This window comes from Macaca mulatta, chromosome X, assembly GCF_049350105.2.
Source record: "Macaca mulatta isolate MMU2019108-1 chromosome X, T2T-MMU8v2.0, whole genome shotgun sequence".
NCBI classification, from domain to species: domain Eukaryota; kingdom Metazoa; phylum Chordata; class Mammalia; order Primates; family Cercopithecidae; genus Macaca; species Macaca mulatta.
In genome coordinates this window covers 135229530-135517887 of record NC_133426.1, presented here as the reverse complement: position 1 = coordinate 135517887, position 288358 = coordinate 135229530, and the positions used below count along the sequence as shown (strand labels likewise).

The 288358-nt window shown below is 38.6% G+C and overlaps 1 pseudogene across 1 annotated transcript; it reads right to left on the bottom strand.

Moving 5' to 3' along the window:
• Positions 1 to 126346: 126346 nt before the first annotated feature.
• Positions 126347 to 126961, bottom strand: LOC144338832 (putative thioesterase PNKD pseudogene; annotated as a pseudogene). The gene has a single exon (XR_013413215.1). The product of XR_013413215.1 is annotated as a putative thioesterase PNKD pseudogene (transcript).
• Positions 126962 to 288358: the final 161397 nt, after the last annotated feature.

Below are 288358 nucleotides of genomic sequence, written 5' to 3'. Positions count from 1 at the left end.
CAAAACTGACAACATCCTCAAGTGAAAATTAAAAAGAAAAACCAAACAAACAACACTACCACAAACTCACTTTACAGTCCAAATCAGTTGAAATTTTGACACCTAATTTTGACACCTAATAATGCATGGCATAGTGCTGATAATAGCAGCAAAAGATTTATTAATTAAACTTTAAAATCCTTTAGTGTGACTCTCAGGAAATTGTTTGGCTCAGAAATATGCAAAAGAAAAATGGAGAACATGAATGAAGACTAGCAGGAAACATGCTGTTAAAATAGCTTCACGGTGAAAGTAAATTATTAAATGACTCTGTTTTATTAATAAAAAATCAGTTTTCCCACCCCTGTTAATGTTAAACAGATATTTGAAAGGCATGTCCAAAGCAATCCCAAGTCTCAGGCCTTCCCTGCTCAGGTCTGCAGAAAGCAGCTAAAAATGTACTGTATTCATTGGCTCAGGGAATTAAATCTTTCAGGCTCCTCCTACATTCTAACTGCCTGCACTGTGCCTTGCTATGTGTGCATCTGTGTTTTCAGACACCCTTGGGTTTCTGTCTTGGCTCTCCTTTCTCACCTTGCTTTCTTTAGACTTGGTAGCCTGGTTCCCATAGAAGCCGCCAGTAGGAATTGCCCCATGCTTCCAACTTTAGAAATTCTGTTCATATGCACCTGTGGCAACAATAAATCTCAGTCCCAAACTCAGGTGTGCATAAAATGTAGCTTTCTTAGTTTTCTCAAAGTTGTTGTGGTAAAAAAGAGTGGGGACTCAGAATTTTTAATTCTTTACTGTTTATAAGAAGTGTTAATTCTTTACTGTTAATAAGAAGTGTATTATGCCAAAGATGTAGAGAACTATTCACTAGCTAGAGGCTGGGGCACACTACACTCTAGATCCTTGTGTCAAAATTGCAGGCTCTTTTATACATGAGTATAAGCTAAGATCCTGTTGCAAGAATTGTCTTGTGATAGTGGGGGATGGGTAGTTTTGTAATCTTCAGCTAGAAAAGGTGAAACCCAGTGATACTCAGCAAAGTGCAAGAAATAGACATTAGTTAACAAACTTCCAAAAGGTTATTTAAAAGTGGTACTGGTAACATTCATTTGAAAAGGAAAGGAGGTCACTGTGTTTGTCTGATGAAACATTAGGGATCTCTCATTTTGCTGACACTTTTTCTCTTCTAATCATTGACATGCAACGTCTTTTATTATAGGAGCTAATTTCCTCTTATAGTCCGTCCTCTGTGGATTTGTGAGTCCACACATTTTTACCTGTACATGAACTTGGCTATGAATATGCCTTGCCAAGGGTTACACTTGTTCATCATCACCATAAGAGACATTCCAGGGAGATGAACATGGTGGGATGCAGGAAAGAAACACCTTCCTGATAGATGATGGCAAACTACAAAAGTAAGCAAGGTGAGCACTGGTAAGAAGACTTGGCTGGTATTAGCTCAGTTGGTTCCCAGTTCATATAATTAGTCCTGGAGTTATCTGTCCATGCACTTCATTGAGACTTCATTGTGGTCTTTACCTCAGTGAATCATGGGTGCCAAAAATGACTCCCTTATTCCTTCTAGACTAAAGATGACACAGGGCTTTCGAACCTAAGGGTTCTCATCTAGCCTTTAATATCTTAATTTGTATCTGGATTTTGCTGAAGAGTTAGATTTGCCCTGTTTTTGGTGGGGGTTGTGGTTTGAATCCTTGGCTCTATGGTTCATAGGTGGGGAAAAGGTTGCAGTTAGGTTTATGTTTCTGTTGGGTGGTCTGGAGTCCACACAGCTGTGTATGTAGGTGGGTCCAGGGAACTTTGAAGGATCCAGCACTTCTGAGTTTGAGGTGGTTCGTTCTCTGGAATTTCCTGCATAGACCTAGTCCCCTGGCTGACATGGATATCTTGGTGTGGATTCCCATGTTGGTCTGTAGCCTGAACACATACTGAAAGGAACTGTAGACATTAGCTCTTGACTTTAAGACTGCAATGTATCCTTCAACATTTGAGGGCAATCGCTGGACTACTAGCTAGAGGACAATCTCATGAGGGTTTAGTGCACAGTCCAGTGACTTGCAGCCCACAGGAAGTTTACTTCTTTTAAACATTCAAAATTTGAAGGGCTTTAGGCCTCTTATTAAGGCCTGTTTCATGGCAGAATGTACTTAGTCCTTGCTTAATATTGGACATTTTGCCTTTGCTTCCACTTTGTAAGAGTTTTGAGGGTGGTAAAGAGTGTGTGTCTGAAATTTGTTTTTTACAGCTTTAGATAGGTGGTGAAAATTTTGTTCCATAAACTAGAAGCCTTGGTCTGATTTCATATTAAGAGGAACTTTCCAGTGAAAAAATGTATTCCTGAAGCATTAAAAAAAAAAAATCAGTAATAGCACTATCCTCCTATTGCAGAGGAAAGCCTTGGGCCATCCAGAAAAAAAAAAAAAAAAAAAAAAAGGCACATTACTACTCAGACATGGGAGTATCCCACTACCTGCAAACAGTCAATAAAATCAATTTGCAGGTAAAGGACCTTCAACTCCAGTTGTGTCCTATGTCACATTTGTTGCAATTTTCCTGCATTACAAGTAGCACAAAGAGTAGCTGACATATACTGAGAGAGGCTATATTGGAAAATCCCAGTATAAATTTGGTATTTTTTATTTATTCCATCATCTATCGCCCTTTACTTATGGGTACCCTATGGGGGGAGGCTTGGACTAAGATGGGAGGAAGGACTCAGAGGTCACAAGATTCCTGGCAGGATATGGTAAACAGGATAGGAAAGGCAGGCTGCTGAGGAACTGTCAGCAGTGAACACTGTCCAAGCAGTGTTCCTTTTGGTGAAGTCCCATTGTGGGGATGGGGCAGATAGGATCTGAGGACAGGATAGAGGGCTGACAGTCCATGTATCTCTGCAAAAAGCAGCATTAGCAGCTGCCCCACCTTGAGCGTGGTCCTTTTTAATATTTTAGTGGTCTGATAAGCAAATCTGCCTGGGAACTAAATACTTTTAAAAAATTAAATCTATAAAAATAAGATGCCTAAAGGTCTTAGATGTTTCAGTACTGAAAATTTAATAAGATTGTACTTTGAAATCATAACTGTTAATTAATTACACATTTCAAATTATATTTACATGGCTGTCACAAGGTGAAATCTCTCATGTATCATGAATATATAATCAGATATACAGAGCTTCCTTCTTAACACAAACATATAAATACATTAGTTTACTTCTTTTAAACATCTCTATACCTAATTCTGTGTTATCCCACCTAGGGAAAAATTATCATACCAAATCAATGAAGATATTTGCTGCCAAAGATTTAGGCATGGAGGCCAACTGGATTCTCATTCATGACCCTAATAGGACCTCCTGAACCCCATTTATGTTGTTTTAAGAGTGATTCCATAACCTCAAGAGGTAAGTGATCAGTGACTTAGCCCATTTCCCTGGGATAATGTTATTACATTACATAATAAGTCTGTAGTTTCCATCCGAGTTGATAAAATCTTATGATATTGTAATGTAATTCTCCTCAAAGAACGTAGAAGTTGATGGTTTCTTGAGATATGTTAATACCTTTCCTGTTGATTCATATTCTTAGGGCCATACATATCTTAAGGATACTTACGTTTATATACAATTGAATTCCAGATATTTCATTTCTCTTTGTCTGACTTGAGATTGCAGTTTATTGGCCATTCTGATATTCCCCTGGCATCAGAAAATGCCCTTCAACTGATGTATTTACTAGTTTCTATATTCTGTATTGATACAATAATCAATAATGCCTCATGAATGAGAAATAAAACTCCATAGAAATGCATTCTGTTCTTTTTTTTTTTTTTTTTTTTTTTTAATTGAGACAGAGTCTCACTCTGTCGCCGAGGCTGGAGTGCAGTAGCACTGTGTCGGCTCACTGCAACCTCCGTTTCCTGGGTTCAAGAAATTTTCCTGCCTCAGCCTCCCAAGTAGCTGGGATTACAGGCGTCCACCACCACGCCTGGCTAGTTTTTATATTTTTAGTAGAGACAGGGTTTCACCATGTCGGCCAGGCTGGTCTTGAACTCCTGACCTCAGGTGATCCACCTGCCTCGGTCTCCCAAACTGGTGGGATTACGGGCGTGAGCCACTGTGCCTGGCCATTCTGTTCTATTCACCTACTCTTGAAATCATCTGTTATGGTTTCTTTTTGTGTATCATTATGGAAGCATGGTTTTTCATAGACTTACTGTATTTCAGTCACCTATAGTAATTATTTTCTTTTTAATGCTGAAGACTTCAAAAACTTTTGCTCCATTCTTTATAACATGAGCCAATACTCATTGAAAGTTTTGTTGCTTTCTGGTACAATCCTATTTTCCTGGCTCCCCTTGTGCCTTTCTGCCCCAGACATGGAATCAGTCATGTTTGAAGGAGTCATGGTTCCTTTTAGTGAAAGAATAGTATCAGAGACCAGAATCTGAATGCTAAGGGGGCACTGTGTGGTTATCATTGCTCTTGGCTCATTTCAATGAACAGAGCTAGAAAAGGTTTGTGATTTTTCTCTTTTCATATTGTTATTTTACATTTATCTCTTATGGTACAGAATTCCTTCCTAATGTTTTGATTTTGAACACAGTAAATATAGTTACTTATTTTCTTAATCTGGTTAAAAAAAGAATAGTTTCAAAATAACAATATAATATTAAACAATAAACCTACAAAGTAAAGTTCAAGATTTTCTATACAGTTCTTTTTGTTCTTAGCTGCATCCCACTAAGAATGTACAGTCACCTTTCTTTATCCGAATCATCCATAACTCCTCATTCTGTATGGTTAAATAAGTATTTGATATTTTCATTCAGTTATTTGTTTGCTTTCAATTTGAAGGCCTTGTCTTTTAGTAGTTGATATTTCTTTTTTTTTCTTTTTTTGAGAGGGAGTCTTACTCTGTCACCCAGGCTGGAGTGCGGTGGCACAATCTCGGCTTACTGCAACCTCTACCTCCTGGGTTCAAGAAATTCTCCTGCCTCAGCCTCCCAAGTAGCTGGGATTACAGGTGTGTGCCACCACGCCTGGCTAATTTTTATATTTTTGGTAGAGACAGGGTTTCACCATGTTGACCAGACTGGTCTTGAACTCCTGACCTCAGGTGATCCACCCGCCTCGTCCTCCCAAAGTGCTGGGATTACAGGCATGAGCCACCATGCCCAGCCAGTAGTTGATATTTCTTAGTTTTCAGAAAGTGAAGGCTTTTCCTGGTAGAGGTAGGAATTAAAGAAAATGGGGGAGTCCCCTTACCTCTCTACATAGAGATGATAAAAAGATTCAGATGCTCAGTTTTCAAGGTTCTGTTTAATATAACCCAGGGGAATGAGCTAAATCACTGACTTCTTCACCTCTTGAGGTTATGGAATCACTCTTAAAACAACGTAAATAGGGTTCAGGATGTTCCATCAGGGTCGTGAATGAAAATCCAGTCAGCCTCCACACCTAAATCTCTGGCAGTAAAGATTCAGATGCTGTTTTCAAGATTCTGTTTCATATATAATGGTACAAGATTCGTGTATATGAGTTTTGACTGAATAATTCTGACTCTCATTATTTAATTTCTAGTAACATTAGAACCTCACATTTTCACATATTCAGTTGAACTCTACTGAATTCTGTATTTATCTTAAAACTTCCTAACTTCTTGATTTATTTTCTGAGCTACATGTTCTTCTCTTTTTCATAACATTGCAATGCTTCCTTAAAAACTATATATATCACACTATGTACTGATAACCAAAGTTTGCAATTTATGACATGATTTTTCTAATTAGTATTATTTTAATGCAGTGATATTCATAGTCTTTAATTTTCCTGCTGGAAATCAAGATGATACCTTGAATTCCATATAATTAAAAAAAACAGTACTTATAAATATAAGTTCTGAAGGTTTTACCCCCAAACCCTCTTTTGATTCCTGGCTCACCACTCTAATTTTACTTTGCATATATGTACCAGTATCTTTCTTTTAATTGTATACATTCCCGTTATAGAATTTCAGTTTCTTGGAGGCTTCTGGATAAATACTTTATTGCTGTATGAACTCAAACTGCTAGAAACCAATTAAAAATGTAAGAAAATAGAACCAGATTATATTAAAATATAGTAATTCCTGAAAAAATACATCTTTAAACTTTTTCCAGAAGCTTTAAGTTGATTTTTTCTGTGGATTTGAAACATTCCCAGATTATCTATTTCTTCTACAATTTATAAAAGAGTACATTTTTAGAATTATAGCAATTTCTACTGAGATTCCATGGTTTATGTTTCATTTACATAAAGCTTTGAGTAGTTTATTTCAGTGCAGAAATCTGATCCTTGCATCAGATTAATTATGCCCTCGTTCCCAATTTTGCTTTCTGTAGGTACTGCACGACATTGCTTTTTTTTTTTTCTTTTTTTTAGGCAGAGTCTCGCTCTGTCGCCTAGGCTGGAGTGCAGTGGCACGATCTTAGTTCACTGCAGCCTCCACCTCCTGGGTTCAAGAGATCCTCCGATTCTCCTGCCTCAGCCTCCTGAGTAGCTGGGACTACAGGCACGTGCCAACAAGCCTGGCTAATTTTTGTATTTTTAGTAGAGACGGGGTTTCACCATGTCGGCCAGGATAGTCTCGAACTCCTGACCTTGTGATCTGCCCGCCTCAGCCTCCCAAAGTGCTGGGATTACAGGCGTGAGCCACTGCGTCCAGCCGCATTCTTTAAGATTAAGGTAAACTGAAAACATTTCCTATTTTCTTAAACAATGTGCTTTTCACTAATCTTTTAGAATTTAAAAGCTACTCAATACTAGATTCCAACATAAATTATACATATTTTAAAAAACAAAATTCAAAAATGAATATTTTATACCAAATAGGAAATTTAAAATGAACTGACACATTAAGATTAGAAAGAGTCTTGCAATGTACAGATTTTGTCTATGTCTCGTGGTTTGTCTCTGCTTTTTTGGTACTTCCTGTCTGAAATGTGGAATATTTGTCTCTTCTTGTCCTTTGGACTGAAAAAAACACCCATAGGCAGTCCATCTAGTTAAGAGACAGAAGACTACACCTACATTTTTGAGGTCCTAGTAGGGAGTTTTCACTACAAACTTATACTGACAGTGTGGATTCTTACCAGAAATGACAAAGCCTTTCTGAACTGAAAAGGGTTCAGGTACAGAGGATTTCCAGGCAGCGGAGGGGAGGTGAGGACTGAGGATGAGGTCTTAGTAGGTATGCACTCAGCCAACATTCTCTCATCCATCATTTGGGGTCTGTGTTGCGTTTTCTTTTGTAAGGACTTGCTGTTTCCTCAACTGTAACCAGAAAGTTGGGAGTTCTGGATTCCTCTTTTCTGCAGACCCATGGATCTCACTCACTGGCATCTTGTTGCTGCCATGCAGGCAGGGTCAAGAAGTAGGGTAGAGAGCACTCCTCTCTCCTATCTTACTTCCCCCAAATTGGGGAAAATGGTCTCCATTCATAGTTCAGGCTAAGACATTTTGTTTTTACCAGAGAATCCCCTTCTCCTAAGTGTTTCAGCTTTTGGAACTTAAAAACCAGAATGATTTGCCAGCTAGTTACGTTTTTTACTCTGCCACACACCTCTCCTGAGAATAAGCAAAGAGCTACTTGTTTGAATAAATGGAAGGGGGGGGGGGAAATGCCAGGATGAATCTACTCCCACCCTGTAGATTAGCAATAATACATATATATATATAATTATATATATATATATTTTGAGATGGAGTCTCACTCTGTCACCCAGGCTAGAGTGCAGTGGCGTGATCTCGGCTCACTGCAGCCTCCATTTCCTGAGTTCAAGTAATTTTTCTGCCTCAGCCTCTCCGGCAGCTGGGACTACAGGTGCCCACCACCACGCCTGGCTAATTTTGTTTTTTATTTGTATTTTTAGTAGGGACAGGTTTTTCCATGTTGGCCAGGCTGGTCTTAAACTCCTAGGCTCAGGTGATCTGCCTGCCTTGGCCTCCCAAAGTGCTGGGATTACAGGCGTGAGCCACCATGCCTGGCCAATAATAATATTTAAAAAACTGTCACAGCCACATACCAAAGCCCAGGACCTTAGGAAATGAAGGCTATAGGAAGGGACCACATCTGATAACAGCCCAAAACTAATCAAGGTGCTTATTGGTCCCAAAGATCTTGTAGGAACAGTGTTAGAAGGAACCTTTTAGATATAAGAAAGGAAGGAGCACATTGGCTGGTCAGTTTAGGGAGAATTTAGGGAAGTCTATTGCTTCTAAATTTAGAAGTTGTGTTTAGCATTTTACTACTCCCAAAGCCCATTTTCCCCCTTCATTGTAATTTTTTCTTTTGGAAGAAGTGGTTGAGAGGATTCCCTAGTTATTGGTCATGTTTCGGGAGAAAATAAGCCAAGTTTTAAAATCTCACTTTACCCATCCAGTAACCTTTGGGCAGAGGGCAGGATGAGGTATTGAGTTATTTCCAATTTGTGAGGACCTCCATGTTACCTTACTGTCTCCTGCAAAGCCCATTGCCAGACCATGAGCCTAGAGAGAGGACAGAATAATACCAATGTAGGAGATGACAAAAGGTAGACAGGAAGAAAGAAGAGATGGTTTTCTTCCCACTCAGTTTTGTGATCAGGGATTAGGAGGCTGGTGAATTGGGACCCTGGTGAACGGGAGTAAGCACCTGTGACCAAATACTATGGCTCCAGAGAAAAGTGTGCAGTACAGAGTAATGCAAGAGAAGGGCAAGGCGTGGCTAACTGATGAGGATATGGACCCTTACTTCACAATGGAGCTGTGCAGTGCACATTTACATTGCATGTCTGTCAAGAATTCTTGGATGTATCCAGAAATGGCTACATCCTAGAACAATAATGACATACTGAAATTTAATGGCATGAAAACAAACAAAATCCATCCACTCTCAATGCAATAAACTTGTGACTGTAGCATCCCCCAACATTATTTGGGTGATGAAAGATTGAAGGACATTTAGGCAAGTGAAGTTACCAACTGGCTAAATTATCTTTTATGATAATTTTCTCAGAAAGATCCCAGAATACTGATCCTATCAATAAGTCCATTTTTTATATTTTATTCCAAAAGACAAGCTAGAATATCTCAGACTGGATCCAGGTGAAAAACAAACAAAACAAAAACAGGTTAAGAGAGCTTACTGGAGATCTAGTAGTGACCTGTGTGAACCTATTACCTGCTTCTTTTTTTTTTTTTCTTTTTTGAAGTAAAACCAATATCACTGTCCTGGTATACAGAACAAAACTGGGGAAAGCTCCTTTAGAAGCTCCTGAGCCATCATGTGGGGAGCAGCATTCAGACAGGCTTAATAGTCCAAAAGTCTATTAAAGTCACAAGCACACACCCTGTGCTTAGTAATTACCGAGTACACTTATGCTAATTAGTCCAGATTTACAGATTAGCAATGCATTTTAATGATTTAATTATAATCTCAATGTGATATATAAGGGATGAAATTGAACATTGCAATGCTGTTACTGATTGGAGCTTCTTTGTTTTCTTATTATTTTTAAAGGTGTGCACACATGGGTTGGGGGAGAGGGAAGAGATTTATAGGCGTTCTAGGAATGTTCATGTAATAGATCCCTGGCTTATGATAAAATAACTAGAGCAGAAAACTCTAGCATTGTACATTCAACAGAAGGAGTTTCCAAAAAGGGTTCAGTCTCTGAAAGGATAAACTGATTAAGGGGCTATCTACCTCCAAATGCCCTAGTAAGGGCCACTTAATAAAGAATTTTGTTAATATTGGTAAAATTTAGCCAGTGTTAAGGCATAGTAAGCTAATCGGAGACAAAGATAACGTATAAGTAATAGCTTTTAAGAAATTCACTTATTTGAATTGCTCATTTAGCACCCCCTGTCATTTAATTGAGAGTAGGATCTCCAGGAGAGACCAAAAGCTTGATACGAGTTTAGCAGAAAGAAAAGGAAAAAGAGTTGGCAGAACAAGGCCCTGGTTACACTTTCCCTGGCTTTGGGAGTTACAGCATGAGGGCATCAGGGCCGGGAGAGAGAATATCAAAGACAAATTTTATTCACTTCCAAATTTGGCTCTAGTTAGTTTTATTATTCACTTCACCAGGAAACCTGAAACTAGAGAGATAAGCCCTTACATTTTTATAACACGTTCTAACTTTGTAATGAGCTCTGTTCGTTATCACTTTTGATCTTCACAGAACCCTGTGAAGTTAGCAGAGTCAGGTTTTATTACATCCATTTGGCAAATAGCCACCTGCATTGTCATCTTCTTCACTTTTGTGGTAGATCATTCTTAAGCAGGGAAAAGGCTCAAGAAATTGCATAGATACTTAAAGAGATAAACTGCTAAATTAAAACAAAGATAACACTGTTCTATCTGGATTGTGTTTTCAAAGCAACTTTATTTAGGTAGAACTGACATATATAATATAACTGCACATATTGAAAGTATACTCTTTGATAAGTTTTGACATATGTACATACCTGTCAAACTATCACCACAATCAAGATGATGAGTATATCCAACACCTGCCAAAAGTGTCTTCCTGCCTCTTTGTATTTCTTCCCTCCCTGTCTTCCCTGCTCTGGTTTTTTACTTTCTTCTCCTTAATTTGAATTTCATATGCCCTTCTTCTAGTTTCTTAAGGTAGAAGGTGAGGTCATTGATTTGAGATCTTTCATCTTTTCTGACACAGGCAGTGAGTGCTATAAATTTCCCTCTAAGTACTACTTTGGCAGTAACCCCAAACTTTGATCAATTGTGTTTTCAATTGTATTTGGGTCAAAATATTTTCTAGTTTCTCTCTGGAATTCTTCCTTGACTCATGGGTTGTTTAGAAGTATGTTATTTAGTTTACAGATATTAGGGGATTTTCCAGATATTTTTCTACTACTTATTTAGAATGCAATTCCATTGTGGACACAAAATATCCTTTTTATGACATGAATCCTCTGAAATGTATTGAGACTTGTTTTATGGCCCAGAATATGGTTTGTCTTGATAAATGTTCTATGTGTACCTGAAAATAATTTGCATTCTGCTGTTGGATAGAGTGCTTGCTCTATAAATTAGGTTAAGTTGATTGGCAGTATATATTATTATTATTATTATACTTTAAGTTCTGGGGTACCTGTGCAGAATGTGCAGGTTTGTTACATTGGTATACACGTGCCATGGTGGTTTGCTGCACCCATCAACCCATCACCTACATTAGGTATTCCTCTGAATGCTATCCCTCGCCTAGCCCCCCAGCCCCTGACAGGTCCCAGTATGTGATGTTCCCCTCCCTGTGTCCATGTGTTCTCACTGTTCAAACTCCCTCTTATTCTCATGAGTGAGAACATGCAGTGTTTGGTTTTCCATTCTTGTGTTAGTTTGCTGAGAATTATGGTTTCCAGTGTCATCCACGTCCTTGCAAAGGACGTGAACTCATCCTTTTTTATGGCTGCATAGTATTCCATGGTATATATGTTCCACATTTTCTTTATCCAGTCTGTCATTAATGGGCATTTGAGTTGGTTACAAGTCTTTGCTATTGTGAACAGTACCACAATAAACATACGTGTACATGTGTCTTTATAGTAGAGTGATTTATAATCCTTTGGATATATACCCAGTAATGGGATTGCTGGGTCAAATGGTATTTCTGGTTCTAGATCCTTGAGGAATTGCCATACTGTCTTCCACAATGGTTGACCTAATTTACACTCCCACCAACAGTGTAAAAGCTTTCCTGTTTCTCCACATCCTCTCCAGCATCTGTTGTTTCCTGACTTTTTAATGATTGTCATAATAACTGATGTGAGATGGTATCTCATTGTGGTTTTGATTTGCATTTCTCTAATGACCAGTGATGATGAGCTTTTTTTCATATGTTTATTGGCCACATAAATGTCTTCTTTTGAGAAGTGTCTGTTCATATCCTTCACCCACTTTTTGATGGGGTTGTTTATTTTTTTCTTGTAAATTTGTTTAAGTTCTTTGTAGATTCTGGATATTAGCTCTTTGTCAGTTGGATAGATTGCAAAAATTTTCTCCCATTCTGCAGGTTGCCTGTTCACTGTGATGATAGTTTCTTGTGCTGTGCAGAAGCTCTTTAGTTTAATCAGATCCCATTTGTCTATTTTGGCTTTTGTTGCCATTACTTTTGGTGTTTTAGTCATGAAGTCCTTGCCCATGCCTATGTCCTGAATGGTATTGCCTAGGTTTTCTTCTAGGGTTTTGATGGTTTTAGGTCTTATGTTTAAGTCTTTAATCCATCTTGAGTTAATTTTTGTATAAGGTGTAAGGAAGAGATCCAGTTTCAGCTTTCTGCATATGACTAGTCAGTTTTCCCAGCACCATTTATGAAATAGGGAATCCTTTCCCCATTTCTTGTTTTTGTCAGATTTGTCAAAGATCAGATGGTTGTAGATGTGTGGCGTTATTTCTGAGGCCTCTGTTCTGTTCCATTGGTCTATATATCTGTTTTGGTAACAGTACCATGCTGTTTTGGTTACTGTAGGCTTTTAGTATAGTTTGAAGACAGGTAGCGTGATGCCTCCAGCTTTGTTCTTTTTGCTTAGGATTGTCTTGGCTGTATGGGCTCTTAAGTTTCATATGAAATTTAAAGTAAGTTTTTTTCAATTCTGTGAAGAAAGTCAATGATAGCTTGATAGGGATAACATTGAATCTATAAATTATTTTGGGCAGTATGGTCATTTTGATTATACTGATTCTTCTTATCCATGAGCATGGAATCTTTTTCCATTTGTTTGTGTCCTCTTTTATTTCCTTTAGTAGTGGTTTGTAGTTCTCCTTGAACAGGTCTTTCACATCCCTTGTAAGTTGTATTCCTAGGTATTTTACTCTCTTAGTAGCAATTGTGAATGGGTGTTCACTCATGATTTTGCCCTATGTTTGTCTGTTCTTGGTGTACAGGAATGCTTGTGATTTTTGCAGATTTATTTTGTATCCTGAGACTTTGCTGAAGTTGCTTATCATCTTAAGGAGATTTTGGGCTGAGACGATGGGGTTTTCTAAATATATAATCGTGTCATCTGCAAACAGAGACAATTTGACTTCCTCTTTTCCTAACTGAATACCTTCTATTTCTTTCTCTTGCGTGATTGCCCTGGCCAGAACTTCCAATACTGTGTTGAATAGGAGTGATGAGAGAGGGAAATGAGGTCTCTGCTAACTTCTCTCAGGCTGTTGCAATAATCTAGATTAGAGCTGATGAGGTTTTATTATGGTACTAACAATGAAAAATAAGGAAACTAACCTAAAGAACATAAAAACCAAAATAATTTAGAGACAAATGTGATATGAGGGGAGGAAAGAGAAGATCTTAGGATGTTTTCAAAACAGTCAAGAAATATATATGTACGATCTAAGAATGATACAATAGACTTTGAATACTTGGGGTAAAGGTGGGAGGGGGGTGAGGAATAAAAGACTATACATTGGGTACAGTGTATTCTGCTTGGGTGATGGGTGCACCAAAATCTCAGAAATCACCACTAAAGAACTTATTCATGTAACCAAACACCAGCTGTTCCCAAAAACCTATTGAAATAAAAAATAAATTAAATGGTATATATATGTATGCCCTGATTTCCAGGACCCTATTTAAATTTAACACAATGATTTAACATGAAAGTGCAAAAACACACTTTCGATTTACAATATTATCAACTTGGAATGCTTTATCAGGACTTAACGCCATCATAACTTGGGCACCTACATTCATTTTCTATTGCAGTATGTAGTAGACAGAACGACTCCCTCAAAGATATCTGCAAACCATTCCCCAGAACCTGTTAATGTTACCTTATGTGGAAGAATGAACTTTGCAGATATGACTAACTTAAGAATGGAGAGAGAATTCTGATTTATCTGGGTGGGTGCAGTATTATCATGAGAGTCTTGATAAGAGGGAGGTGAGAAAGTCAGAGTCAAAATAAAGGTATGATGAAGGAAGCAGAGGTCATAGAGATAGACAAAAACCCGAAGTTGATGTACTACTGGCTTTGAAGATGGAGAAAGGGGCCATGAGTTAAGGAGTGCAAGTGATCTCTACCCTAGAGGCTCCAGAAGGAGCCCAACCCAGCTAGCACATTGGTTTTTAGAATTTCTGACCTCTGGAATAAGACAATAGTGGATTGTTTTAAGTCATATGTTTGTGATGATATGTTACAGCAGCAATAGGAAACAATTACACTGTGTAACAAATTACCCCAAAGTTAGTGACTTAACACAGCATACATTTATTATCTCACAGTTTCCATAGTTCAGAAGTTTGGGTGTGCCTTAAGTAGGTTTACTGCATGGTGTCTCACAAGGCTGCAGTCAAGCTGTCAGCCAATGTTCTTATCTAGAATCTCCACTGGGGAATAATCCATTTCCAAGCTCATTCAGTTTGTTGATAGGCTTCATCCCCTTCACAGCTGTAGAACTCAAGTTCCCATTTTCTTGCCAACTGTGGACCAAAGTCTGCTTTTAGGAATTAGTCTGTCTGCAGTTTCTTGCCATGTGGCCCTCTCTGAAGGCCCTTTTACAGCATGTGTGTTTGTGCGTGTGAGCACATATGTAATCATAGGAGTGACATCCCATCATCTTTCTCATCTTCTACTAGTTAGAAACAAATTACAGATCATTGCCACACTCCAGGAAAGGACATTATACAGGGTGTGAAGGTGGGGGCCATCCTAAGTTATGTTGGCCATACTTGATGTTTAAGAATCACAATTAATCCTCTCGTCTTCTGTTAGTAAAATTTTGAATCAGGAGCTTCGAGCTTGGCAGAGATGGGGAAGCTAAAGTTCATGAGAGCATATATATGTTCTTCAAAATACATATGCTAGAATGTTTATAGCAACCATATTTTGAACAGCTAAAAAATAGAGAAACTACCCAATTTACCCTCAGTAGTAGATTGGATACAATTAGTATTACTTTGAAGGAATGTACAATAAACAGAAATGAACGTGAACATTCTAAAACTATGTTCAACCATATGAATGAACCTCTAAAACATAATATTGAGAAAAACTAGATATAAGAATGCATACTGAAGGGTTCAATATGTATAAAGCACAAAAACACATAAAATGAATCTATACTGTTGCAAATGATAACATTTCCTTTTTAAAATTTTGTATATATACCACCTTTTATTTGTTCATCTGTTGATGGACACTTAGGTTGCTTCCATGTCTTGGCTATTGTGAAAAATACTGAAATTAACATGGGAGTGTAGATATCTGACATACCAATTTCAATTCCTTTGGATATATACTCAGAAGTGGGATTGCTGGATCACATAGTAATTCTATTTTTAGTTTTTTGAAGAACCTGTATACTATATTCTAAAATAGCTGTACTAATTTACATTCCCACCAATAGTGTACAATGGTTCATTTGTTCCCCCATATCCTCACTAACACTTGTTATCATTTGTTTTTTTGATACAGCCTTTCTAGTAGGTGTGAGGTGATATCCCATTGTGATTTTAATTTGCAATTACCTGATGATTAGAGATGTTGAATATTTTTCATATATCGGTTGGTCACTTGTATCTCTTTTGCGAAATATCAGTTCAGATCCTTTGCCCATGTGTTAACTGGGTTATTTGTTTTCTTGCTATTGAGTTGAGTTCCTTATATATTTTGGATATTAGCCCCTTATGATAGAACTGAAGAACATTATGCTAAGTGAAATAAGCCAAGAAAAGACACATACTGTGTGGTTTCACTTATTTGCGGAATCGAAAAATGTCATAATCTGTTAAAATGACTATTATAAAAATGCAGAAAATAACAAATGCGTCAAGAATGCAGAGAAAGGGGGACACTCCTACACTGTTAGTGGGAATGTAAATTAGTGCAGCCACTATGGAAAACATGAAGCTTCCTCAAAAACCTAAAAATGGAACTACATGATCCAGCAATCCTACCACTAGGTATATATGCAAAGAAAGGAAGTCAGTGTATCAAAGGGATACCTGCACTTTTATTTATTTCAGCACTATTCACAGTAGCTATGATATGGAATCAATTTAGTTGTCCATCAACAGATAAATGGATAAAGTAAATGTGGCATATATACACAACAGAATATTATTCCACCATAAAAAGAATGAAACCCTGTCATTTGAAACAATATAGATGGAATTGGAGGTCATTATGTTAAATAAAATAAGCCAGGCACAGAAAGGCAAATGTCGCATACTTTCATTCATGTAGGAGCTAAAAATTGATTTCATGGAGTTACTGAATAGAATGATGTTTATCAGAGGTTGAGAATGGTAGTGAGGAGGGAGACATAAAAAGGAGTTGGTTAATGGATACAAAAACAGAAGGAATAAGATCTAGTATGTGGTGACACAATATGGCAAATATAGTTAACAATAATGTATTATATTTTAAAATAGCTAGAGGAGAGGATTTCAAATATTCTCAACATAAATATTTGAAATGGTGGATATCACAACTGTCCAGATTTGATCATTATATATTGTATACTTTTTCAAAATATCACATGTATGCCATAAATATATATAGCTATTATATATCCATAACAAGACAAATTAAAAAAATAAAAAGTTAATATCATAGAAACCAAATAAAAAGCTGGTTACGAGAGGCAGGGAGAGAGGATGGTAAGGGAATGGGGAATGGGGAAATGTTGATTAAAGCGTACAAAGTTTCAATTAGATTGTAGGAATAATCTTTAGTGATCTATTACATTGCATGATGACCACAGTTAATAAGAAGATATTGCTAGTAAACCAAACCCAACAAAACATCAAAAAAATAATTCACCATGATCAAATGGGTTTCATTCTAGGGATACGGGGATGGTTCAACTTACAATAAATGTGATTCATTATATAAACATAATTAAATGCAAAAGCCATATGATCATCTTAATAGACACAGTAAAAGCATTGATAAAATCCAGCATCTCTTTATGATAAGAACGCTCAACAAACTAGGCAAAGAAGAAACATACTTCAAAATAATAAAAGCCGTATCTGACAGACTCATAGCCAACATCATACTAAATAGGGAAAAGTTGAAAGCATTCCCGCTGAGAAGTAGAGCAAGACAAGGATGCCCATTTTCAACACTTCTAGTCAATGTAGAACTGGAAGTCCTAGCCAGAGCAATCAGGCAAAAGAAAGAAAGAAAGTACATACAAATTGGAAAAGAGGAAGTCAAACTGTTTGCTGATGATATGATCTTTTTTTTTTTTTTTTTTTTTTTTTGAGACGGAGTCTCGCTCTGTCACCCAGGCTGGAGTGCAGTGGCCGGATCTCAGCTCACTGCAAGCTCCGCCTCCTGGGTTCACGCCATTCTCCTGCCTCAGCCTCCTGAGTAGCTGGGACTACAGGCGCCTGCCACCTCGCCCGGCTAAGTTTTTTTTTTTTGTATTTTTAGTAGAGACGGGGTTTCACTGTGTTAGCCAGGATGGTCTCGATCTCCTGACCTCGTGATCCGCCCGTCTCAGCCTCCCAAAGTGCTGGGATTACAGGCTTGAGCCACCGCGCCCGGCCAATATGATCTTATATCTAGAAAACCCTCAAACTCCTCCAGAAAACTTCTAGATCTGATAAACTCAGTAAAGTCTCAGGTTACAAAATCAATGTACACAAAATGGTAGCAATGCTAAACACCAACAATGACCAAGCTGAGAATCAAATCAAGAACTCAGTCCCTTTTACAATAGCTACAAAAATACCTCAGAATATATTTAACCAAAGAAGTGAAAGATCTCTACAAGGAAGGCTACGAAACACTGCTGAAAGAAATCATAGATGACACAAACAAATGGAAACACATCCCATGCTCATGGATTGGAAGAATGTATACAGTGAAAATGACCATACTGCCCAAAGCAATCTATAGGTTCAATGCAATTCCCATAAATATACCATCATCATTTTTCATAAAATTAGAAAAAAATACTAAAATTTATATGGAGCCAAAAAAGAGCCCAGATAACCAAAGCAATCCTAAGCAAAAAGAGCAAATCTGTAGGCAGCATATTATCCAATTTATATTTATACTACAAGGCTACAAGGCTATATCAGCATTGTACTGGTATAAAAGTAGACATATAGACTAATGGATCAGAGTAGAGAACCCAGAAATTAAGCCAAATACTTACAACCAACCGATCTTTCATAAAGCATACAAAAACATAAATTGGGGAAAGGACACCCTATTCAATAAATGGTACTGAGAAAACTCTCAAGCCACATGTAGGAGAATGAAACTAGATCCCCATCTCGCACCTTATACAATAATCAACTCAAGATGGATCAAAGACTTAAATATAATACCTGAAACCATAAAAAATCTAGAAGAATACCTGGGAAAAACTCTTCTGAATATTGACCTTGGCAAAGCATTTATGACTAAGACAAAAACAAACAAATGCAGCAAAAATAAAGATAAATAGATGGGGCCTAATTAAACTAAAAGGCTTCTGCACAGCAAAAGAAATCATTATCAGAATTAACAGAACACACAGAATGGGAGAAAATACTTTTAAATTATGCACTTGAAAAAAGACTAATATGCAGAATCTACAAGGAACTCAAATCAGCAAGAAAAAAATCAACTAATCCCATTAAAGAGTGGGCAAAGGACATGCATAGACATTTTTCAAAAGAAGATATACAAATGGCCAACAGATATATGAAAAAATGTTCAACATCGCTAATCATCAGAGAAATGCACATTAAAAAACAATGAAATACCAGCTTAACCCAGTCAGAATGGTCATTATTAAAAAGTCGAACAACAATAGATGTTGGTGTGGATGCGGTGAAAAGAGAATGCTCTTACACTGCTGGTGGCAGTGTAAATTAGTACCACCTCTATGGAAAACAGTGTGGAGATTCCTTAAAGAACTAAAAGTTGATCTACCATTCAATGCAGGAATCCCATTACTGAGTATCTACCCAAAGGAAAATAAGTCATTATATCAAAAGACACCTGCACACCTATGTTTATTGCAGCAAAATTCACAATTGCAAGGATATGGAATCACCCTAAGTGCTCATCAACTGATGAGTGGATAAAGAAAATATTATATATATTGCATATACACCATGGAATACTACTCAGCCATAAAAAGAATGAAATAATGCCTTTTGCAGCAACTTGGATGGAACTGGAGGCCACTATTCTAAGTGAAGTAACTCAGAAATCAAAAACCAAATATTATATATCCTCACTTAAAAGTGAGAACTAAGCTGTGGGTACATGAAGGCACACAGAGTGGTATAATGGAAATTGGAGACTCAGAAGGGGGTAGGGGTGGAGGGGGATGAGGGGTGAAAAACTACCTATTGGGTACAATATATACTACTCTGGTGACAGGTGCACCAAAAGCCTAGACTTCACCACTATACAATTTACCCATGTAACCAGAAACTACTTGTACCCTTAAAGCTATTAAAAAGTTAAAATATGACACTAATAATGTATGTTTCAAAATATCTAAAATAGATTTATGACATTCTTACAACCAAATGATAAATTCGTTTTTTTGTTTGTTTGTTTGTTTTTGAGGTGGAGTCTCAGTCTATTACCCAAGTTGGAGTGCAGTGGCATGATCTTGGCTCACTACAACCTCCGCCTCCTGGGCTCAAGTGATTCTTATTCCCCAGCCTCCCAAGTAGCTGAGATTACAGGTGTGCCACCATGCCCAGCTAATTTTTTTTTTTTTTATAGTTTTGGTAGAGACAGGGTTTCGTCATGTTGCCCAGGCTGGTCCTGAACTCCTGGACTCAGGAGATCCACCCACCTTGGCCTCCCAAAGTGCTGGGATTACAGGCGTGAGCCACCGTTCTTAGCCACAAAATGATACATTGATGAGGTGATAGATCTGTTCATTAGGTTGATTGAATCTTTTTGTAATGTATACGTAGATCAAAACATCACATTGTATCCCATAAATATACATAATTGTTATGGCAATTACAAATTTTAAAAACCTAAAAATTTAAAAGTTAAAAAAGAATATAAAAATGAACTTATGCTAGAAGTCAGTGTAGTTGTTACCCTTGGGTGATGGTGACTGGAAAAAAGCTGGAGAGGTTTTGTGGTGCTAGCAGTGTTTTATTTTTTGGCCTGGGAATTGGTTACATGGACATATTCGTGAAAATTTACTGTGCTGGATGCTTGTGATATGTGCATTTTCTTGTATGTATATTTTACTGCAATTAAAAGCTTTTAAGTCCAAAAGCAAAAAAAGGAAAAGTAAAAAGCCAAGGTTTTGACTGGTGGAATCCAGTGAGATGTATGACAGTGGCCTAAGGGCAGCAAGGACTGTAGTAGAGTGGTTCAGCTGGATAATCTGTTCAAAGTAGGGACACAAAATTGCAGCCAGAGAGCTGCCTAGGGTTGGCACTTGGCACCTTTTCAGGAGTTATACAGTGTTCCCCAAGCCCTGCATTCAGTACCTAGTGGAGGTGACCTTGAGAGTGCTGGTGTTTATGGCTTCTCTCCTGTTACATAAGACAGTTTTTAAAGCAAACGGTCTGTGGATGTGCAAAATGGACCTCCCCCTCCTAGGCACCTGGTAAACTGGTAGTGTGGCCTCAAGGAGCCTTCTATACCTGTAAGAAACCCATGTTGGCTGGGTTCCTTAGGGGCCTTCTTGTGAGCTCACCATAATCTGTCATCTGATGCTAGTGGGAAGTAGCAGGGCCTAAGATGGGAACAACCACTCAAGCACTTGCTGAGGTCATTAGGTTCCCCGTTGGTGCATTCTGGTTTGTGGCTTTAAGTCACAGGATTCATTTTGGCCTTCATGGACCTTTTATTTACTTTTTAGGGCTCTATTTCCCACTGGAGTCTAGAGGAAGCAGCAAGAAGATGGCACAAAGACAGAGTCCTCCACTAGTGAGCCTCTTTATCTTCCTTCTACAGAAGCTCTGTGCAGAAACAGCAACTCAGGCTGTCCCTTAAGCAGCTTCATTGTCAAAGGCTCAATAGAATTCTCCTTCTGAACAAAGGGAGATACATTTCTTTATCTGTCTAATTAATGCTTAGACTTAATAAGAATGTATTCAGTCTACAGCCTAGAGAGGATGAGCTACCTGAAATAAAAAAGTATTTTCCTTTGGAAGAAAAATAAAATGTTGATGCTGTCTCTGCTGTATGGATTTTTACATCAGTTAGGGAGCTTGATAAATAGATACTAGAAAAAAATTCCAGGAGGTCTATTCTACCCCAGCCTAGACATTCAGGCTCCAATTCCCATTATCTAGCAGTCCAGTGGGTTGAAATTGAGCAAATGCAGATCACTGTGAGATACACTAAATGTGTGTTGCACCAACCACTGTTTAATATGTGCAATGCTTTCTTCCCTCACAGTTATGCATTTTCTAGTCTTGTGCCAAAAGACCAATCATCAAAATATAGTATGCTGGTGGGGAGCAAAAACAAATATAGAATGCATTCAAACATTGTCTTGCAGATCAGTTCTAAACTGACCCTGCTGGCTTAGGGAACTCGGTACATGGATCTGCTAAAGCTTATCACCCTAAATAAATCTCTTCTCTTTCCCTTTCAAACCTCCAACCACAATGTGTCCCTGCTATTTCTGCTTCTTTTTGTCTTGCTGTCTGTCTCTTTTCTACTACTTTCTGGGTAATTGGACCATGGTATCTTCCTTGTCACATCACATGTGATCATTTAAATATCCCACAAGAGCCAGAAAACAAGTAAAAATCATGCTACAGCACAATAAATGTTTAGTATTTTAACTTGATGAAACAATATTTCAAAATAGTTTAGCAAAAAGACATGGAATCATTGTAACATGCACTGACAGAGAATAATCTAACAATTGAAATAGCTGTGGGCTTGTATTCTATATGTACTATAAAGCTCAGCCTTCAACTATGAGAGATGCTATGAACATAAAGTGATAAGCACAAAAAAAAGAGAAGCCAGGTAGCAGAGCACATTCTTCTATTCTGCTCCCTTGGAAAACAGATAGGTGTTTCTATAACTGAAGTGAAGCCTGTATTCCCTAGATTCTCTCCTTCTGAGACCAAAGATCCTCTCCAGAGCTAGCAAATTCAGGTTTCATCCACAGGCATTATACCTTGTCAGAAATTTCAGTCCTGCTTCCCTCCTTTAGATTGGAATCCATTTTCCCCAAAGCACCTGGTCCAGCGCCACCCTTTTGCTGCATTCTTGGCTAGATGTTAGCAGAGCTACCCCTAGGCACAGCTTTGACTTAGGCTTTCCTGTCAGTGTCTATCACAAAAGGTCATCTGGTTGGGAGGTGTGAGGCATGAAGCTTTATGATCTAACACAGCAGTGCTGTCTAACCAAGACATATAACTCCAAGGAGGAAAAAGAAGGAAGTTAACAGAGGAGTGAGAGACTTGGTAGCAGAGAAGCTACAGCTCATCAGCCATGGAATTGCCCACAGAGCCTGCACACTCAGTCGCTACCCCAGAGGCATTGCTCTAATCTTCCTAACTGTTCCAGTTCTTCTCATTTTCTGTACTCACTCATGTGGAGCTTTGTTTGCTTTAAAAGATTATTGTTTCAATCCATTCTGGCTGCTATAACAAAATATAAAATTTTTGCTTATAAACAACAGAAACTTATGTCTCATAGCTCTGGAGGCTAGGAAGTCTAAGATCAAAGTGATGGCAGATTCAGTGCCTGCTGAGGGCCCACTTCCTGGTTCATAGATAGCCATCTTCTCACTGTGTCTTTGCATGGCAGAAGGGGTGAGGGATCTCTCTGGGGCCTAATCACCTCTCAAAGGTTCCACATCCTAATAACATTTCCTTGGGGGTTGGAAATTCAACATGTTAATTTTGGGGGAATATAAACATTCAGACCATAGCAACTCTCTTGCCTGAAGCTAGTTGCATCTTTTTGTTTTGAATTTTATGGTAACCACACCTAGAGTCTGCCACCCGAGTCATCTCATTTGGAAAGTCAAAGGTATGAAGTTTTGTGTAACTTCTATAGAAAGACATTAATACTATGACCCTGACTAACCAAGAAATAGTATTACAAAAAGAGAAGGGGGTAAGGAGAAATATAGAGTCCTACCCCCTCACCCTCCCCAGCCTTCCCAACTTTTCCATTCTGCTTTTTCCATCTGTCTGCAAGCTGTGAAATGATCATTAGAGCCTATAACAGCAGGCCTCACCCCCTGCAACCTCAGAGTCCCTTCCTCCCATACATGTGTACAAAATAATCTCCTTTTGATTTGTGTTCATTGTACAACTCCCATTCCTGAAAGTTTCATCCTCAGTCCTCATCTCTGACAAATACTCAGGGGAAAAGGGTACCTCACTGGTCTCTCTATCACCCATCTTTGACCACTCCTAGGAGGCCTCCTCCTGTCAGACATTCCAACTACTTCTTTTCAGGTTTCTCTGCCCCATGAGCCCAGCCTTCTGCTAAAATTCTCCTTTGGAAATGTTTTTTAAAAAATCTATTTCTGTATTCTGATAGACAAACTTGTATTTTCCCCCTTTACACTGCTCCCCACTATTGTGGAATCCTAACTATTACACAGTGGATAAGTATCATTTACTCATTAGTATATGTCTTCACTGTCTGGGTTAGCTGTAAACCAAATTGTGAACTGCTTATTGAGCACTCATGATCTCCAAGCATTATACCAACATCTCATTTAAGCACCGGGACATCCCTATGAAGTAGGCATCATTATCTTTGTTGCATAGGTGAGGAAATTAATATCCAAAAAGGTAAAGTAAATTATCTAAGATTAAGTGACAGAGTCAAGAGTCAAAGCTAAGGCTGCCTGACTCCAGAAGCTTTCTTTTAACCAGCTCCCTGCAGAGGCTATTTGGCAGAGTTTGGCCCAAGTGGTATTATCCATCCTTTATTATTCCCCCGTGTCTCCGTCTCAGCTCCACCTGGGTACCTGGCACCCTCAGGCTTCTCCAGGGCCTTTCTGGCATTGTACTTTATGTGACTTTCATCTGTTTGTCTCCTCTGGAGGAAAAGTGGGAGCTAGAAAAAAGCACCAGAAAGAGACATGTCTAGGTAGGCTATCTCAGTTTATAAAATTTCCTGGTCAGGGATGGACTTTGAGGTGAAGAGGTGTTCTTTGCTCCTCAAATGATGGGACAGAGATGAGTGCTGACTCCATATGTTAAGCTAGGCTAGAAACCACATTTGACATGTTTTAAAGTCTTACAGTTTGGAGAAGGAGCTCAAGCATCCTGCCACTGGCAATACTCTGAAATCCTAGAGGAGACTCCCTGGGTTCTCCCAAGAAATGTCTATGCTCTCATATCTTTTGTTTCCTTGTGCTTCTACTAGAGTACCCATTGCATTTCCTAGTCTTTCCCAGTTAGTTTTGTCCTTCTCATTTCCCCTGTATACTAAATCTTCTTAAAGCCTGGGGACCACATCTCCTACGTAGTCTAGCATGGTGCCTCACTTTAAGTAGATGTCCTATATATCTCTGTTGGATTGAAATAATGTCAAAAGTATAAGTGCTGTTTGAAATTTCAGATTTTGTTGCAGGCTAGAGAGAGCTCCCTATTTGACATAAGGCAGGCTTTCATTACAAAAACCATAGATTCTTCTTTCTTTTTTTCTTTCCCTATTATTCCCTTCTGTGGCTCCTTGCTTCCTCCCTCTCCCATAACACACCATCTGATGTAAGGCACAGAGAAAGCTAGAAAAGATAAAGAAATCCCAAAGTGAAATCTTGGCATGGAAGAACAGTGTTTTGAATCAGCTCTATACATTAATAACAGGAACCAGTGAAGGGGCATTCTTCAGGTTGAAACGAATGCCCTGAGATTAATAGCTCTTAGGTTCCTGATGGATCCCTCCGTCTCTTTTTGGGCCTTGGCAAGAAAACAGTTCCTGGATTCATCTGTGATCATAGGGCCACAGAGATCACATCACAGGGAAAGGCACTAAGGGGACCTGCCTTATTGTGCTTTCCATTCCTGGGGAGCTGGGCCTCTGAGTAATTGAGGGTCATGGTAATCGGGGGCACACACAGGGTTGCCATAGCTAGCGATTAAACCTCTTCCAACTGTGTGTTAGTTTCCAATTGTCAAGGGACAATAGGTGATACAGCTGCAGTTGGATCTTGCTTTTTGTTAATGTCTGCATGTTGAAAGCCTGGCAGAGAAAACCTTAATGGGAGAATTGTGGCAAATGGAATAACCCTCAGCCAGGTCACAGCATGATCTGAGCATCCACAGAGCTTATAAGAGTCAAAAATGTAGTGACAGAGGTGCAATGTGGACCTGTCTGCTGACATTGTGTGCTCTTAAATTGGACAGAAAAACATTGGCTCAGTCACTTTGAGAAAACATGACAGGATTTTCAGTTGGCATTTGCTTTTGAGGCTGGGTTGCATGGTAAGGCCCACAAGATGCCTGATGAGTTACATGGAATTGAGAGTGTCACTTTGTTTTGGTTAGGTACCACACTGGGGCCTATTTGATGGACAACAGAAAACTCACAGCAGTGTACTGTATTCCTTTTCCTAGAATATCCACCATTCCTGTTACTGATAAATTATAAAGCCAAAACCTAGATGAGATCTCTCCAAAGTCCACCACTACATTATTATCCCAATAATGAATATTAATAATGTTATTGTTATGATTACTAATCACAGTATTAATCATAGAAAAGTCAAACATTAATATAGAATTAACAGTGAACTAGGAAGGGGGTACAGAAACATTTTAAACTGCTCCCAGCCCCATTCTCAGTCAGGATCCTAATTGTCAGAAAGTCTTAAAGATTTTGAGTGACCACCTACCTATGACTTTCCTTTGTTTCTTTCTTCCTTCCCATCTAATTGAGCTGAAATACCTGTCACACACTCATGGCTTGGACCCCATTATAGACCCCCTGTAAACAAGAATAAAGGTGGGAAAAGAGGAAAATGTATGTTTCTCCAGCCTGGTACATAAAAATCAAGAATTCAAAATTTTTGAAGTTTGGCATGATTATCAAGGAGTGCTGTCATGGCCTGGTTTGAAAATCAACAAATGAGATAAGACAGTAAAAAATATAGTATCGACTGGGTGTGGTGGCTCACGCCTGTAATCCTGGCACTTTGGGAGGCAGAGGTGGGTGGATCACCTGAAGTCAGGAGTTGGAGACCAGCCTGGCCAACGTGGCGAAACCCTGTCTCTACTAAAAATACAAAAGTTAGCTGGGCGTGGTGGTGCGTGTCTGTAATCCTACTTACTCGGGAGGCTGAGGCAGGAGAATCCCTTGAACCAGGGAGTTGGAGTTTGCAGTGAGCCAAGATCGCGCCACTGCACTCCAGCCTGGCAACAGAGCAAGACTGTCTCAAAAAAAAAAGAAAGAAAAAAAAAAAAATATATATATATATAATCAAAGACTACCATGGGCATAAATGGAAGGATATAGCCTCAAGCTAATTTATATCGTTTCTTATTATCTTTCCATTACCACCCCCTGCTTGGTTATATGCCTGTTGTATCTAGGAGGGGGACAGATTTAGAAGAAGGGGACTGGAGAAGTGGGGCCTATAAAAGCTTCGTGAATGCCTCTCTCCCTGAAACAGTCTTGAAGTGTGGATGTTGATATTTATGATGAGGAATTTGTTATGTGTCCATATTACTTATATAGATTCTGGTTGGTCAGTCTCCATTCTCTGATTCCATTTGCATTTATTACCCCAGGATCCTAGATGCCATGGCTGTAGGGGCAATGAGTCCTGGCTATGGTAAAAATAAATGTGTCTGGATCATTCTCTTCTCTCATTAATGTTATTTAATGATCAGATTAATTTAACTTAAACCAAGATTAGAATGGGGGTGGCTGGATAAATGGAAGCTTCAGGGAATACTCACCAAGAGTTGTTAATACACTGCTTAGATATTTTTTCTGTGCTCTACCTTGTAACATCTTGAGTTTTAAACATTTTTATTGTATATATTTAAGGTGTATAACATGATATTTTGATATACATATACAGTCACCCACCACATAATGATGTTTTAGTCAACCAAACATCAGACCACATATACAGTGATGGTCCCAAAGATTATAATACTGTATTTTCACTGTTCCTTTTCTATGTATAGATATGTTTAGACACATAAATACTTACCATTGTGTTATAATTGTCTACAGTTTTCAGTACAGCAACAAGCTGTACAGGTTTGTAGCCTTGGAGCAATAGGCTATCCCATATAGCCTAAGTGTGTCTTAGGCTATACCTAGGTTTGTGTAAGTACACTCCATGATGTTTTCACAATGATGAAATCCCCATCGTTAAGTGATGCACTACTGTACATAGTAAAACAATTACTACAGTCAAGAAAATTAACATATCTCGTCTCATATAGTTAGCTTGTGTGTGTGGGAAGGGGTAGGGGTGCGTGTGTGTTGTGGGGCGTGGTAAAAGTACCTAAAATCCACCCTCAGGAAATTTTCACTATACAATACAATATTATTAACTATAGTCCTCATGGTGTACATTAGATTCCTAGACTTTGTACCTTTTGACCTGTATCTCCCCAACCTCCTGCCCCTGGTAACTAACATTCTACTCTCTGTTTCAATGTATTAAATTATTTTTTTCCTTTTGCTTGAAAAGGCCATTGATCTTAAGGGTATAATTTCTTCACTCTAGAAGATAGAGTCCTTTGGAGTCCCTATTGAATTTTTGTCCCTGTGTGGTTATAGTTTGCTTTTGTATTCATATTGCACATGTGATACCTTCTATTGCACTAGTCTTTTCCAGTTTATCTCATTGATAAATGAGGTTTAGGACATTTCCTGACTGCCCCAAGTAGAAGTTTAATTAGATACCTAATCAGCTGCTGTACATGTAGTCTGAAATGTGTATGTGTGTGTGTGTGTGTGTATATATATATATACTCTCTATCATTAGTATTGTCTATATATAGATATTGCTTTTGGACCTGTCAACTTTCTGATTTATTTATAAAAGAATTTTTTGTAAGGCACCAGTTATCCCCAACAGATGGTTTATTAACTAAAAATCAGCTTTAAAACAAACATGTCACAATTATTTTATTCTCTGCAGCAGAATTCCTACTGTTGATGAACTCCTAATTGGAATTTGGTTCTGGCAAGGAATGAAAAACAGAGACATACTGTGAGGACAGAGTGCCAAAAATAGCACACTGAGTAATACAAAGGACCACAGCAGTCCCACCTCGTTTTTTCTTTAGGCCCCCTTTGTTTCCTTTCATGTGGAGGAGACAATTTGGCCTCAGTACAGTCTCATTTTGGGGACCAGAAATGGAAACACTAAGAGGCATGGTCCAAGCCATCAGTGAGGAACGATTCAAGAAATCTGATGAGTTCTGCCCCAGTTGTGCTGGAATTAATAAGGCCCCAAGCTCAAGTCCCCTTCCTACTCCTTCATAAATACTCAGGATGACTGTTGCTAACGTGTCTCTAGAACTTCCCTATTGAAATCTGAACAGTTCTGGAGAGGAGTAGTATCAGTAGCAACATCAAAATGGCTAAAAACATTTGGACATTCGTTATAAGATAGGCTCTGTGCTGAATGCTAGACATACATGATCTCATCGAATACTGGCAAATCCCCTGACAAAACATCTGGTTTGCAGATGAAATCAAATGGAGGCACACAGTGATTTAATGACTATCTCAAGGTCAGGCAGCTAACAGCTGATAGAGCCAGCATTAGAAACCAGCTGTATTTGACTCCTAACCCCTACGCTACCAACCTGACACATTTTTATATGATCGTTAGGATATTAGTTTTCATTAATACAGTACGCTGGATGTGGTTATTGGATTAGCAGTCACTCATCCATGTGCCTGAATTAATGGCACAAAGGACAGGGGAGTTTTACAATGGGGGCTCAGTGTGTGTGGGGGAAGCATGTGTGCCCACATGAAAATGGAAGAGTAAGTCCAGAGCAGGTTCTACACCTCATCTATTGAAGTACAATAGTAAAAAATCCAAGATAGCGATGTGGGATATCAGCAGGGCCATCATGAAAATCCCTGAAATTAGGTGTTATTAATGATAATTTCTAATAAAGTAGTTTTACTGGCCCAACGACTGAAATCAGTACAAACTCTTCCTTTTAAGCACACTGACTGCCTCATTGTTGGCTGCACTGAAACATGTAGTTTGAAAAATCCTCCTATGCTTGACACATCTACCAGTTTTCGCTGGGGGAAACAATGCAGTCTCATGTCCCCGGGGATGTCACAGTGAAAGAACCCCAGGTGGTCTGCAAAATTATCAGCTTCCGAAAGGTAGACTTTTCTCTGAGCTGAGGGCGCCAGGCACACTTGGCTTCTAACTCACCATATGGCATGCGTTATTGGTCCGGGCTGCTCTGCTCAGTCTCTAGTGTGATGTGGCCCTTAGTGCTGTGGAATTATTTCCTTACTCAATTAAAAAAAAAATCCTGCTCTAAATTCTCATCTGTTTCTCCCCACAACCTTCCCCCCACCCCACCCCTGTGCCAATCCCTTAGGCACTGAATGTATTTTTCTGCTTTGCGTCTTGCTTGTCCTTTCCTTTTGCTTTTCTATTCTAACACTTTTTCTCCTCTGACTTAAAAGTGCAGCAGGAAAATGGAGCAAGGTTGCATTCACTGAGCCTAGATTTGCACAAAGCAGTTAATTCCTAAGATCCCTTCATTCCTTTTCTGAGGAAGGCTTTTGTTTTTTTGTCTTTTGTTTTTTCTCTTTTGCCATATTTTTCCAGGATTCCATTTTCTTTTTTTTTTTTTTATAATTTATTTATTATTATTATACTTTAAGTTGTAGGGTACATGTGCATAACGTGCAGGTTTGTTACGTATGTATACTTGTGCCATGTTGCTGTGCTGCACCCATCAAGTCGTCATTTACATCAGGTATAACTCCCAATGCAATCCCTCCCCCCTCCCCCCTCCCCATGATAGGCCCCGGTGTGTGATGTTCCCCTTCCTGAGTCCAAGTGATCTCATTGTTCAGTTCCCACCTATGAGTGAGAACATGCGGTGTTTGGTTTTCTGTTCTTGTGATAGTTTGCTAAGAATGATGGATTCCAGCTGCATCCAAGTCCCTACAAAGGACTCAAACTCATCCTTTTTTATGGCTGCATAGTATTCCATGGTGTATATGTGCCACATTTTCTTAATCCAATCTGTCACTGATGGACATTTGGGTTGATTCCAAGTCTTTGCTATTGTGAATAGTGCTGCAATAAACATACGTGTGCATGTGTCTTTATAGCAGCATAATTTATAATCCTTTGGGTATATACCCAGTAATGGGATGGCTGGGTCATATGGTACATCTAGTTCTAGATCCTTGAGGAATCGCCATACTGTTTTCCATAATGGTTGAACTAGTTTACAATCCCACCAACAGTGTAAAAGTGTTCCTATTTCTCCACATCCTCTCCAGCACCTGTTGTTTCCTGACTTTTTAATGATTGCCATTCTAACTGGTGTGAGATGGTATCTCATTGTGGTTTTGATTTGCATTTCTCTGATGGCCAGTGATGATGAGCATTTTTTCATGTGTCTGTTGGCTGTATGAATGTCTTCTTTTGAGAAATGTCTGTTCATATCCTTTGCCCACTTTTTGATGGGGTTGTTTGTTTTTTTCTTGTCAATTTGTTTGAGTTCTTTGTAGGTTCTGGATATTAGCCCTTTGTCAGATGAGTAGATTGCAAAAATTTTCTCCCATTCTGTAGGTTGCCTGTTCACTCTGATGGTAGTTTCTTTTGCTGTGCAGAAGCTCTTTAGTTTAATGAGATCCCATTTGTCAATTTTGGCTTTTGCTGCCGTTGCTTTTGGTGTTTTAGACATGAAGTCTTTGCCCATGCCTATGTCCTGAATGGTACTACCTAGGTTTTCCTCTAGGATTTTTATGGTATTAGGTCTAACATTTAAGTCTCTAATCCATCTTGAATTAATTTTCATATAAGGAGTAAGGAAAGGATCCAGTTTCAGCTTTCTACTTATGGCTAGCCAATTTTCCCAGCACCATTTATTAAATAGGGAATCCTTTCCCCATTTCTTGTTTCTCTCAGGTTTGTCAAAGATCAGATGGCTGTAGATGTGTGGTATTATTTCTGAGGACTCTGTTCTGTTCCATTGGTCTATATCTCTGTTTTGGTACCAGTACCATGCTGTTTTGGTTACTGTAGCCTTGTAGTATAGTTTGAAGTCAGGTAGCGTGATGCCTCCAGCTTTGTTCTTTTGACTTAGGATTGTCTTGGAGATGTGGGCTCTTTTTTGGTTCCATATGAACTTTAAAGCAGTTTTTTCCAATTCTGTGAAGAAACTCATTGGTAGCTTGATGGGGATGGCATTGAATCTATAAATTACCTTGGGCAGTATGGCCATTTTCACAATATTGATTCTTCCTATCCATGAGCATGGTATGTTCTTCCATTTGTTTGTGTCCTCTTTGATTTCACTGAGCAGTGGTTTGTAGTTCTCCTTGAAGAGGTCCTTTACATCCCTTGTAAGTTGGATTCCTAGGTATTTGATTCTCTTTGAAGCAATTGTGAATGGAAGTTCATTCCTGATTTGGCTCTCTGTTTGTCTGTTACTGGTGTATAAGAATGCTTGTGATTTTTGCACATTAATTTTGTATCCTGAGACTTTGCTGAAGTTGCTTATCAGCTTAAGCAGATTTTGGGCTGAGACAATGGGGTTTTCTAAATATACAATCATGTCATCTGCAAACAGGGACAATTTGACTTCTTCTTTTCCTAACTGAATACCCTTGATTTCTTTCTCTTGCCTGATTGCCCTAGCCAGAACTTCCAACACTATGTTGAATAGGAGTGGTGAGAGAGGGCATCCCTGTCTTGTGCCAGTTTTCAAAGGGAATTTTTCCAGTTTTTGCCCATTCAGTATGATATTGGCTGTGGGTTTGTCATAAATAGCTCTTATTATTTTGAGGTACGTTCCATCAATACCGAATTTATTGAGCGTTTTTAGCATGAAGGGCTGTTGAATTTTGTCAAAAGCCTTTTCTGCATCTATTGAGATAATCATGTGGTTCTTGTCTTTGGTTCTGTTTATATGCTGGATTATGTTTATTGATTTGCGAATGTTGAACCAGCCTTGCATTCCAGGGATGAAGCCCACTTGATCATGGTGGATAAGCTTTTTGATGTGTTGCTGAATCCGGTTTGCCAGTATTTTATTGAGGATTTTTGCATCGATGTTCATCAGGGATATTGGTCTAAAATTCTCTTTTTTTGTTGTGTCTCTGCCAGGCTTTGGTATCAGGATGATGTTGGCCTCATAAAATGAGTTAGGGAGGATTCCCTCTTTTTCTATTGATTGGAATAGTTTCAGAAGGAATGGTACCAACTCCTCCTTGTACCTCTGGTAGAATTCAGCTGTGAATCCATCTGGTCCTGGACTTTTTTTGGTTGGTAGGCTATTAATTGTTGCCTCAATTTCAGAGCCTGCTATTGGTCTATTCAGGGATTCAACTTCTTCCTGGTTTAGTCTTGGAAGAGTGTAAGTGTCCAGGAATTTATCCATTTCTTCTAGATTTTCCAGTTGATTTGCGTAGAGGTGTTTATAGTATTCTCTGATGGTAGTTTGTAGTTCTGTGGGGTTGGTGGTGATATCCCCTTTATCATTTTTAATTGCGTCGATTTGATTCTTCTCTCTTTTCTTCTTTATTAGTCTGGCTAGTGGTCTGTCAATTTTGTTGATCTTTTCAAAAAACCAACTCCTGGATTCATTGATTTTTTGGAGGGTTTTTTGTGTCTCTATCTCCTTCAGTTCTGCTCTGATCTCAGTTATTTCTTGCCTTCTGCTAGCTTTCGAATGTGTTTGCTCTTGCTTCTCTAGTTCTTTTAATTGCGATGTTAGAGTGTCAATTTTAGATCTTTCCTGCTTTCTCTTGTGGGCATTTAGTGCTATAAATTTCCCTCTACACACTGCTTTAAATGTGTCCCAGAGATTCTGGTATGTTGTATCTTTGTTCTCATTGGTTTCAAAGAACATCTTTATTTCTGCCTTCATTTCGTTATGTACCCAGTAGTCATTCAGGAGCAGGTTGTTCAGTTTCCATGTAGTTGAGCGGTTTTGATTGAGTTTCTTAGTCCTGAGTTCTAGTTTGATTGCACTGTGGTCTGAGAGACAGTTTGTTATAATTTCTGTTCTTGTACATTTGCTGAGGAGTGCTTTACTTCCAATTACGTGGTCAATTTTGGAGTAAGTACGATGTGGTGCTGAGAAGAATGTATATTCTGTTGATTTGGGGTGGAGAGTTCTATAGATGTCTATTAGGTCTGCTTGCTGCAGAGATGAGTTCAATTCCTGGATATCCTTGTTAACTTTCTGTCTCGTTGATCTGTCTAATGTTGACAGTGGAGTGTTGAAGTCTCCCATTATTATTGTATGGGAGTCTAAGCCTCTTTGTAAGTCTCTAAGGACTTGCTTTATGAATCTGGGTGCTCCTGTATTGGGTGCATATATATTTAGGATAGTTAGCTCTTCCTGTTGAATTGATCCCTTTACCATTATGTAATGGCCTTCTTTGTCTCTTTTGATCTTTGATGGTTTAAAGTCTGTTTTATCAGAGACTAGTATTGCAACCCCTGCTTTTTTTTGTTCTCCATTTGCTTGGTAAATCTTCCTCCATCCCTTTATTTTGAGCCTATGTATGTCTCTGCGTGTGAGATGGGTCTCCTGAATACAGCAGACTGATGGGTCTTGACTCTTGATCCAGTTTGCCAGTCTGTGTCTTTTAATTGGAGCATTTAGTCCATTTACATTTAAGGTTAAGATTGTTATGTGTGAACTTGATCCTGCCATTATGATATTAACTGGTTATTTTGCTCGTTAGTTGATGCAGTTTCTTCCTAGCCTCGATGGTCTTTACATTTTGGCATGTTTTTGCAATGGCTGGTACCGTTTGTTCCTTTCCATGTTTAGTGCTTCCTTCAGGGTCTCTTGTAAGGCAGGCCTAGTGGTGACAAAATCTCTAAGCATTTGCTTATCTGTAAAGGATTTTATTTCTCCTTCACTTATGAAACTTAGTTTGGCTGGATATGAAATTCTGGGTTGAAAATTCTTTTCTTTAAGAATGTTGAATATTGGCCCCCACTCTCTTCTGGCTTGGAGAGTTTCTGCTGAGAGATCTGCTGTTAGTCTGATGGGCTTCCCTTTGTGGGTAACCCGACGTTTCTCTCTGGCTGCCCTTAAGATTTTTTCCTTCATTTCAACTTTGGTGAATCTGGCAATTATGTGTCTTGGAGTTGCTCTTCTCGAGGAGTATCTTTGTGGCGTTCTCTGTATTTCCTGGATTTGAATGTTGGCCTGCCCTACTAGGTTGGGGAAGTTCTCCTGGATGATATCCTGAAGAGTGTTTTCCAACTTGGTTCCATTTTCCCCCTCACTTTCAGGCACCCCAATCAGACGTAGATTTGGTCTTTTTACATAATCCCATACTTCTTGCAGGCTTTGTTCATTTCTTTTTCTTCTTTTTCCTTTTGGTTTCTCTTCTCGCTTCATTTCATTCATTTGATCCTCAATCGCAGATACTCTTTCTTCCAGTTGATCGAGTCGGTTACTGAAGCTTGTACATTTGTCACGTATTTCTCGTGTCATGGTTTTCATCTCTTTCATTTCGTTTAGGACCTTCTCTGCATTAATTACTCTAGCCATCAATTCTTCCACTTTTTTTTCAAGATTTTTAGTTTCTTTGCGCTGGGTACGTAATTCCTCCTTTAGCTCTGAGAAATTTGATGGACTGAAGCCTTCTTCTCTCATCTCGTCAAAGTCATTCTCCGTCCAGCTTTGATCCGTTGCTGGCGATGAGCTGCGCTCCTTTGCCGGGGGAGATGCGCTCTTATTTTTTGAATTTCCAGCTTTTCTGCCCTGCTTTTTCCCCATCTTTGTGGCTTTATCTGCCTCTGGTCTTTGATGATGGTGATGTACTGATGGGGTTTTGGTGTAGGTGTCCTTCCTGTTTGATAGTTTTCCTTCTAACAGTCAGGACCCTCAGCTGTAGGTCTGTTGGAGATTGCTTGAGGTCCACTCCAGACCCTGTTTGCCTGGGTATCAGCAGCAGAGGCTGCAGAAGATAGAATATTTCTGAACAGCGAGTGTACCTGTCTGATTCTTGCTTTGGAAGCTTCCTCTCAGTGGTGTACTCCTCTCTGTGAGGTGTGGGGTGTCAGACTGCCCCTAGTGGGGGATGTCTCCCAGTTAGGCTACTCAGGGGTCAGGGACCCACTTGAGCAGGGAGTCTGTCCCTTCTCAGATCTCAACCTCCGTGTTGGGAGATCCACTGCTCTCTTCAAAGCTGTCAGACAGAGTTGTTTGCGTCTGCAGAGGTGTCTGCTGCGTTTGTTTAGTTTACTGTGCCCTGTCCCCAGAGGTGGAGTGTACAGAGACAGGCAGGTTTCCTTGAGCTGCTGTGAGCTCCACCCAGTTCGAGCTTCCCAGCAGCTTTGTTTACCTACTTAAGCCTCAGCAATGGCGGGCGCCCCTCCCCCAGCCTTGCTGCTGCCTTGCGGGTAGATCACAGACTGCTGAGCTAGCAATGAGGGAGGCTCCGTGGGTGTGGGACCCTCCCGGCCAGGTGTGGGATATGATCTCCTGGTGTGCCTGTTTGCTTATAGCTCAGTATTGGGGTGGGAGTTACCCGATTTTCCAGGTGTTGTGTGTCTCAGTTCCCCTGGCTAGGAAAAGGGACTCCCTTCCCCCTTGCGCTTCCCAGGTGAGGCAATGCCTCGCCCTGCTTCAGCTCTCGCTGGTCGGGCTGCAGCAGCTGACCAGCACCGACCGGCCGGCACTCCCCAGTGAGATGAACCCAGTACCTCAGTTGAAAATGCAGAAATCACCGGTCTTCTGTGTCGCTCGCGCTGGGAGTTGGACACTGGAGCTGCTCCTATTCGGCCATCTTGCTCCGCCCCCCTCCATTTTCACTAAAGTTTTTCAAGGCCAAAACCAAACAACCAAAAAAGAAATACACAAAAAACAAAATGAAGGTACTTTATTAGGAGACTCATTGAGTTTATTTGTGTAGCTCCTCAACCTTTGGCTTAGTTCTTCTCAGTCTCTAATCCGATCTCCTCTACGGTTGTGCTTGTATGTAGTTGTTCAAATAATCACTTTGCATTTTTATCATATTCCTCCTCTGGTCAGGAACCTCGAAGCCTGTGGGATTTCCCAAACTCAGGAAGATTCTCAGGTCCCAAACATTTCTCCCATGCATCCACTGCAGAGCTTGACAGTCCTAAGAGTTGATCGGTATCTCTTAAAAGCCCCAGTGAGCAGTGCAAATGGTTCCTGGGATAGATCCTACATGAATTTATGAGCATTGGTCTATCCAGAGTTTGCATCAGAATTACTTGGGGAGCTTGTTACAATGCATATTCCTGGGCCATACCCTTAATCTTCAGAATTAAAATATTAAAATGTGTGTGGGGGGGAGGGGACAGATGTCAGGCCCAAGAATCTGCACTTTAAAAATAAGCTCTTTAAATAGTATACACAGAAGTTAGAGAACAATTATCATAAAATTCTTAAGCAAGGAAGAAGTCTGATGAGACTTTTTTTTTTCTTTAATTTAAGAAACATCTGGTGATGATGTGGAGGTTTTCTGACCTGAAGCAAAACAAGGACTCAGATAGGAAAAGCAACTTAAAAACTGTTGTAGAGGGAGCAAAATAACAGGTCACTGGCGGGAAACTAATAGCATATTCTGCTTTTAGATGTTAGAGAAGAAGTTGGAAATCTGAAATGCATGGTTACAGTCCCTGAAACTCCAATGTCAGTCCTCTCCTGTAGCAAATTTCATCCTTTATTTGAAAATATTTTAGAGGACTGTTTATTCCCCCTTGTCCTTGTCCATTGCAAGGAAAGAGCTCACTTCTCCCATTTAGACTAGAACTCAGATATATAATGCCATATCTGTGTGAAGGATTGTGCTACTGAACCAGTGGATCCAAATAGTGGTTGTCAAAGTGTGATATTTTGATTGCCTCCACCTGAGTCAGCTAAAAATGGTGGTTAAAATGCAGATTCCTGGGCCTCAGACCTACTGAATTAGAATGGCTCCCCCAAATCTTCATTATAACTGGCTTTCCAGGTGACACTGAGGTGTAATAAAGTTTGAAAGATAATATTTTACAGTATGTCTTTGCTCTTACTGGGAATTACCTTCCCTCTATCTCTGACTATGGAAATCTTGCTTATCCCTCGAGTCCCAGCCTTCTCTGATCCATTTGCTCCAATTCCAACAGATGTGACCTCTCCTTTTGCTATAGGGATAGAAAATATGGGGAGATATCATGGCTGGAGTGCAAGAGAGAGTTGAGGAGTACTAGGATGGAGCAGCTTGACTGGAAGTTGTGGTAGGGACCCAGAGTTTGTACTTGGAATGTTTGCACTTGAATTGAGATTGAAAAAAGGTAGGAAACCCATTAGAAAACTACAACAAAATTACCTATGCTGGTCTCAGCTGTGACTTCAGCCACCATGGTAATCATGTTTAGAGGTGAAGATTGGAGGTTATGTTAGGACTGAAGTCTAGAGTGGAAAATGAGACAAAATGCCAGCCACCTGACAACTGCACTTGGGGGAAGGAAGATGAACCAGCCTAGACTCTCCTTCTCCATCTTTGCCTTCAACATCACAATTGCCTGCCCAGGCTGCTTGGGCCACCCCATTTTGACAATAACAACTGATCCCTCATGCTTTCCTGCCCCTTTTATTTGAGAATATGATGATACACTTTTCCTGGGCTTTGCCACTGAAATCTTTGAAATCTTCAGAGGTCCTGGCGTAGAAAATAGTAGTACTAGAAGTAATCCATATTTATTAGGAGGCCCAGGATATAGGGAGGTCTGTCCAGGAAAAAGTGAGGTTGGGGGACCACCTGCCTCACTGTGTTAGTCAGCTTGGGCTGCTAGAAAAAATACCATGGGCTGGGTAGCTTAAACAACAGAAATGTACTTGCTTACAGTTCTAGAGGCTGGGAAGTAAGATCAGGGTGCTGGTATAGTCTGTTTATGCTGAGGGACCTCTTCCTGGCTTGCAGATAGTCACTTTGTCCTGATACGGCCTTTCCTCTGAGTGCACGTAGAGCATGGATAATGGAGAGGGAGGGGGAAATGAAAAGAGGGAGTGAGAGAAGAGGAGTGGGAAGTAGAAGCGAGGGAGACGATAAGAGGAGAAAGAGGGAGGAGAGGGAAGGAAGAGAGGAAGAGTGGAAGAGATAGGGTGGGACTGGGAAAAAGATGGGGAGAGGGAAAGGAGAAGAGGAAGAATGGGGAAAAGTGAAGGCAAGGGGATGGGGAGATGAATGGAAAGAGACAGGGAGAGATGGAGGGAAGGAAGAGTAGAGAAAGAGAGCATATTCTCTTTTCCTCTTGCAAGGCCACCAATTCTATGGCATTAGGGCCCCACTTTTCTGACTTTGTTTAATATTAATTACCTCCTAAAGGCTTCACTCCAAATACAGTCACATTGGTGTTTAGGGTATCAACATATGAATTTTACGAGGACACAGTTCAATCTATAGCAATTAGCATCGCCTGTAAGTGCCTATTTGAAAGGCTCTGTCCCACATCTCCTCAATCAGAGTCTCAGTCAGGGTCCATCCAGAGAGTCTGCAAGTACTTCAAGTAATACTGATGGACACTGATGTTTAAAAATCACTGCTTTAAAGGATATGCTTTGTTTGTATTTAGTTTACCTTTTGCCTGATCTCAATTTTTTTAAAGTTTAATTTCACCCTATCACTTGGTGAGTAGCACAGTCCGTATTTGTAATTACTCTTGGCTGAAGTAGGGCTTTCTTTCATGTGTCCTAAACTAAACCAGTGGTTCTCAAACTTTAGCGTGCATAGAAGTCAACTGGAATCTTGTTAAAATTAACATTCTAATTCAGTAGGTTTGTGGTGATGTCTGAGAGGCTATATTTCTTTTTTAAAAATTATTATTATTATACTTTAAGTTCTAAGGTGCATGTGTACAACGTGCAGATTTGTTACATATGTATACATGTGCCATGTTGGTGTGCTGCACCCATTAACTCGGTCATTTACATTAGGTATTCCTCCTAATGCTCTCCCTCCCCCCACCCCAAGCCCCATGACAGGAACCAGTGTGTGATGTTCCCCACCCTGTGTCCAAGTGTTCTCATTGTTCAATTCCCACCTATGAGTGAGAACATGCGGTGTTTGGTTTTCTGTCCTTGCGATAGTTTGCTCAGAATGATGGTTTCCAGCTTCATCCATGTCCCTACAAAGGACATGAACTCATCCTTTTTTATGGCTGCATAGTATTCCATGGTGTATATGTACCACATTTTCCTAATCCAGTTTATCATTGATGGCAAGATTTGGGTTGATTCCAAGTCTTTGCTATTGTGAATAGTGCCACAATAAACATATGTGTGCATGTGTCTTTATAGTAGCATGATTTATAATCCTTTGGGTATATACTGAGTAATAGGATCACTGGGTCAAATGGTATTTCTAGTTCTAGATCCTTGAGGAATTGCCACACTGTCTTCCACAATGGTTGAACTAGTTTACAGTCCCACCAATAGTGTAAGAGTGTTCCTGTTTCTCTACATCCTCTCCAGCACCTGTTGTTTCCTGACTTTTTAATGATCGCCACTCTGACTGGTGTGAGATGGTATCTCATTGTGATTTTGATTTGCATTTCTCTGATGGCCAGTGATGATGAGCATTTTTTCATGTATCTGTTGGCTGCATAAATGTCTTCTTTTGAGAAGTGTCTGTTCACAGACTTTTCCCACTTTTTGATGAGTTGTTTGATTTTTTTTCTTGTAAATTTGTTTAAGTTCTTTGTAGATTCTGGGTATTAGCTGTTTGTCAGATGGGTAGATTGCAAAAATTTTCTCCCATTCTGTAGGTTGCCTGTTCACTCTGATGGTAGTTTCTTTTGCTGTGCAGAAGCTCTTTAGTTTAATTAGATCCCATTTGTCAATTTTGGCTTTTGTTGCCATTGCTTGTGGTGTTTTAGTCATGAAGTCCTTGCCTATGCCTATGTCCTGAATGGTATTGCCTAGGTTTTCTTCTAGGGTTTTGATGGTTTTAGGTCTAACATTTAAGTCTTTAATCCATCTTGAAGTAATTTTTGTATAAGGTGTAAGTAAAGGATCCAGTTTCAGCTTTCTACATATGACTAGCCAGTTTTCCCAGCACCATTTATGAAATAGGGAATCCTTTCCCCATTTCTTGTTTTTGTCAGGTTTGTCAAAGATCAGATGGTTGTAGATGTGTGCTATTATTTCTGAGGGCTCTGTTATGTTCTATTGCTCTATATCTCTGTTTTGGTACCAATACCATGCTGTTTTGGTTACTATAGCCTTGTAGTATAGTTTGAAGTCAGATAGCATGATGCCTCCAGCTTTGTTCTTTTGGCTTAGGATTGTCTTGGCAATGCGGGGTCTTTTTTGGTTCCATATGAACTTTAAAGAGAGGCTACATTTCTAACAAGCTCCCAGATGATGCTGATGCTGATGCTGATGCTGCTGATCCATGGATATTGCTTTAGTAGCAAGGTCCTAAATGATTTTTTCTCCCTGTAACTCGGGGAGAGCAAATTTAAATGGTTTCACTGGGCAGGCAAGCAACTGACTGTAAATGTGTAAAAGTATCAGGGTTGGTATGAATAGGGCGTGATAGAACTTACAGTCATTCAAATACGCATTTTTAAAACATACTGGGCTGGCCAGATAGTCTACAAAGTGCTTCCACCTGACACAACTGGTTTGTTACTCTTTCGCTAATACAACTATTTTAAGATTTGCCAGTAAGTATTTATTTTCCCCATTGCCCACTTTATGGGTTTTTAGACTTCAACCACAATCTCTTTCACTCTTCCTCTCCCCACTCTTAATTGGCACTGCTTGATGTTTCTTTGTAAGCATTTTTAAGGGCTATTATTATTTTTAAATGTGTGTTCTATATAAGCAACCAGGTCATAACTCTTCAAGGACAGAAATTGGGCCTTGTTTCTTTTGTTGCCCCTCAATAATATTTATTTCTGTGTTCAGCTCACAGTGGGTACTTGGTCACTGATGACTAATTGACTCACTGTCAGAACCAGGACAGTACTTCAGAAGAGAACTGACTTCACTAGCGTAGCTGAGATTTCCAGATAAGGACCACATCCTATATGATCAGCATACAGTTCTTCCTAGTTTGAAGAAGGCAAGCCAGTAGGTTTGTTTTGCTTTGTTTTGCTTTAAAGGAACATTGTATTTTTCCAATATTTAAACACAGGTCAGGCTTGCTCAACTGCTATTGTTTTGAATTTTGCAGGATGTGTTGTGTTTGCAGCTTCTGGATTTACTTGATCTGCTATTTTTGGTGTTCCTCATTAAATAGATTGTTGATATGTAAATATACAAGTTACTATGCAAAATTGCCCTGATTTTTCTTGCGAACTTTCTTCCTGCATCTTGTGAAAAGGCAGCATTTTATTTCTTCATATTCAAGAATATTTTAAGTACTTGTAGCTAAATTGTGCTAAACCAATTGTCAAAACCTGGGAGTGTTCCATAAAATACAATTGATACAGATAAAGCCAACCATTTGTATGGTCTTCCTTTTATTCATATGCATGCAAATATATCTGTATGTGGCATAGATACATGCACACATTGTGTTATGGCTAAAGATTCAACTAGAGTTAATAACTACACATAGGGAAAAACGATTAGCAAATTAATTAAGAATCTGTCTGTCATGCTATTATAAAACGAAGTCATTTGTTAGCTTAAAGAGGACTCTTTCCCTCACTGAAAATTGTGATTCTATAAAATATTTGCTGACCTTTGTTACAGAAGAGGCTTCTGTTCAAATAAACAAAAGGCTGTAGATGACTAGTTGACCAGAGAAGTGTAAATGTGAACTGAATTGCGTACCTTTTGATTATAATTCCCTACTTACTCATTTGTTCAACAAATATTGACTGATTAGAAAGCTTTCTATGTGCCAGACACAGTACTGGGCACAGGATGAACAAGGGGCTATCGTACTGAACCAGATACTCATGGTCCTTGCCTTCTTAAACTTAAGTCATCAGGTGTGCATGTATATTTTTATATTATAGTAATTAGAACACTTTTATATGTTTTCTTTATGTAATCAAAGAATTATAAAGTTGGAAGATGCCTTGAAATGCTATTGAACGTATTCCTTCATCCTTCAGGTAGCTGGAAGAAGTTGTGTGTTGCAGCAGACGCTGTTGTGGCCACACCCCATATCTCCTGGGCCCTCACCATTTCTGTGTACACCCATCTGACAGCTTTTAACTGCAAGCACCTGCAACTCATTACCTGTGTGCTTTCTCTGGTCTCTGGAGCCTGTAGGACCTATGCTGGAGTTAATATACCTCCTCCCCTCAATGAAGCGGCCTTCACCTAAGTACCAGGGGGAATTGACAGAGAAATACTCCCAGCTCCTGGTCTTCCTATTGGGATAGCTCTGAGGTGTTTTATACTCTCTCACAGAGTTCTCTAGTGGGATAGAGTACCAGTTACTCAGTGGTAACGTGTTCAGTATTGTACTCTGTATGGGCTTCCTTCTTTAACCTGCCACATTTCCCTATTTTTCTACCAGTGCTTTCTGGGATCATCTGCCAAATACACCACTTGCACTTACATTCTTGTGTCAGTGTCAGCTTCTGGGAGGAATCCAACCTAAGTCATACATCAATCTTGGCTGCCAAGAATACATGATGGAATTATATATTCAAGGGCAAGACAAGGGCAAATTTATTTTGAAAATTATATATAATGTAAAATACATGGTTTTCATTCCTGGACAAAATATTAGGTCATTTATTTTCCTCAAGCATTTTGATGCAAATGATTAGGCAATTAAGTGCATTTGATGAAGTCCTTATATTTGAGAAAAAGTAAAATATTATTTTCCAATTTTGATAATAGAACCCCACTTTTGGCCAGGTAATTTCACAGTTTTGTCTATTGGAGTTTTAATATTGTGAAAGTTTGTTTTAGGATCTGGCCACATCTTTTAATTGCTTCCCACCTCTTCTCCTCCCATAGCACAGTTCTTCCAAGGATAGTGATAGAGTGTTGGGCTAGGTGGTTACAACATACCCCGAAGCTAACTTTCCCTTCTGTTTGTTTCATTTTCTGTTTTCATTTTGTTGCTGTTTTCTTTCATCCACAGCATGTGTCTGCTTTCCTTTGTCTTGAATGGAATCTTACCCCTAGTTTTATAGAGACGATCTCCAACATTTCCCTTTGCAGCCTCATAAACCCAGTGCATATATTTCTCTCTTCCCTTTATTGGTGGTGAGGAAGTCATTTGATTTTTAGCCGACTTGGAGTATTTCAATCTATGAATAATGTAATATGAGAAACGAAAACAGACAAGTAACAAAACTGTTCAGCTTATGGAGGACTTACAACATGCACTTTTTATGTTTGTACATTTTATGTATGTGTGCCAGAATTTATTTATCTTTCTCATTTTAACTGTATTCTTCCATTCAGTCACCTGCAGCTTTTAAGATTCTTTCATTTGCGAGCTTGAGGGTGGCCATGTCCAGGGAGTGAAGCTTGCCTTGGATAGAAGTACAGATGCGACTCCCTGATTAGAAAGGGGGGACTTGCCTTCAGTTAGCAAGACTTTTTGTTGCCAGAACTCCATGTCTCCTGTCTCAGTTGCTGGTCCGGATAATTGAACTCATGCCTTTTCCTACAAAGGACTCGGTTCAGGATGTTTGCCTAGATGTTGGACTTTACTTCTCTGTCTTGTTTTCATTTTCTATATCCAATGTATGTACCTAACTCACTGCCTGTTATGAATTCTTGCACATAGTAGGTATTGAATAGATATATCTTAAATATTGGATACATTGCCTGATTCTCACTTCCATGATCCTTTTATGGCTTCTAAGACCCAAGTCCTTGATTTCTGACTTCTAACTTTGTACTGAACTCACACTCCTGGTTAATTTCACAGGGCTAGTAAGCTCTCCTGCCTGGATCTTTCCCTTTACCTGTAGCTTTGCCTCAGTTTCTTGAAGTTCTAGTTTCTTATTTTATATAACAACTTGCTGACTTTCTGCAATGCTGACAGTCCAGTGCAGATAGTGTAACTAGAATGTTCACAATAAGGGAGGAAGTTAACAAATCTGAGATCCACAATCCTGTTTACAGTTTTATTTTGAAGGGCAATTATGTCTTTGCTTAAGTAAGACCCTATGTATTGAGTGCAGATGTCAGAGCAAGAAAGTGTTGACTAAGACTGGGTCCCTGCTGTGAAGTGCAAGATGCGTAAAATTCTAGCATATGTGCAGAAATTTAAACCCATCATTTACTGTCAGGCTATAATTACTTGAATGAAGTCAGGAGACTATTTTAAACATGCGATTATGGTTAACAATAAAATTGTAAGCAGGACCCTAATTAATGAATTTTCAAACTATATTTCCCACCTCTGTGGATGCTATGAGCTATAAAAAAAGTGAGAAGAATAATTAATATTTATTAAGTACTTATATCATGCTGGGCACTGTGTCAGGCACTTTACATATACTGTCTCATTTAATCCTTATAACAGCACTTTGAGGTAAATACTATTATTCCCATTTTTGCAGAGGAAGAAACTGGGACTCACAGATGAAAAACATTGCCCAAAGCCACATAGGTTAGCAAATGGCAGATCTGTGATTCAAAGATAGGTTAGGCTGACCCTGGAACCCAAGCTCTTTACCATTTTACTACATTGACCTAGACTATATAGTATATATGTAAAACCCACTTTTCAAGTTTGTCAGTCAGAATGTGCTAATAGAAAAGATGTAATACATTTAGATTAGAATAATTTGAAGAGGATCTATTCATAAAGAAACTATTTACAGAGGTGTGGGCTTAAGGGATACTAGGTATAGCATAATAATAGCAAAAGTAGCTATTACTATTTCTAAGCTGAAGGGACAAGAAGAGGGAGCAGTTACTGGTACCAAGAAGGAGGGAGTCATGTAGGGGAGGCTGACTTGAGAGGAGAAGTGTCTTTTGGATTAGGGGCACAGCCAGGCCAGAACAACTTTAGGATTAAATACCCTGATCTTATTTTCTCCCTCCCTCTGATCCCTTCCTGGGCTCACAATTGGCCAAGTCTATTCAGAAGCCATAGAGAAAGAAGCCAACTTATAAGGTCCATATAGGTGAGCTTCTCAAGGCAGGAGCAAAGCAAAGGGTGGAGAGTGAAAATGGGCAAATGGAGGATATCCATCATACCATGCATTAATAAATATTCTCGGCTGGGCGCGGTGGCTCACACCTGAAATCCCAGCACTTTGGGAGGCTGAGGTGGATGGATCACGAGGTCAGGAGATTGAGACCATCCTGGCTAATGCGGTGAAACCCTGTCTCTACTAAAAATACAAAAAATTAGCTGGGTGTAGTGGCAGGCACCTGTAGTCCCAGCTACTTGGGAGGCTGAGGCAGGAGAATGGTGTGAACCCAGGAGGCGGAGCTTGCAGTGAGCCGAGATCACGCCACTGCACTCCAGCCTGGGCAACAGAGCAGCACTCCATCTCAAAATAAATAAATAAATAAATAAATAAATAAATAAATAATAAAAATAAATATTCTCATTTACCAATGTGCTCTGCATAAGTTCAAGTAGCTTTTCACAATTTTTAGCTGAGTGGAAAATATGAACCCTTCACCAAGTGTGACTTCTTTTCCTTTCTAAATGGTTATAGCAAAGTTAGCATTTAATGTCTCATGAGCCCCTGATAATGCAGTCAGTATTTTCTTTATTCTGTTGAATTTAAGTCAGAGTTAACTTGACATTTACATTACTGTAAGTCTTCTCAGGATGGTAGTTATTTATAAATGTTTCTAAAGTTGTTATATAACTTTTATTTTTATCTCCCACTCCTCAAGACTTACCCGTTTCTGTCAAAAATACCCCAAACTGGAAAACTGGGGTCATCTTTGTCATATGCATCTTGTTATCTGTATTAGTCCATTTTCATACTGCTGTAAAGAACTGCCTTAGACTGGGTAATTTATAAAGGTAAGAGGTTTGAATCAAATTAGTTGACTCACAGTTCAGCATGGCTGGGGATGCCTCAGGAAACTTACAATCATGGTAGAAGAGGAAGCAAGACATCTTCAGAAGGCGGCAGGAAGGAGAAGTGCTGAGTGAAGGGGAAAGAGCCTCTTATAAAACAATCAGATCTTGTGAGAACTCACTCTCATGCGAACAGCATGGAGGAAACTGCCCCCAAGATTCAATTATCTCCACCTGGTCTCTCCGCTGACATGTGGGGATTATGGGGATTGCAATTCAAGATGAGATTTGGGTGGGGACACAAAGCCTAACTGTGTCATCATCTAAAATCAAATCAGCCACTGATTATAGTTAATTCTTTCTGTAATTTCTGTTACAGCCCCAATTTCTCTCTCTCCTACTGTAACAACCCAAATACGAACCTTTATCACTTCACACCTAGCTTTTAGTGGTTTCTTAATAGCCACATTAATCTTCATAGATGGTAATTTTGATCATGAAACTCCACTCTCAAAAATTTCAGTGGATCCCCAATATATGAAAGAACAGGGCCATAGTCCTTAGCATGACATTTAAACTCCTCCACAAATCAGTTGTCACCATTCTTTCGAAACTTGTCTCTCAACAGTTTTACCAGGCAACTCTAGTCCAGTGAAATCACTCAACTTCTTATGCCCTGAATTTGCAGTATACATTTCCCCTTCAATGTGTTGGCTCAAGTTGTTCCTTTTTGAAATGGTCTCTTTCTTTCTTCTTTGATTATCTAAATTCCATCCTTCATTTGGGGCTTAGTTCAGCTCCTGTTTCCTTCAAGACTGCCTGTACTCAGTCCTCTATGAGATCTTCTGCATGCCAGTAGCACTTACTATCTATTATTAGATATAGTAGTACTAGTACCTGTTTCCTAGGGTTTTAATAATAGTACATTTCTCATGGGTTTGTTGTGAGACTTACATAAGTTAATATATGTAATTTTTTGGACTAATTCCTGGTATATAGTAAAATCTCAATAAATTTTAGCTATCAAAATTGTTGACCATTATGATTTCAACTCATTTGGCACTGAGCATTGTACTTTGTATTGTTATTTTGATTTGCATGTATATAGAATATTTCACTAATTAGATTACCATCTCCTTGAGGGAAGGGTGTGTGTTTTTTAATTAATTGCTGTATTCTCAACAACTAGCATATAGCATGGCAGATGGTGGGTCTGAATAAATACTTATTGTGTGATAAAGAATAGTGATGATGATGATGCCTGCTCCTTTATTTTCTGGTTTTGGAAAACAGCTGCAATATATGTCAATTTATAAAATCATTGATTGCATTATGAAGCTGATAAGTACCTTAGAGATAATTTAGTTCTACACCATCATTTTCTAGATGGTACAACAGAGGCTCAAGGGAGAGGAAAGAACTTGCCCAGAGCCACAGAGTTGCCAGTTAATGACAGAGTCATTGTAAGAACTCAGAGTTGTTTAGTGAATTGAACAAATATTTATTGAGCATCCACTGTGTTTCAAGTACTATGCTAGGTGTTGGGTATACATCTATGACCAGGACAAAATCCTTGCCTTCATGACACTATTTTTATTGATACATAATATACTTATTGATGGGGTACATGTAACACTTTGTTACATGCATAGAATGTGTAATGATTAAGTCGGGTATTTGGAGTATCTATCACCTCGAGTATTGACCATTTCTGTGTGTTGGGAATATTTCAAGTCCTCTCTTCCAGCTGTTTTGAAATACACATATGTTGTTGTTAACTAGAGTCACCCTACTCTGCTATTGAACATTAGAACTTATTTCTTCTATCTAGATGTATGTTTGTACCCATTATTAACCAAACTCTCCTCATCCCCCTTCCACACCCTTCCAAACCTCTGGTATCTATCATTGTACTCTACCTCCATGAGATCAACTTTTTTAGCTCCCCCAAACAAGTGAGAACATACAAAGTTTGTCTTTTGCTCCTAGCTTATTTCACTTAACGTAATGTAATGATTTCCAGTTCCATCCCTGTTGCTGCAAATGATGTGATTTCATTCTTTTTGTGGCTGCATAGTGTTCCATGGTATCTATACCATATTTTCTTTATCCATTCATCCATTGATGGACACTTAGATTGATATGGGTCTTTACTATTGTTAATAGTGCAATAAACATGGGAGTGCAGGTATCCCTTTGATGTATTGATTTCTTTTCTGTTGGATAAATTCCCAGTAGTGAGATCACTGGATTTTTTTTTTTTTTGAGACGGAGTCTTGCTCTGTCGCCCAGGCTGGAGTGCAGTGGTGCGATCTTGGCTCACTGCAAGCTCCGCCTCCCGGGTTCACGCCATTCTCCTGCCTCAGCCTCCCGAGTAGCTGGGACTACAGGCGCCCACAACCGCGCCCGGCTAATTTTTTGTATTTTTAGTAGAGACGGGGTTTCACCGTGGTCTCGATCTCCTGACCTTGTGATCCGCCCGCCTCGGCCTCCCAAAGTGCTGGGATTACAGGCGTGAGCCACCGCACCCGGCCGAGATCACTGGATTATATAGTAGTTATATTTTTAGTGTTTGAAGAAATCTCCACACTGTTTTCCATAGTGGCTATCCTTATTTACATTCCCACCGAGACCATGTAAGGGCTGCCTTATCAATGGGATTCATGATGGTTCCTTAGGCCAGGCATGGTGGCTCATTCCTGTAATTCCAGCACTTTGGGAGGCTGAGGTGGGAGGATTGCTTGAGTCCAGGAGTTTGAGGGCAGCCTGGGCAATATAGTGAGATCCCCATCTCACAATTTTTTTTAAAAAAATAGTTGATCATGGTAGTATGTGCCTGCGGTCCCAGCTACTCAGTAGGTTGAGGTGGGGAGATTGCTTGAGTCTGGGAAGTGGAGGCTGCAGTGAACCTTGATCATACCACTACACTCCATCCTGGATAACAGAGCAAGACCCTATCTCAAGAAAAAAGAAGATGGTTGACTAGAGGAATCTGGTATTCATCTCCTCCACAAAAAAGAACCAAAATAGTGAGTAGATAATCACACTCGAATAGGTCACTAAGAGAAAATGCTAAAATTCAATGCAGAAGTGACCTAAAGCAAGGAAGGAAAGGAAAGTGAGGCAACCTGCTTGGCTGGGATGGGCTAGAAACCTGGAGAGGCTACCCAATGTGGGAAAACTTTAAGTGAGTGACCTCTAGCAGTCTACATTCCCACTGTGGACTTCTGCAAACTTAGCCACAGGAGAGCCCCTCAACCCACATGGGTCCTGAGACTTATGTAGGGATCTGTCTGGAGACTATGTGATGGCATTGCTCCAGAGCGGGAGCTCACACCAAGTCCCACACACCCACTGAGTCCTAAGCAACTACAGCAGGGTGCCATTTTGAGAGCCCAGCCCCCACCAGACTGCACCCTGCCCTGCGACCCAACAGCCCTGTATCTTCACATCCCTGGAGCCCCAGTGAAATTTCCAACCTACAGCCAGGTGCTGCTGCTGGCTGCTGCTTCCAGAGTTCAAGCATAAGCCCTGGGCAGCAACCCAGCTACCTCAGTCTCAGGGCTGCCATGCATTTAAAAGCACACTAAGGAAAGGCCACCTGGTTTATAGCCATCCCTTGGGGCTGAATTGCATATTCCCCAGGCACTTGTTTATCGCTGCTGCTACTGAAAGCAACACAGACTTCCCCAGAAGCAGGACCACAGTTCAAACACTGATATCTCCACCAAAGCATTCCACCAGGAACCTGGGAATCATTCTACTCTTGCCTACCACACCTGGTTCCCACATACACCACTAAGGGGCACTACTGGCCTGGCTCCACCACTCCCCACCCAGTGCCCAAGCCTGCCATCCAGGTCCTAGGAATTTCCCTGCCCTATCCACCATTGGCACCAGCAGCATACTCTTACCAAAGGCCTGAGGACAGGTGCACCAAAACTGAAGCTACCACCACAGCTGGAACCCACCCACATGTGCCACTTGCAGGCATAGGTACTGGACTACCACACATTCCACTGCAGCTACTGCCAACACCAGTGCACACTGCTTGGAAGCCAGAGGGTTATCCTGCCACTGCCATTGCCATTGGCTATGCCATTCCCACTGCTCAGTGACCCAAGGACTTGCCTGCTAACCTAGCCCACTGCTGGTACTCAAGCAACCTGCCTGGAGGCTCAAGAATTCACTAGCCTGGACCTTCTAACACTGATTCCAGTGTATGCCACCCTGGGTCACAAGACAGGCACACTTGGTCTGATGCTTTCACTACTGGAGCCCAAGGAGTGATTCACCTGACATCCCCATCTCCCACAAAATTTAACCACAGCCTCCACTAACAACTGCACCCTAAACCACTGAAGAAATTACATATACTACTGATGCTGCTTACAGTTGAAGAAATAATATGTAGACTACACTATTGCACACACCCAGAATCAAAGGTAAATTGCCTTACTCAATCAACACCATAGATACATATTTATGAAAAATTTCTCTCCTATGAAAGAAAATCCAAAAAGTTGGAACAAATAACTTATATCACATGTGTAGATACCAATGGAAGAATACAAGAAACATGAAAATGAGAAGAAATAAGACACCTTCAAAGCAACACAAAAATTATCTAGCAATATATCCCAATCAAATATAAATTTATGAAATTCTAAATAAGAATTTAAAATAATTATATTAGGAAAGCTCAGTGAGGTACAAGAGAAACAAGAAAACACAAAGAAATGAGAAATACAATTCAGGATATGAATGAGAAATTTACTGAAGAGATAGATATCATAAAAAGAACCAAATAAAAACTCTAGAATTAAATGATTGAATGAAATACAAAACACACTTCAAAAGCTTCAACAATAGACTAGATCAAGCAGAATAAATAATTTCTAAACTTGAAGACAAATCTTTTGTAATAACCCAGTCAGACAAAAACAAAGAATATAAAAGAATATACAAATCCTATTTGGCATATAGCAAACCACAAAGCAACCAAATATTCAAATTTTCAGTGTCCCAGAAGGCAACAAGAAAATGAAAGTGATAGAAAACTGATTTAACAAAACAATAGCTGAAAACTTCCCAAGTCTAGCAGAAGATTTAGACATCCAGATACAACAAACTCAGCAATACCCCAAAATATACAATTCAGAAAAGTTTTCTTCATGGTGCATTATAGTCAAACTGTCAAAAGTCAAAGACAAAGAGAATTTTAAAAGCAGGAAGAGAAAATTGTATAGTCATTGATAAGGGAACCCCAATCAGACTAACAGTGGATTTCTCAGTAGAATCTTTACAGACCAGGAGAGAATGGCATAATATATTCAAAATGTTCAAAGAAAAACAACCCTGCTAGTCAAAAATACTATGCCCACCAAAGTTATCCTTTATAAATGAAGGAGACTTAAAATATTTCCCAGACAAGCAAAAGCTGAGGGAATCGATCACTGCTAGACCAGTCCTACAAGAGATGCTTAAGGAAGTCCTACATGTGAAAGTGAAAGAATGATATCTACCATCATTAAAAAAATGAAATTATCAAACACATTGGTAGGGCAAACACACAAAGAAGGAAAATAATCAAGTATTAACATTATAGAAAACCACCAAACCACAATGATAAACACTAAGATAGAAAGGAACAAGGAATATACAAACAACCAAGGATTTCGTAATAAAATGACAGAAATAAGCCCTCACATATCAATAATAACCTTGAAGGTAAATGGATTGACTTTTCCACCTAAAAGAGATAAACTGACTGAATAGATATTAATAAAAAAAATGAACCAACCGTATCATACGTGTAAGAACCTCATCTCACTTGTAAAGACACATATAGATGGAAAATAAAGGGATGGAAAAAGATAATCCATATAAGTGGATACCAAAATGAGCAGGAATAGCTACACTTATATGAGATAAAGCAGACTTTAAGACAAAATAGTAAAAAGAAATCAGGTCCTTATATAATGATAAAGGTATCAATTCAGCAAAAAGATATAGCAATTCTAAGCATATAGGCACCCAACACTGGAGCACCCAGATATAGGAAGCAAATATTATTAGATCTAAAAGGAGAGAAAGATTCCAATACAGTGATAGTGGGGGACTTCAACATCTGACTCTCAACATTAGACAGATCATCTAGACAGAAAATTAACAGAAACATTGGATTTAACTGCACTTTGGAGAAATGAACCTAACAGACATGAACAGAACACTTCATCCAGCCACAGAGAATGCACTTTCTTCTCATCAGAACATGGAACATTGTCCAGGATGGAGCATAGTTTAGGATACAAAACAAGCATTAACAAATTAAAACGTATCAAAATCATATCAAGTATCCTCTGAGACCACAATGGAATAAAACTATATTTAATAAGAACAACTTTGGGAATTCTACAAATGCCTGGAAATTAAACAACAACGTGCTCTTGAATGACCATTGGGTGAAGGAAGAAATTAAAGAAAAACTCAAAAAATTTAGCAAATAAAAATCAAAACACAGCATACCCAAACCTGTGGGATACAGCAAAATTATGCTAAGAGGGGGATTTATAGCAATGAACGCCTACATCCAAAAATTAAAAACATTTCGAGTAAACAATTTGACAGTGAACTTCAAGGAAATAGAACAGCAAAAACAAACCAAATGCCAAATTGGTAGAAGAAAAAAAATACTAAAGATTAGAGCAGAACAAAACAAAACAAAACAAAAACCAGAGAATAAAAACAAATACAAAGGATCTATAAAATGAAGGTTAGTTTTTTGAAAAGATTAACAAAATTCATAAAAAGATAGCTAATCAAGAAAAAAGAGAGAAGATCCAAATAAATCAGAAATGAAAAAAGAAACATTACAATTGGTACCACAGAAATACAAAAGATCATGAGAAAATTATGAACAATAATATTCTAACAAACTGGAAAATGCACAGAAAATGGATAAATTCCTGAACAATTACAACCTACCAAGATTAAATCAGGAATAAATATAAGACCTGAAAAGATCAATAACCAGTAATGAGATTAAATCTGTAATAAAAGTCTCCCAATGAAGAAAATCCAGGACCAGAGGGCTTCACTGCTGAATTCTATTGAACTTAACAAAAAGGAACTAACTCTAATTCTCCTCAAGATATTTCAAGAATTTGAAGAGGAGTGAATTATTTCTAACTCACTTTACAAGGCCAGCGTTATCCTGATATCAAAACAAGACAAGGGTGCAACAACAACAAAATAATAAAACTACAAATATCCCTGATGAACATAGATACCAAAATCCTCAAGAACGCACTAGTCAACCTAATCCAACAGTACATAAAAAAGATAACACACCATGATCAAGTGAGATTTATCCCAGGGTTGCAAGAAAGGTTTAACATATGCAATTCAATAAACATGATACATCACACAAAGAGAAGGAAGGACAAAAAAACATGAAAAACTCAGTAGATGCAGAAAAAACATTTGATGAAATTCAACATACTTTCATGATAAAAACTCTTAACAAACAAGGCACAGATGTCAAAATAATAAAGGTCACATATGATAAGCATGCAACTGACATCATACTGAATGGAGAAAAGCTGAAACCCTTTCCTCTAAGACAAGGATACCTGCTTTCACCACTCCTGTTCAACAGAATACTGGAAGCCGTGGCCCAAGGAATCAGTTAAGAGAAATAAATAAAAGGCACTCAAATTGGAAAAGAGGAGATCAAGTTTTCCCTTTTTGCAGATAACACAATCTTATATCTAGAAAAACCTAAAGACTCCACCAAAAATGTCTTAAATCTGATAAATTCAGTGAAGTATGAGGATACACAATCAACAAAAAAAAAAACCAGTAGTGTTTCCATATACCAATAATGAACTGGCTGAGAAAGAAATCAGGAAGACAATCCCATTTACAATATGTACAAAAAAAGAGAGAAATACCTAGGAATAAATTTACCAAAGAGGTGAATAACTTCTTTAAGGAAAACTGTAAACCACTGATGAAAGAAATTAATAAGACATAAACAACTAGAAATATATCCCATGCTCATGGATTGGAAGAATTAACATTAAGATGACCATGTTAACCCAAATCTGCAGATTCAATGCAATCTCTATCGAAATGCAAATATCATTTTTTTTCACAAAACTATAAAAGACAATCCTAAAATTCTTACTGAATGAAAACTGCTTAAATAGACAAAGCAATCTTGAGCAAGAAGACAAAGCTAGAGGCATCACAACACATAAGTTCAAAATATATTATAAGTCTATAGTAACCCAAAATGCATGATATTGTTATAAAAACAGACAGATAGATCAATGGAATATAATAGAGAACCTAGAAATAAATTTATGTATGTGCAGCTGAATTGATTTTCAAAAAAGGTACCAGGAACTTACATTGGAAAAAGAACACCCTCCAAAATAAATAGTGCTGGGAAAATTGGATACCTATACGTGGGGGAAATAAATTGGACCTCTCACCATATACAAAATCAACTGATGATAAATCAAATACTTAAATGTAAGACCCCAAACCATAAAAGTACTAGGAGAAACCATAGGGGAAACATTTTGGGACATTGGTCTAGGAAAGGATTTTATGGCTAGGACAGCAAAACACAGGGAACAAGACAAAAACAGACAAATGAGACTATATTAAACTAAAAAGCTTCTGCACAGCAAAGGAAACAACAAATTGAAAAGACAGCCTGTAGAATGGGAGAAAATATTTGCAAGCTATTCATCTGGCAAGGGACTTATATCCAGAATATACAAGGAACTCAAACAACTGAACAGTAAAGAAACACAGCCCCATTATAAAGTAGGCAAATAACATGAATAGGTATTTTTCAAAATAAGACATACAAATGGCTAACAAGTATATTAAAAATGCCCAACAATGCTAATCATCAGGGAAATACAAATAAAAAGCCCAATGCAATGAGATATCATCCTGCTGCAATTAGAATGGCTATAATTAAAAAGACAGAAAATAACAGATGCTGGCAAGGATGTGGAGAAAAGGGAACTCTTATAACACTGTTGGTGGGAATTTAAATTAGTATAGCCACTGTGGAAAACAGTATGGAGGTTTCTCAAAAAACAAAAAATAGAACACTATATACTCCAGCAATCTTACTGTTGGATATTTATCCAAAGTGAAATAAATCAGTATATCAAAAAGATATCTGCACCTCCATGCTTATTGCAGGACTATTCATAATAGCCAAGATCTGGAATCAACCTAAGTGTTCATCAATGGATGAATAGATAAAAGAAATGTGGTATATATACACAATGGATGTATTAGTCTGTTTCCACACTGCTGAAAAAGACATACCAGAGACTCGGAAATTTACCAAAAAGAAAAAGAGATTTAATATATTTATAGTTCCACATGGCTGGAGAAACCTCACAATCAAGGCAGAAGGTGAAAGGCCTGTCTCACATGGTGGCAGACAAGAGAAGAGAGCTTGTGCATGGAAACTCCCCTTTTTAAAAACTGTCAGTTTTTGTGAGCCCGACTCACCACCACAAGAGCAGCATGGGAAAGACCCGTCCCCATGATCCAACCACCTTCCACCATGTCCCTTCCATGTCACGTGGGAATTGTGGGAGTTACAATTCAAGATGAAATTTGGGTGGGGACACAGCCAGAACACATCATTCCACACCTGTCCCCTCCCAAATCTCACGTCCTCACATTTCAAAACCAATCATGCCTTCCCAACAGTCCCCCAAAGTCTTAACTCATTTCAGCATTAACTCAAAAGTCCACAGTACAAAGTCTCATCTGAGACAAAGCAAGTCCCTTCTGCCTATGCACCTGTAAAATCAAAAGGAAGTTAGTTACTTCCTAGACACAATGGGGGTACAGGCATTGGGTAAATGTAGCTGTTCCAAATGGGAGGAATTGGCCAAAACAAAGGAGCCATAGGCCCAATGCAAGTCCAAAATCCAGCAGGGCATCAAATCTTAAAGCTCCAAAATGATCCCCTTTGACTTCATGTCTCACATCCAGGTCATGCTGATGCAAGAGGTGGGCTCCCACAGCCTTGGGCAGCTCTGCCCCTGTGGCTTTGCAGGGTATAGCCCCTGTCCTGGCTGCTTTCATGGGCTGGCATTGAATATCTGTGGCTTTTCCAGGTGCATGGTGCAAGCTATTGGTGGATCTACCATTCTGGGGTCTGGAAGACAGCGGCCCTTTTCTCATAGCTCCACAAAATGATGCCACAGTAGGGACTCTGTGTGGGGGCTCTGACCCCACATTTCCCTTCTACACTGCCCTTGCAGAGGTTCTCCATGAGAGCCCCACACTTGCAGCAAACTTCTGCCTGGGCATCCAGGCATTTCCATACGTCTTCTGAAATCTGGGCAGAGGTTCCCAAGCCCCAATTCTTGACTTTTGTTCACTGGCAGTCTCAACACTACATGGAAGCTGTCAAAACTTGAGGCTTGCACCCTCTGAAGCCACGGCTTGAGCTCTACATTAGCCCCTTTCCACCATGGTTGGAGAGGCTGGGATGCAGGGCACCAAGCCTCTAGGCTTCACACAGCATAGGGACCCTGGGCCTGGCCCAAGAAACCACTTTTTCCTCCTAGGCCTCCAGGCCTGGGATGGGAGGGGCTGTTGTGAAGACCTCTGACATATCCTGGAGACATTTTCCCCATTGTCTTGGGGATTTATATTCAGTTCCTCATTACTTATGCAAATTTCTGCAGCCGGCTTGAGTTTCTCCTCAGAAAATGGAATTTTCTTTTCTATTACATTGTCAGGCTGCAAATTTTCTGAACTTTTATACTCTGCTTCCCTTATAAAACTGAATGCCTTTAACAGCACCCAAGTCACATCTTGAATGCTTTGCTGCTTAGAATTTTCTTCTGCCAGATACCCTAAATTATCTCCCTCAAGTTCAAAGTTCCACAAATCTCTAAGGCAGGGGCAAAATGCCACCAGTCTCTTTGCTAAAACATAACAAGAGTCACCTTTGCTCCAGTTCCCAACAAGTTCCTCATTTCTATCTGAGGCCATCTCAGCCTGGACTTTATTGTCCATATCACTGTCAGCATTTTGGTCAAAGCCATTCAACAAGTCTCTAGGAAGTGCCAAACTTTCCCCCACTTTCCTGTCTTCTTCTGAGTCCTTCAAATTGTTCCAACCCTTCCCTGTTACCCAGTTCCAAAGTTGCTTCCACATTTTTGAGTATCTTTACAGCAATGCCCCACTCTACTGGTACCAATTTACTGTATTGATCTGTTTCCATGCTGCTGATAAAGACATACCTGAGACTGGGAAATTTACAAAAGAAAGTGGTATAATGGGCTTACAGTTCCACATGGCTGGGGAAGCTTCACAGTCATGGTGGAAGGTGAAAGGCATGTCTCACATGGTGGCAGACAAGGGAATAGAGCATGTGCAGGGAAACTCCCTCTTTTTAAAACCATCAGATCTCATGAGATCCACTCACCACCACAAGAACAGCACGGGAAAGATGCACACCCATGATCCAACCACTTCCCACCAGGTCCCTTCCATGACATGTGGGAATTGTGGGAGTTACAATTCAAGATGAGATTTGGATGGGGACACAGCCAAACCACATCAATGGGATACTATTTAGCCATTAAAAAGAATGAAATAATGCCATTTCCAGCAACACAGATAAAACTGGAGGTCATTATGTTACATGAAGTAAGCCAGGCACAGGAAGACAAGTATTGCATGTTCTCACTCATATGTGGTAGCTAAAGTTGTTGCTCAAATGGAGGTAGAGAGTAGGAAGATAAAAACTAGAAGCTGGGAAGGATGTGCGTATATTTGGTGGGGAATGAGAAGAGGTTGATTAATGGGTACAAACATACAGTTAGATAGAAGGAATAAGTTCTAATAGCAGAGCAGGATGACTATAGTTAACAGTACACTGTATATTTCAAAATAGCTAGCAAAGAGGACTTGAAACATTTCCAACACATAGAAATGATCAATACTTGAGGTGATGGATACCCTAAATGCCCTGACTGGATCACTACATATTCTATGCATGTAACAAAATATCCAATGTACCCCATATGTACAAATATTATGTGTCAATAAAAGTAATTACTCTTTCTCTGCATTCTTACAGACATCTTTTTTTTTTGGTCTTTTTAATAGCCATTCTTACTGGTATAAGATGATATCTCATTTTAGTTTTGATTTGCACTTCCCTGATGATTAGCCATGTTCAGCATTTTTTTTTTTTTTTTTTTTTTTTCGAGACAGGATCTCGTTCTGTTGCTCAGGTTGGAGTGCAGTGGCATGATCATGACTCACTGCAGGCTTTATCTCTCTGGCTCAAGTGATCCTCCCACATCAGCCTCTTGAGTAGCTGGCACTACAGGCACATGCCACCACACTGGGCTAATTTTTTTAACTTTTATTGTAAGTTCATGTGTAAAAGCGCAGGCTTGTTATATATGTAAACTTGTGTTAGGGGTTTTTTTTTTGTACAGATTATTTAATCACTCAGGTATTAAGCCTGGTGCCCATTGGTTATGCTTCCTGATCCTCTCCTTCCTCTCACCCTTCACCCTCAGATAGGCCCCAGTGTCTGTTGTTTCCCTCAATGTGTCCGTGTGTTTTCATCATTTAGCTCCTGCTTATCAGTGAGAACATACGGTATTTAGTTTTCTGTTCCTGAATTAGTCTGCTAAGGATAATGGCTTCTATCTCTATCCATGTTCCTGAAAAAGAATAATCTCAGTCCTTTTTATGGCTGCATAGTATTCCATGGTGTAAATGTACCACATTTTCTTTATCCAGTCTATCATTGGTGGGCATTTAGGTTGATTCCATGTCTTTGCTATTGAGAATAGTGCTATAACAAACATGCACGCATGTGTCTTTATGATAGAATAATTTACATTTCTTTGGTTTATACCCAGGAATGGGATTGCTGGGTCAAATAGTAGTTCTGTTTTTAGGTCTTTGGGGAATTGCCACATTGTCTTCCACAATGGTGGAACCAATTTACACTCCCACCAACAGTGTACAAGCATTCCTTTTTCTCTGCAACCTTGACAGCATCTGTTATTTTTTGACTTCTTAGAAATATCCATTCTGACTGGTGTGAGATGGTATCTTGTTGTGGTTTTGATGTGCATTTCTCTGATGATCAGTGATATTGAACTTTTTTCATATGCTTGTTGGTTGCATGTATATCTTCTTTTGAAAACTGTCTATGTCCTTTGCCCATTTTTTAATGGGGTTGGTTTTTTTTTCTTGCAAATTTGTTTAAGTTCCTTATAGATGCTGGATATTAGACCTTTGTCAGAACCGTAGTTTGCAAAAATTGTTTCCCTTTCTGTAGGTTGTCTGTTCACTCTGTTGATAGTTTCTTTTGCTGTGCAGAAGCTCTAAAGTTTAATTAGATCCCATTTAACAACTTTGGCTTTTGTTCCAATTGCTTTTGGCAACTTTGCCATGACATCTTTGCCTATTCCTAAGCCCATAATGTCATTGCCTACGTTGTCTTCCAGAGTTTTTATAGTTTTGGGTTTTAAATTTAAGTCTGTAATTCATCTTGAGTTGATTTGTGTATATTGTGTAAGGAAGGGGTCTGGTTTCAATCTTCTGCATATGGCTAGCCAGTTATCCCAGCACCATTTGTGGAATTGGGAGTTCTTTCCCCATTGCTTGTTTTTATCAGCTTTGTCAAAGATCAGATGGTTGTAGGTGTGTGCCCTTATGTCTGGGCTCTTTATTCTGTTCCATGGGTCTATGTGTCTTTGTACCGGCACCATGCTGTTTTGGTTACTGTAGCCCTGTACTGCCATTTGAAGTTTGATAGTCTGATGCCTCCAGATTTATTCTTTTTGCTTAGAATTGCCATGGCTAGTCTGGCTCTTTTTTGGTTCCATATGAGTTTTAAAATGTTTTTTATAGTTCTGTGAAGAATGTTACTGGTAGTTTGATAGAGACAGCATTGTATCTATAAATTGCTTTAGGTGGTATGGCCATTATAATGATATTGATTCTTCCTATCCATGAGCATGGAATGTTTTTCCATTTGTTTGTGTCATGTCTGATTTCTTTGAGCAGTGTTTTGTTATTCTTATTGTAGAGATCTTTCACCCCCCTGCTTAGCTGTATTCCTATGCATTTTATTCTTTTTTGTGGCAGTTGTGAATGGAAGTTCATTCCTGATTTGGCTCTCAGCTTGACTATTGTTGTTGTATAAGAATTCCAGTTATTTTTGTACATTGATTTTTGTCTCCTGAGACTTTGCTAAAGTTATCAGCTGAAGTAGCTTTTGGGATGAGACTACAGGGTTTTCTAGATATAGAATCATGTTGTCTACAAACAGGGATGGTATGACTTCCTCTCTTCCTATATAGATGCCCTTTCTTTCTTTCTCTTGCTTGATTGCTTTGGCCAGGACTTGCAATACACTGTTGAATAGGGATGTCGAGAGAGGGCATCCTTGTCTTGTGCCGGTTTTCAAGGGGAATGCTTCTAGCTTTTGCCCATTTAGTATGGTGTTGGCTGTGGGTTTGTCATAGATGGCTCTTATTATTTTGAGGTATGTTCTTTCAATCCCTAGTTTAAGAATTTCCAGCCGGGCGCAGTGGCTCATGCCTGTAATCCCAGCACTTTGGGAGGCCAAGGTGGGTGAATTGCCTGAGGTCAAGAGTTCAAGATCAGCCTGGCCAACATAGTGAAACCCCATCTCTACTAAAAATACAAAAAATTAGCTGGGTGTGGTGACGGGCACCTGTAATCCCAGCTACTTGGGAGGCTGAGGCAGGAGAATCGCTTGAACTTGGGAGCGGAGGTTGTAGTGAGCCAAGATCGCACCACTGCACTCCAGCCTGGGTGACAGAGTGATACTCCATTTCAAAAAAAAAAAAAAAAAAAAGAATTTTCAACATGAAAATGTGCTAAATTTTACTGAAAGCCTTTTCTGCATCTATTGAGATAATAAAGTGAGTTTTGTCTTTAGTTCTGTTTATGTGATGAGTCATATTTATTGAATTGTGTATGTTGAACCAACCTTTTATCACAGGGATAAAACCTGCTTGATTATGCATGCTGGGCCAATGTTTTTATTTTTTGTAGAGATGAGGTCCCACTATGTTGTCCAGGATGGTCTCGAGCATTTTTAAACATACTTTTTGACCATTTGTATGTCTTTCTTAAATTAATTTTTATTTTTAATTTTTGTGGGTACATAGTTGGTATATATACTTGTGGGTTAGGTGAGATATTTTGATACAGGCATGCAATGTGTAATATAATAATCACATCAGTGTAAATGGGGTATCCATCACATCAACCATTTATCCTTTGTGTTAAAATCTAATTATACTCGTTTACTTTTTTTTCTTTGAGATGGAGTCTCCCTCTGTCACCCAGGCTTGAGTGCAGTGGTGTGGGGTCTCGGCTCACTGCAACCTCTGCCTCCTGGGTTCAAGTGATTCTCCTGCCTCAGCCTCCAGAGTAGCTGGGACTACAGGCACACACCAGCATGCCTGGTTAATTTTTTGTATTTTTAGTAGAGATGGGGTTTCACCATGTTGACCAGGCTGGTCTCAAACTCCTGACCTCAGGTGATGTGCCCACCTCGGCCTCCCAAAGTGTTGGGATTACAGGAGTGAGTCACTGCACCTGGCCAATTATATTATTTTACTTATTTTAAAATGTACAATTAAATTATTTTTTACTATAGTCACCTTGTTGTGCTAGCAAATACTAGGTCTTTTAGTCTTTCCAACAATTTTTCTTTATACTCATTAACAATCCCCACTTCCCTTCCCAGCCTCTGGTTACCATTCTTCTAGTCTCTATTTCCATAAGTTCAATTGTTTTTATTTTTAGATCCCACAAATAAGTGAGAACACACAATATTTGTCATTCTGTTCCAGGCTTATTTCACTTAGCATAATGACCTCCAATTCTACCTGTGTTGTTGCAAGTGACAGAATCTCATTCCCTTTTTGTGGCTGAATAGTACTCCATTGTGTATATGTACCACATTTTCTTTATGCATTCATCTGTTGATGGATGCTTAGGTTGTTTCCAAATATTAGCTATCGTAAATTGTGCTACAGTAAACATGGCAGTGCAAATATCTCTTCAATATACTGATTTCCTTTCTTTCGGGTATATACCTAGGAGTGAGTTTGCTGGATTTTATGGTAGCTCTACTTTTACTTTTTTGAGAAACCTCCAAACTATTCTCCATAATGGTTGTACTAATTTACATTCCCACCAACAGGGTGCAAGGGTTTCCTTTTTTCCACATCCTCGCTGGCATTTGTTATTGCCTGTCCTTTGGATATCAGCCATTTTAACTAGGGTGAGATGATATCTCATTGTAGTTTTGATTTGCATTTCTCTGATGATCTTTGATGCTGAGCACCTTTTCATATACCTGTTTTTCATTTGTATGTCTTCTTTTCAGAAACATCTATTCAGATATTTAGCCCATTTTTAGTTTTTAAAATTATTTCAATAGATTTTGGGGAACAGGTGGTGTTTGGTTACATGGATAAGTTATTTAGTGGTGATTTCTGAGATTTTGGTGCATCCATCACCTGAGCAGTGTACACTGTACCCAATGTGTAGTCTTTTATCTCTCATCCCTCTCCCATCCTCCCCTGCACAGAGTCCTCAAAGTCCACTGTATCATTCTTATGCCTTTGTATCCTCATAGCTTAGTGCCCCCTTATAAGTGAGAACATACAATGTTTGATTTTCCATTTCTGAGTGACTTCACTTAAAATAATGATCTCCAACTCCACCCTGGTTGCTGCATCCATTATTTTGTACATTTTTCTGGCTGAGTAGTATTCCACAGTGTGTGTGTGTGTGTATATATATATGTACATATATATGTGTGTGTGTGTATACATAATGTAGATATGTAGATATATATGTGTATGTGTGTGTGTATATATATATAATTGCCTTTATTCCCTCATTGGTGGATGGACATTTAGGCTGGTTCCATATATGTATATTTTGTTTTTGAGACAGAGTTTCACTCTTGTTGCCCAGGTTGGAGTGCAATGGTGTGATCTCGGCTCACCGCATCCTCTGCCTCCTGGGTTCAAGCAGTTCTCCTGCCTCAGCCTCCCAAGTGGCTGGGATTACAGGCATGAACCACCATACCTGGCTAATTTTGTATTTTTAGTAGAGATGGGGTTTCTCCATGTTGGTCAGGCTGGTCTTGAACTCCTGACCTCAGGTGATACACCTGCCTTGGCCTCCCAAAGTACTGGGATTACAGGCGTGAGCCACCGTGCTGGGCTGGTTCCATATTTTTGCAATTGTGAATTTTGCTGCTATAAACATGCATGTGCAAGTGTCTTTTTCATATGATGACTTATTTTCCTCTGGGTAGATACCCAGTAGTGGGATTGCTGGATCAAATGGTACTCCTACTTTTAGTTCTTTAAGGAATCTCCATACTGAGGCCGGGCGTGGTGGCTCACGCCTGTAATCTCAGCACTTTGGGAGGCAGAGGCAGGCGGATCACGAGGTGAAGAGATTGAGACCATCCTGGCTAACATGGTGAAACCCATCTCTACTAAAAAAAAATACAAAAATTAGCCAGGTGTGGTGGCACATGCCTGTAGTCCCAACTTCTCGGGAGGCTGAGGCAGGAGAATTGCTGGAATCTGGGAGGCAGATGTTGCAGTGAGCTGCGATTGTGCCACTCTAGCCTGGTGAAAGAGAGAGACTGACTCCATCTCAAAACAAAACAAAAACAAACAATAACAACAACAAAAACACTTTGTAACAAACCTGCACATTGTGCACATGTACCCTAGAACTTAAAGTATAATAATAATAATAATAATAAAGGAATCTCCATACTGTTTTCCATAGTGGTTATACTGGTTTACATTCCCACCAGCAGCGTAAAAGTGTTCCCTTTTCACCACATCCACACCAACATCTATGATTTTTTTATTTTTAAATTATGGTCATTCTTGCGGGAGTAAGATGCTATCAAATTGTGGTTTTGATTTGCATTTCCCTGATAATTATTGATGTTGAGCATTTTTCCATATGCTTGTTGGCCATTTATATATGTTCTTTTGATAATTATCTTTTTATGTATTTCCTTAGCCGACTTTTTGATAAGATTATTTTTTTCTTGCTGATTTGTTTGGGTTCCTTGTAAATTCTGGATACTAGTCCTTTGTCAGATGCATAGTTTACAAAAATTTTCTCCCACTCTATGGGTTGTCTGTTTACTCTGCTGATTATTTCTTTTGCTGTGCAGAAGCTTTTTAGTTTATGTCCCATCTAGTTATCTTTATTTTTGTTCCATTTGCTTTTGGATTCTTGGTCATGAACTCTTTGCCTAAGCCAATGTCTAGAAGAGTTTTCCTGATGTTATCTTCTAGAATTTTTATGGTTTCAGGTCTTAAATTTAAGTATTTGATCCATCTTGAGTTGATTTTGTATAAGGTGAGAGATGAAGATCCAGTTTTATTCTTCTCTTCTGCCTGCTTTCACCATGTGACATGTCTGCTACCTTTTCACCTTCTGCCATGATTGAAAGCTCCCTGAGGCCTCCCCAGGGATGTTTCTATCCCATGGAACTAATAGGATAAATATATACATAAATAAAATAAAGATTTGGTTCATGTGATTATGGAGGCTGACAAACCCCAAGATCTGCAGCTGGCAAGCTGGATGCCCAGGAGAACCAATGATGTAAATTCTAGTATGAAAGCCAGGAGGCTGGAGACCCAGGAAGAGATAATGTTTCAGTTTCAGTCAGAAGGCTGGAAAAAACTAATGTCCCACATTAAAGGCAGTCAGACAGGAGGAAGAGGAATCCTGTCTTACTCACAGAAGGATCAGCCTTTTTGTTCTAGTCAGGCTTGGATATGGTCAACCACATTGGGGAGGGCCATCTGCTTTACTTAATCTACCAATTCCCATGTTAATCTCATCCAGAAATACCTTCCGACATACCCAGAGTAATGCTTGACCAAATATCTGGGTACATCATGTTCCAATCAGATGGAAACAAAATTAACCATTGCAGGGACTGTTTTTATTAGTTAAACCTCTATTTATCCTTTTGTGCTGTTGTGAAATCATATCTTTATCTTGAAACTGAAGTGTAATTGTAGCATTGAGGTGCTGTAGAGTTCCAATGTCTGGAACTTTCTAGGTCTGTGTGTAGCATACCCCAAGCCACATTCTAGGCCCTGGGAAACCTCACTGTATCCTATATTCTAAAGCAGTTTTAGATCTTTAGTTTTATGAAAATAATTTTATACCAACCATTTTGCCAATTAAAGCAATTCTTTAAAAAAAGAAGCTTGTTGACAAATACATGCACATTGAAACATTTTTGAAATGCAATAGAACAACTGGCTTCAAAAAACAAAGATTTTAGAAATCTTCATTTCCTTATTATGTCTGCTTAAAGGGAGGTATAGCTCGAGGTATATGTCTCATTCACCTTGATCAATGAGGATTTCTGCTTGTTAAGTAAGGGAAATTATTAATTGTCTTCATTTTCTTATGTGATGCTATGTCAAAGCAGAGTGAGGTTGAAAGCCAAACTCTCTAGGGTCATTTGTCCTTTTAATTCCTCCCCCCACCCCCAAATCCTTTTATTAACTCTGGTTCTGAATCTATTCTGTTTCCCAGAAGATGTGCAGGTAGGATAAATGAGAAATATACTAGGCAAAGGTCAATGTGGGTGGAGGGGATGGGAGTCCTGCTCAGAAATGCTCTGCTTAGTCTCCTCTGGAGTATGGCAGATGGGGAAGGGCACCATTGTTGTTGAGGTGCAGTCAGAGATCCAGAGCTGTATGGGGAGCAGGAGGAGGCAGGGTTAATACCAGAAAAGATAATTAGTCACAGCCTGTGATCTTCCAACCTCACAATCCCCTGTAGCTTGCTTCTCACATATTAAGTGTGTATCTGTGGTATATGGGTGGCTGGGGATAGAGTGAAAGAGGCCTCACACAATGCAATGTGTTTGGCCCTAGCAGGCCAAGAGGGTAGCTCTTTGGAGGTTTTGTTAAAAATCAGGGAAGGTGAGAGAAGATGTTTGCAGAATGGCAAGTAGAGATAGTAAGCCCTGTCAGGGAAGCCAAAGTCAGAACAAAGGGGAGACCTTGAACTCTCAGAAATGCTCTGGGTGCATCTCATTTGACACAACGAACCGTCCCCTAAAAAGGCTTGTGCCCATCTCTTGCTCCCTTACCTTCAATTTAAAGGCAATTTGGTTGGCTTGTTATACACTGGAAGCCCATAGGGCCAGGGAAGACAAGAATAATGCTGGAAGGGTCAGCACAGCAGATCCTACAAAGTGGAGTCGTTCGAATAACAAAAAGCAAAGAAAACAATAGGAGACCAATTCCAAGGAATGGGGCAGAACAGAAGAGCCCTGTAACATCGGAAGAGAGATGCAGGAAACGGCATATAAAGCAACTGTGGTTTCTCTAAAAGGGGGCTTTTGCTTTATTTTTCATCTCTCAAAAGGTGTCAACTTAAGAAAACCTCACAGCTCCTGTGGGCTGCTTGCTCTCAAAGGGAAATGAATTATTTAGAAGTGTGATGAATAGTTCATCAAACCTTCCTCCAACAGGGTTGCTGCTTAGGCTCAGAGTAATTGGCCAGGAGCAGAAGCAGGGCAGGCCCTTTCCTCAGTGGTTCTTTCTTCCCCTCTGGAGGGGGCCCTGAGTTGGGAGGGTGAGGATGACTGCCTGGGGTGGATCTTTCATCCCAGATGAGAACAGAGGCAGACACGAAAACCGCGGTAATTCCCAGGACAGGCCTGCAGGAGGAGCCAGCGCCCTTCCTTCAGTGGAACAAGCTATCTTTGGAAGGGAGGGCTCTTACCTGGGAAGGCTCCAAGGAGCCTCAGATTCCGCCCTAAATCCCAATCTCCCATCCGGTGGAGCAGGCAGCAGGTGCTCCCAGGCCATTTCATCCTCTGCTTTCACTATTGCAGACCCTGGGGGTTGGGGGTCTGTACAAGAGAAGGTTGTGTAGCAGAAGGAAAAGTGTTGTGCAACATGCAGCGACAAAGCTATGCTTCCAAGCCAGCCTCTGAACAGCCTTGCTTTCCCCTACAATGTTCCCCTTCTCTTTCACCCCTTCCTCTCACACATACCACCCACCCATTCAGGTCCACACCCCTACACATTTAGTGGAAATGGTCAAAGGTTTAGGCCGAGCCTTATGAAAACAGATTCCAGACTGAAGAGGCTGTATCTTTTTAAAGGCAAAGAACACATATGATTAGAGTTTGTAAAATCACTGACAATTGGAGGAAGACAGACAAAAACTATTCCTGGCCTCAGCCTGATCAGTAGATGAAGTGAGAGGCAATATATATAGCGCCTCTCTTTAGTCTGTCAAATATGGGCAAAATCAGGGCTTTGCTCCTAAGCCATTTGACTTTAGACCAGGGGCTCCCAACCGCCGGGCTGCAACTGTACTGGTCCAGACTGTGGCCTGTTAGGAACCAGGCTGCACAGCAGGAGGTGAGCTGTGGGCCAGTGAGTATTACCACCTGAGCTCTGTCTCCTGTCAGATCAGCTGTGGCATTAGATTCTCGTAGGACCAGGAGCTCAAACCCTATTGTGAACTGCGCATGCGAGAGATCTAGGTTGTGTGCTCCTTATGAGAATCTAACTAATGCCTGATGATCTGAGGAGGAACAGTTTCATCCTGAAACCACCTCCCCACCCCCACTGCTATCCATGGAAAAACTGCCTTCTGGTACCAAAAAAGTTGGGGACTGCTGCTTTAGACCCTTCACATAACCTCTCTGAGCCTCAGTTTCCCTGTCTGTAAATTGGAAATGGTAATATACATTTCACAAGGATATTGAGAGGATTAAATGAGCTAACTTTTGTAAAGTTCTTGGTCTATAGTAAGCATTTGATAAATGCCAACTATTACTCCTGCTTTTTATCTTATCATCATAATTCCACATTTGTTATAGATTATATGGGGAACTGGGCAGAAGAATTTGGGTCTGGGAAAATCAACTCCTTACTGTTAGAGAAAACATTCATATTCCCATCCTATTTCTTCTAGCAATGGACAGCTCTTCTCATCAAATTGCTGTTGCTGTGCTAATGATAGTGAATTCTCTCTCCCTCTGTCCTTCTTCCCTTCCTCTGCTTCTCTCTCTCCCTCAGCTTCTTCTTCCCTTCCTCTGCTTCTCTCTCTCCCTCTCCTTCTTCCACCTCCTTCTTTCCCTTCTGCCTCTTGTATTCTGGGGAAATTTTTCTGAGATGTTGTGAAATGTCTGCTTTTTAGTAACAAGTTCTATTATTAAAGGATTCGTGTTATATTACTAAGTCCATTTGGCTACAACTTCATTGCCTACCATTCCAAACCTGACTCTACTTCATACAAAGAAGAGTAATTTAACTACACACATGCACAAATAAATGTCCCATTGGACTTCTGTTCTTCTAAAAGATTTAGAAAATTATTTAGTACAGTTACTTCTAATATGCACCCATCAGCTCTGACATGGTTCTGTGAAAAACAGTTGTGGTCATTTCACTCAAAGTAATGGATTAAGATAATAAATCTGACGAGGCCTGCCTAGCAAAGTTAACATTGAACCAGCATAGTCCTTTTATCATTGTTTGTAATTACCTCTTTTGACAGAGAAAATGTTCTGAGTAGGAGCAAGTTAAGTCTCCCAATGAATGTGAAAAGTTGCAAATTTGGGGCCTCCATGTGTAGGAAGCTCATAAGCTCAGTTGCAAAAAGCTCCTGGCAATTGCTGCTGGGTGTTTTCCAGTCAGTGCCACAATGTTCTCTGTGGCTGAGGAGGAGTAAGCTTGCTGTCAGCTAAAGAGCCTGGGATAAATGCAAATCATCCTCAAACTTTTGCATATGAGAAGCAAGTGACCAGGAGACTTCCAAATGCCCACTAATAGGTTATGGCTGTATGTTGATTCATACGTCCACCCAATGTTTACACCTAGCGTCTATAGAATTCTAGGCAATTGAACTACAGAAAGGACTAACACACGGTTTCTGCCCTCAGGGAGCTTACAGTGTAGTCATGGAAACAGGCACACTTAATGAGTCTAAATTTAGAGACAAATACTGGATATGTCTGGCAAACTGCTGTGGTGAGTTCTCTATGCCATCTGTTTTTAATTATCTGACCAAATTCACGTGGTAGAAGGATTTTATTTGCTCTCCATAACCATTCAAGTCAGAGCAAAGAATTACGAATAAAAATAATTTGACTTTTTGAATTCTGCCTTTGTACCAGGCACTTAACACATATTGTCTCATTTAATCCTTACAGCAACTGTAATAGTCTGCTCAGGATGACATAACAAAATACTATTGACTGGGTGGCTTAAACAACTGAAATTTATTTTCTCACAGTTCTGGAGGCTAGGAAGCCCAAGATTAAGGTACCAGCCTACTTGGTTCCTGGTGATGGCACTCTTCTTAGCTTGCAGATGGCTGCCTTCTAGCTGTGTGGTCACATGGCCTTTTCTTGATGCCTGTGTATGGAAAGGGGAAGCAGGAGAGAGAGTTTTCATCTTTTTATAAGGCTATAGTTATATCAGATTGGGCCCTGCCTTTATGCTCTCACTTTACCTTAATTACCTCCTAAAGTTCCTATCTCCATAAACAGAAACTGGGGATTAAGACTTCAACATATTAATTTTGGGGGGCACACAGTCCAGTCCATAGCAGCAACCCTATTCCTTAGATTATTATCCCTGTTTTTCAGATGAGAGAAAACTCACTCAGAGAGGTTAAGTAACTTCTCCAAGATTACATAACTAAGAAGTTGCAGAGATAGGATTCTATGTCTGTCTGACTAAAGGGCAACTTGTTTTTGTTCTGTACTGTTTTTGTTTTGCTTCTTGAATCAGTGGCATCTCCCACTCCACTGTGTAGTACATTTTGAGTCAATATAAGAGAAGACTTTGATGTTTGGAATAATTAGAGCTGGTAACAGGGTCTCCATCACAGACAGTGTTAAGCAGTGTATAGATGTTGTAGAGGAGATTCTTGGAGTGGGTGGAATATTGTACCATAGCAATGATTTCCAAAGTGTGCTAAGTGATGGGGTGGGCCTTGGGGTGCCTACCCCACATCTCCTTCAGTCAGAGCCACTCAGAGTTCATCTACTGAAACAATAATCCAACATTTACTGAGCATTTACCAGGTACTGTTGCATAAACTTCTCATGTATTCATTTATTTAATCATTGCAACAGTACCAAGAGGTAGGTACTGTTTTTACCCCCATTTTACAGATGGAAAAAAAAAAAATACTGAGGCATGGAGAAACAAAGAAACTAGTCCAAGGTCACAAGGTAGGGTAAATGGAAGTGGGATTTGAACCCAGGGCTGCCTAGCATGAGAGCCTGTACTCAGTAAGCAGTATGCCAACCATCTTCTCAATTTTATTAGAAATACTGAGTTTCTTTGAAAGAATTCATATGAATAAAGAGTGATAAGGATTGAATATTTTTAAATCGCCATCTTTTATGGAATTTTCGAGTTTCATTGGTTAAATAATCATTCTCTGGGTTGTGATGGTCAAGAACCTCTGGTGACACTTTCTACCAAGATAAGTCCTTGGCTTCAGCCTCTGACTGCAGACTTGAATCTTTCTTTTAGCTTTGGTAAGCCAGAATTTGCTAGGTTTGGCCATGGTTGTACCTATAGACTGGCAAGTTGCCACAGCCTGACTTGGTCTCCTAGTTCTGAACTTGCTCTCTGGCTTACAGTGCTGTGGTTGGGTCCATGACATTTCTACACATAGAAACCATCCATCAGTCCCACCCAACTTGAGCATAAACTGGGATTAAGGTTCACTGGACACAATGAACTGGTGGAACATGTAAGCCTCAGGAACCTCCTGAGGAAAGACTTCCCTGAAAAAGAAGGAGCCAACCAGGAGTGATGAGCCTGACCCTGCGAGAAAGCCCTCATCATCAGAGTAGAGGGGAATAATCACTGTACAACATGGTTGTCTGTCTCTCAGATTTGCCTCCTAGCCAAGACCACCACGGACTCATGACTCAGTGCTGTGAATAGGAGGCATGCACATAAAAACCAAGAGCACTAGGTCATGCAAAACTCCATAAAACACCTAGGCACGAGTATTGCTGCTTAAGTGTGGCTCTAACAGAATCAAACCAGAATAACAAAGTCAGTCATTTAGTTACCAATATGGGTTGTATACCCATGATGTTCACAGTGCAGTGCTTGGTTTTCTGCTGAGTAAGAAACATGAGTTTTTATCAGTAAGGGAAGACCGTGTAGGGGAAGAACACAGTCTTTATCTAATGGTGTCAGAGGAGGAAGAGAACAAAAGTACAGCATTAGACAGAAGCATGCATGGCCAAAAAGCATCTAAATGTGTATAGACTGCATGTAGTCCTGTTATCAGAGATTCATCTTCCATATCTTCCCAATGGGACTATTAATACCTACCTTGCAGGGTTGTTGGGTAGACTAAATAAAAACATATATAAATGGATATAAAATGTCTTGTTCAGTTCCTATAACACAAGAGCACTGATAAATGGAAGATATTATTATTGGTTGGAGTAATATTATTATTACTATCTTATTTTTAGCACCCATGAAATATATTGTACTAAGTAGCAAAGAATATGGATCTCGGGACAGTCTAAATAGTGGTTATGTTTTCTTTGTCAATATCAATGTCAGGAGCTTAATTCTTGTGACCTTCCTATTGAATATGCTTTAGATGTTACTTCTGTCTTACTGTCTGGGTAGGGATTTCCCTGAAAGCAGGAATTTCATTCCCACCAAATTAGAAACTTGCTAGGAAAGAGAATTACATCTTCCCAGCTCTACTGGAGGGTCTACTATCAGATATAAGGCAGCCTGAAAATTGGGTGCAAGCCTCCAACACTGGATTTTATTTTTCTCCAAGGACATAGATACTGTCTTTTATCTAAAGCCCACAGATGGTCATTTGGTACATGATATTCCTAAGTGGAATAAGATAATAGCATTCTCCATTTTATTACTGGTTAATATCTTGGTATTATAGTTGGATTGAGCTAGAGTGACAAGGCAGAAAAAGGATGGGAGCTGGTAGCCTCCAGATGCCTCATCATAGTTGAGTTTTATGGAATATCAAAAACCATTTACCCTCCAAAATTTTGCAGCTGCCGAATGTCCCCAGTCAGTGCACTGAGATGTTTTCCTTTATTTTTAAGCCTAGGCACATTTCAGGCCCTGTTGAATGCATGTGCTTCCACTTGATTTACATTTAACACATCAAAATGTTGTTTTGTAAGAGATTTGATGTCCAAGAAGCCTGCTGAGTTGCTTTTATGAACATTTTAAAGCCTTTCTCTTTGAAGGGATTGAAACCTGGATGGTACTCTTTGTTGTTTCCAGCCTCAGATGGCCAGAGAGTGTTGGAATAGTAGAGGGTATCCTGGGATGGCCTGCATCTTGTAGAGTGACTGGGGGTCTGGGAGAGGCAAGAGGATGAAGAGGGTTGTGGATCACATGTGGATGGGGCACATTCTTTGTGCATCATGACCAGAGAGACATCTGAAGTCCCAAATATTGCCTGTTAAAACCAAATTTGATTCCTAGCTCTTTCAATGAATCTTTATTCCTTCTTGTTCGGACTTTATCTTCTTCAATTTCTTAACCTTTATTGTTCAAACCACAGTGCAGGACACAGAGAATTTGCTTTACTGAAATGTTACTATGGCCAGGAGATGTGGAGTGGGAGGTATCTGTTAGAAGAACAAAAAAATGTAAAAGATATAAAGTGCCATTGGAGTTGAATGAATGTTACTTACAAAGTACTTAATCTTGTGGCCCTAAATACAAATGCCCATAAGTGTAGCTTGTGAGTGGAAGGCATTAGGGAGCAGGACTTTGGAGAAGTAGAGTGTGTATTCTCCATCTAAAATCATTAAAAATATTTAAACACTGTCCAGACCAAACAAAGCATATCAGAGTGCCCAGCTCACCATACAATCTCCAGTTTGCAGTACCTTTATCTAATTCAGCCCTCAAATTTATTAATGAGGAAACTAAAACTTGAGAGCTGCGAAATGACTTGTCAAAATGCACCCAGCTAGTAAGTGGCAGAAAGAGATTCAAACTTAAGATTTTGGAGTGTAAACACTTCAAGTCCAGTGCATTTTGTCATTGTCATTATACTGTGCTGCCTCCTTAGATTAAACTTCGTAGGTTAGGAAATAATTATATATATATATGAAACCAATGAAGGAAACTTATGAACCACACAATGCCTAGTGCTGGTAGTTTAGTGGGGGGAAGATTAACAAATTGACAGTGGAAAAAGAATAACAAAGTGGCTGGGAATCAGAAATAAGGAAATGTAAAGTATAAATTAGAAACTGGAGATGGCTCAGAGGAGGTGGACCTTGAATCACTTCTGAGCTGGAAGTGACAGAAAACTCAAGAAAGCTTAGAAGCAGGTATGAGGTGGGAGAGTGATGGCAGCGGGCAGTCCATCATTGGACAACATCCATTGAAGAGTTAGGTGAGGAAGTCTTAGACAAACATGTAATCTAAAGTCATATGTGGTTAATATTCCATTTAACAGTTTAAAAGCATACCTAGGAAGTGGAAGCATAAGCTAAGAAGTGGAGGAGAGAATATTTGTATTCACCTGGAGGCTTTCATTTTAAGCATTATGATGTGTGTGTGTGTGTCTGTGTGTGTGTATGTACTTCTGTGTGTCTAGAAATGTAAGTTAAATACTACCGTATGTTTTAAGATCAAATGTTTGACAAGAAAATTAGTTACACTGTACAAGTATATGATGTCACCTCCATATATATATAGCTAAATTTTGACAGATAGCTTCTCCTGGGGAAAGTTGTGCCATCCACAGGCATCATGATCCTCATTTAATTACTGTCTATTTTTTTTTGAGACTAATTTTTACCTGCAGTTAGATGTTGATATTATGTGCACCTGTGAGGTGCCATTTCAGGCCCTCTGTTTTCCTAACCAACTGTGTTATACCATTTTTTGGAGTTGATACCATTTAATAATACCCCCTCCAAAAGCAGCTTTCAGCTAAATTTAAGGAACCCATGAAAGTTTCCTTACTTCAGGACATAATCTTCTTTTACATAGTGGAGTGGCTGGTTTAAGTCTCAGTCCACAAATTTAGGTTTCTATAGTTCAACTTCTGCTTGGGTTCCTAAACTCATAGGATGTTCAAACTCAGTATCATTCTGTTCAAGGATCTCTCCTTTCCTTAGGGTTGTATGCACTGGTGAGCCATCTGATCCTTAATGTCATCTACTAGGTAAGTTGCACCTTTGATATCCCTCCACCTGTCCCCTTCAGCTCTAATGGTTCTCTTTGATACTTCCATGCTTCACTTGAGGATTTGGAAATCATTCTGCTCCTTCCTGGTCATAAACAGGCACAGAAATTTATTTCCTTCTTCTTTCCCCAAGGCTTTTGCCAGGAGGCAATTTGCAAAGACCCTCTTGCTGGGTTCCAGTTATGCCTATAGTTTCAAAGTTTCTCTTTTTCTCCTATCCTCCTCAATAACATGTTCACTTTACTCTCTGTCCTCCCTAGTGCCCTCGGAAGTTAATTTTTTGGACACCTAAACTGATCAACTCTTTTATTTCTGCTTTTGTTCAGTCATATCCCTCCCCGAGGCAATGAACACAAAATTGTGGAACTGATGGAATTGGGAAGGGAGTGGTGGTCATTGGGGTACAGACTGGACTACTAGGAGAAAAAATGATTTCAAATAATATTATCCTGATCTAAAATCTAAATGATTTAAAATCATCATCATCACCAACACCATCACCATTATCATCATCATTATTATCATCAACATCATCAGTATTCTTTGTTACCTAAATACTCCTCTTGACCTATTATGTCCACTTTGAGTTACTTCTCCAGTACTAAAATTAAGCTTTTCTGTAGCTAATTTTTATTCCCTGGAGCTTCTGGGATTCTGGGATTTGGCACCAGGGGCAGTCTGTTGCCTGGAAGCTAGGCAGAGCACCCCATAAAACTATTGGATAAAGCCAAATTGTCCGTATCCTCTCTCCCTTTAGTGTCAAGTACAGTCATTACTCTGCATAAAGATGTTGTTTACTAAATTCATTTTTAAGGGGTACTATGATTTAAATGTTTGTCCCCTCCAAAATTCATGTTGAAATTTAATTGTCATTGTGACAGTATTGGGATATGTGACATTTAAGAGGTGTTTAAGTCATGATGGCTCCTTCTTCATGAATGAACTAATGTCATTATCACAGGAGTGGGTTTGCTATTGTTATCACAGGAATGAGTTTGCTCCTCCTTGATCTCTTTCTCTTTTTTGGCCCTTGCACCATGTGATACCTTCTGCCATGTTATTATGCAGCAAGAAGGCCCTCACCAGAAACTGGCACCTTTATATTGGACTTTCCAGAACCATGAGCCAATACATTTGTGTTCATTATAAAATACCCAGTTTGTGGTATTCTGTTATAGCAGCAAAACAAACAAACAAACAAACAAACAAAACTAAGACATCCTGAAAGAGCAGTGTGTGTACTTCTTGGCTTTTATGAAATTGCTAGTTAGAAGTCTAGATATTGCAAATATTTTCAAATCTTAATACTTCTGATTGCAAATTGTGTATATACACATAGAAGTGTTCACATAGGGAGGTGTGTCAAGAAGGGATGCAAACAACAGATAGAGAGAAATGAATCAATTAGGATAGTCTAGTATAGGGGCCAATGGAAATATTCAGTTTCAAAAAACCAGTAAGTACTCAAATTATGGGTAAGAGCGACAGAAAGAAACTGATGCCTGGAGGGATAAAATTGGAAGCTTGGCTTTGTTTTCAGTGAGAGACAGAGGTTAGTAGGACAAGAGAGAAAACAACAGCAAATGTTAATTCAAAGCTCATTTCCCCTTCCTTGCCTTCCTCTCACCCTAGCTCCTTGTCCCATGGTGAGAAATAATGATCATGTTCCACACTTGGAAGAATGGGTAATGGGAAGCATGGTGAGAGGAAATGACTTTCTCAGCTAATTGTCAGCAGTGGTTGAAGGACCCACAAGTGGTATCTCTCTGGGTGCTCTCCCATACATGCTTCCAAAGCAGACTCTGGTTGGTTAACTCAGCTGGTCAAAACCCTGTGGTAATAGAACCAAGGTAGTGGGTCCCTTCTAATTTGGGTCTGGTGGCTTAACTCTGCTCCCCAGCTACAGATGGAACCCAGGTCATAAGCTTTAACCCTATGTATAGTCTCAGCCTGAGCCTAGCCTTAATCCCAGAAAAAAACTCAAACCCTGGTCACAGGTAGAGCCCTATTATTGGCCAGAGGCTGAGGTCCTAATCCTGATCATAGGCTGACCTCTAATCCTTGTCATAGTTTGAGCTCTTAAACCCGGCCATAGGTTGAGCCCCTGACCTTGGCTAGCTACCTCAGTTATATGTATTACAAGGCATCAAAGGGATCAGGAAAGAAGATCAAGATGTTGTAGTGTATCTCCATTATTTCTACTAAGAAAAGGAACTTACTCTATTAATAGGACATGAGTAACCTATTTTCCTGTGATAACAAATGATATATACATGTTTTTATTTACTAGAAGCCACAGGGAGAAGTTTGCTGGAGTAAGAGTATGAGAACTGTTGCCTCTAACTTTGAGGACAGAATTTAGGATAGATGTGATAAAGTCTCTTTGAAAATATATCTGCCATTTTATTTCATTTGTTAAAAAGACCTCTGTGGTGTTTGTTTTGCTCCACTCTCTTATGTTTAAGATACCAAGGGCAATGCCATGACAGCAATTTATGAAAATGCACCTAGTATTTAGAGCCCTTTTCTCTCCTGAATCCTTTACCTCATTGATAATGCCAAAGCATCTAAAGCCTCCAACATTTGAATCAGATTTTTGGGTTTTGACACGGGTAGCTTCTATTTTATTGCAGATCTTACTTGGGACATTTCCCATATATAGATAATGATAATTAAAATACAGTTAGAAAAGGAGTCTGTTCTGAGTAACCAACATAAACTTCCCAGCATTCAAATCAATCCAAAAGTTGGTTGGTAAAGTGTACAAAAGTTTTAAATACAAACTGGAAAAATAACACTTAAAATGGAGTAAATCTTACTTGAGAGTTAAAAAATATTTAATGCAAGTCTGAAATTTTGCCTCAAACATCTATACAAGTATAGGGAGAAGTTGGTAGCTAACATTAGTTAACCAAAAGACAGTCGTATCAAAAGCAGGGAAAGGTTGGGTGCCTCTCCACTTCCAGGCAGTAATTGATCCTAGGTAATTGATCAAAGTTTGCTAGAAGGTACAGTATTTCACATATGCTGCCCAGAGACAAACTTCTGACCTGCTTGAAATTTCTAGTTGAAAAAATATATATCCTTGCAATTATTTTCAAACCTTAACACTTCTGATTATAAGGTACTCCCATCTATTAGGGAAGCATGATATCTGGATTGCTGTGAAAGATGGCGGTACTATAGAAGGCTACTACATATGTAACAAACCTGCATATTTTGCACATGTACCCTAGAACTTAAAGTAGAATAAAAAATTAAAATTAAAGTTAAAAATATATATATCTTCAATCTCTCCCTCCTTTCTCATCAGTTTTTAATTAATCTCAAGTTGCCTTCTTAATATAAAACACAACAAAAATAATCCTTCAATCCCATATTCTGTTTCTTAGCCAAAATTTATCAAATAGGGTGAGCTTAGCATCTATACTTCCTCAGCTGCACTTAGTTTTTACTTTAAACTTTATTGAGGTATAATTTACATGCAATAAAATGCACACATTTTAAGTGTATATTTAATGAGTTCTGAAGAATTCGTAAACCTATGTACCCATCATCACAATCATGCTATAGAACACTTTCATCACCCCAAAAGTCAATTGCCTCTTCCTAGTTAATTTTCTACCTCTCAGCCCCAGAAAAACTCTAATATTCTTTTTGTTGCTATAAATTAATTTGTTTTGGAGGGGGGCAGGTTCATATCAATCGAGTATAATGTGTACTTTAAAATTTTTAATTTATTTTCTTTTCAGATAATTTGTTTTTCTTCCTCTTGATTGAGGTATAATTGACACTTAAAAATTACATAAATTTAAGTGCAACATGATGATTTGGTATGCATATACATTGTGCTCAGAATTATCTTTTTTTGTGGTGAGAGTACTTAAGATCTACTGTCTTAGCAAATTTAAATGTAGTCACCATACATTACATTAGATCTTCAGAACTTATTTGTCTTATAACTGAAAGTTTGTACCCATTGACTAACATCTCCCTGTTCCCTCCCCTCACTCCTGCCCCCAGCATTTGGCAACAACCATTCTACTCTCTGCTTCTGTGAGTTCAACTTTTTTAGACATATTAGTGAGACCATACAATGTTTGTCTTTCTGTGTTTGACTTACATCACTTAGCATAATGTCCTCCAGAGTCATCCAAATTGTCACAAATGACACATTTTTCTTCTTTGTTGAGGTTGACTAATATTCTGTTACTTACACACACACACATAATACACACAAAATTTTCTTTATCCATTCCTCTACCAATGGACACTTGGGTTGTTTCCGTACCTTGACTATTGTCAATAATGCTGCAATAAACATAGGAGTACAGATATTGCTACAAAATACCGATTTAATTTCCTTTGAAAATATATGCAGAAATGGGATTGATGGATCATATGGTAGTTATATTTTTAAGGATATTTCATACTTTTCCATAATATTTGTACCAATTTACACTCCCACCAACAATTTACAAGAGTTCCCTTTTCTTCACAACAACATTCTTTATATCTTGTCTTTTTGATACTGGTCATTCTAACTGGGATAAGAAAATATATCATTGTGGTTTTGATTTGCATTTCTCTAATGATTAGTAATGTTAAGCATCTTTTCATATACCTATTGGCCATTTGTATGTCTTCTTTGGAAAAATGTTTCTTCAGGTTCTTTGCTTATCTCCTAATTGGTTTATTTGTGGACTTTTTTTGGCTATTGAATTTTATGAGTTAGCATGTTTTTTTATTTTTATATATCTGACTTTCACAAAGCATAACATTTTTGAGATTCATCCATGTCAGGGTGTATATCAGTAGATTGTTTGGAGATGCCCTTTATTGGGTTAAAGAAATTCCCTTCTATAAAACTTGCTAAAATTTTTTGGGGGAATGGATGTTAGATTTTGTCCAGTGTGTTTTCTGCACCTTTTAAGATGATCATATGGTTTTTTTAGCCTGTTAATATAATGAGTTGTTTTGTTTGATTTTCAAATACTAAACTAGCCTTGTAATAATAGGATAACTATTGACCCGCTTGGTCATGATGTAGTATCCCTTTGTACATTGTTGAGTTTGTGCCATCAAATTTTGTTAAGAACATATCTGTTCATGAGGGATATTGGTCTGTAGTTTTCTTTTCTTGTAACGTCTTTGTTATATTTTGGTAACAGTAATGCTGGCCTTATAGAATGTGTTGGAAATACTTCTTCCTTTTCAATTTTCTACAAGAGTTTGTATTGAATTTAAATGTTTAATAGATAGAATTCTTTAGTGAAACCATCTGGGTCTGGAGTTTTCTTTCTGGGTAAGTTTTAAACTATAAATTCAATTTAAAAAATAGATATAGGGCTTTTTAGGTTATCTATCCTTGAGTAATAATAGTATCTGTTTGAGCTGCTTTGAGTAGTTTCTTTCTTTCAAGAAATTAGTCAGTTTCATCTGCTGTAATATTTATTAGCCAAAGTTGTTATAATATTAATAGCTTTTTAATAATTGTAGAATTGGTAATGGTGTTACCACTTTCATTCCTGATATTGATAATTTGTTTCTTCTCATTTTTCCTATACAGCCTGGCTATATATTTATCAATTGTATTGATTTTCTCAAAAAACCTGTTTTTGACTTCATTAATTTTTCTCTATTGTTTTTCTTTATTTCATAGATTTCAACTCTGATTTTTATTATTTCATTTCTTCTGTTTATTTTGGGTTACATTTGCTTTTTTTCTAGTTTCATAGATGGAAGACCTTTCTTGTACTCAAATATGTTTATTTAGTGCTATAAATCCCCTGGTAAGTACTGTATTAGCTACATCCTACAAGTGTTTATAAGCTGTGTTTTTATTTTTATTAATTTCAAAATACTTTCTAATTTCCCTTTTGATTTGTTTTAATTATTCATCATTTATAAATGTGTTGTTTAGTTTCCAAAAAATTTGCAATTTCCAGAGGTTTTTCTGCTATTGATTTGTAACTTAACTCCCTTATGATCAAAGAAGATTTTTTTATGTGACTTAAATAATTTTAAATTTGTTGAGACTTGTTTTATGGCCCAGATTATTGTCTGTCACGGTAAAATGTTCCAGGTATACTTGAACAGAATGCATATTCTTCTGCTGTTGGGTGGAATGTCCTATGCTGATTATATGTTATTATTTCTTATCTATCCTTGCTGATATTCTGCCTGGTAGTTCTATATCAGTTGCTGAGAGGTAGATATTATAGATCCCAACTATAATTAAAGATCACATCATTTGTTTCCTATCTCTCAGTAAATATTGTTTGTTGCTTGATGTTCAGTGTCTGAAAACTGTTGTTTCATATATTTTGTCCCTTTCTGTTAGTTCCATGTATACTTGAACAGAAAATGTATTTTTCTGTTGTTGGGTGGAATGTCCTATGCTGATTATATGTTATTATTTCTTCTCTATCTTTGCTGATATTCTGTTTAGTAGTTCTATCTGTTGCTGAGAAGGAGATACTGTAGATCCCAACTATAATTAAATATCATTTATTCCCTTTATCTCAGTAAATATTGTTTTTTGTTGCTTGATGCTTAGTGTCTGAAAACTATTGTTTCATATATTTTGTTCCTTTTTGTTAGTTGTTTCAGGAAGGGGAGTAAGCTTAGTCCCTGCTATTCCATCTTGGCCAGAAGTGGAAGTTCCACCAACATTTATTTTTAAACATGTTCAAATTTGCCTTTCATACTCATGCTACTTGAAACTGCGCTTACAGGGGTCACCAAGAACTTTTTGTTGACAAATTGAATGGATGATTTCCAGTTCTCTTATTTACGTCTTGGAAGCATTTGACTCTGTTTATAGGACTTTCATCTCAGAATAGTTTCTACCTTTGACCTTTGCAAAAATTACATATCATCTTGGTTTTTCTCCAAGCTTTCTGGCAACCTTTCTCAATCTACTTAATTATTTCATTTTCTTCTACTTGTCTCTTTAATTTCAGTATTTTAACAGATATTAATTGAACTTCTCCTGGATGCTAGATGCAGTGCCAAGTGTTACAGTGTCCTCAAACTCAGTACACATCAAACCAAAATTATCTTCCTTCACTTCTCACCCTGACCTTATTTTCCTAAGTTTCTTATCTCAATAAGTGCTATCCAGTGGTCCCACCTGGAAACTTGGGAATAATCCTTCATTTTTCCCTCTCCTTTACTATGCCCACCTTACATTCACACGTGATAAGAGGGAATGATGTCTATAAAACATTACCAGGGCAAGACAATCTGAATAGAGGGAGGGGCAAACCTGACTAAACTACATATCAGTAAAAGTTCTATGTAAAGGTTTTTATCTTTTCCCCCCTTGATGGGGAGACTAAATAGTGTTTCTCACTGGAACCTGAACTCACTCTCAGAAGTCCCATTCCCATTCATTCAGTCCTCAAGTCTTTTAGGTTGTACTTATTTAATATCCTTGAAAGTGTCCACTTTCTACTGTCTCCCTGGATACCTCCTTAGTTTTGCACTAATGGCCAAGGCTACCACTCCAAACTAAACTACCATTCTCTCTTGCCTTAACTAATATAAAAGCCTCCTAAGTGATCTTCCTACTTCTACTCTTACCCTACTTGTCTTCCAATCCATTCTCAATTCGATAGCCAAAATTGTCCTTAAAAAATGAAAATCAAATCATAGCATTACCTGCTTTAAAACCTTATAGTGACTCTTCTTTGCTCTTGCTTTGTAAATAAAATCAGCACTCCATATCAGGGTCAATAAAGCCCTGCAGGATCTTGACAGTGCCTAACTCTCCAGTTTCATCTCTTGTCATTCCCAGATGGTCACCACTTTGTCTAGATAATTTCTACTCATCCTTAAGATTCCATTTCAAGTGTCACTTCTTCCATGAAGACTACTCACTCCCTGATATGGTTTGGATTTGTATCCCTGCCCATATCTCATGTCAAATTGTAATCCCCAGTGTTGGAAGTAGGACCTGATGGGAGGTGATTGGATCCTGGAGGCGGTTTCTAACGGTTTAGCACCAGCCTCCTAATGCAATCATGAGATTTGGTTGTTTAAAAGTATATAATATCTCCCCGCTTGCCTCTTCCTCCTGCTACAGCCATGTAAAATGTGCCTGCATCTCTTTTACTTTCTGCCATGATTGTTACGTTTCCTGAGACTTTCCTAGGTATGCTTCCTGTACAGCCTGTAGAAACATATGCCAATTAAATCTCTCTCTCTTTTTTAAATAAATTATCCAGTTTCAGGTATTTCTTTATAGCAGTGTGAGAACAGACTAATTGCGTAACTAAAAGGAAGGCAAGTACTAATAGCCAAGACAATGGGGAAAAGGCCCAGAAGGCATTTCAGAGCCCTCCACAGCAGCCCCTCCCATCACAGGCTCTGAGGCCTAGGAGGGAAGAACAGTTCCTTAGGACACTGCTCCTGGCATCCTGGCAGCTCCAACTCTGGCTGTGCTCAAACGGGCCCAGGTACTCGGGCTGTTGCTTCAGAGGGTGCAAATCGTAAGCTTTGGTGACTTCCATGTGGTGTTAAGCCTGCACGTCCACAGAGTGAAAGAGTTGAGACTTGGGAACCTTCACCTAGATTTCAGAAGATGTTATGGAAAAGCCAGAATGCCCCAGCAAAAGTCTACTGCAAAGGTGGAGCCTTCATGGAGAACCTCTACTCGGGCAGTACAGAGAGGAAATGTGGGGTTGGAGTCCCCTAACAGAGTCCCCACTGGGGTACTGCCTAGTGGAGCTGTGAGAAGAGGGCCAGCATCCTCCAGGCCCCAGAATGATAGATCCACCAACAACTTGTACTGTGTGCCTGGAAAAGTCACAGGCACCCAACACCAGCCCTTGAGAGCAGCTGTGGTGGCTGATCCCTGTAGAGCTACAGGGGTGGAGTTTCCAAGGCCTTGGGAGTTCACTCCTTGCATCAATGTGACCTGGATGTAAGACATGGAATCAAAGGAGATTATTTTGGAGCTTTAAGATTTAATGACTGCCCTGCTGATTTTGGACTTGCATGGGGCCTGTAATACCTTTCTTGAGGCCGGTTTCTCCCTTTTGGAAAGGGAGTATTTACCCATTTCCTATATCCCCATTGTGGAAGGGACTTGCCCCGTCTCAGGTGAGACTTTGGAATTTTGAGTTAATGCTGGTATAACTTAAGACTTTGGGGGACTGTTGTGAAGGCCTGATAGTATTTTGAAATGTGAGAAGGAAATGATATTTTGGAGGGGCTAGGAGCAGAATGATATGGCTTGGAATTTTGTCCCCACCCAAATCCCATGGTTGTTATTTCCAATGTTAGAGGTGGGGCTGGTTGGAGAGGATTGGATCATGGAGGCAGTTGCTAATTGTTTAGCACCATCCCTCTAGTGCTATCATGAGATATGGTTGTTTAAAAGGATGTAGCACCTCCCCGCTTGCTCTCTTCCTGCTCTAGCCATGTAAGATGTGCCTGTCAGGCCTCTGAGCCCAAGCCAAGCCATCGCATCCCCTGTGACTTTCACGTATATGCCCAGATGGCCTGAAGTAACCGAAGAATCACAAAAGAAGTGAAAATGCCCTGCCCCTGCCTTAACAGATGACATTCCACCACAAAAGAAGTGAAAATGGCCGGTCCTTGCCTTTAGCGGTGACATTATCTTGTGAAATTCCTTTTCCTGGCTCATGCTGGCTCAAAAAGCTCCCCCACTGAGCACCTTGTAACCCCCACTCCTGGCCGCCAGAGAACAACCCCCCTTTGACTGTAATTTTCCTTTACCTACCCGAATCCTATAAAACAGCCCCACCGTTATCTCCCTTCACTGACTCTCTTTTCAGACTCAGCCTGCCTGCACCCAGGTAATTAAAAAGCTTTATTGCTCACACAAAGCCTGTTTGGTGGTCTCTTCACATGGATGTGCATGACAGTGCCTGCCTCTCCTTTGCCTTCTGCCATGATTGTGAGTTTCCTGAGGCCTCCCCAGACATGCTTCCTGTACAACCTGTGGAAGCATGAGCCAATTAAACCACTTTTATTTATAAATTACCAAATTTCAGGTATTTCTTTATAGCAGTGCATGAACAGACTACTATACTCCTTAAAGTTGATTTTGGTGACTCTCCTCTGTGGTCTTGTAGCACCCTTGACTTACTCCTATTTCAGCACTCATCATAAATTAATTATAATTACCTGCTTAGTTATTTGCCTCTCTAGTTTGATTATGAACTCCTTGAAAGCAAGGACTCTTTTTTTTTTTGCTCGTGATTATATTCTCAATGGTGAACATGATTTCTAGCACATAACATTTTAGGAACATATGAATAAATGGAAATTTAGCCTACATTTTAAGAGGAGGTAGTATTTTAAGTGTGTTCCAAAACTACACCAAGATAGCCCTCAGATTCTCTTCTCTATTCCTGAGGGTGGTACAGACGAAGAAGAAAGTACTTCCTGTGGAGTGATCAGGGGAGGCTTCACAGGGAAGTGGAATTTGAGGTAGATTTTGAAAAACAGATACGACTTTAGCCAGGTGATTATGGAGAAAGCACTTTTAAACCCCAGGAACACTATGAGCAAAGACATAGAGGGAAGGTTGATTGTACATTGAATGTTTGGGGTAGAGCTAATAGTTTAGTGTTAGGAGAGAGGGTTGATACAGACGTGTAAAGGGAGACAAATATAGAAAGCTAGGTGGGGGTCCTGAGGTAGGATATTTTGAATGGCGTGCTAAAGGGTATGAATTTGATTTCATGGGCTCTGAGGAGTACTTTTCTTCTGTTTATAATGCATTAAAGACTTATTAATCATGTAAAAGGATTGGACTATCTTGAAAACACAATATGTTTTATTTTTTCCCCGAGAATATATCTTAGAAATTGTATTATAAATAAAGGACTAAAAATGATTTACTTTACAAACACCATTTTTGCAGACAACATTTTGGGTGTGCATCATTTTCTTTAAATGACACGAAATTGAAATATATATTAAATTCAAAACAAATGATTTTTAAAAGTATTCATTGTTTGGACTATCCTTGCCATGGCTTGCTTTTTTGCAGAGGTAATTGACAATTAACTACACATTAAATAGGCAGACTATCAGCCTGATACATGATGTCTTGCCCCCTGCCAAACACCTTGATTTATGGTTGTAATTCTTGGAATCAAATGCAGTAATCAATGATATCAGTTGTTAGCTGTATATGAGTTAGTGGGGTGGTGATGGTGGGAGAAGATGAATCACTGGGCTATAAAGCAGAACTGAATTCTAGTCTTGCTTTGACACTGACTGTGTGATTTTGGAGGAGTCACTTCACTTCTTCATGCTTAAATTTCTCCAACTGCAAAATAAACATTTAACTCTAACATTGTATATGATTTTTTATTTGTCAACATTACTCAACCTAAACATCTTTATTTGCTGAGAGGAAAATACTCTTTCTCGCACCAATTTGTCTCTAGTGAGTTACTCCTATGATCACTTGGCCAACTTATTTGGTTCTGATTAGTAGAAACAAAACAAAAAAAATGAAATCATTTTGCTTCACACAGCACTTTATCAAAAATGGCTCAAGTCAATTCCTAAGATAGCTGATCTGCACTTGGAAGCTTTGTCCCAATCTCCTCATTCCTTCCTCCCTTCACTCACTGTATTGAGTGATCTAACCCACTACTGCAAAACACTGCTCAAATCTATGTCTCTCAGTTTTGGCCTCTCTTTTGAAATTTGGATTTGAACTTCCAACTGCTTATAGAATATTTTCACTTAGATATATCCTGCAGGCACCTCAAACTCAAACTTCCAAAATGAACTCCTCATCTCCAAAAAATAACGATGACAAAATGAACAAAAACCAAATGCAGTTCTCTTATTGTTCCCTAACTCAGTGACTGGTATGAAACATGTAACTTAAAATCACCTGTGCTTCCTTTGTCTCCCTAATGCCGAATTCCTAAACCTAACAACTCTCACTTCTTTCCTCTCCTTTCATCTCCTATTGCCACTGCTCTCAAGCAGACCTCAGTCTTTTTTACTCTACTCTGTGGCAGGAGCCCCCCAAATGGCTCTACTCTTTCCACTTCTATCTGCATTTCACATTCCCATTAGAGTAATCTTTCTAAAGCATAGCTGTCATCATGTCACTCTCCCCGTCATAAACTGCCACTGTCTCCATTCTCATTGCCTACAGGATAAAACTCAAATGGTTCTGCTTGGCATCTGAAACCCTCTACAATTTGGCCTAGCCTACCCCCTCAGGCTTATGTCCTTAGGGAGGCTATGCTCTGTATTTGAAACCTATACTATTCTTTGTCACTCTTATACCTTTGTTGATGCACATATTTCCTTCTGCCTGCAATGTATTTCTATCACTCCCTGGTAAAACCTTGCTCATCCTTCAGTTGGTTGTGTGTGCTGTTTTTTGAATATTTTGTGATTCTTTATTATTAAATTTCCTTTATTGATGATATTTCCCACCAGATTGCTGCTTCTGTTTATGCAGTTCTCTGGGAGGTGCCTGTTGGGGTTTGTGCCCTCTTTACAGTGAGTAGAAGATGGATAGAGATGCTTTTAATGTGTCAATGGGCAGGATATTTTAACAGTTGGCAATCAGGACATGGTCACTCCCCTTTCCTTCCAGAAGTCGTCAGCCTCTAGGGACACTATTCTGTCTCCCTGACTCAAGCACTGCTTTTACCTGAAGACAGATACCCCCATTGCTGTTGCCTGACTCACAGTGGGGATAGAGCAGGGGAATGCACAGAGGTTAGCCAGTTTGTCTACTACAATCACTTCAGTGACCCTTTTAATCACCTTGTTGGCTTCTTCTATGCCACACCCTTGTCAGATTTCATGACCTCCAAGTGTGAAGCACCCTTTGTGTAGCTTCTATCCCTTGTGAAAACATATCCTGGTACCTAATCTTTGCATGTCATAGGCTACTGTTTTCCTATTTAGTTTGATTTGTTGGTCTTCAGTTTTGCAGAGATTCCTCAGATTTTAGTCCCCTAATAATGTATCTTCTTGATTTTGAGTCTAGTATTTATCTCTCTCTCTCTTTTTCTTTTTCTCTCTCTCATTTTAGCTTTGGTGGAGAAAATGGTATGGAGTCAGAAGGTAGGAAAACTATCATGTGTATTTAGTCTGCCATTTGAAGCCAGAAATTTTAATTATCCTCCAGGTCTCTGTGCAACATGACTTACTCCATGAAGTCATTCGAATTACTCTTTCCCTTGCCATTCTTCTACCATATTCATAGAAAACAGAGAAAAAATTCATATGAGAACTGCTGAAAATAAATATGGCATTAAATATGTATTCCCAACTAATAAGTAACTCTCAATAAAATTGAAATTATTGGATAGTTCTTAAAATGACTTAAAAAGGCTTAAAATGACTATATAAAATATACAACTATATGGGTGTGTGTGTATATATGTGTACATATGTGTGTCTGTGTGTGTATAACTGATATGGTTTGGCTGTGTCCCCACCCAAATCTCATCTTGAATTGTAGCTCCCATAATTTCCACTTGTGGAAGGGACCTGGTGGGAGATAATTGAATCATGGGGGCAGCTTCCCCCATACTGTTCTCATGGTAGTAAATAAGTCTCATGAGATCAGATGGATTTCTAAGGGGAAAACCCTTTTGCTTGGCTTTCATTCTCTCTTGCCTGCCATCATGTAAGATGTGCATTTTGCCTTCTGCCATGATGGTGTGGCCTCTCTAGCCACGTGGAACTGTGAGTACGTTAAACTTCTTTTTCTTTATAAATTTCCCAGTCTTGGGTATATCTTTATCAGGAGCATGAAAATGGACTAATAGAGTAAACTGGTATCAGGTAGTGGGCTGCTGCTGTAAAGATACCCAAAAATGTGGAAGTGACGTTGGAAATGAGTAGCAGGCAAAGGCTGGAACAGTTTGGAGGGCTCAGAAGAAGACAAGAAAATGTGGGGAAGTTTGGCACTTACTAGAGACTTGTGGAATAGTTTTGACCAAAATGCTGATAATGATATGGAAAATGAAATCCAGGCTGAGGTGGTCTCAGATGGAGATGATGATCTTCTTGGGAAGTGGGGTAAGGTGACTCTTGTTATATTTTAGCAAAGAGGCTGGTGGCATTTTGGTGGCATTTTGCCCCTGCCCTAGAGATTTGTGGAGCTTTGAACTCAAGAGAGATGATTTAGGGTATCTGGCAGAAGAAATTTCTAAGCAGCCAAGCATTCAAGAGGTGACATGAGTGCTGTTTTTTTGTTTTGTTTTGTTTTGTTTTTTGAGATGGAGTCTCGCTCTGTTACCCAGGCTGGAGTGCAGTGGTGCAATCTGGCTCACTGCAAGCTCTGCCTCCCGGATTCACACCATTCTCCTGCCTCAGCCTCCCGAGTAGCTGGGACTACAGGCACTCGCCACCATGCCTGGCTAATTTTTGTGTTTTTTAGTAGAGACAGGGTTTCACCGTGTTAGCCAAGATGGTCTCGATCTCCTGACCTTGTGATCCGCCTGCCTTGGCTTCCCAAAGTGGTGGAATTACAGGTGTGAGCCACTGTGCCCGGCCTTTTTTTTTTTTTGAGACGGAGTCTTGCCTTTTCACCCAGGCTGGAGTGCAGTGGCATGATCTCGGCTCACTGCAAGCTCCGCTTCCTGGGTTCATGCCATTCTTTACGCCATTTTCCCGCCTCAGCCTCCCAAGTAGCTAGGACTGCTGGTGTCCACCACCATGCCCGGCTAATTTTGTTTTGGCATTTTTAGGAGAAATGGGGTTTTACCGTGTTAGCCAGGATGATCTCGATCTCCTGACTTTGTGATCTGCCCACCTTGGCCTCCCAAAGTGCTAGGATTACAGGTGTGAGCCACCACACCTGGCCACATGGGTGCTTTTAAAAGCATTCAGTTTTAAGAGGGAAACAGAGCATAAAAGTTTGGAAGATTTGCAGCCTGACTATGTAAAAGAAAAGAAAACCCCATTTTCTGAAGAGAAACTCCAACTGGCTGAAGAAATTTGCATAAGTAATGAGGAGCTGAATGTTAATCCCCAAGACAATAGGAAAAATGTCTCCAGGGCATGTCAGAGGTTTTCACAGCAGCCCCTCCCATCACAGGCCAGGAGGCAAAGGAGGAAAAAAATGGTTTCATGGGCCAGGCCCAGGGCTCCCCTGCTGTGTACTTGGTGCCCTGCTCCAACTGTGACTAAAAGGAGCCAAGGTACAGCTCAGGCTGTGGCTTCAGAGGGTGCAAGCCCCAAGCCTTGGCAGCTTCCACATGGTTTTGAGCCTGTGGGTGCACAAGTCAAGAATTGAGGTTTGGAAACCTCTGCCTAGATTTCAGAAGATGTATGGAAATGCCTGGATGTCCAGGCAGAAGTTTGCTGCAGTGGTAGGGCCCTCATCGGGAACCTCTGCTAGGGCACTGCAGAAGGGAAATGTGGGGTTGAAGCCCCCACACAGAGTCCCCACTGGGGCAATACCTAGCGGAGCTGTGAGAAGAGGGCCACCATCCTCCAGACCCCAGAATGGTAGATCACCAGCAGCTTGCACAGTGTGCCTGGAAAAGGTGCAGACACTCAATGCCAGCCCATGAAAGCAGCCAGGAGTGTGGCTGTACCCTGCAAAGCCACAGAGGCCAAGCTGCTTAAGACCAGGAGAAGCTACCTTTTGCATCAGTGTGACCTGGATATGAGGCATGGAGTCAAAGGAGATCATTTTGGAGCTTTAAGATTTGCCTGCCCTGCTGAATTTTGGACTTGTATGGGGCCTGTAGTCCCTTCATTCTGGCCAATTTCTCCCATTTGGAATGACTACATTTACCCAATGGCTGTACCCCCATTGTAGCTAGGAAGTAACAAACTGGATTTGAATTTACAGGCTCATAAACAAAGGGGATTTGCCTTGTCTCAGATGAGACTTTGTACTGTGGACTTTTGAGTTAATGCTGAAATGAATTAAGACTTTGGGGGACTGTTGGGAAGGCATGATTGGTTCTGAAATGTGAGAATATGAGATTTATGAGGGGCCAGGGGCCGAATGATATGGTTTGCCTGTGTCCCCACCCAAATCTCATCTTGAATTGTAGCTCCCATAATTCCCACTTATTGTGGGAGGGACTTGGTGGGAGATAATTGAATCATGGGTATAGTTTTCCCCATACTGTTCTTGTGGTAGTGAATGAGTCTCATGAGATTTGATGATTTTATAAGGGGTTTCATTTTTCACTTGGCTCTCATGCTCTCTTGTCTGTCACCATTTAAGATGTGCATTTCACTTTCTGTCATGATCGTGTGGCCTCCCCAGCCACGTGGAAATATGAGTCAATGAAACCTCTTTTTATTTATAAATTACCCAATCTCAGGTATGTCTTTATCAGTAGAGTAAAAACGGACTAATACAATAACCAAAAGCCAAAATCATGATAAATGGTGAAACACTATTTAACTTTTAGTGGTGAAAGACTTCTATGAAAGCCAGGAAGACAGTAAGAATTAACTTTGTTCTGGAGGTTTTAGTCAGTACAATTAGATAAGCCAAAGAAGTAGGAAGTATAAAAACTGGAAAGGAGGAAGCCAAATTATCAATTTTTTACTGGTATGATTAAATACCTAGAAAACACAAGAGAATCAACTTAAAAATATAGTACATAGTAAGATAACTTAGACTTCTCAGAACAAAATTAATATATACAATTGACAAACTTTACATATCAAATATAAGCTTATATAATAAAATAATCCTTTTAGTAAGTATAAGAAAAATGGTAATGACCTAGAAATAGATTTATCAGCAATGTACAAGATCTTTTAAAAGAAAACTTGGAACACAAAGAGAGGAGGAATCTAATTGGAGACTTGAACAAATGGAAAACCTATATCATATTCTTGGGTTTGAACACTGAATATCATAAATGTGAATTTGACAATTGTAATATTATCTGAATAAGAATAACTATAGAAAACTAAAGTTCACATAGAAGATTAAACATGCAAGTACAGTGTAGAAAAACCTGGAAAAATTTATTAGTGGGGAGCTGTCCCTATCAATATTAAAATATATCATAAAATGATAGTAATTAAAACTTTACGATATTGGCACATAACAGACACACAAATCAATGCAAAAGTATTGATTAATCCAAAAATAGACCCAAATATATAGAGGAAATTTATATATAACAAAGATAATATTTCAAATCAGAGGAGAAAAGGTGGATTATTCAACAAGTGGTATGGGATCACCTGGGTAGCTATCTGGTGATGATCTGGGGTAGCCAAAAATAAGGTTGGATTCTTCCTTCTATCTATGCCAAGTGAACACAGTCACCAGCATAGGTTCTATCCCCAGTAATGTTCACTGCCATAAGAGATGTCTACAATCAGAGCCATGATACATGTATTACATTTACCAGTAACTGCCATACCAACTAGCAACCATAACCACTATTCAGCTCTAATCCCAGACTCCATGCCTATCACCAACAACTATATTCATTGACAATCCGTGTCACCAGCAGCCATACCTACTGCAAGCTGCCTTGCAAGTATCCATCAGCAGTAACCACACCACTGGTTCCACCCAGCACCAACCATATTCAGTACCCCTCCTTGCTATCACCTCTTCCCTACCTTGACCTCTTTACCTTCTGGGCTGCTTTTGCTCATACACATTCCTCTGCCTATAGTGCTTCTATCCTCTTGTTTCCACCAGCCTCACTCTTTACATAAACAAGACCAGTTCACCTTTCTCTTCTCAGCTTAATCTTTAGCCCTTCAGAGTAGGCTGGGGCCCCATTTGATTTGCCCGTTGTATTTTCCTGTTACATATTTTAGTCAATCAGTGAACTAATTGTAGCCATTTATTTAAGTTCTATTAGGCTACATTTATATTTTGTTCACCACTGTATCTCTGAGAGCCTAGCACAGTTCCTAGCCTATCATTGGTGTTCAAAAAATATTTGTTGACTGACTCACTGACTGAATGGGACTGTTTATTCTTGTGCTGGTCCTTCGGGTTGATCTGATGGTACAATTGTATTGGACCTTGAGGCCTTTCTTTTCCCAGTGTCTCCCAGCCATCTGCTAAGGACTTGAAATTCTTATGATTCCCTACTTCTCTGTGTTGAAGCTTTGAGAATACTTGTGAGAATGCCAATATAGTGACCACTGATTGTTCCCAGCAAAGAGAGCTTAGACTGGATCACAAGGCTTTTGGGTTGAGAGTTAGTCCAGTTAGTTATGATGTTATGGGAGGAGGGACCTTGGAAGAGAGATCCCTCAGCACGGGAGGGAGTGTGAGGGCAGTGCCCAAACACTTGATATGAGGGAATTGAGGAGCCAAGGTGTAGGTGGGATGGAGAGAGGCAGTGATGCCACAAGCCAGGCTCCATTTATAGCTCAGCTTGCATTACAACCTGTGTACATTGTTTTGGTTTCTATATGAGGTTTTTTTTTTTTTTTGGCAAAATTTGGGGCTTTTTTGTGGGGAAGACAAATCCTAACCTTTTATCAAATGACACTGTGAGATTTATAATTAGATAATAGTGGCTGTCTCTTGAGGGGACTGTCAGTTTGCAAATGATTCTCAACAGATTATGGTGGGATCAATAGGAGTTGAATAATTAAAATTCGATACTACTATGTCTCTCTCAATAACACTGTGGAGAATGATGTATGACAGATTTAATTGAATTTGTCAGACACCATGGCTACATGCATAGATCACAAGGGATATTTTTAGAGTTACGTATTTGATTTTCTGATGAGTCTTGCAATTGGGCTTTTAACATTCGAGGTTCCTCCTGAGCCCTGAGCTGCTGTGCTCTGGGAATGCTGACAAGGCCAGGGAACACTGACCTGACTTTGTGCTGAACGTCAAAAAGTTTAAACATAAAATGGCATGGTGGAGGTGGCTGCTAACTCAACGCATGGAGAAAAAGTTGATTTGGGGGAGAAAAAGGTCAGGCAAGAGAACAAAACATTTATTACCTTATAATTTTCTTTCTCATGGCATTTGGTTAGCAACTGAAGGGACAATTCTGGAGTAACCCAGGTGACTTGAGTTCTAACCTTGCTGGAGTAATGTCATCTATTTGCCTTCTCTATTTTGTAATATTATCAGGGACAAATACAACACAAGGTTTTAAAGCATTTGTAAAATGTTATGCACTGTGAGGTAATATGAATATGTTAAGTATTACATCTAATTTTTTCTAGTATTGCCTCTACTTCTTCATTCATTCCTTAATCCATTCATTCACTTATCCATTTAATCACTCATCCATCCATTAATTCAATAGACTTTTACTAAGAGTGAACTCTGCCAAGGTCCTTGTTCTTGAGGGGTATGACATCTAGTAGGGGAACAAACACGTATACAATTAAGTGCTATAAAGTGCTATAGGTATTACGGTAGAAGAATGTCCTAGGTGTAGGGGCACAAATCTGGTCATGGTATGGATGTTAGGAAAGGCTTCAGAGGGAAGGTAAACATGATCTGAGTTGTGAATGTTGGGTAGGTGTTCACCAGGCAGATGGTGGTACAGGAAAGAGCATTTAAGGTGTAGGGAGCAGCATAAACAAAGGCACAGTCTAGAGTGCTTTAGGAACTCCAAGTAGTTTGGTGTGGTTGGAGAGGTGAATGTGGATAAGTTGGTGGGGATGGCTCATGAAGTGATTCATATGGCATTTGAGGGTGTTGGATCTTTATGCTAGGTGCAGTGAGGAGCCATTGAGGGGCTATAAACAAGGGAGTTGTACGGAAAAGTTTGCCTTTGAGTTAGAACCCTCTGGCATCAGCGTGGAAGGTGGATTGGAAGGGGTCAGGGCTAGAGGCAGAGTGACCAGTTAGAAGGTTATTATAATGGTTTTGAGGAGAGATGATGCAGATCTGAATTATGAATTTAAACACCAAGTGCATGACGACTTAGCAGTCATTTCAGTGGAGATACCCAAGATAGGGAAAGGTTTCTGGATAAACTCCTCTTTTGTGACAATTTATGAACTTCCCTCCAACTTTGGCTTTGTATCCAGTATTCACAATCTCAGGGACTACCATCCTTCCATTCACACAAGTCAGAAACTTACCCCTTTCTAATCCTTGACATCCAGTTGTGTAGACTGTACCTCCAAAATCTCTCTCTGTCCCTGCTGCCACCATCCAAGCTCAGGCCACTGCAATAATCCTATTATCCACTTCCAATGTGAACTCCACACTATAGCCTGGAAGGCTCAGAGAACAAGGGATGAGAGTGGTATAAGATGAGTTATAAATCATCTGAGCCCCAGTGTCCTTATAATACAGGGAAAACAAAGTAAACAAAGTTAGTTTGAGAAGTGTTTGGCAATCTCATCTCAGTTTGTGGCAAAAGATTGCACTCATTTTTGGTTCATTAAGCTGCCTTGAGACAGGGCAGTTCCTTTTTTCTATCAAAGGTGGTGTAGGGTAATGATTTATAGAATCTTAGTTTTGATATAGCTATTTCCCTTCCTCTTATAGGGCAGAGGTGGGCATGTCTCACCTATTTTTAAATTTCGCCAACAGATTCCTTTAACTTTTTTTAGGCCAATTCAAGTCTCCTTTCTTTGGTTTACTAACAGTTACACTCAAGCATCTGTACCATTTTTTCAGTATCTCTCATTTATGCTACCTAACTTTACTCTTTTCACAGATGTTTATGGAACTAGCACTTTAAATAGGTAGAATAGACAACTGTGCACATGATGGGACTTCACAGACTCATAAGGTGTTAGAGTTGGAAGGGGACTTAGGGATTACATGTGTCAAGCCCCTGGAAACAATGCAGTCAGACACATAGACATGGATGAAAATCTCTCTTTTACCACTCAAGCTTTGTGGTCTGAGCAAGTGATGTAACCTTTCTGAAACTAACATTCCTTATATGTAAAATAAATATTGTACTAACTATTTGGGAGGATTGGAGGAATTATTGATGTAAATTGCCTTGAGCACAGTGTCTAGCGCATGGTAAAGAGCCTGTACATTTTAGTTTCCTTGAACTCCTTCTTTTCATTGCTTTAAAATGATACATTTAGGAAACTGAGTCTCAGAATACTGAGACTAAGAGAGAAATGTCATCATAAGGATATACTGCTAGGTGGAGTCCAGATTAGAACTCAATTCTTTGCTCTATTTGTGGTTTCCTTGCTCTATTTGTGGTTATGCTTAGAAACCCCCCTGCTGTGGTGCAGGAGCAGGTTGAGGAGGTGGTCAGGAAGACTTTGTGTTGTTGGTCCAGGAGACAGGGGCAGAGAAGAGTGAGAGGTAGACAGTAAAGCCAGCGAAGCCAGGTTTCACCTCCTTCTTAATTTTGCTAAGGATTACAATTGCTGCTCTCGTCCCAGAACACGATGTGTCTCATGGATCTTGAGTGAGTTTACTTACAATGAGTCAGCATATGGGGGTGCTGGAAACAGGGGTGTACCTGATTCCTAGAGGGGGCTTCTCGGCTGCATGTTGGATGATAAGAGAAGTCAGCTGGGAGGAGTAATCAGCACCGACGGAATAATTGAGAAATGGCTTGATTCAGATATTCTTAGAAAAAGACACAGGAATGAATCTCCAACAATTAATCTCATGCAGGACTTAGTTGTTTTAGAGTGAACCACCTTGAGGTCATTCAGATCTTTTTTTTTTATTTCAAATATGATGTCATTATGAGACTAAATTTTATTTTTTTAAAACTATTCTTCACAACTGAAAGCTACAACAAATGACAGAGGTTGCATGTTTCATATTTGAGTGCTTGTAAGGTTACTGTTCTTAAACATTTATTGTCTGTTCTGCTTATAAATATTTACTTTCATGAATACTCTGGCATCATGGCTCAGTTCCTCTTTTCTCATTATGAGTAGAGACAGGGTTATGTTAGCAAACATAATAAAAAGCACGTTGATATTGTTGACCATGAGGTTCTGAGGTCCAGGTGGAGTAGGCTCTGTTTATTTCAATTTATTTGTTCACCTACGTAAGAGATTCTGTTCCTGCCCCTCCCTGCCTCTCATCCTCCTATCTTTTACTGATGGATTATAAATTACAGTTGGCAACTTGGTGTCCGTCCTAAAGCAAGGTAATACTGTTGATTTATAATCAGTTAGATAGGATGTGTCCTTTGAATTATGTCTCTATTGGTAGGGCATGATAAGATTTCTCTGAGGCAATAATAATGTTTTTTTAAAAAAAATCTTCCTAATTGAATACCCTTTATTTCTTTCTTTTGCCTGATTGCCCTGGCCAGAACTTCCAATACTACGTTGAATAGGAGTGGTGAGAGAGGGCATCCTTGTCTTATGCCGGTTTTCAAAGAGAATGCTTCTGGTTTTTGCCCATTCAGTATGATATTGGCTGTGGGTTTGTCATAAACAGCTCTTACTGCTTTGAGATACATTCCACCAATACCTAGTTTATTGAGAGTTTTTAGCATGAAGGGCTGTTCCATGTCATTTGCAGGTACATGGATGAACTGGAAACCATCATTCTCAGCAAACTAACACGAGAACAGAAAACCAAACACCGCATGTTCTCACTCATAAGTGGGAGTTGAACAATGAGAACACATGGACACAGGGAGGGGAACAACACACACCAGGGCCTGTCTGGGGGTGGGGGATTAGGGGAGGGATAGCATTAGGAGGAATACCTAATATAGATGATGGATTGATGAGTGCAGCAAACCACTATGGCACGTATATACCTATGTAACAAACCTGCACGTTCTGCACATATACCCCAGAACTTAAAATATAATTAAAAAACCACACCCTAAAAAATCTTCTTACTTAGTGTCCAGCCACAAATAACAATCATATGGTGGCCAAGGTTAGACTGTCCAGTCTGTGGTCAGTGTTAGGGGTTAAGTCTGGAGCCAGGGTTAGCTAGGTGCCAGGGGACACAGTGAATGGTTAGTTCAGGTTAATCCCCTCTTGAACTTTTTCTGTAACCCAGAAGGGTATTTACTTTTATGATCCGCCATCTACCACATTCTACTCAGAGAACACAGCCCTGAGGGAAGGGATCCCCGAGCTGGAAGGTGGAGGGCAAAGGAAGGAGAAGGGGAAGTCAGAAGCAAGTCCAGGCTGGGGAACATGCAGGAGCGGCCACTGTGGGAAGCTCAAGGGCATCAGACCTTGCCAGATTGACTGTGCAGGAAGACAACATGGGGGCTGAGGGCCCATGAGACAAACCTCACCTGCTTTACAACTTTGTCTTTGACACCTTCTATAGAATTCAGCACCTTGTCTGAAGGGATTTTTAAAGGAGATATTTTGGAATACGACATGTGGACTGACAGCTATGATGTTTGTTTCCTTTACCCTGGAAACCATGGGCTACCTTTGAAGTGTTAACCACCTTGAGCAATCTCTTGGCCCCACTGATAGTCAGGACCTCTGTATGTGGGGACTTCCAGTCTGGTCACGTAGGATGTTGTTTAACCTGGAGGTCTGAGCCTGCTGCCAGGCCTTTCGCATGGGAGAGTTTTTCACAGGCTGCTGGATGTACTTCTGGATGTGATAATCGGGGAAAGTAAAAGGTCTCAGAGGAAAACCCTTTTAAAGGCATTCAACTTTAGTGTCACCAGAGATGCCTAGTGCAGCTTTGTAAAAAGGACAGGAAATGCCCTGGTGTCTGCCAGGGAACATATTCTGGAAAGCAGTTGCAATGGCAGCTAGGTTAACAAGGAACTGGTGAAGAATCAGGAGTCCAAGAGGACTGTAGCTTATGAGTGAACTAAAACGGTGATTTCCAAAACCGCTTGGAGATTCCATATGGCCTAGACATGGAGATTTTAATTCATTCCATCCTAGGGGCTAGGGAATATGCACATTTAACAAATGTTTCAGGTAGCTCTGATGCCACTGGCACTCACAACTATTGCAGTAACAATACATTATTTCAGATTCTTTGAATTGGGCCTTGTGGATGCTCTGATATGAGTTGAGCTGAAACTTCTGTTGGGGTTTGTGATGAAAGGGTTGCTTTAACAGTGGAGCACTGCAATCAAATTCAAAATAGGGACAATGGCTCAGCTGTATAAAAGAATACTCCAATTCTACAAGAATCAGATGTTTGCAAGCACAGATGGATTATTGTTTTGTGTACTACAAATTAGTACTCTATGTACATTTCTGATAAGTCTTTTCTTTGTGGTAAGTTTCATAAAGGCCTCTTAATATACAATGCTTGTTTTTGCAAATTTAAGTTAATATTGAGTGAAATAATAAAAATCTGCTCCTGGTACATGAGCACATACACAATACGTAATTCAGATTGACTTCCATACAACTTATCTAAATGACTAATTTTTGATGACAGTAGAATTACAGGTCATGAAGTGAGGAGTGCAAAGGGGAGAATGGTATTTGAATTGTAAAGAAAGACAGACTTCAAATAAAGGACTTTTGTGCTTGATGTAGAGATCACTACCAGCTTTTCCCCCAGGAAAATCTTTTTTCAAGTTCAAAGCATTAAAAGCCAGAAAAGAGGGAGGGAGAGCAAAGGCGTAGGGAATGAGAAACTAAGAAAGGGTTAAAGAGAATCCAAAGGACGTACTGAGTTTGAACAAGCCTTTGAGATCCTTGGATTTCTTTTGTTTTGGTGATGTCTTGGGGACTTTGTCCACTTTCTCCATCAATGACCTCCTCTTAATGTCCAGACAAAGTTCATGGTACATAGGAAGATTTGGAAACAGAGAAACAGATGGAAGGTAGCCCAACCCCAATAAATCCTCTACAGCCCATTCTCCGTCAGCATCCTAATTCTGTCCTTGTGCTACCTCTGGGGGTAGCTGCACTCTTTGCATATAGCACATTAACTCATCTTGTTCACTACCTCCCTGCCTCTTCTCCAAGACCCATAGGTTCAATCAGCTACTTGCTCTGCCTTTGGGGGAGTGACGTTGATGTAGGCAACTGTACCTCTAATTAGCTGACAGCAAAATTAATTATATAAAATTGTGGCCCCAGAATAGGAAAGCCCAATTAAATCAAAACTAGGGAATATGGGTCCTCAAATGGCACAAAAGTGGTGGAAGGGACAGGTTGTGGGTATAGATGGTTGGGAAAGTACAAACTTCTCCCATTTCCTTGGACCTCCACAAGCTAGAAGGAATAGATAACATAAGATAAGAAGTAGAGGAAGCTGGGAAAAAAGTTCAAGGAAAATTTTGTTGTCTATCGTAATTTGCAGTCATGGATTTTTTTTTTTCATAGTACAAATCATAGTGCTATTTATGACAGGATGTCTCAAACTGTAATGTATACGAGAATCGCCTGAGGATCTTGTTAGAATACAGATTCTGATTCTATACGTCTAGGAAGAGGCCTAATATTCTGCATTCCATGGTATAGGTGGGGTGATTGGAGAAGGCTTTAAGGAGGAGGTGGGTCTTGAGCAGACCATTGAATGATAAGATGAGGTTTGGCTAAATAGAGAAGCAAGCTAGGGGATGTCCTATGGTGCAGGGGTAGGAGAGGCAGTCTGAAATAAAAGCACTGAGGATGGACTAAGCATTTTATATCCCCAGAACAAGGAGAAGTCAAATTTTGCAGGACAAAAAGCTTATTTGAGGAAGATGGTGAAGCTAGGTTTGGGTAGATAGAGTGGAACCATTTCATGGTGGGCTTTGAATGCTGGCCTGAGGAATTTGGGCTTTATGCTGGTATAAACAGAGTCAATGAAAGATTTTGAGCAGAGGAATAACATACTGAAAGATGTACCTTCAAGTGAATTCATCTTACAGCACTACATAGGATGGATCAAATGGAAGAGAACCCTGGAGGAAGGTAAAATGTCAATTGCAGTAAGATAGATGTGAGGGGATGAAGCCCTGTATCAGGATGGCAGTAGAATATTTGGGGAAAAAAATTCATCAGATTGGGAAGCAGTAAAACTCTGTGACTGACTGAAGGTCCCCCTCCTTCAAATTACTTCATCCAGAAAGACTAAGAGGCTGTGGGGTCAAAGTTTATCTGACTAGTGCATTTCTAAAGCTCTTGTTAAACTCCTGAAAATCAGATCGTGAAGTGAGCTGGTTGCTGTGACCTTATTGGAGAACAAACTTTCTATGATATTGCCAGAGGGGCTGAAAGGTGATGCTCTAAATGGCATATAAAATTCTGAAAGGATAGGACAAATGGATGCCAATAATCCTTGTGAGATAGTAACTACTGCTGAAACACAAGATCATAGACAGACCTTGGAGAAGCTAGAAATGAAGCAAACAATTTTGATTGGATTTTGTTTACAAGGTATGTGTAATTGGAGACCATACTGACAAGATTTCAGCTATAAACACAGATTTCATCTAGAAGCCATTTGAGGACAATGCCTGATATGCTGTGGGAATAAAGGGTTAAGAGGAAGAAATAATTTTGGGCTTTGTCCTTATAGCATTTGTGAGGCCCAAGCCTGACTGGCCAGATGTTCCTCTGCCCTTTCCAATAACTGCATTGTATCCCCACAGCATGACAGTCATTCAGGGTTTGTTTCATTGTTCAGAAAAGTAAGTGACATATGCTCCTATTCCTGGGCTGTGAATTGAACACAGCACTGAAAAGTCCCTTCCTCTGTCTTAATCATTAGTTTGCAGTGGGGCCTGAAATGCCCACTGTGCAAGTCACTTTAAGGCACAGGACCCTGTGAAAAGGCAAGTATGTTAAGCCAGTAAAGATTACTTTTACTACCTCCTTATCATGGAGAGAGCCTTAAGTGAATAAGGATATAGGACAGGGAAGTTGTGATGAGGGGAAGCGAAAAGTTCTGGATGATGAGACCATGTTCGGAGAAGTCTTCTCAATATGGATGTGAGTGGCAGTAGGTAGCCAAGAGCCACTGCCTTGTACAGTAAGTGTTTCTGGATCAGCTCATGGTAGCTCCAGTCCTGAGGAGCAGCAGTTTTCAGACAGTCTTAATTGGAAGGTCTGGTGAGTGGTAGTTTTCTATTTCGCAGATGTTGGTGGCCTGTGCTGTTTAAGAGGCATCTTGCCATGCCTCAGGCTTTTGGAAAGAGAGCATCAATTCATACTACAATGATATGTTTCTGCTGGGCTGAAAAGCAACCTGCTAGATCTTACTGGGAAAAAAAATTGGACCCCAGGATTAATATATGCAGAGGACCATACCTCCCCTGGGTCCTTTTGTAGCTCTAAAAGTTGGTACTGAAGGAAAATTGAGAGCTTCTGTTGCCTGGCGCAGAGTTGGTAGTCTATATTTGTTGAATATACTAATGAATGATTGAATAAATAAATAAAATATAAATAGTCTGAAGAAAGCACTAAATTTAAAGTCATAAGGATTGAGTCCAAATTTCTAGACTGCCAGAAATTTGACTCTTGGGCCTTTGGTAAATTTGTATCTCTCTCTGGGCCTTATTTTCTTAATATATAATAAAATGGAAATAATCATACTTGTCCTGCCTCTTTTGCACAATTGTGGGAGAAGCAATATGTATATATATATATATAAAAATCCTTTTGGAAACGAAAATCCACAGAAATGTCCTGGGATGAAAAAGGACAGCCATTTTGATGTTTGCTAAATTAAATATATCCCTGGATCTTATAATGGAGGGTCACTACTGCCAGCCTCTGGTCTAGATGCATCCTTTTACAAAGAAACCTCTGTGTTACCAACGACCCACTCTCAGACTCCTGTGTAAGCAGTGTAAGAATCAGATTTTTGTTCTTTTCTGCTGGCTTTTCTCTCCTAAGTGACAGAAAGCATTGGAAGCATTGTGGACTTCACATGAAACACTTTCAGAAGCCATCGACCAGATGTCTGTATTGTCTCCTCAGCTGCTTGTAGCCATCCCTCCAGAGATGAGAGTTATCTTATGATTTTTTTCTGTGAATCCTCAACTGTCTCTATGATGGCACTGTCCCAAGGGAAGGGGAAGGGGAGGGGAGCAGGAGGCTGCAGAAGAGTGGGACTTTCTCTCTCTTCTCCCCCACCTTGTGATTTACAAGGAGCAGTTGATTTGACTTTCAATCAGTCTCTTCTTTGTGTCATTTTCCTTTCATCTGAGGGCTTACTTCTCACCTTGGTCTCTGCTCAGTTGATCTCAAAAGAAGCTTTTTCACATTCCTTTTCTTGGACATATTGTGCAGAGTTCCTATTTAAATGGATGCTTTGTTCTCGGGGTTAGGGGAGAGAAGGTAGGATGATTTAAAAATCCTGCCAGGAGTCCTTGAGGAAGCAGGCTGGAGTCCTGTTTGCAGAAGTCAATAGGCTTGTTGTAAGCAGGCATTGTGTGTTCTAGTATAGGCGGCTGAAACAAATCAATTTCAATTTACTTGTCCAGCAAAAGGAGCCATTATTTAGAACTGAATGGCCTGAGCTCCCATAATATATTGTGAAAATTTATTGTAGTTTTTACTGAGAACTAGCTTATGATGAAATTATTTGTTTAGAAGCAAAGTGTGGATGTTTATAGAATATAAATTCTGGAGTTATTGATTAGAGGCAGTTGAAGAATGAGTCACATTTCTTTTCTAAATGTGGTGGTCGGATGATATTGATATGACGGACATTGATATCACAGTACGTTTGCTGGCTGGAAACCTGGCAGGATCTTTATTTTGACAATAAGCACAATTAACACAAGGGAAGGGCGTTTACTAGTTATGGAGATACCATAGTAAAGGCTGAAGTTCATTCACCTTTAAATAGCAAGTTGGCTCATAAATTTGGTTCCCTTATGAGTATGTCTGTCGCAGGCTCTATATTTTACGTTAGCTATAGAGCTTGGTATATTACCAGTAAATTGTTGAAATGGCCTGTAGGAGTAACATTTAAGGCTTGATTCACTGAAGTTTTACGTTTCTCTTTTTGCACAGTTTACATTTAAAAAACACAACAACCAAGATATTTGGGCTTGAAACATGATTTATGTTTCTCCCCCCCGATTAGCTGATCACGTATTTTTCTATTTTTCAGGACTTTCTGTGCATCTTGTGTAACTTCCTATTAGTACTCTTTTGGAAAATGACTACAGTCTATGTATTGAGATTTTCCATTGCCATTTCATTCCTTTGCCATTGCCATTTCCATTCCTTTGCCATCACTGTGGTCTACTAGAACTTTGGATTCTGTTCAGTTGATGTAGTTGGATAGAACACTGGGTTGAAGAATAATAACTGCTGATGACTTATCATCATTACCTCAGCTCCTAGTAATCTTGTACCATTTAGTTGCCTTTTTATCTCTCCTATTTTCTTTTATTTTGTGGTTATTTCACATTGTTTCTGGTAGTTTTTGTTTCCCTTCAGCTCTAGTAAATGTTCCTTGAGGGCTGAGTCTGTGTTAATGTTTTTGTTATCTCCCACAGGTACTAACATCTGTTGAATTAATGATTGCATTGGCTTACAAAAATATTGTAATATCTTGCATTAGTATTGCAAGTATTAAAGTTGCTGCTAAAATACATTGCATGGCCTGGCACTGTGGCTCACGCCTGTAATCCCAGCACTTTGGGAGGCTGAGGCGGGCGGATCACGAGGTCAGGAGATCGAGACCATCCTGGCTAACACGTTGAAACCCCGTCTCTACTAAAAAAATATGAAAAATTAGCTCGGCGTTGTGGCGGGCGCCTGTAGTCCCAGCTACTTGGGAGGCTGAGGCAGGAGAATAGAGTGAACCCGGGAGGCAGAGCTTGCAGTGAGCTGAGATCGTGCCACTGCACTTCAGCCTAGGCGACAGATTGAGACTCCATCTCAAAAAATAAAAATAAAATAAAATAAAATAAAATACATTCCACATGCACATAATAATAATAGTGGGCATTAATTAAATCTTTACTGTGTAGCATTCCAGAAACTTTGTATGCATTATTTGATCCTTGCAATGATACCATGACAAAATGTTATTTCTATTACCGTTTTATAAATGAAGAAACTGAGACTCAGAGATGTTAAGTCATTTGCCCAACATTACCAGCTAATAAGTGGCAGAACTGGGAACTCAGGTCTGCATACCAGCTTTTTGTGAATTTCTCATATATATATGTATATATATACACATATATACACATATACACATATATACATATACATACATATATACACATATACATACATACATACATATATATACATATACATTTATATTTATTTATTTATTTATTTATTTATTTATTTATTTATTTTTTGAGACGGAGTCTTGTTCTGTCTCCCAGGCTGGAGTGCAATGGTGCGATCTCGGCTCACTGCAACCTCCACCTCCCCGGTTCAAGTGATTCTCCTGCCTCAGCCTCCCAAATAGCTGGGATTATGGGCACACGCCACCATGCCTGTCTAATTTTTGTATTTTTAGTAGAGACGGGGTTTCACCATGTTGGCTAGGCTGATCTTGAACTCCTGACTTCAGGTAATCCACCTGCCTTGGCCTCCCAAAGTAAAGGGATTACAGGCATGAGTCATTGCGCCCAGCTTCCAAAAAATATTTTAAGACAACCTCCCTACCCACTTATTGTGCCACCTTCTCCCCTCACTCTACATAGGAAAAATCTTTCAACTTCTATTATGGTGAGCACACATTTTACGGGATCTATGATCTATTCTGTGACTAAGTAATGATTATTACAACAATGCAATAAGCCAAAGGATGAAGATAGGCCTCAAATAAATATGTACTATGTAGATCTGTTTATTTACTTCTTTGGAACAATCAAGCTCCAAAATATTATATATTATTGAGCTCTGAGAGTGTCAGTTTAGAGGTTATCAGAAATCTTCCACAAGTGATGAACAAATTGGCCAACAAAGCTGAATTTTCCAAAATGAAAAATCTGTCTCCAAGAGTCTGCAATTTTGAAAGGATTAGGGATAGGTGACCTGGCAGAAATGTTCCTGCCAAGAAGGCTGTACAATTTGTATCATTTGCTTCTAGAAACAATCACCTCTAGAATTGTATTAAATAGTGTATGTTTTTTTAAAGCTGTATTGAGTTGTAACTCACATACCATATTATTCATCCATTTAATGAACACAATTTAATGTTTTCAGTATATTCACAGGGTTTTGCAACTATCAGCACAATCTACTTTTAGAACATTTTTATACTCCCACAAAGAAACCCTGTGCCCTTTTAGATTCTCTCTCTATTCCCCTATAGACCCTACTCCCCAGCTCAAGACAATCATGAATCTACCTTCTGTCTCTATAAATTTGCTTATTCTGAACATTTCATATTAAAAGAATGATTCAGTATGTGATCATCTGTCATTAGTTTCTACCATTTACCATGCTTTCAGTTTCCTCTGTTTTACAGTATGTTTCATATTTCATTCTTTTTTATTGCTGAATAACATTTCCATTCTGTGGATGGATTGTCACTTAACTTTCTGGATGATGTCTTTTGAAGCACAAAAATTTTAATTTCTATAAAGTCAAATTTTTTGTTTATTATGATTTTGCTGTCATAGCTAACATTTCATTGCCAAATTTAAGGTAATGAAGGTTTATCCCTGTGTTTTCTCTGAGAGTTTCATGGGGCTTGCTCTTATAGTTCAGTCATAGATCAAGTTTGACTTAATTTTTGTATATGGTGTAAAGTAGATGTCTAATTTCATTTTTTTTGGCATGTGGATATCCAGCTATTCCAGCATTATTATTTAAGAGGCTACCTTTTCCCCATTTATTGTCTTGGTAACCTTGAATAAAGTTAACCACAAATGTAAGGGTTTATTTCTGGACTTTCAGTTCTATTCCATTGATTTATATGTTTATCTTTATGTCAGTACCACGCTGTTTTGATTACTGTAGGTTTGTAATAAAATTTGAAATTAGGAACTCTGAGTCCTGAAACTTTGTTTTTCTTTTTCCAGATTTCTTTTTTTTTTTCTTCTGTATTTTGCCCCTTGCATTTCAAAATGAATGTTAGGATAACTATGTCCATTTCTGCAAAGAGTAAAGTGGTCTTTTGATATATATTGCATTCAAAAATATTAAGCCTTCTGATCCATGAACATGATGCTATTATTTATTATGCCATTTTTTTTTAAGTTTCTACACACAGGCCAGGCATGGTGGCTCACACCTGCAATCCTAGCACTTTGCGAGGCTGAGGTGGGAAGATCACTTGAGCCCAGGAGTTTGAAACCAGCCTGGGCAACATGATGAGACCCTATCTCTACAATTTTTTTTTTTTTTAGATTAGCTGGGCATGGTGATGTGTATCTGTAGTCCCAGCTACTTGGAAGGGCTGAGGTGGGAGGATCACTTGAGCTCAGCAGATCAAGAGTACAGTGAGCTGTGATCTTACCCCTGCCCTCCAGCTTAGGCAGCAGAGTGAGACCCTGTCTCAAAAAAAAAAAAATTCTACACACAGCATTGATTTGTGATGCTATTATAATTGGAAATGTTTTCTTTTTAAAGTATTTAAATGGACAGATAAAATTATATGTATTGTGTACATCATGATATTTTGGAGTATACACACACACATTGTGGAATGACTAAATCTAGCTAATTAAAAAATGCATTACGTCATATAGTTATTATTTTTGTGGTGAGAACACTTTATACTCACTCTCGTAGCATTTTTAATAATACAACATATTGTTATTTGTTGTAGTCACTATATTGTGTAGTAGATGTCTTGAACTTATTCTTCCTATCTAGCTGAAATTTTCTATATTGTGTCCAACATCTTCATTCCCCTCCCTTCACACCCACACACAACCACTTCAGCCCCTAGTATCTATCTCTCTGCTTCTAGAAGATGGACTCTCTTTTAGATTCCACATATGAATAAGATAATGTGGTATTCGTCTTTCTGTTCCTGGTTTATTTTACTCAACATAGTGTGCTCCGTGTTTATCTGTGTTGTTGCAAATGACAATATCTTCTCCATTCTATGACAATAATATTCCATTGTGCATATAAGTCACATTTTCTGTATCCATTCATTCATTGATAAAATAGATATGTTTGTGGGAGAATAAAGGGTCCAGGGCTTCCTATCCCATCATCTTGCTAATGATATCCCAAGGCAATTTGGATTTAATAATAACATTTATTTTAATTTTAATTAAGGATGACCTTTGGGGATATGCATTTGTGATACAATACAGCAGAGTTTTTGTGGGACTTTATAGGTGAAAAAGGTATTCTTGCCTTTCTTTCCTGGTTACCTGAGGTCACACATATCATTTAGGGCCTTTTTGGTTATTTGGCCAAGGTTATTGAGCCCTAATGGTTTTTAAATATTTGTATGTATTTGAGAACACATCAGAAATTGGGGACCCAATCCCTGCATTTGAGGGCAGAGTAATATGGAAAGAATATTCATTTCAGATACTTTATTCACTATAATTTATTATCCCTGTCTCTCAAATGAGAATATTGAGATCAAGGGAAGTAAAGCGACTTCTGCAAGGTTGTGTAAAAGTTTTTTGAGAAAGATAAAGTTAAAACGCAAGTCTCTTATGTGGATAGTCATATAGCCACACTTAACTGCAAGGGAGTTTAGGAAACAGTCTCTATGTGCTCAGAAAAAAAAAGTAGAGAACAGGTTATGGTGGGCAGCTGGTAACATCTTACATACTCTGATAGTTCATGTTAGAAAAGCAAGATGGAAGACATATGGAGGCAGTAGATAAAGGAAGAAGAAAAGAGGGCTTGATGAAGTAGTCCAGTGTTCTCATACTTTCTGTGAGTGTATGCATACAATAATAGCGTTATTCATTCAGGCACTGAGTTAGTGCCTTCTTTGAATTATCATATCTAATGCTTACAACTTTCTGAGATAGTTACCATCATCACCACCATAAACATGAGGAAAGTAAGGCCCAAAGAGGTAGGCTGCTTATTCATATTTACAGTTAGTAGAAAATAATAAAGGATGATTATGAAGCCAAACCTGTCCAACTCCAATCATTCGGTGGTATTGTATTTTTCTGGATTTGGGTTATAATGCAGGAATGTATTATTTCTATTTGGGAAGATTAGAGAAAATTTTATAGAGGAGGTTAGGATTTGAGCTGAGCCTTGAAGAATGAATGGGGTTGAATTTTAAATAATGTAGAGGAGCAGGGAATTCCAAGAAGAGGCCTCATGAGCAAAAAATTGGAAGCGAAGGTATGTTCAAGAGATAAGGGGTACAGTGAAGAAGTTTCACAAGAGAAAAGTGAAGATGACCCTGGGAAAGAGTGAGAAGATTTAAATGTTAGACTAAGGACTATGAACTTGATCTTATAGATAGTGGAGATGAATGAAGTACTTTGAGCAGGTGAGTGTCAACATCATGTTAGTTTTACATATACATAAAAAGCTAGGTGTAATTTAAGGGATGTTGGAAAGCCCTTGCGGCCCTATTTCCTCACCACTTATAACTTTCTTATTCGAGTATCATATTACTGAAATTCCGCTATTAGAGATTTCTTTCTTAAGGTTAGACTCTCTGTTCTCTTTTAAAATGGAAACATCCCTGCAAAGACTAACACGTTGTCATTAAGATTTCAACATGAAGGTTTCATTAGTTCTTTTCATTCCCTCAGAGCAGAGGTTACCCCAAGAGTATAGAGTGCCTGAGTGAGAAGGGGAAAAGGTACTCTGGAAGAAGAAAGAAGAGGGAGATGCTTGCCAAGAAGCCTCTGCCTGCTTCTGGCTTCGAGTTTGAGCCAGCGCTCAACTCCAGACATTTGAAGTACTAACCAGTTAGATGCCTGCACCTTCTATTGAAGAGGGTATAGACTAAGAGATGTATTTTTCTTTCTGCACAACGATTTCACTTGAAAATAAGTCACTATCCATTGTAAGAATCCAAATCCTGACACTGGCCTAGTCTAATTCTCTCTCTAAATCAGGTCTTGATGTATTGGCTATGAAATAGTCATAGAAATAAGGATCATGTGTTGGTGTGAGTATAGACATGCATATATATGTAATCATTATTTCTGTGGCCATATTTGTGTGGCCATATGTGTATATCTTTTTGTATTATAAAGGTCTAATTATTTAGCTTTCAGTTTTGCTACTAAGTTAGTAGAGAGCTTCTCTTGATTATCTTTCGAAAGGAAAAAGCCCCTCTGCTGAGAGAGGTCTGTTTTAGCTTAGAGAGCTTATGGCAGTAGGCAGAAAGGAAAAGAGTAACTGGGCATGGGATTGTGAGAGTTAATATGAGGTGTGTGGAAGGAATCTGAGGACTCAGATGCCTCAATCACAAGTGGGTAGACTACACTGGGAGAGAAGGGGAGGTAGAGTAATAAAGGGCAATCAGGCAGAGGATTGAACTCTGACACATATCTTCAGGACTTCAGGACTCTAGTACTGGGAAATGGGGATTTTACAGATCACGGACAGTACCAGCCCCTAAAAACTCTGCATGGTTCCACATGAAAGCCACTTTCTGTGACAGAACTTTTGAGTGTATCTCTTGAGTAGTAAACTTTAGTAGCAGTCTGAGTTGATTTTTTTCTCAAATAAAATGTTGTTCTCTGTGTGTGTGTGTGTGTGTGTGTGTGTGTGAGAGAGAGAGAGAGAGAGAGAGAAAGAAAGAGAGAGAGAAAATGAGATACTGAAAACATGTGTGTGATCAGGGAGAGCTGCAGGGCCAGGTTTGCTTTGCTAAAACAAGTTCCCAAAAGATAACTGTCACTGAACGTGTTAGCTGACAGGATTGAGAGAATGATACCAAAGTCATGTGTACTCAAAAACCTGTTCTACAGGCATGGTCTGGGCAAATGTTACCTGGGTCTATAACAACTTCAGTTGGAGACACTCCCCCTTTCTTGTCCCCCTGACAAGGCAGAGATTATCATTGCTGAAGGAAGGGTAGGGCTGTTTCACAGGCTGGGTGCAGTAGATGAAGTGAGTTGTAGTGTGGTGTATTAGTCCATTTTCATGCTGCTGATAAAGACATATCCAAGACTGGGAAATTTACAAAAGAAAGAGGTTTAATTGGACTTGCAGTTTCTTGTGGCTGGAGAAGCCTCCCAATCATGGTGGAAGGCAAGGAGGAGCAAGTTACATCTTACATGGATGGCAGCAGGCAAAGAGAGAACTTGTGCAGGGAAACCCCCATTTTAAAAACCATCAGATCTCATGAGATTTATTCACTGTCACTAGAACAGCATGGGAAAGACCTACCCCATGATTCAAATACCTCCCACCAGGTTCCTCCCACAACACATGGGAATTCAAGATGACATTTGGGTGCGGACACAGCCAAACCATATCATGTGGGAAGAAGAGATAGAAAGATATCTGAGAACATACCCATAAAATTCTGGAAGAAGGGGAAGCTTAAGAATCCTGTGGCTTTTCTTTACCCAATGTTACCAGTGACCTGACAAGCTTTTTTTTTTTTTTTTTTTTTCAAGCTTCAGGCTAACTAGTCTCAACTTGAGTTCAAATCGTCCCAGGCTGGGAATTCCTTCTCAAGTCTTAGGTCCCTGAGTCCTAATTATGACTTTTCTGTGCCATATAGAGGTCTCCAGAACAGCTTGGGGCCTAAAAATAGTAACATAGTTACTGGAATAACATATACCCTTGTGGAACTTGGGAAGTGGAGAAGGAAGTGACAATGAAATATAAATCTTTTGGGGAATTGTTTGCCGGAAACAGAATGTCATGAATTGCATTCATTCAACATGCTTTTATTACAGTGTGTCCAAATGTATGCTTTATACTGGGTCTGTGGGGTGTCCTTTATTTCCCAATCCATTCTTCACACAACTGCCAGAATGCTCTAGAACATAAATCATATTATAGCACATCCTACATAGAACCAGTCTTCCTAATATGGCATTTAAAGTCTTTCTTGGTTTTGCCCCTGCCTATTTCTCCATCCTCTTTTTCAACATGTTATGTCTCTTATGCGGCTTGTAGATCTTCACCCATACTATTCTATTTCATTTGTACATATCTGTCTTTATTCATAATGTCCCCTCTGCTTGGGATAGCCTTCCCAACTAGCTCTGTTTTTTCAAGTTTCAGCTCAGGTTATATCTCCTTCAATAATATTCTCTTAACTCCCAGGTCCCTCCTCTCTGCTCCGGTAACACCATAAATTTTCCTCTTTAAAAAACACTTAACCATATAATATTCAAATGATTTCATCATCATTTCAGGAGAAGTTAGTAAATGCTGACTGGGCCTAGTGGTAATGAATAACTTGGTACACTTTGGAGGGGCCCTAGGAAGCTAAAAAACTTGGATTTATTATTTTATTAACCACTTACCACTGTATATCAAAAGAACAAATGTAGTGATTCTTAATCTAAACGTTGGGACTAAAGTGGCAGTGGCTAGCTAGAGTTTGCTAATTCAGAATTAGTATCTGTGAATTTGAAAGTCCCTGTGCAGAGGGTGGGGGAAGAAAAGATATTTCTGCTTTTTATTTTTTTATTTTTTTTTGTTAGATATGCTAGACCCAATTCCTTCGTGTGACCTGAGAAGATGGCATGGAATGCTTGTGCAAGTACCAAATGGCTGATTTGTTCACTGCTATTAAATTGCATGGCCTGTAAAGGCCATTTATTTGCTTTGCCTTTCTTGCCACATAGATTTGTAACATTAGATCTAAGAGGAAAAAGGTCTGTTTGCCTTAGATTTTGGCTGTGTCCCAGGGAGGCAAAGTTTTATGCAGCCTTTCAACCAGCAGTATGAAGGCTTATTAGATGTAAAAAAAAAATGCATTTGCTATTCTTTCAGGGCAGTTAATGGAGTTACTACATATAAAGTCTCGATATTTTCTGTTTCCCAGAAAAAATTATACATAAGTATGCAAGCATTATAGATATGCCATTAATAGTTTATACTAACACACAACCCATGTTCAATTCACTTCAAACATTTAGTGTTTACTGTGTTCTAGTTATATGTTAGGAATTCAGGAATTCCTGAATTCCTAGAAATTTGAGACAAAGTCTCCATTACCAGAAAATCTTCACAGTATGATAAATGCAATAAAAAGAGAAAAGATATAAGCTACAGAATGAGCACAGAGGAAGCGTAAGTGAACTTTGTTTAGAAGGTCAGGGAAGACTTCTCTGAAGAGGGAGCTTCCGGCTGTTCTTCATGAATGAATGAGTATTCACTAGATAGACATAAGGCAGAAGGAGGGAGAGGTAATCTACGTAGCGGGAACAGCTTATACAAAGGCAAGGAGAAACAGCAAGGCTTGTTCCAGGAACTATGCATGATTCAGAACTGCTAAAGCATGAAATGTTAAGGCTTGGATTGTGCAGGCAGGAGGCCAATTATGAAGTACCTCATACACTTTATTTTGTACATGGTAAGGAGCCAGTGATGGGATTTAAGTAAGAGAGTTATATAAACCGATTTACATTAATTTATTCATTCAGGGTGTCAGTTAATGTGAATTGATTGAGTCACTACTATGTGCCAGGCCCTCTGTCAGGCACTGTGGGTATGGTCTTTCTCTTGATGGAGTTTAAGGTCAAGTGGGGAAAAACAGATATGGTAAAAACAAATAGAAAAATGATGAGTGCACTGAAGAAGAACAGAATGTAAAGGGAGCTAATCTACTTTAGAGGTGTGGGGATGGGGAATAAGTAACAAAATATAGGTAGACATTAGCTAGGCAAATGGGGAAGGGGAGAACATCCCAAAGACTGAGGGAGGGAGATACAAAAAATGCCTGAGGGAAAAACTAACAAGCTATTTCAGGGTAAATGTAAGAACACCAGGGTGGCTGAACTATGAAAGGCCATAGGAAAAGAGTAACAGATGAGGATAGGTTGGTTGGTTAGTCTTTGATTGTTTTGATTTTATTATTATTATTATTATTATTATTATTATTATTATTATTTGAGACGGAGTTTCACTCTTGATGCTTTGCTGGAGTGCAATGGTGCGACCTTGGCTCACTGTAAACTCCGCCTCCTGGATTCAAGCAATTCTCCTGCCTCAGCCTCCAGAGTAGCTAGGATTACAGGCATGTGCCACCACACCTGGCTAATTTTGTATTTTTAGTAGAGATGGGGTTTCTCCATGTTGGCCAGGCTGGTCTCGAACTCCCGACCTCAGGTGATCTGCCCACCTCGGCCTCCCAAAGTGCTGGGATTACAGGCGTGAGCCACCGCACCCATCCTGTTTTGATTTCATTAGATTGAAGAATGTTTCTAGCAGCAGAATAGGGAGTGCATTTTGGAAGGGAAAAGTGGAAGTACGAAGAAGGAGTATTGTAGCAATCCAAGGGAGATGTGACGAGGTCCTGATTAAGGGCAATGGCAGTGGGAATGCTGAAGAGAGAACGGACGGATAAGCTGTTTAGGTGGTAATATCAATACGACTTAATAACTGATTAGATCTGAGGGCTAACAAAGAGGGAAGATTGGAGAATAACGTAGTTTTCTGGCTTAGTAAGTGAGAAAATGTGGGCCACCAACCAAAATAAGAAATATAGTAGGTTATTTCAACTCTGGCATGGATTCCAGTTGCTGATTGTTTGACTTTGAACTTCTGGCCTCACTCTACTGGTCAGTACTGGTGCCCTCTATCAAAAAACAATGTATTTTAATTAACTTAAAATAGCATGTGAGTATAGTAAAACAATTAAAACAGTATAGAAATGCATAAAAGAAAACTAAAAATTTCCCCCCTCATCCACCCTAGTCAATTTCCCCATAGGTAAACTCTGTTAGTAATTTCTTCTAGAAAAATATTGTTTGCACTTACCAGCGTATATATGTAGTCTTTGTAAATTTACATACACAGAATCTTACAAACTGTTTTGCACCTTGCTTTTTAAATTTTAATATATTGTGGAACTCATTCTATAACAGAACACACCTCATTCTGTTTAATGACTGCGTAATACAATGTTCCTTTATGGATGTAGCCTACTTTAATTAACCATTCTCTTATTGAGAGATTTAGATAGTTTTCAGTTTTTCACTGTTATTTATGCGTTAAGTAGATATCTGTTGAGGGACTACTCTGTGCCAAATGTAATCCTTGCCTCTATGGAGTAAATAGTCTGGTGGGGAAGATAGTCATTAATTAAATTACAGAAATGTTGAATTGCAACTGTGACACATGCTCCAAAGGTGCTTTAAGAACCTGTAGTAAAGTATTTGACTTAGTCAGGGAGCCCCTAAAGGGCTCTCCTGAGGAATTCATGCTTGAGCTGACTGTTGAAAGATGAGTAGGAGATAACAAAGAGGAGTAAAGAGCATTCTAAGCAGCATACAAAGAATAGATGCACTGGTCATTAGAGAAATGCAAATCAAAACCACAGTGAGATACCATTTCACGCTAGTTAGAATGACAATCATTAAAAAGTCAGGAAACAACAGATGCTGGAGAGGTTGTGGAGAAATAGAAATGCTTCTACACTGTTGGTAGGAGTGTAAATTAGTTCAACCATTGTGGAAGACACTGTGGCAATTCCTCAAGGATCTAGAACCAGAAATACCATTTGACCCAGCAATCCCATTACTGAGTATATACCCAAAGGATTATAACTCATTCTAATATAAAGACACATGCACATGTACATTTATTGCAGCACTATTCACAATAGAAAAGACTTGTAACCAACCTGAATGCTCATCAATGATAGACTGGATAGAGAAAATGTGGCACATATACATTATGGAATACTATGCAGCCATAAAAAAGGATAAATTCATGTCCCTTGCAGGGACATGGATGAAGCTGGAAACCATCATTCTCAGCAAACTAACACAGGAACAGAAAACCAAACATCGCATGTTCTCACTCTTAAGTGGGAGTTGAACAATGAGAACACATGGACACAGGGAGGGGAACATCACACACTGAGGCCTGATGGAAGGTGGAGCGCTAGGGGAAGGATAGCATTAGGAGAAATACCTAATGTAGATGACGGGTTGATGGGTGCAGCAAATCACCATGGCACGTGTATACCTATGTAACAAGCCTGTACATTCTGCACATGTACCCCAGAACTTAAAGTATAATAAAAAAAAGAATAGATGCATTTTAAACTTCAGTATACAGTAGGAAATCCTTGTTTACCAAATATTTATCTGAGTCTCTAGAGTTAGTAAAAAAATAAAAATAAATATTTTATGGAGGAGCAAAAGGTATTAAATGATATGGTTTGGCTCTGTGTCCCCACCCAAATCTCATCTAAAATTATAGTCCCTATGTGTCCAGGGAGGGACCTAGTGGGAGGTGATCAGATCACAGGGTCTGATTTCCCCATTCTGTTCTTATGATATTGAATTCTCACGAGATCTGATAGTTTAAAGGTGTGTGGCAGTTTCGCCTTCTCTCTCTCTCTCTCCTGCCACCATGTGAAGAAGGTCTTTCCTACCCCTTTAACCTCTGTCATGATTGTAAGTTTCCTGAGTACTCTCCAGCCATGCAGAACTGAGTAAATTAAATTTTTTTTTCTTCATAAATTACCCAGTCTTAGGTAGTTCTTTATAACAGTGTGAAAATGGACGAATACACTAAAACACAACAATATTCTTTGGTGAATTGGGCATTTAGGAAATTTTTTCCCCACTCAGCCATCTCTACTTAACACCGGAGTCTATCTTTGCTCAACACATAAGTGTCTTTGTCAGTCTCTACAATAGAAAGAGAGTGCAAATCAATGGCAAAGTGAAATTTTAAATATTGTAAAAGACACAAGACTTAATGAAGTTGATGAAAGTGAGGGAGATTTGCTTGAATCCCACAAAGCCATTGACAGGTGAGACTCGGCAGAGTTACCTCTTGAGAGACAGAACAAACCCATACATATAGTGACAAGATGGCTAGGATGAAAGAGAATGATTGGAATATCAGGAAGTATGAGAGGTCCTTGGGAAAACTGATGAAGCCCTTTGATATTTTGTAAAACTTACTCTTTATGATCCTGCTATAAAATAATGAGAAGGATGCCTTCTTGTACTATTATGCAATTTCATCAGAAAAGGCATACCAAAAAAACCCCACAACCAATATTTGATTTATGTATTGCTCAAAGAATGTGCTTGTAGTTTCATTGAAACTTTTTAAAAATTATAAGATAAGACACCTCTTTGGAGGTTTAAATTTTTTTAAAAAAATTTCAATTAAACATTCAAAAAATTAATGATTATATTGTGGTTCCTGTTTTAAGTAGATTTCCTTTAAGTGACCCCTTTTCCAGTAGCGGTTATTTCTGGATACATGGACTGCCTCTATTGCCCAATTATCTTCCCCAAAGGTGGCATCAATTTGCATTTCCACCAACAGTGTATGAGAGCGCCTGTTACTCATCTTGGTGAGCTTTTGAATTATTGACAATCAGGTGGGTGAATAAGACATCTTCACCGCTGTTTTTATTTGCATTTCATTAATCATGAATAAGGTCGAACATCTTTTCGTGTGTTTAATGGCCATTGTATTTCTTTTTCTGATAACTGCCTGTTGCTCTTCTTTGCCTGTGTTTTGTGGTGGTGGGGGATTGTTCATCCTTTTGTCACTGATTTGTACAAGCTTATTGTAAACAACAAACATAGTCATTTGTCTGTCATATATGCTGCAAACACTTTGTCAATGTGTCTTTTGTCTTTGTTTCTGACATTTTCAGTATTTGTAGTATGCGCAGTTTACATTTGGATTCTGATATTTGTATTTTGTTTAGGAATTGCTTTCAAATCAAGTATATAAATTAATCCCTTTATGTTTTCATCTAGCATCTTTTTTACTGTTAAAACCTTTTATCCATTGAGGATTTATTTTGGTATAATAAATGAGGAATGAATTCAGCTTTTCTGTAAAACAGTCACAAGTCCAAAGATCATCAAGTGAATCATTCATATTTTCTTTGCTGATATGAAATGCTACCTTTGTCATATATTAAATTTCCATACGTACAGCAGTCTAATTCTGAACTCTATTGCGTTCTGTTGGTCCACTTATTTCTTCTCTATTATCAAACTCTTTTAGTCTTTGCAGGTTCACAGTGCTCTTAATTCTCCTCCCTTATGTTTCTTTTTCAGACATTTTCTAGCTATTCTTGCTTATTTTCTGTCTACCTTGTCTGTTACAGATGATAGAATTGTGTTAAGATCAACTCCTACTACTGTGTTTTTGAAGATTTCTCATTGCATTTTATGCAGTTTATGTGCTATATATTCTGATTCTGTTATTTGGTGCATGAATATTTATGGCAGTTATATCCTCATTGTGGATGGTGTCCTTTATCAAAGCCCCTTTCCCCCCTTGAATTCAATCTTCTCTGATATTAATATCATGACCTCTGGTTTCTTTTTTCATCATTTTTATGTTATATAATATGTTTTATAGTTCAGTCATGCTGTTTTGGTTCACAGCTTTTTGTTTTTCTTTTTACCTCTGTAATCTCCCTTTTCATCTTATTCTTCTCATTCCATTGTTTTATCATTTGTCTTTGATGTCTTGTCTCAATGACTCCGTGTTCTCTTGAAATTTTTCTTTTCCTTATCAAGGAATGTTAATTTCAAGTGTGGATTCAGTGTCTGTGTTCCCATGTCTTCCTACTCTCCCTTGCTTTCTCCCACTCTCTTGCTCATTCCTGTAGTATTTTTGCAAAGCTGTCATTCTATAGTCTTTTTCAAATCTGTCATTCTATATCTTTTTATTGTACTCATGTTTAAATTAAAGAATTATCTGAGAAATTCTAAATATAGTGGGATAAATTTCTCTTCACTCCCTTGGCATTTTGTACCTCCTTAAGAGCTTCAGTTTGAATGCTGGGCGTTGGGTGTTCTAGCCACATTCTGCTGCCCAAGGGTAGTTACAATCTGTGGATTTCTGATTTCCTGTCATAATTTCCTTAAAATGACTGAAACAAGATTCATCCCACTTGGTTCAATTATTATCCTTACTAGGATTCTTATTAGGATCACAATCAGTTTGAGGAAACTTTTAAAAAGTACCAAGGCTTGGCCCTCACCCTCTAAAGACTCTGATTCATGTGATCTGGCTTGAGGCTCAGGAATTGGCATGTTTCAGCAGCACCCCATGTGGTAACTCTAATACAAAGTTAGGACTGGGAACCACTGACCCAAATAGTGACACCACCTATTACACATAGAGTATCTTAGGCTTCAGTTGTTCAAAATGAAGTCCTCGAACCTTTCTTTCTAACAAATACAATTAATGTCAGAAATCAACTTTTCCCATTTTATCCACGCATCCTACAGAGTAGAGGAAAAAAAAAAAAAAAAAAAAAACACTGTAAAACCTTTGGGTTTTTGCCACAGTACTATTATCCTGTATGCTTGAAGGGAGAATTCAGCAGCACATGGCCATGAGCTTCTTCTTTCTGAGCCCTTTACTTCTTTAAATAATTTTATCTTATTTAATTCATTGTTTTTTACTATCTTGTCTACTCTCAGTTATTGCTAAAGAAAATTATCTATTGATGATTATAATTGTTATGTCTTCTTATAGCAGAATATGCCCAAATCTGCAAAAAACAAAATGAAGTTTCACTGACTTCTGGTCTTTGCTGAGATATTGAGGTTGATAATGAGTGGCTTCTCTTCTTGTGAGACATTTTCCAAATCTTGTCCTTTCAATCTAGTTTCAAAACTTTAAAAATCCACTTACATTATTTCCACTTTACTAATTCATAGGAGACAGGGGCTTGATGAGAGCTATATCAATGAAAACTCTGTTTCTCATTTTCTTTACTACGACTTTTCAAAGATTGTAGTGTATGAACTTTTGCGTGTTTGCTGCTTAATTTTCCATATTTTATGTTTATTATTATTCTTTTTGTTAAATTTGGGGAGTGTATTTTGTGTGAACTAGCTTCACTCTACCCTCTTACCCTTAAAGCTCATCTGTGTCGTCTTTATTTATCAGCTTCATTTGTATTCATAAAATGCTGTAATTATTGGTTCTGTGTCTCCCCCAATCCCCCCTGGTCTAGGGTGTCCAAAGGCTTATATTTTCTAAACTGTGATGTGGTTTAGAGTATTTACTCCAATATTAGGATGGCCTTGTTTTTGAGAATTAGCCACAAGAAATTAACAGTATAGGCCGGGTGCAGTGGCTCATGCCCATAATCCCAGCACTTTGGGAGGTCGAGGTGGCGGATCACCTGAGGTCAGGAGTTCTAGACCAGGCTGGCCAACATGGCGAAACACTGTCTCTACTAAAAATACAAAAACTAGCCAGGCGTGGTGGCACACGCCTGTAGTCCCAGCCACTTGGGAGGCTGAGGCAGGAGAATTGCTGGAACCTGGGAGGTAGAGGTGGCAGTGAGTGGAGATCGCACCATTGCACTCCAGCCTGGGCAACAGAGCAAAACTCTGTCTAGAAAGAAAAGAAAAAGAGAAAGAAATTAACAGTTTAGGCAGTTCAACTTGTTTTTCTGTTGCAAAACATAGAAATATTCTATTGTCATATTTTCTACCAGGGTATAAGACACAAAAATACTTCAGGCAACTTTTTAGAATAAAACAAATCTCAAATGTATGACTTGGGAAAATGTAGTAATTCAACTGACATTTCAGAAAAGTTTAGTTCAGATCTGCCCACAGAGGAGTTAGGAAAGGCTACCTCTATCCCTTAAAAGAATTTGCAGATGTGTATTCTTCTCTGGATGATATTGAGCAGTGATGTTCATTTGGCCTCAAGGTTAGTGTTTGTTGGTATAAATGGCCAAAAGAAAGTTGCATCGGATGTTTTGTCTGCTTATTCCTTCAACAGATTTTGATTAGGTGCCTTCTATATGCTAGGCTCTGTTCTAGATACTAGAAATATAGCATTTGTATCAAAGAAAAACATCCCCTGCTCTTCTAGAGCTTATATTTTAGTAAGAGAGATAACAGAAACAGACAAAATAAAGACCATATTTTTATCAGGTACTGATAAGTGCTAGGGGACAGATAAAGGTGATTAAAGGGATAGACTGATGAAGTGGTATTGGGGGCTACCTTAGGTAAAATGGTCCAGATAGTCTCTCTGCTTAGGTAACATTTAAGCGAGCTTGTTTAGGTGTCTATGGTGGTATGTGAGTGGAAGTGAAAAAATAGTCACATAAGATGCACTATGGAGAAGGTAATCTACAGTTACATAATTTTTGTGAGCTACTGAATGCTATATTTTTATCTCAGAGATTCTAAAGGAAGATTAATATAGTAAAGGCTCTTGGAAGTTATACAGAAAAGAAACTAGTTAACTTTGTATACCCTAGTGTTTTTCAAATATATTCAATGACATTTGTGTGTAATTCATACCACGGGGAAGGAGGTGTAAGTTTTGGGATATGCTGGACAAATGTGATAGGATAGCCACAATGTCTCAAATACAGAGAAGTCCCTCTTGAACTGAAGCCCAATTATTTAGAACCCACAAGTATGAAAATGTCTGTGCTGAATCTTCCCCTTTCCACCACCCTGCCCCCAACCCACTTTGAGGAAAAAGAGACAAATGTTAGTAAAATAGGCTGAGATAGAGGATATAAAAACATCAGAATTTTAAGAATTAAAATAAATCCCACAACTACATTTTCATGGAATTCACTGGGCTAGAATACATTTAACCCAGTGTCTTATCATTACTGTAGATGTCATCTTGTGCTATATGCTCAGGAGACCCTGAGGTGCAGCAGATTTGAGGGTACTCAAAGAGGAATTCTGCTATGTTTCACCAGCTAAACTGTTTCAGATACAAAAAGAGGGAATCATTTTAGGATGATTTTCCATATTGGTGGTTGAATCCAAATTCTTTCTTAATCTGTAGTTAACCAGAAATTATAAATGATCCTAAGCCCTCACTTTCAAACATCCATTTCATCAAGTTTTCAGAGGTGACCACTAGGTGATTGAGTGAGGCCAGGGCCATGGGGATGGCTACTTTCATTCACAGTCCTGAGTGTATTTGCCGAAATGGGCAGAAGCATTTAAAAATGCACTAGGTAATATATAGGCTCTGTCAATGACGAGAAGAAAACTTGTGCTGAAGTTTCTTTCCAAACTCCTGTATATATTCAAATGTGTTTCTACAGTTTAGGCTGCCATTTTTCAGGGTTTGATCTATGAGACAATAAAGTCTTTATTCAAATGCAAAGAGTCCTTAAAAGATCTACATCTTAAGGTGTTAGCCCACATTCAGAAGCATTAATTTAGTGGTTTCCAAACTTCATTGTATATAATAATCCCCTGGGGTGATTGCTAAAAACACAGTTTCCAAGGTGTCTGTTCCATAGAGATTCTGGTTTAGTATGTTTGGAGTGTGGCCCAGTTATCTGCTTTTGTAACAACTACCCAGGTGATTCTGGTGCGGTGATTCAAGCATCACAATAAAATAAACATTAGATTGGTTCAAAGCTCTCCCATCTACATACCAGAGGCCTACATTCCTTGCTTTCATTTTGGCTTTAACACTCTGGACCACTGCCATCAATAATCATCTGGTTTGTCAGCACTGGCACTGATGCTCCAATACTGTCTCGTCTATGATGAGCTTGCTTCTTCTACTGAACTATATAATAAAAAAGGCTATAACAAAGCTTCTTATTGGGTCTCTAATTTTTGGAGCCAAGAGGTCCCCCTTTCCGTTTCCCCATATAATGAATCTTCAAAAGGGGGCATAGTCACAGCACACTTTAATCATTTTTTGAGAGTCTATGAGGTTCAAGGTCAAGAGGAAGATGTTTTATGCTTTCAAAGCAGTGTTATTAATGGAGCCTTTAAGACCTTTGTAACTGGAAAGATTTCTCAAGAGGTGTCACTCTCAGGGATTCAGAATCCAACTTCAGAATAAAGATTGAAATGTTTTTTGTCCTCAAAACTCTAACACTGTGTTTAATAGTTTTTATAATGCTGCAAAACAAAATTGAATGCACCAGTACATAAAACATCATTTAATATTCTAGGCAATTCATTTTTAAAGAGAAACTGTCAATCTTTGACAAGCTTCAAACTTAACTTACTCTTACAAATGTCAAGGTTAAGCATCAAGTTTATCTCATCAATCTTTGTAGTTTTACAACTAGGAAAGAAACTAGCTAACCTTATCTTAAGGGTCATAAAAACATTAATTTAGTGAATCAGCAGATGTGAAAAATCTCTGTCTCTTGTTTGTTCCTTTACATAGGCTATGGTGTCTGAATATTTTTATATTATCCTGGAATTTAAATAAACATTGTAGAAAATCCAGTCTTTGGGAGAGCATACACGGTTATCATTTCTACTGTCTGAGAAACTGCAAATATCTTCTTAAACAGTGGTATCTCCTGCTTTGGACAGTGAGCTGGCTGCAGCTCACTCTACTTTCTCTTTTCTTTTCTTCCCAAAAATCACTAGTAATTGGACAAAAAAGAACACTAGCCATTCCATTTAGGGTATAGATTTTCTCCTCCTATTAGGCAATCACTGGTCACCTCTTGCACTGTGTAATTAGAGTGTTCACCTAAGAGAATGTGGGAAACTGATCATAGATATAAGATTTAGATTAATATCCTTATTTTCCTTGTTTAAGATGAAAACTGTATTTACTGCATTCTGAATCCCAATTTATGGGGGTAGTCCTACCTCTTTTGTTAATTAGGGTGTGTGTGGGTGTGTGTGTCTTTGCCTATACACAAGTATTGTTCTCAGTCACTACATTATTCTTAATTTGGTTATTCTATCATCTGCAATTTAATTTAGATAATGGACAAATAGATTACTCATGTTTATACAGCAAGTGCCCTCGTTTTATTGATTACTCTGGGAATATTTTAGAGAAAATATTCAGCAACACAGGAATAAAATTTGAGGTTCTGGTCACATCCTCTCTTCCTCCAAGTATTGTGTATATGTTTAATGTATTTTGGACTAAAAAGTAAAATTTATAAAAATGACATGTATTGAATTCCAGTCCCTGTGTTAAATATCCTCCCATATACTGCTCCACTTTGAACTATCAGTGACTGAATTTATGCTCCATTTTACAGTAGATGCTCAATATATATTTATTCATTCTTTCAATAAGTAATCTACTCATACTGAAAACTAACTACATACAAGCTACTCAACTATGCTCTGGGATTAGGATTATGTTGATGAAACTAAAGGGATATAAAATAAATGAAAGCCCCAGCAGAAAGCTACAAGTCAACTTGTCGAGAAATGTGGGTGTACTTAAATGTAGCAAGTGTAAATATCGGGGAGGTTGATGCTCAAGAGGACCATTATGAAATCCTTTATTTAAAGAAAATACATCAATTGACATTTCGTGTGTATTTCTACCCTCTTACCTATGTCTATTCAAATAATCCCTACTCCCAATACTTTATCAATATAGATTTTCTCATAGTGAATTTCCTTAATATAGAATATGTGGGCCATGCAAAGCCCAGATGGAGACGGCCTTTGTGATGCAGAAATAGGATTTAGTATTTAGACAATTTTTTATGTTAGAAAAGGATGGTCCTTCTTGTTGTTTTGGTGCTGCATGGTTGTTTTCCCCATCACAAAAACTGGAGTTTGTGATTAGGAGTTAGCAGTCTGCAAAATGACACCCAACTGGGTTGCCGAGAGGCAGGCAGCTGCAAAGGAAAGCTCAGGCAATTATGGGTTTGAAAGAAGAATAAAAGCTTTCCCTAGCCATTCAGGACAGTATAATCAAATCTGTATCTGTCAGTTGCTAGAGTCAGATCATGGATTTTGCCTATGATTACATAATCTGAAACACAGGACGTAGAAAACCCATTAAAAGAAATACTCGGAAATGAGCAAGGTACTATACAGAGTTTGAAATTGCCTTTCATAAGTTATCTCTGAATAATCAAATCTAGGGAGAAGAGGAGCCAAGTGGGAAGTGATGGACATTTTGCTATAGAAGAAAATAAATTTCTATGTTATTATTTCTTCCATCAGATGATTGTTATAATAATAATAATAATAATTTTTAAAAATCTAGCAAAGATCTCGCTTCCACCACTTGTGAGTGAGAAATCAATAGGTAATATTTCCTAAAACCTCCACTTTTGTCCACATTCCCAAGTGCAACCTCTCCTCTTCTGTCTTTTCCTTTCCTCAAATAGGTTTTATTCAACTAACTCTTCCATTTGGGTTGATGCTGATTTTCTTCCCTTCTCTGGGTCTTGCTACCTATGCAATATAGGTGTGGGAAAGGAACTGTAGATAAGATGGTACCTGGCCCATTTTGTATCTAATCAGAAGACGAACACATTTATGCTAGTAAAAGTGTATACAAGATAGTCATCCAGGCCGTCTATTCTGTAACTTATATCATTGACTGTTCTGCACCAAGGAAATTGTTATCCACGACATATAGAGCTCACTCTCTTGGTCTAAACAAAACTTTTATGGTAGCCATATTGGCAAAACACTGCTGACATAAATTTTATGTGGGGATAAAAATATGCTTGGAGGGGTGTAAATTTTATATGGATATATAGATTTCAGAATTCAAACCTGACAAATTGATGAGATGGCCAGGGAGAGCTGAATTTTCTTCTTTAAAAGGTGATAAAAATAACTCAAGGGCTGTAGACTGAGATAAAAATAAATGCTCTACATAATGTATTTGATGTAATTTATGATGTCTTTCCTGTGGCTGTTCTTAACAGACTGGAAGGAAATGGGGCTATAATGCCACTGGGCCCTGCTTTCAGCCAGCAGAGGTAGTTGGTGTTGATTCCTTCCCACTGAAGGCTCTTCCTCCACAGTGAGTATAATAGATGCAGGGGGATGGTATGAGGCACCAGTCAGTTCCTTCTTCAAGGAGGGACTATGCTGCACAGCTACTGGGAGTCAAGTTAACAGAGAGCCTCCAGCTGCCAGTCCCTTCAAGGTTTATGTCAGCTACATGGGGTCACTTCACCCTAGGCCACACTACTTCTTGGAGCATCCATATCCAAGGTGGGGATAAAAAGGCCTGATCATCCCAGCCCAACCTGCAACGACTCTGAAGGACCATTCTAGCTCCAGAGCTTCTGGTGGGGTTGGCCAAGTCTGTCCTTAAACTTGCAGTGCAGCTTGACATTTCCCTCTGTTTCTTTCAGCTTCCTTTCTTTCTCTCCTACAAATGCTGCCACTGCAGGTACCCCTCAATAACCATCCTGGATGCTAAACTCTTTCTTGGTATTTACTTCCATGGAAACACAACCTGGGACCAGGGCCATATTATGACTTTTATGAGCCCTAGGCATTTTTGTCTTCATTTACCTATTCTTCCATAAAAATGTTAAAATTATATTTTATGATTATATTGGTATAAAATGAATATATTAATATTGCATATTAAAACACTTTTTCTACCTCAGAGTTAAATTTTTCTTCTTATTTTAGAGCAAAGGAAAACATTTTTTTTTGTGGACACCACACCCTGTGCCTACTATGCCTAATGGATATGTTGGCCCTACTTGTTGTAGGAGCCAGTTGTGTACCAAGCATTAGACAAAATTATGAAGCTTGAGAAGATTGTTTTTATTGCTCTTCCTCTTTCAACCTTAGGTCATCAGGTCCCCCAACTATTGCCTACTTTTCAGGGAAACCAACCTATAATGAGCTCACCTTTTGAAAAGGATCATTCCTATTAAGATGTGAATGATTGATAAATCTGAGGTTTCATTATTTTAACCCTACAAGAGGGTAGTTATGGAGGCTTGCTTTGTATAACAGAATAGTTCTTGTTACTGATTGGGTCGATTTTCTTCTCTCTCCCTACCTTCTTTCTCTGTGCAAATTTCCTGTTGCTCCATTGAATCTTCTTAAGGGAATATAGATTGAACCTCAGGCCTGTGAAAAGCTCAGATTGCCCTTACTCATAGCACAATTTGTGTGTGGATGAGTAGGGAGGAGTTGAAACAAAAGTAAGAGGGACCGCCTAGAATGACCTGATTGCCCTCTTCCTCTCAACTCCTTGAAATCATACCCAGACTGATTAGCTCTCTTCTTTTATGGTCTGCCTGGGCACTAGATGGTACTTTTTTTTTTTTTAAATCTAGAAAATGAATATTTTTGAGTGCTTGCTATTTACCAAACATTGCTTTGGGATTCTTTTTTTTTTTTTTTCCACTAAACACTCAATAACTTTATTTGCTTTTGGCTGGCTCCTTGGTGTGGGGCGGGGTAGGGTGGGGCGGGGTAGGGTTTGGCAGCAGCCTGGGCTTTATGCGCCCTCTGGTGGACCTCAGAGGCAAGAACTGGAATCCGGGCGGAACCTGAGGGCTTCACAGTCAATAGCCTAGGAGGGTCGCAGCACTCCTCAGGTCTGCGCCCCAGATCCATCAGGGGATGGGGCACGCTGGGAGGAGGCCCTGAACCTCTGGCTCTCATACTCGCCCGTGTTGGACAACCGCATGTTCTGCCGAGCCTTCATCTGCTTCACACGGTCCTTGTCCACTTCCCGCTTGGTGAGGATGAAGAGGAGGATACCACAAGGGAAGCCGATGGCCCAGGCCAGTCCCACAGCTTTCATGGGGTTCTTGCCCCACTTTCTGGGAATGTATTCCAGCTCCGGGGATAGGGGTTCAGGTTCCTCCTTGCCCTCTGGAGAGCTATGGCTTTGCAGTGCCCGGGTCCTGTTATGGGAAGCCTTGTTAGCTGTGGCTCCTGCGAGAATGCCCCGGAGGACGCGGGCATTTCTCCCCCCCCGGCCCTTCAGCGCCGTAGCAGCTACCACCGCCGCCATGTTCAGATCCCACCCCCTGCTTTGGGATTCTTTACATACGTTATCTCAATTAAGTATAGCAGGATATCCTAGCTAAGCCTGATCTTGGATTCATAATCTAGCTGTGTGCTGAATCGGTGGCTCACACAGTATCAAACTACATAAACTGAAGCATCTAACAGGAAAGAGACCTAAGAGATGTAGGCTGCTATGCTTAGGTGAGTAGGGATCAAAGACAAAGAATGGTTAATGGCAAGGGCAGTATGCCCAGAAAGGCAATAGATCATTTGAACTAAGAGCATAGATTCTAAAGTCAAGCTGCCTGGATTCAAATACTGACTCTGCCACTTATTTGCTAAGTGACCTTGGGCAAGTTATCTAACCTTTCTGTGACTGTCTTTCCTTACATGAAAAATGCAGATAAGTACTAACTTCATTGGGTTATAGAAAAAAATAAATCTATCAATATATGCAAAACATTTAAAACAGTGTCTGATAATTACCTCAAAATATGTTAGCTAATGCAGTTATGGGGTCTATTGCTCTTACTGATCCCATGGACTGGTTTTCTTAGTCCCTATGTACCTAAAAACTACAGAGAGAAGCTGAAGTCGTTTTCAGAAGAGTCTTTGTGAGACCGAATACTAAATTCTATTTTGGGTCCAGGTGATAAAACACAATACACACGTGGGGAGAAGAGCACCCTCCTCTTTTCTGCATGGAACCAGAAGGTGTCATTTGGTATGTTGGGGGTTTGTGAATACTAAGAAATAGTCCTCTGATCAGGCAAGCTGTACTCTTATCTGGAACCTGCTCCATGAGGTCAGGAGATGGATGCAGAAGTGACTGTTAACTTTGGCAACAAATGATCAAGACTATATCAAGGTGGTATGACTTGCCACAGTCATTCAAATACTGCCTGCCCCATTTATGTGACCTGATGTGACTAGGCCCAGAACCTGGGATGTGGTTTGGAAGAGCAGCAGTTACCATCTTCTTGCAGGCAGATTAGATGCTTGGCTGAATCACTCTTTGCTCTCTGGGTACCAGACCCAGTGTGACCAGTACTATGGCTCCACTCTAGTGAGCCTCTATCTGGAGACAAATGTTTTCTGGAAGGCCTTTACTGTAGAGACCTTGTCATTAACAGACTTATTAGGCAGACAAAGGGAGATGAAGACAACTCAGAAGGGGTAAAATGTGGGGGTTGGTATGTGTTGATTTCAAATAAGTGTCTTTGCCAAAATGAAATAATTACTCTATCTAGATAAAGCAGACTAAGTTGGAACAAGCAAATGTTCTTGGCAGGAAGTCAATCACATGCTGCACAATTCAATTTATGAGCAGCTACAGACAGCTTTAAAATATTTTTTGGCTTAACTGATGTTGAGTTATTGAACCCCCTTTTGTTAAACATTTATTAGCAATCCAAAATTACCAATAAGTGGATCACCAATTTGTTTGTCTTATTCGTAAATAATTACTCTCCCTTTCTGTCATTTCATCTTTCAGAATTATCATTACTAAATTTCTCAGAATATTGGGGACCTAGGCTTCTTTCCTATGATCTACTACTAGGGATCTGACTGGCCTATTGCCAATAAGCTGCCATCTCAATGGTGACCTTGAAAGAGATTGTAAGTAACATTTAGTATAAATCTTTCCTATTCTAAAAACAAATAAAATCTCTTCCTTGATTTCCAGAGTCCTATTCTTTTGTTCTTTTTCTTCTCATCCTAACTTCTTAAGTAGATTACACTTATTGTCTCCACTTTCACACCTCTATTCCCTCTTCATTCTGTTGTAAATTGGCTTCTGCTGTCATTATCCATAGAAACTCCACTTGCCAAAGTCAGCCCTCTCACCAGGCATTGTCCACTCATAATCTACGTGGTGATGATTCCCAGATCTATAGTTTTAGCCCCAACATCTCCCTGGAATGTCAGCCTTATATATTTGATGGCCTGCCAGTATCTTCAGCAGGATGTCTCACAGGCAATTCAAACTCTATATGTTCAAAATGGAGCTCATTATTCCTTCCCATCAAATCTGTTCCTTCTTCTGATGTCCTGTCTTGTTACTCAGTTGAAAAGGCATATTATATTCCTTTCTTTATTTCACTTTCTACATCTAATAAATCACTATGTCTAGTTGGCTTTCTCTTCTAAATATTTCTTGCATCTGTCCTTTCTACTCTATCCCTACTAATGGTCTCTCATTTTAACTTCTGAACTGATAGTAGTTTCCCAATAGACCTCTGATATTCTCCCCTTCAGTACATTCTCCATGCAACTACCAGGCAGACCTTTCTATTATGAAATCTGACCTTGTCATTTCTTTGGTTAAAACTGTGCAAAGCTTTCCTGTTACCTACTGAATAAAGCTAACTGTAATTCATATGACATATAAGGCCCTCCAAGTCCTTATCCTGCCTACTTTTCCAACTTTACCTTATGCTAGGCCATTTCTTGCTTTTCTACTTTGCATATACTACCACTTAGTCTAGAATGCCTTTCTCTCCCTACACCTAATTGATCTGTACGATTTGACAGATCTTTAAGATTCAGCTTAGGTCTGTCTTCTTCTTCTTCTTCTTTTTTTTTTTTTTTTTTTTTTGAGATGGAGTTTTGCTCTTGTTGCCCAGGCTGGAATGCAATGGCGCATGACCTTGACTCACTGCAACATCTGCCTCCTGGGTTCAAGCGATTCTCCTGCCTCAGCCTCCCAAGTAGTTGGGATTACAGGTGCCCATCACCATGCCTGCCACCCCGTCCAGCTAATTTTCTGTATTTTTAGTAAAGATGAGATTTCACCATGGTGGCCAGGCTGGTCTCGAACTCCTGACCTCAGGTGATTCACCCGCCTCAGCCTCCGAAAGTGCTGGGATTACAGGTGTGAGCCACCACGTCTGGCCAGGCCTGTCTTCTTTAGGAAATAGTCTATCTGCTCTCTCCACTACCAAGGTAGGCTAATATTTCCTGTGTGGTCCCATAATACCATAATGATTGTGTACACATCTCTCATTTTGCCTTTCCTATATTGTTGTAATTCTTTGTTTACATATCTGCTTGTCCCCTAGACTGTGTGCTCCTTAAGGTTACAGGCCATGCCTGTCTTGCTCACAGCTGTATCCTCTGCATCCAACACCATCTATAGTGTCTATACAGTAACTCAATAAATGTTTAAAAAGACAAATTAATAATCACAATAACCACTTTTGTTTCTATAGCATTGTACTGTTTATAAAGTTATTTTCTACATATTGTCTTATTTGAATCAATACAGTCAGATTCAGGATGAAATGAAAGCTCTGCTAAAAGGGAAGCAATGTGGTGGAATGGGTAAGAGTTTATTTAGGTTTTGGAGTCATATAGGTCTAGCTTTAAGTCCTAATTTCACCACTCTCTATCTGTAAGCTTTTGAGCAAGTCACTTAACATCTCAAAGGGTTGCTTCTCACATATGTAAAATGGGAATAATAATAGTTCCTACTTTATAGGGTTGTTGTGAGGATTACCTGAGATAATTCATACAAAATACGTAGAACAATGCTTCACACATAGTAAATGCTCAAGAAGTATTATTTTTATAGCATAATAATTATTGTTATCCCTCATCTTTTTTCCTGTCTAGATTTTCTTCTTCATGCTTGAGTTAGATCATTCATACCATATATAAAGCACTTACAATAGTTCTTAGCATATAGTAAGAATTTAAAAAGTGATACCTATTTTATCTATTATTGTCCTACAGCAATGCTGTCCTCTATACCTGCTGGTTCACACATAGGGCAAAAAAAAAAAAAAAAAAAAAAAAAGAATTACTTTGGCTTTAAAAAGTATTTATCTTTTGCCTTAGCTGGGAAGAAGTAATCAATTACCATGTTCATGTCAACAAAATGCCAATTATGACTTATTCTGAGTTAGTAACAAACTCTGAGAAACATTTTCTCAAAAAGTTGAAAAATGTGCTCCAAAAATTCAAAGAAAACTTACCTTTCTTTTCCAGAGAATATTAAAAACTCAAGTTATTTATTTTTTCGCCAAATAGTTACTGAATTGCTACTGTGGGTCAGGCATTCTGTTGAGAACTGCCCTCAGGAAGCTTGCAGTTTAGAGTGCAGAGCTAAGTTAGGGTCTTTGGGTATGGGCACCAGATTTGAGAGCAACTGTTCTAGGATGTATATGGAGATGTGTAGTCCCAGGAAATGAAGTTAAGATAGATAGTTTAAACCATAGGTTTAGCCTGCAATGCACATTTAATGTGGCCTTGAAAAGTCCTATGTAAATTGATTTTTCTTTTCTACTGATCAACGCTGCCACTCCAGAGCTGCTTTATCTTCATTTCCGATTGATCGTAAGTAAACAGAGTTTTTCTTTCCCTTTTCTTTCTTTCTTTAAAGGATTAACTATACACTTTACTCCATCAAGAGTATTTGAAATGTCATCTGGAAAAAGAATTTGTTGAAGAAAAAGAGTAGGTGAAAAAGTCTTGTAGAGTAAAACAGGTATACAGTATAATCCATATTTACTGAACTGTATAGTAGACAATGCACTCAGTTCTAAGCCAGTTTTGCTGCTATTTCAGCAAAAATTTCAAGGAAAAAAAAATTCCTGACACCCCCCCCTGTTTTTTTTTGACAGAGTCTCACTCTGTCACCCAGGCTGGAGTGTAGTGGTATGATCTTGGCTCACTGCAACCTCCGCCTCTCAGGTTCAAGCAATTCTCCTGCCTCAGCCTCCTAAGTAGCTGGGATTATAGGCAAGCACCACCACGCCTGGCTAATATTTGCATTTTTGGTAGAGATGGGGTCTCACCATGTTGGTCAGTCTGGTTTCGAACTTCTGGCCTCAAGTAATCTGCCCACTTCTGCCTCCCAAAGTGCTGGGATTACGGGTGTGGGGCACTGTGCCTGGCCACCCTTGGCCTCTTGACATTGGAAAGATTGCGTCTGATTCTCTGGAGCATAAGCTTCCCTGACAACTTTTGCCACTATAGCTAGTGGCCTGGTGTCCTGTTGAGGTTGTACTATGGTGGAAGTTGGAGTTCTGGGCTGCAAGCAACAGAAACACACTCAGGCTGCATTAAACTAAAAGAGACATTTATAAAGAACATGGGGGACTCATTATAACTGAAGGGAGGTTGGAAAATCAGGTTTACAAAGAGAGGGAACTAAAGAAGCTCTAGTGAATATAGCAACATTGTGTTATCACAGAAATAGCTGGATTAGGATGTGGCTGAGCTGCTGCTTCTACTTCCACAACAAATATTGACTTCTGTTTTCTTGTTTCTCTTACTAAAAATTCAAACCTTTTGTAGAATATTTGATTGGCTGCATTTGTCACAAGATTTCTCCCTGGCTATATCAGGGGCTGGTGGAAGAAGCATCTAGACTCCTGGGTATTCACAGTGAGAGGTGGGAGGGAGAGGTGAAGCTAAGAATGACTCTCCTGCTAAGCCTACCCTCAATGGAGGATAAATGTTTTCTCCAAAACTGGGACACTATTAGGACAAGATATAGATTCTGGGCAACTCCTCTCCTCAACTCCTTCTTATAAAGCTTTTATACTCACCTCTTCACTAACATGGTTCACCAAGGTCACCAATAATCAATAAATCACCAAACCCAATGTTAACTCTCAGTCTTCATCTCTTCACCTTTTTAGCAGCATTTGTTACAGTGGATTGTTCTCTGTTTTTTTTGAATACTTTATTCACCTGATTGCCAAGGTAGTATTCTGTCCTACTTTCTCTTCAGCCACTCATTAGCAAACTTCTTTGCTTGTTCTCCTTTACCTCCGTGACTTCTAATTGTTGGAGTGTACTAAGACTCACTCCTTGGATGACTTCTCTATCCATCCTCACTCCCTTGACAATCTCATCCAGTCACATAGCTTTGATCACCATCTGTATACTGACTGCTCATAAATTTATATGTTTAACAGATCCTTCCCTGAAGCCCAGACTCAAATAGCTAACTACCTAATGTTCATTTTCCCTTGGATATCTGAAAGGCATTTCAAATTTAACATATTCAAAATCCAACTCTTGATCGTACTCCAAACCTATTCTTTCCCATTTTGGTAATTGACAATTCTATTTATCTAGTTGCTCATTCCTAAAACATTGGCCTCACCTGTAACTCTTCTCGTTCTCTCATATGCCAATCTGTCATGAAATCTTGCTCTTATGTTCAAAATACATTCAGAATCTGACCATTCTCAGCACCTCTACTGCTACCATTTAGCCCCAAAGCATAATCTATTCTCACCTGGATTTTTTAAAGAGCCTATTAGTTGGTCTCCCTGTTTCTACCCATTTATGATCTATTCTCCTTACAGCAGCCAATTTAATCTCATTAGAGCATAAGTAATATCATAGTACAAGGGTCAAAATATTTCAGTGGCTGAGCTATTCAATCCAGGATTCTCATGTAACATGGACTGGGAAGTCTTTATCAAGTTATTATATGGAATACTTGCTGCCTAACAAATATATTGCTTAGTAAATGGATAAAAGTTACTAAAAAATGACTAGGCTCCACAAGGGCTGATATAGTTTTGTGTGACATTGATCAGAGAGGGTAAAGAATATACAGATCGATAAAAAATAGACTCCTCTGAAGACTTGGGAAGTGAAATGTGTTATATGTCAGAGGCCAAGAGGTTGAAGAAAAAGCGACCTCAGCAGAAATAAAGGTTATGGGAGCTGTATAAACAGGATCATTACCAACTAATTAGACAACTCTGAGAATGAAGAGTTTATGTCTTTGTGTACTCTGGGCTCATTTCAATCTTGAAATAGAATACATTATGGAAAGAGTCATGGAGGTCACGGACATCCAGATGAATAGCTAGATGATACCTGGCTGAAAATTTGCTGAATTTAGTGCGCTGACAACAACCAATTGGGGCCTTTATACTCTGAGTTTGTATGAACACAGGAAAGCAAGGGGTTAGAGATAAGTTATGCAGGACATCAGGTTAGCCACCTTCATTGGGTGATGCTGAAAGGAAGATGAAGAAAATGGAGTTTCCAATAGATATATTTAATGAACTGCCTAATTTAGGAACTGAGTTTGAATTTTGAAAGTGTACCCATTATTGGGTGGCAAGCACATAGGCAAGAATGAAGATAATGTTCCATGTGTCCAGTATCCTGGAGGAATAGAATATGTGAAATTATAATCGAGGAAACAGACAGGAAATACAGAAGCAGTTATTGGAAAAAATGATTTCAACATATTAGCAAACTAAGTATACAGCTAACAAAGAAAATTAGAATAGATCATTTGTGACATAGTCCTGAGATTTTAATCAGAATATTACCTAACTGATATATTCACATTGGTAGAATAGAAAGATAGGAATTGCTTTTTTTCTTCTTTTTGATTTATAATGTAATCTGGATTGATTTCTGAATAAACTCCCCAAAGAGGCAAACCTGATAAGATTAATACTGAGGTCATTTGCTGGCATCAGAAAAAATAGTGCTAATTGTTTCCTCATATGGTATCAGTGGGAGAGAAAATCCTTGTAGATGATTTGCTTTCAATAAGGGGAAGGCCATTGGATTTAAAGTGACAGTTTCATTCTTGTCTTTAGCAATAAAGCAAAGACCAAATGGAAGGAAAGGGCTACAGATGTCTATAGTGTATAAAGTGGAAAACAGGAGAATAATTTAATGTGGATAGTGGCGCTGATTGATACAAAACAATCCAATGCATATTTATTGGGCATCTACTGTGTGATAGACATCATGTTAGAGGCACCAGGGGATACATAAATGACACAGCTCTTGCCTCAAGGTGCTTGCAATTATACTAATGGTAAAGATAATTGCAAAAATAGTCATATCTACAGAGTTTATGTGTGACCCTAGGAGCATAAGTAATTACTGCCCTGTTAGCTAAAAGCAGAGTGTAACTGGTGGAGAAGGAGGATTTCTCCTCACTGATTTCAGCTTGGGGCTTATTGGGATTGACAGCGAAGATGATAAGGAGGAAGTATTTTGCAGTGGTCTGCAGATTAGTTGGGCAGCAGTGGTGGCACAGAGGCCTTATGGGAATATGCAAGATTATTGTTTGTCAGTTGCCCAGGGGCATCACTACTCTTCCTGACTCTGAATTTGAGAAAGATGGAGTGATTTGGAAGGACTGGAGTTTTAGTAGGTTTTAGGATTGTTGTGTTTGTAATTGGGCTGCCCTCTTTCTTGTCATCATGCTTAAAGGCTGCCTGACTGATTGCTGGCTTCTTTCCCAGTGGGTTTTTATGAGGCGGCCTTTTGGCTGGCTTTCTCTTTCTACTTTCTTCTTTCTTCTTTCTTTCTTTCTTTCTTTCTTTCTTTCTTTCTTTCTTTCTTTCTTTCTTTCTTTCTTTCTTTCTTTCTTTCTTTCTCTCTCTCTCTCTCTCTCCCTCCCTCCCTCCCTCCCTCCCTCCCTCCCTTCCTCCCTCCCTCCCTCCCTTTCTTCCTTCCTTCCTTCCTTCCTTCCTTCCTTCCTTCCTTCCTTCCTTCCTTCCTTCCTTCCTTCCTTCCCTTCTTTTGCTTTCTTTGTTACTTTCTTGCTTTCTCACTTCCTTTTTCACTTTCTTTCTCATTTTCTCACTTTCTTGTCTTTCTTCACAATTGTGTCCTCACAATTGGTCCTATAAACATTTTGGTACATAGGGTTTGCTCAGTATAATAGAAATGCAAAAAGTGTGAGCACTTCAGAAGCACCAGCTTCTTCAAATTACTGCATAGTCATTTAAAATCATTCTTATCTATGCATTAAAGCAGAATTTCTAGTAGGTGGCTGCTATGATTTGAATGTGTCTGTCAACAATTCATATGTTGGAAACTTAATGGCCAGTGTAACAATATTAAGAGGTGGGGTTTTTAAGAGGTGGTTGGGTCACGAGGGTGACAAGCTCATGAAAAAATTAATGTTATTATCATGGGAGTGGGTTAGTTCCCAAGAAAGCAGGTTGTTTTAAAAGTCAGCTTGGCTTGCTCTTGTGGTCTCTTTTGCGTGTGATTTCTTGCCTTATCACCTATCTATCATGAGATGACCCTCGCCAGATGATGACACTGTGCTCTTGGACTTCCAAGCCTCCAGAACCATGAGCCAAATAAACTTCTTTTCTTTATAAATACCCAGTCTGTGGCCCATTCTGTTATAGCAATAGAAAACAGACTAAGACAGTGACTAAATGAACCAACTAGTTGTTGAGTTGTTATGCCTATCCCATGGGTGCTTTCATATGTGTTGTGCCAATGTCTATAGGACAGGCCAAGTGAACTTTTTGTTAACATGAAAGTGGGGAATGATAAACTAGAGAAAATAATTTGAAGAACAACTAAAGGATAGGACAAGCTGACCCAAAAGGAATAAGAAAAGGAAGAGAGCATCAAAATTAGGAGTGAGAGACAAAGAAGAGATTATGGATTGTTAGAGGTGGCAGTGTTGATAGACAAGTAATTCTTTTAAGTAGATAGCAAAGTATGGTTTTAAGAGAATAAATAGAGGGAGAAAAGAGGAGAAATGAGGAAGAGTGGGAGTTACTAAGAGAATAAGCAATAGATAAAGAATGCTTGATTATCTTGTAGTCCACAGACAGAGGCCCTAAGGCTGATATGAAATTGCTAGGTTTCCTTTGGGACCAAGAACAGGATTGTAGAGCTCACAAACAAACCCTTGAAGCAGTGACATTTTGATTCAAATTGGAATATCATGAAAGTTCTCAAAAACCCTTATATAATGGACAATGTTCATTGATTGTGCCAAAAAAATATGTGTCTGTTCTCTCAGGCTGAAGAGTCACCCTGTACTGTGCAGCAGGTCACAGAAGTCGAGAGAGAAGATTGTAAATTGCACTTTTGAACCTGGCCTCGAAGTGTTCATCCAGGCAGCTGGGGCAGGCTGAAGTGAACACGAATTCTGCACAGGCGAATAATGATAAAAAATGTCGTTTGCAAGTCTTCTCTGTCAATAACAAAGCTCATCTTTTTGTGCCAGCAAGACATTGCAGGCAGCCCATGTTTCAAATTCAGTTAATCTCAAAATAATTCAAAAATCAAAGAGCTTATTCAACCATCAAGATATACCAGATTGACTCACTGTGTATTCATAGAAGAGATTGTGTTTGGGGGAGGGGAAGGGAAGAATCCAATATCAGAATCAGTCAAAGAAGCACTAGTTTTCGTTCAGTATAAATTGTTTTCAGACCACACAACTGCACTGTGAATACTAAGAAATATTGCCAAGGAATAGTTGATGATGGCATCATTTGCATTTTCAACTGGAGTAAAATATAGCATCTTGGATGTCTGCAATTAAGTGGTCTTTGCTTCTCCCACACATTTAGGTATTTCCATCTCACTGGTTTCCCCTTTTAGTTGTTAATTTTATACTCTGCCCTTGCTACAGGCTGATGTGGTATAAAAAGTTAGCAGGTAGCAGAGGCATCAGGTTTATCATTTGTTACAATATTATCATCTTTATACTATTTAGCATGTGTATTAGCTAGTGCTTTGGCTTGTTTTTAGATTTTTCGCTTCTATTTTCTCAACTGTTTCTCAACTGAGGGGAAAGGGCTGGGGTTTCATAACTCTCTGAGCCTCACTTCCCTCATCTGTGAGATATGGACAGTAATCACACCCTAGAAGCTTCTCATTAAGTATTAGCTCTCCACCCCCTAAATTTACCACTCCTAATTTTATAGATGTGGAGATTGCAACTAAGGGAGAGGTAAAGAGTCTTACTGAAGGTCGAAGCCCTGTGAATGCAGAGATTCATTACCATATAGTGTACATTATTCAATTTTGTTGTAAAACACAGAAGGCAAACTGGTTCAGGGAGTTAGAGGGGAATAGTTAGCAACATCTCTCTACTCCAACAGGGGTGCTGAGGCTGAAGACAGTCCTTTTTCACTCATATATGTACTCAATATAGATCTACAAACTCCTGTTCACAATTCCTAAATCCAAGGTCTGAAACCTGAGCTTTCTCTCTCTCTCTCTTTCTCTCTTTTTTGGTAAATTTGGTCCCCCAACTCACTGACAGCAAAATCTGTCCTTATCTAATATATGAGGCATTTTGTATTCTTTATTAATGCAACATGAAGTGAGTATTTATGTGATCTACTACAGATATATTAATGTGTTAAATTATGAGATGATGCCCCAGATCTTGTTGGGGGTGCAATTTATAGTATATAGCCCATATTGTCTTTCTCAAATCTGAAAAACATTCTAAATTCTGAAGCATTTGTGGACCCAACGGTTTTAGATACATGATTGTGGCTCTATGAATACATATTTAATCCCTTTAGTGTGCCAAGCACTGTACTAGGTGCTGGGAATGCAACTAGAAATGAGAATGAAGTTGATGCAGCTAACAATTATAGAATACTCACTCCATGTTGGGAGCTGTGAAGTGCTTATGTGAAATCTCTGATTTACTGGTAAGGCTTACCATGACATTTTGTAGCAGTTACTGTTGTAACTCATGGTTCCTGCCCTCAAGGAGCTTGTAGCCCCAGGAGGGAAAACAGCAGGTCTATGTGATAGAAGCTAAAAGAACTCTATAAGGGAATTTTATGCCCTCAAGTTGCTACTGCTGCCTGGGCTGAGACCTTGTGCTATCTATTGTCACACCGGTGAATAATGGAGTGGGAAAAGGCCCAAGACCAAGGAGAAAGGAGATAGCAAAGATGGAAAAGGAAAGATAAGGCTAAGAAAGTAGTGGCATGATGGTTCAGGTATCAAGGGACAACATTTAATGGGACATGATGATATCAGTCAAGATAGGGAGTTGGAATCTAAGAGTACATTGCTTGCCATGGGATTCTGGCCATGAGCCTTTATAGGCCATGACCCTAATATAGATAACTGTAACAGATAGGAGTTTATTGTACAGCCTGGCTTGTTAGCTTTAGATGACTGGGTAGGGGAAAATCTTAAGATGTAGCATCTATTATTTCTCAGCAACTCCTTCCAAAGGCATGACTTAAGGTGAAACCTTAGGGCCCAAGATTTTCTAAGGGGCAGGAGCCTTTCTACCTGAGGCCTGAGGGTGACTGCCCAACCCCTCCTAAGTGAGAGTGAATTTGCCCATGAATATATAAAATAAGGCCTTCTCATATTGCAAGACTAAGGTCAAATTCTGAAATGAGAGAGAGTCCAACAGATATAGCACCTGCCTATTTCTAGTGCAACTTTTTTTCTAATTGCTCGTACTTGATGCAAGAACTGATCTATGCTATTCAGATGACCATCAATTATAAATCTCTCTTGGCAACAGGCCATGCTTTCTCTTCTCCCTTGCAGGTAATTGATGGGCTGAAGTGATTAAGTGTGATATACTACATTACAACCATCATTCCCATAACCAAGAAGACATGAGCACACAATGCATCCTCAGTCCTTAACTGATAATTCTCATGAGGTGTCCAGACAGGGGCCATTTATATATTTGGCGTCCTCATTTTTCTTTCCTCCCTGGGGTTGGGTGCTACAGCTGGTAGGGCCATTAGTCCCTTGTCCCTGCTGGTGAATTTTGGCCTGTGGCTGGCTTGTCTGTCAGAATATAAGCCTCGAGCACACAGTGGGCAGTAGGATGGTATGAGTGGGTAGAGAGGGGATCTGGAAACTAGCAGTCCCCATCTGGTAAGGCAGAGGCTTTGAGGCTGACCTAACTGTAGGCCACATGAACAAGCTGAACCAGGCTGGTGAGAGGATAACAAAATAACATCAGCAATATTTACTATTGCTGTTATAACAATTATCATGACAACTAGCATTGCTTGAATACCTACTCTGTGCTAGGGGCTTTACGTTCATTATTTCATTTAATGGTTACAAAAACCTTGCAAAGTATGAATAATCATCCTTTACTTGCCCAGTGCTGCACAGCAAAAGTATTGTAGAAGTTTGATTGAACTTCAAGTCTATTTCTGTCCAAAGCACATACTCTTTTTTTTTTTTTCCCCAAGACGGAGTCTTACCCTGTCATCCAGGCTGGAGTGCAGTGGTGCGATCTTGGCTCACTGCAACCTCCGCCTCCCAGGTTCAAGCGATTCTCCTGCCTCAGCCTCCCGAGTAGCTGGGATTACAGGCACCTGCCACCACACCCAGCTAGTTTTTGTATTTTTAGTAGAGACAGGGTTCCATCATGTTGGCCAGGCTGGTCTCAAACTTCTGACCTCAGGTGGTCCGCCTGCCTTGGCCTCCCAAAGTGCTGGGTTACAGGCATGAGCCACTGTGCCCATCCCAAAGCACATACTCTTTTAACTAGACTATACTGCCCATTCAGAAAAGTATCATGCAGCAGAGGTAATGTGCTTGGAATTCTCTGAAAGCAGAATTGGACTGAGGAGGAGATCAGCCAGGTAGCTGCCCAGAGCATCAGGCTATGGGGGCACTGATACAGCACTGGAAGATATGGAAGAGTGAAGCTCATTAACTCGTTTCCATATGTGAATCCCTATATTATTGGATCCACCACCTTTAAAGCAGACAGAGGACTCAAAAGAAAATAAAAGCACCCCTTACTAGATTGAACATATATTCACCGAGTAATTTTACAATACACATACAAGTTACATGAAGCACTGGAGGCCTTACTACCAATCCTCAAAACAGCCAGTTGCCTAAAGTGATTGTAGCAATCAGTTGAAAATCTGAAAGAGAATAATACATGGTCTAGTGCTGTGTGCCAGCAATGAGTTATTTTCCTGTCGAAATTTGTAACACTTTTAATATGTTTTACAATCAACTTTCTGGTTCAGAAAATTGCATTTAATAAATCCCTTAATTTGAACATAAAGAGGTATTTAAATTCAGAAAATGAAGTTCATGTTTGCTTTCATATTTCTCTACACCATTTTCTTTTTTTTCTTTTCTTTTCTTTTTTTTTTTTTTTTTTTTGAGACGGAGTCTCGCTCTGTCGCCCAGGCTGGAGTGCAGTGGCCGGATCTCGGCTCACTGCAAGCTCCGCCTCCCGGGTTTACGCCATTCCCCTGCCTCAGCCTCCCGAGTAGCTGGGACTACAGGCGCCCGCCACCTCGCCCAGCTAGTCTTTTTTGTATTTTTTAGTAGAGAAGGGGTTTCACCGCGTTAGCCAGGATGGTCTCGATCTCCTGACCTCGTGATCTGCCCGTCTCAGCCTCCCAAAGTGCTGGGATTACAGGCTTGAGCCACCGTGCCCGGCCGTCTACACCGTTTTCTTTTTTTTTCCCTCCACTCTCTGCTCACCTCCTTAACTCCCTCCTGCTTCCTGCCTTTTCTTCCCTTCCTCCTCCCCCTCATCCTCTGCACTGTTACTGCAGTTTGCCTCAGCGTTGCAGCCCCATTAGCAGTTTCAGACCTACTCAATTCTTTACGTATATGATCTTGGACATCTCCATCCTGGGAACTATCCCAGTTCCCTGCCATGGTAGTGGACAGTCCATGCTGTCCAGGCCTTACAGAAGATAAAGGGCAATCAGCATGGAAAGAAAATGTGTTCTTGGAAAAGGGGCTACCAGGTGCTCCAGCAGCATTCTGCTCCTAACAAAGCAAGGCTTTGATAGTGTGAAAGGAAGACATGTGGCTTGTATGTTGCATAAAATGAAGCGCGGTATCTTGAGGTTTTTCCTTCCTTCCTCCACTCTGACCCCAATACCTCCAGAGATCTTCACTTGTCAGTAGATAATGCTCTTAAAATCCTTTTAGCCCCCTATGTGGGCAGTACACTTGGTAAAATGTTGGGCAGTCCATGTTAGCAGTGTTAGCATTCTGGTGTCACCCAGAAACGCTGAGTGAAACCGAGAGATAGGGGGCATAAGCAATTCTGGTGGCACAGAAGCTGGGAAAGACTGCAAAGAGCCCATACAGTGCAATACCAATTGAGGACAGAGGCATAAATGTTTAAAGCTAAAAGCGGTCCCAGAAATAATTAATGTAACCTCTTTTTTTGTGCAAACAGGAGACGGAGGTCTAGAGAGGAAAGTGGTTTACTAACCTTATATAACAATTCAGTCTGTGGCACAGCAGGCCCTAAACCCTGGTGTCCTAACTCCCGGGGGAGTGTTCTTCACCTTATCTTATGACCATAGGCAATTCCAGGGGTCTGAATGGAATTGTATAAAACTATCACCTTAGGCAGCAGCTATTAAAGCCCTGTCCCTTGGGTTTAATTTCCACTTGTGTACTCTATGTCCTCCTTAGGTCAAAATGTGATCTAAACAACTCACTTATCTAGCTAGGAAATGGCTTTGCTGTCAAGGATTATTCTAGAATCTAAGTATATGGGATTCAGACAAATATAACTCTGCTTTTAAACTGTCATGTCTTAGTAAAAGAGAGTGAGGAAGGTTTCAACACAAATTGTTTGCTGGTATTTGCAATATTAATGAAATCGAATAAAGCAATATTAATAAAGGCAGTGGCAGTGTGGACAGGGACCTGGCTCCACACATATTGATTTGTCTCTGAGACCCTTCAGACAATAGGGGAAATGGCATTTATTTGACATGGTCTTGTTTCATTGTTGCAGCTCCTTTCTCCCTATACGCTTTAGTTTGTTACATCAAAGAAGACTGGCTTTTATGAGGTAGGCTATTTATATTGAATAGAGAATCATAATGGGTCACTTCACTTCTGGCATCCTTTTAAAAAAATTTCCAGGATAAGTGTTTTGACTTGGCATGCTCATTGAATTTAAAAGAAAATAAAGCCAATAGAGAATTTCAGATTGTGCTCTCCAGGTACTAATTTTAATGAGGAGGGCCAGGTTGGAAAGAAGACTTATTCAAGGTCACACAGTAAACTAGTGCTGAGTCAGGATTAGAACTCAGACCTTATGACTCCTAAAACAGTATGCTCATTGATGTAAAGAAGTGTTTTCATAACTTTTTTCATAAATTATCATGTCATATTATTTTCAAAATAGTCACAGGGTCTGTGACTATATTGTACAACATATTTCTCAAGTATCGTTCAGCTCCAGATGCGAGCTCTAATTCTGAAGCTATCACTGACTTGGTGTGTGACCTTGGGCAAATCATGTAAACTCTCTGTGTCTCATTTACCTTCTCTGCCAAAACAGTAAACCAATACCTGCCTCATTTAACTCGTCAAATTCTTAGGAGTCTCAAACAAGATAGTGGACAAGAGGTACTTTGTAAAGTGTAAAATGTTGTGGAGATGAGATTATAGTAGTATTGATGGTTTTAAAATATTCCCAGAAGAGTTTTGCTTTTAGCAACGCAGACTACTGGTTTTTAGGGGCACATTATGACTCTTGTGGGCTCTAGGCACTTTTGTCTTCATGGGCCCAAACATATTCAGAATTGTTATATGACTGCATTGGTATAAAGATTGATATATTAATGTTATAGATTAAAACATCTTCAACCTAAAATTCCTTTTTTAATTTTGATTTTAAAATGTATTAAGATACATTTGTGGGCTCCTAAAAATATTGAGGGCCTTAGGCATGGTGTCTACCATGCCTACCAAATCAATGAATCCTGCTGGTTTGGACCAACCCTCCAACTGAGAGCAACAAGAAAAACCGGACAAAACAGAAATAATGTCCATTTTGGCCGGGCGCAGTGGCTCACGCCTGTAATCCCAGCACTTTGGGAGACCAAGGCAGGTGGATCACGAGGTCAGGAGGTCGAGACCATCCTGGCTAACACGGTGAAACCCCGTCTCTACTAAAAATACAAAAAAATTAGCCAGGCGTGGTGGCGGGCGCCTGTAGTCTCAGCTTCTCAGGAGGCTGAGGCAGGAGAATGGTGTGAACCTGGGAGGTGGAGCTTGCAGTGAGCCGAGATCAAGCCACCGCACTCCAGCCTGGGCGGCGGAGCGAGACTCTGCCTCAAAAAAAAAAAAAAAAAAAAAAAAAAAAAAAAAAAAAAATAATAATAATAATAAAGAAATAATGTCCATTTTAAGACACTGGGGATCTAACAAGGGAGTGAAGAATTGGGGGACTCAAGGTCAATCAGAGAGAAGAGAGAAGCTCAGAGAGGTTAATCTAACATTTGATGTCACTTTCTCCTTCAATATATTTCTTGATTCCAAAGGTATCGCTGAGCTGTTTACAATTCTAGGGGATAATATTTAAAGGTCAGGGTCCATCAAAGAGGATGGTTTCTGGTAAAGCTCCTGGTTTTAGATTGAGACTCTGAAGGGCAACATCCTAGGTGGAAAGGCAAATCAGAAATAGACTAGCTCTTGTAGGGACTGGAGCCTGGCATACAGTCATTTTAATATCTGATTGAGTTAAAGTGATCTGGAGTTATTCATGCCCTTAGACTCAGTGCCTGCCAGAAAACAAAACAAAACAAAACAAAGCAAAAATATAAATCATCTCTGGTGAAAGATAACCTCATCTAAAGCCTCGAATTGGTTTTACAATTTTTCACATATGATATTTTGGACATTCAGTCAAAAACAATCAGGCATAGGAAGAGATAAGACTGTATGACTCAAAGCTGAGATTAATCAACAGGTAATAGAAACAGATCTGCAAGGGACTCAGGCAATGAAGTTATTACATATAGACTTTAAAATAACTGTGATTTATATGTTTAAACAATTAGAATATCTATAGATGGCATTGTTTGTTCTAGACTGGAAATGAATTACAGAAATATGTGTAGTTAAGCAGTGAGGCATTTTTCTGTTTGAAACATTTACGACACCCATGCCCTGTATGTGAGTTTTACACTTGGAAAGCTATCAATGGGATCCAGTGTGAGATGTTGCCATTTATGTGAAGGTTGGTTTTCCATGGATGGTTATGTATTCTTTGAACACTTAGGGTCCAAGTTCTTCTTCAGGTGTACAACATAGCGCTTTTTATAACCCCACCCCCTCAAATTTAGAATTCATGATCATTTGGAAAATACTGGGCTTTGTTTTATCTTTACATGCAAAAACAGATAGTAAAACAAGATTGTAGGACGAATGCCAACTCTACTTTAACAGAATGAACTCTTTTTTGAAATAGCCACTCTTTTTTTACATCTGCCTTCTCACAAATAATATTCTAATTACAAATGAGTCATATATCTTAATTAAAGCTTGTCCAAGGGAGTCTTTTTACTAAAGCAGTTTATTAGCAATTAGTTTACATTTGTGCAAAATATTTGATATAATTATTTTTCTTTAACCTTTGTGTAAAAGTTAGACTGTGAGCAAATTCAGATACATTCTATTCCCAAATAATCTGATTTGGAAAAGCTTTATTCTCATAAAAGAGAAATTGAATATTCAATTTTTTGGATTTCCCCAACTGTCTTTTTAGCAAAATAGGAAGGATAAAAATGATGTTTTAGTAGGGTCTGAGGAAAAAAGGTAAATATTTTGAGACATGGTTTCAATTCTTCTTCTTTTTTTTATTATACTTTAAGTTCTAGGGTACATGTGCACAACGTGCAGGTTTAGGGAATGATAGACTGGTTTCAATTATTCTTCTAAGGAATACTACTTATGGCAGAAGGAATGCAATTTGATTTTTCAGCTAGGCCAGGTATGACCCAGTGTGTTCAAAAGGAATTAGGCAGAGGAAGGAAGAAGAGTTTAGAATTTATCACTTCAGAGACAGTTTCAGCTGACTGTAATGAAACGATTTCCCATTTGACAAAGAACCAAAATGATATTCAGAGGCCACTGGCAACACAGGTTTTCTTTTCTCCTATTCCCTCACTCCTCTACCTTCCTCCTTTTTCTGGGTGTTAAGTTCTCTCCAAAAAAGCTGTCCTTGTTTTTCATAATCCTGTTGCTCTCTGAATTATGCCCTTTTGCTTTATTGTGGCTTCTGATGGTAACAAATTTAGTCCTAAGATATCTTTTTATGGCAATTTTAGTTCCCTCTCAGGAGCCTAACTTTTACCATGGAACACAACATAGGTACAGCCACTCAACTTCAGGATAGGGCCACATCATTGATTCAGGGGAATTTGTATTTTCTAGGCATTTCATAAATCATAAGTAATCATGTTTCTGAAAGTACACTCAAACCCCTTGTTAACTGGATATGATGAAATTCAGCTCACTGCCCTGTCTTCTGACAAAAATGACAACACAATGAATAGGCTTTTACTGAGCACCATCTACATGAAAAGTTCACAATAAGAGCTAAAGAGAAATATAGAGGAAAGCAAAGCAAGGGGTTCTTTCTTTATAGGAGTTTATGAACAAATAGAAGATAATGGCTATATGTGAGGAAGTGGTGTGAGGCCTTTGCTGTGCTCTATATTCAGACCTTACCTCTTTAGCCCCCACTGAGCTTAACATAGTTCCTGGTGTATTTTAGCCACTCAATAAAGGGATGTTAAATACATTAAAGAAATGAGTTAGTGTGGGCACTAATTTGGCATTAAACCGCACACATACCTCTGGGACAGAGCTCATCCAAGGAGAGCTAATGCAGTGCTCACCAGGAGGCAGTGAAATTTGGTGGTTCACTGACCATCAACTCAGCAGTAGATCTTTGATGAGATCATTTACTATTTGAGAATATGACAAAAACTATGAACACTGGTTCCAGAAAAATACATAAATGCATGTATATGGTAACTTTTGAGTGCAATTTAGTCTTCCTGTGGATTCTCTAAATGTCTGTAGTCCCGTGGTTAGGAACCCCTACTTTTCTGAATGTCTATTATGAGTCACGCACTGTGTGGGGCTTACATTGGGTGCTGTGAGAGCCCAGAAGAGAGATATTTATCCCAATCTGGTGATTCAGAGTAGGCTTCCTGGAGAGTTAGAGGCTGAGGTTGAAACCTGAAGGATAAACATAAACATAAACATAAACATAATAATAATAATAATAATTCACATGAGACCACTCAGGGAGACCTTTCCTATTCATCCTGTTGAAAATAATACCCTGTTCTCTGTCTCATTATTCTTTCTTAATTTTTAATAGCACTTGCCACACTCTGTAGTTGTGTTCTTTTGTTTACATATTTATTATCAAAGCCCCGACTAGAATATAAGTGCCACAAAGGTAAGTGAATTCAATCTGTTGTGTTCACTGCTATATCCTCAGTGCCTGAAACAGTGCCAGACATGCTCAATTATTTGTTGAATGAATAAGGGATTCCTAGGCAGGTGGAACAGCTTGTGCAAAACCACAGAGACATGAGAGAATATGTGGAGATTATGAGTAATTCAATGCACCTGGAAGGCGAAATGTAAATGAGAGCAATGGCAGATGAGACTGAAGAGGAAAGGAGTATGTAGGTCACGGAGGACCTCGTTTAAGGCAGTGGAACTCTCTGTAGTTCCAATAGGGAGGACAAATCCATTTAGTCATTTGTGGGGAAAATATTCTAATCCCAGGAGAAAGAACTGGGGGGGGGGGTGGGATGGGGCAGGGAACAAAGTAGGATAAAGTAAGTCCAATACAGGCTGACTTAGGATGTTCTGTCATAGGAACCCTACAACTACTCCTTGCCTTCTGGTTTGGGTCTCTAACTATGGGCTGGTATCTTGGACTTAGGCTCTGTTAATAAGGATAATGACAATGATGATAAAAGTAAAATTGCTATTGTGAATAGTGCCACAATAAACATATGTGTGCATGTGTCTTTATAGTAGCATGATTTATAATCCTTTGGGTATATACCCAGTAATGGGATCGCTGGGTCAAATGGTATTTCTAGTTCTAGATCCTGGAGGAATCGCCACACTGTCTTCCACAATGGTTGAACTATGTGTAACAAACCTGCACATTGTGCACATGTACTCTAGAATTTAAAGTATAATAATAAAAAAAGTAAAATTGATCCACACACTTTGCCAAACTATGTGCATAGATTTTGACATTTCATCTTGACAACTATCTTATAAATGAGGTACTGTTATATCACAATCCCTTGATTACAAGGAAATTGAGACTTGGGTGAAGCAAATTCCTCAACGTCATACTTCAACAAGTGGAGGAGTAAGGATTTGGGACTTGAAGCTAGGCAATTTGAGTCCAGAGCTTAATTCTAACCAGTAACCTGTATGCTTTTCTAACAATTAAATTTCCATCTCTGCCCTCAGGTTTCATCTCTGGACTTCGATAGATTGGTGCTACACCACTGGGCTTCTTGTCCTTAATTTCCATCCTCTATGCCCTATCACTTGTTTATGGGCCTTTATGGCCATGTCCTACTCTAGTCTGTGATAAAACAACATCACACAAAGAATAATTAGATCCCTTATGACATTCAACCCTGAATTCTCTAGAGGTAGTTTGAGTGGATTAGAAATCATCTGGGCCAAATCTTGCTTTCAAATCAGTATTGATGTTGTCACTTTCAGTGATTTGTTGACAGAAACAGTATCTTTTATGAGCCTGATCCAGAGAAGGCCTTTTCTGTTAAAGCACATGCTGGTGCCAGGGAATGTAGGAACTGGAAAGTCTATGAAGCTGTTTGTTGAATCGGCATGTATCGTAATCAATATGTAACAAAGTAATTCTGCTGACAACCATTAACATTTCTGTGTTGCTTACAAGTTGCCAGACACTTTTTTATAGCATTTTTTGTGTATCTACTTATTTATTCCATGTACATTTATGAGGCAATTACCATTATTATCTACATTTTCCAGATGAGGAAACTGACTTCCAAAGAAATAGTTATTTAAATTGCCCAAACTAAAGAACTAGTAAGAGGTAAGACTTGAATATGAATCCAGGCAAGTCTAGGTCCCAAGCCTGCTCTTTTAACTAGACAGGCTGTTGTTTGTAGGCTAGTTTCATCATGTTGTACAAGGGTTTCAATCATAATCCCCCAAAACACAATTCTGAATGCCATAATCCTGAATGTCAAAATCCTGAAAGATCCAAATCCTTAAAGTCTAAAATCCTGAAAATCACAATCCCAAAAGATTGAAATTTCAAAAGTTGAAATCCTGAAAGCTGAATTCTGGGAAAGGGGGGAGTAGTTTTCAGTTGGATGAAGAATAGTTCCATCATGTTAGTTTCATCATGTTAGACAGAATTATTACCTTGTTATTGTCTTTATTTTCACTTGTAAGAAAATTCAGATAAGTAGATTTACCATGCGATATGGCAACAATGCAAACTTCAGTTTAAAAATGCATCATTTGCCAGCATTGGCATTCTTTCCAGCTAATGATATTCCAGGAGCTTTTAATGAATTAAAGCCACATTTGCCCAAAGAAGCCAGCAAAGTTACTGACTGGTTTGAAAATAATTATATGTATGATAGGATAAGAAGATACTCACTCAACGATGTTGCTATTTGATTACTAGTATTGTTTCTGCCAAATTTGTGATCTGTATATGAGTACATGCTCAATAGATTTTTGTATACCCAAAACAACATAGAAGCATGGCACAGAATATGGGAAAATTTAATAGAGAATGTTCATGTTGGTGTATATTGCATCATAGAAGAATTTCAAAAAGAACAGCACCATGTAGAAAATGAATGTGAACATATTCTCCAAGGAGAGCCATTGCCCCAAAAGAAAAGAAGCAGCTGTTCATCATGATGCAAGACTTCAACATATAGTTAACGATTGTGAATGTCTGTCAGCTCTTGTGGACTATCTCTGTGCAATTGCCTGTAATCTATCCCTGTAATACACTTTTTCATATGTCAAATTTTCTTTTTAGTTTTTTCTTTTTTAGTTTTTTTCACTATTTTAAATTGTTAGCATTATTTTTTACAATTCACTATGCTATGTATTTCATCTTCGCATCACTTCCAATATTGAAGATCTCAATTGTATGAGACTTTGAGAGAGTTCTAATTTATTTTATGCATTTTTGCAAATTTGACACCATGAAAATACATTATCCAAACGTTGACTTTGGTTTAAGCACTATGTGTGCATGTTGTTGTGCACGCATAGTACTTAAATCAAACTCTTCAGGTTGTGAGGAATTGTTGACAATTCCTTAGTAAATAAAGAGGTGTCCTTTTTGTACATGTGTATTTGTGACTGATAAAATTTCTCCTCATCTTGGCTTTTTGGGAAACTGCATGTGTGGTGGTGACCCACCTCAGTTTCTGATAGATCTTGCCAACCAGGTTGTTCATCACAGTATTTCAGATGATTGCAGTTATTATCCTGGGTGCACAAAATTACCAACCATGGTGATATGCATTTATACATTTCCCTTTTGACCTGTTTCTTTATAAATGCAATTTGTTTGCTCATAACTGTTATATCTGTGTGACAGTATATCTGAGTGTTTATGGTTGAACAATATGTATGTTATTATTGCCTATTGTATTGTGCAAAGTAGCCTGTGAAGTATCATATTTTTATATTTCTCAAATAAATCCCCTTTTATAAATGTAAATAAATATCTTTTAAAGAATTTAACAAATATTTTATTCAGAATTATATTTTTGGGATTTTGATCTTTCAGGATTTTAACAATTTGGGATTATAGTATTCAGGATTGTGCTTTTGGGGATATTCATTGGCTTCTGTTGCACAACACACTTAAGAGACATGTATTGAGTACCTATAATGTACACAGCATTCCACTAGAAACTAAATTCAGGTGTCTTCGCATAATGCAAGAAATGATGGAGACTTAAACTAGGGCACTGGAAATAGGTTTGGCAGACATTCCCTTTGGCAATATGGGAATGACAGAAAATAAATGGTAGCTTGTAGATGGTGTAGGTTTGCTTATTTTAGGACAGAAGGACTTTAGTGAACCCATGTCTGGGTGAAGGTGTGCGAGTCTGGGTAAATGAAGAATGAAGAAGGTGACAGTGGCAGAGAGAGTAAGGTTATGGAGATGATGAGAGATCAGTAGCACAAAGCAAAGTTTAGCTTTATAGCAGTGGAAGGCTATGTGTGTATAATAAAGAGAAGTACAAACTAGAATGGGAGTTCACATACAATGGACATGTTTTTCTTAGTGAAGCAGGAGACAAAAACCATCAGCTAAGAATGAAAGGACCCAGAGTGTCATTGGAGTTTTGTGAATGGGTTGATTGGGGAAGATTTGAGAAGAGAAAATAGAAATGGCTGACTGTGAAATTAAAATATTTTTGCCAAATGATGTCCCTCAGAATATTATTTCAGGAGACAATGAGAAAAATGTTTCTAGGGAAAATGTACTGGGAAATTAATCATAGTATGCATTTCACATTATATATGAGAATATTAAAGACTCTTAGTATTTCTGTAGTACAGAAATTACCTACCTTCATTTATCTTGCATTTTCCAATTTATTTATCAGGCATTTAGTAGTCATTTCTTCACATAGTTATTATTAATATCTCATATCATCAGTGTTCCAGGGAATGCATTTCAGGGAATGCTGATATAGAAGGTTGATTTGAGATAAATAAACTGATGAAATATATTGAGAACCCAGGTACCCAATCCTACAATGCATGTGTAATTGAGGCATTTAGTCCTGTCTTGTGACTTTGGCTAGCAATATGTTGTGGTCTGGAAAGTAGAGCAGAGAAAATGGAGAGTTGTGTTTGTCCAAGCATGAGTTTTGGCAAGGCAAAACCAGCAGAATGCAAAGGGGACAAAATAAATGAAGATCTAGTGGAAGTGTTGTTGATGAGGGCATGCACGTTGGGTAGGGAGGAGGGCAAAATGACTGAGAGGGGTAGGAGAAGTTGGGGGCCTTGCTGTCATAGCGACATCAAAGGATATTTCTGGTGGGAAAGAGGGAATGGGAGAGGTGACAGTGAAGGGAGAGGGTATATATAGATATATTCATTATTTATTTAACAAATAGGGTGTAATAAACTATAAGATGCTTCTGAGAGTTGGAGTAGGATGAAGTTGGAGAAGAGGCTGATGCATTTGGCAACGAGGAGATCATTAGTTATTTTTAAGTGAGCAATTTGTACAGTACTAAGAGTTAATAAGGGGATGTGCAGTGAAGAGACGTAGAAAATAAAACCTCATTGATTTTTTTGCCAGTAAAAGGAATGACAAATGGGGAATTACTCGAGAAGATTGAAGGACCAAAGTGTTTTAAAAATTCTTGTTTTGTTTGTTTGCATGTAGAGCAGGTGAAACTGGGGGCTTGAGGTAAGGACGTTGGCTAGAAGGATTGGGATAGGCAGAAAGTAAGGAATAAAATAAAATAACCAGCAGCATTGAGGGTTCAACTAAGAAAAGTTAACATGGATTTATCTTATGATGTTTCCCTGCTTTATGTTACCTGAGAACAGGAGGGTTAGGGGATGGCAATGGAGCGGGTGAAACAGACCAGGAAAATGGAGAAATGTTATGAAGGAGCAAAGCAGGTTGTTCCTAGAAGGGTGAGGGCAGGGTATTAGTTTGAGTTCCAGGTGAGGTGAAGTTATAAATTTTGGTCAAGATACTGGAAAGTAGTGGAAATGAAGGCCTTCAGAGTAGAAGGAGTCAAGAAATTCCTAGGTCAGGGTGTCATACGGATTAATGCAGAGAGAAATTAATGCCACCTTAGGAGTCTGTGCGGGAGGAAATATTGTTAGAAGCACAAAATGGAAGAGGGACTTGGGGGTGAGCAATGCCATCGTGGAGGAAGAAAGGGTGGAGCTGTACTTAGATTGTAGTATGGGCTTCAATGGAAAAGAGGTAAAGGAAAGTGATGGAAAAATAGAAGACAGGCAACTGATGTGAGTGAAGAGAAGGCAGAACTCTCTTGGTCCACAGAAAAAGAGGAAGAGGAAGAGGAAGTGGAAGAGAGACTTCCTTTAGAAATAGTCATGAGGGAGGCAGAACTCTCAGGGGAAAGCCAGCAGACAGCAGGTAAATCAGAGGGCAGAGGGAATCCTCTGGGGATAGGTAGAAAATATAAAAAATGCAATTGATAGTAGAACACGGCTCCAGAGAATGTAGAAGAAAGGGTTGGGGGAGTGTCAAAAGCAGAGACAGATGCCACAAAAGAAGATGACCTGAGTTGGAGAGTGCTGAAAATAAAAGAAGCAAAACTAGATTTGATGGTTTTATTCTGTGAGCAAAAGTAATGGCAAGTAATGAGGTATGAAAGGTGCAAGGCCTGAAGGCTTCAAACTGAGGCCAGTTGAGGGGTAGGCATTCCTACCATAGGAGGAAAAAGAAAAAAACTGGCATGATTGACTAGAGGTAGCTTGACTCCCCATGACATATTGTTGAGACTGAGGGCTGTGCTGGAGTTGAGAGATGCATCAATATGCTTACCTGGGCTCTTGAATAATGAGGATAGTACGGATTTTTGAGTTGTGGCATCCCATATCAAAGACCTTGATTCAAAGAGAAGCACAGAGTGTCCCCCAATCCCATTTCTGGTGAATGGATTCTCTATCCCTGTGAATTGGCAGTGTCTCCCTATGTGTTTTTTAGAAGAATGTTTTCAGAGGTACAGGGACATGGGACTGAGTAAAGGGAGCCAAGATCAATTTGTAAGGTTGCTTTCAGGGGCAGCTTTGGAAAATTGTGACACAGAAGAATTGTTCATGTTACTTGGTGTTTCCCTACCTTGCCTTTAGGTACCCTCACTGCTTGCTGCCTGCCCACACTGTGTTTAGGGCTCTTGCACCATTTCCTGTTTAACCAGGGTCATTTATAGTAGCCAGTCCTGCTCTAAACTTACCCCTTCCCTTATTTGAAAAACTTGATCATGTGCCTTTAAAGTCCTACACTCCTCTTCCCAGGATGTTTCCCTGGTAGCTAACAAGTGAATTAGTGCTAAGGTAGTTAAATCGAATAAATTAGTGTCTTCATACCCTCAGGGTTTTTTTCCATTTCATTTGAGTATCTTAACCCAAAGGAAAAACTGACTATGGGAATTGAAAGCTCTAAAGTAGGGGAAGGAAGGTATGGAAGGGCTTCCCTGCCCTCAAACCAGAAAGACATTTAGCTCTGGAGGTTTCACTGAGCATGGAAGTCATTTTGTTTTCCAGAGAACTTGGAGTTAGCCCTGGTTTCCTGTGGCCTAAAACTAATGACACCCCAAACTTTTGGGTACAATGACTTGCAGCTGCTTACATTTTTGTTCTCTATCCCATTTATTGAGGCCCCTGTGGATTGTGTGGTAATTATTTTCCTCTTCCTTAGAAACTTTATATACTCTAACTTGCTTGAGGCATAAATAAGCTAAATCTTGCAAAGGGTCTTAGAAAGGTACTTTTCCCTAAAATCAATGCAAAGAAGCTTTGAAAATAGACCCATTAAGTGGTTTTAACTCTGCATGAAAAACTATTTAGTCAGGTAAATCTAATTCTTGAATAGGCTGAAACCTGATTTTTTCCATCCATTTTCCTTCCTCCAGCCAAAGAACCCTAGGTGCTCACTAAGGAATGCAAATGTCAAAGTGTTTTTTTTTGTTTTGTTTTGTTTTGTTTTTTTGATATGTGTCTTCTAGGAGTGGGGGCTGTGACAATGGCCTTGTTGGTTTCAAGCAATGTCTGAGGCTCTTGCCAGCAATTACAGGCTTACATGCTCATAATACAAAGGGCCTAAAGTGGCACAAATTGCTGTCCAGAGCCAGCTCTAAGCAAAATAGAGATACCTTACTTTCTATTCAAGATATCCATTTAATATATGTTATTTGGTAAGTGAGTGCTGTCTATGTATTTCCATGTCAGAGTTGTCTGTTCAGAATAGTAAAATCATGGGAAAACTTCTTTCATCTGTAAATTTCCCAGACTTACCTTTTGCTTATCCAACTAGCAACCAATTTATTTGACCATCTGCTTTACTCTCCACTTCTACGCACCTCATACATAGAGACATTTATAAGTACAAAGGTGTTTCTTCTTTTTCAAGACACTGGGTGCCTTTAGTCAACCATTAGACAGCTCAGAGACCACTACTGTGTCCCTTATTATGGACCCGTTGTACTGCACCATATTCTGTCCTCTCCCACCTGCTGGCAGCTGTCATGTTAGAAATCTATCTAGCAAATCAATCTCTGCTAAGGTCCTAATACCTAATAATTGCCAAAGTGTGGCCTCTATACGTCCCCTCAGGCATATTTGCATTTAAAAAAAGAAACTTTTAGGACCACAAAACCTATTTTAAGGAATGACTCTCTATGGCATTAATTTCAGACATTTATTCTTTTAATAAATATTTAACATGTGCCTACTATGAGTCAAACATTGCATTAATAACAATGGATATGCAGTAATAAAATGTGGTTCCACCCGAAGGAGCTTACAGTATAGTATAAGCAATAGGCATGTAAAATAATTTTAGTGTAGTATCATCATAAGTTCTATGAAAAAGGTATTAGTAATTAATTCATTCAAAATATGTTTATTGACTGCCTGTTACATGCAAAGCACTGTGCTAGATACCAGAGAAATAGCAGTGAACAAACCAGTCTTTATCCTCATTGAGCTTACATTCTATTCCATATACAAGGCAAGGCAGTACAGTTTGATACAGAAGGGAATGATTTGACTGAAGGGGTGGGCAGGGCTACACAGTCATGATATTTGAGCTACATCTAGGAGGATGAGTAGAAATTCATCAAGTCCATGAGATGGAAAAAAGCTTTCTAGTCAGAGAGAATATCATGTATAAAGACACAAAAACATGAAAGATGGACATATTGCATCTTTGAGAAATGGCAAGTAGTTTGGAGTGTCTGGCGTACTGGGAGTTATGTAGTGGAGCATCACGGAAATAAGGTTGGAAAGACAAGTTAGGCAAGATGGTATATGATAGAAGCTGTACAACCCTGTTTCTGGATCAGTTGGAACAGGTTCAAATTTGGGCTCTGCCACCTACTAGTTATGTAATCTTTGCGCAAATTATCTAATCCTTCTGAGTTTTGGTTTCCACACCTATAGAATAGAAATAATAACTGAAACAACCTCATGGTATTGGAGTGAGGATTAATTTATGTAAAGTATGATATTTGTCAAGTACTTAACACAAGGCCTGAGATATAGTAAATGTTCAGTAATTTGTAACGGTTGTTCTTCTATAAAAGTGATTGAATGGCATCTATAGGCAATGGGAATCTGCTTAAGCTGAATTCTTCATAAGGGAAGTGACTTGATCAAAGATGTATTTCAGAAAAACCACTCTGTCTTCAGAAAGGAGAGATTTTAGGGGTTAGAAAGTAGACACAGGGCACATAGTTAATAGTTAATAGACTAGTGCAACAATTCAGAAAAGAGACAACAAAGGCCTGGATAAAATTGAATCAAGGGAGGAGAAGAGTCCAAGGGAATAGAGTTGAGTGGGATTTAGGGAATTGTTCTCTTAGTTCTTCATTTGCAGAGGTAGGAAGAGACAGTGGAAGTCAAAGATGTAATCAAAGAAGATGATGAGTGATTGGAAGGAATGGTGATCCCTTTAACTGAAATGTGGATTACCAGAGGATGGGTGTGGTTTTTTGGGGGGCGTGGGGGGACTTCGGGGAAGAAAATTATTGAGACTGTTGCTGCAAGTTTTGTTACATTTGTGTCTGTGGAGTATCTATCTACCTATCAACTGATTTAGCAAGCAGATGAAAATAGGTGTTAGCTGATGAAATTATAGATGATGAAAGAGTAGTAGATGATATTATCTAAATAGAAAATATTATCTAAATAGAAAGTCTATTTAAAGTGGGAACATAAGCCCGAGCACATCAGTTTTTAGGGCGAGGCAGAGAAAAAGGAACAAAGTAAGAAAGAACCATCAAAGGTATAGAAGGCAAATGATTAGGAGTGTTACCAGAGCAAGGGATGAGAGTTTCAAAGGGGAAGGAGTGGGAAATAGTCTCAAATTCAGCTGAGGGGTGTAAATGAATTGGAAATTGGGAGGATCCTGGGAACCCTTACCAGAGCTGTTTTATTGGAGGAGTGAAGGTAGAAGCCAGATTGCCTGAGTTGAATACTCACCTTGACCTTCTTAGCCACCCTGCTCTATAACTAGCAAAGGGGATGAAGTCACCCAGTATGATGGTTAATATTGTCAACTTGATTAGATTGAAGGATGCAAAGTATTATTTCTCGGTGCGCCTGTGAGGGTGTTGCCAGAGGAGATTAACATTTGAGTCAGTGGACTGGGAGAGGAAGACCCACCCTCCATCTGGGTGGGCACCATCCAATTGGCTGCCAGCATGGTTAGAAAAAGCAGGTGGAAGAAGGTAGAATAAGATAGCTTGCTGAGTCTTCCAGCCTTCATCTTTCTCCTGTGCTGGATGCTTTCTGCCCTTGAACATCACACTCCAGGTTTTTTAGCCCTTGGACTCTTGGACCTACACCAGTGGTTTGCCAGGGGCTCTCGGGCCTTTGGCCACAGACTGAAGGCTGCACTGTCTGCTTTCCCACTTTGAGGCTTTGGGACTTGGACTGAGCCACTACTGGCTTCCTTGCTCCTCAGCTTGCAGACAACCTATTGTGGGACTTTACTTTGTGATTGTGTGAGTCAATTCTCCTAATAAACTCCCTTTCATATATACATATATCTTATTCTGTCCCTCTGGAGAGCCCTGACTAATACACCCAGGATATCATAAACCATAAATTTGGAAGAAAGAGTTAAGACTTGAGCCTCATATACATATCTAACCAAATGCTCTGCTGCTCTCACAGAGCAACTATATCATAGGCAGTAAGGTTTGTGGCTTAGTGTGATGATCCTTGCAACAGAATGACTCAGTCATTGTGTAGATACAGTCTAAGAAACAAGATTTTAGAGGTTTCAGAAGAGTTGATCTTGTTAATTTATAATTCAATCACAAACCCTTTGGTTATCATTGTTAAAATTTAATCATAGATTAGTAAATTCTATTTTCCTTTAATGAAACATAGCATTTTCATCTTTGAATAGTACTTTTAAAAATGTGCTGCTCTATTTTTCTTCCTGAGGAAAGTTGTTACCTCTTAATATCTCTGACTCACATGTGTCCATAAAAATTCATACGGAACACATATGTCTTCTTTCTTTTTGGAACTGTGTAAGATTTCCATGGAATGGAATCTGAATAGCCTGTATAAGAAAGTGTAGGTTCCCTACCCCTCTCCCACTACCCTGGTACCCTTTCCTTCATTTATATTGGAAGAAGTTTCTACTTTTCTTCTGTACTCACAGTATATTGAAGAACATATACAGAAGAAAAAAGAACTTTCTAAAGCCACAACTGCTTTTACTTAAAAGGGAAACCACTTTGCAAAGGACCATTGTGTAGCCGACTTAAGGTGTTCACTATAATAGTTCCGGATGTCAGCTTTACAATTCATTTCCGAAAGGAATAAAATCATCCAATTCTAGCACTTGTCTGGGAACCCCTACGCAGAGAGGAAATTGGCTAGCAGATATGCAGATGTGGGGGTCTGTGTCACGTAACTGCCAAGGTCTGGGATAGATCTTAATCACAGAGGAAGTTTGTAAGCAATAAAAGAGGCCTCTGTGGAGGCTCTTCAGGTCCCAAAGCTCATTTTATCCTAAGAATATAGGGCCCTGGAGCCTGTGTGTTCACAAGCAATAAAGCAGTCTAACTCTTCCCAAGTCGCTAAAAATGATGCCTTCCTCAGCACTTCTTTTTCAAATGGTTCAAGAAGAAAAACCATGTCATCTTTTCTAATACCCACATCCTATTTTCAAATCTGCCAAAAATAGTGATTTTAATTCACAAGCTTTAGACAAGAGGGGAAAATGCACTCAAAAGGACAGCTTGATTTTCTGCTAATCTTAACATTTTATAAAAATAAGCTTACCGTGAAAGTGATGATCTTGTATAGAAAGCTATCTGATTGGAATGCCCAAGCATTTTGGCTGGTTTGCTTTGCTTTTGTAATTTTCTTCAACTGTGGTAGATGCCTTTCATCAAATTGTCCTCATATCCTCGGCACTTTGTGAGCAAAGAAGCCTTCCTCAAAATTTTCTAAAGCTCTTCCACTAGGTCGCCCTTAGTGTGGACTGGTACCTGTGTGGATCTCAGTCCCAGTTTCTCTTCTTCAGAGAACCATCTGTTCTTCTATTCTTGGGGTCAACCAGCTGCATTAATGAGTCCCAAGACTCACTCCTATGAAATCCTTTCACAGACCTTTAAATGGGACCCTGTTCCAAGAGGGCAGCCTGGTAAATTGATAGCTCCCACTAGCTGATGGAATATTTTCCAGTGATTGTGCAATGTTGGGTTGCCAGATTGGTACTGAGATATTGATTTTAGACAACTCTCATTCGCATTAAATACATCATAATTTTAGGGCACTGTTGACCTAAGTATTGGCTCTTTTCCATCTGCATTCCAACTCTGTATCAGCCATTTCCGTATAGCACCAGAGGATAGTTGGGGCAGCTGTTGGCATTTTTTAAACCCCTCACCTATCCACTACTGGCACCCAGGATAGTCACCACATTCTTTTTCACAGGCTCTATGTCTTCTCTCAGACAGTGGATGGTCACATTTATGTCCCCTAAAGGCTTTCGAGACTCTTCTGCTGCTATGTCAAAAGTTCTTGTTGTCCTCTCTTGCCTTCAATTGATGTGGTGATATCACATTCTCCGATGCTGATCTTAAACTGTGCCAGAAGAGGGACAGATGTTCCTTGCATGAGTAGTACCACTCTTTTAATTCTGCTCATGGGTCCCTGGCCTATCTTCCCAGCCGGTGGTATTATATGGAAGTCAGGGGGTGTAGTCAATGTTGAAAGCAACCATATTTGAGGAATGTAATAATTGTGGCCCAAAGCATTGAAGAGAAGACATGATTGGAAGATGTGTTGTTCTACCTTTATGCTATAAAAGCCCAAATTGTAAAAATTTAACATGACCAGAAAACAAATTATTATTCACATTTTCCTGCATACCCTAGGCAAGGCTTACATTTGTGGCCAGCATTAATGGAGAGAGAGGCATGGATGCTGCAGCATCATGAGTAATGATGTAATGAACACTAAGTAAATGGTATTACAGAACTGAAGAGATAAGATTTATATCATTTCATTAAATGGGTTCTGAAAAGCCATAACTTGTGAATAACAGTATTGCTGTTTTTCTCATAGTAGCCAATATAAAATTAGCCAAGAATGGCATATTTACAATAAAGCGCAAAAAGAAATGGTCCCTGAACATGAAGAATATTTATATGCACAGATCAGACAAGAAACAAATACATAAGCATTACTTTTCGACCCATCATTCTAAATCTTTATTAAGTCACTGTATATATCTCACATGGGCCCATGAATTTTGCAATTTGTTTTAAAACCTAATTTTATAAATAGTAAAGAGTTCCACAAAAATATTTCGCAGGATTGTCCCCACCCTAGAGGTGGCAGTAACTGAAGTATTAAAACGTAAATACAGTTATGTATTGCTTAACAAAGAGGATATGTTTTGAGGAATGTGTTGGTAGGCAATTTCATCATTGTATGAACATCATTAGATGATTCCATCAATGTACAAACCTCACTGAGTGTTCTTACATAAACCTGGATGGTATAGCCTACCACACACCTAGGCTATATTGTATAGCCTATTGTTCCTTTTTTACCAACCTGTATAGCATGTTACCATAATGAATACTGTAGGCAAATGGAACACAAAGGTCAATATTTGTGTATTTAAACATAGACAAATATATTAAAAATACAGTATTATAATCTTATGGCACCATAATTGTATATGCAGTCCATTGTTGCCCAGAATGTCATTTTGTATTACAAGACTGCACTGAACTTTTTTTCCCAGAAAGGGTCTTTATCTGTCTTCCAAAGATCAAAGTCAAATAAGAAAGCTATAATTCCTTTTGGTTTATGTGATATTATTTGGAGCTCAACCCCCAAAGTAGAAAGTTAATAAGAAAGTAAGATATATACATTAACTATAACATGGACTTAAATTTCATTGGCTTAGATAAAATTATTTAACATTTTTTCAGGGTATTAGAAATACTTTGCTAAGCATTGGATATATTGTGATGAACAAAATAAACAGGGACCAAACAAAGACCTTACAGAATTTAGAGTAGCTGGGTAGACATTAAGCAAATAAATGTACAAATATTACTGTTATTTTGAATTTTAATATATTCAAAGGAGAAGAAGAAGCCTCTTTGTGGAATGGTGATAACAGGAGTCCTGCTTTATACAGAAAAGGAGGATATTTCTTGTAGAGGAGACAAACTGAAACATGAAAGGTCAGAAGAGATTTTGGCAGAGCAAATCACACATAAGAAGTGCTGAGATGGTTCCTACTAGGAATGGAAAATGTGGAAGAGTGTGATTACAAAATGAGGTTGGAGATGTTGGTAGAAACTAGGTCATGGTGGGATTTGTAGGAGACTGGATTTGATCCTAAAAGCTATGAGAAGCCACTGGGGTATTTTATATAGGAGAGGAAATGATCTGATATACATTGTTAGAAGACCACTCTGACAAATGTAGGAGGGTGAGAGTGGAGGTGGGAAGACCACATAGAGGGCTGCTGCATAGATCCCGGTGAGAATGATGGAAGCTTAATCTAAGGTAGCAACAGTGGGTTGGAGACAAATAAGCCAGTTTGACATATATCTTGGTGGTTGAAATGATAGGACTTGCTGATGAACTGGATTTGTTCATTCATTCTTTCTTCCAACAAATATTTAAATCCCACCCCCTGTGTTAGGCATTATTGTAAGTGCTGTGAATAAGCAGTGAACAAAATATAATCTCTGCCCTCATGGAACCTGTAGTCTAGCAGAAAGATAGATATAATAAAGAAGAAAAACGTAATATGACTAATGGGGATAAGAACTATGAACAATAATGAAGCAGGATAAGATGTGAAGGGAGTACTGGGATGGGTTTGAGGTTGCTGTTTTATAGAAAGAGTGGTTAGGAAAAAACTTTCTAATAAGGTTACATTTGAACCTTAAAATGTAACCTTATTTATAAAGAGTGGTAAGGAAAAAGCTTTCTAGTAAGGTTACACTTGAACAGAAACTTGAAGAAAATAAAGGAGAAACCTATGTGGTTATTTGGGGTAACAGTTCTAGGCAAATAAAACATCAGGAGGTAGAAATGTACTTGGTAGTTTGAGGAACAGTGGGGAAACCAGTGTGTCTAGAGTAGAATGGGAAAGGGTGAGAGTAAAATGATTAAGGGGGTTCTGCAATGGGGAAGCTCATGTTGGGCCTTGTAAGACAACACGGGAATCCCTTGGAGAGTTTTGAGTAGAAGAGTCATATCATCCAGTTTATGTTTAACAGGATCATTCTGGCTACCGTGTTGATAATAGACCACAAGGAGGCAAAAGATGAAGCATAGAGACCATTTAAGAGGCTATTTCAGTAATCTATGCTAGAGATGGTGATGGTTTGGACTAGACTGAATATATTGCATAGTGCTTAGATTCTGTATAAATTTTGAAGTCGACAAAATTTACAAATCAATTGTACATGGGTTGTGAGACAAAGGAGTCGAGGATGATCCTAATGTCTGAGTAACTGGAAGGAATTAGAGTCGCCACATGTTGAGATGAGGGAGACTGTGAGGAGTTGTTTCGGTAAGAAGAGGTTTTAGATTTGGAGGTGGAGGGGGAAAGAAGAATTCAGAATGACTCCTAGATTTTTGGTTGGAGCAATTGGATGGATGGTGGTACAATTTCCTTAGATGGGAAAGATGACAGACTTAAAAAATTTTCTGTTCCAACCTCCTTATTTTGATAGATGAGGAACAAAAGCCCTCAGAAAACAGCCACCTAGTTCAGTAGTGTAAGGGTCTGGACTTGGTTAAAGGTCTCCTAATGAAAGGATCCTGATTCTTGCCTCTTTTCTATACTGGCTTTTTAATTTTAAAATCTCTGAAATGTGGAAATGAAATGGTAAGTTTCTTAAGACAAGGTCTGCTCTTCAAGCTTCTTCTGTAATGTAATGTAATGTAATGCTGTGTTATGTTATATTGGACACCTTTTGTGTTATATAAGAACACCCCCTTTTTCAGGATCCATTCTTTTCCACACCTCGCCCAAAATCCACATGGTTTCCACAGGAGTCGCTATGCTAGTACAATATGATCCCACCTCTTCTCCACAGTGAATTGTCTGAGGAATCGGCATCTGACCCAAAGTAGGCCAATTTATTCTGCCAACGCTGGTAAAAGGGAGGAATTCTTATTCTACGCACTTAATAAATACCTGTTGACCTAAATTGAAGGATAGGTGAAGCTTTCAGAAACCATATATACAAAACTTTTTCAAAACATATGAATTAGGGGATGATTATTCTCATTTCAAGAAAAAATTTTGCTCTACCAGAAGATTGACTGTAATTTTGCTTTAAATAGCAATCTTTCTAGTGCATTCAAGCATTTATTTATGATCATTAACTACTTGACAGGCTGGGGTTGATGGGAGAGCATTTTAAAGTTAAAGTATCTGGAAATACTTTCCATTAAATTCTCTTTATGTTGATCTGGAGCCTGTGCTCTATAAAGTCCTCTCATTTCCAAACAGTAAGTTTTAAGCTATCAATTGGATTAGTACCCAGTGTCAATACTGGCTAAATGATGCTAAATAAACTAGTGGCGTTTTCAAGTGTGAGTTCAATTTAGTATGTTTTACAGGCCTGTATAAGGCTACATTAAATACAGACTAGATTAATTGAAAACATGGTGCATAGGGAATACTCAGTCTGTGTGTGTGTGTGTGTGTGTGTGTGTGTGTGTGTGTGTGTATAGTTAGAGAATATGAGTACCAAAGATACATGAATAGAATCAAGGGTTGCTCATAACAAAGTATAAAAGTCTATAATACTATATATCTGTTGTCGATAGATTCATTAGCAGAAAGATGCACTCAATGCTTATCAATGAACTCCTGCCCTACTGGAGAATAAGAGGAAAACAAAGTGAGACAGAAGTCTATGGAGCTCAAATTTAAAGTCAGATAACCCATTCAGCATATTTTATAAACCCTGTATTTATTCTGTGAAGATAAAAGTGATAAATTGCCAAAAAACATATAGTGTTTGATAGTATAAAGTAAGCCAAGTTCAAACTAGACTTGTCTGAAGAAGGAAAAAAAAAAAAAAAGAAAGAAAGAAGAAGAGGAAGATAAAAAAGGGAGAAGAAAAAAGAATAAATTGTTATTTCACGAACACATATAACTGCTAAGAGTTGTGGAACCCCTCTTTATTTTATCATACATGGATTTGAGCACCTATGCACTATGGAGAAGCAGCTTCCAAATGAGTTCATATATATCAACCAAATGAGTGTGCTCATGTTTGAGTGAATTTATGTAGTTTGTTGGAGACAATAAATATTGAAATCAGGATACTGCATAATTCATACATATGTTAACCTCTTTTATCAACTTTGGAACAATCTCCTTATATTTAATAATTGTAATTAAATACCTGTCTAATTTGGGCTTTGCTGACTGACCAGATCACTTTTTCTGGTAGTTTCTGTTTCCAGAAGTTTTCTGACAATATTAAAATTTATGGTAGTTTCATTGGTATTTTAGTAAAAACCAAAAATGTATTCTTTCCCTATCTATGCAGGGTGACCATACATCTCGATTTTCCAAGGATAGTCCTGGTTTATGCCTGTTTTCCTGATGTATGCACTATAGTATCTTCTTTCACTCCTAAAAGTGTCCTTGTTTGGCAAGTAAATTATATTTGCACTACATATCAATTTTACAGGCAATTCTGATTTAGGCAACATAGAAAGAATCTGCAGGGAATTCAGTTAACCCTCTACTTTCTCATGAGGTCTTACATACAGTTCTTTCTTATCTCTCCCACCTCCTAGGTGAAAGACCATATCAAATCACACTTCAGTTAAAGCATTTTGTCAGATGACTAAAATTTCAGCCAAGTTGTACTGCTTTCTGATAATTTAAGTGGATGTAAATTGTATAGAAGACCTCAAGGAACGGGTGAATACCATGTCTTTTATTCAGTTCTCAACTATTAGTTGTTTTAACTTGGCCTTTGGCAGGAATTGGATAGCTATTGATTTAAGCTTCAGCTATCTGGCAAGTGACTCAACTGCAGAGATTTTGTATTGCTAATTGAAGCAGGATACATAAGTTTTTAGTTAATGGGAATCGTTTTAGTTAGGATTAGGTCTGGCTGTCAGTGACAAAATACAACCTATGAGTGACTTCAACAAGACAGTTAATTTTTCACTAACGTAAGATACCAGAGCTAGATGTTACAGAGCTGTCAGTTGTGCATTAGCTCCAGTCTCAAGACCCAGGATCCTTCCATTTCATTGCTCAGTTATGTCCAGCATTCATTCTCCAGGTTATTCTTTATTCCTAGGGGGTGGTCTGCTTTAGTTCTATCTAGCCAATGCATCCTCATTCTAAACTGCAAGGAAAGGGGAAAAGAAGAAAACAAACTTCCCATTTTGAAAGGGTATTTCTTATAAGATTTCCACCCCTTTTCCTTATATCTATTTGGCCACAATGCAGTTACCTGGCCATATTTAGCTGCAAGAGAGTCCAAGGAATGTAGTCTTAATTTTGGATCACCATGTGCCCAGTCAAAGCATAAAGGTACTAAAGAAAGGAAAAAGGGAAAATGGATATTGGGGGACAATTAGTAGTCTCTGCCATAGGACTAAAGTTGGGAAGTTGACATTCTATAATGAAAAACAAGACTTGAATTATTTGTCCAGATCAAAACTGATCCTACCTCCTTACAGCAGTGAATCTGAAAGTATGTTTAGTTATTAACATTTTTCCCCCAAAATAAAGCTTTGATTATGCTTGATGCCATTTAGCACCTCCTTATTTTACAACTCCATACTATTTAATAGTGTAAAAATTTATTCAAAATCATTCAACTTCTTTAAAAGTTACTGTGGGGCAAATAGAATACATAAAATGCAAGGCTATCTTTGGTCAAGTGATGGTTATTTGGACTGCTGCTACCAACACCCTAGCTTAACTGGGCTCAAATTTGTCCAGCAGTTACATGCAGGCACAGTGCTCCACGTAACTCTTTAAGAACTACATTGAATTGTACTGCATGTGTGATGAAGAAAAATGTTATGAACATAAGAGTCTTCAGATACTTTATTCCGTTTCTTAAGCACCCTATCCTCTTGGAGCTTACATTTGCTAGACTGGTTCCTAGATTTTTGTGATGCATAATCATGAGTGGGCAAAAGAGCAAGAGGGAACACAAGAGATTTGAGAAGAAGGGAAATACATTATCAAGTGAGGTTAAACCAAGCTATATGATAAAGGAACTAGAGACAGAGAAAAGTTGAGGGGAAGTAAAAGCCATATGAGCTAGAGGTAGGATAGAAAAAAAGAAGTATTTTCAGGGGACTGTTAATCAGAGGTTCTTAAGGGTATTACATGAACTGTACTTTTAAAATTTCATACCACTTATAGCCTGAACCAACTGGGTCCCACATACATTTATTGATAAATTCAGTTGCAGTTTGGCTGTGTTTTGAGGTCCTCTTAGAGTTAGTTTATTTCAGTAAGAATCTTATGTTATCAAAAACATAATTAATTTTATTTAATAAATTTACCTCTGTGATTAATGACTCTGATGCTTTATATTTAAACATATCATTCACTTAAACAGCAGGGGGCCACAGTCATCTTGACTATTGTTATCTGTGATCCCTTGAAATTCCTTGCCTAATTAGAGCTAGCCATTTTCATGATTATCTCTCTGAGGTTTTTTAGTTCCGTTGGACATTAACATGCAGACATATTGGTAGGCAATTTGGGGTCTCTACGGTTGGCCGTGTTGTTCATTGCATAAATGTATGTGGTAGTCCTAAATAATATAAAGGGCAACGTATTCACAATTGCTCCCTGAATAAAATAAATAGTTCATCACCTTATATGCAAATATATTTTTATTCTTCTCCTGTATAGAATGAGCAGGATCACTTGCCTGGAAAAAAAAATGTGAGAGACAAATGTGATAAGATTTCTATAAATGATACAGAAGACTTTATACCTTGGTACTATAGGTCACATAAGGGTCAGCTATGACTAGGGGAGGCAAGATGGTCTAAAAGATAGAACTGGACTCCAATGGTATGTAGCAAGTGTCAATAAGACAGAGCTGTCTGGTGTCTAACAGGCATGGTGTCAAACAAGTATAGTGGTAGGCAACATACTGACATCCAGGTGAACAATTGGTATAGGGGATTCAGCCACAGGTGAAAAGGTAATAATGTCACTGCAATGGGGAGTCTAGGAATAAGCAATTTTTAGAGATATACATAGATGGGGCAGTTAGAATTGTGCATTTTTTTCTATCACTTGATTGTGAATTTTTTGGTCATTATGAGATTACCTTTTCTTGGGAGAATTGTTCTGAAATGATTATTCTTTTATTTGCATCTGTACCATCTACTTTTCTTACAGTGGGGAGTGACACATGATGTCTGATTACAAAAGTTCTTCTTAGCTTGGGAAGACCAGAGTTAGGCCTAACAAAACTAACCTTGCTCCCTGTTCTCCTTTCCCTACTCCCACCAAAACAAATCAAAATGCATCCCCCTATCTTTTCTCTGGCTATGCCATTGGTCAAGATGTCCTGTTTTAGGGTGGGCTTGAAGCTTGGGTCTGCTGGAAAAGGCTTGGATTTTGAGTCCATGGGGGTTAGCTAGAACAGTACCAGATTTCACTAGGGTGGGCCTACAACCTGAATCTTGGATCCTGTGTCTGTGGGATCACACTGAAGTCTGGGTCCACAAAGGCACCTGACACAGGACCTGGCACAGGAGTGGGCCTTGAGACTGGGACTGTGGGGGCTGGCCTTGGGCTGGATTTCACTGGTGTGGGCCTGGTGCTTGAGTTTGTGACAAAGTCAGGTACTCACTTCACTCTCCTTCCCTCACATGGAAGGTATCTCTCTCCATACGGTGTTGCTGGGTTTGGTGGGGGGTGAAATAGGGAATGTGAAATTGTTTTCGCTACCCACCTTAATGCACCTTTTCTTATTTCTGTGCTATAGCAAGATACTGTTATTCCTCACCTGGATTCCTCAGCTTACTTGAAGCTACTTTCATGTGTGAATAGTTGTTCAAATTGACATTTCTGCAAGGGGACAAGTGCCAGAAGGTCCTATTCTACTATCTTGTTGACTTCACTCCCAAAATTTAAAATGCTTTGGTCATCAATAAATACCATAAACAAAGTTGAAAGACAAGCTACATACTGGGAGAAAAATATGAATTTGTAATGTATATAAAAGAAAATATAAAGAAATCCTACAAACTGATAGGACAAAGAAAAATAGCCCAATTTAAAAATGGGGGAAAAAGGATTAGGTGCTTTGGAGAAAAGGAAACTTATATGATCAATAAAAATATGAGAAGATGCACAATCTCACTTATACTCAGGGACAGGACCGCAATTGGATATCATTTTACATCTTTTTGACAGGTAAAATTTACAGAACTTGACAATACCAAGTTTTAGATAGGTTGTGTAGTATGTGAGCTCTCTCATACATTGTTGTTGGGAATGTAATTTGGTGTAGCTACTTTGGAAAACAATTTGATATTATCTTTTAAAGTTGAGCATTTGCACATTCTATCACCTAGCAGCAATGCTAGGTGTATTTCAAGAAAAAATTTAGCATATCTTCCTGAGGAGATATATACTGGACTATTTTTGGTGGAATTGTTTATAGTAGTAAAAACTTGGGAATGACCAAAATAACCATTAAAAAGAGAATAAGTAAATTACTTGTGAAATGTTCACATAATGGAATATTATATCAGTGAAAATGAACAATCTACAGCTATAAGCAACAACATGAATAAACCTTAGTAATACAGTGCTGAGTCAAAAAAGCAAGACTCAAAGACAGCATACAATACAATATTTGTTTTTTGTAAAATTCGAAAGCAAAGCATTTGAAAGGAAAATACATAAATGTGATAAATGAATATAAAGGGAAGAGAATGGTAAATATAAAACTCAGAACAGTGGTTACCTCTGGGGGAGGTAGGGAATAGTATAGTAGAGGAACACAGGTAATATTCTAGTTTGGGAGTTGGACAGTAGGTTCATGGATGTTTATTAGGACATTAAAATAAATAGATGAAAATGATGATTTATAAGTCAATGGTAGTATAACTTGAATTAAGAATTATGATTATTTCATTTCTGTACATCTGAGGTTCAACAAAAATCCAAAACAATAAACTCTATGTCATAATCTGCAAGGTCCCACATGTTCTCTTTTTGACTTGCTTTCTGTTTTATGTTTCCACTTCTCTTTTTTCACTCAGCTTCAGCTACACTGCTTTTTCTGTTGATCCTTTAACTCTTTAAACGTGTTCTTGTCTCAGGGCCAAGAACCTTCTTCCCTTAGATATCCACACATCTTGCTTCTTCATGTCATTCAAATATGCTCATATATTTCATCCAGGTTGTCTCTGGAAATCCTATCTAAAGTAGCACCCTGAAAATAAACAAGAAAAAAAGAAAAAGAAAAGAAAGCACCTCATTACTCTGTTTTTATATCCTGATCTACCTTTTTTACACTAGTTACTAAATGATGCATTCTTTCACAAATATTGTTTGTATTGCATGTCTTTTTCTATACTGACAATGCATGGGAACAGGGTTTTTGGTTTGTTCACTGTGGTTTCTTTGTTTAGCTACCTCCTACCTGTCCTTTGTCTCAGAAGTTATTTCCTCCAGAAAACTTCTGACTCTTCTAGTCTGATTTAGTATTTCTCTTCTGGGCTCCTGTTTTACCCTCATGATAACACCAAAATAAAACTCTTCTTATTATTTTGTGATTGGCTGTTTACCTGTGTGTCTCACTAGATTTGTGAATGATTTGAGGATATAGACGTTGTCATACATGCACACATGTGTGTATATATTTAACTCAAAACATCTAGTGCCTACCACATAGTAGATGTTCAATAATGATTATTTAATGAATGATAAGACATAAAAGAATGAGGAAGCAAGCGAATGATTCAGCCTCAGGGTTAAGGTGGCTAGCTAGAAAAATGAAGAGGGAGATTGGACATGTGCAAACAGTAAATTGTAGTGTATATAGGAGAAACTGGATGATTTTGGTGAGACTTGGCCATTGTGTTTCTGTAGAAGCCTTCTTTTTATGCAGATTTTGGTGAGCTCTATCACTTTTATTGTGCGATACTGAGAGAATGCCCCAGGCTGGATGTATGCATATATCTCCATGAGGGACAGAAATTCACAAGCCTCTTAATCACTCAGCATTTCCACACAGTTACAGTTAAAGGGTAAACTCATAGCATAAGATAATGCTGAGATATTGGGAAATTTTAAAACAAAACTATGCATGATCAGTTTCACGTTTCCTGCTGCATGAATTTCACTGTGTCTTCATTCGTTCTGATTTTATAATCTGTATAAGGTCTATATTTTCTATTTAATGAAATATGAAATTCACTGGGATAGTCCTTTTCTCTGCTCTCTCATCCCTGTCATGTGAACAGCCAAGAACTTTCAGTTCCCCACAGATGCGCTAGGTGGCTTCATGTTTTCCCAATTAAATTACCCTTTTCTCTTTTCTGGCTCAGTTATTATGGGATCATCTTTATCATCATTATCAGCATTAATGCTGTGTCATAATTATACACATAATTGAATCACAGGCTCACTTGCATAGATAATTGCTTCAATTTTCTGCCAGCTTTGCCAGCTACCAAGTAACATACCCAATAGCCATATGAGACTATAAGCAAATTATCGGAACTTATTTATTCTATATGAAAGACCAACTCCTGAGTTCATGGTTTGGGTATGATTATATGTTGTGAGTTATTCATTAAATGTGTCTATAGCATCCTGAAACCCCTGGTATGCTTATGGTGGCCCTACTCAACCACTAGTACATAGAATTAGGGTTTGGTATCCAGATAGAGAAAATAAAGTGCTAGTTAGACCAAAGGCATAAATTTTATTTCCATGGATGCGTGAGCTCTTTGGTTCTTGCTCACAAACTCTACCTCTATTTCAATAGGCCCTGTCTCTGGCCCCAGACAGAACTCTAACCATCCCATAATTAGAAGATGGTGACATCTCAAGAAGATGAATTTAATTAGAAAAGTCCCTCAAGAACAGAATGGTGTGGCAGGCAAATGTTACATGATGATACAAATTCTGGGTGTAGGTGGTATTCCAAGACTCAGGTGAGCAAAGAGATTTTCAGATGAGAGAGAACTGATGACATTGTCAGATCAGAGAGGGATGATAATATGTTCTGCGTCAGTTCTGGGGTTACTTCTGGGTACAAGGAATGGGACTTTAGTTTGAGAGCAAAATAGGTCCAGAGTATTAGAATTATTAGTATTAAGATACAGAAGGAAGAAATAGGGGCAATTACTTGAAGTGGGTTACAAGGTAGAGTTTTGGTCATGCAGTGATCTGGTGGACCTGGCTCATACTGGCTTGTGAGAGCTGACTGTGTATACTTCTCTTCCTAATTTTACCTTCAGTGACTTCATGTTGATTGTTTGCTATCAGCTGTGGTAGGAGTACTTGCACCATGGGAATGAGCAAATATTATAGATCAGACCTCTTTTCCCCTCTGGAAAGCCAGTTTACCAGCACAACATTGATAATAGGAATAAGGTAGCAGCAAGTGACTTTCATCAAATGCTTACTATGTGTTAAATACTTGCATCATCTCATTTAAGTCTCACACCATCTCATTTTTGGAGGGAGTGAGAAAATTGAGGCTAGAGAAGTTTAGCACAAAGTTCAGTTACTAGAATGGGGCATGTGCTCAGAACATGACTAGAAGTAAAGGTGGTTTGATTATGGGGCTCTTGAGTACTAAACTAGGATTCTTAAATCTTGCCTGATTAGGAATAACTTGGGTTCCAGGACTGAGCTTGCAAGAAGTGTAGGGTAATGCTTAGGGAACCAGGCTAGTCATTATGCCTGACAGAATGTTAAGTAGAATTATGTCCTCATCTTTACTATATCCTCTTGTCTGAAGTTTTTCTGGCATTCACCAATCTGTGGCAAGAAAGCTCTAAAATGAGCCCAGGTACCCGCTTCCACACTCTATATTTTTGTTTTAACTAATGATTTATTAACTTCTAAGCCCTTCTCAAGAGCCTCTGTTAGCATCATACTCCTGACGCTCTATGTGATCCTAAGATTCTAGATTTTAAAATGCATGTACTATTCCCCAAGATGTTTAAGAACACCTGTCCTCATTTCTGTATGGCACATTCAAATTTTTATAGCCAGAAAGAACTTTCAGGATGGAACTATTTGGTTTTCTTGTGACATACAGATTTTAAAAAGTCAGTTATTGCAATCCAGACACATTTCTGGCAAAAATATTATATTTAATTTGTCCTAAATTACTTTCCGCCCCAATGAGACAAAATATATAAACAACTAAAAGAAAAATATATTAAACTATGTAAATCCAAATATACAAATGTCTAATAAGCCCTGACCAATTATTTGGAATTGTAAATGAGATTTTAGGTGTGTAAAGCCTGCAGATAAATGTAAGCTTTACTTAAATCAATTTGTATTTTTGAACCCTAATAATGATTTTCTTTTACTTTACTACAGCAATTCACAGCAAGTCAACTGCGGGAAGATTAAGCAGGGTGGTAATATCCTTTCTATTACATTAGACATAATAGAAAATCCAGATCTACCAAGAAATATTTTTTGCTCTGCAGTTGGCCCATAATTTCATGAGGGAAAATAGAGGAAAAACACATTTTAAGCAGGTGTAGACATTGCATACGTAATGCTTGTTTTGGTTTTGATTGAGCTGGCATTTTGCATGCTATGCAAGTTTCTGTGCTATGCAGAATAAGGGTTCAGTTGAATCCAAGAGAGGTTGTGATATTTAGGTAGCTAAATGAATATGAACAATATTATGTAGACACAAGACCCCATTGTACCTGTGATGTTTTAGAATAACTGTCTAAAACCGTCTAAAACTGATGCACCAAGGTTTGAACTGTTTGACTAGTTCATATACGTATGTGCATGTACGTGTTGGGGGAAGGGGATTTATGGTTGAACACCATAAACTGACGGCTCTTTGTGTCAGCAAGTTATTGCTGCATAATAAACTATCTTACAAATTAGTGACTTTACACAACTATATATTAATGCTTGTTAGTCAATGAGTTGGCCAAGCAGTTCTTTTGGTCTTGTCTGGTCTTACTAGTGCATCTGCAGTAATCTGTGGGTCACCTGGGGGCTCACTTGTTTAGGATGCCTTCAGCTTGGATGACTCAGCTCTTCTCCACATTCTCTTGCATCTCCCTAGCAGGTTAACAGGGGTGTGTCCATATGGTAATGGTAGAGGTCTAATAGAGTAAGAATATTCAAACAAACACTCTGCTTATATCATATTTGCTAACATTTAATTATGGAAGGAAGTTACATGACCAAGCCCCAAATGAAGGATAACATCTTTTGAAGCAAAACTGATGAGAGTCCACAGATACGGTTACTGTTTCATCAACTAGTGAAAATCAGCTTCCATGCCATCTTTGACATACATAATACAGGCTGCTGATGCCTTGATAAATGAAAGTTTGGGACTTTTAAAAAAATGCTATTTGGGTTATAATAGTAGAACCATAATGTCAGTACAATGAAAGAAATGATCCTATCGTATTTTTCATTGAGTGTGATATGTTGTTTATTAATTTCTTTAGCTAACATTTATTTTTCATCGAATATATGTCACTGTCCAGTTTAGGAAGGACATAGCAAACTGGAGCATGACCAGAAGGAGACAATGGATGCTATTGACTGAATATTTGTGTTCTCTTCCCCAACTTCATGTGTTGACATGTAAATCTCTATCATGATGGTGTTTGGAAATGGGACATTTGGGAGGTAATCAGGTCACGAGAGTGAATCCCTCATGAATGGGATTAGTGCCCTTATAAAAATAGACATATGAGAGATAATCTCACTCTTTGCTATGTGAGGCTACAAGAAGAAGACAGCCTTGTGCAAACCAGGAACCAGGCCCTCACTAGACATTGGATCTGCAAGTAAATTGACCAGAAGTTCCAGCCTCCAGAACTGCAAGAAATAAATGGTGTGTAAGCCACCCAGCCTATGGTAATTTGTTATGGCAGCCCAACTTGACTAGGAAAATGGGAATAGTGAGGAATCTGAAAACAATCTAAGATAAATTGTTGGAGAATCTGGTGATTTTTGGACTGCAGAAGAGAAGACTTAAGGGTGATATGAGCAGTATCTTCAAATATGTAAAGAGCTGTCACATGGAATAGGGATAGCATTGGTATATATCATCCTAGAAGGCAGAATTTTCCATTGCCTTGAGAAAAAAAAAAAACAAGTTCTTAACTATGCCTACAAGGCCCAATATGATTGGCTTGTCTGTTTCTCTCACCTCATTTCTGCCACTTCCCCTTGCTTACTGTAGTCCAGCCACATTGGCCCCCTTGCTGTTCTTTGTGCACATCAGGCCCACTTCTATTTCAGGGCTTTTGTATTTATTGTTCCCTTTTCTTCCATGGAACACTCTTTCCCAAAATATTTGCATAGTTAGCTCCTTTTAGTTATTCATGTCTCAGTTCAAATGCTGCCTCCTCAGAAAAGTCTTTTCTAACTCATCAATCCCAAATTAGCCTCGCCCAGGTGTGGTGGCTCATGCCTGTAATCCCAGCACTTTGGGAGGCCAAGGCGGGCAGATCATTTGAGGTCAGGAGTTTGAAACGACCCTGGTCAACGTGGCAAAACACTGTCTCTACTAAAAATACAAAAATTAACTGGGCATGGTAGCACACGCGTGTAATCCCAGCTACTCGGGAGGCTGAGATGTGAGGATCGCTTGAACCCAGGAGGCAGATGTTGCAGTGAGCTGAGATCCTGCCACTGCACTCCAGCCTGGGCGAAAGAGCGAGACTCCGCGTCAATAAATAAATAAATAAATAAATAAATAAATAAATAAGCCCCTACACCTCCCACTGTTTGTTATTATCTCATAATCTTATTACTTTACTATACCTATCACTATCTGAAATTGTCTTATTTTTATACTTATTTACTTGCTTGTTATTTACTCCCTTACAAATAGAATGAAAGCTCCATGAGAGTAAATACTTTATCTGTCTTGGTTACCACTGTGTCTTTGTCTTATGGTAAACAGTACTGGTACATAGTAGGTTCTCAATAATTATATATTGGATGAACTAATAAATTTAATAAATCATAGGTGTTTTGTGAGCTATCTTGTGAAGTAATGAGTTTTTTGTCCCTGCATCTGTTTAACGAGACATCAAGCAGAGATAAGAAGGCCATCTATCAAGAAGCTCCCAAATTAAGTGGGAAAATTGACCTGATGACCTCTAGAAATCCTTGTAACTCTGATATTTTATGATGTCCAAGGTCTAAGGAGAATATAATATTAGAATTGCAACCTAGTATTCTTTTTTTTTTATAGCTCCTTCTCTTTTTTTTAAAAATTTATTTATTTTTTATTATTATTAAGTTCTAGGGTACATGTCTATAACGTGCAGGTTTGTTACATATGTATACTTGTGCCATGTTGGTGTGCTGCACCCATCAACTCGTCAGCACCCATCAACTCGTCATTTACATCAGGTATAACTCCCAATGCCATCCCACCCCCCTCCCCCCTCCCCATGATAGGCCCCGGTGTGTGATGTTCCCCTTCCCGAGTCCAAGTGATCTCATTGTTCAGTTCCCACCTATGAGTGAGAACATGCGGTGTTTGGTTTTCTGTTCTTGTGATAGTTTGCTAAGAATGATGGTTTCCAGCTGCATCCATGTCCCTACAAAGGACACAAACTCATCCTTTTTGATGGCTGCATAGTATTCCATGGTGTATATGTGCCACATTTTCTTAATCCAGTCTGTCACTGATGGACATTTGGGTTGATTCCAAGTCTTTGCTATTGTGAATAGTGCCGCAATAAACATACGCGTGCATGTGTCTTTATAGCAGCATGATTTATAATCCTTTGGGTATATACCCAGTAATGGGATGGCTGGGTCAAATGGTACATCTAGTTCTAGATCCTTGAGGAATCGCCATACTGTTTTCCATAATGGTTGAACTAGTTTACAATCCCACCAACAGTGTAAAAGTGTTCCTATTTCTCCACATCCTATCCAGCACCTGTTGTTTCCTGACTTTTTAATGATCGCCATTCTAACTGGTGTGAGATGGTATCTCATTGTGGTTTTGATTTGCATTTCTCTGATGGCGAGTGATGATGAGCATTTTTTCATGTGTCTGTTGGCTGTATGAATGTCTTCTTTTGAGAAATGTCTGTTCATATCCTTTGCCCACTTTTTGATGGGGTTGTTTGTTTTTTTCTTGTCAATTTGTTTGAGTTCTTTGTAGGTTCTGGATATTAGCCCTTTGTCAGATGAGTAGATTGCAAAAATTTTCTCCCATTCTGTAGGTTGCCTGTTCACTCTGATGGTAGTTTCTTTTGCTGTGCAGAAGCTCTTTAGTTTAATGAGATCCCATTTGTCAATTTTGGCTTTTGCTGCCGTTGCTTTTGGTGTTTTAGACATGAAGTCTTTGCCCATGCCTATGTCCTGAATGGTATTACCTAGGTTTTCCTCTAGGGTTTTTATGGTGTTAGGTCTAACATTTAAGTCTCTAATCCATCTTGAATTAATTTTCATATAAGGAGTAAGGAAAGGATCCAGTTTCAGCTTTCTACTTATGGCTAGCCAATTTTCCCAGCACCATTTATTAAATAGGGAATCCTTTCCCCATTTCTTGTTTCTCTCAGGTTTGTCAAAGATCAGATGGCTGTAGATGTGTGGTATTATTTCTGAGGACTCTGTTCTGTTCCATTGGTCTATATCTCTGTTTTGGTACCAGTACCATGCTGTTTTGGTTACTGTAGCCTTGTAGTATAGTTTGAAGTCAGGTAGCGTGATGCCTCCAGCTTTGTTCTTTTGACTTAGGATTGTCTTGGAGATGCGGGCTCTTTTTTGATTCCATATGAACTTTAAAGCAGTTTTTTCCAATTCTGTGAAGAAACTCATTGGTAGCTTGATGGGGATGGCATTGAATCTATAAATTACCTTGGGCAGTATGGCCATTTTCACAATACTGATTCTTCCTATCCATGAGCATGGTATGTTCTTCCATTTGTTTGTGTCCTCTTTGATTTCACTGAGCAGTGGTTTGTAGTTCTCCTTGAAGAGGTCCTTTACATCCCTTGTGAGTTGGATTCCTAGATATTTTATTCTCTTTGAAGCAATTGTGAATGGAAGTTCATTCCTGATTTGGCTCTCTGTTTGTCTGTTACTGGTGTATAAGAATGCTTGTGATTTTTGCACATTAATTTTGTATCCTGAGACTTTGCTGAAGTTGCTTATCAGCTTAAGGAGATTTTGGGCTGAGACAATGGGGTTTTCTAAATATACAATCATGTCATCTGCAAACAGGGACAATTTGACTTCTTCTTTTCCTAACTGAATACCCTTGATTTCTTTCTCTTGCCTGATTGCCCTAGCCAGAACTTCCAACACTATGTTGAATGGGAGTGGTGAGAGAGGGCATCCCTGTCTTGTGCCAGTTTTCAAAGGGAATTTTTCCAGTTTTTGCCCATTCAGTATGATATTGGCTGTGGGTTTGTCATAAATAGCTCTTATTATTTTGAGGTACGTTCCATCAATACCAAATTTATTGAGCGTTTTTAGCATGAAGGGCTGTTGAATTTTGTCAAAAGCCTTTTCTGCATCTATTGAGATAATCATGTGATTCTTGTCTTTGGTTCTGTTTATATGCTGGATTATGTTTATTGATTTGCGAATGTTCAACCAGCCTTGCGTCCCAGGGATGAAGCCCACTTGATCATGGTGGATAAGCTTTTTGATGTGCTGCTGAATCCGATTTGCCAGTATTTTATTGAGGATTTTTGCATCGATGTTCATCAGGGATATTGGTCTAAAATTCTCTTTTATTGTTGTGTCTCTGCCAGGCTTTGGTATCAGGATGATGTTGGCCTCATAAAATGAGTTAGGGAGGATTCCCTCTTTTTCTATTGATTGGAATAGTTTCAGAAGGAATGGTACCAGCTCCTCCTTGTACCTCTGGTAGAATTCAGCTGTGAATCCATCTGGTCCTGGACTTTTTTTCGTTGGTAGGCTATTAATTATTGCCTCAATTTCAGAGCCTGCTATTGGTCTATTCAGGGATTCAACTTCTTCCTGGTTTAGTCTTGGAAGAGTGTAAGTGTCCAGGAAATTATCCATTTCTTCTAGATTTTCTAGCTTATTTGCATAGAGGTGTTTATAGTATTCTCTGATGGTAGTTTGTATTTCTGTGGGGTCGGTGGTGATATCCCCTTTATCATTTTTTATTGCGTCTATTTGATTCTTCTCTCTTTTCTTCTTTATTAGTCTTGCTAGCGGTCTGTCAATTTTGTTGATCTTTTCAAAAAACCAACTCCTGGATTCATTGATTTTTTGGAGGGTTTTTTGTGTCTCTATCTCCTTCAGTTCTGCTCTGATCTTAGTTATTTCTTGCCTTCTGCTAGCTTTCCAATGTGTTTGCTCTTGCTTCTCTAGTTCTTTTAATTGTGATGTTAGAGTGTCAATTTTAGATCTTTCCTGCTTTCTCTTGTGGGCATTTAGTGCTATAAATATCCCTCTACACACTGCTTTAAATGTGTCCCAGAGATTCTGGTATGTTGTATCTTTGTTCTCATTGGTTTCAAAGAACATCTTTATTTCTGCCTTCATTTCGTGATGTACCCAGTAGTCATTCAGGAGCAGGTTGTTCAGTTTCCATGTAGTTGAGCGGTTTTGATTGAGTTTCTTAGTCCTGAGTTCTAGTTTGATTGCACTGTGGTCTGAGAGACAGTTTGTTATAATTTCTGTTCTTGTACATTTGCTGAGGAATGCTTTACTTCCAATTATGTGGTCAATTTTGGAATAAGTGCGATGTGGTGCTGAGAAGAATGTACATTCTGTTGATTTGGGGTGGAGAGTTCTATAGATGTCTATTAGGTCTGCTTGCTGCAGAGATGAGTTCAATTCCTGGATATCCTTGTTAACTTTCTGTCTCGTTGATCTGTCTAATGTTGACAGTGGAGTGTTGAAGTCTCCCATTATTATTGTATGAGAGTCTAAGTCTCTTTGTAAGTCTCTAAGGACTTGCTTTATGAATCTGGGTGCTCCTGTATTGGGTGCATATATATTTAGGATAGTTAGCTCTTCCTGTTGAATTGATCCCTTTACCATTATGTAATGTCCTTCTTTGTCTCTTTTGATCTTTGATGGTTTAAAGTCTGTTTTATCAGAGACTAGTATTGCAACCCCCGCTTTTTTTTGTTCTCCATTTGCTTGGTAAATCTTCCTCCATCCCTTTATTTTGAGCCTATGTATATCTCTGCTTGTGAGATGGGTCTCCTGAATACAGCAGACTGATGGGTCTTGACTCTTTATCCAGTTTGCCAGTCTATGTCTTTTAATTGGAGCATTTAATCCATTTACATTTAAGGTTAATATTGTTATGTGTGAACTTGATCCTGCCATTATGATATTAACTGGTTATTTTGCTCATTAGTTGATGCAGTTTCTTCCTAGCCTCGATGGTCTTTACATTTTGGCATGTTTTTGCAATGGCTGGTACCGCTTGTTCCTTTCCATGTTTAGTGCTTCCTTCAGGGTCTCTTGTAAGGCAGGCCTAGTGGTGACAAAATCTCTAAGCATTTGCTTATCTGTAAAGTATTTTATTTCTCCTTCACTTATGAAACTTAGTTTGGCTGGATATGAAATTCTGGGTTTAAAATTCTTTTCTTTAAGAATGTTGAATATTGGCCCCCACTCTCTTCTGGCTTGTAGAGTTTCTGCCGAGAGGTCTGCTGTTAGTCTGATGGGCTTCCCTTTGTGGGTAACCTGACCTTTCTCTCTGGCTGCCCTTAAGATTTTTTCCTTCATTTCAACTTTGGTGAATCTGGCAATTATGTGTCTTGGAGTTGCTCTTCTTGAGGATTATCTTTGTGGCGTTCTCTGTATTTCCTGGATTTGAATGTTGGCCTGCCCTACTAGGTTGGGGAAGTTCTCCTGGATGATATCCTGAAGAGTGTTTTCCAACTTGGTTCCAATTTCCCCCTCACTTTCAGGCACCCCAATCAGACGTAGATTTGGTCTTTTTACATAATCCCATACTTCTTGCAGGCTTTGTTCATTTCTTTTTCTTCTTTTTTTCTTTTGGTTTCTCTTCTCGCTTCATTTCGTTCATTTGATCCTCAATCGCTGATACTCTTTCTTCCAGTTGATCGAGTTGGTTACTGAAGCTTGTGCATTTGTCACGTATTTCTCATGTCATGGTTTTCATCTCTTTCTTTTTTTTTTTTTTTTTTTTTTGAGACGGCGTCTCGCTGTGTCGCCCAGGCTGGAGTGCAGTGGCCGGATCTCAGCTCACTGCAAGCTCCGCCTCCCGGGTTTTTACGCCATTCTCCTGCCTCAGCCTCCCAAGTAGCCAGGACTACAGGCGCCCGCCACCTCGCCCGGCTAGTTTTTTGTATTTTTTAGTAGAGACGGGGTTTCACCGTGTTAGCCAGGATGGTCTCGAACTCCTGACCTCGTGATCCGCCCGTCTCAGCCTCCCAAAGTGCTGGGATTACAGGCTTGAGCCACCGCGCCCGGCCGGTTTTCATCTCTTTCATTTCGTTTATGACCTTCTCTGCATTAATTACTCTAGCCATCAATTCTTCCACTTTTTTTTCAAGATTTTTAGTTTCTTTGCACTGGGTACGTAATTCCTCCTTTAGCTCTGAGAAGTTTGATGGACTGAAGCCTTCTTCTCTCATCTCGTCAGAGTCATTCTCCATCCAGCTTTGATCAGTTGCTGGCGATGAGCTGCGCTCCTTTGCCTGGGGAGATGTGCTCTTATTTTTTGAATTTCCAGCTTTTCTGCCCTGCTTTTTCCCCATCTTTGTGGTTTTATCTGCCTCTGGTCTTTGATGATGATGGTGACATACTGATGGGATTTTGGTGTAGGTGTCCTTCCTGTTTGATAGTTTTCCTTCTAACTGTCAGGACCCTCAGCTGTAGGTCTGTTGGAGATTGCTTGAGGTCCACTCCAGACCCTGTTTGCCTGGGTGTCAGCAGCAGAGGCTGCAGAAGATAGAATATTGCTAAACAGCGAGTGTACCTGTCTGATTCTTGCTTTGGAGGCTTCCTCTCAGGGGTGTACTCCACCCTGTGAGGTGTGTGGTGTCAGACTGCCCCTAGTGGGGGATGTCTCCCAGTTAGGCTACTCAGGGTTCAGGGACCCACTTGAGCAGGCAGTCTGTCCCTTCTCAGATCTCAACCTCCGTGTTGGGAGATCCACTGCTCTCTTCAAAGCTGTCAGACAGAGTCGTTTGCGTCTGCAGAGGTTTCTCCTGCTTTAGTGGTTGTTTAGCTGTGCCCTGTCCCCAGAGGTGGAGTCTACAGAGACAGGCAGGTTTCCTTGAGCTGCTGTGAGCTCCACCCAGTTCGAGCTTCCCAGCGGCTTTGTTTACCTACTTAAGCCTCAGCAATGGTGGGCGCCCCTCCCCCAGCCTTGCTGCTGCCTTGCGGTTAGATCGCAGACTGCTGTGCTAGCAATGAGGGAGGCTCCGTGGGCGTGGGACCCTCCCGGCCAGGTGTGGGATATAATCTCCTGGTGTGCCTGTTTGCTTAAAGCGCAGTATTGGGGTGGGAGTTACCCGATTTTCCAGGTGTTGTGTGTCTCAGTTCCCCTGGGTAGGAAAAGGGATTCCCTTTCCCCTTGCGCTTCCCAGGTGAGGCGATGCCTCGCCCTGCTTCAGCTCTCGCTGGTCAGGCTGCAGCAGCTGACCAGCACCAATTGTCCGGCACTCCCTAGTGAGATGAACCCAGTACCTCAGTTGAAAATGCAGAAATCACCGGTCTTCTGTGTCACTCGCGCTGGGAGTTGGAGACTGGAGCTGTTCCTATTCGGCCATCTTGCTCCGCCCCTCACCACTTTTGCAACCTAGTATTCTTATAGATGTATAAAATTCAAGAGGAGTTCAAGGTTAGTCATCTCATATTTTAACAGTATATTATTTTGTCTTTAGGAAACTTTGTGAGATCAGGGTATCATCATATAGAATGTGTCTACAATTGTAATTTGTTTACTTTTTACTATAGGCTCTCAGAATGTTGAATTACAAACACCTCCTTATGTAGATATAGGGTTCTGAATACATTCTGTACTAGGGATCATTTAACTATTATGTTTTCCCTTTCTTCTCCCCTGAAGGGGAGGCTCCTTGAGAATATAATAATGAGCTGGACCTTGAAGGATGGGACAGGTTTTGGAGCTTATCAGACATTTTAGGCTGGGAAAAGGGACTAAATGAAGGTATGGCCATGGAAATAACACATATGTGAAGAAAGCAGAGTATCTGACTTGACAGATGTCTGTCAGTCAATGTGTTTTTAAGAAAATATAGGAAATGGAAAACTTGGAAAATGGACAAGCAAGGTTAGGTTGAATCATATAGAAGCTTGAGATATTTTTTTAGATTTAGCTTTTAATTTGTTTTAAATTGATACATAATGGTTGTACATATTTATAGAGTACATGTGAAACTCATATAGAAGCTTGAATGTCAAGTTTGCATTTCAACCATAGAGGGCAGGGTTCTAGAGTAAGGGAAGGACATACATCTATAAAATAATGGGGAAGCCTTCCCAAGAATTTTGGAAGATGTTGAATCTCTTTTCTCTTTCAGAGGAGGAAACTGAGACTCAGAGAGAAGAAATAACTTAGCCAAGGTTACCCAGGCAGTTTACAGCATAGCTAGAGAGAACTGAAGCTTTCTGATTTCTAGCTCAGTATATTTTCCAATATATCATGAAAGTGATAAACTGAGAATGGTGCTTGCAATTTTAGGTGTTACATGCTTATTTAAACAAGCAAGTAATAAATTAAGATGAATTCCTTATTAACAGATGTTCAGGAGCAGCTCCTGAGGGCTTTAGAGGTAACAAATGTGTGGCGGTGACTGCTTTGATGAAGAGTGGTACCACAGGGTACAATGTTCCTCTGCAAACAAGAAGACCCTCTCTACTGTGTCCACTGTGTATGGCCCAGCTGGGAAGATGATTAAATGTGTACATCAGATGGGAATGATCAAGTACCTCTCACCACATGCTCAGTGGTTTTCTTTAATTTCCAAATGCTGCACTGGCTAGAACCTCCTATCTTAATTGATGGATGTTCTATTATGTGGCCTAGTTCACTCTATTTCTAAAGGCCATCATGATTCATCACCGCTTTGTGTTAGACTAGGGACATCCAGTGTTGGTGAAGCTGCCATATTGATTGGAAAATACAGACTGGAGGCATGGGTGACAAAGTAACTGCTCAGGCCTAAGTTCTAGAATCATTATTGATGTTTTCTTAAGGGAAATAAATGGGAACTACTTCTGATGTGTCTGGGGTTTCCGGAGAACCTGTCCCTTTTGACGTGTTCTATTACCTTTCTGCCACCAACTTGCTCTGAATCTACAAACACTGCTGCTTAAGAAGGTTAGAGTCAGACAGACTTGCTTTCAGATCCTTGTTCCACCATTTAATAGCTGTGTGAATTTAGTCAATGAACTCACATTTAGTCATTTTCTCACATATAAAATAAAAATAATAGTAGTATTTGCCTAATAGAATTTTGTGGGGGATTAAATGTGATATTTCAAAGTGTGTGACAATTTAAAGTCATTATGTTAACATTATCATTAAGAATATAGAGAAAGATCCAACTGAAACAGAACAACTTTGTCTCAGTAACCCACATTCTCATAATGGTAAGATTAAGTTTATTCTATTATAGGAAATATGACTTGAGTGAAAGAGATGCTGGGTGATTAAGTTTAGACAAAATGTAGGGGAGAGGCCGGGCACGGTGGCTCAAGCCTGTAATCCCAGCACTTTGGGAGGCCGAGACGGGCGGATTACGAGGTCAGGAGATCGAGACCATCCTGGCTAACACGGTGAAACCTCGTCTCTACTAAAAAGTACAAAAAAACTAGCCGGGCGAGGTGGCGGGCGCCTGTCGCCCCAGCTACTCGGGAGGCTGAGGCAGGAGAATGGCGTAAACCCGGGAGGCAGAGCTTGCAGTGAGCTGAGATCCGGCCACTGCACTCCAGCCTGGGTGACAGAGCCAGACTCGATCTCAAAAAAAAAAAAAAAAAAAAAAAAAAAAAAAAAATGCAGGGGAGAGAGAATGCAAGTCTCATTCAAAAGATACTGTCTGGAGAAAGGGTAGGATTGGATATGGATACCATATGGAGGCCCTGGCTAGTCAGAGAATATCAATTTAAAAGTTTAAGGCCCAGAAATGTTAAGTTATTTGTGTATAGTCACAAAGCTAATGAACAGCAGAGTCAGGACTAGTTGTCAAGTTTTCTAAATTCCAGTCTTATGCCCTTTCTTGCCTCCTGATTTTACTTCCATTTAAACAGTTAGTTTGATAGAAGGAATAAGATCTAGTATTCAATAGCACAGTATGATATTATAGTTAAGAATAATTTATTGTATATTTCAAAATAGTTAGAAGAGAATATTTGAAATGTTCTCAACTTAAATAAATGATAAATATTGTGGTGATGAATATCTCAGTTACCCTGAGTTGATAATTACATATTGTATGCATGTATTACAAATCACATGTACTTCATAAATATGTAAAATTATTATGTATCAATTAAAATACATAAATAAACTTTTATATTTACAGTAAAATATGTGTAATCCATTGAATGATGGAGTTAAAATTAAAGGGGCCTTTAGAGGTCATTTCATCCAGCCCTTCATTTTCATATAAAAAAGTCAAAGACCAAATAAGTTACTTTTTCACCATCTCATATCTTATTAGTGACATAACCAAAACCAAAACCTGGGCATTCTAATTGTCATCTGGTTATTTTTGTATTTCACTCTCACACTTTAATAGTAGTCATTTCAAAGAACTTAAGACTTTTTCCTCCCTTCCCTCTACTACCCACCAGATAAGCTGTCTTATTTTAGCTCCTGGTGCCACTATGTAAAAATATTGGTATCATATCCATAGCTTACAAGAACTACTGTAAGGCTATAAGAACTTGATAGTAACATGCAGGTATGAACTAATGGTGAATATTCAAGTGAATTTGACATCACATCAATTTTATAGCTGACATTATGATACCTTATAATTTTAGGATAAAGTTTTGACTAGTGTATGGTTGAAGAAAGCTCATGGACTTTGATGGTCAAAGTTTGCTTTGGTACAATTTAATATGTTCAACTGAGGTTTATACTGGTAAACAAATAAAACAGCAAATATGTGTCATATTAAATTTTACAGTAACAAAGATAACAGGTTCAGCTCAAATGGGCTGGATACTTGTCTTTTCTACTACCTGAACACTCTTCTTCCTGCCCAGAGAGAACTGTCATGTAGAGAAGTCAGGGAGAAGTTACCCTGGAGGTAACTATCGAGAACTTAGTTAATCGAGTCACCATTTTCCTATGCAATCATCAGTTTTCACTCCTTTGTTAACACTGTGTCTTCTGTGTTAGCTGTCAAGTTAATAGCTTTTGGTAGAACTACCATGAGACGTGTCAAATATTTAAGGATTTCACCAGTAAATTGTGTGGTCTTCTTCAGATTTTAAGGTCTCTGAGCACAGACGCAATGCCTTTTTAATCACCATGTCCCATAACTTTTGTTGTCACTTAGTCTTTGTTTGATGTTTGCTCAATTGAAGTCCATGCAACTGCAAAGCAGAAGGCTTCTCCAAAGGGCTTACCCCATTTCTTCAAGCTCTATCTGCAGTTCCATTTCTCATAGAAACTCCTGGTATAGCTGCAGCCCTCATTGATTATTTCCTTATCTGGATTTCTAGTCTTTTGCTCACAATTTTGTGTTTCTCCAGAAGGCTTTCTTTTAAAGACAGAGTTCACTTAGTTCTTTTTGTTCTCATGCAGTATTAGACACATGGCAGTTCCTCAAAAATATTGAGTTGATTTGAATCAATTTCAATAGCTAAGTGCTTAATTATATAATATTTGTTGTCATTGAAAACTTTTATATAGGTCTTGCTTTCCAGCTTGATTTAAAGTTGATCATCAGTTGCTTGTGGCCATAAATGTAAATATAAGTTAATAGCATACTTTAGGTTTTTCCAGTATGCATCTAAAATTGATTGTTCTGTGATTGCAAGTGCACTCAATGAGGAGTCAGAAGACTGGGGTTTTAATCTTTGATTAGGCTCTAATGACCAACATGGACTTGGGCAAATAACTTGATATCTTAGTGTCTCGTCTATATAATACAGTTAGATGAGTTAATCACTCAGGTCTCTTTCCAGTTACGTCATTTGGTGACTGATCAGTCCCCATTCAAGAGTCAGGTAAGGGTAACAGTCATCTTGTATGCTAAATCTGGCCCAATTCCTGAGCTAAGAAAATGTTTTCCTGTTTATAAAGAGTTATACAAACAAAACAAAGAAGAACATGTGACAGAAACCTATGTGGTATGCAAAGCCTAAAATTTTACCATCTGGTCACTTACAGAAAAAGTTTTATGACCTCTGGTGTAAAGAATGTGAGCATAAGCTCTCAGCCCAGCTCCTTTCACTTACCAGTTGTATCACCTGAGGTATTTTGTTGTGTCTCTATGCCCCAGTTTCCTCTACAAAATGAGAATAACAGTTCCTACAAATCTGTTTGTTGTGAAGATAAAATGAGATTATATATATATATAATATTTCTAATTTATATATATAAAATGTATATAAATATATGTAATTGTGTATATGTATATAAATGTATATATACATTATATATAATGTATAAATTATATGTATACATTACATATAATGTATAAATTGGAAAGTTACCTACAATATAATTCATACTCACTAAATGTTAACTGCTGTCATTATTTCTATAATTCCTTGAGAGAGGTTATTAGACAGTTGAAAAGGAGGAGATGATGAGGGACAAATAATAAAACCTTGAATCATAACATTTTAGAATTTGAATTGTGCTCAAACACTATCTAATCAGCTCATTTTCATTAAAGATGCTGTGACTGAGATTCAGGAAAATCAAGTGCTTTGTCCACAGTCTTAGATTACTATTTTCTGAGCCTGTATATTTTCCTCTTATCAAAGAGTTACATAATGGTTCCTAATTCTAGACTTCGACCCATGAGTTCATTGACTTTTAATGTTTTATTTTGAAATAATTTCAGAGTTATAGAAAAGTTGCAAAAATAGTACAAAAAATTCTCATATACCTTTCATCCAGCTTTTCTGAATGTTAATATTTTACCACATTCCTTCTCTCTCGTATTCTTTCTCTTCCTACAGATACAGATTTGAATAAACATTTTGTTCCTAAACTACTTGAGAGCCAGTTGCAAATATGATATCCATTTAATGCTAAAACTTCAGTGTGAGTTTCATAAAATCAAGAACAATCTCTTACATAATCACAGTGCAATTATTAAAATAAAAAATACTGACATATTATTATTTACTCTATGATCTTTATCCAGACATTATCATTTGTCCTACTATTGTCATTTGCAGCAAAAGTATTTCTTGACTGAGTCCTTGAGAGTACAAATTTAATTTTTAATGGGGGATTCGTCCCTTGCAGGCTTTGAAGATTTCCTCATGAAATATGTTTCTAAACTCCTTGACATGCTGATTCCATGCATTTAAGACAGGGGTGAATTTTCCTTTGAGATCTTTTTATTTCTCTTTGCCTTAATCAATCCAAAGTGGTCAGCAAGATGCAAGTAACATTTCCTCATAGACTAGCGGAAGCCATTAGCACAAGTGACATGTTCCTGGGATTTAAGTGGTTCTGTACTGTGCGGTCCAACACTTAGATGAATAGTTATTTGTGTTTAAACCTTAGAGTGAAAATGAAGTAACAACTTGGCACATTTTACCTCCTGCTGAAAACAGACAAATAAAACTCATAAAACAAAGACCTAGGTCAAATCTGTTCTATTTACTTAGTAAATGACAGGTTGATGGGACCATCTCTTGGAACATTCTCAGAGGTTTGTCTGAGCCTGATGAAGGGGGAGATATATAAGAGAAATGGTCATTTTTTTTTTTGCATTCCTTTGATTTGTCTTATTTAGCAGTGGCACAACTGAAAAGATTAAGGTATAATACCGTTTATTCAGAAAGATGGGAAAAGCACACCTATGTCTCATCCTAGTATGACTGTGGGGTTCCATTCTGAAGGGTCAGGTTATATTATAAACAGGGTTCTTTAATATTTTTGTTTGGTGAAGAAAGGGGGATTCTCAGTGCTCCAGTGTAATATTGAACTGAGCTTCACAAGGTTTCTTTCTTTCTAGTAGGATTCTTTTTTCTTTTTTTCTAGTGGTGTCCTTGTCTTACAAATGCTTTTGTTTTGCAACTTCTCTTTTAAGCAAAAGTAGAGCTGAGATATTGTTGTTCAAAAAGCCTTCTTTGTTCAGTTTGAATACTACATATTGCAGTGCCAGCCCCTGGCTCCCTCTGTACATTACTAGATAGTACTTCCTTGGTTAGCATCTGGTATTCTCTTAAAGAAACTTTTTTGTTGAAAGACATAGTAAACATACAGAAGAGCAAACAAAATAAATATACCGCTCATGAATTTTTACAGTGTGAGCACTCACATATAACTGCCATACAGCATAGATGAAGTGATTGAAGAAGCACCCCTACACTCTCTTGAAAGTACTCATTCCTCCTTACCTTCTCTAAAATTAAGGAAGTAACAATTATACATGTTAGAAGTTATCGTCTAACATTTATAGTGCTAGAAGTTCTTCTAACATGTATAATTGTTACTTCCTTAACTTTATTTATAGTTTTATCATTTGTTTATATTATCAAACTCCATATTGTTGTCTTTTTCGAATTTTATATGAATGTAATTCTATAGTATGTATCCTTTTGTGTCAGGTTTTGCTAAGGATTATGTTTATGAGATATCCTGTGTTGTTTGTTCTCTCTCTTTCTCTCTCTCTGTGAATATACCACATTTCCTTCTGTAGACAGACATTGGGGTTCAATCCAATTTTCAGCTATTATCAGTATTGCTCCGGATATATAAACACATGCATTTCTGTTGGAGATAAGAGTGAGAATTGTGGGGTCATAGGAGGGAGACATATCCTGGTTTGCTTGATTCAGTCCTGGTTGTTACCTATTGTCCTGGTGTAATTATTTATAGTGCTCTATTTCACTCTCAAAAATGTCTTTGTTTGGATAATAAAATAGGACAACATAATCATGATATATACTTTAATGTTAAAATTTAATATAATGCCAAATGATTTTTCAAAGCGATTGTACCAATTTACAGCCCTACCAGCAATGTATAAGATTTTCACTTGCTCCTCGTCTTTATCAACACTCTTTACTTTCAATCTTAAAAAACTAAAAGTTTTGGTCTTCTTGTGGGTGTGTAGAAGTATTTCATTATAATCTTAATTTCTTTGGTTGTCATTGAAGTTAAGCACTTTTAAAAATGTTTATTGGCCATTTGGATTTCTGTTTTGTGTATGTGTGAATTGCTTGAGTTCTGTCACTTTTGCTTTGCATATTAAAGATCAAGTTTTATAGTATAAATAAGTTTAGAATTGTCATATCACTTATTGTTTAATGATATTTTTGCATGAACATCTATTATATTTGATGTTAATAAAGGCACATCCACTTTCTACCAGCTATTATTGGAATAGTATATCTTTTCCAATCATTTTACTTTCAACAATTTTGTATCCTTATGGTTTTTATATGTCTCTTGCACACAGTGTATTCATTTTTTGGAAATTCAGCCTGTGAATCTTTTTCTTTTAATTGGAATGTTGAATTTATTTACATGCAATGTAATAACTGATGTATTTGTTTTTAAATCTACTATCTTCCTATGTGCTTTTTGTTGTTGTTGTTTATTCTCTTCTTTCTCAATTTTCTTTCCTTTTTAAACTTTTTTTCAGTTGATTGATTTTCATCTCTATTTTCCCAAAGATATTTATATATTATTTTGTTATTTTGTTGGTAATTAGCCTAGAAATTATAACACTCATCCTTAACTTATTAAAGCCTGAATTAATTGGTAGTTTAACTCTCCTCTGAAAACTCAAAGATCTCAGAACAGTTTAACTCTATTTTCCCTGTTCCTGACATATATGCTATTATTGTCTAAGTGTTTCTCCTTTGAAAGAATTTTTTTCTTCTGCTGTTTCTTGCTGCTTTAAAGATTTTCTTTTATTCATTATTTATGTTCAGTTTGTCATCATGTGTCTTGTTGTGGATATTTTTAATCCTTTGGGATCCCCAAATGTATAGATTGATATCTGTCATCAGTTTTGGAAAGTTTGCAGTTTTTATTTCCCCAAATACCCTTCCTGTTTCATTTTACTAAACTTTCTTTCTGCAATTCAGGTTATACATATGTTAGACTTTCTTACAGTATCCTTTCTATCTCTTGCGTTTACTTATTTTTCATTATTCCTTTCTATTTGTCTCATCTTGGAGAAGTTTTTTTAAAATATGAACTATTTTCCATTTCATGAATTTCAGCTGTTCAGCACAATCGTTGCATTCCTGAATTTGTTTATTGAACTAATCATTTCTAGGTTTTCCATTTGGTTCTGTCATGCTATTTTTATAGTGTCAAGTTTCTTGCTAACATTTTCAAGCTCAGGCAAGCTCAGCTTTTATCTACATGAAAATATTAAGTGTATTTGTGTTATAGACATTGCTTTTAATCTTACTTTCTATGATTTTTGGATCTCCTCTTTTATGTGTTGTTTATGCTGTCTATTTTTCATGTTATCAGTTTCTTTAGGTGCCTGGTTATTTTGATTGTTTGCTTGACACTATTTTTTTAGTAAACTTTTTTTGTTTTGTTTTTGTTTTACAAAATTTAGAACAGTTTTTAGATTTACAGAAAAACTGCAGATAGTAAAGAGAGTTTCTATATACTCCATACCCACTTTCTCCTATTATTAACATGTTAAGTCAAAATGGTGCATTTGTCACAATTAATGAATCAATTAATACATTATAATTAACTAAAGTTTATATTTTATTTTGACTTCCTTTGTTTTCACCTAACACCTTTTCTGTGTTCCAGAATTCCAATCCAGGATAACAATTAATTGTCCAGCAACCTTAGGCTTCTCTTGGCTGTGACAGTTTCTCAGACCTTCTTAGCTTTCCATAACCTTGATAGTTTTGAGGAGTGCTGGTTTGACATTTTGTAGAATATCCCTCAATCAGGATTTGTTTGGGTTGTAATATCATGTGGTTTACATATATTTACCATAAAGTGAAAGCTATTATGTGAATTTAACTGAATCTGTGACGGCACTGGCACAATTTCTCTGAGAGAATCAGATTGTGAGTAGAAAATTATGATTCTCAATGACTAGCTTCATAGGGCTCAATAGCATACTGGGCACTTTCTGAATGATTCCAAGTTTTCTTTTTTTTTTTTTTTTTTTTTTTTTGAGACGGAGTCTCGCTCTGTCGCCCAGGCTGGGGTGCAGTGGCCGGATCTCAGCTCACTGCAAGCTCCGCCTCCCGGGTTTACGCCATTCTCCTGCCTCAGCCTCCCGAGTAGCTGGGACTACAGGCGCCCGCCACCTCGCCCGGCTAGTTTTTTGTATTTTTTAGTAGAGATGGGGTTTCACCTTGTTAGCCAGGATGGTCTCGATCTCCTGACCTTGTGATCCGCCCGTCTCGGCCTCCCAAAGTGCTGGGATTACAGGCGTGAGCCACCGCGCCCGGCCGATTCCAAGTTTTCTTAAAGGTGAACCTTAAGTCTACAGTAAACGTTTATCATTACCCAGGATTTTCAGTGACAAAAGTTCGTCCAATATGAAGAAAATGATGTCTGAATATTTTTGAAAAACAACACATAAAATTATCAGAGAACTTGAAGTAAGACCATGAAATAAATAGTATTTCAGTGACAAAGCTTTTGTGTTACATCTGTGGATAGTGCTATGATTGATGGCATCTTCAATTGAAAGAGCCATAGAAACATTATTTGGTCAAATATAAGTATACTCAGTAATAATGATGCTTTGGATAAAATTGGAACCATTGCTAACTAGAAAATATTAAATTTTATTTTGCAAAGCTAGTAGGTTCTATATTGAATCTACACATGGTAACAATTCTTTTTTGGCTCAAGCTTGCATCCTCCAACAAATTCTTGAACTTTTCCTGTATTATTTGGGATGACTATTTTCAAAACACTCAGGCAAAATGAGGTTCTTTTAAACCTTAGCCTTAAAAAAAAAAAAAGGAGTTAACTGCCTGAGAGGAAAAAAGGCTACCTGCTAAACTTTCAAAATTATTTATATTAAAAAGGGAATAAACAGCTCACAATCATAGAAATGTCAGGATAAAGGGCTTCTTAAGGTCATTGAAATTAATGAAGGACACATTTAGTGAAAGAGAAAGGGAAATCCCATATAAATGAGAATGGGAGATGGTATAGAAAATGAGCATCTAAGGCAAAAAGGAGAAACTGCAGAAATGAATGAGGGTGAATTGATAGTAGGCATTTTACATGTCAGAAAGGTGGTATAGAAATGGGAAGGTGATTATAAGCCAGGTTCTCAGAAAAGGAGTTTCTTATAAAAGAGGATAATGGTATATGAAATTGGTGAGGGAAATTGAAAAGGAAGAAAGTGGAAATATGGTATCAACAAAGCACCACGTTAAAACAGGAAAACAAGAAATGACAGACCGAAGAGCAAACTACCATCCAGCTATGATGGGATCAGCCAGGGTCCCTCAAGCATTTTACTGCTGTGCCTCAGCTTATGGTGACTCTCAGAAAGAATGGTGACCCTTCCATGACACAATCAGTATCCTGTATTTTCTCTGATTCTTTTCATTACATGAGTTGCAACTAAAAACCTGTCTCTTCTAAGAACGTGCTCTAATTTATCAAGGATAACTAATGCTAGGTAAATAAAGGTTTCTATAAAGTTGTGGTAGACTTCTGTGTTGTATTTACTGCAGTAAAAGCAGGTACAGGCTTTTTAAAATGCAAATTATAGCATTTGAACATGAAAGAGTATTAGAAGATGCTGTGTTGCCAATAGAGCATTAGCTGAGTTGAGGTCTTACTCTGCAAGCCACTGAAATTTTGGGGTTTCTGAGGAGAACATGTATTCTGGAACTACACTGTTACAAAATGATATTTGATAGTGGTGGTGGTGATGATTCAACTGGTTAATGAAGCCTTGTTTCCCATGTTATTATATATGTCCTGTTTCCAGAGCCATCAATTTCTACTCAACAATGTTTATGTACCTCTTTAATAAATATAATTATATTAACCACCTTCATTTTATAGCACTTTATGTTTGGTCAACCACTTTCCTATCCTTTATCTCATTTAATCTTTAGCATTTAGCAATGGTTCAACTTTCCTTGGTATAAATAATTGGTCTCCAAAACTGAAAACAGTATATCATTTAGGAATTTATACATTGATTTTATGCTAATTTTACACAAGCTAATTATCATCACTTATTTATTAAATTATGCTTATGGTTAAACATTTTATTAGAAATAATTTTTACATTAAAATGTATAATAATATACTGGCCTAAATACAGTATTTTTTAACCTAAGATATTTTTGTTATTACCATACAGAAACAACAAAAAGGATCTTTAAAAATTCCCTGAGTGATTTCTCAGATCAAAAAGGAGTGGGGCCGGATACGGTGGCTCACACTTTTAATCGCGTCACTTTGGGAGGCCGAGGCACCTGGGGTCAGGAGTTCGAGAACAACTTGGGCAACATGGGGAAACCCCATCTCTACTAAAAATACAAAATATTAGCCAGACATGGTGGCGTGTGCATGTAGTCATGGATTCCCAGCTACTCAGGAGGCTGAGGCACAAGAATCACTTGAACCTGGGAGGTGGAGGTTGCAGTGAGCTGAGATCTCACCAATGTATTTCAGCCTGGGTGACAGAGCAAGATGTTGTCTCAGAAAAAAAAAAAAGAAAGAAAGAAAGAAAGAGAACAGCTTTCTAGAAGAAATGATATAAGAAACCAGTCTGACTAAATTGTGTTTTATTTATTTATTTATTTTTAGGCTGAAATCTTCTCTGTAATTGACATATTTGTTCCTGAGATTTATGAGGCTTCATTTTCTGAACTTGAATATTACTCAAAGATTCAACATCTGGGTTATTTATCTGGTTTCCAAAATAAGATGGAGTTGGAGTGGGCATCTAACTCTCTGGACAGATCACATAGATAAGGGGAAAGCTGAGAGGCAATAAGATTGATGTCTATGGAATCATGAAGCAGTTGAAAAGGGGAATCAAACAATTATATTCAACCCCCAGAGTACTAGTCCTCAGTGGACATCTCTTGAGTCTTAAAAGGTCATTTTAGGATAAATGAAAAGCAAACCTTCCTCACACAGCAGGAGGCGAACTTACTGAACTCTTTACTCTGATAAGTCGGTGAGTCAGAAAACAATCCAAAATGAGACCTAAACAGCTCAACGACAAGTCTAGAATAAATAACTGAGGAAAACATGCATGTTTCTCACAATTACTTTGTATCCCTAAAATAACTTTGTTTCATCACATTGTGTACTTTTATTGTGATTACTGATCAATTTGGATAAATTTTTACCACCTTATTTTAAACCTCCTATTTGTCGTACCTTTTCTGCGCTTATTTTCTCTCTCTTTTTTTTCGCTTTCTTTTGGATTGACTGTTTAAAAGAATTCATTTTGTCCCTTCTACTTGTTTGAAAATTATGCACTTAGTTCTGTATAAATGATTCACCTTAAAGTATCATCATGCATACTTATCAAATAATTTTAAACATAATTAGTATCTTTAACTCCTTACCACCAAACAATACTAAGATATTACAACAGTTGGCCTCCCATTACCCCCTCCAGTCTTACATACTGTTATTGTCCAGCATTTGAGTTAATTTTAATCTCCATGATTAGTGATTATTATTATTATTGTTAGGTGATGACAATGTTTTATAACTGAAAGTACTAGATAAATATCTTAGTCTCAAAAACATATATGCTTGAATTGTCTCTAAATATGATTATAACTTTTATTATGAGTGACTGGTAATTGGGCTACTCATAAGATAAAAAGTTTTTTTGTTTTTTTTTTGAGACAGAGTCTCACTCTGTTGCCCAGGCTGGAATGTCTCGGCCCAGTGCAACCTCCGCCTCCCGGGTTCAAGCAATTCTCCTGCATCAGCCTCCTGAGTAGCTGGGATTACAGGCGCCTGCCACCACGCCTGGCTAATTTTTGTAGTTTTAGTAGACATGGGGTTTTACCATGTTGGCCAGGCTGATCTCGAACTCCTGACCTCGAGACCTGCCCGCCTCAGCCTCCCAAGGTGCTGGGATTACAGGCATGAGCCACCGCGGTAAATTTTTAAGGTTATATTTCATTTTTAATTAACACATGTTAATTGTACATATTTATGGGATAAAATGTGCTGTTTCAATGCATGTATACATCGTACAATGATCACATCAGAATATTAACATATCCCTTTCCTCAAACCACTGGTCATTTCTGTATGGTGAGAATATTCGAAGTTCTCTCTTCTACCTATTTTGAAATATACACTGTTCTTAACTATAGTCACTCTACTGTGCAATAGAATACTAGAACTATTCCTCCTATACAACTATAATTTTGTGCCTGTTGACCAACCTTTTCTCATTGCCCCTCCCTCACACCCTGTGTATCCTCTAGTATCCACTATTCTACTTTCTACTTCTATGAGATTAACATCTTCAGATTCCACATCCAAATGGGGTAATATGCTATTTGTCCTTTTGTACTTGGCTTATTTCACTTAACATAGTGTTCTCTAGGTTCATCCATCTTGTCACAGATGACAGGATTTCATTCTTTGTGGCTGAATAGCATTCCATTGTGTACATGTGTGTATCACATTTTTAATCCATTCATTCGTTGATGGACACTGAGGTTGATTCCATATCTTTGCAATTTGTAAATAGTGATGTAATAAACATGGGGGTACAGATATTTATATTTGACATGTTAATTTCATTTTCTTATACCCAATAGTGGAATTGTGGGATCATATTGTATTTCTATTTTTAATTTTTTGAGGAACCTCCATACTGTTGTCCATAATTCCTGCACTAATTTAAATTTCTACCAACAGTGTATAAGAGTTCCTCTTTCTCCGTTTCCTTGCCAGCATTTTTTGTTTTTTGTCTTTTTGATAATAGCCATCCTAAGAGTCGTGAGGTGGTACCTCAATGGGGTTTTGATTTGCATTTTTCTGATAGTGATGCTGAGCATTTCTCTTATACCTGTTGGCCACTTGTATGTCTTCTTTTGAGAAATGTCTACTCAGAACTTTTGCACATTTTAAAATCAGATTATTTGATTTTTTTTTGTTTTTGCTTTTGAGTTGAGTTCCTTACATATTCTTGATATTAATCTCTTGTCAGGTGCATAGTTTACAAATAGTTTTTCCCACTCTGTAACTTGTTTCTTCGCTCTATTGATTGTTTCTCTTGCTGTGCAGAAGTCTTTTGGTTTGATATAATCCCATTTATCTATTTTTATCTTTTGTTGCTTGTGCTATTAGGGTCTTATTCAAAAAATACTCTTCCAGTCCAATGTCATGAAGTCTTTCCCTTATTTATTTATTTTTTTTCTAGTAGTTTCACAGTTTCAGGTCTTACATAAGACATCCGCTTTGAATCAATTTGTATAAGTGGTGACAGATAGGAGTTCAGTTTCATTCTTCTGCATGTCAAATATTAGGTGAACATATATTAGTGGGTTTATCTAATTTCACTGACTCCGCTTCATTGTCTGCTGCTGCTGCTGTGTGGGCTCCATGATTGGATGGGGTCACAGGCTGCGCTCTGCAATCTTCTCTGGACTGTAGGCTGTGATCCCTGGACAGATGGTGTCATTGGCTGGACTCCATGTTCAGGCAGGGCCTGAAGCTGTGCTCCACAGTTGGGTGGGGTCACTGGTTGTCCTGGGTGGTTCAGCAGGGTTGCTGGCCAGGCTTCATAGCTGAACTGAATGACAAGCTATATACCCTGCCATTGGGCAAGGTTGCTGACTGGACTTCCTGACAAGGTGGGACCACCTTCCGTGCTGTGTGACTGGGCCAGATTACTAGCTAGGGACGCCAGCTAGGAAGAACTGCCAACCTTGCTCCCTGGGCAGATGGGGCCACTGGGTTGGCTCTGCATGTGGCCAGAGCCTTGGTCTGGGATCTCTGGTTGGGTGAGGCCTCTAGCAGGGACACAGTACCACCACCAAGATCCAAACACTGGTTGCTGTGAGCCCTCTGCCCTGCTCTTCTTTGTTCTCTGCTGATCCCAGGTGGTCTAGCTAGTCCTGCCAATTAACTTAGTGTTCTCCATGGGGCAAGACAGAAGTAGGCCTCCCTGGGAGTGCCCCATAATTCTGGGGAAGATGGATGTCCACCTCGAACTCTCTTTTCTCCGTTGGAGAAACCACAGTTCCAGAGGATCCTTCTTGGTGTCTCATGGTGTGGCCTGGAGAAGAGGTGAGTGGTCAGTGTAAAACCACTGATTTTAACCTTCTAATGGCGCTTTTCTTGTTTTGTTTTGTTTTGTTTGTTTGTTTTTTAGCTCCATGGAGGTACTTCAGTCTCTTTCTGGTTCTGAGATTTTCACAAAGGTATTCTTGGCTGGGGATAGTTGCTGTTGTCAGTATTTTTGTGAAGGGAACTGGAGCTGCAACTTCCTAATTTTCCTTCTTGTTGACATCCTCCTACTATTCTCTCTTGTAACTCAGAAATACTTTGGGGGTAATTTGCCTTCTTCCTGAAGAGCATCTTCTAAAATTTGTTTTAGAAAGGGTTTGATGATGGTACACACAATTTTTTAAAATTTTGCTCTCATTCTTAAAAGATAGTTTTGACACAGATAGAGTTCTAGATCCATCTGTTTTCCTTAGCTCTTTGAAGATGTTTTACTTTCTTCTTGAGTTTATTGTTGCTGTGGAGAATCCTATTCACAGTATAAATGCCTTTTTAAGTCATCTGTCTTCCCTTCTCTGTGACTGAATTTAAAATATTTTCTCTGTCTTTGGTGTTTTACCATCTCACCACAATGTATTTAAGTATACTTAGGATATATTGTTCTTCCCAAAGCAGAAGATACATGTCTTTCGTTAATTCTGGAAACTTTTCAGCCATTATCTCTTTATTGCTTCCACTATGTTCTTCATTTTGTCTTTCTAGAACCTCAAGTGGACATACATTCAGTCTTCCCACTTATAACTTCTATATTTTTAAATTTCTATTTCATGTTTTCTACATTTTGTCTCTCTTAATTTAATTGTGGGCATTTGTTTCTATTTAATCTTCCAGTTCACTTAATCTCTTCAGCTTTATCCAATCTTTTGTTTAACCTACCCACTGAGTTTTTAATTTCAATCATATTTTAAGTTATAGGTATTCTATTTTGTTCCTTTGCAAATCTGCTCATTTTATCCTGCATCATAAAATTTTAATATCTAAAATATTTGAGAGACTAAATAAGTATTTTTCTTGTTTCTACTACTTCTAAGTATGGTTTTACCTTGGCTAAATTTATTTTGTGTGAGTTCTGAGGGTCTGCAGTTAATGATGCTTTCCTCCAGAGGATTTTTGTGTTTGCTTCTTCTAGGTGCAAAGTGTTGTTACCAACTTGAGACATCTTTAATCTTACGTCTTGTTTTGGAGTTTCCTGAGGATAATATAAATATAAACCCCAGACATAACTGAGGGTAGGCCTATTGCTAGCAATCTCGGGAGAGATCATTTATCCATATCTGGAACTACAGAAAAAGAGGCAGTTTTTCTTATGGGTTTCCTTTGCCATCAGGCAGTATTTTTGTTTGTTTGTTTTTTAATTTTATAGTGTTCACTAAGGGTGTGATCTTCCTCATGGCTGGGCAGCGGTTTCAATTTAGGTGCTCGATTTGCTCTTGCTTCAGCCCAAGGCCTAATTTCAGTACCTAGGGAATACACTAATCCTCTAATCTGGGTTTCTGGTGTCTGCATAGTCCCTGAGCCAACCCTGGTTTTTACTTTTGCTTACTGGTCTGGTTTTAGCCTTTCACTCCCTCTCTCTCTTGCATTCTATTTCTCTTTCTCATCGTCTCTGCCCTCTCCCCTTCAGGATTTCCTTTATTTCTCATGAGTTCAGCAATGCATTTAAAACTGTATTAGTTGTGGCTTATCCACAATGTAAATGTTTTAAAGGAAAGCCTTTTCAGATGATCTATTCTGCCACACTGATGAAAGTGGAGTATGTTCTTGTGTGTATTAGGTATTTAATAAATACTTATTTAATAAAAGAATGATGTCAGGGAAGATGAGAAATTTTGTCTAAAATGGCCATTAGAGCTCAGTACCAGAATCCTGGGATAGATGTATCCAGGGTGGGGATTGTTTTTTCAGTATTTTCCCCTGAAATACTAACTTTTAGGTGTCCATATCCTTCTCATTGCTATAGGTTTAATAAGGAATGTTGTAAGCAGTACTAAAACACTTTTAGGAGTATGAAATTCTTTGAAGTAGAATAAGTATGAGGAAAAAACTTTACTCTTTCTGATTTTAAAATGTGATTTATTAATATTTTAATACATACCTTTTAATTATTTATATTTTTACTTTTTGGCTTAATTCTACAAAAAAAAAAAAAAAATTATCAGGTAAATAGAAGCTCTTAGCAGCAGCCAGAAACAAGTCATGAGAAATCAAAGCTATAGAAACTAGAAACAACTGTATTAATTTTTCAGGGACGATGTAAACAGGGGAAGATTTCTCCAGAAAGCATGAGTTATACTTGGTACCAGGTACAGTGGTACATACCTTTTTTAGGGGATTTGAGGCAGCTTGACATTATCATTGCCTTTGGGCATGACAGTTCTATTTCCTCTACAAAAGCTATGAGAAAGAAAATTGTGGTCCCTGACTGATAACTGTTTAGGGCTAACAAGGAGCTCACAGGTAGACCTTGGTGTTCTGTTGGACATAAAAATTTCTCACTACAGTAACATCAAACAAGGCCACTCCGCTACCGTGAGAGAGCAAGACAAAACAAGACTACTTTGTAATCATGTCTGAATGCAGACAAAAACAATTCCCAAACTACAGAGATGACCGAATGTCACCCCCCCACCCTGGTGAATATGAGATGCTGTTACTTCTTCATCAATTATAGTTTTAGCCCCACTGTATTCCTCATGTCTCCTCAATAAAAATTATTGATACTCAATCCTAGAATTATCACTGCTTCCTGAGAGAACCTAATCCAGAGCAAAACCATACTTAACTTAAACTCTCCTCAGAGTTACCTGACATAAGCCCAAATCCTGCAACAAGACCCTTTCACCGAAAAATCCCCATGATTCCCCATGATGTGAGTTTCCTAATTGAAAAGAATCAATACACTTAAATTTGTTGGACTAAAGTTGTGTTTCTGGTGGTCTTTGGCTGGAGGGCATTGATTCCTGGGTGACATAGAATTGCATTTTCCCCCCAGTAAGACAAATTTGGTTAAGAAGTTTTATCAAAATTTCTCAACCAGCTTTGGGAGCACTTGTTTCAATAAGAACAGATCTGAAAATTCTATAGTTTATTGTCAATAATGATACACATAGAGATGGTAATGGAATAGTACTCCATGCTCAAAAAAGGGGGAAAGGACTGGACTTGGCCTACCTTGGGAGACTTAGTTGATACCATATTGGTGATACTCTTAGGTGATATTCATTCTCTAGTCTGGTTTTCCATAAATATTATAACAATATTTACAACTGGTTATTGACTTTCACCCATGGCCACCCTATCCCATTCCCAAAGAACTAGGACTCTCACTTTAGAACAATATAGCTTCCTGTAAAGCACAAGATAAATTACAGTTATATATTTGCCTTTTAAATTTCTAGTAGCATAATCTCATGGGTCAGGTGAAACAAGTTTTATGTAATTTTGGAGTGTAACAAAATATGGTTCGTGAACCTTTCAGAGGAAGAAGGAAATTTGATATGCTGAGACAGCAAAGGGGACTGGGGAAGTCTGGGTTTATTTCCCATCCTCAGAGCATTCGGCCTGGATTTGTGAAAATGTTAAGAATGATGAATGAGCTGTAAATAGAAGATTTCTCTGACTGTGAGCCATAAACAACCATAAATGGATTAGACTGAACAGCTGGGAGCGAAATCGTGGGCATTATGCAGGCACACAGAGCCGGTTGTGGACTGTAACTAGCATCCCACCCTATTGATTAGCTGTTCTGTGGACCATAATAAAACTATCATGGTTAATTGCTAGAAAGAGGAACACACCTAGAAACAGGCAAGTTAAGGTGTCAGCCCTCCAGTTTATTGCTCAAAGGCAGGGTAATTTGTGTTTCATTACAGCACTTTCTCGACAGGATCTATAGGGCTCAATCAAGTATCACCATCCACCCCCAACACACACACACACTTTTCTTGGGCATGGGAACATTTGATTACATTTTGTTGCCTTCTAGCTATGGATCAGTAACTTTTCTAGTCAATCTGTTTTGATCTGCAAGCATTCCAAAGGAAAGACCAAGTGTTTACAGTGCAGCCTGAGTAATGCAGAAGGGCATTTTTCCATACCAGGCAAGCAATTTTCTTCACCGGGTTAACATGAGCTCACTTAATTTTTTACACGTTTTTACTTACACAGAAGCCATAAGAGAAGCTATCCCATAAATCATATAGTTATAAAGGAGCGATTAGGTCTTCTTCATTATTGTTATTTATACCCAAGAGAAAGTGACAGGAGTTTGACAAGGGACTCTGTAGAGTTTTTCGTGCATTTAAGACTTGCAGCATATAGAATAGAGAATGTTTTGATTTACGTCATAGAATGTTACAGGATAGGGATAATGCGCAGTTTTGTTTTCTATCACAGCCATACTATTTGAAAAGGTAAAACATCTCTTGAGTCTTCAGTATAACAGGAACTATGAAGACTATTGGCTTTAATACTGTTATTCCAGAGTAAAATGTGTGTATGTGCTAGATTCATACATAACATATGTCATTGGCAGTGGAAGAAATGGGTGTGTCTTGCCAATATGAAATATAATGTGAAGGGAACATATTTCTTGTAACCATGCATGTTTATACCTGGCTTTCTGCCATATTCTGGGATATACTTTTCCTTCTGCTATATTCCTGAGGTTTCTATAGCTTAGTAGTCAAAAGCACCATTCAGTTTTATTGGTTCTTGTGCATAGTCATTGACACCCTTGACTATGTTGTTCTTAGCAGTAGGATATAGGAGAGGATTTGTCTGCTAGTGGGGTATAACTTTCCTGAGTGTGATCACCGAGACTACCTAGCAATCTGATTTATAGCTCTGGTCATAGTAATCTGTCTTTAAACCCACATTCATGGTTCAGTTATGAGTGCTAATACATGTTTATTGAAAACCTACTATATGCCAGACCGCTTCACACTAACAGAAAGCGAAGACATTATTGGATGTATTGTCTAATGATCTTTCCTTTTATTTAAGGTGATAATGTCACCACCATACACTTGTTTACTTCCAGAACACCAGGATGTATGGACAAATTAGGATTTGTGTTTTAGGTGTTATGAAGTAAAATATGAGCCTTGGCCAAATAAAGGTAAGCACTCTTAGAACCAGAGAGATGCAGATGTAACAGCCTCAGGGACAGAGCTCATAATAAAGTAGATTTGTGAAATTAGCAGCTGCTTTTTTGGGTAATAAGTCCTTGGAAAAGGCAAGCCCCTAAGAAATTAAGAGCTATACCAACAGATACCTAGCTCTTTGGAAAGAAAAAATTTCAGTTGTTGAGTGGCCCACCCGGACAGCTGTTGAAGATTTACCTCCCCTTTCCTGAGAAACTCTGTAGCGGGTTGAATTGTGTCCCCACAAAATATATGTCCAAGACCTAGCCCCTAGTACCTGTAAATGTGACCTTATTTGGAAATAGGGTCTTTGCAGATGTAATTAATTTAAGAATCTTGAGCTGAGATCATCCTGGATTTAGGAGGGTTCCAAAGTCCAATGGCTGGTGTCTTTTTGGGAGAAAAAAAGAGATTTGAGATACAGAGAGACAGAGGTAAAAGCTATGTGAAGACAGATACAGAAATCGAGGTGATGCCACCATAAGCCAAGAAATGCCAATAGCAACCAAAAGCTAGGACAGAGGCATGGAGTGGATTCTCTCTCAGAACCTCCAGAAGGAACCATCCCTGCTAACATCTTGATTTCAGAATTCTGACCTCCAGAATTATGCGAGAATAATTTTTTGTTATTTTAAGCCAAAAACTGTAATTTGTTATGACAACCCTGGGAAACTAACAAAACTCCCACTCCATACAAAATTTCTCTGGGTGTATTGGATATAAGTGGAAAATATTTATTGCCCTTGGTCAATTGACCCTTATTAGTTTTCTCCTGTGCTGAATAAATCTGATGCCACTTTCTCATACTCTAAACTCTACTGGCAAATGAATCATCATACAATTATGATTGGACACAAGTGTATCACAACAATACATTTTCTTTCATTCTAACTGCTATCTCTATTAATCTCAGAAACATAGAGCATTGTCTTTATGTCGCTGTAACAGAATACAATAATGAATCTGCTCCTGTGGTATTAATCCATTTGTGAGGGTGGTGCCCTCATGATCAAAACATCCCTGAGTTAGAGACCAAGTTTCCAACAAACAAACTTTGGGGGACATATTCGAACCATAGTGAGAATTCTGGGCATGATAACACCCTTCTGAAATACCTTTCCTCATCCTTATATGCTAGCTCATGTACAATCAGGTATTTCCATTGTAATTTCGCCAGGCAATTAGTCAATCAATCTCTCTCTCTCTCTCTCCACACACACACACACACACACACACACACACACACACACACACACTACATACATATATTTCTAGACTTAAAAATAAGTCTAGAAATATATGTGAAATCCTCTCCCTTAACTGACTTACTAGTCTTGGAATTGGTAAGTCAAGCTCTAACTCTTCTTTCTTATACAAGCTGTGATATTTTGTCTATAATAAGTTTTTTTTCTCTCTAAGCTCTTTTATAACCTATCCTTTTCTGGGGCACAGATTAGGGAGAAGAAAATGGTTTATAGTAATAAATGTACCTTTTCCCTTTGCTGTGTGCCTTCTTATTTCTGTGTTTCCAAAGAGGGCTGGCTTAATTCTCAGCAGGCCTCAAATGTCTGTCTTTTGCTTCTAGCCTCAACTTAGTATACTTTGAGTTCAACAGAGAGCAAGAAACATGCCTAGTATATGGTGATTTGGGTCCAAATTTGGTACACTTTGATGAGATGTTGTATAAAGTGAAATATTCCATCCTGAGTATTCTTACTGTTCCCTTATAGTTAATGCCTGCTGATCTCCCAGGATGGGAATGAAAACGCATGCATTCCTTATTAGTTGTTGGGCTATAGCTTGTGGTTTTCACAACCTCTTATATACAACTTAAGTCATATTCTGTCAGACTGTTTTTATGATAGGGATGGGGCTCTTATTTTCTCCACTCTACCATCCAGAGCCTTATGGGCAGGTCTTGATTTGGAGCATCTTCACATAAAGTATTATAATACACTGGACCTGTTGTGTATGATATTACCATAGGAGAAACTTGTGAGGGAATTTGAAGAGAAAATTTTATGGCAAGGCCCATCAGCAATGATGATGTGACAGATTTAAATACTCTTTTCAATCTGTGTTAGGAGACTGAAGTTTTAAAAGGCATGTTTTGATCATTATAAATCATGAGTGAACTCCCACTCACAATTGCTACAAAGAGAATAAAATACCTAGGAACAAAACTTACAAGGGATGTGAAGGACCTGTTCAAGGAGAACTACAAACCACTGCTCAAGGAAATAAAAGAGGACACAAACAAATGGAAGAACATTCCATGCTCATGGATAGGAAGAATCAATATTGTGAAAATGGCCATACTTCCCAAAGTAATTTATAGATTCAATGCTATCCCCATCAAGCTACCATTGAATTTCTTCACAGAATTAGAAAAACTACTTTAAATTTCATATGGAACCAAAAAATAGCCAAGACAATCCTGGGCAAGAACTAAAAAGGCTGGAGGCATCACGCTACCTGACTTCAAACTATACTACAAGGCTGCAGTAACCAAAATCGCATGGTACTGGTAACAAAACAGATATATAGACCAATGGCACAGAACAGAGGCCTCGGAAATAACACCACACCACATATCTACAACCATCCAATCTTTGACAAAACTGACAAAAACAAGCATTGGGGAAAGGATGGCCTATTTAATAAATGGTGTTGGGAAAACTGGCTAGCCACATGCAGAAAACTGAAACTGAATCCCTTCCTTACACCTTATACAAAAATTAACTCAAGGCAGATTAAAGACTTAAACACAAGACCTAAAACCATAGAAACCCTAGAAGAAAGCCTAGGCAATACCATTTGGGACATAGGCATGGACAAAGGCTTCATGACTAAAACACCAAAAGCCTTAGCAAAAAAAAGTCAAAATTGACAAATGGGATCTAATTAAACTAAAGAGTTTCTGCACAGCAAAAGAAAGTATCATCAGAGTGAACAGCCAATGTACAGAATGGGAGAAAATTTTTGCAATTTATCCATCTAACAAAGGGCGAATATCCAGAATCTACAAAGAACTTAAACAAATTTATGAGAAAGAAACCAAACATCCCCATCAGAAAGTGGGCGAAGGATATGAATAGACACTTCTGAAAAGAAGACATTTATGCGGCCAACAAACATATGAAATAAAGCTCATCATCACTGGTCATTAGAGAAATGCAAATCAAGGCCACAATGAGATACCATCTCACACTAGTTAGAATGACGATGGTTAAAAAGTCAGGAAGCAACAGATGCTGGAAAGGGTGTGGAGAAATAGAAACGTTTTTATACTGTTGGTGGGACTGTAAATTAGTTCAACCATTGTGGAAGACAGTGTGGCGATTCCTCAAGCATCTAGAACAACAAATACTGTTTGACCCAACTATCCCATTACTGGGTATATACCCAAAGGATTATAAATCATTCTCCTACAAAGACACATGCACACGTAGGTTTATTGGAACACGGTTCACAATAGCAAAGACTTGGAACCAACCCAAATGCCCATCAATGATAGACTGGATAAAGAAAATGTGGCACATATACAACATGGGATACTGTGCAGCCATAAAAAAGAATGAGTTCATGTCCTTTGCAAGGACATGGATGAAGCTGGAAACCATCATTCTCAGCAAACTAAAACAGAAAACCAAACACCACACATTGTCATTCATAAGTGGGAGTTGAACAATGAGAACACATGGACACAGTGATGGAACATCACACACTGGGGCCTGTCCGGGGTGGGGTTCTAGGGGAGGGACAGCATTAGGAGAAATATCTGATGTAGATGATGGGTTGATGGGTGCAGCAATCCACCATGGCAGGTGTATAACTATGTAACAAACCGCACATTCTGCACATGTATCCCAGAACTTAAAGTATGATAAAAAAAAAAAATACCACAGACCAAAAAAAGGTGTATTTTGATCAGAATATGAAGGATGTGTTAGTCAGGGTTCTCTATGTGTGTATGTATACATGCACACGCACACACATCCTCTCATATACCCATACACGTGCACACATATATATATGAGAAGGGATTTATTAGGGGAATTGGCTTATGCAATTATCGAGGTTGGGGATTCCTGTGATATACTGTCTGCAAGCTGGAGAACCAGGGAAGCTGGTAGGGTGACTCAGTCCAAGTCCAAAGTCCTCAGAGCCAGGGAAGCTAATGGTGTAACTCTCAGTCTGAGGCCTAAGGCCTGAGAAGACTAGTGTAGGTCCCAGAGTCCAAGGGCCAGAGAACCTGGATTGCTGATGTCCAAGAGCAGGAGAAGAAGGGTGTCCCAACTCCAGAAGACAGAGAGTGCACACAGATTTACCTTTCTTCTGACTTTTTCTTCTCTGTGTGCCCTCAGCCGATTTGACAGTGCTCACCAATATTGGGTGAGGGTGGGTATTCCATACTCAGTCCACTGATTCAAACGGCAGTCTCTTTTGGAAACACCCTCCTAGACATACTCAGGAATAATGCTTTACCAGTTATCTGGGTAATCTCTTAATCCAGTCAAGTTGACACCTAAAATTAATCATCACAGAGTACCCTGAAAACCAGTCAGAAGAATTCTGAATTATTATGATAGGATACATATACGTATTTACCTACTATATATCCTGCCCAATTCCCTCCAAAAAGCATATGGGTAAACATACATAAAAGGACAGTAAAGGTAAATTTCAGAAGAGAGATAAAAAACTATTTTATAAAAATGTGAGATTGTAACTATTTCTCTGTTGTCCCATCACCACACCCTAATAACTGCTATTTTACATCTTTATGCTATTATTGTCCAGAGCCTGGACCACCATCTGACATTTCAGATGTTTACTTATTTATTATCTCATTCTCCTAATTAGAATGAGTTCTATTAGAGTGAGTATTTTTGTCTGTTTTGTTCTCTGTGCTATCCGCAGTGCCTAGAATGGTGCTTGATAATAGTAGATGTCTAAGAAGTACTTCTCCTTAAAAAATAATTATACTGGGAACCAGGAAGGGAGTTGATTTAGATCACTAAATTGTGACAAAATGAAATAGTCTGAGGCATTGATAATTTTGATAGTGGTGATGATTGCCAGACTGGATGAAGTCACTAAGGGAACTCTTGTAGTAATCCTGTCATAGGGCAAAAATATAGAGCCTGGTCCTGGATAGTAGTAAGAATAAATGGAAAGAACAATGGAAATCCAGAATTATTGGTGTAATCTCACCATCACTTTCTGCAAGATTACTCCTATTCTCACCATTCTTCTTGCCCAAGGAGATGTAAGAGAACATGGACGTAATTAACTCATAATGGTTTCAACAACCTGCCTTCAAATGGTTTCCTGAGCAAGATGATCTTTGTGAGTCCCTTTCAAGAATCTGGTGTGGTAATGTTGTGATTTCACCATCCCCAACTTCCAAACAAAGTATGCTTCCCTGAAACAGAAAGGATTCTAAGAGTATTTTTGATTGAGACAAATAGACTGTAAATGCATTTGCATGAATGTGATTTTAGCATTGTTGGAACAGGGAACTCTAGTGTTTGTATGGCTGGCACTTTGTGCTACCTTCTCTCTTTTACTAACAGACTAACAGTGGTAAATCATGCAACAAGCAGGGCCATTATGAAAGGGACAAAGGTAATAATTGGGGATTTTGCCAGAAGGCCTATAAGAAACAAATCAGTCCATTTACAGCTGAGAGCCTCCATGCTGTTGAATTTTCATGTTCTCATTTTCTCAGCCAGTAACTGCTACCACTGAGTTGATGTTTCTGAGTTAGACAATGTTTTCCTGGAAATGGAGGCATCTACCGTTGTTTGTCTTCAAGAGCAAATGCCAATCTTTTGAAAGAGTGTTTTCTATATGCCACCAGAGTTGATGATGATTATTATTAATGGTATCTCTATCATTCTTCCTAGCTGACCTGCAGAGCAAAAGAATAAAAGTCTTAAGGAAGTGGAATTAATAACTCCATTGCAATGCATCATAAAGATAAGCCAGTAATTGCAAGGTCAGATGGGCATACACAGATAGATTGTTAGCTAGTTATACTATAATGAAAGAGCAGACCTTTTACATAAGTTTATGAATAATGTTTCTCATAAAGACAGGAGATTGATTATCCCAGAACAGCTTCCCCCTGAACCTAAGACCATCAGTAATCACAATAATGAAATATTAATAACAAATTTGAGAATCTATCAGGAGTAAATTTCATAACCCACTATAATGAGTTTCTTGTTTCTAATTTTGGAGGGGAGCTAAATGAAATATTACTGAAGGCAGAAACAGAAGACTATGTTTTGCATTGGGAGACAAATCAAGATTGTTTCATTACAAAGAGTAGATTTGAAGAAGTGGCAGGTAGGGGAGGACAATAGGGAGTTCGGATGATTCCTCTATTATCATGCATACTGCTATTTCCCTGTTTAATTTTTATTTATTTTCCACATAGAAGTAGCTTTATTAGTTAATCTTATTTTTGAAAACATTGTCTTTGGATGTTTTTTTTTTCTGAAAACAAGTGTGTAATTACACCTTTATATTATAATAGCTTGAAGAATTATATGTTAGTTCCCTAGCAACCATAAAAACCAAATTTTAAAGCTAGAGATCAAAACTAGGATTCTTAACACAGAGGTAAAATAAGATACTTATTAGTAAAAATAATGCATGTGGTAATTTGGAAAGATGACCAGAAAACATAAGAAAAATGATCCCATCGATACATTTTTGTTTTTCTGATCAATATAAAATGGTGTGGGTGGCAGCAGGCATGAATCCAATTTTCAGCTGCTATATTTAGCATCCACATTAAGCTCATATTCTTTGTGGTTTTAATTACTCACATTGAGATATTTGAATGTATCAGTACTGCATAATTACATTGTATTCAGGTATAAAAAAATGATAGTGTGTCACTTTAATACAAAAGGACATAATTTAGTACTAGTGTATAAACTGCTGCTTTCATATATGTTGATCTTCATGATCATTCACACTTCAATTTATATCTCCTACAGTGAGGCTAAGCCTACATAGGATATTCTCTTTCCCACTATCAGTTACGATCAAAGGCATTTATCAAAAAGCTGTTGAGAATATTCTAAAATTAGATTGTGGTGATGGTTGCGTATCTTTGTGAATATACTAAAAACTACTGAACTGTACACTTTAAAAGGGTAAATTTTATGATATATGAAATATATCTCAATAAAGCTGTTAATTTAAAAATAATGTAATTGAGTCCCTCAACCCCTTCAATCATTGTTCTCCCTTCTTTTTCCTCAGTACTGCCTTTTGAGGTAACGGTATCTTCTGACTGGCCTCATAACCCCTCTTAGACTTCTTGTGAAACCTAAGATTGCAAAAAAGAGAAACAAGACATTTGGCTGATCACAGTACACAACTTATGTCAAAATTAAGCCTCCCTGAAAGAAACTTGGAGGCACTGCTGACAGGATGAATATGAGATGCAAAGGTCAGACTTTGATATTCAACACTGTTTGTAGGAGCAACATGAAAACTGAGCACATATTGCCCAGAGGCTTCTGGAAATACTTGGGCACAATGTCAAGGAGCTGAGAATGATGATAAGTAACAAATTTTCTTATGGTCAGATTGAACACAACATTTCTTCCAAAAAATTAAAGTCATTGTGCAAGGAGCAGTCTATCTAGCCATTACCTTCACCAAAGCCAATGCCAGACTGTGATCTGAGGAAAATAAACAGCAGCTCTCATTGCACTGTTTATGTATTTTATATAGCTAGCCCTGTAAACTCCCAAATAAGACAAATGGCCAGGGTCAGGATCAGGATTATAATTTATGACCACAAAACGGGGTAATATTAATTGTTTCACATAGTGATTAAATTCAAGGTTTTAGTAGACCCTTGAATTTTGTCCTGTACATTACAGCTCCCATACTCATAAATGTTCTTCCCTGTTTACACACAACATCCCAACTATTATTACTTTTAAAAATATCTTTTTAAAGAATCTCTATGACTTATGGTTTCACGCTAAATTGCCAAAGTGATTAACCAAATGAGATTAACTCATAAGATTGATGGAATCTCAAAATTCCCAACCCATTGTTATTCAACTGAAGATTTTGGAAATACCTAGTATGAATAGTAGGCCCTTTGGAGAATGTAGGATGAGTGAGACAGTATTCCTGCCGTTAGGACAAAATTTCTAAATGATTGTAATACAAAGCAGAATAAAATAAATGTAAAATAGGAGAGGTAACCTATACCTTCTGGTTTCAAAGGATCACAGCTGGTTGAGCAAATCAGGAAGTGTTCACAAAAATAAGTAGCATTTCTGGTTAATCTTGAAAGACAGGTTATATTTTTGACAGATGGAAAGAAGATAGAGAAGACTTTCTAGATAAAGTGAGCAACAAAAACAAAGGCACAGAGGTGGGGAAGAAGAAAGAATGGGACTTACTAAATGCAATTGGATATTTTCAAAATGATTATTCAGTTAGAAGTAAGCATATGTTATACACAAGATATTATGTTGGCACTATAGAGGATCTAAAGAAATATAACATTCTATGCTTGAGTCACACCAGACTCCCAAAAGGCTATATATCAAGATATCCCTATGTTTTTTAGTTTCTCACAGGAGCCACCTCTTCTCCCCAACTTGTGTTTTGCTGTTCTGGCTTTTACTTTCATCAAAGTATGTAACAAGATACAGCTAAAGTAAAGTGATGTCTATATTTGCTGTAGAAGTACTATTATGGCTATCATTTCATATATCACCCAGTGCCTCTTATAAGCCCCATGCAAGCAACTTATTTAGAACTGAATTCTAGAGAAAGGTTTGTTTCACCTAAAAGTTTTGTATAATTTTTTTTGAGAACTACACGTTTCTTCACTTTTTATTTGGCTTCCAGGAAGTTCATATCCAAATTGGAGGCTCAATTACAGCAAATTAATTTGGTTTATGATCTACATAAAATGTTATTTTAAAATACATTAATTCAACGCATTTATTGAATATCTACTATATGGCAGGTGTTGAGTGCATAGAGATGAATGACACAGACATAAACACTGCCATCAAGATTATAGTCTAATGCAAGATTCAGACAATAAATGGATAAATAAACTTATAAATACATGTAATTTGTATTTATCCTGGTCCTGATTATCTGTTTGTGTTTATCATTAGTTTACTGAATGTGTTCTCATTGTTAAACAATCTTTATTGAGTAAAATAGGGTAGAAATAAATGCATAAGTAAATAACATAGCTACACAAAAATGTTGAGTTGAGCAAATACTTTATATTTTAAGTGAGTTTTTGTATAATTGACTTAATCTGTGGGCATTTTTTCTTTGAACTGGGACTCTATGTGTATAGCTATATCAGCTGATGAAATGACATTTCCAAAGTTAAAATATTTGTTTTTTAAAGTGGTAGGGAAAAGGTAAAAGCAGTTTCTTCCTGTACATTATCAACTTTTGAGGCATCCCTTGAAAAAACAAACAAAAGATGAATTTCACAGTATATGGTTTAGTCCCATTACGAACTTTTCCACATCGGATCTTTCTATGCCTCTGCCGGTAGTGCATCCATTACAATAAGGTTCCAGGATGACCAAAGGATTTGCCCAGTCCTCCCAAAGTATTAAGGCATAAGTAGCAACAGTGTTTTTCAAGATTGATATACAATCAGATATACAAATCACATTGTGTGTGTGTGTGTGTGTTTTTTTTTTTTTTTTTTTTTTTTCCTCGCTCTGTCGCCCAGGCTGGAGTGCAGTGGCCGGATTCAGCTCACTGCAAGCTCCGTCTTCCGGGTTTGCGCCATTCTCCTGCCTCAGCCTCCCGAGTAGCTGGGACTACAGGCGCCTGCCACCTCGCCCGGCTAGTTTTTTGTATTTTTTAGTAGAGACGGGGTTTCACCGTGTTAGCCAGGATGGTCTTGATTCCCTGACCTCGTGATCCGCCCGTCTCGGCCTCCCAAAGTGCTGGGATTACAGGCTTGAGCCACTGCGCCCGGCCTACAAATCACATTGTTTTTAAGCTGTCCTCATCTTACGTGAAAACAAGCATGGTTATGGTCAGTGATCCACATTTAAAAGATGTGTTTTCATGAGGCTATGGTAGGTAGGCTGAAATGAACCACAGTTGTCCTCTACCTTCTGGGGCTTACCAATTATTGGCAGGCAGGATCCAGATAAGTACACAAGGCAGTAAGTGTTCAGCAGAGCTATAAGCAAAAAACTACCACTGTGGCACAGAGAAAGGAAGTGTTAAATCTCACTCAGGGATCAGGTAAATTCTATGAAGAAGCAGCATTTGACCTGGGACTTGAAAAATGATTATCATTTCAGTAAGCATAGTATGTGAGGATAAGCATACTGACCAGAAGGAAGGCATGAAAAAGGAAGGGAGGTGTTAAAATTTATGAACTTGCAAGTAGTTCAAGGTTATAACAGAGACTGAGTAGAGGGATGCTATGAGATATAAAGGCTGAACATTTTGATGGATCAAAATCTTGGAGGACCTTGAGTATAGTGCTAGGGAGTTTGAATTTTGAGAGAAAATAATGTTTTCTTGATAAATCAATAATGACTATTTGAGAAATATGGAGATGACTGTGGATGTTATTTCAATCTAATACTTCATTCGGTCTTTGTTGGATTAGTCTCTTGGTGCTAGCTTGACAAGATAATAAAATGTTAAGACCACAAAAAGAGAGATTTTAATCTCCTTAATTTTGTTGTAACTAAGTACTTGGAAATTATGAAAGTTATGATGAAGTGTGGTTTACAGCAGAGGGCCCAGATTTAGAGTTCAAGGTGTTGAGAGATACATACTGTTTGTTTGGATGGCTTCAGCTTGTGGATTTGCAGATTTAAAGTTAATATACATGTCTATTCGAGATCCAAGAAGGACTGCAAGAAGCTGCGGTGAAAGTAGAAACGTATAACCCCAGAGAAATACAGAAGAGAAGACTATAAATCACATAAATTATGTTGGAATGCCTGGAAATCCTGGAGGGGGCTCCTGAGAAAATTTTATGTGAAAATCTTTAGCTAATCCATCCTTGCAAAAGCTCTGAACAAGGTTTTTTAGTTTTTATTTTCTTTTTGTGTGTGTTTGGTTTCTTAACCAGATCCTAGCCTGATATATCTGGAGCTGGGATGAGGTTTATACAGCTGCCTATAGAATGAGAAGGAAAAGACTCTGAAAGAGTCTTTTCTGACAAAAGCTATCATCCTCCATGAAAGTCCTGGTCAAGAGGCTGGCCAGTTATTGATTAGAATGTGGACAGGCCCTGAAGAGAAATGGGGCTATGTGACACGATACCACACTTTTCCCACATCTAAGAATATTATTTTGTTTATATTCCCTCTTCACTCTACTCCCTGCGCTCACCCCCACTTGCCCCCAAAATTAATTTTTTTTTTTTCCCGCAGACTTGATTTCTCATCTCCTTATGCCAGCACTGAAAATATCCTGGGTCTCTTTAACAGCAAGATATCTACATGCTTCCTGACAACTCATAGTTTAATACCCTTCCCTCTTTACCTCCAGTTGTGTCGTTATTTCTTCGACCTCTTCAGCTACACCTCCTCATAGGACTGGCTTATTGTCTCCCTCATTATAGGGACATCTCTGTTTCCAGGCCCTTTTAGAACATATATTCTGGTTAATTAAAATCATTTATCAGTCCCCTGGGTCTTGTTATCCTACATATATCACCTGCCTTCTTCAAAATTTTACTTCATACTGTCTCTTTGATTAGCACTTAGAATTTATGGGAGGAGAAACAGTTAAGATGCATATATTTGGTAAGTGCAGGGAGCTTTTTTTCTTTCTTCCCTTCATTCTAATCAAATGCTTCAGGCCCAGCCTTGATTTGGGGTAACAGGTTCCACTAAGACTCTTTTCCACCCCACCTCCCATTTTGCTGCCTAGCAATGATTTTCATATCTCTGCAGGGGCTGGTTTCTTGCCCTTGAAATTTTCTGTGCTCTGGGATACAAAATCAATGTGCAAAAATCACAAGCTTTCCTATACACCAATAGACAAGCAGAGAGCCAAATCATAAGTGAACTACAATTGCTACAAACGGAATCAGATACTTAGGAATAAAACTTACAAGGGAAGAGAAGGACCTCTTCAAAGAGAACTACAAACCACTGCTCAAGGAAATACGAGAAGACACAAACAAATGGAAAAACTTCCATACAAATGGATAGGAAGAATGAATATCATGAAAATGGCCATACTGCCCAAAGTAATGTATAGATTCAATGCTATCCCCATCAAGCTACCTTTGAATTTCTTCACAGAATTAGAAAAAAATACCTTAAATTTCATATGGAACCAAAAAATAGCCTGTGTAGCCAAGACAATCCTAAGCAAAAAGAACAAAGCTGGAAGCATCATGCTATCTGACTTCAAACTATACTACAAGGCTACAGTAACCAAAACAGTATGGTACTGGTGCCAAAACAGAAATATAGACCAATGGAACGGAACAGAGGCCTCAAATAACACCACACATCTACAACTATCTGATCTTTGATAAACCTGACAAAAATGAGCAATGGGGAAATGATTCCCTATTTAATAAGTGGTGTTGGGAAAACTGGCTAGCCATATGCAGAAAACTGAAGCTGGACCCCTTCCTTACACCTTACACAAAAATTAACTCAAGATGGATTAAAGACTTAAATGTAAGACCTATAACCATAAAAACCCTAGAAGAAAACCTAGGCAATACCATTCAGGACATAGGCATGGGCAGAGACTTCATGACTAAAACACAAAAAGCAATGGCAACAAAAGCCAAAATTGACAACTGGGATCTAATCAAACTAAAGAGCTTCTGCACAGCAAAAGAAACTATCATCAGAGTGAACAGATAATGTACAGAATGGGAGAAAATTTTTGCAATCTATCCATCTGACAAAGGGCTAAATATCCAGAATCTACAAAGAACTTAAATAAATTTACAAGAATAAAACAAATATCCCCATCAAAAAGTGGGTGAAGGATATGAACAGACACTTCTCAAAAGAAGTGCAGCCAACAAACATATGAAAAAAAGTTCATCATCACTGGTCATTAGAGAAATGCAAATCAAAACTATAATGAGATACCATCTCATGCCCATCAGAATGGCAATCATTAAAAAGTCAGGAAAGAACACATGCTGGAGAGGATGTGGAGAAATAGGAATGTTTTTACACTGTTGATGGGAGTGTAAATTAGTTCAACCATTGTGGAAGACAGTGTGGTGATTCCTCAAGGATCTAGAACCAGAAGTACCATTTGACCCAGCAATCCCATTACTGGGTGTATACCCAAAGGATTACAAATCATTCTACTACAAAGACACATGCGTATGTATGTTTATTGCAGCACTATTCACAATAGCAAAGACTTGGAACCAACCCAAATGCCCATCAGTGATAGACTGAATAAAGAAAAAGTGGCACATATACACCATGGAATACTTTGCAGCCATAAAAAGGATGAGTTCATGTCCTTTGCAGGGACATGGGTGAAGCTGGAAACCGTCATTCTCAGCAAACTAACACAGGAACAGGAAAGCAAACACTGCATGTTCTCACTCATAAGTGGGAGTTCAACAATGAGAACACATGGACACAGGGAGGGAAACACCACACACTGGGGCCTGTCCGGGGGGTGGGAGGCTAAGGGAGGGAGAGCATTAGGAGAAATACCTAATGTAGGTGACGGGTTGATGGGTGCAGCATACCACCATGGAACATGTATACCTATGTGACAAACCTCCACGTTCTACACATGTATCCCAGAACTTAAAGTATAATAATAATAATAATAGGGAAACTTCCTGTGCTCTGGATGCAGGGGATTTGGCCCTGGGTCAGAACCCTTTCTCTGCAGTAATGTATACGATTAAGCAAATGGCACTGAGCAGTGTTCTTTCCCCAAGTCAAAATGCTCCCATTTAGGTAAAATTTGAGCCTGCTGCTGGCAGTTAGGAGCCAGAATGGCAAAGAGAGATAAAATGTAAAAGCAATATGAGTTTGAATGAAATTATGACAAGTGTCAGATGGCACCATTACCCGCATCCCTATAGGCAGACATTAGGGAAGCTCTGTAATGTAATGCTGGAGCAGAATTCCAATAGTGGAAAGAAGAGTGGCATTCCGAACTGGAGTGTGAAGCAAACATGTTAACTCTTTGAGGTCCTTTGGGAGCCATGGATGTGGAATAAGTGACTATAATTTGGTTGAATGAATAAAGCAATCTCTGGAGGGGGGGGGGAGAGAGAGAGAGAGAGAGAGAGCATTTTCTGTTGATGTCACATTTATTTTCAATAATCAGTGAATCACAGAGTACAAACAAATGAATTCCCAAGTAACTGAAATTTACTCCTTTGAAATACAAAACTTGTTACAACTTCACTATTTTGTGAGATACTTTTCCCAATTAAGAAATTAGATTAATCTGATCCTACCTTATTAAGTTGAAATATACCAAATATATGTCATTTCTTGATGATTCAGGTTATCCTTATTTTCAGTAATTATAGTAGTCTTTTTTTGGGAAAGTGATATTTTTATCTGGAGTTTCAGTGATGGAGAGAATTGCCACACATGGAAGGAGATAGGTAATACAGATAGAAGAGATAACATGATCACCAACACTGAAGAATGCGTATCATGTTTTGGGAAAAGTGAGCAGTTTAATATAACTACGGTATGAGTGTGTATAGTTCTTACTATAACTAAGTGTGAAATATAAAAAAGAAATTAGAATAGCTTGTGACTAAATTTAGAAAACTTTTAAAGTCATTTAAGAAATATGCATTTTAACCAATATACAGTGATGAGTTATCAAAGGTTTTTAAGGAGGAGAGTGAGGTGTTACCCTTGTGATCATGTTTCTATGTCTTTATGTCTGTATCAGTGGTTGCATTATGGTGTAGCTGGGGAGAGGTTTAACACCTCTGTCATCCCTTTAGCTCCAACTCTGGTGGTCATTTCTGCAATCAAAAGAGAGTGCTATGCGAACAGCTTCAAATCCATTTCCAACCAGTTAGCTTTTCCCTAATCCCAACAGAGGCTGGTTAATAGGTACAAACATACAGTTAGGATAATAGTGTTTGATAGTATAGTAGAGTGACGACTATGGTTAGCAATTATTGTATATTTCAAAATACCTAGAAGAGTTTAAATGTTCCCAACACAAAGAAGCGGCATTGAGGTGATAAATATGCTAAATACCCGAATTTGATCATTTTACATTGTATGCATTTATCAAAATATTACATGTATTCTATAAATAAATATGTACAGTTATATCAATAAAAAATAAAAAACATAACAAGAAAAGAAATTCTTAAGTCACTACTGCTCAGTTTATATCTCCAAGTATCTCAATATCTTAAAAAGTGCATACTATATGCCAGACATTGTATTCATTTATCCATTATATACATTTCCCATTTAAATCATATAACAACTTCATCAGATAGGTATAGTCATACCTTGGAGATATTGTGAGGTCAGTTCCAGAACACTGTAATAAAGCAAATATCAAGATAAAGTGAGTCACAAGAATTTTCTCAATTTTCCAGTACATATAAAAGTTATGTTTAAACTATACCATATTAAGTATTCAATAGCATTATGCCTAAAAAACACCAATGTACATACCTTACTTTTAAAATACTTTATTGCTAAAAAGTGCTATCAGTCACCTGAGCCTTCAGTGAGTTGTAATCTTTTTGCTGAAAGAGGGTCTTGCCTCAGTGTTGAAAGCTTTTGACGGATCAGGGTGGTGGTTGGTGAAGGTTAAGGTGGCTGTGGCAATTTATTCAAATAACAACAAGGTTTGTTCAGTCAAACGACTCTTTCATGAAAGATTTCTCTGTAGAATGCAATATTCTTTGATAGTATCTTAGAGCAAAATTTTTCAAAAGTGGAGTGAATCCTCTCCAACCCTGCTGCTGCTTTACCAACTAAACTTATGTAACATTCTAAGTCCTTTGTTGTCATTTCCACAATGTTCACAGAATCTTCACCAGGATAAGTTTCTATCTGAAGAAACCACTCTTTGCTCATCCATAAGAAGCAATTCCTCGTTTGTTCAAGTTTTACTATGAAATTGCAGCAATTCAGTCACATCTTCAGGCTCCACTTCTAAATCTGGTCCTCTTGCTATTTCCGTTACATCTGCAGTGACTTCTTCTACTGAAGTCTTAAACCCTTCAAAGTCATGCATGAAGATTGGAATCGACTTCTTCAAAACTCCTGTTAATGTTGATATTTTACCTCTTCCCATGAATCATGAATGTTCTTATGGCATCTAGAATGATGAATCCTTTCCTGAAGGTTTTTAATATGCTTGGCCCAGATCCATTAGAAAAATCACTATCTATGGCAGCTATAGCCTTACAAAATATATTTCTTACATAATAAGACTTGGAAGTCAAAATTATTCATTCCCATGGGCTGCAGAATGGATGTTGGGCTAGCAGGCATGAAAACAACATTAATCTCCTTGTACATCTTTATCAGAGTCTTGGGTGAAAAGGCGCATTATCAATAAGCAGTAATATTTTGAAAATAATATCAGTAGGTCTTAACAGTGGGCTTAAAATACTCAGTGAACCATGCAATGAATAGATGTGCTGTCATCCAGGCATTGTCATTCCACTTATGGAGTACAGGCAGAGTAGATTTGGCAGGATTTGTAAGGACCATAGAATTTTCAGAATGGCAACTGAGCATTGGCTTCAAGTTTGTCACCAGCTGCATTAGCCCCTAACTAGAGAGTCAGCCTGTCTTTTGAAGCCAAGCATTGACTTCTCTCTAGCTATGAAAGTCCTAGATGGTGTCTTCTTCCAATAGAAGGCTGTTTTGTCTACATTGAAAATCTGTTGTTTAGTATAGCCACCTTCTTAGCCAGATCTTCTGGATAGCTTGCTGCAGCTTCTCCATCAGTACTTGCTGCTTCATCTTGCACTTTTTTTTTTTTTTTTTTTTTTTTTAAATCACGGAGACAGCTTCTTTCCATAATCATCACGAACTAAACTCTGCAAGCTTTAAGTTTTCTTTGGCAGCTTCCTTACCTCTGTCAGTCTTCATAGAATTGAAGAGAGCTGGATTAGGCATTGGTTTAAGGGAATTCTGTAGCCTGGTTTGATCTTCTATCCAGACTACTAAAACTCTCCATATCAGCATTAAAGATGTTTCACTTTCTTATCACTTGTGTGTTCACTAGAGAAGAACTTTTAATTTACTTCAAGAACTTTTTCTTTGAATTCACAACTTGGCTAACTATTTGGTGCAAGAGGCCTAGCATTTGGCCTATCTCAGCTTTCAATATACCTTTCTCCCTAAGCTTCATCCTTTCTAGCTTTTGATTTAAAGTGAGAGATGTGTGACATTTTGTTTCATTTGAACACTTAGAGGCCATTGTAAGGTTACTAGTTGGCCTAATTTCACTAATTTCAATATTGTTGTATCTTAGGGTACAGGGAGGCCCGCGGGGGAAACAGGGGAGGGGAAGGCCAATCAGTGGAGCAGTCAGAACACACATAATTATTAAGTTTGCATTCTTACATGGGTATGGTTCGTGGCACCTCAAAACAATTACAATAATAACATCAAAGATTACTGATTACAGATTACCACAGCAGATATGATACTAACGAAAAAGTTTGAAATATTGTGTGAATTACCCACATGTGCTACAGAGACATGAAGTGAGCACGTGCTATTGAAAAAAACGGCACTGAGACTTGTTAGGCACAGGGTTGCCACAAACCTTCAATTTGTAAAAAAAAAAACTCAATACCTGTGAAGCATAATAAAGCAAAGCACAACAGAAGAGGTATGCCTGTATTAGTTAGCCTGTCCATTTGACGGAAGAGGAAACTAAGGCTCAGAAATGTTAATTAACTTACCAACAGTTACATGGTTAGTGACTGGTAAGACATTACTCAAATGGAAGTCTGATTTCCAATCCTGCACTGTGGTGGTAGCTCAGGGTAAAGGTAACACATACTTGAATTAAGTCATATACAGTGCAGATGGAGAACAGGGTTAAATCTGAGATTTTTTTTTTTTTTTGATGCAGAGTCTTGCTCTGTCACCCAGGCTGGAGTGCAGTGGTGCCACCACAGCTCACTACAGCCTCCACCTCCTGGGCTCAAGTAATTTCTCACCTCAGCCTCCCAAGTAGCTGGGACTACAGGTGTGCACCACCATGCCTGACTAATTTTTTTTTTTTTTTTTTAATTATAGTGATGGGTTCCACTGTTGCCCAGGCTGGTCTTGAACTCCTGAGCTCAAGCTATCCTCCCGCCTTGGCCTTTCAAAGTACTGAGATTACAGGTTTGAGTCACTGTGCTCTGCCAAATCTGAAATTGTTTAGGAAGAAAAATTAGTGTTTTATTTAAAAAATGTCCAGAAATTCATGAAAACAGCTCTGGTTTAACTATGTTATAAATTAGCAATGTCTTTGTCTGCACAAAAATTAGTTAGAAAAAAATGCAGCAGTTGCAGTCATTCAATGAAGAGGCTGTTTTGAAAATATTAGTAAGAAATTGGATATTTCTGTGTGTCTCAATTCAGTGTGTGTGTCTGTGTGTGTGTGGCCAGTGTTTGAGTGTACAGTCAGTCACTGTAATTGTTACTGTGTATACTCAAGAATAATAAAACATCAGTTCTTTAAAAGCACTCTATTATTTAAATTACTCATTAATTAGATTTGCCACCCCATCCCTTATTTGTCTTCCTCTGCAAGTTTGTGGTTCTTTCTTTCATTGCATCTCAAATTTTTTCAGATGTTACAGTTTTCAGAATTCTTTCAGATGCCTCTTCTCATTTGAATTATACAACAGTCATGTAAATAAATGATGCTCAGAAGACATTTAATGTCTTGCCCAAGGGAACAGAGATAATTAGTGATTGAGCTAGACTAGAAGTCATAGCTTTTGACTCTCAATTCCGTGTTCTCTCTATTTAACCATAGGCACCATCTCATCCTAAGCATCTAGCACAGTACATGGGCATAGTATGCTCACTGTTTGACCAATGGCTGACTAAGTAAATATTAGCTAATATTAGCATTGAGTTATGAAAGATTTGATAATAAACTGCTAGTAATTAATGATTCCCAATGTTTGCTCAAAATCAATCCTTTATTTTAATGACATACTAAGGATAATTCAAATGAACCGTTTTAGTTAACTTCACTGAGGATAAGCTAGAGCTCTATTGATTTTGCAGTAGCTTCCAGGGATTGTGGTGGTGGTTGGAAGTCATTCTTTTGATAGAAAGTAATTACATTTATTTACACAAGAAGGATGATTTGTGGTATAGAAGAAAGAATAGCAGGTCAGAGGACTAGGGTTCACATCCCTGCTCTGTAATTTATTAAATATTGTGACCTTGGGGAAATTATAAAACTTTCTGAGCCTCAATTTCTTCATTAATAAAATAATAATAATAATATCTGTATCAATAGGATTGCTGTGAAAATAAAATGACATCATATGTGTGTGAATGTTCTTTGTGAAATATAATGTACTATGCAAACTTGGGAGTTTTGTTATTATTTGATGTTTTAGATAAGATTAAAGAATATTCAACAGAAACTATAATGCCAAGGAAATCATGTAAGTCCAATCAGAATGGTACTGCTGCAATGATGCCCAGCCAACTTTACATTGTGTCCTGACAAAGACAAAGTTGGAAATAAGTAATGACTCACTGTTACCAGGCTTACAAAAGGGAATGTTTCTGTGAGACAAGCATCTCTTTTTTGATTCTCTGCTAGGGGTATTGCTTAAAATGGCTACACAGTAAACTGATTGAATGTGGATTTGTGGGGAGACAATTCATTTCCCACTTAAGCATTACTTCCTGAAATACAAATACTTTGTTCAAAGAGCTCTGAAGGGGATTGGGCTGTGACACCTAATTTATATGTGTGAAAATCTGCAAGTCTAGTCCAAGGGCTAGTAGAAATGTATTTACCACTTTGGATTTCTTCGTTGTGCCAGATGGCTCAAGTCTGACCTATGTGAAAACAAGCCTGTCATCTTCTCCCTAAAACTAACTCCTCTTTTTGTTTTCTTATTGCTGTGTCCAGCAGCTTAAGTGCCTTCTGATTCCAACTTTCCCTTTCTCCCTAGTTACCAGGTTTATTGACTGTTATTTGATGGTGTCTTGTATTTCTTCCTCTCAATAGTCACCACTTCATACCCTTGTTGCCATTTTATATACTTTAGCATATACTAACTGATTCCCCTGGCTCTGTCACATCAACGCATCCTGTCACCTCTCCAGATGAATCTGCCTAAACTACTGCTGCCGATTACTTTATCTCTATGCTCGGAAGCTTTGGTGGATCCCAGCTGCCCACTGAATGGGCCATACACTGACATTCAAGGCCTTCTACAATCTGTTCCAGACCTTATCTGTTCTACTGATCCCCTATGGACTTAAGTCAAAACCCTCTTTCACCCTTTTCAGAATACATCTTGCTGTTTCCTATCTTTGTGGCTTTATTTAAGGCTTTCCTTCCCTGTGGAAGCATCTTTCATATCCCCACCCAACAATAACCTTCCCATCCTTTAGCGGGAACTTCAAATGGCATCTCTTCACATATGAACTTTGGAGTTGTGGCTCAACTACTCAAGGATGATTTATTGAATATGCCCTGTGACTTTGAGCAAATTACCAATCTCTCAGAGTCTCAGTTCTGTAAACGAAAAAATGGAGAAAGCTCTGTGAAGTATATATTGTGAGGAAAAAATAAAGCATAATGCGTGAAAGACTTACCACATGTCTGGGATATATTAATAACTCAATAAAAGGTAGCTGTTCTCATTGTTGTTACCCTATACAGAGAAGATATAACTCCTTTCTGAATTCCTAAACCTCTTCGTACAACTCTCAGGAGATTTGTCTCATGCTGGTTTATAATTTTTTTCAAATTTTCCCCGCTGAGATATTCCAAGTTCTTTGAGGTTGGGAAACTAACACTGTCTTTGTATGTGAAGCTGCCTGTATAGTAGACAGCTGGATGAATGCAAAAATACTTGAAAGAAGGGAACCATTATGACTTCCTCTTTTTATTTTTTCTGAAGGACAATATTTGTCATAATGACATTGTATGCAATGAAATTGGACATGTACTCACAGAATCCTTGTGAAATAATATATTATTATTATTATTGGGAAAGACCATATCTTTTGCATATGAGAAAAATAAAAATTATAAAGGTATTCAAACAGCACTGTAATGCTTCCCACTAAGTTACCTATGGTTGAGCATCTAGTCCCCAGTCCAGTTAACATTATTGTGTTATACTCTTAATTAGGTACTGACTTCCTTGTTAATGTGGTTCAGATTTTATAAAAAAATTCTTTGTTCCTATCATGCTTGTGCACATAGAGAAATATGTAACATAAAATGTAAAATAATTGCATATTTAGTTGCACATATTTAGATAAACTTAGATTTCCATACTTTTCTTTAGTCTGGCCTGACTTAAACAACTCTCCACAGAGCTATGCAAATCCTGGCCCGTTTCCTAAGCATTTTCTGAAATGGCTGACACAGAGAGAGAGGATGTTAAAAATAATCACCCTTCTCCCTGTGCCTGCCCAAGCTGTGTATAATAGGGAAGGGGTTGAGATCACTCCATGACATGATTGGAAAGTATTTTGACTCTCCAGGCTCAGAGGTAGTGTTGATGATGGTGACTCTGGGAGGCCAGGAGTGGGGGAGAATTACATGAGAAAGGAGGTAGAAAAATGAAAAGGCAGATTAATGCCCATGAGCTTTACCACATTGCTTTCCACAACTAGATGAGTTTTCTTTCTAGAATTTTTCTATTTCTTGAGGCCTACATTCCATTCAGATCCCAGATGGCAGGCACTCTATCTGCCTTGCATGTGGGAAAATCACACTTAACCTTATTAGAGTGCTGTCATTTATAATATAGGAGAAGTAATAATGTTCAAAGTAGCAAGCTTGGGGAACTTAGGAAAGAGATTGAGTTGGAGGAATAACAATGACAGGTACTACCCTTAGATGAGAAGAAAGGATGACTTAAATCATGTGCCCTGCTTTCATTCCTGTGAAGTTTGAGTCAATAGTCAGTGTCAATGACCATACCCTCGCAAGTGAGACTGTTTGCTTTTGTCCTAATGCTCTGCACACAGTGGGTGCTCAATATTGGTTGTTGACTGCCTACCAAATTTCACTGGAAGGCAGTTCTGTGACCTGATCTTCTATTGTAACCAACTACAATAGAATAAAATAGGGGTTTGATTCTCCCTCTGGAAGAGTGGCTGCAATCAATGTGTAAACTGATAGTGTACCCTCCGCCTGAGATGAAATTGATGACAACCATGCTGTGTTCCAGGGAAAACTGAATGCGGTCCTCCCTGACCCAATAAGCTATGGTATTTTTCCCTCAGCACTTCTTTACACATGAATGACTAAAAAATGATTGCACCTAAAAATAAAATCTATCATTGAATCACAGTTATAAGCATTATATTATGTAAATGTCTTAGTTTCTTTATTTTTTGTTAAGAAGAATGAAATCCTGACAAATGAGAGTGAATCCCATTGGCTTTGTCCAAATTTTATGTAGAGTATAAAATTAGGTTTTGAGTATTTGCCAAGCAATAGCTCAAGACTGATGGATGGAAATCTGATAATCCACAAACGTGACCCAGCACAACATTGTCTTAATTTGCTTTGTGAGGATTAATTCAACTATTTTCTGCTTTCATGGCTGTGAATATACAGTGTGGTACAAATAATGCCCTGTAAACAAATTCTGAGCTTCCTTAATCTTTGCAAATATCTTTAGTTGACCTTTTATCTGAGTGTCCTTTAGGAGGTTCTAGGATACATCCCCAAAGCATGTGGAAAACCATGGAAGAAAGAAGATTCTAATCAAAGAGAACAATGGTCCATTGGACCCAATATTTGTTCCAGGGGTTTCATTTTTGTCTGGTATTTTAAAGACAATTTTGATGACTTGTTGATAGTTTATCCTAGTCTTGCCACAATGACTGAAATACCAGAGGTAAAATTTTACTGTAAGGAAATGTATTATAGTAAAACGACCCACGTTTAATGTGACTTTGAAATTCCATTCCAGCAAATGCAAAGATGTAGTAAATGATGCCAACAGAAGTAATCTGGATTCCTAGCTTGACATGGTCACAAATATCATCTAGAAAATGTTCTCATACTAGGCTTCACAACCTCTCTCATAGCAGCAATCTAGGAGAGGACCATGTTGAAAATCTGAGAAAAGCCAGCCTTGAACCTTCTACACACTCACAGACATGCAGAATTTTGCCCATCACTTTTAGGGTTTACATATCTTTTGAAATTCAGCCACTAAAGGTTCATCCATGTTTAAAAAAATATGGTAGAAGAAAGTCATAAGTGTATGGGGAAGTTTATTATAGTCAAAGATTTTTAAAAACAATTATAAAAATTTCCAAAACAGAATTGATAAACTCTGAGATAATGCAGTGAGAGGAGAAGGTGTGGTGCCATATAAGAATTTCTTCCTCCCCCAACCCCTGCCTCATGTTTCTTAGTTTAGCAGCCAATGTTTTCTATTTCAATATTTTAGGACTCTCCTGTTTTATGAGCATCCTGTTAATTAGCTATGTGGTTTCTATAAGATTGTTCCCATAGCATTGGTGGTAGCTATTTGTGGCTGCCAGAAAACCCTGACTTTTATTAAATATTCTTACACAAAGAAAGGGCAACTAATAAGTACTGAATAATATGTGATGATGGGGAAGCTGAGATTGACAACAGGAATTTATAGAAATGGGTTCAAGATCCCCACCTAATTTAGCACAAAGGGACTGAATAATGATGACATGTTTTATAAAAACAGCATGTAATAAAGTGTTATCATAATTTAAAGGTTTGTCTTGGTAGACCAGGGATTTAGTTCCTATTAGGATACTGAATATTCATTTAGGTATACTTTTATGAGGATCTTGGATCAATTTTTCCCTCCTTCTGGCTTTAATGAAACTGTTTTGTACACATTGCACAATTGTGAAGGGTGATTGTAGAGTCCATTGTGAAAGAAGATAAGTAAAATGCTTGGAAATAAAATAAGGAAAATTATTTTAGAATCTAAGGTTTAGATACTTGAGATGGTCTAGGAGAATGCTCAAAGGTGGGAAAGAAAGGACCTTGCCCAAGATGGGTTGAAATAAGGCAGACTTGAAATGAAGGTTGGGCTGTAGCATGGCAGAATACGTTTTGTGCAGTGTGAGAGCTATCCAACCATGTTTGCTGCTCTGAGTGCTATTCGACAACTTTTAGTATGTCTCTAGACCACCTTCCCTGAACTTCTAGAACAAATGGGTCCCTCTGTTTTCTGAATCAAACTAAATTCTCCTGATGGGAGGCAGTAGAGAAGAAAATTGAAAAACATAGGCTTTGGTATCAGGCTGTGTTTGACTCCCAGTTCCACCACTTACTGGGTGAGCTTGGTACTTCATTCAACTACTTTGTATGTGAGTTTCTTCTCCTGTAAAATTGGGATGATAATTATATTCATATCATAGAGTTATTAAGAAGATTAAAGAAGTTAATGAATGACTCAACATACATTGAGTACCCAATAGATGATAGCAGTTGTTACTATAGCCCCATTAGCCTTTTGCATTTGGTCGGTATAATAGGTTCTAATGATTCACCTAAGATATCATGAGTTCAGTGAAGGCCGGGATAGTGACTTATGTTTGTAGTCATTGTGACATCTACCACAGTGTCTAAAAGGAAATAGAAACTCCATATACGTCTGCTATATGAATTGATTTTTATCTATAGGGTGACAAGAATTATAGTTTTGGGAAGATAAGGAAAGGGGAATAAAAGATGGATCGACTATTGTTCATGACTATACATTGTAAACAGCGATTGTTGTTTCTTTGTGTGTATGTGTTTTATTATTCTTTTCTTGGTTTGTAGTTTAAAATTTTTTTTTCAGCTTTTAGGAGAAAGTTTCACAATAACTATAAGGGAGGTACTGGTTTCCTTAACTCAGTAGTTCCCCCTTATTTGTTGGGGATATGTTCCAAAACCCCATTGGATGCCTAAAACCATAGATAATACTGAACCTTAAATATACAATATTTATTCCTATACATACATACCTATGATAAAGCTTACATTATAAATTAGGAGCAGTAAAAGATTAACAATAATAACTAATGATAAAATAGAACAGTTATAACAATATGCTAGCTTCACCATTCTTGTGATTTGTGGCCATTATTAAGTAAAATAAGGTTACATAACACAAGCATGGCAATACTGCAATAGTGAATCTGATAACCTAGATGGCTACTAAGTGACAAATGGATGGGTAGTGTTTACAGTGTGGATACACTGGACAAAGAGATGATTCATGCCCCAGGTAGGACAAAGTGGGTTGGCTCAGGATTTCACCACACTACTCAGAATAGTGTGCGATTTAAAATATATGAATTCGTTTTTGGAATTTCCCATTTAATAACTTTGGACCATGATCGATGGCAGATAACTGAAACCATGGAAAACAAAACTGGATAAGGGAGGACTACTTTACTCTACTTTTCACAAAGATGCCTGGATAGGGATCACTGATTTGCAGAATGATAAGTCTGAAACTCCACAAAATTCTCTAGCAACAGAGGTGCAACAAGCTTTATTCAAAAACTTACTAAGACATGATAAAAGACTATAGGACTAATCCATTGTCAATGTATAGATACACAAATAAATACACACACATATATATAATTTTTATTTTTTAATCTATTGTGAAATATAGCACAGATACAAAAACCTGACAAGTTACCTATTGAAGGATTTTCAGTATTAATAGTTTTAGGTTTAAACGTTTATCTAGCACATTTAGTTAAACTCAACCCCTGTCCCTTATGGTTTAACAAACCTTTTTATGATGATTTATATTTGCATGTTAAATATCAGTCTTGTGTGCATCAAACATGTATTGTGTGTAGGAGCTCTGTATTTTCAGTTGGCTATGCTCAGACTAGGGAGCTAAGAGTTATAAACCCTGCCCCCAACTGGTTCTTTTTACATTTCATGGTTCAATTTGTGAGGCTGAGGGCACACCTTCTGCATTTTTCCTGGTCACTTCAAATTCTATCAATACCTTTCCATCTGGCAGAGGTCTGTGGTGGAGTGGGCAAGGAAAAGAAAATTCTATTCATCTTCTTTTCCTGTCCAGGCAATTATTGACCTTCTTTCAGTCCTTCTCTTTGATGGTATTTAACCTTGTCACCTACATAGTTCACTGTCTGACTTCTGATATTTTAACAGGCCGTTAGTACTATTGCTTCTCAACGACACTTTTGGCACTTCAGAGACTGCCAAATTAGTTAAGCTTTTTTCTAATTTGAACTTTTAGCAGACCTCTTTTCAGACTCTGGGGTTTGCTACAGCTGTGGATTTGTATACAGTTTGAGTAAACTTAATACAAACAAACAAACCCTAAATGAATTTGAATTTGGTCAAGTAAGTGTAGCTTTTTCTTTCTTCCCTTTTTTTTTTTTTTTGGTTGACCTTCTGATTCTAAGTAATCAATCAGACTGTTTTGAACTAGGTTTTTTTGGAAGGAAGTGTTATGATAAATAAGAGAGACAGCCCGGTTGATCTTTACATACATAAAATAAATATTTTCAAGGTAACTTTAGGGTCTTATCCAAACTTCTTTTGCTGAAGCTAATATTAAAAAAAAAAGTTTCCCCCCATCTTAGATCCGCAATAGTCCATGAATAAATGAAAATACTTGACTTCTGAAAGATACATTTGATTTTTAGATATGGTTTTAAAGGTGTTCTAGGCTGGGCAAATGGTTTTCTGTATTGCGACTTATAATCAAAATTCATCAACCTATTTAAACTCATTTATAAATATAGTACTAATAATATCCTTCTATATATTGAGCATCTGTGATGTACTTGACACTGTATCTTAGACATCGTGCTACAATAACAGAATACTGCGGACTGGGTAATTTATGAAGAACAGAAATTTATTTCTTATAGTTCTGGAAGCTGGGAAGTGAAAGATCAAGGCATCAAAAGGTTTGGTGTCTGGGGAGGGCCTGCTCTCTAATTCCAAAAGGGCTCCTTGAAGACTGCGCCCTCTAGAGGGAAGAAGCACTATTTCTAACATAGCAGACGAGTGGGAAAGAGTGAACACAATCCTTTCAAGCCCCTTTCACAATGGCATTAATCCATTTATGAGGGGCAAGCCCTCATTACCTAAACACTTACCTTTAGGCCCTACCTCCTACCACTGTTGCACTGGGGATTAAGGTTTCAACAGATGAATTCTGGGGGCACATTCAGACCATAGCGCTGCACTAGGAGCTTTATCTATGTTGTCTTATTTAATTCTCATAACCATTCTGGAAACAAGGTATATTTATTATGCCCATTTTACAGCTGAGGAAACTTAGTGGTTAAATAACTTTCCCAAGGTTGGATAGCTATACATCCTCATACTTAGCATAAAACATGGATACGTGAATTGCGCTTTAGTTAATTAATTGGTCTTCTGTATTGTGAACATTAGCCATTACTTGTGCTTTGGATAAATACTGCTTTCCCTCCACTACTTCTACTGCTATTCTTTATAAAATGAACACACGCACTCACAAATGAACATGCAGATTTCCCTCACAGCCACTTACTCCATTGCCTCTCTCATTTTAGCTCTTGGGCCTTGTCCTTTTTATTCCCACTGCCTTTGACACTGAAATGACCCACAGACATTTACTTTAGTCCTTGCACAGCATGGAATTTGAGGTCCAATTTTTCAAGGCATCTTTCTGACTCTGTCCATGACCTGCTCCTACTCTACAAAGCATGTATTGCTATTCTGTATGTTTTCTTTTTGCTTTTCACTCATTAGCCCCTGGTTTCGCTTTTCTACTTTTGTCTCAAAAAATAATGATTCCATACAGTCTTAAAGTCGTTATATAGTAGACAAAGAATACTCACGACCTCAGCCTCTCTGCTTTTGTTCACATGGAGGAAAGAAAGGATACTTAGCCGGAACTCAAGTACAATGAAAACTAAAGGAAGGGATACTGTCTTCTGTGGATCTTTCTCTTTCGGGAAATTGTCATTACTCCAGACTATGTCCTCTCTCTGTTACAGAACTGCCTTGAAACAATCCTGTGACCTGAGGCTAACTCTATATAGGCAGAATGTGGAGAAAATGCTATAATTGTTTGGTAACCAACATATTATATTTTGCACAAAATGCTACATTTAGGTTTAATGCATCAGCATTCCATGGCATTCCATAAAGTGAGCTGTGACTTTCAGGTACTCTGCCACACCAAAACGTTTGTTAACACCAGTTTTGTAAGTACAGCCTTCACAGAAAACTGGGCCAGAGATATATTGATACAGGAGAGAAAAATTTTGATGAGCATAAGGAAAAAAGCTAGACTCTAGCCCTTAGGGTAATGAACAAATCTAGATGGGGCACCACAGTGTGGAGCTTGAAGCACCCAAAACATGAGGCCACTGAGTGTCTGGTGCTAGAGTAGAAGATATTTAAAAAGTTAACAACTTTACCCACATCTGATTTAGTCTAGGGCTTTCAGCTTCAAGATAAAAATAATAAGGGCTGGGCATGGTGGCTCACGCTTGTAATCCTGGTACTTTGGGAGGCCGAGGTGGGTGGATCACCCGAGATTAAGGGTTCAAGACCAGCCTGGCCAATATGGTAAAACCCTGTCTCTACTAAAAATATAAAAAATTAGCCAGGCATGGTGGTGGGCGCCTGTAATCTCAGCTACTTGGGAAGCTGAGGCAGGAGAATCACTTGAATCCAGGAGGTGGAGGTTGCAGTGAGCCAAGATGACGCCACTGCACTCCAGCCTGTGTACGACAGAGTGACACTCTGTCTCAAAAAAAAAAAAAAAAAGAAAGAAATATGAAAATAATATTTTAGATGAGGCAACCAAACAACAAACACTTCCAGACACAGGAGGAGCAGAACTGAACATTAGCCATGAGGCACTCATCTAAGGGCTTCCTGCAAGATCTCTGGCTTCATGCTTTTTTCAAAACAGGTCATCTACTTCATTACTCCTCTCCCTCTTTAAAAATGGGACTTAGCACAGTGTGTTTCATTAAGTAAGTACCTTATCCCAGCCTCTGCCACCATGACCACCATTTCCCCTGTGAAGAAGGTAGTGACTTTATTAATGCAGATCCTTTATGAAAATTTAATGAGGCTATCTATCAAGAGTAATGTAATAAATTTGCTTACTCACTGATTTAGTATGGGCTCTGTGTGTGTGTGTGTGTGTGTGTGTGTGTGTGTGTGTGACCTAATACTATGATTTTGTTATTGGATTCACTTCCTTTAAAAGCATATATGCTACAAAATGGACAAAAAAGCCCCCAAGAACAGAATGGCCACACCATAAGCAGAGTAAATACCTTCAGGATTTTGGGGGCTTCATCTTAGACCTGAGAATTATGGGCACTGGAGGAGAGCTGAAGAAGGACAGAAAACATTCTAGTGGAAAGGGAGAGAAAGGTACACAGAACCATAACACAGATGCCCATGTAGAACTACAGGTAAATTCTGCCTCAGACTCATGCTCTGTAACTTGATTATTAACAAATGAACACTTTTCTCTTTACCAGAGACTGGATTAACCTTCTGCTAAATTGTGAGGGGACAAAATTTAGGTCCCTGAGCCACCCACAAAATTTGATCTCCTTGGGCTCCTAGTTCAAGGAATCTTCTTAATTTTGTCTCAGTAGCTGCCTGTGGCTTCCCACAATGGATGCCTCTATGCAACATAGAACTTTTTTAGCATGACCCCTAACACCATTCCACATTATATCTCATTCAACTATTTATTCCACAAACATTTGTTGAGCATCTTAAATGTACAAAAACTGTACTAGGTATCAAAACCTTGCCTGTCTGTCCTATTACAAGGATCAGCCTGATATCAGCAGATAAGTCTCACTTATTTCCTGTAGGGCCACCTGTACTCCTTTTTGTATATAACCTATGAGCCTGATTCAGTACCAGATAGGGGTATGGGGATTTAAGCTCTATTTCCAACTTTACCACTCATTGGTTATTATCTTTGATAAATCATATATATTTTCCGGGTTTTATTTTTTTTCTTAACAGATAAATGGCTTAGACCAGGTAACCATTATTTTTTCCCAGTTTGATTAATCTTTGGTTAAAGAACTGACCATAATTTTTTCATTCATTCACCAAATGTCAGATTTGAAAGGGGAGGACACTGAAGATAAAGTGAAGAACATAAACAAAAGTGATTCTTGTTATGGCTTTCATTTTCTGATTATCTTTTGAAGGATTAAATCCCAAGAACGGGAGTCTCAGGAATGAGAAACCTAAGAAAGCCCGAATAAAAGCCAAGGTGTCAGGGGACTTAGTAAAGCAATGGGAGGAAACCCTCGTGATGAGTCATTGTTTCTACACCCACAGAATAGCAACTCCCTCCAACAGGTCATGCCTTAATGAATGCTGTGGATGCTTACCAAACACAATGCTAATCAATGTCCTACGGAGAGCTGAATGCATGGTAGGCAGTTACCTGGAATAAAGACTAGTATCTGCAGCCACTATGGAATTGTCTTCATAGGCAATGTGAAGTGAGGTGGAAGGTGAACAGAAGAAACACTGTGCTGGTCACTGTGCTGACAGCTGGCTGTCAAGACAGGAGAATAGACATAGGCATGCTTTGGTCCCAGGAACCTGGGATTTTTGGCTGTTTCTCATCTCCGTCTTTGTTCTCTTTAATGTCATTGGAAGATAGACAAGAGAAGGGATTTGCTAATTTGGATATTGAAAAGGCCCACCCTCTGAGCACCAGGTAGAATTTATTTTTGCTGTCTACTAAGAGCTCTTTCTTCAGGTAAATGGTTCTCAGGCAGAGGAAATTTGCTCCATAAGGGATATTTGACAGTGTCTAGAAACCTTACTGGTTGTCACATCTGGGAGTGTGTGGTAGTAGTGTACTGGTGTCTACTGGATAGAGGCTGGGGATGCTGCTAAACATTCTTAATGCACAGGACAGACACCCTATAACAAAGAATTATCCAGTCCAAAATAGTGCTGAGATTTTGAAACTTGGCTTTAGATTATTCATGCATTAAGCCATTCAGAGTACCTACTGTGTTCCAAACACTGTGCTGGGTGCTGGGGACACAGTGATGAATAAGACAGATATGGTGCCTGCTCTTGTGGAATTTACAATGAGGGAGATAGAAAGTAAACAAGTAACAATAGGTTCTTTTTATATATCACTGGTTATAATAGGATCCTTTCAGCCTCTATAAACCACAATTCTGCATGCCTATTCATACAACAGACATTCAATCAACACTTACTCAATGCCAGACATCTTGTCAAGGAGGCAATGATACTTAAGTCAGATTTGATCTCTGTCCTAATAAACCTTAGTCTAATGGGAGAGACAGACTTGAAAATAAACAATTGCAATACTAGATGATAGCTTTAATAAAAGGGGGGGCAAAGTGCTATAGGAACATAGAATATAAGAGTGTAGGCTGCCTTGGAGGTGATAATAGCAATTGAAAACTCGATAGAGAACATGTTTTGCAGCCAGGTCTTGAAGAAATATTTTGAGTTCATTGGACATAAATGCTGAGAAAGGCATTTCTGTTGAAGAGATCAATATGAACAAAGTCATGGAGGGTGAACATTCATAGTGTGTTGGTGAAATGGCCATGGCATGTTGTGTCTAGCCTATTGGGTACCTGAATGGGAGTGGCTAAGATGAGGCTGGAAAGGCAAGCAAGAGTCATAACAAGGAGGGCTTTATAGAATATGTTAAAGTCCTTGAGTTTTCTCTCAGGGACAATGGGAAGGTGTTGAAATGTTTTATGAGGATAGTGATATGGTCAGGCTCCTGCTATAGATGGTCAGGACTTAGTAAAACCCTCTATAGCTACTCTCATCATGATTAAATTTCTCTTACTGTAGTCTCTCCTGCACCATCATCCAAGATTGTCTGCTCTCACTGATACTTCATTGTTTACTATAACAGATTCCTACCCCACTAAGCAATTAGGTGCCTGACATGAGTCTGGGGTCCTCAGATGACACTTCTGCATTCACCATTAATTGGTTCTTCTGGAATCATAAGCTATTAAGTTTGGAAATGACCTTAGAGGGAAGGCAAATGGAAGTGACTAAAATTAGTGATCCCTTACCATGTGCCAGTAATTGTGCCTATCTTATATGCCATATATATCCAGTGCTTAACGTTTAATATAAGCTTAGTAACTGTTAACTCTCATCATCATCATCATCATCATCATCATAATCATTATGATCACATTGTCTTAGACATTTCTCACAACTCTTTGAGGTGATACTACTATTATTTTCATTTTGTATATGGGATAACTGTGAGTCAGAGATCAAAGCACTTCTGAAGCAAGAAACTTCTGTTAAGTAGGTAGACGAATGTTGACTGTAGTAACAAAGGAACACACGAATCTATGAGGAGGGATACATCTTTGCCAATATGTTCCCATTGATGTCTTTGGATTCAGGACACTATTATCTTCTTTTAAGGGGAATGCTCTAATTTAATATTTGATTTTGAAATGTTTTATGCAAGATAGTGGTTCAGAAAGGTCTTCAGAGGGAAATGGCTGAGATAACAATTTTGGCACCACCATACTTGGTGGTTTAACTTTAACCAGTGTTTTTCAAGCTTTCAACTGTGACTCATAGTAAGAAATATATTCTTCATTGTGACCTGTATTTTATTTACATAGATATATATCTATGTACATATTATATATGTACACTTAACTGAAACAAATTTTTACCCAGAAAAGCTTAGCCTTACCCTATGTGACAGATTCTTAGATTTTCCATAGGATAGTCCATTCTTTTTCATTCCATTCCATTTAAAAATGCTGGTCCTGACTTTAGTTTGAAAAACCATCCATTAAACTATCTTGCAGCTGTATGTAAGGCTTAGAGCCCAAAGTGGGCCTCATTTGGACAGGCATTTATCAGTTCTGGGTACAGAAAGCATGTTGCTTACAAAACCTAGCTGGATTACTCACAATAGCAACAACATGGAATCAACTTAAATGCCCATCAAGAATAGACTGCATAAAGAAAATGTGGTACATATACACCATGAAATACTACACAGCTATAAAAACAACAAGATTGTGTCCTTTGCAGCAACATGGATGGAGCTGGAGGCCATTATACTTAGTAAACTAACACAGAAGCAGAAAACCAAATACCTCATGTTCTCACTTATAAGTGGGAGCTAAATGATGAGAACACATGGACACAAAGAGGGGAACTACAAACACTGGGACCTACCAGAGGGTGGAGGGTGGGAGAAGGGTGAGGATTGAAAAACTGTCAGGTGCTAGTTTTACCAATCAGGTGCTACACATTACCTGGGTGATGAAATAATCCATACACCAAACCCCTGTGACACTCAATTTACCTGTATAATAAACCTGCACATGTATCCTTGAACCTAAAATAAAAGTTAAAAAACAGAAACAAAACCAAAATGAAGCACAACCCAGCTTGAGTCCTCAGCTTCTTTTTAGGCAGTGGTTGGTTCACGGTGAACATCTCACCAACTCAACCAGGAAGCTCAAGCCTGGGTAAAATATCATGTAGGCACAGGAAACACACACAAATTCACATCAAGGCAGCATGAGCAAAAATGCATATGAAATCCTATGCAAGAAATTCTGTTGTTGAACTCAGATGCTATCTCAGTGGTACACCCATCAAATGCACTTTTTAGGAGAAAAATCAAACTGAAAGGTATGACTGAAATGTAGGCAAAACTGTAAATATGTCACTGCCTCTTCTTTATTTTGGCATTTCCTGGAGGCAGTATTTACAACAAAGGAAGAACTAACTGCTTTGATCTTCTCTTCTTTATCTCTTAATCTTTGGGTGTAAGCCCCTCCTTACCCTACCCCATACTAGAATGTTATAGCTGTGTTTTATTTTTTGAGCCTCCTATTATTAGGAGTAGAGTGGATACTGGGCTTGTTGCACTTACCCAAGGCGTTTACAGATTTCTAGGCCTTGCTCCAGATCATACATTATACTTGAAACAGCATGAGTCTTATGAATGCAGAGGATAGTCTCATCAGGACTGAAGATCTCTGCATTTTAGTAGTGCTCTGATTGCCCCAGAGGCCATGATGGTTTCTGTTTGCATCCCTAGGGACACTTCTATCAAGAAAACTTCCAGCAATGATTCTCTATTATTTGAAAGCTGCTAATTAAAATTAAAAATACCTAGGGTTTTATAAGGCATATGAAACAGTTTGCTTTTCAATCTTATGATAGAAATGTCTTGGTGCACAGCTTCTCTTTTGCATTCCCCACTACCTAATACAATCCTCCCCTTTAGCTGAAGGATACTTTATGACATGGCCCAACTAGAAATATGTCCATCTGGACCATTCTTGTTTTCACTCAGAGGTAGACTTAACACCCCATAGGGTCCCTCTGCCATTTTACTGGATCACCAACTTGCTCCCTTATCCAAATAGGAAAGGGACTGGATGTCATTCTTTAGAATCTTGGATTGAGAAATGTACCCACTCCAAAATGTTCCCTTGACTACAGACATTTGCTTTTTCATTCCACAATGACCTTTGCCATGTATAAAGGGATTTCAGGCTTCAGCAAGTAAATATGGAGATTTTGAAGGGATCAAGGGTCCCTTAAAATCTCAATAGGCTTATCAGTGAAACAAAAGGCAAATCTTAGACCTTTTGAGGTTACAGGGGAGACGAGAAAAATAGCCTGAGATTGATCCTGATTTATCTGCCCCCTGCAACTCCACTTCCTTTCATTCCCTGGCGCACTACTATTCTATGAAAGATAAGCCCATTATTGGTTCGCTGAGGTTATTAGAGGTCTGGTCTTGATAGAAGACAAGAGTACAGGGAATATTCTATTCTCCATGATTTTCTCCAAAATCAGAAGCTCAATATGTCCCAACAGAAGACGGTCAGAGCATCTCTCCCCGACTGCTCCCGGCAAGAGCACGAAACTTAAACCACGTCTTAACATTTGTACATATTTTCTGGCACCAGTTTTATTTCTCATTTATTGCTTTTTAAAATTTCTGACTGTGAGAGATGCACGTTATACCTCTTTTTGCTATTCTACCTTTGGTGTGTATTGTTGACAAGAAAGGCCTTTTCTCTTCAGTAATCTTTATTTTATTCCATGCATATGTCCCGAATGCTTGATGGCAGATTACTAACCTCAGTAGGCTTCCTATTAGATTGTTAGCTTTTACTAACCCTATTTTCCAGGGGAAGAGGGTTTTCCTAAAAGCTTAAGGAGTTATTTTTAAATATTGTTTTTGTATAGCCTACTCCACACCAGTTACTATACTAGTGCTTTACGTTATATCACTTAATCTTCACAGTAACCCTATGAGATTAGTTTGATTACTAACATCCTGTTGCGAATTTAGAAGAGCAAAGGAATTCAGAAGAGCAAAGGATTATGCTCAAGGTCATGCAGAAAGGTTGATTCCTGACTCTAGTATGACTGGACATATGTAGAAGCAGATGTAAAAAATACGTGGACTTAATCATTGAAATAATGATTTAAAACAGATGTATCTACGGCCCAGAGAAAATTTAATTAATAGCAACAGGATGTGTTCTATGCAGTGAGGTGAGGCTAGGACTTCCAGCAGTGTTTTGCCCAGTAGCCAGGGATGGGTTGCACCTCTCATCTGCTCCCACTGGTTGGGAGCTTTTTCAATTTTCTCTCAGCTGATGTTTTCAAGTTTCTGCATGACTCAGTTTTTTTATGTAATCCTGACAAATAGTGCAAAACTCAGTGTGCATGTGGTAAGCCCATTCTCATGCCCACTGACCTCGGCTGCGCCTACTTTCTCCAGGTGTACTCAATCTGCAGACCTCATGATTCCTGTCTAGTTGATGGCATAAACTGGAAAGCACTACCTAGCCATATTAATGTGCTGCTTGAAAGTCAGGGGAAGAAGAGAAAACTGAGTACCCCACCAGCACTCACCTTCCCTAATTCCATCTTACCTTGTGACCCTTACCTCCTGCCTCCCTAGCCCATATGTTAGCTCTATTCTCTTGGGAGCTGAAACCTGTCACTCAACTCCTAGGTTTTGTGGAATCTTTTCTTCAAACTGCCTGGAACCATAATTCCTTATGCTACGTCCTTCATTTTGGGTATCACCATTACCTGGAGATTTCTGATGTTTTACCCTATTCTGTAGACTTGACTTAGCATCCTTTCCAAGATGGCAACTCCTGCCCACATCGAGCTGAAGTTTGAAAGTTTATTCAACTAGTGAGCATCCCCCTACTCTACAACCACCATTTATAAGCCAAACCATATAGCCAAGTGTCAGGTTCCAGCCTAAGCTGAGGTCCGAGGGGAGTGGGTGGGCAAGTGGCGGGTAACTGGAAAAACACTCTAGGAATCATAGGCAGTTTTGACATGGCTTTATTCTCTCTCTGGGTGCAAGCAAGCCACATGTACAGTGTAAGCAGGGTAGTTATACCTTTTGCAGACAATAGTGGCTCCAAGCTAACCATGAACTCGTGAGTGGTTACCTAACGCATCTCATGTGGCATGGTTACATAATGTGTGGGGTTGTGGACCTGCACTCCAAACCCGCTGAGTCATCCTGCACTGGAAGGCTGCCTCAGCCTACTCCTGACTAAAGCACAGTCATCTCCCTTACACCAAGTCATTTCCCTTGTCCTCAAACTTCCCCTGTCCCAGTCTTCTCTGCTTTCTTCCTAAGATCCTGGCATACCTGATGGTCAAGATTCTTGTCATGGACACTGTTGGTTGAACTCAAACACTTACTGCTTTTGCATTGTGCTCGAAAAAACCTACGCAAAGGGCAAGACTCCCCTGCATCAATAATAATGGAGGCTGTGAAGCAAAACAATTCATCTCATAAAGCTCAACTGTCATGTTTCTGCTGCAAGTGCAGCAAAGGGTAGAGAAATAACTCAGATTTCTCTGCTTCTTCTGACTTTCAAGCAGCACGTTAATATGGCTAGTTAGTGCTTTCCAGTTTATGTCATCAACATTGCAAATTCAGTAGCTTAAGTCTCACAGTGGTTTTGGTATAAGCCTTTAATCTTAGTAATGATTCCTTGATCAGCTGTGTCCCTTCCAATTCAGAGGTCATTAGAGGTCCCTACTGAGAACTCCCCAGCTGTTTCAGTTCAGTTCATGTATATTTATTTACATGGTTTTTGAACCACATTTGGTTATGCAGGAGCACAGCTCCTTTTAGAGGTTGGTGTTCCAGATCGTTTCCTGAAAGTGCATTAGAGCTGGGAGAAAAATCAAACCCAAGGCACAGTGCATCTGTGGTGCTTGAGATGCTCCTGGCATCCTGCTTTTAACTACTTCAGGTTTAATGACAGGCCTGCCAGAGCCTCTTTGTTGCTTTCGAAAAGGTCAGTTGGAAACAAAAAGCCATTTTCCAGGTAGGATATCATTGTATTGGCAAAGACAAGACATTTAGACAAGGAAGTCAAAATGATCTACTGAAAAGTGAAAACTTCAGGCAAAATGTTCATTTGGCTGTCCTGAGAACAGAACAAAATGTGCTAGCTTAAAATATCAGGACAAAGGGTTTGCATGTGTAGATTTCATGGTGATCAGTTTTACATTATAGCTGATCAGTGCAGAAAAATATAACCCATTGTGAAAAAATTGTGAAAGACTTGTGGCAGCAAAAGGCACCTAAGTGGATTTTAAAGATTAATGTGCTTCTCTTAGGAATGTGAAAGCATATATAGCAATGAACTTCCAGAGGTAAAAATGACATTAGATATTACCTGAATCCATCTCCTAAATTTACAGATGACAGAACTAAGAGAACTAGAGAAGCAAAACTGTTTGCCAAAATTTACACAGCAAGTTAGTACTGAGTAAAGACTAAACTCCAGGCAGTGATTATAGCATTTCTTTTAGATATCCCTCCCCCATTTTACAACTATAGATAAAGTGACAGCAAATTTCACCTTGCTACACCAAACTAGAGAGGTAGTGGAATCTTTGAAAGAGCAAACCTTTGAAGTCAGACAGGCTTCTGTGGGATAGCAGCCCTGTCCTACTGCTGAGTAGCCACATGAGCTTGGTCAAATTACTTAATCTCTGGGAGACCCAGTTTCTGCACTTGTGAAATATGGATAGAGACACCTAACTCAAAAAAATACTCCTGGGATTAAATGTGATAACACATGTAAACTGCCCAGAGTGATGCATAGGCAGTGATCAGCAAAATGACAGCTGCAGTTGTTGACATTGTTGTTATTTCTAAAAGAGTCCTCCAAAATATCAGGTTCTCTTGTGCTGGAAGCCTTTGTTTTCACAGCATTAACTATTGGACTGGGAATCAGAAGCAGACACAAATCTTCAAGCCTCTATTAGTTGAGGCTAGAGCCCAAATGAGGATAAAGTTGTTCCGTGATTGTATTGTGCTGCAGGGAGGAAATATAATTTGATTTACAAAAATTCAATTGAGGGAGCTGTTCTTGAACCTACCTGCGTAAAGCAAGGCACATATGCACAGCAGTAATAGCACATAGAGGCACTTCTGCTAAAAAAAAAAAAAAAAAAAAAATCTAGTAAAGCGAAAAGAATGTACATAGTCTTAGCCTCCAGCTGGGTAGCAAATTTCAGAATACTTCCTGAACAAAGGCTAGTAAGCATGAGGTGTGTCATGTTTGATCATTAGGTAGTTCGGCTGGAAAAAAGATAACATGCACCAAGACAGCAAGGGCTGTCAGATATTCCGTGCAGTGCTTGCAGAAATGGGGTTCTTTTATTTGCTTTCTCCGATTCTCACCCGAACTTCCTTCAGTTATCCACAGAATGACCTCAGGGATGCCCAGCTGGATTTTATCTCATCTCTTTCCATTAGCTCCCCCATCCTGCCACCAGCTTTTCTTTGCTTTAGTGATCAATAGTGAGATCGCTTTCTGTGAAAAATAACAAAGCCCTCAACATTGCCATTCTTCTAGTGGCTGTGGTGGGATCAGCCCCAGGCCAGGAAGCCAGAGTTGTGGCTATCGATTTGATTACAGCTCTGGGAAGAAAGGAGGGAGGAAAGCTTCTTGTACTGCTGTTAGATTAGGAACTAGTGCCATGACTAATCTGGATCCTGAGTAGAAACCTGAATAATTGATAGAGTATACAGGAATTGAGATACGTGTGAAGAAATAAAAAAGGTCACATTGTGTCGTATCCAGTGACTCCTCTGATGCTAACTAAGCAGTTCATTAAGGTTTGACTTGTTAAGTATGCCATGATTATTTTTCTTTGGAAAGTAAAGTGAAACTAGACAGTTTCAAATGTCTTTTTTTTTTTTTTTTTTTTTGAGACGGAGTCTCACATTGTCGCCCAGGCTGGAGTGCAGTGGCGATCTCTGCTCACTGCAAGCTCTGCCTCCCGGGTTCACGCCATTCTTCTGCCTCAGCCTCTCAAGTAGCTGGGACTACAGGTGCCTGCCTCCATGCCTGGCTAATTTTTTCTATTTTTTAGTAGAGACGGGGTTTCACCGTATTAGCCAGGATAGTCTCGATCTCCTGACCGTGTGATCCGCCCGCCTCGGCCTTCCACAGTGCTGGTATTACAAGCGTGAGCCACCGCGCCCAGCTAAATGTCTTCTTAAGACCACTAGTCTAGCCAGTGGAGAACATGGCCAGAGAGTCCACTGTTGACTGGCTGGAGCACTAGGGCACAGAGACAGAGGAGCTGTGCTCCCTTGAACTGCACATGGTTCTGTTGGGACAGTTAGAATTAGGACAAGTCTGCTCCCCATCCAACTCCAATAAGATATTCAGGAAGACATTACTATAGCAGCATCTCAACAAAGGGGCAAGTCCAGAGAGCACTGTCCAAATCTTATGTCCAAGGGCCAAGAAAATTCAAGCTGGAACGATCTTTGAGGGTTTCATGGAACTAGTTTATTTGGGGCTGAGTTTTCAGATAAGGAAAAAATTCCTATCTGGGCCTCTAGCTCATCATCTATACATGAGGTGGATAAGATGATCCCCAAGGTTTTGGCTAATGCTAACATCGTATCCATCCTATATCACTTACCGAGTGATTATTATGTACTAGACAGTATACTAAGCACTTTGCATACCCAATCTCATTGAATCCTTAAACAACTCAATGAAGAAGCTAGTATTACCTTCCATTCCCAATTAAAAATGAGGAAACTTCAGCTCAGAGAAGAAATTTACCTTCACAGCTGGCAGACGGCAAAGCTGTGACTTGAACTTATTTGCCTCTGAGGCAGACCCAGTTCCCGGTTTCATAGAGTTCTCAGTCTAGTGTGTCTGATTTGCAAAACCATTAGATCATCTCTCCATTTCTGGCCTGATAGTCCTCACTAAATGCCAATAGTACTGTGACAGATATGAGACTTCCTGAGCTCTGTCCTCATCCAGATTCCCTTATCTCCAAGAGGGCTGGCATTCACTAACCCATTAACAGCTATTACATGAGATTCTGGGTTACTTGATAACAAATTATCAGGCCACAGAGAGCAGAGTCCTGATAGAATGGGACTGGGAACACACATACTTTGATTAGAAGATGTGGGGGTAGGGAGTGGGTCAGGCTTGGTTGGAGATCTCTAATAGAATTCCTTGAGCAGTGGGGCAAAGGTTAAATCTGAGGATATCAGGAAGGTATATAAGCCAACTTATGGTAATTGCTATAAGAAACAATCCCAGCTTCTCACTGGCATAACACATCAAAAGTATGGCTTTTTCATGTCATTCTCCAGTGCAGAACTGCAGGAGAGCTCTGCTCCACTCAGTCATCAGGGTTTCAACCACCTCCATCTAGTGACTTTTCCATCTTCTGGGGCCTCAGTGTCTTCCATTAGATACTTCTGGCAACTTAAGAAACACAGAAGACATACCACTCTTAAGCTGTTTAACCCAGGGGGTGACCAAAATCACTTTTGCTCATTGCAGACAATTAGTTACATGGTCCATCTAGATGGAAGGGCCTTGCAAAGAATAGTCCAGTGATGTATTCAGGAAGGAAAAAAGAACATAGATTTTGGTGGGCACATAGCATTGCCTTTGCCATCAGAGAAAACAGAAGGTAGGGAGAAGGCATAATGAAGAAGGTGACAAAAAGCTTCACAGAGTAACCGTTAATTCCCTTTTGTTCTCAAATCAAGGTCTGGGAGAACATATGCAATAGTAGGATGGCAGTGTTACCCGAATTCAGGTGTCACCATTCACATTGTAGCCTTTACAAATGGAATCTTCTGGAACACAAGTGTATGTCTTTGTCTTTAAAAAATGATTTGGGGTTGCTTGGGATTTTAGGAGAATATGGATGCTCAAAGTACAATTGTGGGGCTTCTTCAGAGATTAAATCAGAAAGCAGAATACAAAGAGGCGGAGAGCACTAGTAGTACAGTGACAGGATTTGATTTAAGACCAGTGAGACAGATGGTGGTGTGTTTTTTTTAGAAGCAAACCAGGAAACAACAGATTTGCAAACAAATTTTAACTGCCATAATTCTTCTAATGCCCCACATGAGCAACACAAGTCACTGTGAACAAAATGTTTCTTTAAGACAGCTGTACCTCAAGTGTTTTCCTTCCTACCTCTTTAGAAGGAAGAGAGGCCTATGGCAATGTTAATAAAATAATCTCACCCCTAATATTATTGAAACTCTGACCTTTTCTCTGGTCTCTGAGAAACTGGAATTGGTGATATCTATAAAAGAAGAGCATGAGGACAGCATAGGAAAATGTGTAAGTTTGTTTTACTTTCTGGGGAGAATGAGGGTGGTTTCTAGCCTGGATCCTCATTCTGAAATGTAAGAATGAGCAAATTGAAGCATACGTGCATATTAGAGAAATATTTTCTCCCTTGGAATGGCTTTAATCCCAGTGGAATATTTGAAATAACTGCTCACTTTAGAACAAGAAGAGAAACAGCTCACAAGTAATTTGCTGCTTCTTTCTTGTTAGCCTGTACTCTGGTGAACCATCTAAAGCCTACCATCACAATCTCACTTTTGCCCATGGAGATTATGGACATCCAGTTTTCATGAAATACATTTCAATGATTTTACTGGCTGCAGTAGTGAGGAAGACTGTTTTTTAGTCTTGAATGGGAACTTGAATGATCAACTCATTTCCACCTCCTCTTCACCCAGTGGAAACTTTAGGGAATAGAGCAGAGAGTGAGAAAGCTGTTGGTGGGAGCAGGTGGAGGTCAGGGTACTTGTGAAAGATCCTCAAGGACAGATTTTACTTATCACAAACTCTGCTCAGATATTAGCATTTTATTTTCCATTGTAACAGCTTCCCAAATAGTAGTCTCACTGCCTTTAAACTCTACTTTTCAATCCATTCTGCAAAATAATGCCAGATTACCTTTTTAAAAGAGCAGTTTAACTCCTGTCATTCCTGTGCTCTGAATTATTAAATCATCCAAAATTTATAAAACAATAAAACCAATTTTGCTAGCTATATATTTAAGGTTCTTCATGTTTGGGTCTCTAATTACCTTTTTAGTTTTACTTATCTGCCCCTCCAAATAACCAACTGAATTCTTGTCAGAGTATTCTCTGGAATATCTTACCTTCAGGCCTTCGCTCCCACTGCTCTCTTCTGAATGCTCTTCTTTCTCCTCTCCCTAATAATTGTGAAATCCACTCATTCTTCAGGTCTCAGCTCAACTTGTATCTGATCTTTGAAGTTTCCTTGACTCTCCAAGAGAAATGGAATTACTTCTATGTGTGCCTATAGCATATTGCTGGCACCCATATTTGACATTTATGTTACTCTGCCTCAAGTGTTAGTTTTTTATTTACAAGTCTGTCACTAGTCTGTGAGGAACCCTCAAAGACAAGGGCTGTGTCTTTTTCATCTGTATATCTTCCACAGAACACCGCACAGTGACTGGTCGAGATGAGGTATGTGATGAATGCTTGGTGACTTGAACTGATAGATTCCTCAGTTTTCCCTTGTGATGCAAGTGGTGATGGCTTGCTTATTGTGGCCACCAACTATATTTCTGCCAGTAAGGTCACAGGCAGAGGGTCAAGATATTTCCTTCCTGTATGGAAGCAATCAGGCTGAAAAACCCAAGTTGTTGAACACTTATTAACGTTTCTCTCTAAAGCCATCAGGCACCATTTATTATAAAGTTATTATAAGAAGAGCTTAGTGTGTTGAAAAGGGAGGTTTGCAGAAAACTCGGGTCAAAGTATATGTCCATCACTGCTGGGGGAAAGGCCCAAAATAGGCAATAGGAGCCTGCAGATCTAGCCAATGAGGTTTTTATGATATAAATTCACCTTGTCACCTGCCAAGTTTCATTTTATTTCTATCTTCATTATTACCTATCTCGGGATTGAACATATATTCCGTGCTTTCTAACTGTCCTGTAGGTGATGCTGTTACTTCTGTCTAGTTGGGGAGACAGAACATGCACCTAGAAAGATAGATACCATAATGTATAGCACAATCGGTAAGATAAAAAGACTCTGGAACCAGACTGTTTGGCTTTGAATCATCCCTGCACCATGTACTAGCTGGGTGACCCTGGAAATGTTGTTTTCTCTCTCTAGGATTCAAAATGCTCATATGCAAAAGGGCATAATAAAAATAGTAGTTATCTTAAAGGGTTATCATAAGGGTTAAATGAGTTACTATACATAGAGTGCTTAGTAAGTGCTTACAAATGGTATTATCACATAAAAAATATAAAATTAGATAGTGTGGCCTAGTGTAATGAACAAAAGCTGGGGAGCCAGAAGACCTAGGTTGTATCCTGACTGCCACTCATTCACCTTGGCCAACACATATAGCCTCTCAGATTCTTGCTTTCCTAACTATAAAATGAAGTGTGGAACTAAATAATATATGATGTTCCTTCCAGCTCTAAAATGCTAGTGTTCAATATTGAATACAAGCTTTTTCCACAGTAAGAGATGGTTTATTTAAAAAAAGAGAGAGAGAGAGAAGAATGTAATTCATATCTGCCAAGAGATATTTTTCTTCTCCTTTTATCATTGGTTTCTGATAATCAGAAAATAATCAAATGTGTAGTAGTTCATTTTAATGCTTCATCCCTTGACTTTCCATCAGTCTTCCAGTCACCATTTCACCACTGTTAAAGAAAATGAAAGCCCTCAAAAACAAGAATTCTTAAAAGCCACTGATTGTAAAACAGCAGAGGTGATTGTCTAGTGCAGAGATTCAGCTCAGTGCAACTTAACTTGGAGATCATTTCATGCAATTAAAAATACAATCTATCCAAAGAGGAATCCTCTTTTTGGAGGGAAAGATTTTATTAACTAACTTGTTAATTGATATGAAGCTTTAAAATCACTTTCTTTTAAAGACCTGTAAAACAACATTGAAGTGAGCTTGAATGCAGTTACCATTTACAAGAATTTAATAACATCCAATTATTAGCCCCAATGAAAGAGACATGTACATCTCAACGATTCCCAGGTTCTATTTTCAATTTAGTTAAAACTGACAACTCTCTCTTGTTCTACAATCCCCACCCACCACAGCAAAAATAAGGTGAAAGGAGGTATATATTTCCCCAGTTTTTACCTCTCCTTGGCTTTTAAAACTTGATTGCTTCACCTGTGAATCCCTCCTAAGGACCCATAAAGGCTGATCAACAGTCACTGCAGCTTGGCATATGTCCAACTTCTCTGTTTAAGATGTTAGGACAATTCAGAGTGACAAGACTTGAAGTTAAAGAAGTAACTTTTCATTGAAAGCGTATTTCACCTTAAAGGTAAAGTGGTGGTAAGCTATTGGGATGCTGTTTTTATAGGTAAAAATGGTCAGATATTGACAATTTTATATGAGTTTACCTAATAACAGGCCTGGGTCCAGATGCACACCACTGGCTAATTGGCAGGGAAATGTTCATTCATGGCACTGGTCACTATTCTTTGGTACAATAGACAGGGTCTTGAATGGCAGGTTCAGTGAACTGTTTTTTTTTTTTTCTTTTCAACTTGTATTTTAGGTTTAAGTGGCACATGTGCAGGTTTGTTACATGGGAGAATCATGTGTCATGAGGGTTTGGTTTACATATAATTTTGTCACCTATGTAATCAGCATAATACTCAATAGGTAGTTTTTTAATCCTCACCCTCTTCCTACCCTCCACCCTTAGGTGAGCCCTGATGTCTATTGTTCTCTTCTTTGTGTCCATGTGTACTCCACGTTTAGTTCTCATTTATAAGTGAGAACATGCAATATTTAGTTTTCTGTTCCTGCATTAGCATAGGATGATGGCCCCCAGTGCTATCCATGTTGCTGCAAAGGCCATGATTTCATTCTTTTTTATGGCTGTGAATTATTCCATGGTGTACATGCACCACATTTTCTTTATCTTGTATGCCATGGATGGAGATCTAGGTTGATTCTATGTCTTTACTATTGTGAATAGCACTGTGATGAACATATGCGTACATGTGTCTTTATAGTAGAATGATTTGTATACCTTTGGGTATATACCCAGTAATGAGATTGCTGGGTTGAATGGTAGTTCTATTTTTAGTTCTTTGGGAAATCCTCAAACTGCTTTCCACAGTGTCTGGACTCATTTACATTCCCACTAATAGTATATAAGTGTTCCCTTTTCTCCACAGCCTCACCAACATTTGTTGTTTCTTGACTTTTTAATTTAATAATAATAATTCTGACTGGTGTGATATGGTATTACATTGCAGTTTTGGTTTGCATTTCCCTAATGATTAGTGATATTGAGCATCTTTCCATATGTTTGTTGGCCACATGGAGGTCTTATTTTGAGAAGTGTCTGTTTATGTCCATTGCCCATTTCTTAATGGAGTTGTTCGTTTTTTGCTTGTTGATTTTTCTAAGTTCTTTGTAGACCCTAAATATTACACCTTTGTGGATGCATAGCTTGCAAATATTTTCTCTCATTCTGCAGGTTGTCTCTTTACTCAGTTGATAGTTTCTTTTGCTTTGTAGAAGCTCTTTAGTTTAATTAGGTTCCATTTGTCAATTTTTTTTTTTTTTTTTTGGAATTGTTTTTGGCATGTTCGTCATGAAATCTTTGTCAGGTTTTATGTTCATAATGGTATTTCCTAGGTTTTCTTCCAGGGTTTTATAGTTTTAGGTTTTACATTTAAGTATTCCATCTTGAATTGATTGTTGTACATGGTATAAGGAAGGGGTCCAGTTTCAGTCATCTGCATATGGCTAGACAGTTATCCCAGCATCATTTATTGAATAGAGAGTCATTTTTCCATTGCTTGTCATTGTCAGCCATGTCGGAGATCAGATAGTTCTGGGTATATAGCTTTATTTTGGGGTTCACTAACTTGTTCCATTGGTTTATGTGCCTATTTTTGCACCAGTACTGTGCTGTTTGGGTTACTGTACTGTTACTAGTACTGTAGCTTTGTAGTATAGTTGGAAGTCAGGTGATGTGATGCCTCTAACCTTGTTCTTTTTGCTTAGGATTACCTTGGCTATTTGGGCCCACTTTTGGTTCCATACTAATTTTAAAATAGTTGTTTCTTATTCTGTGAAGAATGTCATTAGTACTTTAATAGGAACAGCATCAAATCTGTAAATTGCTTTGGCAATATGGCCATTTTAACAATATTAATTCTTTTTATTCATGAAAATGGACTGTTTTTCCATTTGTGTTATCTCTGATTTCTTTGAGCAGCATTTTATAATTCTCATTGTACAGATATTTCACTTTCCTGGTTAGCTGTATTCCTAGGTATTTTATTCTTTCTGTGGCTATTGTGAATGGAATTTGTGTTCTTGATTTGGTTCCAAGCTTGGATGTTGTTCATGTATAGGAATGCTACTAATTTTTGTACATCGACTTTTGTATCCTGAAACTTTGCTGAAGTGGTTACCAGATCAAGGAGTTTTAGACAGAGACTCTGGGGTTTTCTAAATAAATATTCATGTCATCTGCAAACAGGGAATAGTTTGAATTCCTCTCTTCCTATTTGAATACTCTTTATTATTTTTTATTTCTTATTTTATTTCATTTTTTAAAATATTACTTTACATTCTGGGATACAAGTACAGAATGTATAGGTTTGTTACATAGGTATACTTGCACTGTGGTGGTTTCCTGCACCTATTAACCTGTCATCTAGGTTTTAGGCACTGCATGTATTAGCTATTTGTTCTAATGCTCTCCCTCCCCTTGTACCTCACGCCCTGCCTGGCCCCAGTGTGTATTGTTCCCCTCACTGGGTCCATGTGTTCTCATTGTTCAACTCCCACTTATGAGTGAGAACATGTGGTGTTTGGTTTTCTGTTCTTGTGTTAGTTTGCTGAGGATGATTGCTTGCAGCTTCATCCATGTCCCTGCAAAGGACATGGTCTCATTCCTTTTTATGGCTGCATAGTATTTCATGGTTTATATGTACCACATTTTCTTTATCCAGTCTATCATTGATGGGCATTTGGGTTGGTCCCATGTCTTCGCTATTGTAAGTAGTGCTGCAATAAACATATGTGTGCATGTGTCTTTAAAGTAGAATGATTTATATTCCTTTGGGTATATACCCAGTAATGGGGTTGCTGGGTCAAATTGTATTTCTGGTTCTAGATCCTTGAGGAATCACCACCCTGTCTTCCACAATGGTTGAACTAATTTACATTCCTGCCAAAAGTGTAAAAGCATTTCTATTTCTCTACAGCCTCGTAAGCATCTATCGTTTCTTGATTTTTTAATAATTGCCATTCTGACGGGCATGAGATGGTATCTCATTACAGTTTTGATTTGCATTTCTCTAATGATCAGTGATGTTGAGCTTTTTTTTTTCATGTTTGCTGGATGCATAAATGTCTAATTTTGAGAAGTGTCTGTTCATATCCTTTGCCCATTTTTAAATTTTTTTTTTCCTTGTAAATTTGTTTAAGTTCATTGTAGACTCTGGACACTAGACCTTTGTCAGATGGATAGAGTGCAAAAATTTTCTCCCATTCTGGTTGCCTGTTTACTCTGATGAAAGTTTCTTTTGCTGTGCAGAAACTCTTTAGTATAATTAGATCCCATTAGTCAATTTTGGCTTTCATTGCAATTCCTTTTGGCATTTTTGTCATGAAGTCTTTGCTCATGTGTGTGTCCTGAATGGTATTGCCTAGGTTTTCTTCTAGGGTGTTTGTGGTTTTGGGTTTTACATTTAAGTCTTTAATTTATCTTGAGTTAATTTTTCTGTAATGTGTAAGGAAGAGATTCAGTTTCAGTTTTCTGCACATGGCTAGCCAGTTTTCCTGGCACCCTTTATTAAATAGGGAATCCTTTCCCCATTGCTTGATTTTGTCTGATTTGTCAAAGATTCACTGGTTGTAGATGTATGGTGTTATTTCTGAGGTCTCTGTTCTGTTCCCTTGGTCTATATGTCTGTTTTGGTACCAGTACCTTGCTGTTTTGGTTGTTGTAGCCTTGAGGTATAGTTTGAAGTCAGGTAGCGTGATACCTCCAGCTTTGTTCTATCTGCTTAGGATTGTCTTGGCCATACAGGCTCTTTTTTGGCTCCATATGAAATTTGAAGTATTTTTTTCTAATTCTGTGAAGAATGTCAATGGTAGTTTGATAGGAATAGCATTGAATCTATAAATTACTTTTGGGAGTATGGCCATTTTCACAATATTGATTCTTTCTACCCACTAGGATTGAATGTTTTTCCATTTGTTTGTGTCCTCTTTTATTTCCTTGAGCAGTGGTTTGTAGTTCTCCTTCACATCCCTTGTTAACTGTATTCCTAGGTATTTTATTCTCTTTGTAGCAATTGTGAATGGGAGTTGATTCATAATTTGGGTCTCTGTTTGTCTATTGTTGGTGTATAGGACTGCTTGTAAGTTTTGCACATTGATTTTGTATCCTGAGACCTTGCTGAAGTTGCTTATCAACTTAAGGAGCTTTTGGCCTGAGATGATGGGGTTTTCTAAATGTGGAATCATGTTGTCTGAAAACAGAGACAATTTGACTTTCTCCCTTTCTATTTGAATACAGTTTATTTCTTTCCCTTGCCTGATTGCCCTGGCCAGAACTTCCAATACTATGTTGAATAGGAGTGGTGAGAGAGGACATCCTTGTCTTGTGCCGGTTTTCAAAAGGAGTGCTTCCAGCTTTTGCCCATTCAGTATGACATTGGCCATGGGTTTGTCATAAATAGCTCTTGTTATTTTAAACTGTGTTCCATAAATACCTAGATTATTGAGAGCTTTTAAAATGAAGAGATGTTGAATTTTATCAAAGGCCTTTTCTGCATTTATTGAGATGATCATGTGATGTTTGTCACTGGTTCTGTTTATGTGATGGATTATGCTTATTGATTTGCATATGTTCGACCAGCCTTGCATCCCGGGGATGAAGCCACCTTGATCGTAGTGGATAAGCTTTTTGATGTGATACTGGATTTGTTTTGCCAGTATTTTATTGAAGATTTTTGCATTGATGTTCATCAGGGATATTGGTCTGAAGTTTTCTTTTTTCTTTCTTTCTTTTTTTTTTTTATTGTGTCCCTGCCAGGTTTTGGCATGACCTCTTAAAATGAGTTAGGGAGGAGTCCGTACTTTTTAGTTGTTTGGAATAGTTTCAGAGGAGTATCTGCTCCTCTTTATATCTCTGATAGAATTCAGCCATGAATCCGTCTGTTCCTGGGCTTTTTTTTTTTTTTTTTTTTTTTTGCTTGGTAGGTTTTAATTACTGTCTCAATTTCATAGCTTGTTATTGGTCTACTCAGGGATTTGACTTCTTCCTGGTTTAGTCTTGGGAGGATGTATGTGTCCAGGAATTTATTCATTTCGTCTAGATTTTCTAGTTTATTTGCATAGAGATGTTTATAGTATTCTCTTGGCAGTTTGTATTTCTGTGGGGTTAGTGGTGATATCCCCTTTATCATTTTTATTGTGTGTATTTGATTCTTCTCTCCTTTATTCTTTATTATTCTAGCTAGTGGTCTATTTTGTTAGTTATTCAAGAAACCAGGTCCTGGATTCTTGATTTTTTGAAGGTGCTTTGTGTCTCTATCTCCTTCAATTCTGCTCTGATCTTAATTATTTCTTGTCTTCTGTTAGGTTTTGGATTTGTCTTCTCTTGCTTCTATACCTCTTTTAATTTGATGTTAGGGTGTCAATTTGAGATCTTTGTAGCTTTCTGATGTGCCTAGTAGTGCTATAAATTTCCCTCTTAACACTGCTTTGGCTGTGTCCCAGAGATTCTGGTACACTGTCTCTTTGTTCTAATTGGTTTCAAAGAACTTCTTGATTTCTGCCTTAATTTCATTATTTACCCAGGAGTCATTCAGGAGCACGTTGGTAAATTTCCATGTAGTTGTGTGGTTTTAAGTGAGTTTCTTAATCCTGAGATCGAATTTGATTACACTGTGGTCTGAGAGGTTGTTTGTTATGATTTCAGATCTTTTGCATTTGCTGAGGAGTGTTTTACTTCCAATTATGTGGTTGATTTTAGAATATGTGCCTTGTGGCACTGAGAAGAATATATATTCTGTTGATTTGGGTTAGAGAATTCTGTGGATGTCTATTAGTTCCACTTACTCCAGAGCTGAGTTAAATCCTGAATATTGTAATTAATTTTCTGCCTCGTTAATCTGTCTAATATTGACAAAGGAGTGTTAATGTCTCCCACTCTTATTGTGTGGAAGTCTTAGTCTCTTTGTAGGTCTCTAAGAACTCGTTTTATGGATCCAGGTGCTCCTATATTGAGTGCGTGTATATTTAGTATAGTTAGCTCTTCTTGTTGAATTGATCCCTTTACCATCATGTAATGCCCTTCTTTGTCTTTTTTGATCTTTGTTGATTTAAAGTCTGTTTTGTCAGGGACTATGATTACAACACCTCTTGTTTTGTTGTCCATTTTCTTGGTAAATTTTCCTCCATCCCTTTATTGTGAGCCTATGTGTGTCTTTGCATGTGAGATAGGTCCTCTGATTACAGCACACTGATGGGTCTTTATCCAGATTGCCAGTCTGTGTCTTCTAATTGGGACATTTAGCCCATTTACATTTAAGGTTAACATCGTTATGTGTGAATTTGATCCTGTCATCATGATGCTATCTGGTTATTTTGCACACTAGTTGATGCAGTTTCTTCCTAGTGTCATTAGTCTTTTTTTTTTCTTTTCTTTTTTATTATACTTTAAGTTCTGGGATACATGTGCAGAATGTACAGGCTTGTTGCATAGGTATACATGTGCCATGGTGGTTTGCTGCACCCATCAACCCATCATCTACATTAGGTATTTCTCCTAATGCTATCCCTCCCCTAGTCCCCTAGCCCCTGACAGGCCCCAGTGTGTGATGTTCCCCTCCCTGTGTACATGTGTTCTCATTAATGAACTCCCACTTATGAGTGAGAATATGCGGTGTTTGGTTTTCTGTTCCTGTGTTAGTTTGCTGAGAATGATGGTTTCCAGCTTCATGCATGTCCCTACAAAGGACATGAACTCATTTTTTTATGGCTTCATAGTATTCCATGGTGTATATGTGTCACATTTTTTTTTTATCCAGTCTATCATTGTGGGGCATTTGGGTTGGTTCCAAGTCTTTGCTATTGTGAACAGTGCCACAATAAACATACATGTGCATGTGTCTTTATAGTAGAATGATTTATAATACTTTGGGTATATACCTAGTAATGGGATGGCTGGGTCAAATGGTATTTCTAGTTCTAGATCCTTGAGGAATTGCCACACTGTCTTCCACAATGGTCGAACTAATTTACACTTCCACCAGCAGTGTAAAAGCGTTCCTGTTTCTCCACATCCTCTCCAGCATCTGTTGTTTCCTGCTTTTTAATGATTGCCATTCTAACTGATATGAGATAGTATCTCATTGTGGTTTTTATTTGCATTTCTGTAATGACCAGTGATGATGAACATTTTTTCATACGTTCATTGGCTGCATAAATGTCTTCTTTTCAGAAGTGTCTGTTCATATCCTTTGCCCACTCTTTGATGGGGTCAGAACAGAGGCCTCAGAAATAATGCCACACATCCACAATCATCTGATCTTTGACAAACCTGACAAAAACAAGAAATGGGGAAAGGATTCCCTATTTAATAAATGGTGTTGGGAAAACTGGCTAGCCATATGCAGAAAGCTGAAACTGGATCCCTTCCTTACACCTTGCACAAAAAGTAACTCAAGATGGGTTAAAGACTTAAACATAGGACCTAAAACCATAAAAACCCTAGTGGAAAACTTAGGCAATACTATTCAGGACATATGCATGGGAAAAGCTTCATGACTAAAACACCAAAAGCAATGGCAACAAAAGTGAAAATAGACAAATGGGATCTAATTAAACTAAAGAGCTTCTGCAAAGCACAAGAAACTATCGTCAGAGTGAACAGGCAACATACAGAATGGGAGAAAATTTTCATAATCTATCCATCTGACAAAGGCCTAATATCCAGAATCTAAACAAATTTACAAGTATCATTGGTCTTTATATTTTGGCGTGTTTCTGCTGTGGCTGGTACCAGTTTTTCCTTTTCATATTTAGTGCTTCCTTCAGGAGCTCTTGTAAGGGAAGCCTGGTGGTGACAAAAATCCCTGAACATTTGCCTGTCTGGAAAGGATTTTATTTCTCCTTCACTTATGAAGCTTAGTTTGGCTGGATATGAAATTGTGGGTTGAAAATTCTTTTGTTTAATAAGATTGAATATTGCTTCCCCCTCTCTTCTGGCTTTTAAGGTTTCTGCTGAGAGATCCACTGTTTGTCTGATGGGCTTCCCTTTGTAGGTGTCTTGGTTTTTCTTTCTGGCTGCCCCTAACATTTTTTCCTTCATTTAAACCTCGGAGAATCTGATTATTTGTCTTTGGGTTGATCTTTTCATGGAGTATCTTAGTGGTATCCTCTGTATTTCCTGAATTTGAATCTTTGCATGTCTTGCTAAGTTGGGGAAGTTCTCCTGGATAATATCCTGAAGTGTGCTTTCCAACTTGGTTCCATTCTCCCTGTCTTAGGGACTCCAAACAATTATAGGTTCGGTCTTTTTGCATAGTCCCATATTTCTCGGAGCTTTGTTCATTCCTTGTCATTCTCTTTAATCTTCTCTGCATGCCTTATTTCAGCAAGACGGTCTTCAAACTCTGATATCCTTTCTTCTGCTTCATTGATTTGACTATTGATACTTGTGTATGCTTCACAAAGTTCTTGAGTTGTGTTTTTCAGCTCAAAGTAGCTCCTCTAACCTTTTATCAAGGTTCTTAGCTTCTTTGCATTTGGTTAAAACATGCTCCTTTAGCTCAGTGCAGTTTATTACTCACCTTCTGAAGCCTACTTCTGTCAATTCATCCATCTCATCCTCCATCCAGTTCTGCGCCCTTGCTGGAGAAGCATTGCAATCATTTGGAGGGGAAGAGGTATTCTGGTCTTTTGGGTTTTCAAGCATTTGTTGTTGTTGTTGTTGTTGTTGTTGTTGTTGATTCTTTCTCAGCTTCATGAGTTTGTCTAGTATCAATCTTTGAGGCTGCTGACCCTCAGATGGGGTTTTTATGATGGCCAGTAATGATATTTAATTTTCATGTTTAGCGCTCCCTTAAGGACCTCCTATAAGACAGTTCTAGTGGTAATAAATTCTCTTAGTATTTGCTTGTCTGAAAAGGATTGTTTTTCTCCTTCACTTATGAAGCTTAGTTTGGCTGGATATAAAATTATTGGATGGAATTTCTCTTCTTTCAGGATTCTGAATATAGGCCCGCAGTCTTCTGGCTTGTAGGGTTTCTGCTGAAAGGTCTACTGCTAGCCTGATGGGATTCCCTTTGTAGGTGACCTGTTGCTTCTCTCTAGCTGCCTTTAATGTTTTCTTTCACATTGATCTTGGAGAATCTGATGACTATGTATCTTGGGGATGGTCACCTTGTATTGTATCATGAAGGGGTTCTCTGAATTTCCTGGGTTTGAATGTTGACTTCTTTATTGTGGTTGGGGAAACTTATGTGGAAAATATCCTCAAATGTGTTTTCCAAGTTGCTTGCTTTCTCTCCCTCTCTTTCACGGACACCAATTAGTTGTAGATTTGGTTTCTTTACCTAATCTCATGTTTCTTGGAGGTTTTATTCATTCTTCTTTAATCATTTTTCTTTATTTTTGTCTGACTCAGTTAATTTGAATAACCTGTCTTCAAGCCTTGAAATTCTTTCCTCAGCTTAGCCTATTCTGCTGTTAATACTTCTGATTGTGTTTGTTATAAAATTCGTGAAGTGAGTGTTTCAACTCTATCAGTTCAGTTTGGCTCTTTCTTAAAATGGCTATTTCATCTTTCATCTCTTGAATCATTTTATCGAATTTATTAGATTCCTTGGAATGGACTTCAACTTCCTCCTGAATCTTGATGGTCTTCATTGCCATGTAGATTCTGAATTCTATGTCTGTGATTTCAGGCATTTCATTCTGGTTAAGAGACATTGCTGGGAGTCAGTGTGGTCATTTGGAGATAAGGAGACACTTTAGCTTTTAGGGTTGCCAGTGTTCTTGTACTGGTTATTTCTCATCTGTGCAGGCTGATGTTCCTTTAATTCTGGTGTAATTTGAGTATAATCAGTTGGCTTCATTTGTGGATGTTTTCAGAGGGATGATACTTTGTACATGGTCTTTATTTGTGGCTGAATTATTGTCCTTGTTTTCACAGGAGGGTATATTAGCAAAGTATTTTTGGTGTTGAAGCTTGGGCTGCAATCCAGTAGATGGCGCGGAAGCATAACGGCTTGTAGATGGGATCTTAGACACATGGCTCCTCTGTGTTTCCTTGTGTTTACACTCGTGTTCTCTCTCTTTGCCCTGAGAATGTGAGCTCCTCTTGTACTCAAGTGCTGGCCACAGATCTCAGCCTGGCACTCCTGGGTTGCACACTGAAGCCCTGGGGCTAGTTCAGGCTTACTGTTCCCTTTAAGCTTGGGGAAAGCCAGGGCAGGGACCTTGGCAGTGACCATGGCAGAGGGCTTACTTGTCCCTTGAGACCCCCACCCTATAGAAATGAGGAGCCACTGCCAATCAGAAAAATTAGCTTGGTGTAGGGTGGCTGCATTATGGGCCCAAGCCAGGGGCCCTGCCTGGTGATTAGCAGTGGGGGCAGGGAGCTCACAGGGAAGACAGTTTGGTCTCTTCTCCATAGGGTGTCTGTGGCATGCTGGAGATGTGAGTAAAGTTCTGAGGCTTTTTGTTTCTTCCCCCACCTGGTGGCAGCAATGGCTGATACCACTGCATTGACAGTGGCAGATGGGTTGTCAGTTGCCTCTGGGAACTCCACCCCAGAGAGACCCAAAGCCACTGCCGATGGGTATGTTCAGCCTGTAGTGGGGCAGTTGCATTGTGGGCCCAAGTCAGCAGGCCTGCTTGGTGAAGAACAGGGGGTTGGGGTTTCACAGGGAAGAGAGACTAGGCTCCTTTCCATTTGGCAGTTGTGGCATGCTGTGGGTGCCAGCCAAGTGATCAGGGTCTTTATTCTTTCTTCATCCTGAGGGCAGCAAGGGTGGTACCACTGCAGTGGCAATGGCAGAGAGCCTGTGTTGTTTCCGGAATTTCCTCCCTGAGAAACACAGAGCTGCCACTGACTGAACTACTCAGGTGAGGGGAAAGTGTCTTTGCTGGTGGCCCAGGTCAGGAGGCCCTGCCCAGTAAGGAGTAGCAGGAGCAGGGATCCATGTGGAAAACAGTCTGGCTGCTTTTCCACAAGGCAGCTGTGATATACTGGAGGCCTGTGATAGTTACTGGGCTCTTCTCTCCCTCCCCAGCCTGAGGGCAGTAGGAGCGGGGGCTGAGGCAGTGGCAAAAGCTGCAGGCCTTTTGGTTACCTCTGGGAGCTCTGTCCCAGAGAAATGCAGAGCTACTACTGGTTTGAGTGTTCATGCAGGTGTGGGGTATCTGTGCCAGGGTTCCAGGCCAGTGGGCTTTGCCTGGTGAGGAGTAGCAGAGGTGAGGAAGTGAGGTTTGTGGTTCGTCTACTCCTCTGCACCATCGCCATGGATATGACTTTTATCCTGGGGACGTGTGAGAGAATCTGGCCTTCCTTATTGGCTGAGCTATGGCAGCTGAGGCTGCGGTGCTCAGGGATCCATGACCCTTATGGCTCCACGTGGGCCTGAGAGGTGACTCTGCCCACACTACATACACCTCTCCATGTCAATCTGGAGGCTCCAGGTGGAGGGGATTGGGGGTTCTCCTGTGCCCATGATTGCAATGAGCGACGGCAAAATTGTAGGTCCCCTGAGGTTCTTACTCACCATTTCCCCACTGTGGGGAGCCTCCCTTGCCTCTCTGACAATCCCAGGTGGGCGACTGTGTTGTGTCACTCTTCTCTGTTCTCTATGAGTCACATTGTTTACTTGGTGAATCCCAACATGTCCTCCTGGACAATCTCATTGAAGGGCTTGTGTTTACTGGCCACCCTATCCCCTGTCTGTGAGAGTGGCAGGCACTAGCTGCTTCTAGTCAGTCATCTTGACACCATCTGCAGTGAAATCTTTTCTAGCGTTTGTGCATTACAATGTTCTCTATAACATAACCTGTCTCCCTTTCACCATGTTGTTCTTTATGTTTTATTTTTTTCTTTCACTTTCACTTTTGTTTCTCTTCTTTTTCTCTATTCTGCTCTCTCCTTTTGTGCTGCTTCTCACACTCTTGCTCTTGCTTTCTCAAGCTAAGTAGTTAAGAATGGAAATTAGAATCCTGCTTTCACCACTTACATTTATATGACCCTGGACAGCACTATCTCTTTCTGCTGTAGATTTTCCATCTGTGAACTTGGACAGTCATACATACTTCATCAGGTTGCTGAAAAGATTAAATGAGATAACGCAAGGGCAAAGCAAGATAGCAGAATACAAGTCTACACCATTTGTACTCCCTGAAGGAACACCAATTTTAACAACTATCTACATAGAGAAAAGCATCATCACAATAACTAAAAATCAGGTGAGCAATCACAGTATCTGCTTTTAACTTCATATCACCAAAAGTGGCATTGAGAAAGGTTAGAGAGACAGTCTTGAATCACTGATGCCACCCCTCCCTCATCCCCCAGCAGCAGCCCTGCAGTGAAAAGTATCTGTGCACTTAGCGGAGGGAGAGCACAGTGACTGGGGGACATTATAGTGAATTCAGTGCGCCCTGTCACAGTGGAGAGCAAAGTCACCCTGGGCTCAACCAGCATCTGCACATGGAGAGATAATCTGGATGAGTCCTATCCAGTGGGGAATCACCTATCCCATAAAGTTTCCCAGCAAGCCTCACCATCACGAGCCAAAGTACTCTGGGGTGATAGGTAAACTTGAAAGGCAGTCTAGGACACAAAGAGTTCAATTCCTGGACAGCTCCGAGTACAGGACTGGGCTCAGAAGGAGAGGACTAGGGTGGCACATGACCTAAGGAGACATCAACCAGGGTGGCTAAATGTGTGCTTCTCCTACCACTCCCCCAGACCCAGGCAATGCAGCTCATAGCAATAACAGTATCTCCTTCCTTCTGCTTAAGGAGAGGAGAACAAAGAGTATAGAGGACTTCACCTTGTATCATGAAAAACAGCTCAGCCATAGTAGGATTAGGCACCAGGCAGAATCATGAGGCCCCCAGTCTAGGCCCTAGCTCCTGGATGATATTTCTAGACACACTCTGGTCCAAAATAGATCTCATTGCCTTGAATCAAGAAAGCCAGTCCTGGCAAGATCAATCACCTGCTGATGAAAGAGCCCTTGGGCCCTGAGTAACCAGCAGCAATACCCAGGTAGTATACTGTGACCCTTGGGCTCTGAGATTTGCTGACTTCAGATGTGATCCAGCACATTCTCAGCTGTGGTGGCTATGGTGAAAGACTCTGTCTGTTTGAGAAAAGCATTGGGAAAAGTAAATTGGACTTTGCCTTGTACCTTAGGTATCAACATGCCCACAGTAAGTTGGAGCAACAAGCAGGCACTTGGGGTCCCCAAATCCAGGCCTAGGCTCTCAGGCAGCATTTCTGGACCTGCCTTGAGCCACAGGGGAGCCCCCTGTCCTGAAGAGTGATTCCCAGGCCTGGCAGCATTCATCACAAACTGACTGAGGAGCCCTCAGTTCTTAAGTGAACACCAACGGTAGCCTGGCAGAACACTTCTGGTGGGGTGGTGGTGATGTCCACAGGGAGGGGCTCCTTTGCCTGTGGGAAGAAGAGGAAAGAGTGGGAAGAACTTTATATTGTGGTTTGAATGCCAGCATATTCACAATAGAATAGAATACCAGTCAAATTTCTAAGGTCTTTGATTCCAATCCCTGGCTCTCCAGAAAGCATCTCAGGACACACCTGGGGCCTGGGGAAACTCTCCACCCTGAAGAGAAGAACACAAACCTTGCTGGATTTGCCATCAGTAGGTTGTAGAGCCCTAGGGCCTTGAGTAATAATAGTTGTTAGCTAGGTAGTGGTTACAGCAGGCCTTGGACAAGATGCAGTGATGTGCTGGCTTCGGGTCTGACCCAGTTCTAAGAGTGGCCAGAAGGGTTCATGCGTAATCACACCCCCAGTTCCAGGCAACTCAGCACAAAGAAACTGTTTATTTGGGAGAAAATAAGGGTAAAGAACAAGAGTCTTTGCCTCGTAATCCAGAGAATTCTTCCAGATCTTAACCACCTAGATGGTACCTCTATGAATCTGCAAAAACTACAGCAATATTGGGCTTGGGGACCAAGTCCCTTCAAATTCCTAGAATGCCTTCTCAAGAAGGATGGGCATAAACAAGCCCAAACTGCAAAGACTACAATAAATACCTAACTATTCAATACCCAGACACCAACAAACATCTACAAGTATCAAGATCATCCAAGAAAACATGACCTTACCAAATGAGCTAAATAGAGCATCAGGGACCAATCATGGAGAAACAGAGACATGTGACCTTTCAAATAGATAATTCAAAATTGCTAGTTTGAGGAAATTCAAAGAAATTAAAGATATCACAAAGAAGGAATTAAGAATTCTTTCAGAGAATTTTAACCCAGAGGTTGAAAAATGCAATTGACATACCGAAGAATGCATCAGTCACTTAATAGCAGAATTTGTCTAGCACTAGAAATAGTGAGCTTGAAGACAGGCTATTTGAAATTACATAATCAGAGGAGACAAAATAAAAAAAGAATGAAAAAAATTAATCATGCCTGCAAGATCTAGAAAAAAAAAAAAAGGCTCCAAAGGACAATTGTAAGAGTTATTGGCCTTAAAGAAGAGGTAGAGAAAGAGATAGGGGTAAAAAGTTTATCCAAAGAGATAATATTAGAGAACTTCCCAAACCTAGAGAAAGATCAACATTCAAGTACAGGAAGTTTTAGAACACCAAGCAGATTTAACCCAAGGAAGACTACCACAAGGCATCTAATTATCAAACTCCCAAAGGTCAAGGATAATGAAAGGATCCTAAAAGCACCAAGAGAAAAGAAACAAATAACATACAATGGAGCTCCAATACATCTGGCAGCAGACCTTTCAGTGGAAACCTTACAGGCCAGGAGAGAATGGCATGATGTATTTAAGGTGCTGAAGGAAAAAAATCTTTTACCCCAGAATAGTATATCCAGCAAAAATATCCTTCAGGCATAAAGAACAAATAAAGACCTTCCCAGACAAACAAAAACTGAGGGATTTCATTAACATCAGACTTGTTCTAAACAAATGCTAAAGGGAGTTCTTCAATTTGAAAGAAGAGGATGTTAATGAGCAAGAAAAAATCATCTGAAGGTACAAAACTCACTGGTAATAATAAGTAATAATAAAAATTATAACACTGTAATTTTGGTGTGTAAACTATGCATAAGTAGAAAAACTAAATGCTGAACCAGTCAAAAATAATAACTACAAGAACTTTTCAAGACACAGATGGTACTATAAGACATAAAGAGAAACAACAAAAAGTTAAAAAATGAGGGGATGCAGTTAAAGTTCAGAGTTGTTACTAGTGTTCTTTGTGTGTATGTGTTTGTTTGTGTCTACAATCAATGTTAAGTTGTCATCTGTTTAGAATAATGGCTTATAAGATAGAATTTGCAAGCCTCATAGTAACTTCAAATAAAAAAAAACATGCAATGGATACACAAAAAAACAAAAAGCAAGAAATTAAATCATACCCCCAGAGAAAATCATCTTCACTAAAATGAAGACAGGAAGGAAGAAAAAAATGGAAGAGAAGACCACAAAACAATCAGAAAACAAATAACAAAATGGCAAGAGTAAGTTGCTACTTATTGATAATAACATTCGATATAAATAGACTAAACTCCCCAATCAAAGACATAGAGTGACTGAATGGATGAAAAAACAGGACCCCATGATACCTTGCCTGCAAGAAACTTCACCTATAAACATATGCATAGACTGAAAATAAAGAACTGGAATAAAGTATTCCATGCCAATGGAAACCAAAAATGAGCAGAAGTAGCTCTACTTGTATCAGACACAATAGATTTCAAGAGCAAAACTGTTAGAAGAGACAAAGAAGGCCATTTATATATAATATACTTATATATATATATATATTTATATATATATATATATAAAATGACAAAGGGTTCCATCCAGCAACATGATATAATGATTGTAAATATATAATCACCCAGCACTGGAGCACACATATATATAAAGCAAATATTATTAGAGCTAAAGAGGAGATATAGACCTCCATACAATGATAGCTGGAGACTTCAGCACCCTACTTTCAGCATTGTATATATCTCCCAGATAAAAACACAACAAAGAAACATCAAACATAATCTGCACTATACAACAAATGAACCTAATCGATATTTACAGAATATTTCATCCAAAGACTGTGCAATACACTTTCTTCTCAGCACATGGATCATTATCAATGATATACCATATGTTAGGTCATAAAGCAAGTCTTAAAATATTTTTAAAAGTTGAAATAGTATTAAGCATCTTCTTTGACCACAATGGAATAAAACTAGAAATCAGCCACAGGAAGAATTTGCTTCTGAATGATAAGTGAGTCAATGAAAACAATCAGAAGAAAATTGTCAAACTTTTTGAAAAAGACATTATAATGGAAACACAACATACCAAAACCTCTGTGATTCAGTGAAATCAGTACTAAGAGGGAAATTTTTCGCTATAAGTGCCTACATGCAAAAAGAAGAAAAACTTCAAATAGATAACCTAATGATGCATGTTAAAGAACTAGAATAGCAATCAGAACAGCAAACAATGCATTTGAAATGGTGAAAACAACACAAAAGATCAATGAAACAAAAAGTTGGTTTTCTGAAAAGATAAACAAAATTGACAAATCTTTAGCTAGACTAATGACAAAAAGTGAGAAGACACAAATAAATAAAATCAGAGATGAAAAAGGATACATTACAACTGATACCGCAGAAATTCAAAGGATCATTACTGGCTACTATGAGCAACTATATGCCAATAAAATGGACAATCTAGAAGAAATGGACAAATTCCTAGACATGTACAACATATCAAGCTTGAACAAGGAAGAAATCCAAAACCTAAACAGATCGATAATAAGTAATGAGATTGAAGCCATAATAAAACGTCTTTTAGCAAAGAAAAGCCTGGGAACCCATGACTTCACTGCTGGATTCTGTGAAATATTTAAAGAAGAATACCAATCCTATCCAAACTATTCCAAAAGATAGTGAAAGAGAGACTATTTCTGAACTCATTTTATGAGGCCAATATTATCCTGATACCAAAACCAGACAAAGACACAAAGAAAGATGAAAGAAAGAGAAAGAAAGAAAGGAAGAGGCCGGGAGCGGTGGCTCACACCTGTAATCCCAGCACTTTGGGAGGCTGAGGTGGGCGGATCACGAGGTCAGGAGATCGAGACCATAGTGAAACCCTGTCTCTACTAAAAATACAAAAAATTAGCCGGGTGCGGTGGCGGGCGCCTGTAGTCCCAGCTACTCGGGAGGCTGAGGCAGGAGAATGGCGTGAACCCGGGAGGCGGAGCTTGCAGTGAGCTGAGATCCGGCCACTGCACTCCAGCCTGGGCGACAGAGCGAGACTCCGTCTCAAAAAAAAAAAAAAAAAAAAGAAGAAGGAAGGAAGAAAGAAAGAAAGAAAGAAAGAAAGAAAGAAGAAAGTAATAAGAAAGGGAAGAAAAGAAAGCCACAGGCCAGTATCTTTGATGAATATTGATTCAAAAATCCTCAACAGAATACTAGCAAACTGATCTGAGCAACACATTAAAAAGATAATTCATTATGATGAAGCGGAAATTACCCCAAGGATGCGAGGATGTTTCAACATACCCAAAACAATCAATGTGCTACATCATATCAACAGAATGAAGGACAAAAACCATATGATCATTTCAAATGATGCTGAAAAAGCATTGATAAAATTCAACATATCTTCATGAAAAATCTATTTTAAAACTGGGCATAGAAGGAACATCCCTCAACAAAATAACATATATGACAGACCCATAGCTAGTATCATACTAAATAGGGAAATGCTGAAAGCCCTTTTTTTCTAAGATGTAGAGCATGACAAGCATGCTCACTTTCACCACTGTTATTCAACATTGTAGTGGAAGTTCTAGCTAGAGGAATCAGACAAGAGAAAGAAACAAAAGACATCCAAATTGGAAAGGAAGAAGTCAGACTATCCTTGTTTGCTGACGATATAATTTTTTATTTGGAGAAACCTAAAGACTCCACCAAAAAACTATTAAAACTGATAAATTCAGCAAAGTTTCAGAATACAAAATCAATGTAAAAATTAGTAACATTTCTATATGGCAACAGTGTACAATATGAAAAAGAAATAAAATCATCTCATTTACAATAGCCACAAATAAAATTAAATACCTAGGAATTAAGTTAACCAGGGAAGTAAAAGATATCTACAATGAATACTATAAAACAGTTATGAAATAAATTGAAGAGGACACCAAAACATGGAAAGATATTACATGTTTATGGATTGGTAGAATCAATATTGTTAAAATGTTCATATGACCCAAAGCAATCTACAGATTCAATGCAATCCCTATCAAAATACCAAAGGCATTCTTTATAGAAATAGAAAAAAATATCCTAAAATTTATATGGAACCACAAAAGACCCAGAATAGCCAAAGCTATCCTGAGCAAAAAGAACAAAACTGGAGGAATCACATTCCCTGACTTCAAATTATACTTACAGATTTATAGCAACCAAAACAGCATTGTAATGTCATAAAAATAGACATATCGATCAATAAAACAAAACAGAGAACCTAGAAGAAAATCCACACACCTTTAGTGAATTCATTTTTGACAAAGGTGCCAAGAACACATACACTGGGGAAAGGACAGTCTCTTCAATAAATGGTGCTGGGAAAACCGGATACCTCATATGCAGAAGAAAAAACTTGACCCCTATACAAAAATCAAATCAAAATGGATCAAATACCTAAATCTAAGACCTCAAACTATGAAACTACTACAATAAAACATTGGGGAAAATCTCCAGGACATTTGTCTGGACAAACATTTCTTGAGCAATACCCTATAAACTCAGGAAACCAAAGCAAAAATGGACAAATGGGATCACATCAAGTTAAAAAGCTCCTGCACAGCAAAGGATATAATCAACAAAGTGAAGAGACAACCCGCAGAATGGGAGAAAATATTTTCAAACTATTCATCTGACAGAATGTATAAGGAGTTCAAACAACTCTATAGGAAAAAATGTAATAATCTGATCAAAAAACTGGGCAAAAGATTTGAATAGACATTTCCCAAAAGAAGGTATACAAATGGCATACAGGCATATGAGTAAGTACTCAACATCATTGATCATCAGACAACCGCAATCCAGAACTGCAATTAGATATCATCTCACCCTAGTTAAAATGGTTTTTATCCAAAAGACAGTCAATAAAAAGTGCTGGCGAGGATATGCAGAGAGAACCCTCATAAACTGTAGGTGGGAATGCAAATTAGTACAACCACTATGGAGAACAGTTTGGAGGTTCCTCAAACAAATAAAAATAGAGTTACCATACGATCCAGAAATCCCACTGCTGGGCATATACCCTAAAAAAGGGAAATCAGTATATCGAAGAGATATTTCTCTACCATGATTGCTGCAGCACTGTTCACAATAGCCAAGATTTGAAAGCAACATAAATTTCCATCAACAAATTAATGAATAAAGAAAAATGTGGTACTTAGATGCAATGGAGTACCATTCAGCCCTAAAAAGGAATGGGATTCTTTTATTTGCAACAACATGGTTGGAACTGGAGGCCATTATATTAAGTGAAATAAGCTACGCACAGAAAGAAAAATTGCATGTTCTCACTTACGTGTGGGATGTAAAAATCCAAACAATTGAACACATGGAGATAGAGAGCAGAAGGATGGTTACTAGAAGCTGGGAAGGGTAGTGGGGGGGTGGGTTGAGAGAAGGTGGGGATATTTAATGGGTTCAAAAAATAGTTAGAATGAATAATACCTAGTACTTGACAGTGTAACAGGTGACTCTAGTAAAAATAATTTAATTGTACATTTTAAAATAACAAAAATATTATAACTAAATGGTTTGTAACACTGAGGATAAATGCATGAGGAGATGGATAACCCATTTTCTATGTTGTAATTATTATGCATTGCATGCCTATACCAAAATATGCCATGGACCTCATAAATATATACACCTACCATGTACCCACAAAAACAAAAAGTAAAAAATTTAAAAACAAATTTTAAAATTGAGATAACATGCATAAAATATTTAGTGCTATACCTATTACATAATAAACAATTATGTTTAACATTCACATTCTTTTATTTTTTTCTTCTTTCTTTCATATTTTGTTTCTCTTTTAAGTGTTGTTATTTTTCCCTGCCTCTTATTCTCATCAGTATTAAACTCCACTCTTCAGCACTCTTAGTTTGTCTCAGCAAATGGACAGCTCTGTGCAGGTACTTGACAACTTGGACTCTGTTGACACATCCTTTAATCTCTTTCCCTCAGTCTTTCCTCCCTCTGGAAGTCATAGTGATTTTTTACTAAATTGCAAATATTGCCATATAATTGTCTGCTCACAACCCTACCTATAGTATATAATCCTACATCCTCATCATAGAACACAAGGCTTTCTATAATATTGCTCCAGCATCATATTCAAACTTCATCTCTGCCACTGAAATAGCTCATAAAACAGGATTACACACACATAGGTGTGCTTTTTCCTCAAACACACCACATTTTGGTTCCTCTGAACTATGGTGCATCTTCTTCCACTTTACCTGGTGAACCATCAAGATCCAGCCATAAATCCTTTCCCATCTCTGTTTTCCATATTTCATTGTTCTTTCCTTTTTGCTCCCACAGAAGTTTATGCAAATTACTATGGCAATGCCTATCACAATGTTAGTATGGATATGCCCAAATAGATTCTGAGCCCCTAAGATCAAAGATATGTTTTGCTTCTCTTCATTATTTCTGGGTCCTATAACTGAGATTGTAACTCAACAAATAAACATATTGTATTTCTAAAATTAGTTTTCACCAGTCTGGATAAGATTTATATTTAGGATTTATGTCTACATAGCTGATATGATTTAAGTCAACTTTGATGTCTTTACTCAATTGCAGACAACCCCAGAGAAAAGTTGCATAATGGCCCTTTCTGGGCATCTTTGAAAATGGGCAAATAATTCTAAAATATATAGGAACAAATTGTGTAAAGATCAGGAGACGGACAAGGGTCACACTTCAAGTCCCCTCTCAGCCCTAGGGTTCTATTTTAACAAGCCATTGGCCTATTATATCTTGGGAAGTACTTGATAATTATGATAAATTATTATTTTTATTACCTTTCTATCTAAAAGTTTCAGATAACAGAGTAAAGATTAATAATCTTCTTTTGTGTTTCCCCTGGGGGAGAGGGGATAGGTGAAGGATAGTATTTTGTTTTCCAGTTTTGCTGACATATTGGCCTACCTTCCATTTCTGAAGATCTGCCCTTTCTACTTTTTGGTTTTACAACTGGACTGTTTCCTGTCCGGCTTGCAAGCCATTTGCAATGGAAATTAGATATAATCTCTTCCATATAGGAATTTAGGAAAGAATTCTAAGAAAAAGTTAGTTGAAAACCTTTGAATCAACCCATTTCAAAGCTTGTAGACACAAAAATCTCTAGATTCTGAAGAAAGAGTGGAATCTAGGTGCAGGGTTGGTGGCTGTCACTGGTGTAAGCAGAAGGTGATAAATTGGAATGGGTTTCTTTAAGAAAAAATAAAGAAAATAGATGAGAGCAGGAAGAAAGACTTAACCATGTATCAGAGAGAGATTACACAATGTTCCTGGAAGCGTGAACACTGAAGCAGATAGCTAAAGGTGGTGGGAGACAAAATGAGGGGAAAGTAAATTGACTTGTTTATTTGCTAATCAAGGAACAATAAAAGGGAAGAAAGAAGAAATAAGGAAATGAACATGGAGGGGTGAAAAAGGCAAATTGTCTTGACTCAGACTCTCTCCAAGAATCTTAACGTAAACAAGAACCTGCCCATCCTTAAGGATGCATTCATGCTGAGAACAAGTCAATACAGCTGACTAATTTCAAATGAGAGCCCATCTTATCTCGGCAACTGCTCCAAACAGGCCAAGAAAGTGCATGCTGAAATGAGAAACATGAGAATCATAAGATCCAGTACAGAGTCTTGGCAGCCCTATCGATAAGCAGCTGTGTGGCCTTGGACAAGTCACTTCCTCTCTCTATTTCTTTATTCTGTTCTCTGAAATGAAGACAATTAAATTCTGCCCTCAATACCTCATAATTGGTTGTGAAAATCAAATGAGCTGGCACTGAAAACTATGATTATGGGGGCTTCTGTCAGGTGACCGAGCTCAAGTCCTAGGGATTTAAGCTCTATCACCACTATTTAGAAGTAATGGTTTTCTTGTTTTATTTTATTTTTTTCCAGAAAGATACTAGAGGACGGTTGCATACAGACCCAGTAGTCATGTCTTCAATTCTTTTATTTTCATAGTCTTGCCCAGGTCTAGAACTTGTTGGGCAGGCTGGCAGCAACATTACCTGTAGTTTGTATAATAATTTTTAAAGCTTTAGAAATGATAAATCCATGCACTTCCTGTGGTATTGATTATAAAAGCATAATAAAAGCTCAGAGATCAGGACTGTGTTCTGTGTGTACCTTCTGCATGGTTCCAGGGGAAATAAAACAGACATAAACTAACTCAGTAGCCTTAAAGCTGTGCTAATCCCAAGAGCCAAGGTCTTTATGAGCAGAGAGAACAGATTGAGCTTCTAGAAGTAAGGAGAGATGTGGGGATGTTTACATTTTGCTGAACGAAGAAAAAAATGGGCCAACTGTCCTTTGTATTAAAAAAATGACATACTTTGGACCCAATAACAGTCTTTTTTTAGTTTTTATTCAGTAGTCAGGGTGGATTTGTACTGAGCCATCCTGATAATCTTAAGCCAAAGTTTCCCTTAGTGGGGTGACTCACTGAACTGAGGTTAGGGTTCAGTCAGTGGCCTGAGCTAGAGCAGTAGTTATAGCTGCTTGAACAGTTTTTCTCTGTGTATGTCAACCTTCTACCTTAGCTTTGTTAATATTGGTTTCTAACCAAACAAACTGTCTGTCCCAGCTCAAATGAAACAGTGTTGTTTGCAAATTTTTATTCGTAGATACCTAAACATATATTAAGAGGCATATTGGTACAATTATTCAATGCAAATGGCCACACCCATGCATGTCTGTGTGTGTGTGTGTGTATGTGTGTGTGTGTGTGTGTGTGTGTGTGTGTGCGCGTATGGTTTATGTGTTCACTGGTACAATGCTTAGTGCCACCCATGATGTTAGGAGAATCATTAGCTATGGAAGGGAATTAGCTGAGTAAATCCATTCTATCATGTGGCTTTGCCATCCATCTACAAGGGCCTCTGAGTCTTCTAACAGATCATCTGGCTTCTGCTGGCAATTATGGGAAGAAAGAATGGAGGATACATGGGAGGGTTTTATGGCTCAGGGCTAGAAATAGTTCATGTTAATTCTACCCACATTTCAATGTCCAGACTCTATCACACTGCAAGTAAGTGTCTTAGAAATATAGTGGAGCTTATTTTATTAAAGGAAAGGAAATAGATTTTGGTGAACACATTGCAGTCTCTGCCATACCAGTTTGCCTGAAAATGGAGTTTGGAAATTTTTTTGTTTCATTTTTATTTTATATGATTTCTAGAAGTAGAAATAGCAAGATACTGAAATAATGTTTCCTTGATGTACATATTAAAAACCTATAGAATAATGGATAACAGAATGAACTTTGATGTCAGAAAGACTTAGATTCAAGTTCCAGTCCTTGTACCTCTAGCTGTGTGACGTTAGGCAAGTTGTGTAATGGGGGCCTCAAAATGTTGTTGTGAAAAGTCAATGAAAAGGTTAGTATAAAATTCTTTATCTTGGAGCTGGCAGTATTATGATTAGTAATAATAGTAGAAGCATATTGGCAAGCAAAACATAGATTGGTCTGTGAGGAGTCAGAGGCGTGAGAAGTAGATACAGTTAAGATCCATGTGGACTGAGATATACAAGGGCACGTTCAGATTAGCAATTACAGAGGATAATAGCTTTCAGTAAACCTTTAGGATATTGCCCAATATAGAAGGTTTTCTTTTAGCTTTGGGGCTGGTGTGGTTATCTCATGCAATCTTGTTTAGGCCTTACTGTTGAGTTTTAAGTTCTAGAAAATCTCCAGAATTGCTGCTGTTTGATTCTGGGCCCTGTCTCTACCTATGCCACTCCATGAGATCTCTCTGGGCAGTAATACTTTCAATTCAATGTTTTTTCCTACCTGATCAATACGTATCAAGTCATATACTATTAACTATCATACCATCATGCCATATCTCTTCCCTCCTCAACCTCTGTCCATGGAGTCATATCTCCAAGAAACCTGTCTTAATTAGTTCCGTGCTTATTCTTCTTTCTCATTGGCTTATAAAATATTGTTCAGTTGACTTTGCAATTATGTATTTTCCAGCTCTTTGAGAGGATCAGTAAACTTTTGTCTTGTATTTATGTGTCTGGACAAGAATTAGATGGTCAGATTCTGAGAAGTATGGACAAAAAAGCTTTCCATATTTTCTTCGTGTCGCCTCTAAAGTACCTAAAATTGACTTTTCACACAGCAGTCATTCAGGGAAAGTTTAATGATTAACTGCCATTTTGTTATATCCCTAGTGTACTGCCAGATTCTTCAAGTAAAGCTGCAAAAACAGTCCTTGTACTTCCTGCTGCCTCTCTAGAGCAGGGAGAACTGATAATGGCTGAGAATTTGCTGGAGAATTTCTCAGGCCCCTAGAAAATAGTGCCTGTTTTGAACACATGGCTGAATAGTGCTTTGGAAAATGGACAGATTTTGGGGGGGTACCAGAGGGCTTTGCAAATGAGCAACATTGTATATAAGTGTGGGGTCACTGTCTGGGCCAGGATCCACAGGGGGTCATAGGAAATATTGAGAATTGGCTTCCATAGCGGTAAACCAATTCTGTTCTACTTGAGTTGTTTTAAGAAACAGAGCAATAGGACTTCGCATTCATGTAAGTGGAAGGTTTTGAAAGCCACAAGGCAGTAAGTGATTGAGGTTAAAACCACTAGAGGAATGGTGTTTAACACATTGTTAATTGAGTAATGGGGAATAAGGTAACTGGGCAGTCCAGAGAGACACAATGCTTTGAACAGAAAGAAAGAATTTGGCATGCACTAAGTTGTGTGGTAAAAAGCTGTATATTTCTCTTTTGTGCAATACATCATCTCTCACCAAATAGATTGACAAGTAGTCATCTTGGATCTATTCAGGCCAGCAGAGCAGTAGAGAGGTTCTTAGAGAAGTGTCATTGTAGATAAAAGAGAAACCCTATGTATTGTCCTTTGCAAACTAAGTTGCCATTCTTTACCACTGTAACTGCCATTCAGCAGACAGTTACTGAGGAAATGCTGATTCTATACTATGCTCTGTTTGAAGTGATGAGAATTCAGCAGTGAAAAAAGGAGGTAGGCTCTGACCCCTAAAAAGCAGACACATAAATGGCTGACCACCACATATCACACTATGAGATGTGTCTCTTGAAGGGAGAAGAGTCTGTGGCACTAAGAGGTCCTGTCTCCCTTATGATCGTCAGTAAACTTTCTACTTTGTAAAATCACATTATTTTTGTCTCTAAAAGTGAAAAAAGCTAAAAATTTGGATAATATAAAAATATAGCAAAGGGAATTATTTATAATCCCACAACAAGAAATAATTAATTTTTTATCGTTTCATTCATTTTCATTTGTATCACATAGATGTACATAACATTAGTTGATGCACTGTATATATTTCAATCCTGTATTTTTTATAGTAAGTTAAATAATTTTTATATTATTAAAGCACCACAAATATTTTAATGGCTGAGTAGCATTCCGTTGTGGATACATCATATTTTACTCAACCATTCTCCAACTAACAAAAATTTCAAATAGTAAACATTTTTGAAATGTTTAGGATAGACAAACAATTGAGTTTGCCTCTATTAATTAGTTTTTTTAAAAGACTTATTGACTGCAAGAAAAACAGAGAGAGAGAAAGGGAAGAAGGCAGAAATGAAAAGAAAGGGAGAGGGAGAGAGGAAGGAAAGGAAATAGAGAAAAAGAGAGAGACACTAGATCTCATTATATCTGATTCTGTTATGTAATGCTGAGAATAATATCCCCAAGATTCCCTTCGGTGATCACTTGTCAATTAAGTTTCTTGGCATAACTATATTGTGACCTCAATATTAGGACCTCATGGATATTGATGGTTGATATAAGGGCATGAACTTTCCCCTTTGGTCTTCATAGTATTTGAGAGTTTGCCTTTGGTGAGATTTGGAAGAACACGGAATCAAAGTTTGGCATTGAGAAACCCTGGAAATTGTAATAAGAAGGAAGGGGAAGCTAAAAGATTTTTTTCCTTCCTTGGCTAGGAGACTAGGCTACTGCAGAGTTTGAGGTAACACAGTGCCTAAAACCACACTCAGGTGCAATGTTTAAGGACACACAGAACTTACTGAAAGCTGTTATATCCATGGTTATGAATTATTACAGCAAAGAGATACAGATTAAAATCATTCAAGAGAAGATATGCATGAGGCAGAATCAAGAAAAGTTGCAAATACAGAGCTTCTGGTTGTCCTTTTTTATGGAGTTATGGGCAGCATTATTTTTATCAGTATCAGTGTGTGACAATATGCAGTGTATTGCCAACTGGGAAAGCTCATCTGAGCCTTGGTGTCCAGAGTTTTTATTACAGTTCCATGGTTGACTACCTACATGACTGATCCTTAGTTTCCATACTCTCTAGAGGTAGTGCTGTTACCATGTGGCTGGCCTATAGTCTCCATTTCTTTAAAGTGGAGTGAACTTTGCACAGCCCAAAGCCCTTGTCATAAATTGTATTGTCTGACTGTGTAGTAGTCAAGGCCCCAAGTAAACAAATGCACTCTGTATCAGGCATGACATGCCAAAGCCTTAGCTGTTACTTCCCAGAACCCAAGATCAAAGGCCAGCCCTTTTTCTGGGCAAAGTAAATTCTTTATTATACAGATACCCTCTTCATTGGAGACCTTCCCTTGATGATTCTCTACTAGCAGGTGGCATGCTGTGAAAGAAACCACTGAGGAAGCTGATACTATGTTTTATCTTTTAGAAGGGAGGTAGTGACTTAAGCCCATAGAACACTGGTCAGTGTTCTATGACACTTTGCTTGGCCTACTCTTCTTTTTCTGCAGGGTTGTCGAGGTCTAAGTATGAATAGAATAGGTAGTTATGTGCTGTGACATGAGATATAAGAAAAAAATTTCCTATCATCAAACCTATTTTCTCATACCTTGAGGGCCACAGAACACCCGAACCAAATAATCCCTTAAAGATCATCTAGTTTGGGGGTTGGCACATTATGGCCTGGGGGCTAAACCTGGTTCTCTGCCTGTTTTTGTAAATAAAGTTTTATTGAAACAGAGTAATGCTTATTTATTTATATATTGTCTATGGCTGCTTTCATGCTACAATGGAGAATTCAGTACTTGTGACAGAGAATATAGCTGCAAAAACACTATCTGGCCCTTTATAGAAATATGTTCACTGACCTTTAGACTAGTTCAATTATATTATGCAGATAGGGAAACTGAAGTCCAAATTAGAGAAATTCTATTAAACTAGGAAAATATCTATTGAATCCCTACTCTGTGCTGGGCACTATTAAAGACACTTGATATACATTAGTGAACAAAACAGGTTACAAAATGTTATACTAATTATACGAACAATTATACTGACATTATACTAATGTTAGCAATTGATAGTGCCACAGAAAGAGACAAACAAAAGGATAGTGGATTAAAGGAAAGTAAGGAGTGTGGAATAAGTAGAGGAGTTGAATTTAAATAGGCTGATAAGAGTAGGTTTCACTGATAAGTCAAGTTTTGAGAAAAGACTTGAAGAAAGTGAGGGTGAACCTTGGAGACAACTCGGGGTAGACCTTTCCAGGCAGAGGAAAATGTTTATGTGAAGGCCTAAGGCAGATACACTCCAAGAACAGCAAGAAGGCCAGTTCATTTGGAGTAAAGTGGGTGACAAGGAGGGCAGTAGTAGATGAAGGAAGAAAGGTAATGGGGGTACCAGATGTCACAGGACTTGTAAAGCCATTGGGAAGGCTGTGAATGAAATGGGGAGGCACTGTAGATTTTGAGCAGAGGAATGACATGATCTGACAGATATTTTTTAAAGGATATTTATAGCTTTACTATTTTTTTTTTTTTTTTTTTTTTTTTGGAGACAGAGTCTCTCTCTGTCGCCCAGGGTGGAGTGCAGTGGCGAGATCTAGGCTCACTGCAAGCTCTGCCGCCCAGGTTGATGTCATTCTCCTGCCTCAGCCTCCTGAGTAGGTGGGACTAAAGGTGCCCACCACCACGCCTGGCTATTTTTTTTTTTTTTGTATTTTTATTAGAGACAGGGTTTCACCGTGTTAGCCAGGATGGTCTCGATCTCCTGACCTCGTGATCCACCTGCCTCAGCCTCCCAAAGTGCTGGGATTACAGGAGTGAGCCACTGCATCCGGCCAGCTCTACTATTAAAAATAGTAGGGGGATGAGGGTGAAAGCAGGGGACCAGTTAGGAAGCTATGCTAGTAATCTAGCCTAACAATGATGTTGACTTTGACCATCTTGGTAGCGGTGGAAGAGGTGAGAAGTGATCAAATTCCAGATTTACTTTGAAGGTACGACTAACAAGATTTGTTAAAGATTTGGATATTGGGTATATGAGAAAGTGGGGAATCCAGGCTTTTAGCTTGAGTAACTGAAAAGACGGAGTTGTCAAAGTCATATAGGAAGTTGGTGGAAGAGCAAGGTCTTGAAATCAGGCTCCCCTAATTCCCAATCTAGTGTTCTTTCCACTAATATGACTGGGCTTCCCGGGGATGCTGATATGACTCTTAGACACTGGAAGCCAACCTAAAGCGTGTGCAGCAGTAGCATGTACAAATGATAAATGCCTTCTCAGAGCTATGGCTTTTACAGAGTATCACTATTTTCAGGTTTATTTCCAGGTTTATCTCTCTGAGTGCAGGGAGGGAAACATTTCCTTAATATTTAGCTCAAGCTCATTAAAAAGTCTCCCCTTGACCAGCTTTGATAAAGAGAAGAAAACAAACATAATGGTCCTGCTTGAATCTCATAAGATAATAAATATTCCTAGTGAACATAATTGTTTTTAACCTTTATGCCAGGTACAATAAATGTCAAAGGGAAAGATAACCCAGCACTCTCCTGAAATGGCTTAAATAATAGGCCCCAGTTTGCTTTAATGGGAATTTACCGAGTAGACACACTCATATAACAAATGAGAAATCCCTAATGAGAGTTGTATTATTTCTATTGGCTTTTATGCCATCCTTAATTGATTGCCATCATGCACGGCTAATTAAGAGCATGATAATCTGAATGAGGTATTTTCAGCCAGTACAATGGTGCCTGCTCTAAAACAATGACTTCTGGAAGCCCATGTCAAGGTGGCTGGCAGGTTACTCTATAACTGGGGACTACCTCATTAGAAAGCACTAGTGTGCACTGACTCATCTAGTCTGGCACCATCCTGGGGAATGATTGCTCTAACTGTGGATGGAAGCATTGAGATCATCCCTCAATGATGCCAAACCCCCCTAAGGAATGACCTTCTTGACCTGAGCACTCCCATCTAACTTCCTGCACTTAAGGCCCATTCCTGTATCCCTATGTCTCCATATCAGGGATTCTTATCCTGAATTTCTTTCACAGACCTCTTTTCAGAGTGTTGGGGAGGTGCACTGAAAAGAGGACAAATTTGCATTCTTATTCTCAGCTCAGGGACAAACTGGCTATATGACCTAGAATATATCACTTCTGCTCTGTAATCTTCTAGTTTCTCCACTAGAAAGTGAAGTATTGAGAGAGGCAAATTTCAAGGTTGCTTTTGGTTTTGCCTTTTAGTTATTTTGTGACCCCAGCATTGTCAAAAGTCAATGATGTTATTGGGGAAGGTTTGATAAATGCAGACTTTCCATGATCTCTTCTGTGAGTTTGGGATAAGAAAATTTGTCTAGCCACCTTCAAGCACCCTGTTTTGCAAGAATCTAAATGAATGTAAAAATATCTTAAAATTTTTGAGTGCAGACCTATGGTCAGTGTCATTTTTCTGTAATACAATTCATTAAGCCCTTGTTCAACAAATGCAGAATTTATTCCTTCCTGCTTGTGGGTGTTTGTGAAGAATGTCCCAAGGAGTTCTCAGGGACCTTAAATTTTTGTGCCTCTGAGACTATACATGTTTTATTGAGGTGTTAAGTTAACTTCTTTGGAAATGAATTTGCAACATGGAGATGAAAATTAAGACCACAAGGAGATATCATTTTGCAAAAATCAAATGGGGGAAAAAGTGAAACTGTTAATATCAAGTGTTGGTGAGGATATAGTGTAATGGGAATACTTATCTACTGCTGTTGGGAGTGTGGATTGGTATAATCTCTATACCGAGTAAAGACAAACATGTGCATGTACTTGAATGTTCATGGCAGGATTGTTTTTAAGGGGAAAAACTACAAATAACATGAATTTATACATATAAAATATGTATAACTATATTGGGGAATATCGTGCAATGAATGAAAATGAATAAACCATAACTACACACATCAACATAGGTAAATTTAAAAAGAAAAACATGACACTTACCCCAAAATACCATGTCATAGATAAATACAAATAATATGATTTCAGTTTTACAAAGTTTTTAAAAAAGTAGATAAAACCAAACAATACATTGTTTAGTGATATGGGTATAGGTGGAGCAGCTACTTTTAAAAAGCTAGAGAATTGGCTGGGCGCAGTGGCTCATGCCTGTAATCCCAGCACTTTGGGAAGCTGAGGTGGGAGGATCACTTGAGGTCAGGAGTTCGAGACCAGCCTGGCTAACGTGGCAAAACCACATCTCTACTTAAAAAAAAAATACAAAAATTAGCCGGACATGGTGGCAGGCACCTATAATCCCAGCTACTTGGGAGGTTGAGGCAGGAGAATCCTTAAACCCGAGAGGTAGAGGTTGCAGTGAGCTAAAATCATGCCATTGCACTCCAGCCTGGGTGACAGAGCAAAACTCCATCTCAAATAATAATAATAAAAATAATAAAATAATAAAAAGCTAGAGAATGGTTAATAAAATTTTTAGGATAGTGAATATCTTTGATGGAAGAATAGGGAGGCAATTCAGAAGGTAGGGACATAAAGGGTGCTTCAAATATTGTCAGTGTGCCCTTTCATTTTGGAAATTTAAAAACTCGTATAAAAGCAATATATGCCTATCAAAAACACTCAAATAATATATAATAATATAAGATTAAAATTTGAACTTTCCCTTTTCCTCTGGTCTACAATTTTACTTGAGAAGAAAAGAGCACTGTCACAATAACTTGGGGTAAATCCTTCTATAACAGTTTTTCTAAAAGTCTATTCCTTGAGCCAGTACCATGGACATCACCTGGGAACTTGTTAGAAAAGCAAATTATCTGGCCATACCCCAGACCTACTGATTTAGAAACTCTGGAGATGAGGCTGTGCAATCTGTGTTTTAACAAGCCCTCTGGGTGGTTATCAAATAACAATGGTTAGCCAAATAACAACGGAACCACCAGTGGAACTCTGAAAAAATATGAGAGCACAGGTCCTACCTCCAGAGATAAAGCTCCTCCAGCAATTATAATATGTAGCCAAGCTGAGTGAGAAACACTGGTCTAGGCTTTCTAATATATATACACATAATATTATATACATGTAATATACATTATTAGTGAAAAGTACAGATGTAGAAGATATAGACTTTTGTCTCAGATACATATGAAAGAATCTTCTATATCTTGCAAATTTCACTTATCATATATTGACAAACATACATTTATTTTATTTTTGGAGCAGTGGTTCTCAATCAGGGGTAATTTTGCCCCACAGGAGACATTTGGCAATATTTGACGCCTTTTTGGTTGTCATAACTGGGAAAGATGCTACTAGCAATTATTGGATAGAGGTCAGGGATGCTATTATATATCCTTCAATGTACAGGACAGTTCCTTTAACAATGAATTATCTGGCCCCAAACGACAATAGCACTGAGGTTAAGAAACCCTAATGAAGGACACATAGTGTTACATTCTAAGATAGTATTACATCTTATCCAATCTATTCAATGTGCTTCGATAGTTCCAGTTAATATCCATGAGTTATGAAGGGCTTGAAAACATATGGTTTATACGGGTATGTCTTATCTCTACATTTTTTTCCCAAAACTCAGTTAAGTAAGGGGTATGATTCTTGCTTCTTTTGTGTTCCTACTGTAATCAATACATTCCTGCACATGGAAAAGATACTGAAGTAAAGCCTGTTGAACTGAATCATCCCCAATCCCTACAATATAGTGGGATTCTATTGTATTTGTCTCCAGTTTCTGGTAAACCCTAGAAATGAGGGCTGGGTGAAATTATTTCTGTCAATAACAAATGGAATTAACCGTAAAGTCTCAGGTGTATTGCAGAGTGAATGATTAAAAATCATTGGCAAATAGTAAGCTGTCAGCTGTGACCTTTCAGCACTTGGTATTTTGACTGACGGTCCCCTCTTTACAGTTTAGTGAAGATGTAAACAGAGAGATATGAAACCCATTGATGGGCCAGGCAGTCAAATACCAAATATGAAAAGGTCAGCACCAAACTCTGCTTGCTGATATGACTCAGGCTGGCTTAGACTGGGTGGGCCTGCGACACTGTGGTTTTGAGCTGTTGACTTAAAGGGAAGATGACAAATGTTTCTTAGCAAATAGAATGGGAAAATCTTTAGTCTGAATCCTATTGGAGGACTGAAACCCAGCTTGGCTACAACTTGTGTCTGGCTAAGGGTATGAATATTTCAAGTGGATAATGTCTTGGGGCTGGCTGCTTTGAAGGTTTTGTCTAGGTTGTTTTTCCCCTTTTCTTCTCTCTTCTTCCAAGAAGATTTTTAGAATTTTACTGCTACTTAACCTCTCTCTCTTTTTCTCTGTCTTTATCTCCCCCTTCTGTCTCTCTCTCATTCTCCCCTTATCCCTTCCTCCCTCCCTCCCTTCCTTCCTTCCTTCCTTCCTTCCTTCCTTTCTTCTCTCTCTCTCAATAGGGATCTCCATACCATGCTATTATATGTAGACCCACTCTGACAGGTATGTAATGATATCTCATTGTGGTTTTAATTTGCATTTCCTTAGTGGCTAAAATCTCTGAATATATTTTCATTTTCTTATTGGCCTCCTGTATCTCCTCTTTAGTGAAATGTCTCCTCATGGCTTTTGCCCATTTTAAAATTTGATTTGTTTTTTTGTTTTTACTGTTCAGTTTTGGGGTTTCTTCACATCTCTCTATATATATGCTCTTTATTTGATATGTGGTTTGCAAATGTATTTTCCCAATCTGTAGCTTAACGTTTCATCCTGTTAACAGAGTCTTACACATAGGAAAAATTTTGGTTCTTGATACACACCTATCAGAATGGCTAGAATAAAAACAACCAAGTGTTAGTGAGGATGTGGAGAAATAAGATCATTCATACATTGCAGTGGGAATGTAAAATGACACATCCACTTGAAAACAGTTTGGCATTTTCTTATAAAACTAAAAATGAAACGGATATATTCCTTAGCAGTTGCATTCTTGGCATTTATCTCAGAGAAATTAAAATTATGTTCCTGCAAAATCCTGTATGCAAATGTTCATAGCACGTTTATTTGTAAAAACAAAAAACTAGAAACAACCCAGATATCCTTCAGTGGGTGAATTCTTAAACAAATTGTTCTATATACATACCATGTAATATTACTTAGAAATTAAAAAACAACAACAAACTATTGATATATCCAATAACTAAACTAATATATCAGTCTTTGGGGGAGGTATGCTAAGTGAAAAAAGCCAATACCAAAAAAATACATACTGCATGATTCTATTCATATCACCCTCCTTTCTTGCTTGCTTGCCCTTCCTTCCCTCTCTCCCTCCTTCCTTCCTTCCTTCCTTCCTTCCTTCCTTCCTTCCTTCCTTCCTTCCTTCCTTCCTTCTTTCCTTCCTTCGTTTTTTTGGTAAAGGGATTTGTATTTATTACCCTAGATAGTGAATTTCTCTCAGTATAAAAAGTGTCTTTTCCTATCAGTGTAGGAGGAAATTAATTACCCGTTAATTTCTTTTTAAAAAAATTTTACTTTAAGTTCCGGGATACCTGTGTAGAACGTGCAGGTTTGTTACATAGGTATACATGTGCCATGGTGGTTTGCTGCACCTATCAACTCGTCATCTAGGTTTTAAGCCCCACATGCATTAAGTATTTGTCCTAATGCTCTCCCTCTCCTTGCCCCCAATCCACTGACAGGCCCTGGTGTGTGTTGTTCCCCTCCCCATGTCCATGTGTTCTCATTGTTCAATTCCCATTTATGACTGAGAACATGCGATGTTTCGTTTTCTGTTCCAGTGTTAGTTTGCTGAGGATGATGGTTTCCAGCTTCATCCATGTCACTGCAAAGGATATGAACTCATTCTTTTTTATGGCTGCATAGTATTCCATGATGCATATGTGCCACATTTTCTTTATTCAGTCTATCATTGATGGGCATTTGGGTTGGTTCCAAGTCTTTGCTATTGTGAATAGTGCTGCAATAAACATACATATGCATGTGTCTTTATAGTAGAATGATTTATAATCCTTTGTGTATATACCCAGTAATGGGATTGCTGAGTCAAATGATATTTCTAGTTCTAGATCCTTAAGGAATGGCCACACTGTCTTCCACGATGGTTGAACTAATTTACACTCCCACCAACAGTGTAAAAGCATTCCTATTTCTCCACAGTCTCGCTAACATCTGTTGTTATATACATCTGAGATATATATATATATATATATATAAAACAGATTATATATGTATATATAACAGATTAGACAGATGATATTCTTTGGAGATATATGTATATGGAGATATATGTATATATCGCCAAAGAAAGGAAATCAATATATCAAAACCGTATGTACACTCCCATGTTTATTTCAGCAGTATTCACAATAACCAAAATTTGTAAGCAACTTAAGTGTCCATCAGCATATGAATGGCTAAAGAATATGTGGTTCATATACACAATGGAGTAGTATTAAGCCATAAAAAAGAATGAGATCATGTCATTTGCAACCACGTGGTTAGAACTGGAGGTCATTATGTTAAATTAAATAAGCCAGGCACAGAAAGACACACTTCACATGTTCTCACTTATTTGTGGGAGTCAAAAATTAAAACAGTTGAACTCATGGAGATGGAGAAAAGAATGATGGTTACCAGAGGCTGGGAAGGGTAGTGGGAGTACAGCAGGGGAAGTGGAGATGATTAATAGGTACATAAAATAGAAAGAATATATAAGACCTATTTGGTGGCACAAAAGGATGACTACAGTCAATAATAATTTAATTATACATTTAAAAATAACTAAAAGAGTATAATTGGATTGTTTGTAACACAAAGAAGAAATGCTTGAAGGGATGGATACCTCATTTACCCTGATGTGTTTATTACAAATTGTATCTCTGTAAAAAACAAAATAAAAGAAAAAAAACTAAAAGAGTATAATGGACTTGTTTGTAACATAAAGAAAAAATAAATGCCTGAGGTGATGGACATCCCATTTACCCTAATGTGATTATTATGAATTGTCTGTCTGTATTAAAATTTCTCATGCAACTCGTATATATATATCATATATATACACACACACAATATATATATCTTATATATATACACCATATATATACACACACCTATATATATATACACACACACACCAATGTATAGATGTGTATATATACATGCACTCACCAATACGTAGAGATATATATACACAAATCATATATGTATATATGCCTACTAAATACACACAAAAATTAAAAATTAAATAATAACAAATAAAACGAGATTTAAAAAAGAATATATGGCGGCCAGGCATGGTGGCTTACGCCTGTAATCCCAGCACTTTGGGAGGCCAAGGTGGGCGGATCACCTGAGGTCAGTAGTTCGAGGCCAGCCTGGCCAACTGGTGAAACCCCGTCTCTACTAAAAATACAAAAATTAGCTGGGTGTGGTGGCAGGCGCCTATAATCCAAGCTACTCGGGAGGCTGAGGCAGGAGAATGGCGTGAACCCGGGAGGCGGAGATTGCAGTGAGCCAAGTTGCGCCACTGCACTCCAGCCTGGGCGATAGAGAGTCCGTCTCAAAAAAAAAAAAAAAAAAAAAAAAAAAAAAAAAAATTACCCGGGCGTGGTGCCAACTATCTATACTCCCAGCTACTTGGGAGGCTGAGGCAGGAGAATTGCTTGAATCCGGGAGGTGGAGGTTGCAGTGAGCCGAGATCATGCCATTGCACTCCAGCCTGGGGGATAAGAGCGAGACTTTGTCTCAAAAAAAAGAAAATAGCATCTCTATTATTTCTTTTTTTTTTTTTTTTTTTTTTTTGAGACGGAGTCTCGCTCTGTCGCCCAGGCTGGAGTGCAGTGGCCGGATCTCAGCTCACTGCAAGCTCCGCCTCCCGGGTTCACGCCATTCTCCGACCTCAGCCTCCCGAGTAGCTGGGACTACAGGCGCCCGCCACCGCGCCCGGCTAATTTTTTGTATTTTTAGTAGAGACAGGGTTTCACTATGGTCTCGATCTCCTGACCTCGTGATCCGCCCGTCTCGGCCTCCCAAAGTGCTGGGATTACAGGCTTGAGCCACCGCGCCCGGCCAACTCTATTATTTCTTATGATTGCTCGTGGATCTATAATTACCTCAAAATAAAAAATATAATTAAAAATGCAAATAAATAAATAAAATTAGATCCTTCATCTTTTTCAGACCTAGCTCTCTGCTTTCTCCTTCACATATTTCTTATTTTTATGTCTACTATTTCTTCTCTTCTTCCTATATCCTTAAGATGCTATTGCTCCATGAAATACTTAAATTCTTTCCTTTCTCCAGCCTTGAGGTATAGTAAGTCTCTCACAACAGGAGGTATTTAAGCATTTATTTTTTCATTCATCAAACATATTTTGAGTGCCTAATGTTTGTCAGGCCCTGTGTAAGTCTGCACAGTGCAGTGTCTGGTTTCTGCTGTCTGAATATATTGAGTATAATCTGATTATATTGAATATAACCACAGAAATGCAACTGCTTTATTAAACACTGTTAATTCAGTGGGCGTACAAACATGAATTACTTTTGCTTGTTCCTAATCATTACCTTCAAATATGTGCTATTCAATTCCCATTCTTGTTCTCTTATTACATCTTAGATATATCCCACATCTTTCTGATTATGTTCCATCTGTTAAAGTACAGTCCACTTACTAGGATGGCTAAATGAAAAAAAAACTTGATAATTGCAGGTGTTGGTGAGGATGTGAAATAACTGAAATGCACCTACATTGGTAGTATGAGGGTACATTAGTACAACTATTTTGAAAAACCTTTTGCAGTTGTTACCAATTTGAACATATGTATATCCTATGACCCAGCGATTCTACTCCTAGGTATATACACAACAGAAATGTGAACATGTTTATCAAAATATATGTACTAGAATGTTCACAGCAGCACTATGGATAATAAGCGAAGGCTGGAAACTTCACAAACATACATCAACAGTAGAATGGATAAATACATTACAGTATATTCACAAAATAAAATTCTATGCAATGAAAATGAACTAACTACATGAAAAAACATGGATATTTTCACAAGGTTTTATAATATGAATTATTATAGTATATTTTTAAAAATATTCTGGGATCATAGCATGGACAATAGATTTGAGGTAAATAAGTAATCATGGATAATTTCCTGGAAAAAGTTACACTTGACTATTTAAAGAGGAGATAGCTATAAAAATAGATAAGCATGTAGAAAATTGGAAGAACTGACAGAGGGGGTTGCCTGGTGGTATAAAACAGCATAAAACATTGAGGAAACATCATGAGGTAGGTGTTGGAAATATCCATGTTTCAAGCTAGAGGGAGCAAGCCTCAGAGACATTAAACATCTTTCCCTAAGTCACACATGTAGTAAATTCTGGAGCTAGAATTTGGGTCCAGCTTTGCTTATCTTGAAAATTGATGTTTTTAACTTCTAAGTTGTATTACTTTTTTTTGAAAGGATTGGTAATAGAGATAAGCATGAAGTTTATATTAATGAATATAAAATGGCAATCATTTGCTTGTAGAGGAGGAAGATCAGGTGAAACAGGACAATCACTTTCAGAAAGAGGAGATTACATTTGAGTTAGTTGGGCATTGAGATAGAGGCAATCGCCAGGCAAAAAAAAAAAAAAAAAGAAAGAAAGAAAAACAATGACATGGATATTTAAGGGCATAAATCCGTCTTTTGTGAAACCTTATTGTATCACCAATAATTTCCAAGATATATATACAATGTTTAATAACTTCTCCCAGTTTGAGCAGCCTCACAAAAATAAATAGCTGTTGCAATTTCCACGAATTGGGAAAATCAATAATGAACCCTTCTCTTGGCTTTTTTTCCACACACAATTATTGACAGTCTTAACTTTCACAAATTGAATTGTTGGCAACATTCCAGCTTAAACATACATTAAGTGGTACTGTTCTCAAAGGCAGCATGCTGTTTTGTTGCCCTTTGAATATATGCAAACATGCTGCCTCATTCTTTGAATTCCCAATTGAAGTTCAGTAGCCCTTTTGACTCCTGGTGAAATGCAAGTTTAGCTTTGTTTCCAGTAGCCTTTATGGAATGCTTTTCCACTGAGCAATATTACATAGTTACCACAATATGGGTAACTTATCTCGGTATCACTATTATTTTGACTCTTAGCTGAAATCTTATCTTCCATTTTAAAATATGGAATGATTAGAAAATCACGAGGATTAATTACAAAATGTAAAATCTGTAATAGTAACACTTTCTTTTTCCAAAATAGGCACATAGGGCATGTTGCTTGGTTGCTACCAGCGCTTTTCTCTTCGTAGTATTATATTAAAGCTGTGGGGTAGAGTCTTGATAGTGTTCCTTCTGTTGTTTTCTGGTTTTAACTTTTACCCCACATTGAGGGAGGTAAACACAATAGACCTACTATCATCTTTTTCTTTCTGTGGAGATAAATTGTGCCTAATATTGTTAGTTGATATTTTAACTGTCAATGATATTTCAGTTTTTCGTGTGCTTGTTTTGTTTTACTGTCAGGATAGGAATGTAAAGCATTCTTGGCATATGAGTTATTCCATAAAGGTGAATCTTCCAGGCAATTGAAATTTACCCCTGAGAGATTTTGTTGACAGCAGGTGAAATTCTGGCTAATGACAATTGAGGACTAGTATCTCTATAGATACCAGCTGAGCTTATCTTTTTTCCCCAACCTAATTGCATGTTTATTGAAGCAATAAACACCATGAGGGCTCTGCTCTTTAGTCAGGGATGTTAATACATTACTAAATGACTGATAAATTGTAACTCTGCTGCTTCTTTTGTTCCCAAGTCTAAGATTTAATACTGTTTTAGAAACAGAAAACTGTACATCATCATAATGTTCTGACTTTGTATTTCTGACTGAGTTTAGCTGTATATACACATTATAAAAAGTAGTCCAGTGAACTGATATAGCTAAAGTTCTTTACAAAGTACATAATATAAACATTTTTTTCTTTTCATATGGGATGCAATTTTACTATGTGTAAAATCAGCTGGATTCATATCAATTATATATGCCATCTTGAAGAGATACACCCTTTAGAAAGTTATATTAACTAGTTTTGATTATCAGATTAGCATATATATTATCCCTAGCAAACAACACAGGAACACAACACCAAATACTGCGTGTTTTTACTTATAAGTGAGAGCTAAATGGTAAGATCTTCTGAACACACAGAAGGAAACAACAGACACTGGGGTCTACTTGAGGAGGGAGGGTGGGAGGAGGGAGAGGAGTAGAACATAACTATTGGGTACTGGGATTATACCTGGGTGATGAAATAATATGTACAACAACCCCCTGTGAAATGTATTTATGTATGTAACAAACCTTCACATGTATCCCCAAACCTAAAATAAAAGTTTTTAAAAGATTGGCAAATAATATCCTAAAGTTAGTATATTAAAGGCAATAGTCTCCATGTTGGGTGTTCCTCTCCCACTCTTTCCTACTGACAATCTATTTTTCACAAGGCAGCTTGAGTAATGCATTTTAAAAATACAAAAATGATCTTATACCCCTTCTTATAACATCTTAGTGGTTTCCCCTTGTAACTTACATAATAAACCTATGTACCTATGGCATAAATGACTGCATGATCTGACTTATAACCAGCTCTCTATTCTCCTCCAGTCCCACTCTTCCCTTTGCTCACCACATCCATTCGCATTGGTCATTTTTTTTTATTTGGTTCTCTAATTCTCCAAGTTTCTTCTTACCTCTGGAAGAGGTTATCTTTATTGTTGCTGTTTTTTATGGTTGCTGTTTTCTCTGTCAGGAACAACCTTTGTTCTTCCTCCAAAATTTTAAAATGGCTGGTTCTTCCTCACCATTTTGATGTCAGCCAAATGTTATCATTTCAGAGAAGCTTTTTCTGATACCCCACCCTCAATGTAGAGTAGCCCCCACTCACTCCCCAGCCAATTACTGCATTTTGTCTCCTTCACAGCGTAGCATTATCTGTCTCCCATTACTAGAATGTAACCTTTATGAGGGCAGGGTCTTTGTCCTATCACACTATCCCCAGAATGTAACACAATGTCTGGCACATATATTGTGGTCATTAAATATTTGTTGAATAACATGATTTAATAAATAGAGTTTAAGAGCTAGAAGAACTTGTGACATCAGAGGTTATCAAGTTCCACTTTCATTTATAGGTGAAGAAACTGGAGACAGAGGTGACATGATTTAGCCAACAGAGTACAGTAATTTAATGGTGGAAGTGGGACAAGAACCAGGTCTTGCTACCACTAGTTTGGGGATTTTTATGCTAAGAAGTTAGAATTTACTAAGTTATTATAAGAAATCCTCTATGGAGAGAGCTATGTTTAACCCAAATTCATGCCATGTTAATAACA